General features: G+C 42.5%; 4 protein-coding genes and 2 pseudogenes across 13 annotated transcripts; 3 read left to right on the top strand and 3 right to left on the bottom strand.

Moving 5' to 3' along the window:
• Positions 1-32,894: 32,894 nt before the first annotated feature.
• VSIG1 (V-set and immunoglobulin domain containing 1) lies at positions 32,895-63,667 on the top strand. 2 transcript variants are annotated; one of them, XM_040999709.1, is made up of 8 exons: positions 32,895-32,943; positions 42,839-43,002; positions 46,237-46,344; positions 51,976-52,174; positions 56,922-57,077; positions 57,476-57,595; positions 61,363-61,504; positions 62,311-63,667. In XM_040999709.1, exons 1-8 carry the CDS (start codon positions 32,895-32,897, stop codon positions 62,594-62,596), a joined length of 1,224 nt encoding a protein of 407 aa, XP_040855643.1. In that variant the 3' UTR covers positions 62,597-63,667. The 2 variants fall into 2 exon arrangements, with proteins under 2 accessions (XP_040855643.1, XP_040855645.1); XM_040999711.1 differs by lacking the exon at positions 46,237-46,344.
• Positions 63,668-78,362: 14,695 nt separating this feature from the next.
• On the bottom strand, positions 78,363-86,021 carry PSMD10 (proteasome 26S subunit, non-ATPase 10). Of its 3 annotated transcripts, none has more exons than XM_041000100.1 (5): positions 85,817-86,021; positions 83,494-83,592; positions 81,136-81,282; positions 80,872-81,038; positions 78,363-78,763 (listed from the first exon to the last, which is right to left on the bottom strand). In XM_041000100.1, the coding sequence occupies exons 1-5, from the start codon at positions 85,928-85,930 to the stop codon at positions 78,610-78,612; spliced, it is 681 nt and encodes a 226-aa protein (XP_040856034.1). In that variant the 5' UTR covers positions 85,931-86,021; the 3' UTR covers positions 78,363-78,609. The 3 variants fall into 3 exon arrangements, with proteins under 3 accessions (XP_040856034.1, XP_040856036.1, XP_040856035.1); XM_041000102.1 differs by having other exon boundaries at positions 80,951-81,038; positions 85,817-85,998; XM_041000101.1 differs by having other exon boundaries at positions 78,606-78,763; positions 80,885-81,038; positions 85,817-85,997.
• Positions 83,588-150,639, top strand: ATG4A (autophagy related 4A cysteine peptidase). Of its 7 annotated transcripts, XM_041000099.1 has the most exons (14): positions 109,637-109,710; positions 112,406-112,494; positions 128,622-128,732; positions 131,539-131,610; positions 133,594-133,692; positions 137,481-137,582; positions 137,755-137,827; positions 140,625-140,704; positions 141,360-141,547; positions 141,669-141,747; positions 145,697-145,842; positions 147,372-147,428; positions 148,822-148,930; positions 150,284-150,639. In XM_041000099.1, the coding sequence occupies exons 5-14, from the start codon at positions 133,632-133,634 to the stop codon at positions 150,379-150,381; spliced, it is 993 nt and encodes a 330-aa protein (XP_040856033.1). In that variant the 5' UTR covers positions 109,637-109,710; positions 112,406-112,494; positions 128,622-128,732; positions 131,539-131,610; positions 133,594-133,631; the 3' UTR covers positions 150,382-150,639. The 7 variants fall into 7 exon arrangements, with proteins under 7 accessions (XP_040856030.1, XP_040856031.1, XP_040856032.1 ...); XM_041000096.1 differs by lacking the exons at positions 109,637-109,710; positions 112,406-112,494 and adding an exon at positions 83,588-83,710; XM_041000097.1 differs by lacking the exons at positions 109,637-109,710; positions 112,406-112,494 and adding an exon at positions 86,141-86,241.
• Positions 150,640-153,327: 2,688 nt separating this feature from the next.
• COL4A6 (collagen type IV alpha 6 chain) lies at positions 153,328-249,646 on the bottom strand. Its single transcript, XM_041000082.1, has 43 exons — positions 249,563-249,646; positions 226,009-226,143; positions 223,284-223,328; positions 218,950-219,066; positions 216,426-216,494; positions 214,810-214,845; positions 212,044-212,106; positions 210,801-210,836; positions 210,566-210,607; positions 209,548-209,640; positions 207,629-207,682; positions 201,684-201,743; positions 200,638-200,682; positions 200,086-200,139; positions 199,150-199,219; positions 198,917-199,024; positions 197,248-197,388; positions 196,449-196,553; positions 194,352-194,512; positions 193,728-193,907; positions 192,984-193,167; positions 183,431-183,502; positions 183,068-183,175; positions 181,824-182,045; positions 181,285-181,446; positions 174,973-175,143; positions 174,189-174,332; positions 172,428-172,553; positions 171,849-172,030; positions 169,317-169,380; positions 168,391-168,465; positions 167,845-167,952; positions 167,645-167,752; positions 166,933-167,004; positions 166,482-166,607; positions 161,884-162,000; positions 161,612-161,773; positions 161,339-161,437; positions 159,926-160,072; positions 158,867-158,983; positions 157,285-157,476; positions 156,257-156,543; positions 153,328-153,653 (listed from the first exon to the last, which is right to left on the bottom strand). Exons 1-43 carry the CDS (start codon positions 249,644-249,646, stop codon positions 153,393-153,395), a joined length of 5,004 nt encoding a protein of 1,667 aa, XP_040856016.1. The 3' UTR covers positions 153,328-153,392.
• On the top strand, positions 205,479-205,579 carry LOC121169571 (annotated as a pseudogene).
• Positions 249,647-266,437: 16,791 nt separating the features above from the next.
• On the bottom strand, positions 266,438-267,038 carry LOC121169269 (annotated as a pseudogene).
• Between the last annotated feature and the right edge of the window lie 839 nt (positions 267,039-267,877).

The raw sequence follows: 267,877 nt of genomic DNA, 5'->3' as shown, positions 1-267,877 counted from the left end.
AGCCTTTTTAATGGAAAAATGCTTAGAAATATAATTAAAATCTTAACAATAAATCTACTTGGAACACATAAAAGATAACCATGATATAAATAAAAAATGTCAGTGTGAGAAACACAGAAGTTGGAGGAATTCTGTTTTCACTGATGGTGAAGTAATAGTAGCTAGAGTTAGCTTCCCCATGAAACAACCCAAAAAGCAAAAACCCAAAACAGCACTTTCTAGATACTAGATAGGAGGAAGAGTTGGAACAAGTAAGTACAAATATAGTAAATTTCAGCTTAGTCACAGAAGTAATATAGAAGGTTAATAATCTCAGCAATCCAATAAAAAAAAACCTTGAATTACAAAAATGAAAAAACAACAAAAAAAAAGATTTTTAGAGACCAGTGCTGTGACATAGTAGGTCAAGCCACTTTCTGTGATACCTGAATCCCATAGGAGACATGATTTGATTCTAGATGCTCCCCTTTCCATGCAGCTCCCTGCTAATGCATCTGAGAAAGCAGCAGAGGACAGCCCAGTACTTGAGTCTTTGCCATTCACTTGGGAGACCTGGAAGAGGTGCCTGGATTTGGTTTGGTCTACCATAATTATTGCAGCCATTTGGGGAGTGAAACAATGGATTGAAGATTCTCTCTCTCTAATTCTGCCTTTCAAATATTTAAAAATTTGAAGACCAAAAATGCTGCCTATAGAAAATCACTTTAAATGTAAAAACACATAAGAATGTAATGAAAGATACACCATGTTGGCATATATTTTCATGTTTCTAAATTTTGTTTTGAAAGAGTGGTGGTGGGAGATAGGGAAAAAGCGAGACTTTCCATCCATGGATTTATTTCACAAAGTAGCTGCATTGACAGACTCAAGCACATGAGCCACTGTTCCATTGTCCTCCCAGGTGCATTAGCAGGGAGCTGGATTAGAAGCAGAGCAGCCAGGACTCGAACCAGTGCTTTCAGTCTCGGATGCTGCATCCCAGCTAGTAGCTAAAGGTGCTGTGCCACGGTGCTCAACTCAACATTCATTTTTTAAAAGTTTGAATAACTATATGAGCACTGTTACAGAAAGTAGACTGCAAAGAATACTACACATGAGGTAGAAGGCCATTTCATAATGTCAAAGTGGCTCACTTATCATGAGGACATAACAATGCTAAGTGTCTATGTGTCTAATTAGAGGGATTCAAAATGCATGAAGCAAAGACTTAGTGATTTCTTTTTCCACTGCCCTTTTTATTGAAAGCAATGTATACTTCATGAAAGTACTGTCATTGAGTGGTATAATTTAAAATGCTAAATTGTATGTGTGTTTTACCACAGTGAATAAAACACACAGGATGTTAATTTTTATGAAAAGCTTAATACTCTGCATTGTTACAGGAAGTTCTTATCCTATAAAGTTCTACATATGGAGCCTGACGGGATGGCTCAAGTGGTTAATCCTCTCCTTTGTGAGCGCTAGGATCCCATAGGGGAGCCATTTGAGTCCTGGCTTTGCCACTACCAGCCTTGCTCCCTGCTTGTGGGCCTGGGAAAGCAGCAGAGGATGGCTTAAAGCCTTGGGACCCCTGCACCTAAGTGAGAAATACAGAAAAAGCTCCTGGCTCCTGACACCTGGCTTCAGATCAGCTCAGCTCCAGCTGTTACAGACACTTTTTGAGTGAACCATTGGATGGAAAGTCTGTCTCTCCTTCTCTCAGTCTGCCTTTCTGCTAAAAATAAATATATCTTTAATAGAAGAAAAAAGTTCTTGATATGTAATCATGACAGCAGAGCCTTCCTTCCCAGGAAACAAGTAGACCAACTCCACTGCCACCTTGTCAGAACCTTTGAGTGGCCCTGCCCATTGTCCCTTGAGTTCTCATACTAATTTGTGCTCCTTCTCCCCAGCCCTTTTTTCCATAGCTCCTTTTCCCACAAATGTTTCCACTGTGTTCTCCATATCCTTTGCCATGTAATAAACGGGCTCTCCTACAATCCTGTACTGCCTTCCTAAGCACATTAGCAAGAGATTGGATTGGAAGCAGAGCAGCCAGGGCTGTAGCTGGCACTCTGATACAGGACTGCTGGCATTGCAAGCAGTAGCTTACCCCACTGCCACGAAGCACCAGCCCCAAAAGTTTTTAGACTTGACAGCAAAAGAACAATGTATAGGAGGAAAAATTAGGCTCCTTCATTGTTAGACTTTTGCTTTTGAAATGCCCTGTTAAGGGGAGGGAAAGACAAGCTAGAGACTAGGAGACAATGTTTACAAACCCGTAATGAAAGGAAGACTATATGTAAAATATATAAGGAATTTTCAATAGCAAAAAAAAAAAAAAAAGAGCAGGGACTGGCGTTGTGGTACAGTGTGGCCATGGTCTGTGACACTGCCATCCTATATGGGCACCAGTGCAAGTCCTTGCTGTTCCATTTTCAATTGAACTCCTTGCTAATGTGCCAGGGAAAGCAGCAAAAGATGGCCCAAGTGTTTGGGTCTCTACACACATGTGGGAGAACCTGGCAGAAACTCCTGGATCCTGGCTTCAGCCTAGCACAGCCCTGGCTTTTGCAACCATTAAGGTGTGAACTAGTAGGTGGAAGATTTCTGATTATGTCTATCCCTCTCTCTGTAAATGCCTTTTAATATAAAAATAGAGTAATCTTTTTTTTATAAAAATGAGGAAAATATATAAGATATTTTACTAGAGGATATATTGATGCCACATAAACATATTAAAGCATATTGATACTAGATAATACAATTATATAGAATGTTAAAGTTGTAACTGACTAAAGGATTATACTACTATAGTAAGGTGGGAGAAATGGTGGGAAGGGAAATTGGGGGTCAGGAATGAACAGCAGAGGGAGGAATTCCTACAAAACTGTATCATGGAAAATAATTTTTAAAAATGCAAAAAGTATTGAACATCATTAACCATTGGAGAAGTCAACTAAGACCACAATAAGATAGCACTACATACCTATTAGAATGACTAAAATAAGAAAGTGACACCACCAAATTCTGGTGATGGTATAGAAAAACGCTCATATATTGCTTCTGGGAATGAAAGATTTTGATACAACCGCTCTGAGAAATTGTTTAGTGGTCTCAAAACTAAATGCATAACTACTACAAGACCTAGTCATTATAGCTTTGGGCATATGCTCTAGGGAAATGGAAGTTTATATTCACAAACTAAACCTGTACATGCTCGTTTATTGGAGTTTTGTTCCTAGTAACCATAAACTGGAGACAACTCTGCCATTCTTCCAATGGGGAATGCTGAAAAAAACCCTCTGATATGTACATATCCTAAAATACTAACCAGCCATAAAAAATGAAATTTTGATGCATATGTGCAGTGACCTGGATATATCTCCAGAAAAATTATGCTGAGTAAAGAAAGCCAATTTTTAAAGCTGACATGCCTTGGGCCTGGCACGGTGGCCTAGTGGCTAAAGTCCTCAGCTTGCACACACTGGGATCCCATATGGGCATCAGTGCCAATCCCAGTGGCCCCGCTTCCCATCCAGCTCTCTGCTTGTGGCTGGAGAAGGTAGTTGAGGACAGCCCAAGGCTTTGGAACCCTGCACCCGCATGGGGGTCCCAGAGGAGGCTCCTGGCTCCTGGCTTCAGATTGGCATAGCCCCGGATGTTGCGGTCACTCAGGCAGTGAATCATTGAATAGAGGATCTTTGTCTCTCCTCCTCTCTGCATATCTGACTTTGCAACACAAATGAATAAATATTTTAAAAGGTACATGCTTTATGATTCCATTTATATAAGATTCTTTATGAAAGACATGGTTGCCAGAAGCCAAAGGCACAAGTGGGATGTGTGCAGTAAGGGTCTGGGAGGGAGACACATAGCTATAACACATCAGCATGAAAGATCTAATGGTATGGGAACTATTCTATGTCTTGATTGTATCTGACCATACTCAGAGTATGATGTTGGTCCATAGTTTTTGCAGGATGCTGTATTGGGAAAAATTAGATGGTATGTGAGATTTCTCTGTAGCATTTCTTTCTCTCTCTTTTTTTTTTTTTTGCTTGTTTTTAAAGATGTATCTATTTTTACTGGAAAGACAGATTTACAGAGAGAAGGAGAAATAGAGAAGGTCTTTCATCCTCTGGTTCACGCCTCAAATGACCGATATGGTTGCAGCTGAGCAGATCTGAAGCCAGAAGCCTCCGGCCTCCTGCCTCCTGGCAGGCACTTCTTCTGGGTCTCCCACCTGGATTCAAGGTTTCCAGACTTGGACCATCTTCCGCCGCCTTCCCAAGCCACTAGTAGGGGGGCTGATGGGAAGCAGAGCAGCTGGAACATGAACCTGCCCCCGTATGGGATGGGTGCCACTTGTAGGCTGAGAATTAGTCAATTAAACTATCATTCCAGCCCCTCTGTATTATTTCTTATAACTACATGTTACAATTTATCTCAAAATAAATTCAGTTTAAAAAGCCAGGGGAAGTAAACATTTCAAGAAGAAGGAAATGATTAACTGGATAGAATGCTGCCAAGAAGTCAAATAAGATGAAAAATGCCCAATCTATTTGACAATGCCGAGGTTGTTGTGACCTGACAAGAGTTATTTTGCAGCAACAAAGGAGTTGGAAACCAAATAGAGGTGAATTTTGGTGTGAACCATGGGAGAAAGCTCTTTTAAAAAGTTTGGCTGTGAAGGGTAGCTTCAATCAGGTGTGGGGTAATGCAAGATTTTTTTTTTTTGTTGTTTATTTTTGTTTTGCTGTGAGCAGAGGTACTCCAACATGCTGAAATGTTTGGGAAGGAAAAGGTTAAACCCACAGAAAGGTTAAAGAATTATCAGCAGTGTGAGGCTCCTGAAAGATGGGAGACCCAAACTACACACAGAGGAGTTGCCACTGGGGGAGGAGAAGCAGTCACAGTCTTTCTAGTGTAACGGAAGAGAATAGATGACAGAAGCATGAGATTGGCCCTGTGATGCCTGCGAATTAAGGTGGATGGGAAGGGAGGATGCAGAGAATATGTGTTTGAGAAAACGGAAAGCTTGTAGCATCTGTTCTAGAGAATGAGTTACCCAAAGAACAGAGACAGCATGGAGACAAACCCAAAATGTGTAGCCAGCTCTGCGAGAGTATGATACAGAGCGAACTATTCCCAGATAATGTGGCTGCCTTCGCAATCCTTGTTCGTGGCATTCTTGGTGCCTCTAGTTCTGCCTGTCTAACCAAACCTTTCTGTCTCTCTAGCCTTTATTCCATCTCTGACTCCACAAACATTCTTTTTAAACCTGCTGATCCTTTATTCCTCTACTGTTTCCCAAGCAGCCAGTGAGCCCATTCATTCCCAGCAGAGACATCTTAACAGGATTTTTAACCACCCTGCACTTGGCCCAGGCACTGCGCTTGCCTAGCTGTAGACTCAACCTAGATCTGGGTTTTCCACGCTGCGCGTGTCCCTGTGTCCATTGTCATCTTTGTTTCCCACTTTCCTGTTTGCCCAGGAAGCCATTTCTAGTCTTCACCTATTTTCCTTTTCCCTAACTTCTGTTCCTTCTGTCCCTCAGCAGATGGCCAGGACTCTTTATTTGACATGCAAATTCACATAAAAACCAGAAATAACGTCAACTTCTTGTCATCCAATCTGATATGTCCCTCATAACTCTTAGGGATTGAAGGCAAATTATGGCATCTTCTCTGTGTTCTCCTTCCTTCTTAGGGATCTTGAACCCACTGTTGGACAGCTCTCCCTCTCTGCTGTCACTGAGCTGTGTTATCAACCTTACCCTCTCTATAGCAGCTTCTCTGTGTCTTTCTCCCCTCCTCTGTTACACACACACACACACACACACACACACACACACACACACCCCATTATGTGTAAATATGTTCAACTATCATTCAGCTTTAAAAGCCAGAATTTATCTTCAAGCAAGTGTAATATCTTTTTCTTTGTGTTATGAAGTCTATCTTGAATTAATTAATTACACTTACCCTGCAAATGTAGGGGAAGTAAGATGATGAGAGGAAGAAAAGAGGGGATGGATGCTTTCAGTGAAAGCGTCAACATCCTAAGAGTGGATACGGCTGCCACCTGCAATGTCCATATTCCATATAGGCTCAGATTCATGTCCCAGATGATCCAGTTCTCTCTTGATGGCCTGGGAAAAGCAGCAGCAGCTGACCCAAGTGTTAGGGCCATTGCTACTTTCATGGGAGACCCAGCAAGATCACGCAACTGGTTCCAGGCTTGCCCTGGCCATTGCAGCCATTGAGGGGAGTGAACCAGTGGATGAAATCAATATCCCCCCCCTCTCTCTTTTTCTCTCTAACTCATTCAAATAAACAATATACAGATATACAGAGAAGAGGAGAGACAGAGAGGAAGATCTTCTGTCCGATGGTTCACTCCCCCAGTGGCCGCAAGGGCCGGTGCTGCGCTGATCTGAAGCCAGGAGCCAGGAACTTCTTCCAGGTCTCCCACGCATCCATATGGGATCCTGGTGCATGCAACATGAGGACCTCTGCGGCTAGGCTACCACACTGGGTCCATAAATAAATAAATCTTTGAACAAAGAATGATATTTCATATGTGGCCTTTCAAAAATTATGGTTACACAGTGCATTTATTAACATGGCAAACTGTTTACAGTCTCATATATAACACAACAGTTCACAAACAGTATTTGATTAGAAATCATTTTGTAAAAAATATGTGTATTTTGTGTATGGAACAATTTTGGCCTGGAAAGATAAATTCTTTTTGGTATGTGGAGTATCATTTATTCACAAATATGTTATGATCTTCCACATCAAGTGTAACTTTTGTAGTAAGAAAAACAATAACCTCCCTAGATACTAATTATTTGCCTCCTCTAGCTGTTATCTTATCTGGCTCCTTCCCTTTACGTATAAACTTCTGAATAGTCTCCATTCATTGTTTCCACTTGTTTTCTCCCATTTCTCTTCTCAGTTGTTTGTAATCTGTCCGGAGTTCCCACCACCCACTGAGACTGTCTCTACCAAGGTCACCCATGACATCCTTTATCATCTATTATATGTTGTTCTGTACTTATCTGTCCTGACCAAACTTTTGGATTTGATACTCCACTGTGGATCTCTCTGTTCTTCCGTGTACTCCTTCAGTCCCAGGATCACGCGCTTTCCTGGCAGCAAGCACGTGAATCAAAAAGGCAGATGCACCTAAGTTTCAGTCTCGGCTCTGCCACTGAGTAGCAGCATAAACTTTGGTGGGTTATCTTCACGTTTCTGGGCCTCAGTTTCCTTTGCAGGCAAGGGGGAGTGATAATGCGTATTTCACCAAGCTTTTTTTTTTCAATATTAAGTATGATGATTCTTGCAAATATGTAGCATGCTCATGGGCACATGGCAACTGGCAGTAAGTGACAGTAGAAATGTTAGTAGAATTATTATTATATCTACTTTTATGAATCCCCTTCTCAGCTTTGCCTTAAATGCCAGTGCTTACCTGTCCGAGGTCTTCTTTTCTGATGTTATATACTTTTAGTTGTCTAGGTAGGGGCTAGGTGTGTTGATGCACATAGCCTCTCACCTCATGCTGCAGCTTCCACTATAACTTATATGCTGATTGCTTCTAACTCTATATTTCTAGGCCACACCAGGAATGTCCCAGCTATAGACTGATGAAATCAAATAGTCATTTGACATTATTTGTTGAGACTAGCTTGTCAGCATAAGTTCTATTCTCTCATCCAAGCTTGGGTATTTGTTGTTGTTGTCGTTGGTGGTGGTGGTGGTGGTGGAGAAATTCTGTTTATTTTCATTTTATATAAGAGAGATAGAGAAATATTTCCTACCCTCTATTTCCACTGCTCAAATGCCTGCAACAGCTGGGACTGGCCAGTCTGAAACCAGAAGCCCAGAACTCAATCAGGGTCTCCCATGTGGGTAGCATCAGCCCAAGTACTTGAACTATCACCATTGCCTTCCAAAGTCTACATTAGCAAGAAACTGGAATCAGGAGCACATCTGGAATTCAAAGCCATGTAGACTGCTACTGGTGGACATGCCAACTGGCATCCCAGCCGATGTGCCGAATGCCTGCCCTGTGACATTTCCTTCCTAATGCAGATGCGTGTGTCTGTAAGTTTCCCCATCTGTACTGCTTTTGCTGCATCCCACAAGTTTTGGTGTGTGACATTTTTGTTTTCACCATCATATCAGAATATTTTCTAATTTGCCATGTAATTCATTTTTGGCTTAGTGCATATTTAGAAAAGCTTATTTTCCACTTACCTGGAACTTGACCACGTTTGCTAATGTTATTAATTTCTAATTCCATTTTGTTGTGGCCACAGAGCATACTTTCTATGATGTAAAATCTTTTAATGTTTCTTGAAATTTGCTTTGTGGCTTAATATGGTTTTTCATGGAGAACTTGACTCTGCACTTGAGGGGAATATTTATTTTGTTGCTGCTGAGTGGAGGGCTTTCTAGATGTCTGTTAGGAATATTTGTATTATGGTGTTATGTGGATTCTGCCCTTCCTGGATTTTTGTGTTTATTTATACTACTGAAAAAGGGATATTGAAAACTCCTACTGTTACTGTTGAAATATTTATTGCTCACTTCAATCCTGTCAATTTTGGAGGCTTAATGTTTGAGCACTTTATGTCTATAATTGTTTTATAAAAAGTGTTCAGTAAGTTCAGGGAAGCTTACCTTTTGATGGTATGGATGTGATAATGAATTATCTTAGAAGAATTATACTTAGAGTTGTCTAAGGAGCGGAGGTCTCATTTTAAACTGAGTATTAAGAAAATGAAACATCACAGAAGGCTTTGCAAATCTTCCAGCAACTGTATTGAAAGGCTTGGTATTTGGTCATTTATGAAATTTTTATCTTGGGCCTGGCGCGGTAGCCTAGCAGCTAAAGTCCTCACCTTGTATGTGCTTGGATCCCATATGGGCACTGGTTCTCATCCCAGCAGCCCTGCTTCCCATCTAGCTCACTTCTTGTGGCCTGGGAAAGCCCCTGCAACCATGTGGGAGACCCAGAAGAGGTTTTGGGCTCCTGGCTTCAGATCAGCTCAGCTATGGTTGTTGCGGCTGCTTGGGGGAGGAATCAGCAGACAAAAGATCTTGCTCTCTGCATATCTGACTTTCCAATAAAAACAAAAAATAAATATCTGGGGAAAAAAAAGAAATTGTTATATCCAGAAAAGGCAGGATTACATTTCTTTGGTTATCAAAATATTCATGACTTTGGGACACTAAAATTGACAATCATTCATTATATTCTTTGCATTAGCAGAAATTCATACTCTGATTTTTTTTAAGTTTTATTTCTTTTTATTGCAAGTCAGATATATAGAGAGGAGGAGAGACAGAGAGGAAGATCTTCCATCTGATGATTCATTCCCCAAGTGACTGCAATGGCCAGTGCTGCGCCAACCCAAAGCCAGGAGCCAGGAGCTTCCTCTGGGTCTCCCACATGGGTGCAGGGTCCCAAGGCTTTGGGCCGTCCTCTACTGCTTTCCCAGGCCACAGGCAGGGAGCTGGATGGGAAGTGGAACTGCTGGGATTAGAACCGGTGCCCATATGAGATCCCGGTATGTTCAAGGTGAGGATTTTAGCTGCTAGGCCACCACACCAGGCCCCATACTCTGATCTTAACCACAAAAAAATATATGCTTAGTTTTGCTTATGTGTACACAGTGACTTGAGCAGGCCCACATGCATAAAAACAAAACAAAACAAACAAAAAAGCCTTTAAGCTAGTTGTGATTGTGACTAATTTTTGCTTTTTGGGGTTTTTTATTGTTCGGTTACATGCATAATTACCTACAAAAAGTGGAAGAAAATGAATTTAACTTAAAATATCCTTAGCTGTTTTTACTTTTCCTGATTTGCTGCTGTTGGTAAGGACAGTGTAATTCTTGTGTCTCATAAATTTTCTCAAGGATGAGCCTGGTGAAATGAGTACCTCTGTCGCCAGAAAGGCAAAAGCGGGGATTCCTCCAACAGATAAAGTACGCAGTTTAAGAACAATAACAGATTAGGCCCAGCATGATAGCTCAATTGGCTAAGCCTCCCCTTATAAATGCTGAGATCCCGTGTGGGCACTGGTTCATATCCTGGCTGCTGGGAAAGCAGTTGAGGACAGCCCAAAGCCTTGGGATCCTGTACCCGTGTGGGAGACCCAGAAGAGCTCCTGGCTTCGGATCGGCTCAGCTCTTGTCATTGTGGCTATTTGGAGAGAGAAGTAGCAGATGGAAGACCTCCCTGTCTCTTCCTCTCTTTCTGTGATATCTGCCTCTCCAATAAAAATGAATAAATCACTTAAAAAATAATAAGAAATTGCCTTCTGACAAGGGGAAAGTTCTAGATATTCAGGGAAAATGAAGATGACTATAAATACACATTCAAATTGTTGTATTAAAGGAAACTGTACAACATTCATGTGTAAAATATTCAGGAGGTCTCCAGTGCTGTGATTCCTGTCTGGGTCACACTGTAACGGTTTACCAAGGTTATGTTTCTTGCAGATGAAACATGCCATGGAAACTCGAGGTACTGTCTGATGAAAATGTAGCCAACAAAGCTGTCTCAGGATGATTTTCAAGTTGGTTTGCTGTGATGACTCAAAGCCTGACAAGGTTTTGTGAAGCACCATTACAGAAAGGCTGGAGAGGTGAAGCAGCAGTCTTTGGATGTCCACAGCTGCCCATCTGATTGGAAGAAATGCCTGATCTTTCCCAATATATATATTTTTTCAGAGTCTAATGCTTTATCCTCAAGTTTGTCATAGAAGTAATCTAATCATATCATCTCTCATCAGTTGAACTTGGATGAGAGCGGCTTCCTTACCATGATGAGATAGCACAATGTTTCCTTTTGCCTTATGTTTCCATTACATGGGAAATCATAAGGCCTGTCTACTATTTGTGTATATGTTAGCTTGCTTATAATTTGATGGCTGGTAGGCTATAGTTACCCGTGTAAATTCAGTTATTTGTGTTCATTTGACTTCAGGAAGAGGGGGTGTTTTCAATACGTGCTTGAAAATTAGCAATGGCTTGAAAATGTATCTTCAGTTTCAGGATATGACCTGTTTTCAAAGAATTTTTTTTTTTTGGAAAGTCAGATTTACAGAGAGAAGGACAGACAGAGAGGAAGATCTTCTGTGGGAAGATTCACTCCCCATGTGGCCACATTGGCTGGAGGTGTTTCAATTCGAAGCCAGGAACCTGAAACCTCTTCCAGGTCTCCCACATGGGTGCAGGGTCCCAAGCCTTTGGGCCGTCCTTGACTACTTTCCCAGGCCACAAGCAGGGAGCTGGATGGGAAGCAGGGCTGCTGGGATGAGAAGCAGTGCCCATATGGGATCCCAGCATGTAAAATGCGAGGACTTTAGCTGCTAGGCTACCGCGCCAGGCCCTCAAAGAATTTTTAATCTGTTTTTTGTAAAGAAGTTTCAAAGTGATCAGAGAGAGGTAAGTCAAGTTCTTATGTTGAAGTTAAATAACCATGAATTTCTTCCGTTGTCTGGTACAAGAAATAAGTCTGCTGGGTTAAGAAGATAACACTACCAAAGATGACATACAGATGGCCAAAAAATACCTGCAAATATACTCAGCAGTATTAATCATTAAGGATACGCATATCAAAACCACACTGACATACTACCTCGTATCCACTAGGATGGTTATACTTTTTAAAATACAAGTAGTAATGATTGTATAGATGTGCAAGTGGAAACCTTAAACATTCCCGGAGAGGGTGGGTGTAAGATGGCTAGTCAGTATGCAGCAGTCTGGCAGTTCCTCAAAAGAGGAGTGTTAGGAAATGAGAGGATATGCTGGTGGAGATTGTGGCTCCAGTGAGTACTGGAAACAAGGTTGGTAGACCATTTATGACTAAATAGATTTATTTCTCCTTGACAATCTGAAGGGATTTGGGGCTTCTGGGGCCTGCTCTGCAGAAGGAGAATGACTGTGTTTCAGATTGAGCAACCTGTGTAGGATTGGAGAGAAAAACCAGGAAATCCAATTAAAATTGAAAGTCATATAAACAAGGAATCATTTCTTTTTCTGTAGGTGTTTATAGAATATTCCATAGGACATGCTTTAACTAAACTATTGCTCATTCATCTGGAATTCAAATTTTACTTTATTTGTTAAATATAACCACCTTGGTCAAATGTCATATTTGCTTGCCAAAGGAGGACAGTTGCAAGCCCAGTATCTTTGTATTTACAGTATCAGCAAATATCTGTGTCTATCTGTGTTGTATCTTTGGATGGTTTTTGGTTTCCTCCAGGCAGTTTAAATTAGAGTGGCATAAGCTTGTAGCAGTGTGTGGGTTACTAGGCTGCCCTCCAAAATGCCAGGTTAAAAAGTGCTAGACTCACAAGATTGTAGATCTTGAATGGGTGTGGTCTCCCAGCCTGTCTCATTCCGAATAGCATCTGATATTACAGGCTGAAGGCCACTAACAAAGAAGATACAGCTTCGTGGGGCATTAATGCTAATATTGAACTCTCTGTATTCCTTAAAAACGAGTTTTAACCATTTTTTTTAGAATTAGAGACAGATTTGTTATGCACTTGTTGAGGTGTGGATTATTCCTCAATCTGTGGAAGAAGCAAAATCTTTACTGATGGCCCTCGGAAGACTTTGCTGCCATGGCTATGGCTTGTGCATATCCAGGCAAGGTGAAGGTGTGGTCAAAAAGTGAGAGGAAGCTAAAAAAAGTGAAAAGGAGAAGTAAGTTCGGAACAGAGAGCAGGAGAGGAGGGAGGACAGCCAGGAGTGAGATTATAAAGGGACAGAAACATTTACTAATACTGTAGAAAGTGCTCTTTGGGTAGAGAGAAGGCTGAGGTTGTTTTAAGAGAGAAATCAACAAATTGGAATCTTTATGATTTTTTTTTTCAGTTTCTTGGAAACAGTTAAAGAAAGCTGCCCATGTAAATTACCTGTCTTATTTCCTTTGATTCTAAGGCACCGTCCCCAGGCATGAGTTTTGACATGTCACATGAGTTCCAGATGGACCACTGCAATTCCGAATTGTCCTCCTTGAAGTCACATCACTTAACTCAGAACAACAACAAAAAGGCCCAACACAGGGAAAGGGGAAAAACAACAACAACAACGAAACAAAACCCTTGTCTGCCTAATGAGCATCATTTGCTGAAAGACAAAAGGAAAATAGAGACAGCAGCTCCAGCCGGGCAATAGTTTAACTCTCTGCAAGAATCAGAACTGAGAACCTCCTGTGTTAAACTAAAAATCAAAGTACCTGGGTGGGAATGACACAATAACTCAATAGGTGCTGCAAGAGGTAGGTTGAAGGTTCTTGACCTTTCTCTGTACTTAATATGAAATCTTACTAGTCTTGAGGGCCTATCCAGACACAATTTGAGTCATAGTACCCAACATGCCATGTATAAAAGTACTTAAAATGACTCAGCCTGAGGTTCCAGACTTTTTTTAGTTATGTACATTTGCAGGCAAGCGTTTCAACATTAGGCAGCTCCTTGAGCTAAAGGAGAGCTAGGTTTTACGGGAGAAGAGACTGTTTTGGTTTGTTGTAACTTTTTTCTTGGGACACTTGGTCTAATCTCACTATAGTTGTTGTGAAAGCAGTTCTTTTGAAAGAACTTTGTAAGTCTGTAAGGTGACTGGTGGCTGTGCAGTGCCAGGGATGGGAGAGAAAGAGAGAAAGAGAGAGAGAGAGAGAAGAAAGGAAAGGAAAAAAATTAGTAAGAGAATATAAAAGGGAAAAGGAGAAAAACCAAGCAAGAAAAAAAAATGGATCTGTTTCATTCCTTTCCCATTGCTTCTCAGCTCCCATCATTTTTGCACTCCCTCCATAGGTGCCTATGGAATTCATACTTTTGATTCCCCTCCACCTACAGCCCAGCTCTATAGCCTTCCTGCATCCCAGTCCCATTCCCCTCATCACCTCCATTTTAAAGCAACAGTCATGTGTGTTGGGGTGGGGAACAAGAATGCAGAGAAACTTCCTGGAGGAAGTTGGATCTGAGTTGAGCCTTTGACATGGAGGGCAGAATATGGCAGAGCAGAGATGGAGAGAAAGGCCTGCCAGGAGAAGGAGAGGATGGAATGAAGATGTTTGTTTTTAAAGAGAGCATCATGGAGTGTTGTCTCTGTTCCAGACATTAATTGAGTCAAAGTTTACTGGGAAAGGCTTCTATCCCAATCCTTGCCACTCCCTGCCCTAACCAGGGATTGGGGATTGGCCGGAACATAATCAATGAAACAGGCTGGGTGGAGACACTGATAAACTGGAGAGTAATAGCCACGTTTAATGGGGACAACTCTTGCTCAGATCCTGGCAGTTACAGCCATGTGGGCCTGGGAGGTGTGTGAGTAATATTCTGGTATATCAGAAAAAGATACAATTCTGGATTATTAAGTGAAATATCTGACTTTTTAAAAATACTGGCCACTAAACTTGAAAGCACTATTTAAAGATCAAACCATATGTATCTATAGGCCAGATTTTTCCATGTTTGACAGATCACCACTCTGACTTAAAGACCTAACACTACACAGCAGTCTCTATTTGCTTTTTAAGATTTCAGTTGCCTGTGGTCCAAAAATATTAAATGAAAAATTCCAGAAATAAACTATCCCTAAATTTTAGAGTAGATTGTTTTAATTATTCTGTTTCATTGATAATCATCCATGGTGCCTAATTAATAAATTACACTTTACCATGTTTGCGTGGAAAAACTGTGTATATGTGTGTGTGTGTGTGTGTGTGTGTGTGTGTGTGTTTGAATACAGTTCAACACTATCTGTGATTTCAGCTGTTCACTTGAAATGTCTTGGAATGTATCTTTTGTGGGAAAGAGGACTACTTTAGGGCAGCAGGCAAAACTCTCAAGATAGGTCCTCGGGTTCATGTCTGGCCTTACTTTTATCTGTGTATCCCCTAACACTCTGTGGCCCACTGCGGGAAAGTGAGTGCCTACATGAGCCACTGTGTCCTTGCACAACTTGTTTTCTGCTGTAAGACCCTTCACAGCCTACTTCAATTTCTTTTTTCCTTTAAGCCTGGCATGATGACTCAATTGAATAATCATCCCCTTGCAAGTACTAGGATCCCATATGGGTGCCGCTTCATGTCCCGGCAGCTCCACTTCCCATCCAGCTCCCTGGTTGTGCCTGGGAAAGCAGTCGAGGACAGTCCAAAGCCTTGGGACCCTGCACCCGTGTGGGAGACCCGGAAGAGGCTCCTGGCTCCTGGCTTTGGATCAGCACAGCTCCAGGCATTGCAGCCATTTGGGGAGTGAACCAGCAGATGAAAGATGTTTCTATGTCTTCTTCTCTCTATAAAGCTGTTTGTATAGTAAAAATAGATAAATCTTTTAAAAAGTCTTTTCCTGTCTGACATCTGTTCCTCAAGAAGCATCACCTTTATTGTTTATTTGAAAGGCAGAGTGACTGGAGAAAGGAGAGGAAAGAAAAAAAGAAAGGAGAGAAGGAAAGAAGGAGAGAGAGAGAGAGAGAGAGAGAGAGAGAGAATCTTTCATCCACTGGTTTACTTCTCAAAAGGCCACAAAGGCTGGCACTTCATCCAAGTCTCCCCACATGGGTGGCAAGGACCCCAATGTTTGACCTTCTGCTGCTGCTCTTCCAGGTATCTTAGTGGGGAGCTGGATGGGAGTGAAGCAAGCTGGAACTCTGATATGGAATGCTAGGCTCTAATATAATATGTTGCCTTGCAAGTGGCAGCTTAACATGATGTGCTACAATGTAGCCCTCAAGGGGCATCTCTTTTAACAAACCTTAACCGGTTCTGTGTGCTTCCAAAAACCCTTGGTAGGACCTACTGCATGATTTTGTCATTTTCCATCTACTCAATTCTCTTTTCCACTAGGCTGAGTGGAAAGCTTGGGACATAAATGAAACAAATGTGTGTCTACAATGACACTTGTTAATATGTAAACATGAATCAAGCAAAATACAGAAGGTCCTTTCTTTACCTTCCCATTCATTTATTCAAACAATGTCTCTTGCATGGCAGTAATGTTCCAGGGATTGCTTCTATCTAGGTGATGAGGATGCAATAGTGACTAGGTCAAACAAAATCACCGCCCTTACAGAGCTCCTATTTTTTTCTACAGGAAGACACTAAACCCACTCATTTACTGCAATGCAAGATGATGAGGAATGCTTTAAGGAGAAAATCAATCAGGTAAGGAGTTAGAGGGTGACATGCATTGAATGTCCTCTCCAAACCTCCAGTTGAAATGTAATATCCGCTGTGCAGTAGAGCCTTTAAAAGAGGTTTGGATGGATCCATTCATGACTGAATGTGTTAGCAGGAGCAGCTTTGTTGTAAAAGCAAGCTTTCCCTGGATGACTTGCCCTGTCGCAACTTGTGATTCCCTTTACTATGTGGTGACCCACCAGGAAGGCCCTCATCAGCTGCCAGCAGTTGCCAGCATTGTTCTCTAGGGCTTCAAGAACTCTGAGCAAAATATACCTCTTTTCTTTATAAAATACCCAGTCTGTGATCTTCAGTTATAACCCCAGAAAAAGGATTAAAGCAGAGGGTGACAGGGACACTTTCATAAGGAGGAATTGCTGAGAATGTGATGTTGGAACAAAGATGTGAGGGAAAGGGTAGGGGGGTAAACCATACGGAGAGCTAGAGCGGAGGGCACACAAGGCAGGAGGGGCAGCAAGTTGCAAAGGCCCTGAGGTGGAGGCATGTGTAACATGTTTGGTAAGGAGGGCAGAGTAGCTCCAGGGGAGCGAGCAAGGGAGAGAGTGGTGGGAGATAAGGCCAGCAAGGCAACAGAGGGCCACACAATCTTGTCATCAACCTACGCAATCAACACCAAGCGCATTACCTAGCTGAATGATGGGGTAACAAGCTGAAGTCCTGCTGGAGTGAATAGTGGCAGTTCTGAGACAATAATCCATGGCTCTGGTACGATTTTTCCTACAATGCAGTATTTCCCATGGCTACCTCCTTACCCAGGATCCTTCTCACAGGGCTCTGAGCTGCAAGGCCAGCAGGAATCCCAGCACTGTTTGCCTTGGGAGGGTCACAGACTGGTGGAGAAGGGCCCAAGTTGTTTCCTGCTGTTTGGGGTTGGGACCAGACTGCACACCTCCACCCAGTTGGAAAGGGCCCCGGAACTGTTATTCATCAGATACGTTGCTGGTCTCCAGTTTCCCCACCTCTGCACCTCTCCCTCTCCCAGAAAGTTCTACCAAGAGAGGCGGGAGCTCACTGCATCTCTGAGACTTGTGCCCAGATCAACTCTGTGAAATGAGAGATTTGAGGCTGTGGTGGTGGTGGTGGTGGTGGTGGTGGTGGTGGTGGTGGGGGCACATCCTACTATCTTAATTCTGTCTGTATGATAAACTCCCTGATTTTTAATCCAGAAAGTAGCCCTTATAGGACTCTCCTGGACTGCCCTACACAGGCATAGCACAGCGTGTTCAAGAGCAGTGCAGGTGGCGGGCACGACCTAAGTTTCGAGATCTGTTCTTCCAAACAGCTCTTTCCTTGCTGCATGCCCTGACATGGCCATTAGTCATCCCCAACAAATAAAAGTTGGAGGCTGTCTAGGGGATGCCACCTAAGAACCAGCAGGCCTGCACACCTGCCCCACCCAGGCACGGCTCAGTCAGCCTCCTGCAGAGAAGACCCAAAAGGCATCTTCCTGCTGCATCATGAGGGGCCTGAGGGCCCAGAGCCTGCAGACCACTGGGGAGATCACTGCCTAGAAATGGCTTCATACTGTGAAGACAGGCTTAGTCAATCCTGTGATGTGGTTTGGGGCTGTGTGCGTTTTCCTGGAGCTCTGGAGTCTTCTGAGGCAGAGGCCCAGTTTCATCCAGTACATAGATGTGAGTGGGGGGCCACAATTCCCTAAGGCCTGGAAACCCAGAGGAAGGCTGCACATTCCTACTTTCCCCATCTTGGCTCAGCCTGCCTGCAGAGCTGCTGCAGCAATGGATTGCAGGAGGCTTAAGTCTTCCTCAGCGTCAGCAATGTCAAACTGGGCAGGCAGAACTGAGGCAGTGGAGGAGGCTTTGGGGACAGATGGTGCAGCCCAGTGGCTCAGCGTCTGAGATCAAGGAATGGCTCCAGCTGCAGGGTGGGACGCTGCGGGAAGAGAGCAGAAAAATACATTGCCTCGCATCTCCCACTCTAACTGAAAAACATCTTGTAAATCCAGCCAGGCTTGGGATCAGGGCCCAAGTTGCTCTCTCTATGAGCTCTCTTTGTAAATATAAGGCATATTAGGAACCAAGATGCTCCCTTCACTTTATAAATCAAGAACATGAGACAAGATCAAAAGTAGTGGACTGGGGGTAGTGGCAACTGTGTGAGCTGGAGGTTATGTGTCCCTTCTGAAGGTTGCCACCACTACTCAACTCTCCTCAATTGCATCTGTGCTGCAATCTGTTTAGCTGGCCCCACCTACCAGGTGTTGTTTTAAGAGAATAAAATCATAGGGCACACATTCTAGCATAGCAGGTAAAACCACTGCCTGGAATGCCTGCATCACATTTGGGTGCTGATTCCTTTTCAGCCACTCTGCCTCTGATCTAGTTCTCTACTAATATGCCTGAGGAAAGCAGCAGAAGGTTTGAACCTACGTGAGAAATTTGCAAAATCTCCTGACCCCATGGCCCCTGGCCCGTGGCCCCTGGTTTCTGGCTCCTGGCTTCTGGTTTCACTTGGCCCAGCCTCTGCTGTTGTTGCCCTCTCTGTTTCAAATAAATAAATAATTAAGAGGAAAAAAATCATTACATGATTTTAGAAACCTCCCATATTTCTATATTAGACTGAATTACATTTGCATTTCTACAACAAACATGCTGATAACATTTTTTTAAAGATTTATTTATTTATTGGAAAGTCAGATATACAGAGAGGAGGAGAGACAGAGAGGAAGATCTTCCATCCAATGATTCACTCCCCAAGTGAGCACAACGGCCGATGCTATGCCGATCCGAAGCCAGGAGCCAGGAACTTCTTCCGGGTCTCCCTCATGGGTGCAGGGTCCCATGGCTTTGGGCCGTCCTCGACTGCTTTCCCAGGCCACAAGCAGGGAGCTGGATGTGGAGCTGCCGGGATTAGAACCAGCACCCATATGGGATCCCGGGCACATTCAAGGCGAGGACGTAAGCCGCTAGGCCACGCCACCGGGCCCTTAATAACATTTTCTGCAGGCACGATTCAGAGCACTTAGCCAAAAAGTGGCTTGCGTAGCTATTACAACAACCTTAAGAGGTAGGTCTTACCAGGCCTCATGCTGTGGGTGAGGGAAATGTAATCCAGAGAGATGAAGTAACTTGCCCATGGTCCCTCAACAGATCAGTGGCACAGCTCGGAGTGAGACCCAAGCTGCCTGTTTCTGGAAATAGTGACTCTCTTTGTCACTGGGCGATGCTGCCTCTCATCAAAGTAAGTACATGATGATAAAGTAAATTAAAAGTGTGTCATTGCAAATAAGGGACAAATAGGAAAAGGAGGAAGGAGGGTGGAAAGTATTGTTATGTTCTTAACACTGTTTATATGCAATACATGAGATCTGTTTCCTTTATAAATACTTTTTTTTTAAAGAAAAAGTTTAAGGAGTTGGAAAAAAGGCAAAAGCAAGAAAAACCAAACAGTAAAAGAGAAAGCACCTGGAAAAAATCTTGTAGCACCATGCGGAGCTGAGAACTGACACCTGAGACCTTTGCTTTGTGTCTTGTGCCTTTTCATCTGTTGTCAGACCCGGCACAATGGCCTGCCTTTGATGCTTTCTCCCGCTTGCTGTCTACTTTGTGAGCACCATCATGCCTCACTCCTATCTTAGCCATGTTTTTCATAAATGATATTCCCAATCTGGTTTCTTTCTGGTCCTCCCACACAAACAATCTAAGCTCTTGGCCTTTCTGTCATTCTTGCGATCCGAAATGCTGCCTCTCTTTTTTTCATTGTCTATGTGAGATCTTTACCCTCAAAAGTTCTTCTCCCATCTGACTGATTTTCAGTACATGCATAGAGATATACTTGGCTCCATAACTATGTATAGTTATTATGTCAACTTAGACATTTTTATTTTTAAAATATTTATTTCTCTATTTAGTGATTAGGTGGAATGATATGGAGAGAGAGACTGATTCAATCTATTGGTTTGTTCCCAAGTGACTCCAATAGCAGGATGGGGCCAAGCCAAAACCAGAAGGTGAGACTCCATCTGGGTCTTTCAACATGGGGCCCAAGCACTTGAGCCATCATTTACTGCTTTCCCAGACACATTAACGGAGAGTTGGGCCCAGCGCAGTAGCCTAATGGCTAAAGTCCTTGCTTTACTTGTGCTAGGAACCCATATGGGTGCCAATTTGTGTCCTGGCGGTCCCGCTTCTCATCCAGCTCCCTGCTCGGGGCCTGAGAAAGCAGTTGAGGATGGTCCAAAGCCTTGGGACTCTACACCCATGTGGGAGACCCAGAAGAAGCTCCTGGCTCCTGGCTTTCAATCGGCTCAGTTCCAAACATTGCAAGGCACTTGGGGAGTGAATCAGCAGACAGATCTTTCTCTCTCTCTCCTTCTCTCTGTAAATTTGACTTTACAATTAAAATAAATCTTTAAACAAAAGAATTAGGGTAATTAAAACAAAACAAAACACCAGGGAGCTGGATCAGAATTTGATTAGTTGGGATTTGAACAGACTCTGATATGGGATGCCAGCAATGAAAGGATGCCACTACATCTTATGCAGGCATCTTAAAAATGTTTAAATCATGTTCAACACATTCTAGAATTCTTCTTTCCTGCCAGGCAGGCTGCACAGAACTTATTTAACAAAGTGGACTTGGGGACTCACAGATATCCAGCCCACATGCCCTTTTCTATATGTGTATTTATTTGTATTTTTTCTAAAGATTTATTTATGTTTATTACAAAGTCAGATATACAGAGAGGAGGAGAAACAGAGAGGAAGATCTTCTGTCCGATAATTCACTCCCTAAGTGAGTGCAATGGCCGGTACTTTGCCAATCCGAAGCCAGGAACCAGGAACCTCCTCCTGGTATCCCACACAGGTGCAGGGTCCCAAGGCTTTGGGCCGTCCTCCACTGCTTTCCCAAGCCACAAGCAGGGAGCTGGATGGGAGGTGGAGCTGCCGGGATCAGAACTGGCGCCCACATGGGATCCAGGCGCGTTCAAGGCGAGGACCTCAGCTGCTAGGCCACGTCGCTGGGCCCCGTGTATTTATTTGTTATGAATGTGAGCCTGGGGGTGGAGGGCAGACTCTATTGATGATGTATTCTACCATTCCTTGCCAAGCACCAAGCGGTCTTGCAGCATAGTGGACAAGCACATGGACTTTGAAGCAAATCCACTGGGACCCAAGACCCGATTCTGCAATCTACAAAGCTTTGTGATTTCATGGAACTTTGTTTTCCTCCTCTATCAAATTAAAAGCACAATTAATGCCTCCATAGCATTACTGCAAAACATACTACCCATAAAATGCTTATCCCAGGACCTGAGAGTTGTCTAGTAAAGCTTCAGGATCTGGCCTTCCTTGCTACCATTGTTACATAGTGACACCATTAAGCAGTCAGCTGTGACACACTTCTATCTCTGGATTCCAAAAGGATATCTGGATTTGGGATTAATTTCTTCCTTTTAAAAAATATATATTATTTTATATGAAAGGCCACGTGGCAGAAAGAGAGCGTTTGTGCACAAGAGAGACACATAGCGACATCTTCCATCTGCTGGTTCACTCCCCAAATGACCACAGTTGTCGGAACTGGGCTAGGATGAAGCCAGGAGCCTGTAACTCCATCTGAGTCTCCCATTTGTGTGGCAGGGGCCAAAGTTCTTGGACCATCATCTTCTGAAGCCTTCCCAAGCATATCAGCAGGAAGTTGTCTCAGAAGCAGAGCAGCTGAGACTTAAACTGGTATTCTGGTGTGAGATACTAGTGCCACAGGTGGCAACTTCACCCATGATGCCATAATTCTAGCCAGCCCCTTAGGGTAAATTTCACGCATGTATGGCATTTTTACAAAGTGTTGGATAGGACTATTAAAAGAAAAACCGCCAGGCCCTGTAATTGTACACAATAATGCAATTTCTCAAAATTCATGTCAAATTTGACCTCTCATGGAATGGAAGTCATTAGAAGATCTAAGACCTCTTTGGGTTGAACCTGGATGTGTATGCATGTGTGTGTGTGTGTGTGTGTGTGTGTGTGTGTGTGTGAGTGTGCATGTGTGGGGGGCATGTGTGTGACTTTGCATGCGTATGATTTGTTTTCCAAGCAGACTCTATGACATGTGTTTGTACAGTGCGTCAACACAAATTGCCTAGGAGTAGGCTTTCCCAAACACTTAAATGTACATATCAGGTTGAGTCACACTATCGGTTAACACAGAGTTCCTGGTACTAACCCTTTCCAGCCTTCCTACTATCGCTAGGTAAGCAATCCCAGGCTTCTCAACGCAAGCTGACTCATACTTATTGTTAAACACGACCTGCCAAAGGAGAACTTTCGGCATGGCTCTTCCCTCTAGGACAGGAAACAAATGCTTTCCCAAATTCAAGAAGACAGAAACTTCCATGACTCTCCTTAGTTATACCTCAGAGGTGCCACACTGCCTGACTGAGCCCCACTTCTGATATCTTCTGGAGGCCTCTGTAGGGCTCCCTGCAAGGTATCCAGAGGGCACACTTAGTGATCTGGTGGTCACACCAAGTTCACCGTTAGGGAAATTCCAGGTTTTTTTTTTCATGTGGAAATGGCCAGGAGAAGCAGGACTCTTACTGACTAGCAACATCACAGAACTTCTTCAAGAGTTTCTGTTTCTATTTAATTGATGAATTCATCTGAAAGGTAACACACAGAAAGATTCCCGTACCTGCTAGTTCACTTCCCAAATGGCCACAACAGTCAGAAGGAGGGCAGGCTAAAACCAAGAGCCAGGAACTCAATCTGGATCTCCCCTGTGGGTGGCAGAGACCTAGCTACTTGAGTCACCATCGCTGCCTCCCAGGGTGTGAATGAGCAGGAAGTTGGAACTGTAAGTTGACCGGGAATCCAAACCCTGGCACCCTGATATAGGCTGTGGACATCATAGGTGGTGTTTTACCTGTGGGTCAAATGCCCACCCACAGTTTCCCTTTCTAATCTTGGACTCAAAACCTTCTGATTTTTTTCAAAATGTTACAAATGAGTGCTGCCCTTCAAAGTAGTCACTTGCAGATACTATGAACTTGAAAAAAAATAATTTGCCAAACATCTCTTCAGTACATGCTGTGTGCCAATGCCAGGCCAGGGCCCTAAAACCATTGTGCACTAAGCGTCATTTAAAAAACACATACTCTAGAACCAGTCAGCATCTGGTTTTGGATTTAACATCTATATGTTCTTTGGACAATTTCTCCCTAAGCCTCAGTCTTAGCAATTAGAGGATTATCGAAGATTGAAATTTTGAATAGTCACATGTATGAAGGGGGTTACTGGCAGTCATTTCAAAACAGGAAAGTGATAAAGCAAACTTACAGTGAGTTCTGATTATATATAGGCAATGAAGATCCATGAAGAGGACCAAATAGGCAGCAATCCCTGAAGAGAACAGAACAGCCCCCGACTATGCAGATGACACAGGGCACGGCTATATAATGGGAGTTATCTGTAGTGGATTGAGAGAGGTGAGTTCTGTTGCTATCTATGAGATTAATTCAAACTGATGAATTTCCTGATAGTTTGGTTTCCTCATCTACAAAAATGGGGAGTAATAGCTGTCAACCTCATACATCTGTGAAGGAAATTTAAAAGAGATTTAAAAAAAAATTTTTTTTAAGCCACTAAACATAATGACTGCCTCAAGATGAGTGTGTGAATGTGTATGTGCGTAAAATTAACAAGGATGCCCCTGTTCTCTTCAGGAGCTTGAGGTTTTGGAGGCATGATGAGGGTTAGTGCAAGAAAAGCTATGGTGCACTCTAATGTCACACAGAGAGATCACATCACATATGAATATGCAAACAACTCACAGAGGAGCTGGCGTTTGTGACCAGGCTCACAGGATGAGTAGTCATCTTGGCAATTGGATTTGATGGGGTGAGTGATCTAGGCAAAGGTGCAGGGCTGGCAAAAGGAGGCCTGTGCCAAGGTAACAGAGTGCATTCTGTTTTGTCTGGAGATTACTTGTTAGAATTCTGGCAGCTCTGGTACTCTTCATTATACAAACAACAGAAAATAGGCAAGAAAGATGGATTAGATGCCACATGAATGCCAGATGAAAGTGTTATGTCTATAAGCAAAAGGAAAGAAAGAGGGGAAAAAGAAGGAAGGAATGGGGGAAGAGAGAAAGGAAGAAAGGGAGAATGGAGGGAGGAATTGAGGAAAGAAGAAAGATAAAAGGAGAGGGCTGGTGGGAGGGAGGTAGGTGAAAAAGAATGAGACGGAGGTAAGGAATATCATATTATTCTTAAGATTGTATTTATAAACTACATTGAATCAGTTCTCTGTATTAATATTATATTAATGTGAAAAAATGTTACCCCAAAAGTGCTTATGTCTAGGGGAAAAAAGTGATGGGAAGCCATGGAGCATTTTTGAGCACAAGACTTACATGCTTGAGCTTTAGGGAAATTATCTGGTCTTATTATAAGAAGATTTGGGAGAAAGAGGGAAGCCAGGGGATGGGCTAGCAGGCTACCACAACCTTGAGAGGTGGCTAAATGAGAGCTAATAGATGAACCAGAGTGGCTGGCTGATGAAAAGATCAACTAAAGAGAAGTTTCTAAGTTATCCGCAATAGAACTTGAGCCTGTGCAATGGTGGGTCAATCAATGTAGAAGCCGAAGAATACCCTAAAAGAAGAGTTGGAATGTGGGCAGCAGCGAGAGCGATTGGGAAGTGGCAGAGGATGATGTAAATGAGTTGGAATTTGAAGTACCAGAGGAATCTATGACAAGGTTTGCCTGTCAGGCAGTTGGAAAGACAATGATGCTTCAGTGGTGCTCATTACCCAAGGGATTTTTAAAAACCTATTTATTTACTTGAGAGGTAGAAGCAAAGAAACATAGAGAAAGATTGTTCATCTGCTGGTTCATGCCTCAAATATTCACAACAACCAAAGCTGAAACAGGCTGAAGCTAGGAGCTGCAAACTCATTTTGGGTCTCCTACACGGGTGGCAGGGGCCAAAGTACTTGAGTCATCACCTGCTGTTTCCCAGGGTGCCCATGAGCAGGAACCTGGAAGGAACCTGGAATGAAGAGAGGAGTTGGAACTTCAACCCAAACATCTGGATATGAGAGGGGACATCCCAAGCAATGTCTTAGCCACTACACCAAATGCCCACCTAGACCAAGCTATTTGTGAAATACCTTTTAGGAACCATTGTGACAAAAATAAATTTAAATATTTAGACTCTAAGTCCTGACTAAATTTGCCCTTCCATATTTGACCAAAGTTTTTATAAAATCATAATAAACACAAAATATACACAAATCAGATCAATACATTTTGATTTTCTCACTATCCCTCCTTTGACTAACTTTCTAGCATGTGCTCTCTCTCTTGGTTTCTCTCCTCCCTCTTTCATGCTAGTGATAAAACAATGGCATCAGTGTGACTTTTGGAAATCCCAGGCTGCCTTCTGAGCCAGCTCCCAAACTATGCAGACAGCAGCCTCTTTATGATTAAATCTCACTTCTTGCTCACAGCATTAAACTTGATGACTTCTCTTATTCATTAGAATTAACCTCAGATGACCTGATTGTTTCCACAGAGCCAATCTCCCTCAAAGGGTAATAATATGCAGCTATTCAAGACATTAGGGCATTTAGAATACATATCACTCCATCATATAAAACGCAAACACAAAAAAATACATTTCCTGTGGATTAAATCCAGGCTCATAAATTCACCCATTTAACCAATCGTTCTTTAAAAAAAAAAAAAAGAAGGAAAAAAAATGTATTATTTATTTGAAAGAGTTACAGAGAGACAGGGAGAGACAGAGAGAGATCCTGCATCCACTGATTCACTGCCCAGATGCCCTCAATGGTTGGGGGTGTGTCAGGCAAAGCCAGAAGCCAGGAGCTTCCTCCAGGTCTCTCATGCGACTGCGGGGGCCAAACACTTGGGTCCCCTTCCACTGCTTCTCCCTGGCCACTAAGAAGGAGCCGGATTGGAAGTGGAGTAGCTGGGACTCAAACCAGCGTCACAGGCAGCGACTTTATCCTCTATGCCACATGCTGGCCACAGCTAATAGTTAGTTCTTGAGCATCTCTATGTGAGATACTAGGAGAAACTGAAAACAGGTACAAAATTCTGCACTTTAAAATTCAATTCTAGCTAGATGGGTAAGTGACCATAAGTAAACTCTGGGGTAAAACAAGAAAAATATTGGGAGATTAGAAGGGCTAAAATGGAGAAAACTGAATTTTCAAATTGTGTCACCAAGGCATGCCCTGCTGAAAATCGATGATTAAGCAAAGGCTTGAAAAAGATGAGGTCCTGTTGATGCCTGGGGAGAAAGCATCACAGAGTCAACCACAAATGTTGTCAAAAACAGGAGTGTGCCTACCTGGCTGGAAATTAATAATAGTAAACTGAGAGCGGGTGATGAGAGGAGATGAAGGCAAACAGGTTGTGGCATCGCTGAGAGAACTCATTTTAGGGCCTTCTATGCTATTCTATATTTTTATCTTTAAAGTTTTAACAATATACACTTTTAAAGATTTATTTATTTTTATTAGAAAGTTAGATTTACACAGAGAAGGAGAGACAGAGAGAAAGAGCTTCCGTCCATTGGTTCACTCCCTAAGTGACCACAACAGCCAGAGCTGAGCCAGTCTGGAGCCAAGAGATTCTTCTGAATCTCCCCACATGGGTACAGGGTGCCAAGGCTTTGGGCCATCCTCAACTGCTTTCCCAGGCCACAAGCAGGGAACTGCACAAGAAGTAGCGTAGCCAGGACATAAACCAGTGGGATCCTGGCACATGCAAGGTGAGGATTTAGCCACTAGGCTATTGTGCTGGGCCTGAGTTTTAATATACTTTTTAATAATATATTTTATTTAATCCAATATGTCCTCAAAATTACCATTTCAGATTTAAAATGAATGATTCTGTACTTTGCTGCTTTTTTTTTTTTTCAGGCAGAGACTGTTACTGTAGCACAGGTAGCTGCTACCAGTGACATTGAGCTCCCATATTGGAGCACTGATTTGAGTCCCAGCTGCTTCACTTCAGATCCAGCTCCCTGTTAATGAACCTGGGAAATCAGCAGAGAATGGTTCAAGTGTATAAATCCCTGTCACTAACATGGGAGATCTGGATAGCGTACCAGGTTTCAGGATTTGGCCTGAGTCAGCTCTGACCGAGGTGGAGAGAGCCAATTCATGAAAGATTTTCTCTCCCTGTTTCTCTCTCTCAATCTCTCTCTGCCTTTCAAAGAAATAAATCATTTTTAATTGTTTTTTTTATTTCCAATTTTTATGATACAGTTATGTGTAGGGTCTGGGATTCCCCCCCCAAAAAAAAAATTCCCTTCCCCTGACTGACTTTCCCCATATTATTACAATAGTATCGTCCTTCATAACAAGTTATAGTTCCGTCAGTCTGTTAATTAAGTGTGCCCCGACATTGCTGATACAGACAATGTCAGACAGTCCAGCATCCCATTGTCTAGATATGTCCAACAGTTTCATTGGGAATCCATCTTTGATTTGGACATAGGGATGCATATTGTATTGTGTCTTCACATCTGGATATGGTAACTCTATTAACTCCATCACTACACATTCCCTTAAGTGAGAAGCCATAGATAAGGTCGACAACAGATATGTTAAACAATAACCAATACTTGTCTTTGTATTAATGTCAAAGAAATAAATCTTTAATTTTTTTTTCATACTAAGTCTTTGAACCCCGATATATAGGTTACATTTTACCTCATTTCAACAAAAACTAGCTGTGTTTCAAGAGTTCAAATGCCTCAAGTGCCTTATGGTTGCCATATTAGATAATACAGCTCTAAGAGAAATGGACAGAACACTACAATTACAGGAGCTTACAACTGCTGCTCTCCCTGTGAACTACCTAGAATGTGTTTAACCAAGGCATTTAATGGATTTCTCAGCTTTTTAAAGACTGTTTTTTTTTTCTCTCTGAGAGAAATTGGGAACTAGTGGTGGATCTGAGCAAAGGTAAGACATGATGTATATAATCAAGGATCCTTCTGATTGTTGTTTTGAGAAACAGACTGAATGGCTAAGGATCAGGGAGACCAGGTTAGCAGGACATTGCAATGATCCAAGCAATTGGTGCTGCTGGTCTAGACTGAGCATGGGTGTGTGGGGGTAATGGAGGCGGAGAAAGCGATTGGAGTTCAGAAAGTCTCCAAACATGGAGCCAAAAAAAAAAAAAAATGCTGACGACTTGGGTGAGGCACGCTAAAGAAGGAATGAAATTAGGAATGACAACAGTCGCTTTGTCCTGAATAACCAGAAAGACACAGTTGTTATCACTGAGATGGCAAGAGACAAAATTATGGAGGCAATAGAAGAATCTGTAATATGATGCTATCTGATAATACTGTAGCATAGTATATTTACAGTCATGGACTACGGAAGGTTTTCTTAGGGAGCCATGAAACTGAAGGTCATAAAGGAAAAAACAAACAAACAATAGGTTAACCAAAGAATGCAAACTTCTCTATGTTGAAAGATATAAATCTAAAAAGAAAAAAAAATGCTGATGAGGAGAAAATATCTTTAGGGTAGATAGCAAACCCAGGGTAAGATTCACAATATGTAAAGGATAGTTTAAAATATTGAAAGACAGATGACTCCAACTTAAAAATGGGCTAAGCAAGCAATTCACAGAGGAGGTAATGCCAGTTAGGCCATTAAACCTCTGAAAAGAAGCTCAGTCTCATTAGAGAAAAATCAGTCAAAGCAACAAAATTGTATCAGATGTCACTCACAATCCTAGTAAAAAGAAGACTGACTGATCATTGTAGTTCTTGACAAGACTGACCACAATTGCATATACTCTCAATAGAGGAAGATTTACAAAGAATTCTTGATGGACAACTTCTGCAGTCTACTAAAAATATCTGTCCTCATTTTCTTCAGTCCATCAATTCCATTATTTGCATTAACCTACAGAAATACTCACGTAAGTGAACAGATTTCTAAATAAAAGACTGTTTATTGCACCATTGTTTGTAACAATGACAAACTGGAATTGATCTAATAATTTTCCAATAGAGTGGTTGAATAAGCAACAATTCATCCATATTATGAAATAGGTTGCCTTAAAACAGATAAGGAATATCTTTAAACATAGACAGTTACAGTGATAATAAAAATGTGTTTTAAAGAGAGAAACAGCAAACTATAGAATAATAATATTATCATCACCTTTACGTTAAATAAATGTGTGTGTGCCTGTGTGCATGTGTGAATGTATAGAAAAAGGCTACCCTGTTATCCTTTGTGAACCTGGGCGTGGGATTATGTGTGTGAGTGAATGAATAGGGACTGTTTTCAGCCTCTGTATATTTCTTGTTACGTCAAAGCATTTTTAAAGCAAGGTGCATTTCTTTTGTAATTTAAAGTTAACGAAAAATGAGAGCTAAATGAGAGACCGTGTCTTTTTTTTTTTTTTGTAATCCCAAGGAAGAATCTTGGGGACAGTATCTAGCAGCATATTTGTTGCATTATAATCACGCTGTGCCACTGTGGCCTTGTGAAAGATGTGGCATTGTGAAAGACACGGCCTTGTGAAAGACACAGCCTTGGTTTCTTACATAGGGGTTATAGATAATAACTGGCCTGGTTTTTTTTTAATTTATGCAGTTGCAAAAATAAAATGGAAAAGTAATTAAAATGATAAAGCTCCGTAAAACTGCTGAAGATACTTTTATTTCATGTGCTAGTTAATAGTTCACATTTTTGTGGGTAGCAATCAGTAACATCAACATTAGGTTCCAAGAGGATTTAGATTATCTCAGAGTTTGTTTTAGCCTAATGTCTTCCTTTTTCAGTTAGATCTTTCATAGCAGCAGTGTAGGTACTTAAATGCATTAGGGTGTCTTGTATTTGTGCGTTTCTGATTCAGTTGGGTTTTGACATCCCTTTGAATGGTGCACTCTGTCCCACCTGCTTTGGACGTGTTGAATGAATGACTGAGCCCTTCCTGAGTACCCACTTTGTGCTTAGCACTCCCCTGTATTTTAATGGCCAAAAACCCAGATTTATTTATGCTAAATTTCGTTTTAATGATCATTTGTATTATCATTCTTTTTTGTGTTTTGTATTATGTATAATTTTTGTATTATTTTGTCTTATGTATAATTTGTATTATGTTCACCCATGGGACAGGGATGGAAATATAGGAAGCCTCTGGCTTACAAACACCAGATTTACATATTTCTTTCCCCGTGCCACTGCCCCACCACTGGAAATGGTGTTCAAGGGAGCCCTTATGAAAACCATGGGTGAAGAAAGAGAAGACTATAGGTCTCTCTCGGAGGCTTAAACTTAGACATCAAGCAGATTCTAGCTGAGAAGAGCTGGTGTGAACTTCCAGATGGCCATCCTACAAGTCGTCCTCCTCTGCAAAACAATCTCCTCCCTCAAACCAGGTCTCTTTATTTCATTGTTTAGACTTTCTTTGCAGAGATTCATCTGGCTAAAGCAAGCATTCTAGTTTCAATAGTGCAAACAGACTGTGGAACATCAGTGAACACTGACTTCCCCACTCCTCACATGGAGCTGATGTCTGTTTGTGTAGATGAGAGGGGTGGTGTTTCTGGGCATGGGAAATTCTGAGGAGCAGGATTCTCCTTCAAGGCAATCAAGGGACACAAGGAGTTAGTGATCCAGGAGGAACAGAAAAGAAGGTGAATGCAGAGAAGTACAATAGTTACCTGGAGAAAAATGCTTTCTTGGACACAGCCCATGTCTTAGAGAAAGAAAAGGGTATTCTTCCTCTACTTTCTTTCCTTCTCCTTCTCCCTTACCTCATATAATAATGGATGTCTCATTCTCACACTTAGGTAGCTCATAGCCTAGTACTGAGAACTGAAACCAGTGCTAGACTATCAGTACATAAGTAAGAATGACACATTCATTATAATATTGCTCTTTAGGAGTGTGTATTGCAGTCAATGAACTTACCAGTCAGTACACTTTGGGACACCGTCTTTCATAAGTTGGGAACTGCTTGTACGAGACCCAGTATCTTCCCTGAAGGAGTTCACAAGCATTGGATGTAGGAAAGAATCAAGTGCCAATGGTAGGTTATCGGAACCTAGCACAATATGTACTTGTGCCGGAGGAAGCCCAGAGAGGAATGGTCTGTGTATTCTTTGAAATCTTAACATGAGACTTCATGAACGCTCAACATTATGAATATGCCTGGGTAGTAAGGCCAGGAAGGAGAAAATTATAAATGGTGACTAAAGTTGCATGGAGCCAAGGTTTAGCATCACATGAGCATGGGTAATGAAGGCTCTGGGGAAGAATCAGCTGTGATGGGAGCAAGATGACTTTCTGAGAAACAATGCGAAATTGGCTTGGCTAAGGTGAGATTTGATTAAAGATAGGCTGTGAAACAAAGTAACACTTAAAATTTACACACAATCATGAGACTGAACGCTTTAAGGTGATAAAACAGAATTTTTCAGGTAGATGATTTAATGTAACTAATATTCTGATGAGGTGAGAGGCAGATCTTGGAAGCACTGGGAATCCAGACTAAGGACTTTGGATTTGAGCGAAGAACCATTCATGGTGTTACTGAAAATGCTTGATTAGGGCCAGAACACTGGCCTGTGGTTGGTACACAGGGTGAAGGATGAGATTGGAGAGATCATTTAACAAGTTGCTCCAGAAAGTGTGCTTTAAGAAGTGGGACAGGGACAGAGATCTGAGAACTGGGACTGAGACATATTGGAGAAGGAAGAAATCTGAGAGTTATTTTAAGGGTGGAAACCATAGGCCTTAGAAATCACATGGAGGGGTAGAGGTGACCCATGGGTTTCTCATGGCTAACTAAATGCAAGAAGAACTCTAATTACAAATACGTGTTCATGAGAAGGTTCCTTGCTTAAACACCTTCCATGTCCTCCTGGGGAACCGTCCTGTCTAAGGAAATCTTAGACTACGTATTCAGTGACTTAATTCTGCAAAAATGGAGGCTCATCCAATAGCAATCTTAAAACGTTCATTCACTAACTTGATTTTGAAAAAGCAGGTTAGCAAACAAGCACTGTAAGGTTTCTAACTTGGGAAACAGAAGCATTCTACTTCCAGTTTCGGTGGCGAGTAATGACAAATGCCAGTGTTTTAGAGTGATATATCCGGAGTTTGTTCTCATCGAAAGTTTTGGCTTCATAACCCCTAAACTCCGCCTGTGAACCTCATCTTCCCGGGAACCTTATAGCACCAGTTCAGTAACCTGATTTGTAAAAGGAGGCTAGAGAATCAGTGCTATGAGACTTTCATGGAAATATTTGAAATTAATTAGGCTTGTCAGCTTTTATTTGCGTAGGCTGTCTTCCAACTGTATCTTTCCCCTCAAGTACAACTTTTTAATAAGATTAATTTTAAACAATGGGACTTAGAGAATCTGTGTACAAAGAGCTTGAAGAATTTAAATACGTGGGTTGATTATTAACACAGTAGCAAATATATCAAGGAAACACGCCCCATGGAAAGTGTTTCAAAGAAACACAAATCTGCTCTGAGAAAAGTTTGTGCCCAATAAGTAAGCCCGAAAAGGCATGTTTGCTTGGTGATGCCCAACAGATAAGCCTAGCAAACCTTGGTGAGACTGAAGAAGCCAGTTTGAGACTCAGTCTAGTCCAGGCAAGCTACCGGCACCTGTTGCTCTCCACGAACCTGGCCACCATGGTGTTCGCATTTTGGAAGGTCTTTCTAATCTTCAACTGTCTAATAGGTAAGGAAAGGATCTCCAAACTACCCAGAAGAATTAGAGATAGTCTCCTTTTTTTAAACTGAAATTACAAAGTTCTATGTAGAATTTCCTCTTCTGTACTTCAAGGGAATTGTGACTAGCATGTTGTGTAAAATAATCTTTGGAACTGTGTGTAGCCAATATGTGCTGTGTTGCTATTTTGATGAGGGTGGTGGTGGTACCGGGTTGTAATATAATTGCTTTGTGGGGCCTCTGGGTGAAATTTTGTTTTCAAATCATGGTATCTTTATTTGATTTGAAAGGTTGGCAGATAATTTTCTCAGAAGCCGAAGGTTGTATTAAGGCTAGTTTTTTCCCCCTTGGTTTTACTTTAGTGTTTCCTTTAAGCTCCCTGTGTATGGATTGCTTTGTTATAGCAGAGCTTGGGGTGGGGGTAGGGAGCCGGAGGGGGAGCACTCCCGGGGCTTAGGCACGGGAAGAGCAGAGATTTCCAAAGTGCTTTATTAGGTAATATTTCTCTGGGAATTGTGATTTTTCTAATTCTGTTTTGGAAAATATGTGAGTGATTTGTTGTGGACAATATGGGTGATTTTAGGGATTAGAGCCAAAGAAAAGCCGTCTAGAATCAAAAATTCTGTTGGTTTGACCCACAAGAGACTACTAATGCAGAAAACCCCTTGGGTATTTTTTCAAATGCCAGCTATGCTTTGAACGTGTCCTTATGTTACACCGAGTCCATTGTGGATTCAATAATATCGTTTAAGGGAACAACAGTGTTTATGTGAATAAAGGAGGATTTTTTAAGCCATCAGTAATATTGGGCAGTCATTAAAATGAGGGCTGCTAAATATATTTAATGACAAGAGAATACTAAGGATGAACTTTTAAGTGAAAGAACATGATACAGGAGCGTGCTTAGCGTAAATTAACAGAAGGCCATGCCTGAAATGTGCATGTGATTATCTCGGGTAATGGGATTATAGATGCTTTTTAAAATTTTGATTTACTTAAAAGGTAGAGGGTCACAGAGTGACAGAGACAAAACATAGACATCTTCCGTCTGCTAATTTCCTCCCTCAGAGGTCCACCAGCAGCTGCGGCTGGGCCTGGCCAAATCTAGGAGCCAGAAACTCAATCTACTCTCCCACATGGTTGACAGAGGGATTCGGCTCCTTGAAATTATCACCTGCTGTTTCTCGGTGTATACATTTAGCAGGGAGCTGAAATGGAGAGCAGAGCTGGGGCTCGAACCCAGGGCCTCTGAAATAGAATATGGATGTCTCAGCCGGCATCTTAACTCACTGTACCACACGCCCACCCCTGTATGATTTTGATTTTATTATCTAGCCTTTTCATATTTTCTGGGTTTTCTGCAACGAAGATGGTAGCATTTTTATAATTAGAAAAGTATCACTTTTCAAATCTAACTGGTATTTAGTAATTGTTCTTTAAATGTCATGACTAAATGTTTCAATATAAATGTTGTATGGAGTCAAAGGTCACCAGAAGGAAATGCTACCCAATCAGAATATCCAAAAAAAACCTTCAAAGTGGTTTTTTTTTCCCTCCTCAAAATACAATATAGCTGACTTTCTCTGTGTATGCTGTGTGCTGTACAGATACACACATGCATATATGATTGAACTGGACCAAAGCAAAATATTGGTGGCATCAGTCCAGCATATGCAATGGGAACTTGATGGAATACATGTATTGTTATTAGCTATACTTACACAAATGAGAGAAATGAAGATTTCAGTACTCTATACCTGGCATTTACATTGCATGGTTGTAGAACAATGGAGAATATTTCCATCAGTGTGCAGTCTGGTCCTCTCTCTCACCTCGTTGCAAAGAGAAGGCCATTTTTTGGCTTCAAGCACAGTGTCTAGCACATGGTAGGTCACGATAATGTTTGCTGACAGAATCAATTACCTTCTCAAACTCTGAACACCCAGAAATTATTTTTCACTTACATATGTAAAACCAATTTTCTGTATACCTAAGCAGTATAGATTTTATTTTCATCACAGCATTTCTGTTGACTTCTTCAGAAATGCAAGTCTAAATTCCAATTCAGGGAAACTAACTTAAACATTTTCTTCTGATAGATAGATATTCCTGCATATAATTTTAGGTCTTTGTAATATGTGTTACTCACCTGTTGGAAAAATATGTTCAAGTTTGTATTTTCTAAAGGTATTGCTATACATTCTAAAGCTGCAATAGACTAACTAGAATGTTGGTTTTACAGTCAGTTCCAAACGTAAGTGATCATTTGATTGTTTTGTAATTCAAAAATGAAGGCATTATACATGAAGTTGTAGGAAATCATTTCCACTGCATCATGGTTAAATCTGACTGACACACAGTGTTTTGACTGTCGGCATATCATGGGAGAACAATAATTCTCCTATCATTGAAGCTTGCTGGACTGTGGGCATGAAATAAATGCATGAGCAATGATTACCAAAACATGAGACATAAAAAAAATTCCATCTCTCTTTTCTCTCTTCTCTCTCTTTCTTTCTCTCCTTTACAAGCTTAAAAAAAGTATGCTAATTGATACTTCGAATTATTCCCTTTAACAATTATTAACAATCAGCACTGGCTTCTTTTAAGAAACCACAAATATTTCAACAGCAGATGCATATTTTTTTTGCTTTTTAAAAATTCAGCCAGGTCAGTAAGAGAAATAACAATTCTGGGTTCAAGTACTCATCGTTTAGTTTGCTATTTATTAGAGATTTGCTGTTAAAAGATTTTTCTTTGTCAATTTTAAAATAATTTCTCACTTTAGAATGAATGACTCCAGATGAAGATAGCTTATTATCTGGCACAGAATCACTTCCAATTTAAGGTTAAATTTGCATTGCTCACTATCCCTGTATGACTGACGAAATTCAAATTAGCCAAATGAAGAAAAACTACAAAGTCAGTTTTGAGAGTCCACTGGTCACTTTTCAGGTGCTCAGTAGCTACGGGTGGGTAGTGGTTACTGAAGTAGTGCAGGGCTCTAACCTTCTCATCATTGCAGAAAGTTCTGGAATAGAGGATGACCTCAGAGGTGAAAATAATAACAAAAATTGAATGATGTGACATTTTGAAAGGCTCATCTGGAAATAAATATCTCTGGCATTTGAGTATATTGTCACTGTCTTAGGGCTGGGCAATTTCTGAAAACTGTATTTCCTTCAGAATTTAGGAATTGGTTACAATGCTGGATATTGGAACTCGAGGCAAAAAGATCTTGAGGTTTTGCTTTGTCGCGTGTCACCTATTTGCAGGACAATGTGTAGTGTTCTTAATGATGCTGTTGCTGCACTTTCAATTTTGAAACGACCATCCTAGTTCCAAGTGATATTAACGATTTGTGGATCTCAAATTAGCTACATATTTATATGTTTTCTATTTTGTCTAAATGTTTGAAATATTTGAATGAGACTTATCATTCCGAAATGTTTGGTTTTTACTCACCTCCATTCTGGTCTGTACTATGAATGACTCCCTGCTGCATTAACCTGACACACAGAGAATGTATCTGTCTTCATCATTGCGCACTGTTTGTGTCTGTCTTTAAGCACTTTTGCTGTGAGTGGCCAGCAAAGGGCCCTGGTCCTAAGCTCCCTGGTCAAGTTGTAGCATGTAGCTATCCCAATAACAGCTATTAGGACCCAAACTGAAGGGGAAAATGGCCAAGTAATATCTCCAAAATTCATTGTTAGGTAAAAGTTCCTGGAAGCTTTACCAGTCACCAAATCCCAGGTTCCAATATTTTACTTTTGGACATTTTAAAGTCATTTCGAAGTGATCCTTTAAGCACAATCAGAGATGTGGCTAACTTCCTGGAGAGAAGGGATTCATTTATCTCTACAGTAGAGTGGACCAGCTTTCTCCTGGGATGCTTTTGTTGGAAAGAGCAGGTGCTTTCTGAAGGACAGTTTCCTTTTTTAAAATTATTTTCATTTGCAAGGCAGCTTTACAGAGGGAAGAAGAGAGAGAGAATCTCCCCTCCTCTAGTTCACTCCAAAAATGGCTGCAATAGTCAGAGCTGAGCTGATCTGAAGTTAGGAGTGAGGAGTTTCTTGAGGGTCTCTCATGCGGGTTCATGGGCCCAAGGACTTGAGCCATCCTCTGCTGCTTTCCCAAGCCATAAGCAGGGAGCTGGGTCAGAGGTGGAGCAACCGGGATGCACATAGGATGCCAGCATTTCAGGCAGAAGGTTAGCCTACTATGCCACAGTGCCAGCTATGGTCAGTTTCCTTTTGGGGGACAGTATTATGGGGACTAGGAAAGCACAGGGAGGTGAACACTGTGAAAAATACTGCATATAATTCAGAGGTTCTGTGTTCATGTCTGCCTTACTAAAGTATTTTTTTTAAATATTTATTTATTTTTATTACAAAGACAGATATACAGAGAGGAGGAGAGACAGAGAGGAAGATCTTCCGTCCAATGCACTCCCCAAGTGAGCCGCAATGGCCGGTGCTATGACGGTCCGAAGCCGTGTACCAGGAACCTCTTCCAAGTCTCCCACACAGGTTCAGGGTCCCAAAGCCTTGGGCCGTCCTTGACTGCTTTCCCAGGTCACAAGCAGGGAGCTGGATGGGAAGTGGAGCTGCCGGGATTAGAACCGGCGCCCACATGGGATCCCGGGCGTGCAAGGCCAGGACTTTAGCTGCTAGGCCACGCCGCCGAGCCCCTAAAGTATTTTTTGAGTACTAAAAGCATCAAGCCATTGGTTACCATGCAAAGAGCCAGCTTCTGACAAAAGGTGCTGGATCAGATGGCCCCACTGTGACAGAGAACACAAGCTGTTCAAATCCCAAGAAATCAGGATGTCTAATGGTTTGGTTTTTCTTTTACTTTTAAAAAATGTTTGTCGATCTCTTAAGTTCTTTTTTGTCTGACTGCCTTTTGTCTATGCAAAATTGGGAGGAGTACAAGAATCTGCCTGTCTGTATCATTTCCTCTGAGCCACTCATAACCTCTGCCTCCCCAGCGCACTTCTGCACTCCTGTCCCACCCCCTTCCTTTCCCTCACCCCCCCCCACCCGCCCAGTTTGTAACTCTGCAGGCAGGTAAGACTCCGGCTTAACTGTGCTGGCCATGCAGCCTGGCCAGCATCTCTTGAACTTGACCTTTTCTGATACTTCCCCATTAATTTTGTGGCCCATCCTAGGGAATTTTACACTCTGATTTTGCAATGAACAATGAACAGTTAATCAGATGAGCTGGGGTCTCTAAAACGTTACCAAATTGTTGCCATTACCGCAGTCCTTTGGAATGTGCTGGTGTGGTCCTGAGAGCTATTACAGTGGCAGATTGGATTTGAAGGTAGGGAATTCTTTGTTGCTTCTGCAAATCACAGGGGAAGCTCATTGCTTCATTGATTTCCTTAAATCCAACAGTTCCCAAACCATTTGTATTCCCAGGACAATTTGATAATATTAAAATTGAGGACAATTTCTGGTCTGAACAATGTGGCATATAGACCTGTTTCTCCTTGATGCTCCCCTCTAAGCATAAATACAAAGCCTGGAAATAAGGTAAGGGAGACATCCAGAAGAAGGCAAGAAGAAAGCGAACTGAGACAAACAGAAGTAAGGCATCGCAGGTCTCCCACTCAGCAGAAAGGGACCCAGTCCTGACATCCTGCCCAGCAACCGAGCACCGGAGGGCAGCCCAGGTGGCTCGTTCCTACCAACAGAAATGACAAATAAGTGAAATGAGTACTAAGATGGTTAACCTATTACGATCATTCCAAAATTCACATATTTATCAAAGCATCACATAAATATGCACAATTATTATTTATTGATTACAATTTTAAAAACAAACTAAATAGTAAAAATCAAATAAGAGCTAAATGCTATAATTCCTATTTCTTATGAAGACCCTTTTAATCTATAAGTTGCTATTCAACTTACTGTGTCTCTACTTGGAAAGTCTTTTTTGAATAAAATCAAACTACTTGCTTGTACAAATTGAAATCACAGAACTGAGAAATGCAATAACAAAATTAAAAACTTCCTTATGGGTTCAGTAGTAGAGCAGAGATGGCAGAAAATAAAATCTGTGTCTGGTGAAACCGCCCCTCCGGAATGAAGGGGAAATAATAAGATTCTCAGTCAAAGGAAACCAAGCCAACAAACAAAAATTACTGCTAGCAGACATACCCCGAGGAATGTCTAAATAAATATCTTCAAGCGGAAAATAAATGATAAAGAATCTCAGAACATTGAGAAGGATGCAGAAATAACAGTAGCAGAAATGTGAGTACATAAAATAGACTGTCCTTTAACTTGTGAGTTTTAAAGATAATATTTGATAATTGAAACAATTGGAACATTCATTATAACCACATGTTATACTCAAGATAGTGATATTTAAAAATAAAGAAAGTAAATGGACCTGAACAGAAGTGAGCTTTCCAAATTTCATTCAAAGTGCTAAAATATTGATACCAGCAGACTGTTTTGACTCTTTTATGTACCCAGAGCAAATACTATATAAATCAGTGATTATGCTAAGTGTAAATGCATTGGATGGAAATCCAATAATGTGTTGCTTACAGGAAATTTACAATAAATTTAAGCACAATATGGATTGAAAGCAAAAGGACAGGAAAATATATATGTAAGTATTAAGTTTTGACAAATCTGGAGTAGCTATATTAATAGTTGATAAAATAGGCTTCAGAGCAAGTAAAATTACTAGAGAGGCAAAGAGACATTAGCTAATGACAGAAAGATCTATCCAATCAAAGGACAGGATATTTTACTTTATTAAAGATTTATTTATTTTTATTGCAAAGTCAGATATGCAGAGAGTAAGAAAGAGAGGAAGATCTTCCATCTGATGATTCACTCCCCAAGTGACCACAATGGCCATGCTGAACTGATCCAAAGCCAGGAGCCAGGAGCTCCTTCCAGGTCTTCCACATGGGTGCAGGGTCCCAAGGCTTTGGGCCATCCTCGACTGCTTTCCCAGGCCACAAGCAGGGAGCTGGATGAGAAGAGGAGCTGCCAGGATTAGAACTGGCACCCATATGGGATCCTGGCACGTGCGAGGTGAGGACTTAAGTCATTAGCCTTCTCTGCTTGGCATGGGCAAGACAGTTTTAATGTGTTCCCACTAGAGAACAGAGTCTCAAAATATACAGAAACTGAGAGGGCTAAAGGAAGAAGAAACAAATCCACAATTATACTTGGTAATTTCAATTCTCCCTCTCAGAAACTAATTAATCTACTAAACAGAATTCAGCAAGGACATGGAAACTCCGAAAAACACAATCAGCCAATAGGATCTAATTGAACATTGTTATTATTCCATCTTGATTTTTTCATAGTGCTTTCAATTCTTTCATCTTATATAGAATAATCCACCCAACAAAATCAAGTTCATTTTTTTCCAATCAACTAGAGAACATTCACTAAGATAGACCATATGCTTGATCATCAAAGAAACTTAAGTGTATTTAAAATAGTTGAAGTAATAGAGTATATCCCCTGACTTTGCAGAATCAAAGTAGAAATAAGTAACAGAAAAATTCTAAGCAGATGAAAATTAAATAGTATAATCCTAAATAATATACAAATCAAAGAGGAAATGTCAAAAGGAATTTTATTGAAATAGGTAGCATTTAGTTAAAGCAATGTTGAAAAAGAAGTGTATGCCACTAAATGCTTAGGTTAGAAATGAAGAATGTTTCCAATTTAATAATCTGTTTCTGCAGAAAGGAAATGAACTAAAAAGACCAAAATCAACTGAAAACAATCAGCTAGAATCAATGGGATTGAGATAGAAAAGCTGTAAATACAAATGAATGGAGCAAAAATCTGGTTCTTTGAAAGACACCAGGAGAATTGACAGGCCTCTAGCAACACTGATAAACATGAAAAGAGTCAAGACACAAATTGCCAATCTCAGAAATGAAATATAAGGTATCACTACAGGTCTTCATGAACAACTTCATAGTCATGTGTCTGGCAACTTAGAAGATACTGTCCTTCAAAATTAATAAACTACTGAAACTCACTCCATATGAAATAATCCAAATAGCCATACAAACATTGAAGAAATTGAAATCAGGGACCAAGTGTTTTGCTTAGCAGTTAAGACATTTGAATTCCATATTAGCGTACCTGGTTTCAATTTCTTGTTTTGATTTATGACTCCAGTTTCATGCTATTGCGGATCCTGGGAAGATATAGTGATAGCTCAGGTTAATTGGGCTCCTGCTACTCTCCTGGGGGATCTGAATTGCATTACCATATCCTGGCTTCAGCCCTGACCCAGTCCTGGCTAAAGCAGGCATTTGAGAAGTGAATCAGTAGATTGAGACTGCTCCCTCTTTTCCTGCTTCTGTGTTTTTGCATTTCAAATATATGAATAAAAGTTTAGATTCAAGTAACTTGAGTACATACTGTATAATCTCCTGCAGGATAAACATTTGGCCCAGCTAAGTTGGTATACAAGGTTACATCCACAGACAACGGGTTTAGGAGTTGAAATTAGAACAGCTAACAGTTAACCTGTGCTTAATAGTAAAAGACTGAAGTTTTGTCCCTTAAAATTGGGGAAAAGGCAAAAATAACAACCCTCACCTCTCTTAGCACAGTACTGATAGTTATAACCATTCCAATTAGGCAATTAAGCATCTATATTGGAAAGGTGGATACTCCCAGCTACCTATCAGAAAGCTAGCACTTATATTATACAGATAATTTTCAAAACTCAGCAATAAAAACCTAAAGAGTCCGGTTAGAAAATGAGCCAAATATGTATCAACATTTTATTGAAGAAGACACACAAATGGCAAGTAATCACATGAAAAGATGGATAGCATTATTGGCCATTAGAGAAGTGCAAACTGCAACAGCAATGATATATGATTACACAACACACCTATCAGAATGGCTAAAGTAAAAGATAGTGACAACACCAAGTCCTGCTACAGGGGTGGAGAAACTGGATCATGCCTACCTGGTTAATAGAAATATCAAATGGTGCAGCCACTCTGGAATACACTGTGGCTAGCCTTAAATAAAACTAAACAGATAACTACCACTTATACTAGCCATGACACTTTTGGGCATTTGTCCCAGATAAATGGAAATTTATATCCACACAAACATTTGTACATGATGGTGTGGGTGTGTGGTCATAACTAAGCTACCACGTGAGATTTCTGTTATTGGGGTGCCTGGTTTCGAGTCATAGCTCTGCTTCCAATTCAAGTTTTCTGCTAACGCACACCTTGGAAAATATCAGATGATGGCTCAAGTACTTGGGACCCTGCCACTCACAGGGCACACTTGGATTGTGTTCCATTCTCCTGGTTCAGTCCCAGGTTAACCAAAGCTGCTGTGGGTGTTTGGAGAATGAACAAACACATGGGGGCATTCTGGTCTGCCCCTCTGCATTTGAAACAAATAAATAAATAATAAAACTGAAACAAAAGTGAAGCATCTTGTGAACTTCAGAAGTCTGTATATAAATGCTCATTGACGTTTTCTTTATCATCTCTAAAAATTGGAAAAGCCAGATTCCTTAAGTAAGTGGGTGGTGTAACAAACCATTGTAATACATGATGCCTCCATATTCCCTGACCGTGTTGAGTTCTCAGACAACACTTGATGAAGCTCTGTGTAAGGCCATGCTTACGCAGTGGAAAACTCGAGTTCAATGTTATTGCTCCATCAGCATGTAGGATTTCAGTATTTTCACCTTGTAGTTTGCTAGAAACTTCCCTTTCCTTGCCTCAAGTACCTGCTTAGCTTTGTTGGCATAGTTCATTTTATTCTTTCCTCCCTGCCTTGGAATCAAAATACTTGTAAGTATTTTCTAATGGAAAAAGTGCCATCAAAAATGTGAATACATATCATTGTCTTTTCGGTGCTTATTCTTTCAGGTCAAGTTCGAGTGGTACAAGTGACCATCCCAGAAAATTTTGTGAATGTGACCACTGGATCTAATGCCACCCTTCTCTGTCTCTACGCCACCACCGTGCCCTCGCGGGAAAAGCTTACCATCCAGTGGTCTTTCTTCCATAACAAGGAATTGGAGCCAATTTCTGTAAGGACTCTTTTCCTAAACTCTTCCCTTTTAGTAGTTCTGACTGAAAACTGTTGAGGTAAGTGTGCAGAGCAATGTTATGCCAGGGACAATGGTGCCAGAACTGCAGAATTTAAAGATAGCTGTTTTAGGGAATTCCGTCGGCAGTGACTTGGCCTTTGTCTTCTCTTCATATTTGGTTATTGCCTGTTTTCTCGGTTCTCTACATGTCAATGTTAGGTGCATCACATATTGCAGAGTAGATGGCAGTGGCCATTCTCATAGGCAAAAGAAACCGTAGTTCTGAAAGGATGCCCCGCCCCCCCACACAGAACACACATACATATCATTATTTCCAGAAAACTCTAAGTTGAAATGCAAATTCTAATTGATAAGCAGGTGTCTGACAAACTTAATATCTGGCGTCTGCCTATTAACTGGGCTAACTCATCATGCCAAGCTGAGTTTCAACAGAATGAGCCTTTCCAGATGCGTGGGGAAAGGCCATGTCAGTGAAAAACCCTGGATGATGACATGCTACATGAGGTGAGTGGGGAGAGGACAGGATGAGTAGGTGTAGCAGCCTTGGGAAGAGTTTACCAGAGTAGGGTGAGTGAACGCCAAGGAAGGAGAATGATTCTGTCAGCAAGCTGCCTAGTTCCAGGTTTTCCTCCATCTGGCCTTGAAGACAATTCTTTCTTTAACCCAAGGATTAAAATTGTATATTCATATATGTATGTGTGAGTACATAAATATGCAAGCACATAGTCCATGCATGTTTACAGTTTCATCAAATTCCCAAAAGAGTACATGATCCCAAACAGAGTTTAGAGAAAAGACAAATCAGTGTGATTTTGAATAGTTGAATGCACTTAAAGTAGGGCTGTAGCGGAAAAGAAGAGTTTAGGAGAGAATAAAGATAGAAGAACAGGTTGAGTGGGCTGGGAAGGAGATGGAGGGGAAGGTGGTCATCACTTTGCAGTAGCCACACCTTGGCCAGTGTCACTTTCATGTAGCAGCAGTCACCATCCAGGAGGAGTTTCCATCAGCGCCACACTCTGTTCAAAGCTACCAGTTTTGCTTGGAACAATATTTGCTGTTTTTCTTTAAATTGTGGAACAACAGCGTTACTCATGGGGAATCAATTGACAGAAAGCATACAAAACCACAAGGAGACAAATTATAAAGCCCTGTGAGTTTTATCCCATGTAATCATTGTTATGATTAACAGCAGCAGCACCATCACCAAGAGCAACTGTACCAGTTTCCATCACCCAAAATGTCTTGAGCCAACACCTTGCATATTGGAGTCAAGTAAGAAACTATCACTTTGCTTTGTATGTTGCTCTCAGATTATGGAAGGCAGTAATCAAATGCTCTTTCTTCCTTTTCAATTCAACCTCCTCACTATCTTTTTCAATGAATTATTTATCTGTAGACTTACCACTCCTCATTTTGACAATGGGGGCTGAGTTTAGGGAGATATTGCCAAGATATTTTGAGATGCTTTGTGCTTGCTTCTCAAATCAAGATGCCATGGAGGCCAAGCAAATATGGTTTGAACTTTAAAAATCACAAAACTTTCTTTATGCCCCCGAAACGTATCTACAAGGCTACCTCTTGGCTGACTGGGTAGCATGTGAGAATCTGGGAGGGAGCTATGGGACTGGAGCAGCTTGTGAGCAGGGGAAGAATATAAACATGTTTGAATGAAGGTAACTGGAGCTCAGGGCAGCACACAGAATCACTTTAAAAAGAAAACCTATTAACAAATAAAAAATCTATATTGAGTAGCTTATTTTTAAGATATTTATTTATTTGAAAGGCAGAGTTAGAGAATCTTTCATCTGCTGGCACTTTCCTCAAATGGCTGCAATATCCAGAGCTGAGCCAGGAAAAAGTCAGAAACCTGGAACTTCATCTAGGTCTCCCATGTGGATAGCAGGTACTCCAGCACTCAGAATCATCTGCTTCTGTTTTTCCAGCTACATTAACAGGGAGCTGGATCAGAAGCAGAGCAGTTAGTATTTGAACTGCTTCTCATATGGGATGCCAGTGTCACAGGTGTCAGCTTAAGCTGTTGTGTCACAGTGCTGGGCCCCGAGTAGCTTACTTAGTTGCCAATTACTGTGTTCTCCAAAATGTCAAGTAATGTAATTTTGGGGATGTTCAAATAAAAGGATATCCTCCGCACCAAGCTGCCAGATCAAGGAGAGCATGTTTCCTTACCTTAAAACTGTGTGAAACCTGGGTTATGCCTGTATATTAGCCATGTAGAAGTTATGGAAGTCTAGGATCAGCTCTTGGATTGAGGGCATGGAAAAGCATCCCCATTAGGAACACTTTCTCCACCTATCATTTTCCTGTCTTGCTTCAGCTCATCATGCCCAGATTCCCATTACCATCACCCTTAGGTCTCTAAGTCTAGATTACCAGAGTCTCTCCCTGCTCTGCAGGTACCATACTTCTCTCTGCTTTGCCAGGTGGGAGCTTTGGACCCCCAGTGGAAACCTGAACAATGTGAGTTCTACTCTTGCTCTATTACTCACTTCCTCTCTGGATGACCTTAAAGAAGTCACCTGATCATTCAGAGGTTCCATTTGCTCATTCAGAGAGTGGAACTGCTGATCTATCTCACAATTTCCGTGTGAAGATGGAGTGGGATGCTTGTGAAGTGCTAGGCAATAAGCATTCAGTGAAGGAGAGCTGTGAGGCTCAGCATCACCACTCAGATAATTGTGATTTCATAAAAGCCTTTATCTTACACATATTCCTGGTGAGGCAGAAGAACTGGGTCATTGGCACAGCTCAAGAAAATGCATGTGGTAGAGCTGGACAGCAGGGAAAGTGCTCTTGAAGGGACATCAGAGCTAAGATTGGCTTCTAGTTCCACTGCTACTGAGAAGGCCCTATATCCCTTTCGTGCCTGCTCCTCATCCCCGAATAGAGAAGTAGCTCAATTAAGACACTGAAGACATCACATGTTGAGATGATACTTTTCAACTTGAGATTTGAGTACTTCCCACGCATATGAAATTCAGTAGATCCTTTTGGTTGTTTACCTAAGGATTGCTGGTGGGGCTTTGGGGAAATATTCAAGAGACTGCTGTGCTGTTAGATGATTCTGTGCTTTATGGGGGTAAAATATTGCCAGATTGACCCACTGAGTGATTTGGTTCAACTCCTGGGTTGATGTGGCAGTATATACCATGTAGTGTTCGGCTCTCAGATCCACCCATTTCTGCTCAAACACAGCACAACTCGTGCCTCAATACTGAGGGTATGGAGGAAAAGGCAGTCAGTCAGTGTCTAAAAGTGGCGCATGCACGAGACGCTCGGGGAAGATGTAGCTGGACTTCTCAGGTAAGAAAACTTATTGGTGTACTGCTAAACTTTCCCACTGTTTACAGTCTCTAGGCCACTCACCCCAGCTCTGCCGGTGTGATGGGAGGGTCTGAGTGTGGTAACAATCTAGATCAGTACAACCCTTTGATGAAGCTGGGCTGGTTTTGGGCTTACCTATTTGTCCATGTCTGGAATTTGTTTCCACTTCCTCCAAAAGACTCAGAATCCCACAGTTGCCCTGACCAAGGCAGTGGATGGCTCCTGCCATATGCCCAGCCTCCTCTCCTCTATCAAACCATGTTGTAAAGTAGAACTTGATCTAGCAACCTGGAGTTTCTCAATAACCAAGTAGATGTTATCTTGTACTGGCTTTCCCTAGCCCAGGTGTTTCTGTGGTGAGTAATGATTGCAGAAATCAATTGCCTCCAAGACTTCTAGAAAGAGAAGCTAAGGATTGCTCATAGCTTGTTTGTTCTCTTCCAAAGAACTGCATGTATGCAAGAATTGTCCACACATAGCTCAAAGTTAAAATAGTGACTCAAAAGGCAGATACTTCAGGCAAATGGAAAGCTGGCAAGTAAGTGGCTCAAGGGAGAACAGAAGTCTTCCTTTGGTATTCTACTCTTTCCATGTGCAATCCCAGCCCCTCCAGTACAGTCTAGAGAACATTCTGGGCTTGAGACCCTTGTCCCTTCACCTCCACAAAGCTGGAAGGGAGAGCATGTGTGATTTGCTATGGACTTCTATGCCCTCCCCAGAAGGAAACTATAAGAGCTTTTCTGGGAGCTCAAAGCAATTGGGAACAGCAACTTGGACTCAAATAGAAAGCAGACAGAACTCTCCCAACCCTTCTTGTTTAAATGCCAAGCCTCTAGTTAGTTAGAGAGCAATGTCACAAAGCCAAGGAAACAATCTTTTAGGACAAATCTGGCATGCAGCTGCATGGCCGGCCTCCTGTGAATAGGGACTTGGCACAGTAGGGAGGGAAAGGGCTGCTCTGTAAAGAACGCAGAGGTCTGCAAGAGAGGCAGCTGACAAATGTGGACAGCATCATGCGGCAAGCGCCCTCGGCCCAAGAGGCAACCAGACCAAAGAGGAATCTTTGGAATGGCCCCAAAGAGGGTGGGAGTGCATGAGAATCATCCTCCTCACTCCAGACAGGGCTCTGAGTAACTATCTTCATGAATTCCATGTGGATCAAGAGGTCTGGATTCCAGGCCTGGCTGCAAATTATGTGACCTTGGGAAAATCACTTCCTATACTGGGGACTCAGTGTCCTTCCCTCTCATAGAAGGGTTCACGCAAACAGCCCTCTGGGTCAGCTTTGGCCATGGACCATAGGAATACTTCAAAAAGCTTGTGGGAAAAGGTCATTTCGGTGCAAAAGGCTTTAAAGTTTATGTACTTGTGTTTAGCAATCACATTTTCCATGACCTTTTTAAAGACCCCCTATATTTGCATTAGCCAGTCAGGTATTGTGTTTGCACAGTTGGAATTCCTCATTGCACTGGCTCCCTAGCTCATCACAGTCCCCACTATCTCTGATTCTTGCCACTGCCCACCAGCCCTTCCTGGGGTCTTTCCCTTGTTTCCATCATGTAACTGGCTCTTGAAGCTTCTTTAGACTTAGAAACCAGGAACTAAGTGATCTGGAAGATCTGTGAGCGCACATATCGGCCTCCAGCATCACAAAAGGGTTTGGGCAGAGGGTACCTTGCAAGAAGGTAAGGCAGTATGCCATGAACACAGATGTAAATGGCAAGTGGGTCAAAAGTTAACAAGCACCACTTAAAGGAAGGAACACTTAGATGGATTTTCTTAAAGTAGGACTCATTCCTGGTTCCCCTCCTCTGCCTCTTGGGTGTGGTCAGTTAAACACCTGTTGTTTCTCTGGACCTTGATTGCTTTGCTCTCTATATTGGCAATGCTCTTTTAAAGCTGATTTATCTATTTATTTGAAATACAGAGTTACAGAGAGGAGTTGAGTGGGAATCAGAGCAACAAGGACACAACCCAGTGCCTATATGGGATGCCAGTGCTGCAGACAGCAGCTTAACTCACTGCATCACAATGCCAGCCCCTTGGGAATACTTTTTTAAAAGTGGGAAAACTACTAGGATCATGGGCCGAACTCTGGCTATTGAAAATCTTCAGCTTTGATGCTTTTGAAAAAGTTAGCCTTTCGTGGAAAATGGACTCAGGTTGTAGTCCTTCCAGTGTGGTTAGATAAACCATTTCAGGAAATCATGTCTTTCTTATTTGCTTCTAAGGACAGTGTAACAACATGGGTTTTCCCTAACAGAAAGCCCCTCCAGTTCTGTGTCTGGCCACTGTCCAGTCTTGGGTGCTTTCCTTCCCACATAGCACCCTTAAGGCAATGCCTTCCGCTTTTGCATCTCTTTTGTTAGTCCTCCTTACTGCCATTTTTATTTTGGGGGCAGGGACTGAAATTAGCACCCATATGAGACACCTGTGCTGCAGGTGGCAGATTTATCCACAACACCACAGTGCCAGCCCCAAATTTATTAAATCACAGTGTGAAGAGCTAAAGCAGAAAGCATGATACGGGGCCCTATCGTAGATAAGTTACTGGTCCAGTGCCTCCACTGTTTATTTACTCATTTCACCTACATTTCCTGCCCAACCATGAACCTTTCATAGTAGTTTGTTTTTTTCACATCCAAGTCCTGGCCTACAACCTATTTTCAAGGCCCACGATTTCTGCAGGAACAAGGATCCCTCACTTGGATCTTCTGGAGCTAACTGTGGGCCTCAGGCAGAACTGATGTTATACGTCATAGGAAGGTGATTAGGCAAGGCTGATTTGTCCCGGTCTCCTTGGCCAGACGTTCAGGCTGTATGAGACTGTCTTGATGCACAGCAGACAGTATTACAGGTAAGAGACAATAGGACATCCAGTTGTCCATTCGAGTTAAATAAACCATGTGCTGTTTAGTGAAATTAAGCGGGACGGCATGGATGTCAAGCCAAATGAAGGTATCGAACCTGCGGTGAGTTGGATCTCTTCTTGTCCTGCTTAAATACTTTGTTCTCTAGTTTAAAAGTCAAACTAAGACCATTCTGAGATAGAAGCTTGTAGTTTAAATAGATATGAATGGATTATAAAGGATCAGATTTAGAGCAGGAAACAAAACATTGAGTTAGTGTTTTTTAAATTTTGATATAACATGAGTAATTTCCTATTTTCATGATACAAAGATTTATATTTATTTGAAAATCAGAGTTAAAGGGATAGAGGAAGCAATAGAGAGATCTCCCATCCATTGGTTTACTCCCTAAATAGATATAACAACCAAGGCTGGTGCAGGCTGAAGCCAGGGGCTTCTTCTTGGCCTCTCACATGGCTGTAGGACCATCTTCTGCTGCTTTCTCAAGCACATTAGCAGCAAGCAGATTCAGAAGTGGAACAGCTTGAATTTGAACTGGTGTCCATGTGGCATGCCAGCATTATAGGTGGCAACTTTAAACTCTATGCCACAACATCAGCCCCAAGTAAACACTGATGTCAAAAAACAAATAAGAGGGGCCCGGCGCGGTGCAGTGCTTAAGTCCTCACCTTGCACGCCTGGGATCCCATATGGGCGCCGGTTCTAATCCCGGCAGCCCCGCTTCCCTTCCAGCTCCCTGCTTGTGGCCTGGGAAAGCAGTCAAGGACGGCCCAAAGCTTTGGAACCCTGCACCCGCGTGGGAGACCTGGAAGAGGCTCCTGGCTTCGGATCAGCATAGCACCGGCCTTTGCGCTCACTTGGGGAGTGAATCATTGGACGGAAGATCTTCCTCTCTGTCTCTCCTCTCTGTATATCCGCCTTTCCAATAAAAAAATAAAATCTTAAAAAAAAACAAAAACAAATAAGAGATAACAGATTTTATTTCCCTTAAACATTTTTTTCAAACTTTCCCTCGAATTGTACATTAATACCTAAGTTTAAAAATAAATTGAATTTTCTAGCACCAGAGCCATGGAGTGCCAGGCTGTATCTCCACCTGTGCTGCCAGCATCCCATATGCCTGGAGAGATTCCAGTTATGTTTCTTATCACAAAACAGCCTGGCTTGGAGGCATGACTGGAGGCCACCTCCCTTGACTGTCATGCAGCTATCTGACTTGTAGACCACACCGTGCACCACATTATACTGTTGTGATGCTTATCATTGTGACCATGATCCTGAATGGAAATGAAGCTATGATTCAGATCTTTAAATCCAGTGAATTATAATAACAACAACTGAATCTTTGTAGCTGACAAGACTTGGTCTCCTTGAGCCTGAGTTTCCTTCTGAGAACTAAGGAGAACGATGCTAAAACTGGCTAAACAATTGTTCCACCTTGCTCTGATTCAGTTTGTTTCGTCCTTGCAATATCAGTAGGATAGGATGGTACCACATGTTGTGTCAGGCCCTTCGTGTTCTGCAATCACACACTTCTTTTAAAAAATTTTATTTTACTTTTATTGGAAAATCAGATATACAGAGAGGAGGAGAGATACAGAAGAAGCTTTTCTGCCCGATGATTCAGTCCCTAAGCAGCCACAATAGCTGGAGCTGCGTCAGTCTGACATCAAGAGCCTGGAGCCTCTTCCAGGTCTCCCACACAGGTGTAGGGTCCCAAGGCTTTGGGCCCTCCTTGACTGCTTTCCCACTATCACGGAGCTGGATGTAAAGTGGAGTGGCTGGGATTAGAACCGGCGCTCATATGAGATCTCAGCATGTGCAAGGCGAGGGCTTAAGCCACTAGGCTATTGCACCTGCCCCCTGCCCCACCTTTTTTTTTTTAATTTATTTCACTTTTATTTGAAAGGCAGACTTACAGAGACAGTGAGATAGAGAGAAAAATCTTCCGTCCTCTGGTTCACTCCCCAAGTGGCTGCACTGTTTGGAGCTGAGCCAATCCAAAGCCAGGGGCCAGGAGCTTCTTCCTGGTCTCTCATGCAGGTGCAGAGTCCCAAGGCTTTGGGCTGTCCTCGACTGCTTTCCCAGGTCACAAGCAGAGAACTGGGTGGGAAGTAAAGAGGTGGGACACAGACCAGCTGTGTCAGAGATGGGATGCTGGTGTCAGAGGCTGAGGTTTACTGATTGCCCCACTGTGCCAGCCCCTGCAATGTTACACTTCCAAGCAGCAGAGCAAATTCAAGTTTGCTTATTGAAAGTTTTTTTTTTTGTGTGAAAGAATATGAATATTTGGATTTTTAGGGAAACCAGATTAGTCTCATTGGATCAGGTAAATTTACATTTGAAAATTTTGATATTAGATAGCTTGGATCTTAGAAGAAGTTTGTGTGTTACATCAAGTTTCTTCCAGGTAGGCTTACCGAGTAAGTTTCAGGGTCTCCTAGTCTGAGCATAAAGGTTGCATTCTGCAGGCTCCAGCTATCTTTTCCTCCCTGAGCTAGGTTTATCAGTGCCCTGAGGATGTCACCCAGGTGCTCAGGGACTTAACCCAGCTAATGGTGTTAACAGCTGGGAGGAACTTGAGCACCTCACTGAGCTGAGAACCCTTGGCCTCGGGACCTGTTTCCCTGGGGACTGATACTGCTTCTTATGAAGGGCAACTAACAGAAGGAGCTTCCAGACAGTTTCTCCTGGTCTTGGACACCCTCTCATGCTCATTTTGGGTCTTTTTCTGTCCCAGATTTATTATTCTGAAGGTGGACAAGCTGCAGCCATCGGGCAATTTAAAGGTCGAATTATAGCCGCGAGCAATCCAGGCAATGCGTCCATCACGATATCCAACATGCAGCCGGCGGACAGTGGGATTTATATCTGTGATGTAAACAACCCCCCGGACTTCGTCGGTGTAAACCAAGGCACCCTCAATGTCAGCGTGTTAGGTATGAGCACTCTCCCCTGCCTTTTCTCTTCTTGGGCTGGGACACTGAGTTTTGATGTCATTCTGCTTCCTTCCTTCCCACAGCCAGCCGCGAGAAACGTTGCTTACACGCAAATATTCTTGATACAACACTGGAGACATTCTATTTGCCTTTATAATGAATATTTATGTATTTATTTGCATTTATATTACTTGTATTTATTTATTTGTATTTGTGTTATTGATACTCACTTACTTGTTTGGTATTTTTGGGTGGCTTGCTTTGTACCAGAAAGCGATAAAGTTTTAGTGATGGATGCCTATGGTTTCTGCTCCCAGTGTTGGCATTTTCAAAGGTTGGAATTTCTAAGAGGACAGTTGTGCTAATTGCCTTTCTGCAGGCTCAGATGATGGAAAGTGCTGAAAGCGAGGGGTGAAAGGACTCCCTCAGTTACTGCCTCATCAGTGGTGCCAAGGGCTTTTCCACATCTAGGTCAGCCTCCTGGCTGATCTCATCTTTGATCTTGCATGAGCATGATGTGCATGAGCATACTTTCGTAAGCTTGCGTGGAAATGGAATGTAAAGATAAGCTTATTTTGTAAGATAAGTTTATTCTGTACTCAGTGGCCTCGTGCAAGTCACGCCGCTGGGCATTGTGAGTTGGGTTTGTGGCTCCCGCTTCATCTTCGTTATAGGTTTGTTATGGGGATTAGATGGGAAATGAACGTTTAGCTGTCCAACACATTTGAGCACTTAATCATCTAATGATTTTTCTGTTATCTTTTACCTCTGGGTGTTTTGATCAAAGATAACCTAAAGAGGCCAAACCTCTTTATCCCAGGCTGGGAATGACCCTGAGATATAGACAAGAAGGTTCATTTTCAGAAATTGAGAGCTCGGAGAATCCCCAAATCAATTTCCACAAAAAGTTAAGAGTAACTTCCAGTTTGAGTTGTTCCCTGCCTCACCTTGAGTTGTGCACTCAAGTCATTGTGACACTTTTTGGGAAGCCAGAACCTGGGCAAGGCAAGAGACAGAAGAGGCTGTCAGTTTTGTTGTTGGGGAGCGCTCAAAAATCCCTACAGATATAAATGCTTCGGGAATTTTTAAGACTGCTGATTTTCTTTTAAAAAAAAAATCTCAGAGGCTGTTTGCAGTTTTGAAAGCTCACTCCCCATGATCATGCATTCTCTTGGCGCTGGTTGGAGGCAGCCAAGAGAGGCACGAAGGGAATGCATGAGGAAGGGAGACCAGGTGTGGTGGGGAGAGGGCTTGGTGGTTCCTCAAAGATGTCTCCTGCTGACAATGTATCTCTCCACAACATTTCATTGCTTAGTGGTGGATGCCAGTGTCATGCATTCACTTGTTCATTCATGAATTTCTATGACGAACGCTGAACCGAATCGTCAAGCATTGTTTTAAGCCATGGAGATGAAAAGATGTAAAAGGCGGGGGGGGGGGCGGCGGAGGGAGGAGGGGCAGCGCGATGACTCAATAGGCTAATACTCCCCCTCCAAGCACTGACATCCCATATGGGCACCAGTTTGTGTCCCGGTGGCTCCACTTTCCATCCAGCTTCCTGCTTATGGCCTGGGAAAGCAGTAGAGGACAGCCCAAAGCCTTGGGGCCCTGCACCCATATGGGAGACCCAGAAGACCAGGAAGAGGCTCCTGGCTTTGGATTGGCCCAGATCTGGTCACTGTGGCCATTTGAAAAGTGAACCAGTGGATGGAAGATCTTTCTCTCTGTCTCTCTTTCTCTCTACTTTTCCAACAAAAAGAAATGTATCTTCAGAAAAAGGTAGAGGGGGAATCCTGCCGAATTTCAGTCTAGTAAAGGAGACAGATATGCGACAGAAAAGCTTTCAGATGAGATCTGGAGGGGAGAGCTGTGGGGGTGCAGGGAAAGGGCTAAAAGCTGTTTAGGGGACCAGGAGAGGGCTTCTTGGGAGCATGCCCTTGTACTGATATCTGAAGAATATGCCAGAGCGTGTTGGGCAGAATAGAGGCTTAGAGGACAAGGCACAATTTCCACGAAGGAAAGAAGAGTGGGCGAAGGAGCAGCAGTTTGCATGTCCATTCATTTGAGAGATTTCCATTAGGTATGACAACCTTGGGAAATTAATCTCCAAAAAAGACTCAGAGAGAGTTTGAATAATTCTTTTTTGTGAGAATCTGGAATGAACATCATCTACCTCCATCAGCTTGGCACACAATAGAAAAGTGATTCATTGACAGGGTGCTTAGAAACACACTGAAGCGTTTTCATTAATTTTCTGGGGTGAGCCTTTGCCAACCCCCACACATTCCAATTCTGTTGAAAGCAATAAACTAGAAGGGTAGATCAATGGCTTTGCTCTCAGCTCACCCAAATTTGCAGATTTTAACTGGATCAAGCATCAGTTGAATTCTGAGTCAATAATTTTGGAAAGTCTATATGGTTCAAAGTGATTCACTAAGTATTTTGGTAATAAGCAGAACCAAAAAAAGTGTTTTCAGAGAGAGAAAGAGAGATGTCTGCTCAAGTTTTTTTTAATGTTTGTTTTTATTGGAAAGACAGATTTACAGAGAGAAGGAGAAACAAAGATCTTCCGTGTATTTGTTCACTTCTCAAGTGGTCGCCACAGCCGGGACTGCACCAAGTCAAAGCCAGGAGCCAGAAACCTCCTTTAGTTCTCCTCTGCCAGTACAGGGTCCCAAGGCCTTGGACCTTCATCCACTGCTTTGCAGGGAAGTGGATGGGAAGTGGAGCAGCCAGGACTTGAATTGGCATCCATGTGAGGATGCTAGCATTTCAGGTTGTGGCTTTATTAGCTATGCCACAGGATTTTCCTTGGAAGATTAACTCTCCTGGCGGGAATAAGTCCTGCCATAGGCCCATAGTGATTCCTTATTCAAAGTCCTATTTGACTTCTTTTATTTAATCTTTGGATCAGCCAGAGATTGATTTCTTAATCACATTTGAGAGACGAGTCCACTAAGGTCTGGTCCATCGCTTAAACCCAGAAAAGTTAAAATAGCAGGGCTTTGTTCTGAACTATTGCAAGTTAACTAGCCCAGCTATCTTCAGCATCCCAAATGAGTTCACCTGCCTAAGTTAAAACACCTATGCTATTGGGGAGTTTCTTATCCAAATTAAGCTAAGTCAGGTGAGTGTCAAAATCTGGAGGTTTTAGATCATAGTCTGTTGACAACACTAAGGCTCTAATACGCTGTGCAAAGGAAGATGAGGCGGGTCAGCTGCGCCCTCGCTTCCCACAGGGCTTGGGCACGGAGGTGCTTTCCTAAGCACTCAAGACCTCTGGGCATCCAAAGCTGACCTCCTCCTCATCACTCGGCCCCCTCCAGCCTGCCCCTACTCCTACATTGCTTGGCCCAGGGCATGGCACCCTCGGGCTCCTAGTTGTGCAGGTTCGTCAGCACAGACCCCACTGTCCTCTGCACTCTCCCTATCCAGCTGTTACAGAATCTGGCTGATCCTACTTTCTTACTTCCTCTTGCCTCTCTCTCTCTCTGCTCCTTCCTTTTGGTTCAGGCACCCTTGTTTTGGAGTTCATCCTATTAAAATGCTGTAATGCCCATCACCACTTCCCTGCCCTGCTTCCTCCCTGGCTGCTTCTGCTCTCAGTGCTAAAACACAAGCCTTACAAACCCTCCCGGATCTGGCCTCTACTGCTACTCTAACTGCTCTTTCATCATTTCTTGCTCCCCTAACCTCCGTCCCAACTCAAAGCTGTGTTTGCACGCTTACAGGTCTAGTGCAGTGCCCAACACACAGAAAACACATAATTAAATGATGCAGAGGAAAATAGGAATAAAGGTTTCAGCATCACGTAACACACACACACACACACACACACACACACACACACACACCACACTCTGGACACGGGCTTCCACTACTGATGAAGGATACAGGCAAATCCAGAACTTCCAACCATTTTGTGCCACTCCCAGTTGCATAAGAGCAATAATAATAATAATAATTTAATTAATTATTGAAAAAACCATAAAGGAAAAGAATACTACAGCCTCAGTCAATAAAACAGTTCAGCAAAATAACAGGTTATCTCAAAGCATCTTAAGGTTCTATTTTCTATTGAAAATATGCTTTTAAAATATAAACTGTGTTCTTAATCATCTTCAGTGTTTGCTTACATCTTGTTATTTTTAAAAGGTATTTATTTATTTGATGGGTAGAATGAGACAGAAAGATTGAGAGATCTTTCATGCACTGTTTCACTCTCCAGATGGCCACAATAGCCAGGGCTGCACCAATTTGAAGCCAGGAGCCAGGAGCTTCTTCCAGATTTCCCATGTGGTTGACAGGGGCCCAAGCACTTGGGTCATCACTCACTGCCTAACCCAGGTGCATTAGCAGGAATGCTGGACTATAAGCAGAGGAGATGGGATTTAAACCGAGACTCTAATATGGAATGTTGGCATCACAAACAGCAGTTTAACTTGCTGTGCCACAATGCTGGCCCCACATTTTGCTGTTTTAATTAAGATGTATTTTAACATACAAGGCCTCCTGATTAGAAGGGCTTGAATTTAAAGTGCTCTACTGCCACCTTGTGGTTCAATCAGAAAAAGGTTTGATAGGTTTTTACAGATTTTTTTTGTCCACTTTTTTTTTTTTTTTTTGAAAATTGCCTTTTCTAAAACAAGCAACCATAGTACACAAAATTTAAGTGAGGAGGTGTGTGCAATTGTCACAGACTACCATTCATTACACAGGAGTTTTACTGTTTGTCATTACTTTGCAGTCAAACCTTCCAAACCCCTTTGTAGCATCCAAGGACGACCGGAAACCGGACATGCAATTTCTCTTTCTTGCGTCTCTACACTTGGAACGCCTTCCCCTGTGTACTATTGGTATAAAGTTGAGGGAGCAAACGTCGTTCCAGTGAAAGAAAGCTTCAGTAAGTATAGTCTTTTGTGGCTCCTGAAAAAGCTTGGCAATGGGGGTTGCCTCACTGCCTCAATGTGTGGCAGGCTGCTTGTCCACAGACCCCAGTGTGTCCTGTAATTGTGTGGGGTTGGGGTGGGACTGAAGAGGAATGACTTCCAGCATGATGAGTGTGGCATGATTGATTCTACAATTTCTAGAGGCAACTTAGGGATGCTGAGTATGGAGGCTGATAGGCATGGTCTCAGATGGGCTGCCTTGGCACAGTTGATGAGCCTGGCTGGACCCTGGACATCTCAACAGAGAGGAGATATATGTGGAAAAGTGGGTGTGTTCTGCATGATCTGTTTACATTGATGTGATCTATACGTGCCTAAGAGATCTCAAAAGTCTCTATCCTGATTTGCACAGACCCTAGCACTGGCATTTTGGATATCGGAAACCTGACAAACTTTGAACAAGGTTATTACCAGTGCACTGCTATGAACCTTCTTGGCAACAGTTCCTGTGAAATTGATCTAACCTCTTCACGTGAGTAGCTTACACAATTTTAACGGTTTCTCTTTAATTCAAGTAGCTTGGACCTGCCAGCCAAGTGAATTCATTGGGGTTTCTGGCTGATCAGTGCTGCCTCTCTGAGGCTTTGTGTGCATCACTTCTGGGCTGATATGGTGAATGACCACCCTACTGTCTGTTGCTTATACTTGGGTTCCACACACTTCCCTAAATCCTGTAAAACAAGTGCTTGGTTTGAGCTTCACAAAATCTCTAAGAATTAGGTATCGCTATTCATTATGTAAAACAACAGTCTCATCGGTAATATTTGGCTGAATTTCCCTCGGTAAATCCAGGTGGCACTGTAGCTATTTTTGTGAAACATACATGGCTCACAAGCTTTCCAGTCCCTGGATGCCTGGTTTCTTCTAAGAATGGTAATAGTTACGCACACCTGCCACTCTAGTATCTGTGGAGCACAAACCACAGGGCAGACACTCAGGTAGATGCTGAATGAACTTTGTCTTATTTCATTTCCCGACTATGGCGTTTAGGGAACAGAATACGCTGTAGGTCTTATCTTCCCCAAAAGGACACGGAAGCTTAGGGCGTAACAGATTTGCCCACGATCATCCAGTTAGTGATTGGCAGAACTGGGATGTTTGTAAATTCCAACCTTACCATTGAAAAGGGCAAACTTAAAGCCCCCAGAATCATTCAGGTGGGGCCATCCCGAGAGAAGCCTGACAGAGGATGTCTCGGCAAATGTCTTTCGTAATACCTGGATCTGATCTGTTCATTGCCTTTTTTTTTTTTCCCCTCACTGACTTGGGATCTGGGTTTCCATATACACCCCATATAAGCATAGCAAGTTCTACTGGCTCATATCACCTTTCCTACAAAGCTAAGCTTTCTCCCTGTTGTTTGTCCCAAAGCTTGTTTATTCCCATCTGGCTTCCAGTTCTTTTTCTCCGGTCTGTCCTGCTGTCTTTCTGTACATCTGCTCGAATCACCTTTTGCCTTCCTGGATGTATAATTACACCACACCTACTTGAGCGTCACTTCCTTTTCAATTTTTGCTGTGCTGTTTAGCAAGTGCCTACCTCTCTCCCTACCGCTTTCCTTTGCTCCCTTCCTCAAGCATTTAGTGAATATCCACTATGGACCAAGACAGTCCCAGGTGATGCAGATACAGAGATCAACGAAGATGGCTATCTTAACAGTCAAGGGGTCCCCACTTCCTGTAAAGGAACAGATAAGCAACTGCATTGGACTGAAGGCCAAGAACACCAAAGGAAGAAGAATTAACCATAAAGAACTGGTGGTAGCTTCACCACTTCAGTGGCTTGGTTCCTGTAAGGAACTGGAAAGACCTGTTTATCTAGAAAACATTGATACCGCATGACGACAGGAGAGCAGTAGGTATAAGAAGGTAACCACGTCACGCAGGGGAGGAGTGAGGGCTGCAGACAGAATGCCTCTGAGGGCAGAACGTATGGAATGGATCAATGATGTGTATGAGTCTATTTTTCAATAGAGTTGAACTGCTTTGCTGGAAATTAGAGATTAGTGATGATGCAGTTACTTAACAAAACCGCCTCAACAAATCCCCAATGGAGGAAATTATTAACCTTGTTGGAGGGTTTTTTTGACCCCGAATAGGGCAGCAACCTCAATTCTTGTCTCTCAGGAAAGAAGAATTTTCATGTGGACACAGTTTAGTTTTAAAGCAAGATTTATTAGAAAAGTTGAGAAGAGTGGCTCCTGTCCTAGTGACGGGAGGGGGCTCTGAGATAGAAAGGATCCTTACCCCCAGCCATAGTGGCAGGAGGCCAAGTGAAAAAGAATGCCCCCGTATTAATGGTGGGGGAAGCATCCCCCAAAGGTTTCCCTCAAAGAGGTTTCTCCGTAAACAAAGAAAATTCCTGGTTTCCATGGCACCTGGCCCTAGGGCAAAAGGCCAGAAAGGTGTCACTGGCCTTGGGGAAGGGTGTTCCTGACCTGCTAAAATATGCACTTGTCTCGGAAGAGACGAGCTCTGGTGAATCTAAGACATGGTGGGGGATTTTATATTTGAGAAAAAAATGACTTGGGGACCCAGAACACCCTAACTGCCTACTACCCAGTCTAACTCCTCTCACAAACTTAGGGAAGTTTGTTTTTTAAAGTGTTGTACAAGAAAGAATCAGCTGTGACCGAATTTTACCTATTCATAATACAAGAAACTTGAAGTAAAACTTGAGATGTGACTAACTCTATCAGAGGATACGGTAGGGCATGGGGGGAGTGGTGTACAAAGGATTGGATATCTAACTTGTAGAGTAGGAAGTCGGGAGGGGATGGGATGGGAAAAGCGTGCATGAGAAGAAGGGCAACAGAAACATGAGGGCAAGAGGAGTCAAACCAAGGTCAAGAGTAGTCCCTAGGGAGCAGGACTTGGAGATGGGGAAGAATGGGACAGAAGGCTCCTGTTGTTATGTAAGGCCGCACGAAGTGAGGACAGCCTTACCGACTCTCGAGAAAGTGAGTCTCCCCAATGATCAACGAAGATGAGGCTTGATGCAAAAGCAGGAGGATTTATTCAGATGCCAGCGCGCTGGGACGGAGGCCAGTTCCTCACGCAGGAGGGTGGCACATCCGTACCAAGTCGCTACATCACCTGTCTTTTGTAGGCCAAAATTACTTACACAGCATTTTGAAAAATAGCTTACTAATAGGTACAAATAGAATCATAAAACAATAAAGTTAAGGGGCTGTTTTTTCCTGACCATTACATCATAAGACTGCTGTTTCTTTTAGTTTTTTGTCACAATTTTCCTTGAGTTTGCTTCTTTTTCAGACCAAGTTTACTTTTCTCAGACCTTTGGAGCCTCCTCCAAGAAGTCAGGGACTTTTCGGCTCCTCACTATTTTACCTTGATTCCTGCTGAGATACTTATCTCAGGGCCACTGTTGAATTTTGTATCCTGAATCCCAATTGAACCTAATCATTTACCAAAGACATCCTATTCAGCTATTCTCAGCAAGTAAGACAAGTAAAGTACAGAAAGCAAAGAAGCAAGTTAAATTTCTCTATTCTAAATCTTCCTTTTTCAGTTACAAGTTTAATGGTGACTCAACCAAGCCTTTTCTCTCAAAATAGAAGCTGTCTTTCCTGGTAGGAGGAGAGACAGACAGTGGAGGGAGGAGTGCAGGAGGGCAGTTTATAATCCAGACAGTCTCTCCAGGTCAGCACCTCGGGGCTTGCAGGTCTGGCGCTCAGCTGGATTGCCTCACGCTCATTATGGCTTTTTTCCCCCTGGGACTGACGTAATAAACCAGCTGTTTGTTTATTATGAAAACAAGCATTTCCCATCGCAGTGACCAGAAGATGGGATGAGCGTGGCCTTGATTGGGAGAGAAGCAGGTTTTAGGGACCGATTTCATCCTTGCTCTGGGTAAGCCTGGCTAAATGAGCTGCCTAGGTCAGAGGCATAGCGCTAGGGCCTGACAGTAATTCCCTGCTGTCACTCTCCTGTTGAGCCTGCATACACAGAAAACTTCTCCAAACTGTATTTTGGAATCAATCCTGTCTCCTCCAGGTTGGCCTTTTTTCTTTCTGCCCCTTGATGAATATGAATGTTATGTTACATGATCAAGTCAGTTGTGTTTCACTAGCAGCCCAGATGGCAGTTTCTTAGGAGTTTATAATCCCGCAAGGTTGGTTTCCTACCGTGTGAATGTCCTAAATACTCCGCACTAGTCCCAAATGCAAGTGTAGGAGATGGCAGTGTGTTCATTTCACTCTCTGCTTGTGTCTTCCAGATCCTGAAGTCGGGATTATCATTGGTGCCCTAATAGGTACCCTGGTCGGTGCTGCCATCATTGCTTCCGTGGTGTGCTTCGCAAGAAACAAATCAAAGGCAAAGGACAGGAAGAGAAATTCAAAAGCCACCACAGAGCTTGAGTAAGCCTTTATTTTGTTGTCTTCCTATGGATATAAGTATTTCTCAGGTCTATCGCTTTCAATCAGTTCTTGTGGATCACTCCTTTGGGCATGAAATACCTGAAGAATCTTTTTACTCACTCTCATTGCTTATATAAAAAGAATAGTGGTGACCACCATTTCTGAGCCCTGTGTACCAGACTCTGTCCCATGCACATGGTGTATATAAATTCGTTGAACCCTCCTAGGTCCAGAAAACATACTTGTCTTTATACCAACAAAGTCCTAATCATTACAAGAATTTTTTTTTCCTTTTCTTTACTTCTTTATTTTTATTGATTAATTTATTTTTATGAAAGGGCCGTGAAGCCATGTGGCAATCAGAAGGAAACACTTGCACAGGTTGTGCTGCTAGCCACTCTGTCTATTTCATGTCTAGTAGAGGTCAGACTTGTTCATTTGCTCATCCTTCTATCACCTTACTTCCACATGAAGTGATTCAGACATCAGTCAGGTGCCAGCTGTTGTGCTAGATGGAATGGAAGACACAGATGCAGTAGAACTATGCATGTGGTCCTCAAAAACCTCATTAGATTTTTAAACTTTTTCAACCTAATGTCAGTTTCCCCACCTGCTAAACACTAGTGTGTATATTTTGACTTTTGTTTAGAATGTTGAGACCTAAACCTTTTCAACACCCAGATGGAGACATGCAGTCTGACAGTGAGTCAGAAGAGCATAAATAACAGTAGAGTTCAACTACAGGGTATGAAATGTTCAAGTAAGGTTGCTGCTGATGGGACTTTTCTGGGACTTCTTTCTTCTAGACCAATGACCAAAAAATCCCAACGTGCCGAAACTGAAGCCATGCCAACTGAGGATGTGGTTCAGCTAGAATCAACTCTGCCATCTTCCACTCATGCCACTAACCCTGCTTCCATCATGGAGCCAGACAATGTCCCTGCCTCGGGACCAGAATCTGCCCTGGGACAGGGACCGGTTCTGGATCCTGAGCTTGAGATAGAACTGGCACCAGAATCACAACCAGAGTCAGAGCCTGGGATTTTAATTGAATCCCAGCAAGATGATAAAAAGCGAGTGGTTAAGGCATAGATTTGTGCCCAAGGTACGCCATTTGTGATGACAAGGGAACCCATTACTGTTGTTTGCAATTCATTTGACCTAACCCGTCCCCATCCTTTGTCGGTTCTGAACAACCCTCTTCTAACAAGGTGCTCATTTTTACCCTGATTCTAAAGCAAATCGGTCAATATAATAACTAAATAAGTGCAAGGGTTCTGGCATCACTAGTGTAGAATACTGACCATTGTGAACTAACACAGATGCATTACACATGATAAAGCAAGTGATTTCTTACTCGGTTAAAAGAATTTTGCATCAGCATCCAAGTTACATTTCAGAAAACCTTATTTTTCTTTTTTTAAGCTATAATTCATTATGTTCCACAAATGTGCATAGCAAGGTGGTGTTAATGAAATTCAATATTACTAAGATTCTTCTCAGGCTTCCCTACTCATTTATACACTTACCACTGAGAGAACTCAACAGCTTTATCTCATGGATCAGAAAAAGCTTCTCAAAACCAGCAGAGAACAATATGTAAAGGGTACCTGTCAACTGATGCACAGCATTTAAAACAAGGTCTGAGAAATGACATTTCATTTGTCATGCTAGATTTTCCAAGCAGTCCCATTCATATTCAATATTTGAGCATAGCGAGTTCCAAAAGACCAAATTTCAAAGGCTGAATAATGCAGAGGTAACTTATTTTTAATATAATTTTCCTGCAGTGGATGCAAAGTGTTGGTATCACAGGTGATATAGAATTTAGTTTGCAATAAGCTGTTGTTATCCATTTTGTGTCTGATCTTATCAGCTTTGAAGAAGACCAGGAAAGTGTTCTAAATGAACATGTAAGAATTATTTTAGATCATCTCAACTATTTAAATAATCTGTCACTGTTGGTACCCTCCCCATTAATAGAGAGAACATTTTGCTATGAACACTAAATATTAACTGCAATGCATTGATATCACCTCTGCACCTGTTTAAGTCTGTTCATGATTGCATTTCACCCTCACCCCATCTTGAAGACATTTTCAGATAGACTTACTTTTTTCACTTGTGTAATCAATCCTGTTTTAGGGCTTAATAAATAAGGCTCAATAAAATTTCTTGCTCATGACTCGTAAGGTAATTGGGTTTGACATAGATACACACTCAGGAAACCACCACACCACAAGACACAGAAAATTTCCATCAGAGAGAACATTCCTTCATGCAGTTCCACTGTTGCCCTGGACCTAGGCCACCAGTGCTCTGGCTTTCATCAGTGGAGATTAATGTGGCTGAACTGGGATCATACAGTGTGTACTTGATGGTATCTGACTTCTTTCTAAGGTGAATCCTTTTTAAAGGAAGTAATGAATCTCGAAGCTGTCACATCCTGATTTTCATGTAGAGTTTTCTTAAACTGCAAATGCCTTTCTATATATATCATAGACATAGAATGATTGAGGTGCAGTCTCTGTAGGTTTCAAAGTGAGTTGGAATGGAAATTAACATTGCATGTGTTCAAAGCCATGGAGCAAAGAGATGGCAAGTTTTGACTTCAGTATTTTCTTTAAAAAAGAAATCAACTTTGAAAGGGTAGAGTTACAGAGAGAGGCACAGGGAGGGGGAAAGAGAGAAAGAGCTATCTTCCATTTTCTAGTTTACTCCAAAATGGTTGCAATAGCCCTGGACTGGGCCAAGCCAAAGCCAGGAGCCAGAAACTCCATCCGTGTTTCAGTGTCCAAGTACTTGGATCATCTTGCTGCTTTCCCAGGCACATTATCAGGACTTAAATTGGTCCTCATATGGGATACTGGTGTTACAGGCAGCAGCATAACCCATAGCACCACAATGCCGAGCCCTTATAAGATTTTTTTTTTTGATACATTAATATTCATGCAATCACTCAAATTTTTGAAGCACCTGTAATTCCATTCACCGATTAATACCACATTATATTTTTTTTTAATGTGTACATGAAACAAAATGATGAAGGTCTGGAAAAATAATCTTTAGAGAATAAAAGCTATTCACTAACAATATAAAATGTCAATTAGCTGAATGTCCATGCAACTAGAATTCATTTATCCCGTCCATTTTATGTAGAGGGAAAATCACAAGAAAAAAAATGACTGATTTGTAATACTCAGCTATGACCCCCAAATTCTGATGGATTAGCACTGATGAAGAACAAAGGCACTGCTAGGTGCCTTATGGAATTCTGCTCTGATGAGCACTCTGCTATTGGAAATTAATAGCATTCATCTTGTGAACAAGTTGGATTCTGATAATGGTTGGTTTGTCTTTTTATTTCTTTTTTAATTCTTATTATCATTTTATGATACAGTTCCATAGGCCTTGGAATTTCCCTTACCCCCTTCCAAATACCCTCCCCATTCACTGAATTCCCATGTTATTACTGTAATATATTTCCACATAAACAGTCATATGTCCATGATGGTAGGCATGGACATTCGCATAGAGTCCAGCATGCTATTGGAAGTCCATCTTTGATCTGGAAGTAGAGATGCATACTGCACTGTATTCTCACATCTGGATATGATAGTCTCCATTACACAGTTACTATACATCCCCTTAAATGAAAAGCCACAATACAAACTCAACAGGAAGGAAAATAGAAATTTACAACACATGAAGTTAAATAATATGCTGCTGGATATAATAGTCTGCATTACACAACCACTGTAAACCTCTTAAATGAAAAGCCACAAAGCAAAATCAACAACAGGAAGAAAAAAAGAAATTAAAAATGCCATGAAGTTAAATAACATGGTAGTGAATGACTAATGTATTGCTGAAGAAATGAAAAAGAAAATCAACATTCTGGAAGAAAATGATACTACTGTATGACCTATGAGTCAGTGAAGAATTTTATGAGACAAACTGTTTCCTGAGGTATAGTTTCTGCTGATCTTTGTTGGTAAAATATGTCTCCTGTAGGCAACACATAGGTTTTGTTTTATTAATCCAGCCTATTAATCTGATGTTTGATTGAGTTTAAGCCATTTACATTCGGGGTTAATATGAATGGGTGGTAAATTGGTCCTGTCACTTTAGCAATGGGTGGTTAATTGATTTAGTCTTCTGTTGTTATTTTACTGGGATATTCTTCACATTTGTCTTTGGTTTTGGTGGGTTCTATTCCTCTTCTCTGTGTCAAGAGTATATCCTCAGTCTAATACTCTCCCAACTGAGCTATTCTGGCCACACACACAAGAGTATATCTTTAAATATCATTTGTAGTGCAGGTTTGGAAGAGGCATATACTTTTAAATTTTCTTTACTGTGGAAGAATTTTACTTCATTTTCAAAAACAAGGAAAAGCTTTGCTGGGTACGTTATCCTGGGATGACAAATTTTGCTTTTAGAATCTGGAATATGTCGCTCCTTCTTCTTCTTGCCTGTAGAGTTTCCTGTGAGAGGTCTCCTGTGAGTTTAATTAGCATTCCTTTATATGTCAACTGATTTTTTTTCACGTGCACATTTAAGGTCCTTTTCCTTATGTTTTGGTCAACCTTGTTGGGAGTTCTGTGCTCCTCCTGGATTTTGTTTCCCAATCCTTTCTCTAGATAAGGGGAAATTTCCCTTATTATTGCACTGAATACACCTTTAATCCTAGTTTCTCTTTCTGTACCTTCTGAGAGTCCCATAACTCTTACATTTGGCCTTTAATAGTGTCTTTCAGTTCTTTAATACTTTTTTAGCTTGACCCAGCTCTGCTTCCAGCTTTTTGTTTGTTTCCCCCTTGTGACAGGAAATAACTTTTAATTTTGAGATTCTTTCTTCAGCTTCATTCATTCTACTTTGGAGACTCTCCACTGTACTTTTAATTTGTTCCACTGTATTCTTCATTTCTGACAAATCAGCTTTCATTTGATTCACTTCCTGTGTGACATATTCATTAAATTCCTTGAGCTCCTGTGTTATGTGATTCTCATTGCTGATCAGAAGCTTTATAACAAGTGTTTTGAATTCTGTATCCCCAGTTTTCTTGATGTATTCTTCAGTTAACTCTGAGGTTGGCAAAGGCTTTTTGCTCCTTTGCAGAGGACTCTTCAGTAATATTCATTGTGCCTCTGTCTCTTCTTTTGCTCTTGGTCATTGTACTTCTGGTTATCAGATTCTTCTCCTTGGGGCAGGTTTCCTAGCTGTATCACCCACAGGTCTGCAGTTTGATTTTACTTATTGCAGTTGGTACACGGCTCTTTGTTTGCAGCCTTTTGTGCCACTCCCTCCAACGAGTTTCAGGTTTGGTTTCTTATGTTAGATTTCCTCCATGGTCTCCATAGCCTTTGTCCCTGGCTCACCACCCTCCACCTCCTGTGATCCCATGCTGAGGCTGCCCCGTTGTCTGTACAACCTTTCTCCCCCTTCTGGTTGGAGCAGGTCCCAGGATTAGGGAGACACCAGGTGTCCTATATAGCTAGATTGTTCATGGTGGTGATCTTGCCAGAACATGTTGGCTGCCAGATCTGAGGGCCACACAGATGTATTTTGACCCATACGATGCCAAAGTTGGTATTATTTTTCCTGTGGAACCAGTGCAATGTCCAGAGTTCAGTGAGTTTGCTCCCAGCTCAGTGCATGTGCAACTCACTGTTGTCCCTGCAGTCTTTTTTTCCACACTGCACAAAATTGTGCCTGATGTGCCACTACTAAAGTTCTTGATCTGCTGGCCGTCAGATTTGAGGGCTACCTGGACCTGTCTTGGGTAGAACCTGTAGGATGGCACATTGCTTGCAGTTCACTGAGCCAGAAATGAGTTCATTCCCAGCTCAACACATGTGCAGTCCTGCCCCATACCCTTGCCTCCTTAAACAAAATGGCGGCCAATACAACTCTAGGGGGCAGACTGGGCTGTGAAATCCACCCTGTTCCTGCATAAGGTGAGGACCTTAACCACTGCGCCACTGCGCCACTGCGCCGCCCCCCCCCCCACACTTTTTTTTTAAATTGGTATTGGAAAGGGAAATTTACAGAGAGAAGGAAATATAGAAAGATCTTCAATCTGCTGGTTCATTCCCAAAATGGCCACAACAGCTAGAGCTGCACCAATCTGAAACCAAGAGCCAGGAACCTCCTCTAGATCTTCCATGTGGATGCAGGATCCCAAGGCTTTGGGCCATCCTCAACTGCTTTCCCAGACTACAAGTAGGGAGCTGGATGGGAAGTAGAGCTGCGGGGTCATGAACCAGCACCTGTATGGGATCCTGGCATGAGCAAAGTGAGAATCTAGCACTGAGCTATCATGCTGCGCCCAGCTTTGAGCTTCTTAAGCACTCAGTCTCACTCCTCAAAGGGTATTATAGGAACTTCTCTCATCTCTTCACTCTGCATGAAACAACTAGGTAAAGTCAATGGAACAGTTTTATTTTGTTGTTGTTTTGGCTATAGGCACTTATCATTTCCAAATATATTGAGCCACCTACTGCATATTTATTGAATGGCTAATATGAACCAGACACTTTGCTGATGGGACACTGGTTTGCAGAATTAGAGCTAGCCCTTGTCCTCAAGGAGTATACAGTTTTGTAAGTATAACAAGTTCTTGTGTGCATTACCAATGTGTTGACTGCAGAAGATGAAATTTGGAATTTCCACTACATAAGGGAAACCCTCAAAATGATAGTGATCTATGACAAAATGGGATCAAAACATAGCAATTTGTGACCATTAGCTAATAAACCATCCACTGCTACACCATTTAGAAATCCAGGTGACTCCCTCATCCCAATATTGCATGTTTAGAAGTTAGTAATTGCAAATGGGTAGCAGGCTTGTTAAACTTTGAATAAAAATTTGAGTTTCATGAAAGCTTTGAGATCAATAGGACTCAACCTTTCTAACTGCAGTGTATTTGAGGGTCATAATACACACTCAGTGGCACAATCCTGCCAATGATAGGGCTGATGTTTGGGAGGTGATGAAGATTTACATCGTCAGTGGGAGAGGCAAAAAGAAGCAGACACGCTTTTCTAAAGCCAGAGAGGACAATTGCTGAATAAAGAGAAACAAGAAAGTTTGCCTGAAGTCGCACGGGAATTGAGGCAAGATGTAAATTCTTAACACAATGTAATGTTTCTTGAAATGGTACCAAAATGCCAATTTCAATAAAACAAACCTGAGTTTTAGTATAAAAAGTTGTCTTGCAAAGTCTGTGTGCTAGAAAACAGGTTAGGGAGCCCACCCCAGAGAAGTTTCAAATCAATGAATAAAATTCAATAATCTCAGCTGTCTTTGAAGCTTTAGGTCAACACCAAGAATTGAGAGATGATGATAACAGCTGCAGGGACTAGTAAAGGATATACTCATTAAAAAAACTCGATTCCTTGATTTACAAAAGTTTTGACACCAAACTATGAGGTCATCCTACTCAAGAGCTCTCCAGATGTTTGTGGACACCAACTGGATACCATACAATTTCATCCAATTGTGACACTACTGAAAGTTAGCACAGGAGCTATAGGAAAAGTTCCAACAAGACTGGCCCCTTTCTGAAGCCAGTTCCAAAGACCAACTGCCGAAGATGGCCACACTTCTGCCCAATGTGGTCACAGATTGGTGATTCCCATGATCTCCTCCTCAGGTTGAATCATTTGTTTATAATGACTCACAGAACTCAAGAAAATATTTTCTTTTACTGGTTTATTATAAAGGCTGTGTGAAAGCATTCCAATGAATAACCAGCTGAAGAGGTATACAGGGCGGGGTCTAGAAGGGCCAGAGCACAGCAGCGTCTTTCCATGCGAAGTTGGGATGCCTCAGTTTCCGGGCATGCGGATGAGTTCACCCACCTGGAAGCTGACCAAACCCCATTGTTTAAGGATTTTTATGGAAGCTTCATCACGATCACACATGATTATTAACTCAAACTACAGCCCCTTCTTTTCCAGGCAAGGAGGCTGGGGTTGAAAGTTATGAGCTTCTTTTTAAATTTTTAAATTTTCTTTTAAATATTGTTTACATAGTTGAGAGGGATGCACACCCTTGAGGGCCTCTGATTAGGGAGGGGAGGTTCAGGTACCGAAGGTGGGTTGGACAAATGCTTCAGGTTGTTTTCTTTTTCTCCTGTGTCCTCAGGAAGGGATTATTCCTTGCTATCAAGCTATATCAGCACCCAGGGATGGGGGATGGTTATTTGATAACACTCTAGAGACCCTGATGTAGGGAATAATGTTCCGAGGCTGTTACTTGAGTGGTGCTAATAGTTCGGAGAAGTTGTTGGTTTTGTTGCTTCGGGGTTGAAAAAAAAAAAAAAAAAAAAACCTTTCTTAGGTCTATTGGTTGACAAAGTCTAAGTTGGTGCATCCACTTGCTGCCAAAGCATGGCCAGGAGAAATGTCCAGTCTGCCTGTTCTGCTTTCCACACCCAGATGAGACAGCTGCTGTCCTCTGCTGGCCTAGATGAGCTGACCATTGTGTTCTCTGTGTGCCTCTGGGTGAGCTGTCCACTCACAGGCATCAGCAACTGGGGAGGCCCAGTCCCAACACATGCACTCCAAGGTTGTACCACTCATCCTGAGATCTTTGCTGGGTCCAGTGGTCTAGTTGGGGGCTCCCCAAAGAAACCTTACCTGGGCTGATTTCAGACTTGACTCTTGTTTGTGTCAGCCAGTGTAGGGTCAGGTTCAGTCTGCAGCCTGGCATCAGCTAATGCACATACTGGTGGATGCTGTTTGGTCAGTTCCACCCAAACTGATGAGTGCTGCAGCCCTGCTCAGCCAGCCCACCACAGACACAGTCCTCACAAATACTATTGGGTGCTGCAGTGTAGCTGTGGAGACCCCCCGAAGTCCCCACTAGGCCTGCCTCCAGCCCTGACTTTTGTGTATTCTAGCCTCTGCTGTAGCCTAGCTCAGTTCAGCCCGTGGCCATCTGGCTATCATGCACATCCATGGGTGCTACAGCTTAGCTCGGCCTGACCTTCCCCAGCCCAGCAGAAAAGTCCCTAGAGTTCCCTCATGTATGGCAACAGGTACAGCTACCTTGTTCAACCTGGCCCTGCCCCTAACCCTAGTTCTTGTGCTCACCAGTGACAGATACAGCCTAACAGGGGAGTGGCCACAGTTCTGCCAGCAAGGCTTGTTCCCAGCCCCAGATCTTGTGCTTTTCAGGCGCACTATAGTCCAGCCTGGTATGACTTGCACCCAGTCCAGCCACTTGCCAGCTGGTGCTGACCTATACTCATTCTGTCTCTTGTATTCTCCAGCAGGAATGTCAACCTAGCAGAGCCTGGCCCACCACCTAACTAGCCTGCTCCCAGTCCCAGCTCTCATATTCACCAGTAAAAGCAGAAATCCAGCAAGGGAGTTCCTGAAGTTCTACTACCAGAATTGCTCCTATCCTGGGTCTTGCATGTGCAAGCAGGGGCTGTGGCCCAGGATGAGATGGCCCACAGGTAGTGTTGGTATTCACCAGCAGATGTCACAGCCTGGCTCAGCCCAGTTCAGCCCAGCCTGATCCAACAGCCAGCCACAGCAGCCTATCCCAACCTGGCCAATTCTGGCCCTCATGTGAATTCATGGGTGTTGCTGTCCACCTGACCTGGTCTGCGTCCTGTCCTTTACTCATGTCAGTGTGCGCTGTGGACTGACCCTGCCAAGCCCATCTCCAGACCTGACACACATGTATGCCAATGGGTGTTGGAGTCCAGCCAGGTCTAGCCTGCTCCCAGCCCCAGCTCTTGTGCTCACCAAATAGTGCTGCAGCCTAGCAGGAGAAGCCCCCACATTTCTCTACCAGGCCTGCTCCAAGCCCCAGATCCACATGTGCCAGCAGCTGATGCTACCCAGACTGCTGTAGCTGGCCCCAATTCCTGGCATGCACCAATGGCTACTACAGCCTTGCCCCACCTGGTCTGCCCAGAATCTGGCTCTTGCATATACCAGTGGGAGCTGGAGCCCAGTAGGGGAGTCTTCAGAGTTCCCCTACCAGGTGTGTACCTAGCCCAAGTTTTGTGCATACTGGTCATTGCTCCAACCCAGCCTGGCATGGCCCAACCACAGTCTGAGCTCTTACTGGTGGGGATTGTAGCCCAGTCCTTCCAGGTGTGGCCCACATCCTATCCTGGCTCTCTTGCATGTCAGCGGGTGCTAAACCTGGCCCCAAACCTGGCCCACACAAATGCTGGTGAGTGCTGGGCCCCAGCCCCAGCTATTGCATCTCCAACAGGAGCTATGGACTAGTAGGGGAATTCCCCAAGTTCCCTGTGAAGCCTGCTCCTAGTCCCAGTCTCCTGTGTGCCAGCAGGAAAGGTGATCATGCCTGGCACAGTGTGCTCTGTCTTGACCCTAGCATGTTACAGCCTGGCTCTGTCCAGCTTCCTTCCAACCCCAGCTCCCAGGAGTATCAGGTGGGTTCCTGTAAGGTGATTTTCTGTGGTCCAGCCTGGCTTGGCCTGTCACATCTCCCAGCTCACCACACTGCACACCAGCAGGTGCTGCAGTCTCACAGAAGTGAGCCCAAAATTCCCTTAGAGTATATGTCTCCAGGTCTGGTTCTCTTGCATTCTTGTGGGTGCTGAGGCCCAGCCTAATATGCGCCCCCCCAACCCTTATCCTGACCCTCACGAACGGGTAATGTGATCTAAACCAGAGAGGCATGCCCTCCAGCTCCAGTTTTTGTATTTCCCGTTGGGCAGCAGAAGATGCTCTTTAGCCCAGCCTTATCTCCCACGTGGGCGTGTGCTTAGGCTTGACACGGACATGCCTTCCAATTTCCCTCCTCTAAACCACTCCATCTTAGCTCCCTCACTCACCTGTGAGGGCAGTGGTCTGCTGTGTGGAAGACCCCAGAAGGCATTCCACCCCTTCAAACATGCTCTTAACTGCTCCCACTCCAATACATTCCCAGACCCTCTTCCCTGGGCAATCTGTACATTTTTCCCTTTGCCTGGGGGCTGACGTGCCATCTTCTGGCCTGGAGTTCCCTGCCTTCCCCACTTACCCTTTTTCTTTCTTTTTTCTTTTCTCTTTTCTTTCAGAATAAACAACTGTACTGCCACACAGCTGTAGCGAAAGTTATGCACTTCCAGGGCCCGGCATGGTAGCCTAGTGGCTAAAGTCCTCGCCTTACACGCACTGGGACCCCATAGGGAGGCTGGTTCTAATCCCAGCGGCTCCAATTTCCATCCAGCTCCCTGCTTTTGGCCCAGAAAAACAGCTGAGGACAGCCCAAAGCCTTGGGACCCTGCATCTGTGTGGGAGACCTGGAAGAGGTTCCAGGCTCCTGGCTTTGGATTGGCGCAGCTCCAGGCATTGTGGCCACTTGGGGAGTGAATCATTGGACAGAAGATCTTCCTCTCTGTCTCTCCTCCTCTCTGTAAATCTGCCTTTCCAATATAAATAAATAAATAAATCTTAAAAAAAATACATAGAAAGTTATGAGCTTCCATGGTCATTTTGGCGAACATCCCTTTTCCTGAAGCTTTTCAGGAGCCCATCGCCTAGCATGATAGACCAAATGATGCTCTGTGCACCCACACAATTCCAAAGGGTTTAGGAGCTTGGTATTAAGACCCTTCTAACCCCTCCATCACTCAGGAAATTATAAGCACCTTAGGAGTTCTGTCAGGAGCTAGAAGGTATGACTGAGTATGTATTTTGTTTTTAGAATTATGTTTGAAATGCAGACAGAGGGAGGGAGATCTTCCATCTGCAGATTCACTCCCCAAATAGCTGAAACAGGATAGGCTGGGCCCGGCTGAAGCTGTAAGCCTCCAATTTTAGGTCTCCCAGTTGGGTGTTGTGGTCCAGGCACTTGGGTCAACTTCTGCTGCCTTCTGAGGCCATTAGCAGGGAACAGCCAGAGGCATACCAACACTCATGTGAGATGCAGTGACTTAAACCACTGTGCCCCAATGCCAGCCCGGACTATGTATGTATTATGTTACAGTCAGTTTAAAGAAAGGCACCAGGGCAAATGTTTTAACTAATGGACAGTTTTCAGAACACCAGAGTATATCCCATTTAGTCTGCTGCTTTTGAGTAGAGGGAGAAAAGCAAATGGATTAGGATTCAGGAAAGTTAGATTTTGGATTGACTGTTTCTTTAGCTCTGGTGCTTTCTAATCTGTAAAATGGGGATAATTCCTGCCATTTCAAAGGCTATGTTTGGGAATGGACAGAAAAACAGACAGTGAAGTTTCAGAACTTAATTGTAGTAGAACCCATGTCTCCTATAATCAAGTCATTACTTTTTTTTAAAGATTTATTTATTTTATTGGAAAGGCAGATGTACAGAGAGGAGAGACAGAGAGGAAGATGTTCCGTCCCATGATTCACTCCCCAAGTGGCTGCAATGGCCGGTGCTGCACCGATCCGAAGCCAGGAGCCAGGAACTTCTCTCTGGGTCTTCCATGTGGGTGCAGTATCCCAAAGCTTTGTGCTGTCCTCGCCTGCTTTCCCAGGCCACAAGCAGGGAGCTAGATGGGAAGTGGAGCAGCCGGGATTAGAACCAGCACCCATAAGGGATTCCGGTGCGTTCAAGGTGAGGACCTTAAACATTACGCTGTCGCGCTGGGCCCTCAATTCATTATTTTTTCTTCCTCGTCAACTGCTGCTTGCCATTTTGGGGTGATCCCAGATTTTTGAGTATTTAGCAATAGCTATGTATGATATCCCAGAAAAACACACATACAAATGTCTACATTGAATTTTGGACAGACTGGCCTGATGCTATGGCCCAGCAAGCTAAGTCACTGCCTGAAAGTAGGATATTTCATGTGGGCACAGGTTCAAGTCCTGGCTATTCCACTTCCAATCCAGCTTCATGTTAATGTACCTGGGAAATCAGTGGAGGATGAGCCAAGTGCGTGGGCTCCGGCACCCACAAGGCAAGACCAGGCTCCTGACTTTGGGCTGGCCTAGCTTTGGCTGTTGAAGGCATCTGGGAAGTGAGCCAGCAAATAGATCTGTCTCTTTGCCGTCCAGATAAAAATAAAATTTAAGAAAGAACTCTCAAACTGTATCAGACTTGCTGAATGATTTGAGGGCTCAGTAGTGAAACAGAATATGGAAACCAAAAACAGCAGACAGCCATGGAGGCATCTCATGGTAATGGGTGTGCCTGAGAAACTGGGAAATCAAAACTTTGGGGACATACTGACAGGTAAAAGAGGGTGCAATAACATACAATGAATCTAGAATCCATAGAACCTTACTGAAACTGTAGATTCTGCAGACACTAAAAAATGTAATTTCTCCCACTGCTTTCCTAAACCAAATTCTTCCATTTTGTATTTTCAGTTGTGCTTTGTAACTAACTTTTTTTTTTTTGAGTCCTTTTGGAAATAAATGTAAAACCTGCTGACGGGCCCAGCGCGGTGGCGCAAGTGGTTAAAGGTCCTCGCCTTGCACGCCCGGGATCCCATATGGGCGCCGGTTCTAATCCCGGCAGCCCCGCTTCCCTTCCAGCTCCCTGCCTGTGGCCCGGGAAAGCAGTCGAGGACGGCCCAAAGCTTTGGGACCCTGCACCCGTGTGGGAAACCCGGAAGAGGCTCCTGGCTTCGGATCGGCATGGTATCGGCCCGTTGTGCTCACTTGGGGAGTGAATCATCGGACGGAAGATCTTCCTCTCTGTCTCTCCTCTCTCTGTATATCCGCCTTTCCAATAAAAAAATAATAAAAATAAATCTTTTAAAAAAAACAAACAAAAAAAAAAACCTGCTGACCTTAACTCATCTTCATCTCTATCAGGTTTCCTGTCCGAACAGGTAACACTTTGATCAATAGCTAAATCTATTAATATTCTTATTTTACATGAACTAGAACTAGTAATTTAAATATCACATCATTTCACTTGAAATGACAAAAGCCTATAAATTATCTGAGGTTTGGAGCCATTTGTACTGCTTATTGAATAACACTGAAGAACCAGAATGGGTTTTTACCCACCCTGCAAGCCTGTTGCTTCAGATAATACACTCCATACCCTCAGTCCTAACAGACTCTATTAGACAAAAATCCAGGCTGATTTCACTTAACACTGGAAACAATTTCTCCACCATCATTTCTCTTGCTAGAATTGCATTTTATTCCATACGATTTTATGAGCAGTGTTTAAATAAAGATGAACACTCAGTATACTGATGTCGGGGCCAGCACTTGGCTTAGTGTCTCAGATGCTCATTAGGGCAGCCATATCTCACACTGGGTACCTGCTTTCGCTAGCTGACTCTGCTCCCAACTGCAGCTTCCTGCTAGTGTGAGCTCTAGGAGGCAGCTGTGATCACTGAACTAACTTGATTTCTGTCATGCACGTAAGAGACCTGGCTTGATTTTCCCCTTCCTTGCTTCAGCCTACCCGGCTCTCAGGTTTTGCTGCCATTTGGGAAAGCAAGCAGGGGTTGGAAACTTTCTCTCACATAAAGGCAAACTGAAGAAAGACTCTGGGCCCAGTGTAGTGGGTAAAACCGTGGCTTGTCATGCTGCCATGCTCTGTGAGTGACGCCTCCTGTCTAGATCACTTCACTTAGAATCCAGCTCCCTGCTAACATCCTAGGAAAGAGTGGAGCGTGACGTCTCAAGTGTCTGGATTTCTGCATCCATGTGGGAGACCTGGATGAAGTTCCTGGCTCCAGGCTTTGGCCTGGTCTAGCATGGGCCATGTGGCTATCTAGGGAATAAGCCAGTGGATGGATGATTTCGGACTCTCCCTCTCTGTATTATTATTGGAAGAATTATTCCATTACAGAAGAGATTCTTTTTAGAAAAGGATTCAGACATTTAAGTAAAAAGAGTGCATATTGGTAACACAATTCATCCTTACAAATCTGATTTTAGCTACTAGGCGTTAGTCTTTGACCCAAACTTAATACAAATTTGCAGGTTCACCTCGATGCGCTTATTTCAACCAACACTGGCAGTGTAAAATTCAAATGAGAAAATAACTTAAAGACTTAATTGAGATTCATCAACTTTTATGATTGGAAATCACTTAAGATGTTTCCCTAAATTGAGCTCAAATCTACACTTATTAATTTCATTTTACTGTAATTAGCAATTCGGAATACTATTTTTAGATTGTAGTTGCAGTTCAAATTCAACTGATTTGATTGACTTTAGAATAAAAAAACCTAGGGAAGGTAAGGAGTTTGCTTTGCACGTGCTGGGGTCCCATATGGGTGCCGGTTCTAATCCCGGCAGCTCCACTTCCCATCTAGCTCCTTGCCTGTGGTCTGAGAAGGCAGTCGAGGATGGCCCAAAGCCTTGGGACCCTGCACCTGTGTGGGACACCAGGAAGAGGCTCCAGGCTCCAGGCTTTGGACTGGCTCAGCTCCAGCTATTGCACTCACTTGGAGAGTGAATCATTGGATGAAAGACCTTCCTCTCTGTCTCTCCTTCTCTGTATATCTGATTTTCCAATAAAAATAAAATAAACATTCAAAAAAAGAGTAAAAGAACATGAGAAATGTTTTCACTAAGAATTTTAAGGTGTAGGGCCTGGCGGTGTGGCCTAGCAGCTAAAGTCCTCGCCTTGAACGCACCTGGGATCCCATATGGCCACCGGTTCTAATCCCGGCAGCTCCACTTCCCATCCAGCTCTCTGCTTGTGACCTGGGAAAGCAGTCGAGGATGGCCCAAAGGCTTGGGACCCTGCATCTATGTGGGAGACCCGGAAGAAGTTCCTGGCTCCTGGCATAGCATCGGCCGTTGAGCTCACCTGGGGAGTGAATCATTGGATGGAAGATCTTCCTCTCTGTCTCTCCTCCTCTCTGTATGTGACTTTCCAATAAATAAATAAATCTTTTAAAAAAAAATTGTAAGGTGTAAGTGAGTGACTGATTTCAAAGATAATTGGGGACCAACACCATGGCATAGTACTGCCTCTGCCTGAAATGTTGGCATCCAATATTGGTGCTGCTTTGAATCCTGGCTGACGCATTTCTGATCCAGCTCCCTCTACTGTGCCTGGAAATGCAGAGGAAAGTGGCCCAAGTCCTTGTGCCCCTGCACCAATGAGGGAGACGCAGAACAAACTCGAGGCTCCTAGCTTTGAACTACTATAACTTCAGCCACTGGGGTCATTGGGGAGTGAACCAGTGGATGGATGATCTCTGTCTCTCCTTCTCTCTGTAAATCTGCCTTTAAAATAAACAAAAAAACCCCACTTTTTTTGAAAGAAAATTTGGGAGATTCTTTCAATATTTTTTTTTGCTGTCTTTTTTCCCCTGTATTTTTATTTTTAATTTATGATACCATTCCATAGGCTCTGGGATTTCCCTTACCCGCTCCCTAAATTTTCTCCCTCCCCAACTGATTTCTCCGATATTATTACAATAGTAATTTTTAAACCTTCTTTAATAGGAATCAAAATACATTTCTGTTACATATAATTTTAACCAGCATAACATTTTTTTTTCAGTACAGGATGATCTAACATAGATAACTTCAAAGCTTCCTTTTCAAAAACAATGTTTTGTATTAGAGAGACAAGTCATCAGTAAGATACATGGCTCCACAAGCTATTCGTTTTCTTATTTTAGAGTATGTTCTCTCGTTTAAAATTTGATCCATTCATACATAAACTCACTCCTGTCACAAAAGTCAATTAAATGTTACAATTCCAAAAAAGACCCAGCAATCAGAAATATCTGGTGTGGGCCTCTGAGTGAACTTGAGAAACAAGTCAGGACGTTTCAAGTGTGTGTGGAGGAACATACTGAATCCACCCAGAGCCATGCGGTGGGACACGGGGCCTGCTGCTCTGGAGGCTGTCCGCTTCCCAGGGGCATGGCAAGTACACAGGGAGGTGTGAAAAGCTGCAGCAGGCGCAGAACCACTTGGTCCAAATAAATCAAGATTTAATACAGAATAATACACAATAGTCTTGACAGTTATTAAATGCCTGGGAGGCAAGGTGTACATGTAAAACAGGCGCCTCAGCAGGAATATCAGGCAACATGTTCACATGGACTTAAAAGATGAGAAAACGTCACAATTCACAGAGCATACCTGATGCACAAGGGTGTAAGTTTCCAGGACATTGGGGACAACAGAGCCAACATACAGAGGAAGGATAAATGCCAGCTGCTTAATCTTCCACCATTCTCTTGAGGATTAAACCCAGGCCGCCCTTGGCCACTTGCAGGGGTGTCTTCTCTTCTTTATTCTCAATGTAAATGCTCGCTCCTTGGGACACCAACAGTTTTGCCTCTTCCACTCTCTCCTCATCACAGGCTAAGTGTCTGAAATCAGGGATCACAACAAACTGTCAGTCCTACCAGGTCTACATGATGGATGGGTAGGCTCTGCTACCAGGTGCTCTAAACTGCATCTTGTTAGAAAGCGATAATACTGCAAAGTTATTCTATCAGAAAACCAATGCATATGGAAAATACTTAATACCACATCGTAAATCAAAACTTAAGGAATAATGTGGCTTAAGGAATAATGTCCTTATTTTAAGGAGATTATTTTCAAGTCATCCTAAACATTTCCCAGAATGATTCAAGATTAGAATTTAGAAAAGCCTCAATTTATAACTTGGTTATATCAATTCACATAACCTAAATTTGAGAAACATAGTTCATAATTTTTCATCTCAGCTGATTCATACACCCATCTCTCCCATGCTAGCAAGGCTCTGTGTGTTGGGTAAGAGGTTAAAGTCCTTCCTTCTGATGATATGGCTGAGCAGTAAACTGAACAGGGAGGAAAATCAACTTTCTGCCAGGCTCTGCAGAATTTGCCAGGCTGGGTAGTAGGCACTTTACATGTTATTTTACTTGAGGAAGCAGTTATGATCCTTATATTTCATATGAGGAAATGAAGATTCAAGAAGGCCAAGTAAATGCCCTGCACTACTTATATAAATATTTAAGACGGTTGGTAAGTGGCAAAGATTGGATCCGGGCAAGAACAATCAGGTATTCCTAAACCCTCTGCTGGTCCCATGACCTTCTACTGTCTGACTCCAAGACACCCACTAGACCTTCCTACCTTTCTGCAAAAATGTATGGAGCAAAGCTAGAACACGCAGGTGTCTCTGAAAAAAACACGCAGAATGACAGGATAACAAATTGTAAAGCAAGATTAAAAAAAAAAAAAACCCAACACTTAAAAAAAAAGCTGGCTTAAAGTCAAACAGAAAAAAGCTGAACTTTAAGTACTGTGGCAGAAAATATCAAGGGAGACTGGGGCTTCCTGCATGTCATACACATCAAATGTCAGTAGACTTAAACACAGAACAATAACAATCACCCATGAACAAAACTAATGAGACGTTAAGCAAAACTTGCAATAAAATATGAGTGAATTTTAACTAATTTCAGGGTGAAGAAGAGTTTTCCAGATATGAGCAAAGATGAATACTTTTGACAACACAGTAATTCAAACTTTTGTTATTTTTTTTTAAATAAGACAAACTGGGAGAAATATTTTTAACTAATATGGCAGAAAGTTAACATTCTTATTATATAAGATCAAAACCCAGTAAAAACAAATTAATTCTCAAAAAAAAACAGAAACAGTTACAAAAATTGGTTAGAGATGTCATTAGCCATAGGTGTAAAAAAATACTCAACTTTACAGTTGAGAAAAATCTGAATTACGACTGTGAAATATCATTTCTCACATAACAAAAGTGGCATGGGAGGTGCTGGGGAATGACAAAAAGGTACATTTCAATGGCTGTTGGAAGGGGAGGGTACAAAGCTGCAACTCCTCTGGAAGCAATCTGACAATATACAGCAATATTCTTAAAATGTGGTTGTTTTTTTCCCTAAACTTGGCAATTCAACTTCTGAGAGCCTTATAGTAAGGTAATAAGAATCAGCAATACGGACAAAGGATTTTGTACAAAGTTGGACAATGTGGCATTGCTTACGCTGGGAAACTAAAGAAAAAAAAAAGTTTCAAATAAATTTTAGTAGAAAAGACTAAGTTATGGCATTTCCATGAAAGGATAATATAGATTAGCCATTACAAATATTTTCAACATTTAATGGCCTTGGAAAAGGTTCCCAGTGTACTAGGAGGTGCAAAGAACAAGATGTAAAACTAAGTGTGTAATGTGACCTCCATGTTGCTCTGGCCCATTTACATGTGTAAATCCACATCCCTGCATATGGAAGACTGGGAGGAAATACTCACAGATATCATCAGTGGGTATTTTTGAGTGGGAAGGTGATATACAGGTTTTATTTTCCAGCCCTGTTTTTGTGCGCTTTAAAAGTATTTTGCCAGTACCAAGTAGTGCATTTATAAGCAGAGTAAGAAAAGAAAGGATGTGTAAGAATTATTGCAAGAGGGCAAATGACAGAAAGAACACAAATGATTGCTGCTTGTCACTTACAGAGGAGTATTACCCTCAGTGTCTTGGATGTTTGTGGATGCTTGGTAGTACAGAAGGATATGAATCATCCTCAAGTTACCCTTGGCTGCTGCTCGGTGCATTGAAGTCGCTTCATAATGGTCCTTAGCATCGGGATTAGCGCCACCTTCCAGTAACATGACAGCAATCTGCAAAGAGAAAAACAAAACCCGCACAGATCCACTCGTGTCGTGGGTCCACGTTTGGAACTCCACAGAAGCAGCCCAGGGATGGAACCATACGGACCTCATGTCTGTTCTTGGAAGCTGCGTAATGTAGGGGGGTGCAGCCATTCTGATTGACGGCATTCACCTGTGCTCCCTTTGCCAGCAGGGCTCTGACAATCTCATCCCGGCCAGCAGAAGCAGCAATGTGAAGCGGAGACCAACCTGCCTGTAAGAGAGGTGGGAGTGCAAAGAGCAGTGAGATGGCAGTAGGAACAGGAAGGTAGGACTGTGTGCAAATGGTTTTCGAAAGGTAGCTTTTAAAAATGAAATTCCTTTTTTTTCTTCAGTGTGTGAAATAAGATTCATTTCAGAGAGAGAATCTCCTGCCCTAGCAACAGAAGGAGGCTCCAAAGTAGTAAACAGCCCAGAAATTCCTTTTTTCCCTCCTTACTAAGCACTGTGGGAAGTTGGAAAACCACCTGTTAAAAAAAAAAAAAAAGGAAAAAACATTCCGTAACTCTGAACCTAACTGATGCATAAATCTAATTCTGATCTATATGCATTTTATACCATATTAGATCCTTAAGACAAAATTAGGATCAATCACATGGCATCCTGTGAAGATGTACCATCTTTAACTCAGCCACAAATAAAAATTAAGGGGTTAGTATTGTGGTACAGTGGGTTATGTCCCTGCCTGTGACACTGGCAACCCAAAACCAGTGTCAGTTCAAACCCAGCTGCTCCACTTCTGATCCAGCTTCCTGCTTATATACATGGGAAGGCAGTGGAAGGTGGCCTGAGCACCTGGGCCCCTGCCATCCATGTCGGAGATCCAGATGGGGCTCCTGGCTTCAGCCTGGCCTACCCTCAGCCTAGTCATTAGGGGAGTGAACCGCTAGATGGAAGACGTCTTTGTCTTTCTATCTCACCCCTCTGTTACACTGTTTTTCAAAAATATTTTTAAGAATTAATGGGCCTCCTCAGTATCTCAGATGGAGCAGTGGACAGCACATCCAGGTGCATGTGGAGGAGATGGCTGTCCATTGGAGCCTGTGGAGGATATCTGTTACCATAACAGAGGACGGAGGACAGAACAAATCAATCAACTACCCCAATCAAGAGCTGACAGTGAATATCTGTGCAAAGACTCTAAGGTGGACTATGTCAGCCAGTGGATTCTGGAGAGATTTCATCGTGCTTGGAATGGCGAGATAGGCAGCAATTCAGAATTGTTGAACTATCAAAACCACTTGGACAATGGCCTCGGAGCATGCCCCACATGGAGGACCCTGGGATGGGTGGGAAGCTTGGTGGGGTTTCTCCCTTTACCTTCCCCCTTTTTCCAAGAAGAAAAAAAGAGAATGTGGAAACAACGGTCTTACCTACTTTCCTATAGCCCCTGACCCTTTATTTCCTAATCAACTAAGTAAAGATCAGAATAAAATAAGAAAAAAGAATTAAAAAAATAAAAGCAAGTAAGATCAAGACCAGAAGATATAAAATTTTGTGAGCTTCATTTTCTAGAATTTCCGCTTATTGTGCTGTATTTGTACGTGTCATTCTCATGAATTATACCTTTATTGGTTGCCTGTTATTTTAAAGTTTTTATTAGCTTGAAAGGTAGAGAAACAGATAGACATTGAGATTTTTCTCTCTATTGTTTCTCTCAAATGGCCACAGCAGCCAGGGCTGGGTCTGATCGACACCAGGAGGCCAGCATTCAATCTGGGTATCACATGTTTGTAACAGGGACTGTAGTGCTAGAGTCATCACCTCCTGCTTCCCAGGGTATGCATCAGCAAGAAGCTGGAACTGGAATTGGAGCCAAGACACAGACTCTGACACTCTGCTACAGGAAGTGGATGTTCCCAGTGGCCTTTAACTGCTGTGCTAAATGTACATCTTTGGTTGCACATTGCTTTATCATACGGGTCTTCCGTACTACATTCTAGTATTTCCCCAATTTTTATTATTTTGCTATTAGTAATATCAGCATCCTAGAAGAGGAATTTTTGCCTACCAAAAAAGAGTCCCATTCTTATTTTTCACAAGTATAATCCTAAAACCAGCCACAACATTGCCAAAAAAACCTCTCTATAGCAAAAAAAGACATTGAGGTCCTCATTACTCATACAATCTTTACCAAAAAAAAAAAAAAAAAAGCCATATACTAAAAAGGAGCTTGCAGTCTTTGAAGTTAACCACAATAAGCCCTAAGCTGTACACTTACCTTAAATCACAATGTACGAGCGGCAAAATGAGCACTGCAGCATAATGCAATCATTAGCCTCACGCTTCATCACCAGGGCCACAGTGGAATTTCCTAGTCATAAAGGTTACAGCTTTGTTTATGAGCTTAATACTCAGGCTTCTATAAACAGCAGTCTGGAGCCTAGAGATAAGTGGGAATTTATCGACGCTGCGTACTACTCACATCATCTTTATCATTCACCGGCACTCCAAGTTGCAGCAAGAATTCAACAATTTCTGTGTGTCCAGCTGAACATGCCCAGTGCAATGCAGTTCTGCTATCCTATAAGGGAAACCAAGAAGCAATAAAGCAACCTTCTTGAGGAGGAATAGAAGCAGAAAAGCAGAGAAAGATAACACCGGTGTTTGAAAACAAGAAATGGAGACCCCTGGATCCTCAGGTGAGTAATCTTCAGCCATATTGCTTACCAGAATAAGAGAGGTGAAGGCTTTAGTAACACGGGATGAATGACACTGAAGAACCTAACTCGTTTGGGACAGAATATGCTGATGAAAACAGTATAGCAAGAAACTGAATTCAAAGATTTGGGAGAGTTTGGGCTGTTTGCATTATTTCTGCATATTCCTGTCAGGCATCTGTGCCAGGCTTTTGATATACATTATCTCAGCTCATCCTCACCTTGCTTTACAGTGGCTATTAGCTTCATTTTTACAAATAAGGAAACAGACTGCTCAGGGTCAGCAGCACTTTCAGGGTTACATGGACAACCCCTGTCCGAGTCTGATGTCTACAAGGACACTGGCCTCAAGTTAGACACTGTAGAAAGAACGCATGAATCTTGTGGGGGAAGAAATAATCATAAGTCTAATTGCTATTGTAATCTTATATGTATATATAATATATATGATTATATATTATATTACATGCAGAATTCCAGGCAATGACATTCCTTTTTGTGCAAAATGATAAACTAAGAGGTAGGTCCTATTTTCTCAAAGGCAGTGATGGGTCTGTTTTAATGAGCCTCGTGTAACAAAATCATCTTACATTTTATTGTTAAAAATTTTTTTAACACATATAAAAGCAGAAGCAATCTAACTGAAACTTACACACCTAGTACTAGATTTAACAGTAGACAGTAGATTTTCTACAGCATTTGTTTCACCTAATTTTTTTCTCCTTGCTGAGGATTTTTTTTTAATCCTAAATATCATGACTTTTCATCCTCAATTTTTTTCAGTATCTAAAACACAAGGAAACTTTCTTATATGACCATGAGAGTGCTATCACACCTATAAAAATGAACACTCCTTCATAGTATCTAATATTCATTCTGTATTCAGGTTTTCCTAACTTTCCAGTAAATGTCCTTCAGCAATTGGTTTAAATCGGGATCCACACAAACGGCGCCGAGTTCATCTGCTTGGGATCCTTAGCCTCTTGATGCTGAAGAAGTTCCTTACATTATTATTTTTTTTTCTGCCCTTGCCTTCACTGAACCCCGGTTATCTTTTCATGGAGTGTTATTAAATCTTAATATGAATTTTTATATCAACTTTAAATTACTAAATAGTATTAGTCCAGACGAGATCGGGCGCGTTCAGGGTGGTACGGCCGTAGACAATAGACCAGAAGAAAGGAAACTAGAAACTTACAAGGCAATTTTTGGATGGAGTAGTGAAGGAAAGTGCCAGAAAAAAAAAAAAAAAGTTTATAGATTCAAATTCTATTACAAAAAAAGACCCAAAAGGAAGATAGGGAATGACAGGGCAGTATCTTGCTAGTGCTTGCAACAGTGCCTGTCAAACAGAACGCCACGTATAAACACGTGCAGCTTTCCCGACGGCACCGTCAGTCTTTCCAGAGACTCACAGTAGAGGCTTGCGGGTCCTCCCCAAGGGCCATTGAGTGTCCTCCATGTCTGTCCTGCTCCTTTCCCAGGGAGATCCCTGTCATCTGCCAGGGTCTAACTGACCTGCTCTCCTTTGCAAAATATTTTCCAGGGACCCCATCCCTAGTTCTCAAAGTCCCATGTAAACTTCCCTCTTGAATATTTAGTACAATCTTGAATCGGACCTTTGTTTTTGTGATTATTCTATTACTATCTGCTTTATCCACCTGACACTAGCCTCGGCTCCGAGCAAATTGCTCGGCACAAAAGAGGCATTCTGTTACACGTGTTTGGTTGAATGTAATTGCTAGTAAAGGTATTGGTACAAAAAACTTTTCCTTTATGGCTATCTCAAAACCTAGGCATTTCCGGAAAACGCGATAGGCATCTCACAGCCAAAATCCAGCAAGTTAAGCTCCAAGCCAAAATAATAATAATAATAACAACAATAATAAAAATAATAAGGGAGGTCTGAAGGACTCGGCATCTGCAGCCGGATCACGAGTCCTGGGATGCCCCTGGGGTATTTGACAGGGCGCCGGGGGCGGGGATCCGCCGTTTACAGACTCGGCCTCCACGGGGGGCCGCGCCCGGAAAGCCACGTCGGGCTTCACCGGCGCCGCCTCACGCGGACAGGCCCTAGAGCTCCATTACCTGGTCGGTTCTAGTAGCCAAGGATTTATCGGCCAGGATGCTCTCCCTCAGCTCCTCCAGCTTCCCAGTGTAGGCCAGGTTGCAGACCATTAGGTTAGACACACACCCCTCCATTTCGCTTTCTCAGGATCTCCGCGAAGCGCCAGGAACGTCCACCTCACGTCGCTGGCGCCGCTTGCCGGTCAAAGGAACCAGTAGAGTCCCACCAATCACAGACCTTCCTCATCCCCTTGTTTCTTTTCCCATCCCGTGGTGCCTCTGGGAGTTGCAGTTTAAGGGCAGTTCCGGGCAGGGAGGCGCCTTTGCCGCCCTCAGTGACTCTCCTCTTAGCAGAACGGAACTACAAGTCCCAGGGTCCCTTGCGACCGCCGTAGTCAAGTTGCCGGTGGAATTGGCCCAGGATGACAGCTGAAGAATGGAGTCAGGTACGGGGAGCGGCTTCGTGTGGACTCCTTTAGAAGAGTCGGGGTGGGTGGTCGCTGTTGGGCCATTGAGTCGGCTAGGTGAAACGGGTGGGCGGGTGGCGCAGGAGAGTTACGGGAGCCTCAAGGTCCTATCCCTCTCGGGGCCTTGACCTGCTGTAGCAGGCGGAAGGGACAACAGTTGGAGCTGAGTCCTGCCGCCAGAGCTCGAACCGGCGACTGTAGCTACTCTCCCCCTCCCTGCCACCGCCCAGAGAGTAGAAAGAAGTAGGGGTTTGCGACTCTGATATCTCGGGCTGCGTGGCATCAGGGCGCAGTTATGCTACAGCTGTGATAGCATATGACACCATACCGATGTGCCAGGATGATGCCAAAGGCGGGGTGTGATGCCGCGGGAGCTACTTGATAGCTAAGAGGCTTCAGTGAGTCCCCAGCCTGGGCACATCACAAACTTGCTGAGGGTCATTTTAGGGATACCGTGTTGCTTTGGTGTTGGCGGTTTAAGATCACAATAATGACGATGCCATCGAGGCTTTGCTAGGACTCTTAGGTTAATAGTGCTTCTTTTTATGGAAATGGCAAATAGTACTGCAGCAGAAGAGGTGGAGGGCTTAGCCTTTGTGAAACATATTCAGAAGGGCAGTATACCAAGAGCTAGGTCGTGATAAGAACACATTTGAGGAAGAAATGTTTATGTTTATCCCGTTGCAATGTAGAAGAGAACTTGGCATGTTTCCTGTAAAGAGCCAGACAGTGAATGTTTTAAACTTTGCAGGCCAAAAGGCAAAACTGAGGATATTTTTAGGTACTTACAGAAGAAGAGAGGAAAAAAAAATTCAGAAAATGTGCATTGATGAAATTCAAAGTATAATTAATGAGTGCTTTCTTGTAATTATTGAACTACTGAGTTATTAGTATTGCTAGTATAAATAGTTGTAATAATTATTAAAATTATTAGTGTAAGTAGTCGTTTCTTTTTGCTTAATTGGAGCTCAAAGCTACTGCTCTGTTATCCAAATCGATTCAAAATGTTCACCGAGTAATGCTGATGTGTAATGAGATTTTATCCATTTTGTGTTTGAAAATGCATTTTCGTGCAGAGACATACTGCAAAAATACTGATATCTTCTGACTATTTTTAAATTACTTAAATAACTTTTTAAAAATCTGTAATAGTTTTAGCTATAGAAAAGTTATAAAGCACAGAATTCCTGTATATTGTTTGCCCAGTTTCCCCTATTGTTTTTCTCTATGTTAGTAGCTTTATTGAGTTAAATTTCAATAACTGAATGTTTTTTACTAACTTTACAGAGTTACACTGTCAACACCATAAGTCAGTTTTATAACATTTTCATCTTCCCAGCAAGATCTTTTATGACCAACTTCCACTGCTGGTCCTTGTCTGCCATCTACTCTTTTGTCTATAAATTTGCCTATTGTGTTCCTTTCATGTAATTGAAATCTCTGTGATCTCTGGTGTTTGACTTCTTCCATTTCCCTTGATATTGCAGCATGTGAGTATTTCCTTATTTTTATTGTCACAGATTTATTCCACTTTGTGTAAGTAGTGTGGTTTTTGACTGTTCATCTGGCAGCAAACATCGTTTGCAGGTTTTTGGTTGTCATGAGTAATGGTGCCAACAGCATGGGTGTGGAGGTCTGACTGGATATATTTTTCTTTCTCTTTGATAGGTTCCTAAGGATTGTGTTACTAGGTCAAAGGGGAACTTTAAGCTTAAGATTTAATGTATTGCAAAACTGTTTTCCAAAATAGCAACATCATTTTAAAAAAAGATTTATTTTATTTTTATTGCAAAATCAGATATACAGAGAGGAGCAGAGACAAAGAGGAAGATCTTTTGTCTGATGATTTACTTCCCAAGTGACCACAACAGCCGGTGCTGTGCTGGTCCAAAGCCAGGAGCCAAGAGCTCTTCCAGGTCTCCCACACAGGTGCAGGGTCCCAAAGCTTTGGGCCATCCCCGACTGCCTCCCCAGGCCACAAGCAGGGAGCTGGATGGGAAGTGGAGCTGCCGGGATTAGAACCAGCGCCCAAATGGGATCCCAGGTGTTCAAGGTGAGGACTTTAGTGGCTAGGCCACCGCGTAGGGCCCACGATTTTGTTTTTTCACTAGCAATGTATAAGAGTTCCTGTTTCTGCATATCCTTGCCAACACTTTTATAGAGTGTTTTTTCTTGTAGTCAGCCTAAGTAGGTGAGAAATTACATCTCAGTATGTTAGAGAGGGGAAGATAGAGATAGATAAAGAGAGAGAAAAATTTTCTGCCCATTGGTTTTCTCTCTAAATGCCTGTGTCAGTCAGGGATGGGCCAGACTGAAGCTGGGAGGCAGAAACTAAATGTACGAGTGTAAGTGGTGGAAATGCGGCCTTAGCAGCTGCCTGTCGGGGTGTGCATTAGAAGGAAAATGGAACGCACAGTGCAGCTGGGACTCAGTTCCAATCATAGGTTGGAATGTGATGTGGGCATCCTACGTGGAACAGTGACCACTGTGTCAAATGCCTTACCCTCACTGCACTTCCATGTGATGTTTCCTTAGTGACTCATGGTGCTGAGCTTTGTTCATGTGTTCATTAACCATTCAAATTCCTTCCTATGTGAAATGTCTTTACTATCTTTTCCCCATTTTTAAATTGGAAGAGTCCTCTTCTTATTGTTGAAATTATAAGAATTCTTTCTGTAAAAGATATTATTATTTTTTAATTTGAAAGGCAGAATTATTGTAAGAGAGAAACACACAGAGACTTTCCATCTGCTAGTTTACTATGCAAATAGCTACAATGGGCAGAGCTGGGCTGGTCTGAAGCCAGGAGACAGGAGCTTCATCCAGACCTCCCATGTGGATGCGGGGGCTCAAGCACTTGAACCCTCTTCCAGTGCTTTCCCAGGCCATGAGTAGGGAGCTGGGTTAGAAGTGGAGCTGCCAGGGCACAAAACAGACCTCATATGGATGCTGGCATCACAGGCTTAACTTGCTAAACCACAATGCTACTGCCCCCCTAAGAATTTTTGGTATTCTAGGTACAAGTCATTGACAGTTAAATGATATGGAAATATTTTCTCTCAGCTGTATGTTTGTCTTTCTTTTTCTTTTATAAATTGTATTTCAAAGATTATTTGTGTAACAGAGAGAGAGAGATAAGAGGGAGAGCTCTCTTTCAGTGGTTTGCTCTCTGATGGCGATGATGGCTGACACTGGGCCAGGACTGTTACTAGGTCATAGGGCGTCGGTGACTTGACAGTGCAATCCAAACACCTCATATGAGTGGCAGGAACCAAACAATTGAAGCATCACTTTTGCCTCCCATAATCTGTGTTAGCAGAAAGCTGGAGTCAGGAGCTAGAGTGTTGGGTATCAAAGCCAAGCATGTCCAGTATGGGACACAGGCATTTTAACTGTTGCCTTATCTACTATGCTGAGTGACCAGTCCTCTCTTCTTTTATATATTGGTATCTTTATAATAAAAAATGAATTTTGATGAGATTCAATTCATCTTTTGTTTTTTCTTTTATGGACTGTGCTTTTGATGCTGTACCTAATAAGTTTTTGTATAATCTAAGGTCTCAATGATTTCCACCGGTTTCCTTCCAAAAGTTTTTCTGTTTCTTATATTTAACTCCGTGGTCTATTTTGAATGACTTTTGATGTGTAATATGAGCACATAAGGGCAACTTTTTGTATGTGTACCCTCAAATTGTCACCAGTGCTACTTACTGAGTCGCCTAACATTTAGATCTTATATTGATGTGCTATATTTGTCGCAACTGATAAGCCCACATTAGTGTGTAACTGCGAGTTATGCTCCACACTTTATTCCCACTTACTAGTATATCCCTGGGTGGAATCAGATCGAAGGTACCACATACCATTCAGTCACTGTGTCTCCTTGGCTGTTTATTTGCGGCAGTTTCTGGGAATTTACTTGTTTTGAAGTCTTTGGGAATTTTGAGGAGTACTGGTCAGATGTTTTGTGGAAAACTTCTCAGTTTGTGTTCCTCTGGTGTGTTTCTCCTGATTTGACTGGGGTTATGTTTTTGGGAGGAGATCTGCATAGCTTAACATTCTTATAATACATAGAATCTACAAAAAGCCCATAAAAATTATGTGTTATGAAAAACTGTGCATGGATTACAAAATATTTTGTACCAAAATAAACATCTTTCATTCCGTTTTATCTGAACCTTTTTAAGTTGCCTCATGGGCATACGAGTGTATGGTTTTAATGAAGGATGCTCATTGTCTAGGGTGGAATACAATTAGATTCTTCCATTTGTTTGCTTTTTAACATGTCATTGTTTTACAAATGAATAACTTCTAATTGAAGGCTAGGTGAGGGCCCCTCAATCAAACAGTTTCCTTTGCACTTGCTTCAAGGACCAGAAATCACTGCTAAAACTATAGGTTGAACTTGAAAACCAAAAATTTAAATTTATTTTGTGTGGGATGTAGATACTTAATGTTATTTTAACTTTTTAAAGTTGACTATTTTGTAGTGTGATTTGTACATTGTAAATTTCACCCTTTTTCATGTGTAAAGTTCAGTGTACTTGGATAAATATATACTGTTATGCAAATACCAACACAATCAAGATATAGATTATTTCTATTGTGTTCAAAAGTTCTTTTATGTTTCTTTGTGTTCATTTCTTCCCTCTTACTCCAAGCTCTTGACAGCTGCTAAGCTGATTTCTAATATTGTAGCCTTGCTTTCCAGTATATGGTTTAATGATTATATTTACAGAGCTACTATTGCCACAATCTTACATTAAATCATTTCCATCACCCTGGAAGGACATTTTGTGCTTGTTTTCAGTCACTCCTCATTTCTAGCCCAAGGCCCAAGCAAACAATAATATATTTTCTGTCTTTCAAGTTTTATTAAAGTTTATTTGTTTAAGACAGAACAAGTGAAAATAAGAGAGAAAGAGACAGAGTATGTTCCCACCCACTGGTTCACTTACCAAATGCCTGGAGCTGGCCTGAGGTCAAAGCCAGGAACCAGGAATTGAATACAGGGCTTTTGTATGGGTGACGGGACTTCCATCACTTGAGCTGGCATTAGCACTTCCCAAGACCCAGCAGGAAACTAGAATCAGGAGCTGGAGCCAGTTACAGACCTAGCTAGCCTGATAGAGGATGTTGGGTATATTAACTGATGTCTATCGCTAAGGCAAATGCCAACTCCTTTCCATTTAAAGAGAATTCTGGGATTTTTCTTATTTAAGAACATAATCTGTGGTGTTTTAGGACCAGTTTTTCCGTGTAGCACAATGTGTGTGAAATTTAATCAAATTATAGTATGTGTCAATACTTCATTCCTTTTAATGGCAAAGCAATACTCCAATTTTTGGATGTAACATATCCAATCCATTCCTCAGTTTATGGGTAATTGGGTTCTTACAACATTTTGGTTATTATGAATAATGCTACAATAAATACCCTTCTACAAATTTTTGCAGGTGTATGTCTTCATATCTCCTGGGTACATAGCTAGGAGTAGAATTGCCGAGCCATATGATAACTTTATTTTTAACTTTCTGAGGAACTGTCACTCTTTAGCAAAGTGGCTAAAACATTTACCAGCAGCATATGACGATTCACGTTTCTCCATGTCTTTATCAATACTTATTTAGGTTTGTCTTTTTCACTTTAGCCGTTCTTGTGTATGCAGTTTTCTATCTCATGGTAGTCTTGTTTTGAATTGTGACAGTATGGGAAGGATAAAGAAGCATCTTGACATTACCAGTAATTCAAACAATTCCAGTTCTTAAAAAATGATTTCACTACTGTGTAAGTTTCACATATAAACATTGTTTTGCCTTGTAATTTTAGATTGAGTTAAGAAATACTGTCAAATCTACAGCCAAAGCAAATTTCCAGAGTCATTCACTGTTTGGTAATGGCAGCTGAAGGCTCACATCTTTTGTTTTCTATTGCTCTCACAGAATACTTGAGACTGGGTAATGTATGGGAGAGGGATTATTTACTTTGGTTTTTTGGACCTGGAGGCTGGGAAATCTGAGCGTGCTGCCTACACCTGTTCAACTTCTGATGAGGGTCTTGTACTGCTTCAGTTCATAGTGGAAGAGAAATTGGCAAGAGTGCACATACAAAAAGATAGAAAGATAAGAAGTGGACTTGCTTTCCAACAATTCGCTCTGCTAACTAATGTGGTTCCATGAGTGCAGGTACTTGAAGTTGTGGAAAAGGTGCTAATCCACTGTGAAGGCCCTACTGTTTCGCAGTAGTGTTGCATTAGGAATTAAAGTTTAAACACAGGAAGTTTTGGGGGTGCATTCAAACCATAGCATTGTACTTAAAAGTGTAAAATATCATTCTTACCTTTCTTGCCATATAAAACACAAGATGGGCCAAATTCGGCTCACTAGCCATAGTTTGCTGATGGCTGGGGTGGAACAAAAGTGCTCTGGATATGGTAGGTATTTGCTAAATATTCATTCAGTTGATTATCATAGGCGTATTATTTGGTATGTGCAAAGAATTGGATATAGTGACATTTCATTATAATGATACACTAAAAAAATGGATTATTTCCAAAAACAACCAGAAAAGCAGTTCTAAGCTCTCCTCCTACTTGTTTGAATAGTCTTCTTTAATAGGCAGTATGTTGTACTTTTATTTGATGTAACATGATAGTTAATTCAGAGTCCTTTAAGCCCAGGGGTAAGGTACCTTTTAAGTTTTTTTATGACTGCAAGAGAAGCAGCAGTTAGAGGAGAGTATCTCGTTACTGTCTTCAAGTTATGGAGGAAGTATGTGGGTGATTTTTGCATCTGCAAAGACTCAAAGAGGGGTTCCTGTTTGATAGCATCTGAATCACCAGTGGCTCGTAAAGGTCAATGTTCTCTCCTGACTTTAAAAAAAATATTAATTTTAACATTTACTGCCAGACACTTGTGTTTTATGTATGTTATTGTATTTAATTCTAGCAACTGTTAACATCTTTAGGTTTCAGATAAGGAACTGAAACATCAAGTGAGGTGAAATAAATATGAATAAAGTATGATGGAGATAGTGTTGAAACTAAGTTCATAATTTAGAGTTTTATCCATAATATCCTTCTATCTTTATTAGTTTAATTTTTAATTTTTTTATATTTCACCAGAGTTTCATACATTTTTATTCACATGTAATAATTGTACATGTTTAAGGGTAGAGTGTATTGTTTTAACACATTTAACACATTTATACACTGTGAATTGATCAAATCATAAGAACGTTTATTTCTCTCTACTTATCATTTTTATGATTGGAACATTCAAGCTTTCCATCTCTTCACAACTATTCAGTATGTTATTGTGAACTGTGGAACTCTAGAACACATCCTTTCCTCTGTTTCAATACTTGTTTACCTTTACCCTCTCTTCCTCTTGTCCCCATTTCTAGTAATCACTTTTGTGTATTCCAATTGACTTATTTTTTTACTTTACATATATGAGAGAGAACAAGTATTATTTATCTTTCTGTGCTTGGCTCATTTCACTTAACATAGTATTTTCTGGTTCCATTCATTTTTGTCACAAATGACAGGATTTCGTTCTTTTTTATGGTTGAATAGTATCCCATTGTGTATATATACCACTTCCAAAAAATTTGTTTATCCATCAGTGGGAACCTAGGTTGATTCTGTATCGTTGTTATTGTGACTAGCACCACATTAAGCATGGGGATGTAGATATGTCCTTCATATGATTATTTCTTTTGGTTGTACTACCAGAATTTTACCACTAGTCATCCAGATTCTGGATATTAGAGCAAGTCAAGTTTATTTTCTGGACTTAAAAGATAGTGCTCATAGTAAGTAGCATTTATAGATCACATGTGTCAAATATTGGTTTAATCTCATACAATTCCCCGTAGCCCCTGCAATTTTAAACGAAAAATACTGAGACATACAAGTGAAGTAACGTGTAAGATCACACAGTTTAGTGAAAGAGCTAAAATCGAAATCTAGATCTGCTTTATGCGAAACCCTTAGCCCTTAACTACTGCAGTATATTGATAAAGATTGCTAAAGATGGGATATGTGTAAATGCAAAGCTCAGATAATGGAATACTAATTCCCATCAGAGTTATTTGAGAGTGTGACTCTGCCTATGGTTTGCAGAAATTGTTGTCATGCTTTAGATAAAACTTCTTGTGATGATGGTAAAGTTCTGTTTGTGCTGTTGTCACATGGTAGCCACTAGTCAAGTGTGGCCATTGAGCACTTGAAATGTGTTTAGGAAAAGAGCTTTTACAATTTTACTTAATTTTGATTATTTTAAATTTAAGTCGCTTTGCGCGACTAGTGGTTTACCATTTTGAATAGTGAGAAAGAGATAATCTGCCCCCTACATTTGCTCCTTTATCATTAAATATTAACCCAATGCTAATATTCTTTTTATACACAGCTGGAAATGAATATATTGTCTGGTGAAAGCCAACTTGAGGACACTTCACACAGGGTGTATGCTAGTCAGTTAACTACATGATAGTTATAGAAATGAGTTCTGGGATCTGCATGACCTTTTTTTTTTTTATTTATTTATACCATTTATCAGGTAAGGTTTGACCAACCAGCCCCCAAACCCAGTGCAATTGATTTTGCATTGTTTGTGAATGAAATTTATATGATGCATTGCTAGCACTTCACTCACAACTGTCAGATGTTTGGTTTACGATGAGAAATTTAAACTTTGGATCTGATTTTTAAAAAATTGTATGTTTTTTGACCCAGCTGTTTAAATGTCCTTGATATTTTATGTCACTGGCTTATACAAACTTTCCCCATTATATCCCTTCATAAAACTGATGTAGTGTTATGGGCTATTATAATAAAACGTATGTATTCTGAGTTTTTACTTTCACATTCTTGTTTGAGTTGGTTTTGTAATTGGTTTCTCTTTTCTTAACATTTTTGTTAATGATGAAAGACATAGGAAATTTCAAAGATGGTACAGAAAGTATCCATATTGTCTTCATCTGTTTAATGACAAAAATCACATTTTATATAATTGCTCAGCAAAACCAGGGAATTAATACTGAAAAGGTGTATGTGTACAGCTCTGTGATTTTGTGAGTTGTGTAAGTTGGTACAATTTTTGTCACAATCAAGAAACATTTTGTCCCTACAAAAGTCTCTTCTGCGATCCTCCTTTATAATCTTGTCTAGTGCCCACCCTCACCATTTATAACCTATGAAAAATGCTTTGTTCTTCTTCTCTATAATTGTTTTAAATTTTACATAAAAGGAATTTAAAAATATATAACTTTCTCCATTTTTTTTCATTCCCCATATTACCCTCAAGACTTACCCAAGTTGATGCCAATACTTTGTTCCCCTTTATTGCTGAGAAATATTCTACAATATGGATGTACCATACTTTAATTATTTGATATACTGGGGGACTTTTTAATTTCCAAGTTTTGGCTATTACAAATAAAATTGTTACTCAAATTTATATGAAAGTTTCTGTGTGAATACCAGTTTTTATCTTTCTGAGATAAATGCCCAGGAGAGCAATTGCTAGGCCATATGCTTAAGTTGTGTTTAATTTTAAAGGAACTGAAAGGAGCAGGTGTTTGTTGCAGTGGTTAAGGTGCTAATGGGGCCTGTACATCTTGTATTGGAGTATGTGGGTTCCTGTCCCACCTCCACTTCGGATTCCATCTGCCTACTAGTAATGCACCCTGGGAGGCAGCAGGTAATGGCTCAAGTAGTTGGGACTCTGCAATCCATGTGGAACATCTGAACTCAGTTCTGGGCTCCTGGCTTTGTTCTGGCCTGGCCCTGACTGTAGCAGAAAGAAGAGATCTCTGTTTGTCTCATAAAAAGTGAAAATGAGTAAATTTGAAAAAAGTGACAAAACCACTTTCTAAATTGGTTGAATGATTTTGTATTCTCACCAGCATTTTAAGAGTGTTCCGGTTTTCTGCATCTTTGCATATATTTGGTATTGCTAATGTTATTTTTCATGATTATTTATTTGAAAGGTCGAGTGGTATAGAGAGAGGGACACAGAGAGAGAGAGAGAGAGAGAGAGAGAGAGAGAGATACCAACAGACATTTATCTGCTGGTTCACACCCCAAATGCCTAAAACAGCCAGTGCTGAAGCCAGCAGCCTGAAGCTCTATTCAGATCTCCCATTGGGCAGCAGGTTCCCTAGTACTTGCACCATCCTATGGTGCCTTCCCACACACGTTAGCAGGAAGTGCTGAGATATGGGATGCCAACGTCACAAGGAACAGATTAATGCCACAAGGCCAACCTGGCTTTTAAAATTATTATTATTTTATAATTTAGTCATTCTGGTAGTGTGATCATACATTACTGTGATTTTACTTATTCCTCTCTAATGGCTAATGATGTTAAAAATCTCTTCTTGTGTTTGCCATTCCTGTATCTTGTTCAGTTAAATATCTCTTCATATCCCTTGTCCATTTTCCAATTATCTTTTAATGTTGAGTTACAAGAATTCTGTATATATTTTTAGTATTCTCCTTGGTCATATATATGTGAGAGTACACATGGCATATCTTTCCTTTACCTTAATAGGATTTTCTACAGAACGAGAATTTTAATTTTTATGATACCCAACTTAGTTTTTTTTTTTCTTCCTGGAATCCCATAATGTGTATATTTGTTCACTTGATCATGTCACATAAGTCCCCCAAGCTTTCTTCTCTTTTTCATTCTTTTTTTCTCTTGTTCTTTTGATCATATAATTTCAAATGATCTATCTCCAGATTTACCAATTGTTTCTTCTGCTAGATCAACTTGGCTGTTGAACCACAGACAGAGTTACAGAGACAAAGAGACAGTGAGAGACAGAGAGGTCTTCCATCTGCTATTTTATTTCACAAATGGCCACAGCATCTAAGTCTGGGTTAAGCTAGGCTGAAGCCAGGAGCCAGGAACTTCATCCAGGTCTATTACATGGGTGTAGGGGACTAAATAAATTCCTGGCCATCATCTGCTGTTTTCCCAGTCACATTAGCAGGGAGCTGGATCGGAGCAACCAGGGCACAAATCAGTGCTCATGTGGGATGCTGGTACAATAGGCAGAAGATTAGCCTAATGTGCCATAACACCATCATGGGGTCTAACAAGTTCTTAATTGAACTATATATTTCTCGAAAATGGAATTGTGCCTTTTAAATCACCATTTCACTGGTGTTTCTGTGGCTGAATGAATGCTGCAAGTTCCTGTTCTTATATCTTGCTTCTGTGTCACATATTTTAGGCTGTATTTTTTTTTCATTTAGTGCAATGCATCTTTTAAAAAAAATCTCTGTTAGGATTTTTTCTTTGATTAATGGATTACTTAGAAATACGTTGCAAGGCTGGCACTAAGGCACAGCAGGTTAAGCCTCGACTATAATTCTGACATTACATATGGGTGCTGGTTCCTGTCCTGGCCACCCCACTTCTGTCTGATCTAGCTCCCTGCTAGTGCACCTGGGGAGGTAGCAGAAGGTGATGCAAGTGTTGGGTTTCCTGCCATTTGTAGCCATTTAGGCAGTGAACCAGTGGATGGAAATTGTGTGTGTGTGTGTGTGTGTGTGTGTGTGAGTGTGTGGGTGTACGCATGCTCTGTCTCTCTGTGTAACTCTACCTTTCAAATACATGCCTAAATGTGTTTTTCATTAAAAAAAAAGATGTTGCTTACTTTTGATTTGTTTGGAAATTTCCTTATTTGTTATTGGTTTCTAATATGATTCCATACTAATCAGAAAAATTTGCATAATTCCAAATAGTCCCATCTATTTTATTGCATAGAGCATGGTCTGTCATGGTGAATATTTCATTGGGGTTTTTAAAAATGTGCATTCTGCTGTTCTTGGACAGAGTGTTCCATAGATGTCATTGACATTCTTTTGTCATATTGTGTTCTTGACATCATCCATGTTCATGTTTATTTTATGTCTAGTAGATTTTTCACTGATGATGTTCCCTATAATTCATTTATTCTTTATTCTTTACATCTTAGCCAGTGTTTGCTATGTATTTTCAGGCTGCTTTTTTTTTTGTGCAGATGTAGGATTGCTGTATGTTCTTGAAAGATCCTTCTTTAATCATTATATAATTTCTTCTGTTCCTCGCATGTGTTTTGCTCTAAAGGCTTATTTATTCCATATAATATGGCTCTTGTTGCCTTTTTAAAAATTTATATGTATATATATATATATATATTTTATTGGAAAGGCGAATATACAGAGAGGAGAGACAGAGAGGAAGATCTTCCATCCGATGATTCACTCCCCAAGTGAGCGCAACGGCCGATACTATGCCAATCTGAAGCCAGGAGCCTCTTCCGGGTCTCCCACACAGGTGCAGGGTCCCAAAGCTTTGGGCCGTCCTCAACTGCCTTCCCGGGCCACAGGCAGGGAGCTGGAAGGGAAGCGGGGCTGCCGGGGATAGAACCGGCGCCCATATGGGATCCCGGGTGTGCAAGGCAAGGACCTTAACCACTGCGCCACCATGCCGGGCCCAAAAATTTATATTTGTGTGATATATTTCTTTCCAATGTTATATTTTCAGTTTGCCTGTATTTTATATTTGATGTTTCTTTAAGTGAGCATATAGTTTGGGCATGTTTTTATCTACTTTGCCAATATCAGTCTTCTATTTGATTCTATTTACATTTAATGTAATAATCCATAAGTTAAGGTTTAAATCTGCCATTTTATTTTGTTATTTTTAAAATATTTTTAAAGGATTTTTCATTATTAAAGTTATTTTTTAAAGATGTATTTATTTTTATTGGAAAGGTAGATTTACAGAGAAAACGAAAGACAGAAAGATCATCCATCTGCCAGTTCACTCCCCAAATGCCTGCAACAGCTGGAGCAGAGCTAATCTGAAGGCAAGAGCAGGAGGTTCTTCTGAGTCTCCTGTGGGGTTGCAGGATCCCAAGGTCTTGGGCCATCTTGTACTGCTTTCCCAGGCCACAAGCAGAGAAGTGATGGGAAGTGGAGCAGGCGGGACACAAACTGGTGCCAGTATGAATCCTTGTGCTTGGAAGTGGAAGATTAGCCAATTGAGCCATCAAGCCAAGCGCTGTTTTATTATTTTTTTAAATGTTTTGATTCTTCCCTGTGTTCTTTAGTTATTAGTTTTATTTTACCTGGATTCTTGTATGTTGCTTGTGCCTTTTCTAGTTTTATTTTGATTTATCAGTAGTGTCTTTGAACACATCTCTTTTTCTGCTTGTATCTCAGTGCTCTAGGCATATATTATATATGGGTAACATACTAGAGTTTCCTGGGTTCACATTTTACCAGTTTGAGGAAAGAATAGAAACATTACCTTCCTTTAAGTGTCTGTACTCTTCTCCAATTATAATGTGTTTTTCTCCCTAACATTTTTAGAATCACATGATACAGTGTTATGATATATGCTTTACCAAGCAAACACAATTTAGAATGTGTGGAGGGTAAACCTATTGTATTTACCAGTTTTTATGCTTTTTGCTGTCCTTCTTCCTTCCTGTTGTTCAAGGATTCCTTCTTTTGTTTTGCTTGTATGTTTCAAAGACTTCCTCTAGCTGTCCTTTTCTTAAGGTATGCACACTGGCAACAAATTCTTAGTTTTTTTTTTTTTTAAATCTGAAGTGTCCCTAATGGATATTTTAGTTAGCTATAGAATTCTGGCTTGCCAGTTATTTATTTATTTTTAAAGATTTATTTATTTTAATTGGAAAGGCATATTTACATAAAGAAGGAGAGATAGAAAGACATCCACTAGTTCACTCCCCAAATGGCCACATAGACTGGAGCTGAGGCAGACTGAAGCCAGGAGCCTCTCCTTGCAGGTGCAGGGTCCCAAGGCTTTGGGCTGTCCTCTACAGCTTTCGCAGACCACATGCAGGGAGCTGGATGAGAAGTGGAGCAGCCAGGACACAAAGTGACACCTATATGGGAATCCCAGCATGTGCAAGGCGAGAATTTACCTGCTGAGCCATGACACTGGGCTCTCCAGTTAGTTTCTCCTGGAATCTGAAACATGTACACTTACTTCCCTTTGGCCTCCAGTAATTGCTGTTAATAATTTATTTTCATGCAAATGCTTTTTGCTCTAAAAGTAGGATGTCACTTTTCTCATTGCTTGCATTGTTTCCCTTCTCTTTAGTTTTGGGGAATTTGATAATAATGTATCTTAATGTTTAATTCTATGAATTTATTCTGTTAGGGTATGCTAAGCCATTTGTATTTAAATATTTATACCTCCTGACAAATTTTGCAGTTTATTTTAATTAGCTTGTTTTAGTTACACAGTATATATTATATGAAAATATCAGGTTGTATAGCATACATTGTGCTATTTTTATCTTCTAATTAAGGGTTTTTTTAATTTTGGAGAATTTTCAGCCATTTCGAAATATTTCCCTAGTCCCTTACTGTTTCTCCTGTACCTCTGGATATCTGAACACATGAATGTTTAATACAGTATTAAGGTCCACATGTCCACAAAGCTCTTTTAGTTGCCAGGCCCAAGGCAGGATTATCCTGATCTGCCATAAAGGTGGCACAGGTCCAAGTACTTGAGCCATCTTTTTCTGTCTTCCAAGGCATATTAGCAAGAAGCTGTATTGGTAGTGGAGTAGCCAAAACTTAAGCCTATATTCTGATAAGATTGGCAACATTGACTTAACTTGCTGTGCCACAACGCTGGCCTGAGGCTTTCATTCTTGCTGGTTTCTGGCATGTTATAATTGCTTGCTGAGACAATATTAAACTGGATGATTTAAAATCCCTGCTGAATGTTTCCAATATCTCCATAATTTCATTGTTGGTGTCTGTTGAATGTCTTTTCTCAAATTGAGATTTTCCTGATTGTTAGTATTAAGGGTGATTTTGCATTGCATCTGGGACGTTTTCTTTATCTTTTTTGGTTTATATTTCAAAAGTATTTGAACAGAGACAGAGGAAATTTTTTAAGTATTTTTATTTTGAATTTTGAATTATGTGGTACAATTTCATATAGGCTGGGATTCTCCCCCAAACTCCTACCCCCCCGACAGATTTTCCCCATTTTACTACAATGGTGTAGTCCTTTATAAGGAATTATGATTCTATCAGTCTCTTATCTAAGTGTACCCTGACATTGTTGGTACAGAAAATATCAGACAGTCCAGCATGCCATTATCTACACAAGTCCAACAGTTTCATTGGGAATCCATCTTTCGTAGACAGAGGAAGTTTTTTTTTTTACATTCCCTGGTTTACTCCTTAAATGACTGTAACAACTGGGGCAAGGCCAGTGAGAAGCCATGTGCCAGGCTGTCAAATTGGAATCTCCCATGAGGATGGCAGACACCCAAGTATTTGAGCTCTCATCTGGTGTCCCCCACCAAGTGAACTGTAGTAGGAAGTTAGAATCAGAAGTGCAGCCAGGAGCCCAACTCAGCTACCCTGAGATGAGACTCAGACATTCCCAGGGAATCTTACCCATGGTGCCAACTGTCCATCCCATCACTGTTTCTTGGACATTTTGTCTTATGAAACTTTGGGTATTATTTTAATCTTTATTTTCAGCAAACCTACTCTGATAGTGTACTGGTTGGGCTAGTGAGGGCATGGTGAGTATAGGAGTCAAGGTTCCCCACTCATATCCATTTATACTTCAGATAGGGATAACATTATTACTGGGTTAGCATTGAATTTCAGAATCTTCACTAGGCTTCCACTGATACCGTTTTGACTTGTAGAGACTATTCCACTATTATCACTTGTGGGTAGAAATGCTAGATTCCTATCTAGAATGTTCTGAAACCACTTCAAGAACAATGGAGGAAGAGATATATGGATTTTTAAAGCCAGATGAAGATGGAAATTTAGGCTTTGCATTTCGTTTTTGCTGATGGTGGTGGGACTGGGACTGTGGGTTTTTTTTCTGTTTAACTGGAGTTTTAGAGTTAGTATATGAGTGTTTTCTGTCTTTATAGGCTGTGCCTTTCTATTTCTTTTGGACAGAGATGACTTTTTGAGGGACTTCTGTATTGGTGGTGGTTCAGACTCATTGGTATTGTTGAGTTGCTGGCTTCTCCATCTCAAAGTTCAGTCTAGGTTACTCAAAAGCAAAAACCCAGGAAGTTAGGAAGAAAAAAAGGGAAGGAGGGTAGGAGGGAGGGAGAGAGGGAGGGAGAAGACAGAGGAAGGAAGGAACGAGGGAGGGAGAGAAAGAGAGAGAGAGAAAGAGAGAAAGAAAATATCTTCTGTCTATTGGCTCACTCTCCAAATGGCTGCAGTGGTTGGATTCAGGCAGGTCTGAAACCAGTAGTCAAAAGCTTTTTCTGAGTCTCCCACATGGAGTACAAGCCCATCCTCCAGTGATTTTCCAAGTGCATTAGCAGGGAGCTGTAGTGGAAGTGGAGCATTGGGGACTTAAATTGCCATCCAAATCAGATGCCAGTCTTGCCAGTGGCGGGTTTACCAGATATGCCAATACCCTGGCCCCAGCAGTAGTGTCCTTTAGTGGTCTTGAACCTGAGGCCCTGGCAGGGCTATTATTAATTTGAAAATTAGAATTAGTGATAGAGGCACAAACAGACATAGTAGAAACAAAGAAACCTCTCATCAATTCGTTTGCTCCCTACATGCCTACATCAACTGAGGTCTGTGCAAAAGACAACCAGGAGTTAGGGCTTGCATCCAGGTTTCCCACATGAGTGGCAGGCATCCAAGTACTCAAGTCTTCAACTGCTGCCTCCCAAGATGTGTGCTACCAGGAAGTGAGAATTTGAAGCAGGACCAGGACTAGAAGTTAGGCACTCTGATGTGTGATGTGGGTATCTCAAATGATGTCTTAACTCATAATCCAAATGGCCTTTCCTATACCAACTTTTTAAACAGAGCGTGTGAGATCATTCAGTATTATAAGTTGTCATGTTATCATGTAGTATAGTGATATTAAAAGACCCATTGAAATGTTTTATAATGTTAACCCTTGTATTAAATGATCAGAACATTTAGTCTATATGTGGATGTAGGTTGGTGACTGTGTTGGGGTAAATTTTATTTTATGATTCTTGTCAATTTCCTTGTCATTTGGCCCTTCTTTATTTTTAAGATTTATTAATTTTTTAAATTGGAAAGTCAGATACACAGAGAGGAGAGACAGAGAGGAAGATCTTCTGATTCACCCCCTAAATGGCTGCAACGGCTGCAGCTGGACTGATCTGAAGCCAGGAACTAGGAGCCTCCTCTGGGTATCCCATGCGGGTGCAGGGTCCATAGGCCTTGAACCATCCTCTACTGCTTTCCCAGGCCACAAGCAAGCAGCTGGATGGGAAGCAGGGTGGCCGGGATTAAAACTGGTGCCCATATGGGATCCAGGTGCAAGCAAAATGAGGACTTCCGCTGCTGGGCTACTGTGCTTGGCCCCATTTGGCCCTTCTTGATGCTTCACATCCTTCTTTTAGTAAAACTGGGTCCAATTCCTCAGCTCATTAGATCCAAAGAAATCTTGGTTGGACTTGCTGCCTGAGTTAGTACTTCTGAAAGATGTGGAAAGGGTTAGGACTGGGCTTCTCTAGCCTGCTTTGTTATTTGTGGGCTCCTTCTAGTGTGAAGAGCTTCATTGGAAGGCTAAAAAACATCTCCAGGAATAGGAACCACTTTGGTGCTTGAAACTAGATCACAGAGGTTTTCCTTCTTTCAAGCGCCTTTCAAACCAGTGCTCCCCAATTGGAGGCTTTCTGCTGGATCTCTGGAAAGAATAGATGGTAACAGGAATTATTTTGATGTAACTCTAGCCTTGACTACTTTCTCTCAAAAGAAATAAACTTCAAAAGATGGCTCAAAAAAGGCACCTTCCATTTGGGACTCTGGGAAGGAGCATTGGGGGATGTTTCCAGGAAATTGCAAATGAGGAATGTTTGGGAAATTTGCTATAGTGGTCATGATGGGTGAGAGCAGCTAGAAATGGGAACAGCCTTCGGAGTCTCAGTGATTGTGACATTTGGAGTCTGGGGGACAACAATGGCATGTGTGCTGTAAAGATGTTTCAGAAGTGCTTCAACGTTCCAGATGTATTTGAACAGAATGTAATGGATATTGCATGGCTATAGGTGCATCTAAAAGTTGTAATTGGAGAAAAGCAAGGAAACATATTCAGTACTTGTGAAAGTGGACTTGTTTCAGCCTCTCACAGATGTTAGAATTGAAATGTTCTTGCTGATTCCAACTCAGGTGAAATGAAAGATGTGTGAAATTGGAGCATAAGCTTAGCGCCATAAGAACATTTTCTACTAGCCACATCTAGGTGTAAGCTCATAGGAAAAGCTGAATTTGGGGGAATATTGACATTTCTTTTTTTTTTTTTAAGATTTGTTTATTTCTATTGGAAAGTCAGATTTTCAGGGAGAAGGAGACAGAGAGAGCTCTTCCGTCTGTTGGTTCATGCCCCAAATGGTCACAGTGGCCAGAACTGAGCCAATCAGAAGCCAGGAGCCAGGAGATTCTTCCAGGTCTCCCACATAGGTACAGGGTTGCAAGGCTTTGGGCCATCCTAGACTGCTTTTCCAGGCCACAAGTAACGAGCTAGAAAGGAAGTGGAGAGACCAGGATATGAAACAGTGCCCATATGGGATCCCAGCACATGCAAGGCAAGGACTTCAGCCACTAGGTTACTGTGCTGGGCCCATATTGACATTTTTAAAAAGTTTACAAGATAATTTAACACCATTTTCTCATTTGCTTCTAACTACACCTTTATGAGGAAAGTATTATCTCTATTTTGTGGATGAGGAAGGATAATTTTAGAGTGCTTTAAAGAACCACTTGGGGCCAGTATTGTGGCATAATGGGTTGAACTGTTGCCCACAATGCTGGCATAACATATGTGTGCTAGTTTGAGTCCTAACTGCTCCACTTCAGATCCAACTCCCTGCTAATGCACCTGGGAAAGCAGTGGAAGATGGCCCAAGTAGTTGGGCCATTGCCCACTCCCATGGAAGACCAGGATGAAGTACTTGGCTCCTAGAAGCCATTAGGGAAGTGAACCAGAGGGTGCACTATCTCTTTCAGTCTCTTAATCTCTCTGTGTGTCTCTGCCTCTCAAATAAGTAAATGCATCTAAAAAATAATCACTCAAACTCACTTGGTAATAAAATAGCAAAGCAGAAATAGAATCCAGCTCTCCTACTCTCCTAATTGGTAGACCATCATTCTCTTCAGTTTACTTTGGTTTTTTTTCTTTAAGGCTTAGAAGGTAAATTCAAATTAAAATGCTAAGGAATTTGAGCACTGATTCATGAATGGGGCAGCAATCAGAATACAAGTTTTTTGCCTTCACAGCCTGAACTTTTAGCTGAAGTAAGACACAATATTTGATTGATTAAGGTGCGAAGTCCCTAGTTAGAGGTTAGTTGGTGGTTTCTGATTGATTGAAGTTAAATTTCATTGTACTGTTTATACTGGGTTGGATATTAAATGTGTGGTGAATATGAACAAAGGACCCTGGGGCTGTATCAGCCTAATGGCCTCTTAATTATTTACTGTGGGTTTTTTTTTTTTTTGAACAGTTAATTTGAAAGGCAGAGTGATAGAGAGGAAGGAGGACACACACACTCATACACAGGGAGGGAGAGAGAGAGAGGTCTTTCATCTACTGGTTTACTTTCCAAGTGGCCACAATAGCCAGGGGTGCACCAGGCTGAAACGGGGAGTTTGGAACTCCTTTTGGGTTTTCCATGTGTATGACAGGGATTCAAGTACTCAACCATCGTCTGCTACCTTTGTGTGTACATCAGCAGGCAGCTGAATCGAAAGTAAGCAACCAGGATCCTAGTTGGCCTTCTAATATAGGGTATCAGTGTCATGAGCAGGTGATGGCTTAACTTACTGAGCCACAATGCCACACACTAAATTAATTTATTTTAACAAATGCAATTTGTTTCTCTGATGAAGATTAGCTGATGCTTTAGTAGAAAATTAAAAAAAAAAAAACTATAAATGGCCTGGCGCAGTAGCCTAGTGGCTAAAGTCCTTGCCTTGTTTGCCAGGATTCTATATGGGCGCTTGTTTGTGTCCCAGTGGCCCTGCTTCCCATCCAGCTCCCTGCTTGTGGCCTGGGAAAGCAGTCGAAGACAATCCAAAGCCTTGGGACCCTGCTCTCACGTGGGAGACCCAGAAGAGGCTCTGGGCTCCTGGCTTCAGATCAGCTCAACTCTGGCTGTTGCGGCCACTTGTGCAGTGAATCATCAGATAGAAGGTCTTCTCTGTCTGTTCTCCTCTCTGTATATCTGACTTTGCAATAAAAATGTTTTATAAAGTTGTAAAACATTATATATTAACTCAAAACTCTTAAGTTAATTTTTGAAGATTCAGTTATTTGAAAGACAATGTTATAGAGAGGAGGAGAAATAGGAAGGAAGGAAAGAAAGAAGAAAGGAAAGTAAGAAGGATGGATTTGTTCTTCTGTCTGTTGGTTCGTTCAAGTTGCTGCAATGACCATGGCTTGACCAGGCAGGCTAAAGCCAGGAGCCATCATCTTCATCTGGTTCTCCAACATTAGTAGCAGAAACCCAAGTACTTGGGTCATCTTCTGCTGGTTTTTCAGGAATATTATCAGGGAGCAGGATTGGAAGCGGAGCACCAGGCACTGGAATTGGTGCCCACTTGGTATACCAGTGCTGCGGATGATGGTTTTACAGGCTGTTCTATAACATAAGCCTCTTAATCAGAGTTTTAAAAGATTTATTTATTTGAAAGGCATAATTACACACACACACACACACACAAACACACACAGAGAGAGCAGGGTGAAAAGTGGGAGGGAAAGATAATCTGGTTTTTTTTGGTACACTCACTCATCAGATGGCAGCAGTGGTGGAGATTGGACCAGATTGAAGCCAGGAGGTGGAAGTTCCATGTAGGTGGCAGGATCCCAATCACGTGGACCATCTTCTGCTGCTTTCCTAAGCATATTAGCATTAGCTGTATCAGAAGTGGAGTAATTGGATTCAAACCAGTGCTCACATGAGGTGTTGGAATCATACATGGCACCTTCACCTGCTGTGTCCCAATGCTGAGCCCCAACTGAATATTTTTAAAAAGGACAATTAATGAATTCATGAATCTCTAGTCAAAGTGGTGCCGGTTCTAATACCAGCAGCCCTGCTTCCCATCCAGCTTCCTGTTTGTGGCCTGGGAAAGCAGTCGAGGATGGTGCAAATCCCTGGGACCTTGCATCTGTGTGGGAGACCTGGAAGAGCTCCTGTCTCCTGTCTTCTGATCAGTGTAGCTCCAGCCATTGTGGTCACTTGGGGAGTGAATCATCAGATGGAAGATCTTCCTCTCTGTCTGTTCTCCTCTCTGTATATCTGTCTTTGCAATAAAAAGAAATAAATCTTTAATATATATAAATGGAAAAATCTGGTAAATTAACCTTATATCTAAAGCATGTAATTTCTTTCACTTAAACTTGATGTGTCTGTCTGTACCGGGAGTGGAACACATTTCGAATTATGTATATCTTGCTAATAACAAAACAGAATTTTGTTGTTCCGTTCCAGAAATAGACCTAATATGGAAACATACCTTTTTCTTCTTTCTTTAATTAAATTGCACTTAAAGTAGATAATGAAGCATGTAAAGCTTGAGTATATGTATGCGTGTGTATATGTGTATATGTATATATACATATATATGTATGTATATATATGTGTGTGTATATATATATATAGTTCAGTGAAATTGAATGAATTTTTATGTAGGTGTGACTGCCACTGAGACTGATATAGACAGTTCTAGCTCCTTAGCATGTTTCTGCTTGCATCTTCCCAGCCAGCATTCTGTCCCAAAGAGCAACAGCTATTCTGATCACAGATTCCCCGACTGCCCATGAAGGAACACATCAGCTGAGTATCGAAAAGTATATAGTTGGCCTTTATTCAAGGAAACTGTTCTTGAGCCTTTCTTCTCTGTGTAGCAGAAAGACAGATGTGGAGAAAGGAGCTACAAAGGAACAGAAAAGCGAAGAAAGAAATGTGCAGGGGTTTTTAAACCCCCCTTGACACAGAAGCTGAAGCAGGTGTCACTTTGGTCCTTATTAGGTGAGGAATGCTGGCTTGTGTCCATTAATTGGTCCAGCAGTGGCTCTGCTGCCTCAGGGTCTGGCCGTATTTCTGCTATCGCTTCCAGGTTCCATTCTGAGGTCAGAGTGACATACTGGGTTTGAAGCAAGTTCCACCCTCTTCCCATAACCACGGCAACCATCATTCTGGCCTCTTGGTAATAGGAAAGAGGGGGGACAAAGTCGATCTAGCCACTTTCTGCTGAAGAGGGACATTGTCCCTAGGTGAGGTCCGGAAGAGATTCCATGGGCACCAGAGTGTAGGGGTGAAACAGCATTTGAGGTAAGGTGATCCGTGAGGCTTTATGGATTTCTTCCTGAATGAACTTTAGGAAACAAGGGGCAATAGTTAATAAGAGACTATAAGTACTAATGGAGTGAGCACTGGAATAAGTCATGACGTGAGTAGGGATCCCCAGATATTGAGACCAGAGTTGCTGCCTGAATGAGTGTATAAAGCTCAGCCCTCTGGGAAGTAGTTTCTCAGGGGAAGCACTGTGCCTCAAGGATGGAGTCTGACATGACTATCGCCGAGGATGCACAGTGATACCCATTAGACCCCTGCACTGAACTGCTGTCCACGAAGAGTGTGAGATCAAGTGATGGAAGAGGTTGATCTTGTAAGCTATCCCTGGGTGATAGATAAAAATCAAAAACTTGAGGACAGAAGTGTGCCTGTCTTGTGAGGTTCCTTTGGAGTTGGGAGAAGGGAGGTTGGATTTAATGGTGGAGATAGGGTGAGAGTGATGTCCAGGTTTTCGATGAAAAGCAGGTGTATTTCCTGGATTCGAGAGAGGCTAAGTAGCAGAAGAGTCTTTGCCCCCAAGAGATCCTTTAGGTGGTGAGCTGACAACACAGTGATGGGTCTCTGAAGGACCATCATAGATTAGTTTTGCCTGATTTTGAACTTTATCTTGATATGTTTCTGTTGTACCTGTTATTTTGTGTTTGCCTTTTTTGGTTTCATACAGTATCTATGAAATTTAGGGGTTTTTTTAGGGGTATGCTACATTTTTAATTCATTCTCCTGTTTATAGACAACTGGGTTTTTGTAGGTTTTGAGTATTGTAAGTAAAGCTGCTGTGGACACTTTTGATCATATCTTTTGGTGGATATAAGCACTCATTTTTCTTGGATGTAACCAAGGCATGGACTCACTGCAGTAGAAAAATTAATTTTTTTAAACTTAGAATTATCTCAATTAAGGAACGATGGCTGAGCATCTTATAGGAAAACCCATTTTATGAAGAGTTGTTAGAGATGAAAACAGGTCTGATTTTTGTTTAGCAGGTGGAGATTCATTGCCTGTTTGACATTAGAGAGTATTTTGACTTTGGTCAGTGGACTGAACCCTTCATGCTTTTTTTGGGTAGGTATTTATTTTCCTACTGTCTGCAAAATAGGGTGCACATCAGGAATGAGGAGCCATTTAATTGCGATTTTTTATCTTTTTTGGATGGAAACAGACTCTTTTTCTGGGACACTGTGTCTCAAAAGATCATAAAATAACATTGGCAAGTCAAGTTAACTTTGCAGAAATTTTACCCAGGATTAACTTGGAATACATCTTTTGTTTTGCAAGTAAAAGCACACATATAATTTTAGGTAATTTAAATGCTTTGCTCTGGCAATATAATTTTACATTACTTCGAAGGTAATGGATTTTTAAACATCCCATGTCTGCTGGAAACATTTACTAATGAAGTGTGAAGTTGAAAGGGTATGGGGAAAATTCTTGTGGTGTGGGAAGAGGGTGAGGTGGATGTAAACCAAGGAGAAAACTGGGCAAGTACTCCCAATGAAGAGCATGGCGTCTGCAAGGGATTCTTGACCTTTCACGTGGTGCTGTAGTATTTAGCATGCTGCAAGATAGGGATCAACCTTAACCCATTCCTCAACAAAGACAGTCACTTCCAGCCTTCTTTCTTTAAAATAGAATCATTAATGTTAGGAAAACTAAAATTTACTTTACAGAAAATTACTTGGAATACCACTTTTTGTTCTGCAATTTGCAGAACACCTACACTTAGCTTGGGTATACTGGAAAACCTTCACGGATTCCATGAAACCTGGATTAAGTTCAAAATCTTGGCCAGGGCTGCCAAGGCTACTGAGACTGGCATCCCTTGGCCCCACCTACCTACCTGTCATCAATCCATGCCAGTTCCCACTGGGCATCATTGTGGTTGAGTCCCCCAGCCCTCTGTGTTTTGGTATAAGCTTCTTCTAACTTGACTGTCATTGTTGCTTAACTCTCACCCATCCTTGAAGACTGAGTCTGTCGCCCTTCCATTCCCCCCCTGCCCCCCCGCAAAACCTCCTTTGTGCCCCCAGTTGGTTTAATGACTTTTCTTCTGTGCTCTCTCAGGCCTCCTGTCTTATGTAGACACTAACCATAATGTATTAAAATGAGCTCACTTCTCACTTTTTCCATGAGACTTGGAACTGCTAAATTATGCTGCTATCCCCAGGGCCTAGTACAGTGTCATCATGTGGTAGGCCCTTAGTGAAAGACTATTAAGTTGGTATTTGGGTGTACATCTCAGCCAGCCTTTAGACAGTTTTAATGTCTAAAGTTAATTGAATAACTTTATATAATAATAAATTTAGTGTGCCTGTTAATTCAATAAACATTTGCTTGACCTTAGGGGATAACTTATTGCATGGCACTATGACCAGAGCTAGTACAAGATACAGACATGGGCCCAGCATGGTGCCCTAGTGGTTAAAGTCCTCAGCTTGAAAGCGCCAGGATCCCATATGGGTGCCGGTTCTAATCCCAGTGGCCCTGCTTCCCGTCCAGCTCCCTGCTTGTGGCCTGGGAAAACAGTCAAGGATGGCCCAAAGCCTTGGCACCCTGCACCTGCATGGGAGACCCAGAAGAGATCCTGGCTCCTGGCTTCGGATAGGCTCAGCTTTGGCCATTGTGGCCACTTGGAGAGTGAATCAGTGGATGGAAGATCTTCCTTCCTGTCTCTCCTCCTCTCTGTGTATCTAACTTTGCAATAAGCATAAATAAATCTTTTTTAAAAAGATACAGAGATGAACACCACATAGACTGAGAGTCCAAGGAATTCATTTCAATAGCAGAGAGATGACATTCCCCAAAATACTAATCTATAGTATAAAGTTCTTAGTGTCGTAAAGAGGATGTGGGGGCTTAAACGAATGAACATGGAGCAAGGATTCAAGAATTTGAGGTAGGATTTAAGGGCAAAGAAGACATAAATGCCCGCAGGTCAGACTAATGTGTCATATTATTTGTTTTGCTGAGGACAGTAGATACTAAGAAGGAAAAATGACCATAAATATAGGAAGTACTCTATTGCAAAGGGCCTTAAATGTCAACTTGATGAGTCTGTAATTGATTCCTATTAGGTGGAAAAATCTTGGAAGTGAATGGAAGATTTTTAGCAGTTTAGTGACATGAGCAGAGAGATCTGTTCAAAGTAGTCTGGCTGTGGCATATCCTAGTAAATCATTATTAAGTAATTAATCTCTAAGCTGGCAGTTTTACTAAATGGTATGGAAAACCTCCAGGGCCATTAACCCCTGGATCTTTCTTGCACCACTCTTTTCTCCTGAAAATTGGGATGAGGTAAGAGATCGTATGACCGGTTAGTTCTGAGAAATAGAAATTGAAACAGACAAGTAAAATAAGTACTATGAAAGCAGAAATATTTCATTAAAAACACATAGGCATATAAAGCGTTGTTTGCTTAGGAACTGTGTCCAAAACATTGCCTGGTGCTGTCTGGAAAAACCCGAACACAGTATGTGAATTATATTGTTAATATTTATTCCTTTAGAGATAGTTCAGATCATTCCAGTTAAATATAACGATAATGTTCTGACCTCAGACTGTTAACTCTGACTGTCCCCTGTAAACAGTGGATGCTACATTGTCAGTTTGTTTTATAGCATGTTATATAACCAGAGCATCTGGTTTCTTGCCACCTCCGGCCTTGCCTTCAATACTTCATGCCTGCACTATAGCAGGAATTTTCTCATTGACCTTGCCTTCAGTGCCTTTAATACACTTTTTTGTTTGTTTCTCATAACAGCTACATATATTGGGAAGAATGCTAGATGAAGAATAAACTTAGCTCAAGCTAAATCCTGGTTACACTGCTCACCAGCTGTCTAATCTTGGGTAAATCATTTCACTTCTATGAAACTTGGTTTACTTTGTTCTGAATAGAGGTAATTATGCCCGTTGAGCCTCTCTCATGGGACTGCCTTCAAGGGCAACTTGAAAAATACCTTAAAACTGTTAATGGCCTTACCGAGAGTTAAACCCTAGTGTCTGGTTTTACACACTCCATGGCACTTTTGTGATTTCCTTTCTCAGTATTCCGTAGAACTTACCCCTTTGTGTGATGCTTGCCTACCCATGGTGTTTCCCTCATCTGGCATATTCTCCTCTCTTATCTCTGCTCATCCAAAGCCATACAATAATTTAAGAATCAGTTCAAATCTTACTTCCTCCTTGAAGTCTTTCCTACTGACTGCAGTGTTCCTTACTTCTCATATTTATTTATTGTCAACACTTGCCTGAATGCTACCTTTTATTATTAGCTCTTTCTCCCCAGAGGCTCGTATCTTCAATTAGATTATGCTTTTATGATACCTTATCTGGTTCTCTTTTCCTTTAGTGAATGTTTGTGAGGGTGTTTCTTCTACATCTTCACAGACAGGCATAATTGATTCATTTATTTAGAAATTCATATGCACGCTGTTTTAAGACAAGAGAGAAGTGAACTCATTGTCTCTTGCTAGAGATTGGAATATTCCTGACAACTCCTCATTACCTCCATCTCCTACAAAACCAAAAGAAAAGCTCTTAGAATATAACCATCTAGTAAGACTCCCAGTGTTTCATGATTTTTAAATTTTTATTGGAAAGGCAGAGTTACAGAAAGAAGTAAGAGGGAGAGAGGGAGGGAGGGAGGAAGGGATGAGAGAGAGAGAAACCAGAGAGAGAAATCTTCCATTAGCTGGTTCACTTCCCAAAACAGCAGCAGTAACCAGAGTTGGGATGGTCTGAAGCCAGGTAGCCAGGTACCAGAAGCTTCTTGTGGGTATCCCACATGGGTGGCAAGGGCCCAAGAATTTGGGCCATCCTCCGCTGCCTTCCCCGGCAAGTCAGCAGGGAGTTGGATGGGAAGTGGAACAACTGGGATTGAAACTGATGCCCATATAGAATACTAGCACCACAGGTGTCAGCTTTACCTCTTTTGCTGCAGTGTCACCCCCTGAGAACTTGCAGATGATAAAATATCCTGTAGTTGTGCTGTTCAATATGATATCGACTAACTGTATGTAGCTAGTGAGTTTTTGAAATGGTAGTAGTATAGCTAAGGAACTAAATTATTTTGTTTTTATTCATTTAGACAGCTACATGTGACAAATGTCTGTAAAACTTTTGTTTATCACAGAAACGGTGAAAAACACATTTTGTGATGGAATTTGTGTTAAGTAAAAGGAACCAGACACAGCAAGACAAATACTACATGTTCTACGATGTGTGGAAGCCTTAAAAAGATTATCTGAATATAGGATAGTGACAGTGAGAGGCCAGAAGAGGAGGGAGAAAAGAGGGTTGTAGCGAGGTCAGATAACAGGTTCTAAATCAGTTACTAACCTAGTATGATACTTTCACATTGAATATGAGGCGAATTATCACTTTGTACTCTGTATTAATGTACAATTAAATAATAAGAATGAAAAAAATACTTAAAAGAGAAAGAAGAGTACATTGCCTGGTATACATATACACATTTCATGAAATACTGTAATACATATCATTATTATGTGTGGCATACTCCAATATTTTCCTTTTTACTCAGTGTCATTAAAATGTATATATACATATATATTTAATATATATATATATATATAAATATATATTTATTTATTTGAAAGGCAGTATTGATGAGAGGGTAAGAGAAAGAGATCTTCCATTCACTAATTCACTCTCCAGATGGCCTCAATGGCAGAGGCGGGGCCAGGCTAAAACCAGGAGCCTCTAACTTCATCCCGGTTTCCCACCTGGGTGGCAGGGGCCCAAGTAGTTGGACCATCTTCTACTGTTTTCCCAGGTGCGTGGATTTCCCAGGGAGATGGATTGAAAGTGAAGCAACTAGAACTTGAACTGGTACCTATGTAGGATGCCCACATTAGAGGCAGCAGCTTTACCTGCTGGGCCACAATACTTGTCCCTGTTCTATTTCATTTTTAAAAAATAGTGATTGCAACCCACTATACATTTGTCATATTTCACAAACTGCTGATAAATCATAATTTGCTGTTTTGAAAATACTTGGTTCTGTTTCCAGGTAGAGAATGTGAGGCCCAGAGAAGTACAGTTGGTTCTCCAAGTTAACATACCAGTGCAAGTGGTAGAGTAGGACTAGAAACTAAATCTTAGAGTTTCTTAGCCTAGATCATTTTTCAACAGGGATGGGAGGTATTTCTTCCTTTTTTTCCCTCACCTTGCTGAATGTTAGATAAAACCAGTTAATACAGTAATCACTTTAATTGATTATTATTCCAGCATCTTTATTTCTGCATGTCCCACAAGATCAGTATTTGAACATTATAGCCTTTTAGTTTGATTTTAGTGTCCAAAATTAAAGGTGAAATAGGAGGTTCTCTTCAGACCCACTCTATTGGCAATCTATTCAGAGATAACTGACCAGCAGGCAGATGAGAGAGAACATGTGCTCTCTGGACATGGAAAAATGAAGTGAGATGCAGGAGCAAGTTGTCTGGATTGGTTGGTCAGCTTATGTTGTCTGCTTGTGTTAAGTGTACTGTAGAAAAAAAATACAAATGTTGTTTGTTATTTTTTAAAAAAAGTTTAGAAAAACCCTTTGGATGCAGAATCAATGTGAGTCCCATCTTAGTTTGTAAAAGAAATGCCCCAAGTCTTGAATTTTATAGCCAGCCAAAGAGTTTTCTCCATCCATGCTGGGCTACCCTTTCTGAGTGCCTTATCAACAAAGATAATAGCCTTTTCAATTGTGACAACTTCTGAGTACTGATTTTTTTTTTTTTAATCACAGAGGCATTTAGACTGTCTTCTTAAATCTAGTCTCTTTTTCTGTTTTTCTGAAAAGATGTTTGGGTGTTTTTCCAGTTCTCCAAAAGGATCAGAGTTATCCAAAGCAAAAAGAGGCAGCATTTTGGAGGTGAAATGGTCTGTGTTAAGTGTGTTTCTGGTCAGTTTGTACATGAAACCCAGTTTCTCCATGGAAGATTTCAAATGTATTTCAATCAACAGACAGCAGGCAGCAATTTGTACCCAAGTGAAAACCACCACTACAATAAAAATGTACTTAAAAGGCAAGAAATTTTCAAAAGCATCCCTTTAAAGGAAACTCAGAAATAACCCAATATTGTATTACATTTGTCACTGGAACTAGTATTATGTCAGTTAGATGAATTGACTGAAATCTCTAAGAAATGTTGTATTCTTGGTAGCCAAATAGTTACCTACAGCCTAGTTGATTTTTCTAGCTGAAAACCCAAGGGTCTTACCACTTAAATGTGATCCCTTGCCAGCTGAGCTGGTTAATTCCTTTGCTGACTTACCCTGAAATTTGTCAGGTACAGCCTCTTGTGTTGCATCACTGCCTACACAAGGCAGTTAAGCAGACCTTTATGATGTCCATTCTGGCTGGATGATAACCCTTTGGTTAAGATTCTCCAATATATGTCTCAAAATGACACTCTTCTTTTAGGGAATCAGAGTTCATACTGGTATATAGATTGAGGTATTTTGCGCTATTTGACAACCTAGCATTGCTAGGATATAACTTTTTGAGTAAATTCATGAAAACTAGCAATTTGCAGTGTGAAAATTGAAATGTTAAGAATTATTGTCCAATCTTCTATTTTTCCTCTTAAAATTTATTTATTTGCTTATATACAGTTAACATTTCATTTCATTTAACAGTTTTAAGATCATTTCCCTCCCTCCTGTTTGTTTATTCAATTTTCAAATTCCTTTTCTTCAATTTCAATTCCCAGTCTCCTTCCTCCTTTTCCTATTTCTAATTTTTGTGATGATATACTTTCAATTTATAATCACAAGCTAAATCCTCCACTAAATAAAGATTTCAATGAGTAGTAAATAGAAAGCTACTATTTCTCAAATATAGATAAGAGTTGTAAACAATAATTAAATCTCAAGATGTCAATTTAGCTCACATATAGTGAAAAAAAATTTTTGGAAAGATTTATTTGAAAAACGGAAGAGGAGAAACAAAGATCTTCCTTCAGCTGGCTCATTTCCCCCAGCTAGTTCACTCTACATAGCTGGTTCATTTCCCCCAGAAGGTTGCAAGGCCCAGAGTTGGGGCATTTGGTAGCCCTGAGTCAGGAACTTCATCTGGGTCTCCCGTGAGATTAACAGGTGCCCAAGCCCTTGGGCCATCTTTCACTGCTTTTCCAGGCAGATTAGCAGGTTGCTGCATTGGAAGTGGAATAGCTAGGACCCAAACAGTACCTACATGGGCTGCTGGTATTGCCTGCTAATCCACAACATTGGTTCCACATTAAAATTTTTAATGTCCTATATATTAGTTACTACAAACAATGGTAAAAATATGATATTTGATCTTTGGGGACTGACTTCTTTCACTAGACATAATCATCTCCAGTTGCATCCATTTTGTTGCAAAAGACAGGTCCATTTTTTTTCTTTTTGTTATGACCTGAGTAGTGCTCCATCATGTTTATATATCTCATTTTCTTTATTCAGTGATCCACTGTTGTTGGACTTTTGGGTTGATCCCATATTTTAGCTATTGAGTTGAGCTGCCATAAACATGTGGGTACAGATACTTCTTTCATATGCTGATTTCATTTCTTTTGGGTAAATTCCCAGGAGTGGGATGGCTGGGTCATATGGGAGGTCTACTTTCAGATTTCTGAGGAATTTCCATACTACCTAGTTTTCTGAGTTCTTGATTGTCAGAAAAGCAAGCATGGCAAAGGGAAGAAGAGATATGAAGATGGGAAAGGGTAAATGTATAGATGGGTAGAGGTAGAGATCAGGGAAAAACAGGGCAGTATGAACCCAGGAGGAAGCAGATGAGAGCATGTTTTAGGCTGTTTCAGAGCCTTTGATCTTCAGCATTTGCCCTGCCTTCTTAGGCTCTGCTCACCAATCTGCTTTCTACCATGCCTCTTCAAATTCTCTGTGTGGGCCAACTTCCCTTTCAGTTTTTATTTAAAAATTCATCCTCCCTTTATCATGTAAATCTGTTACGTGTGCTGGGCCAGACCAGGCTCCTATCTCCCTGCCCACTCCCATATTTTCTTTTTTCTTTTCTTTTCTTTTCTTTTCTTTTCTTTTCTTTTCTTTTCTTTTCTTTTCTTTTCTTTTCTTTTCTTTTCTTTTCTTTTCTTTTTTACATTTTATTATTATTATTATCATTTTATGCTACGGTTCCATAGGATCCTGGTGTTTCCCTTATCCTGCCCTAATTACCCCCCCTCCCCAACTAGTTCCTCTATATCATTGCTAAAGAATAGTTTTTCCTACACAGTCATATGTTCATCATTGTGGGCATGGACTATGGCAGAGAGTCCAGCATCCTATTGTCAAGATACAGTAACCAGTTTCATTGTAAGTCCATCTTTGTCTGGAAGTACAGATACATACTACGTTGTATCATCACATCTGGATATGTTAGTCTCCATTTCACAGCCACCACACATCCCTATTAAATGAAAAGTCACAATATAAAATCAACAATAGGAAGAAAAAGGAAGTTTATAGTGCCATGAAGTTGAATAACACGTTACTAGATATGACAGTCTCCATTACACAACTACTATACATCCCCTTAAATGAAAAGCCACAAAACAAAATCAACAACTAGAAGAAAAAAGAAATTAACAACACCATGAAGTTAAATAACATGCTACTGAATGACTAATGTGTCATTGAAGAAATGGAAAAGAAAATCAAGAACCTTCTTGAAGAAAATGATGCTACTGTATGAGCTATGAGCCATTGAATAATTTAATCAGAAGAAACTGTTTTGAAGAGATACAACTAACAAAGACAAAAACATGAAAATCCATGAGATATAGCTTCTGCTGATTTTTTTTGGTGAAATATGTCTCTTCTAGACAACAAATAGATGGGTTTTGTTTTTTTAATCCAGTCTGTTAATCTATGATGTTTGATTGAGCTTAAGCCATTTATATTCAGGTTAATATGTATGGGTGGTACTTTGCTCCTGTCCTTTTAGGAATGGGTTGTTCATTGGTTTAGTCTTCTGTTGTCATTTTACTGGGATCTTCTTCACATTCGTCTTTGGTTTTGTTTGGTGATATTCCTCTTCTCTGTGTCAAGAGAACATCTTTCTGTATCATTTGTAGGGCAGGTTCGAAAGAGGAAAATTCTTTTAACTTTTCTTTACTGTGGAAGAATTTTATTTCATTTTCAGAGAAAAAAGAAAGCTTTGCTGGATATGTTATCCTGGGATGACAATTTTTTGCTTTTAGGATCTGGAATATGTCACTCCATTCTCTTCTGGCCTGTGAGAGATCTCCTGTGAGTTTAATTGGCATTCCTTTGTATGTCAATTGATTTTTTTCACGTGCACATTTAAGAATCTTTTCCTTATGTTCGACTGAAGAGAGCTTGATGATCATGTGTCTTGGTGAAGATCGCTTTTGATCAAGCCTGTTGGGAGTTCTGTGCCCCTCCTGGATCTTGTTTCCCAATTCTTTCTCTAGATAAGGGAACATTTCCTTTATTATTTCATTAAATATATTTGTAAAACCAGTTTCTCTACTTTTTTATTGTTATATTTTTGACAATCTTTACATAGTTAATTAGGGTAAAAAGGTTAAAGGGCTATAGGAAAGCGGGTAAGACTATTATTTCCAGATTGTTTCCTTCATGTTTAAAGGGGGGTATTAAGCGAGAAGGCCCACACAATTTCCTGCCCTCCCCAGGTCCCGGGTGTAGGATATGCTCTGAGGTTCTTCCTCAAGTGGTTTTGATAGTTCACCAGTTATGAATTGCTGCCAATCTTGCCACTCCAAGCACTATGAGGTCTTTGAAGAATCCACTGATTGACATAGTCCATCATAGAGTCTCTGTTTGCCCTGTATTTCACTGCCAACACATAGCTGAGATGGTTGATCGACCTGTTCTGTCTTCTCTCTGTTCTTGGTTAGGGTTCTGAGTCCAGCATTTCGATTGGAAGGATCTCCAAAGAAACTTTGTCTGAGGTGTTCTCAGACCAGATTTTTGTATGTACTAGCAAGTACAGGGCCCGGCATAGTCCATCGCCTCGATCAGCTGGTGGTAGTGATCACTGGGTTGATTCTGTTTTCAGCCCCAACTTCCACTGGAACCAAAGGGTGTTGCAGTCCAGCCTGGTTCTGCCCAGCACATACTCGGCCATCACATAAACAAGTGGGAGCTGCAGCCTAGTTGGAGCGACCCACAATAACCCCCACCAGGCCCACCCCCTACCCTGGTTTACCAGTATGTGTAGCAGTAGTCCAGTCTGTCCCACACCCCATTCCACCCCAGCCCCTGTCCTGGTTTTCATGCCCTCCCATGGAAGTGGTAACCCAAGAGGGATGAGCCCACTATTTCCCTCCAAGGCCTCTCCCACTCCCGGATTATGCACTCTCCAGGTGGTTCTGTGGTTTGACTTGACAGAACTAGCCCCCAGTGCCAGCTTCTGCCAGCTGATGCTGTGGCTAAGCCCAAACAACCCTCGCCCACTCTAATTTTGTTTGCACCAGTAGGAATAATCAGCCCAGCCTGGCTTTTCCCTGATCTAGTCCACCTGAGGCGTACAGGTGTTGTAGCCCTGCTTAGTCTGGTCTGCCCCCATCCCAGTTCATGCTCTCCAGTGGGAGTAGCTGTCCAGCAAAAGAACCACCCCTTATTCCCCTGCCAGCTCTGCTCCCTCCCTTCATGGTTCTCACGGGAGCTGGTTGGGTGCTGTTGTCACATCTGGTACAGGCAACCTCACCTTGGCATTCCATATTGTGCACTAGTTTTTGTTGCGACCGAAACTGGCTCGACCTACACTGTTCTGGTGCTTGGATTTGCCAGTGGAACAGATTCAGCCTCATCTTCCCCCGACCCATGCCAAATGTATGCCAGTGGGTAACTTTCCATGGCCTGTTCTGGGCTGTTTCCTATCATGTTTCTTGCGCTTACTGCTGGGTCTTTGTTCTGCCAGAGTAGTTGCCCAGGCTCCTCCATCAGGACCTCTCCCAATGCCAGATTTTGCACAGACCAGTGGGTCCATGAGCCAGCCCTACTTAGTCCACCTCTTGTCAAAGCAGGAACAGTGGCTTTTCCTGACTGGCCTTCGACCCAAACTGGCCCTTGCTTTTGGATGTTTCAGCCCAGCCATGGCTCGTCCATACCCACCTATGGCTCACACATGGCTCAGTAGGGGGTTGAGACCTTGCCTAGTCCATCCCACATCTACACTAGTCCTCCAGGACACGAGGGTGTTGGAGTCTGGCTAGGCTCGGTACATCCAATCCCAGCCCACACTTGTGCCAAGGGAGACTACAACCATTTCCCGAGCAGAACGCAGCCCCCATTCCAGGTCACACACCCCTTGGTGGGAACCTCAATCCAGCTAGGGTTGTCCCCTTAGCTCCCCAACTGGGCCTGTTCCCAGTCCTAGATCACGCGCATGCCAGTGGTTGGCTCAGCCCCTCACCTGTCCCGACCTCTGCCTTAGACACTGTGGCTTAGCGTTCCTGGCTCATGCAGACCAGTAGGTGCAAGAGCCTAGCTTGGTGTGACCTGTGCTCCCTCCTGGTCTCCAGTTTCGCTTGTGGGCTAAGGTATAAAACCAGTTTCTCTTTCTGCACCTTCTGGGACTCCCATAACTCTTATATTTGGCCTCTTAATAGTGTCTTTCAATTCTTGAATACTTTTTTTGGCTTGATCCAGCCTTTGGTTTGTTTCCCCCTGGTGACAGGAAATATCTTCAAACTCAGATTCTTTCTTCTGCCTGCTTCATTCTATTTTGGAGACTCTCCACTGTACTTTTAATTTGCTCTACTGTGTTCTTAATATGTGATATATCAGCCTTGATTTGCTTTATTGCTGCCATTGCTTATGTAAAATATTCCTTAAATTCTTTGAACTCTTGTATGTGCTTCTCATTTTTGATCAGAAGCTTTAAAATTAGTTTTCTGAATTCTGTGTCCCCCATATTCTCAATGTCTTCCTCAGTCAACGGATGGTATAGGTTTTTGCTCCTTTGCAGGGGAGTTTTCAGTAATAGTCTCCTCTTTTGCTCTTGGTCATTGTACTTCTGGATAGCAGAGTCTTCTCCTTGAGGCAGGTTTCTAAGCTATGTCACCCACAGGTCTGCAGTTTGGTTTTACTTATTGCGGTTGGTACACGGCTCTTTGTTTGCAGACAGTTGTGCCACTCCCTCCAGCAAGTTCCAGGTCTGTGTTCTTATGTTAGATTTCCTCCATGGTCTCTATAGCCCCAACTCCTGGCTCACCACTCTCCACCTCCTGTGATCCCATGCTGAGGCTGCCCCGTTGTCTGTACAACCTTTCTCCCCCTTCTGGTTGGAGCAGGTCCCAGGATTAGGGAGACACCAGGTGTCCTATATAGCTAGATTGTTCGTGGTGCTGATCTTGCTGGAACCTGTTGACTGTTAGGTCTGGATGCCACACGGAACTATTTTTGACCCATACAATGCCACAGTTGGTATTATTTTCCTGTGGGACCAGTGCAATCAACGGAACACAGTAAATTCTTGCGAGCTCAGCACATGCACAGTTTACTGTTGTCCCCTGCAGTCCTAAAGCTTTTGCAACAGTGTGCAAAATGGCGCATGACCTACCACTACTGGAGTTCTTGATCTGCTGGCCATCAGGTCCAAGGGCTACCTGGACCTGTCTTGGGTGGAACCTATAGAATGTCATGTTGGTGCAGTTCACTGAGCCAGAAATGAGTTCACTCCCAGCTCAGCGTATGCTCAGTCCTTTCCCTTGCTTATGTCTCTTTAAGCAAAATGGCGCCCAATTCGGCTTTAGGGGGCTGAATGGGCTGTGAAATCCACCCTGTTCTCGCACTGCCCGTCTGGGAGCTGCTGCTCTGTCTCTGCTCCTGGTCAAATCAAACGGACCAGCAAGACGGACAGTTCTTTGTCTGGGCTCACCTCCCAAGCTCCCAGTCAGTTCCTTCCCACCTGGTTGCTGATGGAGTTCTGGCTGTTGGTGGAGTTCAGATCGCCATTAGCTGAATGCCGCTGGAGTATCAGTTACTGCAACACCACACCGTTGTGTCTGCTGCTTTCCTGTGTCTGTCAGTCTCCAGGTACCCCTCTGGTGTTGTTCTGTCCTCTACTATTTCCTGAAATATGTCCTCTCTGCTTCATCCTGATTAAATGTTTTTCTGTCTGTTTAAACGTGTCCTTACCCTATTCTGCCATCTTGATTCTTTCCGGGTTTGTTTTCTCCCCATTTTTTTTTATACCATCTCTACCATCTCATCAACCCTCTTGGAAACCCTTAAGTTATTTTTGACTATGTTTAACTCTCTGTCCTCTACCCCACCCACATTCAGCTGCTTGCCAGGGCCTTTTGGTATTCCCTCCTGCAGGAATTTGCTCCCTTCCCCCTTACCACTTATATCTGATTTCCCTTAAGTCTCAGCTCTGATGTCACCCTTTCCAGATTATGAAAGACCCACTCATCCCCAGTAAGAATTCACTGTTTCTATTCTTCTGTCTGCCTTTCACACCACTTGCCTTTCAGCTTATTGCGCTTCCTGTTATTAGTTGTTTCCAAACCTACCCCTTCTACTATGTTGAAAGCTATGGGGGCTGTATCACATTGAGTTTTCATTCTCTGTACTTAGCATATAGTGGGTACCTTCCAAAGTTAATGAAACAAAATATCAAGGATTAGTCTCCCATTACCATGCCTGTCCACCTCTGGGCCTTTTCTTCTGTTTGAGAAGACGGGACCTGTTGGCACAGTGAATACATATGAGGTTCCTTTAAAAAGTTCATCTAAAGTTGAATTAAAACATAAAAATTTATTTTGGTGTACAGCAACTCTGAAATCCACAGACTACAGCAAATTCATAGAGTAAGTAAATTGTGAAAAGAATCACATGTATTTCAAAATTGTTTATCACCAAAAATGAACAGATTTCAAATGCATGTTCGTGAACTTTTTCAGGAGCCCTGTATGGATCGCTGAGAAGGTTGTTTTGGGACCAGTAGTGCCTTGACATGTTAGCCTCTGATTCCCTCAAGGCAGTGTATCCCCAGCCCCTGCTGACCCTGACATTCTGTGCTATTTTGACTTCACCTTAAAGAGTTTGTGATTTTTTTTTTTAGCATAGGCTCCACAGAACTTGGGAGCCTTCATATACCAGTGTCTTTGTTTTAGCCCTATGAGAAAATTTGTTTTTGCAAAGCTGTTTTCTCATTTAATTACAAGTTTCCAGAATAACCTTTAGAAGTGTAGTTAATCACTGAAAAGCATGCTCTTAAAATAAAACATCAGCAAAAAACAAAAAAACAAACAAACAAAAGAGGCTGGCTGAGCTAAGCCCTGGACAGAGTCTTTCTGTAATAACAATAAAAACCTTGGCAGAATCAACTTCTTCAGAACTCTGGAAGTGAAATAAAAGCTTGTGGTAATCCAGGGAACATTTATTCAAGAAAAGCAGCTGCATGATGGTAAGAGCAATGTGCTTTGTGGTGTTTTCACTTGCTCTGTTCCCATCCTTGCTCCCCAGCTCTGCTGTAGCCTTAAAAACCTACAGTTTGCAATCACAGGGAAATCCTACAGCCTGGCGGCCATCGGAACAGACAGAATGGGGTTGGAGCTCATTTTTGCATTTTCGCTATTTTATTCATCTGACAGACCTCATCTACAAGACTATTTATTTCACCTAAGCTGGAGGTGCAGAAAAAAAATCTTTTTTTCTTCCCCCAGGGCTTTTTTTTAAAAAATAGCATTAATCACCATTGATTAGCTTCTCACATGCTTGAGACCGTGGATAACATTTTCAGCTAACCAGAAAGTTTTAGGAAAGGGTGGGGGAACAAAAGTGATTTTGTAATAGGTTACAGCATCTTCTAGAAGATCATGCACACGCACAGGCCTTGTACATTTCCACAGCTGAGCCCGGGCTCAGGAAAGACCTGAGCAGATCCTAGGCACTAGCACACTGGTTCATCTTGAGGTCCGTACCAGCAGGAAGTGAAGAGTAACGCAGAGTCAGCAACTTGAGTGTTGAAAACATGCCTCAACATGTTCACAGAACCCGGCACTAGTTCCAGGAGTTGCAGGAAATCCTTGTCCAATGATTAGCTGGCCACTAAGATAACTCAGCAGAGACTAAAGTAAAATAGAACAGAGCGAAGCCTGTTTGTGCCTCAGCCCCTGTGAAAGCTAATTCTTGTCCCACCAGGCTACCTATCTGCAGCTCTACCTGTGTGGCCTCTATCTCCAGGCTGACTGGAGGAACAGGAACTCAGGGTAATAGTTGATTACTTAGGTTTTCTTTTTTTATATATATAAAGATTTATTTGTGTTTATTGTAAAGTCAGATATATAGAGAGGAGAGACAGGAACATCTTCCTTCTGTTGATTTACTCCCCAAGTGGCCACAATGAGCAAAAATGTGCCAATCTGAAGCCAGGAGACAAGAGCCTTTTCTAGGTCTCCTGTGTGGCTGCAGGGTCCCAAGGCCCCAGGACATCCTCCAGTGCTTTCCCAGGCCACAAGCAGGGAGCTGGATGGGAAGCGGGGCTGCCGGGATTAGAACCGATATCCATATGGCATCCTGGTGCATATGAGGTGAGGACTTAAGTTATTTGTCATTTTTTTTTTTTAAGAAAAAGGGTTGTTCTTATAACTTTATTGTGTTGAAAATAACAGTTCATTTCTATACTTCAGCCACTTCCCAGATTGCTTTTTAGTCTGTCTGAATTCTCTTTATGTAGGGCCTGTTGATTTCCTTGTGTATAATCTCCCCTAGAATTCCTCTTCACGTGTGTTAATCTCATGTTCTGGTCTAGCTTTGATTTATTCTGTACATATACATTCGACTCGGGACTGACTTTGGAAGTCTGTCTTCTAAGAGGAGAATCCAAAAGAATTGACATGATAATGTCCTTGCTGACCTAGCTAGACTTGAAATGGGGTGAAGAGCAGGAGTTAAATTCTTTGGCTACCATTTTGATCAGAGCCATCCTAAATGAAGCAGGGCAGCTGTCACAGGCTGTAAAGGGCTGTACTGATTTGACCAGATAGCTGAGTAGTGACTCACCAACACAAGGTTGGCGATAGAGAAGTATTTTTTTTTTCTACCAGTACTAAAAAAAGACTCAAAGGCTTATATGCATACATAGCTGTACATTCATCCAGTGCTATCCTTCTATCCCCCTACCAGGACAATGCCAGAGGGGCTGTCCTTTGCCCATACTCTTCTCAAAGCTACTATTATCTGATTTTCTTTCTTCTTTTATGCTACACTGGCTGTTCATTTGAATCTGTTTTCTGTTGGCAGTGAGGGGCAGACAGTAGGGTGGGGAGGTGCATGGTGTGATTTACCCAGCCTTCGTCCACCACCTTGTGGGGATGGCCTGCCCGGGGTGATCATTTTTAGCCTGGAATTTCCTGGGCATGGGCCAAGTGCTGAGGCCACCCGTGGAGAAGCTAAGAAGGTACAGGCTCCCTGGCAGATTAGGTTGTGATGAGTTTATGCTGGGGAATGAAATGGTTGTTTCATTTCTAGCTTCTTTAGATTTGGAACATTACAGTGACTATTATCATGATAAATAAAATCTCAAGAAAGACTATGTAAATACCTTCCAGGATTGAAATTCTGTAATATGTTTCAACAGAGGCACTGTACCTGGTTAGCTATGTTTCTGAAAGTTCCTGTGCAAATTATAACTTTAGTTACAATAAACTATTTTCGCAGATGAACCTGTTTTCATAATCGGAAAAGACTCATTTATAGAAACCTTTATTTCTGTAGAAACAGCATATAGCTGGTATAGGAAACAAAAGCAAAATAATTTATCCTTTCAAGTAAGGTAAACATACCCATCATGTTGTTTGCACAGCCAACTACATGACTTTTCGGGACTACCTTGGGAGGGTGCTTTCAGCCATTTGTACCTACAGAGAACAATTCCATCTGTCTCTGAGCCCTTCTCCCTGTAGATACTGTCTGAATTTGATTAAATTAGATGATACACTTATTGGTGCCTGCTGTGAAAAACCTCCACATGAAAACAATATCAAAAGTGTTGAATAGGGGCCAGTGTTGTGATGCAATGGGTTAAGCCAGCACTTGTATGGCTGGTATCTCATATCTGAGTGCTGGTTTGAAACCAGGCAATTCTACTTTTGATCTAACTTTCTGCCAATGCGCCCAGGAAGGTAGCAGAAGATGGCTATATACTCTATATACTGTGGAGCCTGCTCCAGTCTGATCCAGTCAGGGCTGTTCAGGCTATTTGGGGACTGAATCAGTAGATGGAAGATCTCTCTCTCTCTCTCTCTCTCTCTCTCTCTCTCTCTGTCTGTCTCTCTCTAAGTTAATCCAATCCAGACAGTATCTACAGGGGTTAGATTCAGATTCCACAAATTCAAGATTCAGTCCCATAAAACAGTTCCACTTCCGATATGATTTGCAAGTCCCAGGTTGCGAACTCTGCTCTGACTGCCTGGCTATAAATTGGGATTTCTGTGACCCTTTCCTTACATTCCATAATTGGCTAGGCTGGCCCACAGAACTAAAGGAAACACTTGTGTGTACCCATTTATTATAAAGGATATTGTGAAAGAGAGAGATGAACATCCAAGTAGAAAAGGAATACAGGACAAGATACATGGGAAGGGACAAGGAGCTTCCTGTGCCACCGCCCTCCAGGCACCTCCACATGTTCAGCAACTCAGAAGCTCTGCATGCCATAGCTATGGGATTTTTCTGGCATTTTGTCGTGTCTGTGTGATCTATTTTTGACTCCATCAGCTAAAAGTTCTACCCTTCTATTCATGGATTGGCTTTTCTGGTGAGTAGCCCCCATTCCAGAAGCATACCAAGAGTTGCCGTATTAGATCAAAAGATGCCCTTTTCTACCCAGGAAATTCCAAAGGGTTAGGTGCCCTTTTTGGGGATTAGAGTCAAGGACCAAATGTATGAATGAAAGATTCACCTAGGATCCATACCTCTCAGGAAATTACAACAACTTTTGGAGTTCTATGCCAGAAAATGGGAAGGGAGACAAAACATATTATTTTGTATTGTGTCTCAATATCATAGCAGTCACTTGTGAATCTCAAAACCAAATTATATTTATCTTCAGCCTCAGTAGGATTTGAAAGCTATATGTGAATAAGATGGCAAAAAAAAAAAACGAGAAAATATCTGATGTTCCAGCTAAAATGTTACCATTTCCACTCTTGAACCATCTTCCAGATTTGTCACAGTCTCTACTAAGCCCCCTGGCCACTAGAAACCTCATGATATAAACCTCATGCTAGTCCCTGTTATGTGGACGGGAATGAGATATGCAGGTATTAGTCACCGAGAAGCACCCCCATTCAGAGAAGCTACAAAAGTTTAAGTGGCTATTTGCAATGAAGATCCAATGGGAACAATAAAATTTTTTTCTTTTTAAAGATTTATTTATAGGAGCTGGCATTTTGATGCATCATGTTATGCCACCTCCTATGTCCCATATGAGTGTCTGCCCTGCTTCCAAGACCTGGATGGAATCTCAGTCTCCTGGCTTTGGCCTGTCCCAGCTGTGGACGCTGTGGCTGTTGGGTGGCAGGGTCCTAAGCACTTGGGCAATCAGCCAGTAGCTTTTAAGCATATCAGAAGAGAGCTGACTCAGAAGTAGGGGAACCAGGAGTCAAAGCGGTGCTCTGATGCTGGATGCTAGCATCTCAAGCACCTAACCTGCTGCTCCACAGGCCAACAACAAGGGTTGGTTGTAACTGTGGCCTAATGCTTTTATTTTATTTTATTTTATCTTTTTCAGAGATGGTGTTAAATGAGACTGTGAGAAAGGAAGGTCAGAAGGGCTAGTTATGAGGGAGTCTATTAAAGGATACTGATTGTGTCTTTGTTCCCGAAGGAAAGCTATTTATTTTCTATTAGACTCAAGCTAATGAACTTTTACCATTAGGGCGAAGGTAAAGATCAGCACACCACAGACTAAGCCCCCAGTGTAAACTTTTACTGATGCTTCTTCCCTTTTGTTGCAGTTTTGTCCAAGTATGAAAACCAGATTACAATTTTCACTGACTATCTAGAAGAATTTCCCGATACAGATGAGCTGGTATGGATCTTGGGCAAGCAGCATCTCCTTAAAACGGGTAAGATTTGTTAGCATGGGTCTGTGCGAGTACCAGGGAGGTAGACACGTGACATTCCGGGTCTGTGCTTACTATCCTAGAGCTGACAATCAGTGTGAATGTTACTGCCCGATGAATGTGCCTTGTAGCCAGTGGTGCTGAAGCCTTTGGCCCCTTAACTTGTCCAAACCTCTCCAAGGCTTGGAGAGGCTCCAGCACTGGTGTTCACAGGTTTACACAATTTTGTACAATTTGCAAAATTAATATATTTTTGTTATTTTCCTTGAGGGAGACCCTCCAGATTCAAGATGCCTTGGATTTACAAAAATCACAGATGCACCTCTGGCATCCCAAAGGAATATCTGGTTTTTAGGAACTAGGCTAAATTTTCCTCATTCCTCTCACATCCTCAGCTGTCTAGATTTAAGAAAAAAAGATTTATTTATTTATAAGTCTGCTGGAAAGGCAGACTTACAGAGAGGAGGAGAGGTGGAGAAGAAGATCGTCCATCTGTTCCCCAAGTGGCCACAGTGGCCAGAGCTGTGCCCATCCAAAGCCAGGATGCTGGAGCATCTTCTGGGTCTCTCACGCAGGTGTAGGGTCTCAAGGCTTTGGGCCATCTTTGGCTACTTTCCCAGGCCACAAGCAGGGAGTTGGATGGAAAATGGGGCGGCCAGGATTAGAACTGGCACCCACATGGGATCCTGGTGCGTGCAAGGTGAGAACTTTAGCTGTTAGGCTACCGCGCCAGGCCCCTGGGGTGTCTAGATTTAAAAAACAAACACACAAAAAAACCGAAACAAAACAAAACAAAAAAACCCAAAAGAACCACCCAAGGACTTCTAAACAGTCCATTGTTGTTAGTAACAGAACGGTGTGGAAAGTCTTATATTTTTCGATCTTTGGCTGGCTCTCTCACTGTGTTCATTGATTCTAATTTTCTATTAAAATTTTAGCCACTGCAGCTAGATGGAAAGAAAACTTGATGTGCACACCCCCCTCCCCGCCATTACATTCATATAGATTGAGAGAGACCTTTAATGTGAAACTGCTGATGACTCAGCAGCTACTTTAAAGGCCAAGCTTGGAACGAGGCAGCTCTGAAATTTGTCTCTTTCTGAGCGAAGATTCTCTTGAGAGACCCTTAGTATGGAGGGAGAAACAGGAAGAAACTGGCAAAAAGGCAGGAGAGGAAATTAGAAGAGACCAGCTCCTTGGGAGTCTGGCTGCCTGATTTTGATTGGAGAATGGTGAACAGTGGCAAGAGCTTGGTGCCGGTTAGGAGAGCTTTTGTACCCAGACTCTTCTGCTGACTCAGGTAAGTCACATCTTCTGGATCTTCATTCCTAATTGCTTAACACGGGTACTGAAGAGGCTGTCTTCTAGTACTGCTATCCCTGACAACAGGAATTCCCCGATTGCCCAGTAAACTCATATTCAAATAGTAAGTTGGGAAATGCCCTTCAATATGAAATTAGTGCTAAGATTCTACACAGCTTCCTCTGCAGAAAGCCAGGCTGGAAGACATAGAGACTGTGAGAAGCAAGAGTGAGTGGTGTGGACATTTGAGAAGATAGGGCATAAGTGGGTACTGTGAAAAGCTTGTGGGAAATAGAATTTTCTCTAAAAGAGAAGTTTATTTGGGTACAAAAAGGTTTTGAAATCCAGGCATAGTTTTTTTTTTCATAATATATATTTTCTTTGAAAGTTTGATACCCCTCATATAATAGCAGCTAGCATTGTCACAGGTGTATTGCATGCAAACATCACCTAAGCACTTTTGTGTGGATTATTCTCTACCTACGAAGCAGGTACTGTTATACTCTTCATTTTATGAATGAGGGGACTGAAGGCCATTGAGTTGAGCAGCAAGGTTAAACAGCTGGTAAGCCAGCAGAGTGAGGGCTCATCCCCAGGCACAGTATGTCTTCAGAAGTCTTAACAGTTAAACATCTGCTTCTTGAAGTGTGCCAGACATCAAAGCCATGAAGGGAAAGCAAAATCAATACAGATCAAGTTCTTGATTTGTCTGAAGTAAAGGGGAGAGCAAAAAATAGGAAACTATTGGATAAAATGGAATTTCCCTTCCTTCCTTTAGAGTGCAATGACTATAAATTCTTATGCAACACAAATATGGATGTGTTGTCAAGAAGGGACAAGAGATGACTGCACAGCACAGAAATGTGTCTAAGAACAGATGGAAATGTAGAAGCCATATTCCTGGTCATTGAAATAAATTTGTCATAAAACACAGGAAAACCGTGCTTTGAAGAAATATGCCTAATGTGCATCTACTTATATTACAAATACTAGTTGTACTGGGTACTATGGATATATTTCTCATACATAGTAATTTTGCTTATCAGAGACATTCCTCTTTAGTTAAATTCAGGTGCATCTGCATATGTGTGCACACAAACACAAGCCCTAGTTTCAAATAATAGACAGAGGGTACTGATGAGGGGCTCAGCCAACCATTACCATTCCAGCCAGGACTGGTTTTGCTATTATTGGGTTCTCTAAGATCCCTGATTTTCCTGTTCCTTCTCTTTTGCTCATGACCTCAGTAACTGCCAGAGCCAGGGGGCTCAGTCAAGAAACATGGACCACCCACCATCACTGGGTCAGAGTAGCTCTGGTCAAAACATAGGTAGGAGGAAATCATCTGGAGAACACGACACTGGGTTTCCTATGAATTTCACTTGCTCCATTACATTGGCCTTGATATTGCTTATTTGGAAATGAATTTATGCTAGCTCAAAGTCAAAGGCAGCCATTTTTTATATGGGATATAGTGATTTAATTTTAATTTCACATTTAATTACAGAAAAATCTAAGCTGTTGTCTGATATAAGTGCACGTCTATGGTTTACATACAGAAGGAAATTTTCACCAATTGGTAGGTATATCACTTGTTGTGTTGTCCTTTCTTCCTGTGGATAGCTTGACTCATGTTATCAATGACTTTCCAGAATCTTCAGAATTAACAGCTTACCCTGGAAAATAATTTGATTTAGGGCAATATGTAAGTCTAAGATTCGTATTGTTGAAGTATCATGTCAAGTATGGTTCCATGGTATTAATGTGTCATGCTAATTTTTTTTGACAACTACCTCCAAGGATTCAGGTACCAAATGGTATTATTTGTGTTTTCAAGAATAAAGAAAACAAGCTCTAAGATTTTAATTTGGATAATAACTGTTAACTTGCAACGAACTGCTTTGTGAAATTACTTAATTTCCATCATGCCTTGAAGGAAACAAAGTAATTCCTTAGATTTCTTTTTCCTTATGAAATCAAAGTACCTTTCCAATGGGAGATTATAATGGGCTTCCTTGGAATTAATTCTAAGGTGTTACTAGCTGCAGTTTAGGACAAAATGTTAGTTCAGAAAGCTAAGTGAACTCTCTGAAGATGATTTATAAAGTGTTTGCAAGTATGGTAGCCACTTTCTAGTATCATGGCCTTGAAGGAAGAGGACAAACAGTGGTAGAAACTACTCTTCTAAGAGGCGACCTGACTGACCAATTTTGATGCAGCACTATGTCTAGTAACTAGAGTGAAGTCAGCCTTTCTAAGTGTCCCAAGATGCACATAGATTTAAAAAAAAATTTGTTTGCTCTCCACAGAATGTATTCCAAACAGTAACAAAAGAATGACCTATAGTATATAGTCGTTCTAAAATGTTAACTTTCTATAGGGGAAGGTTTTTTGCCCCCCAAAAGCTGAAAAACATTTTCAATTCAACTCTGACAATGCTTTGGCAACAGTTGATCTCTTCTTTATGGAGGCCTCCTTGTACCTTCTCCACACTCATCTGGCCCATACTCCCAGCATTAGTGAGAGCCCAAGGGCTGCCATTAGAGCTGGCAAATGGTCTCACTTCTCCCCCTCTTGCTGTTGCAACTCTCCTTCAATCCCCACAACAAAGGGAAAAAATGGCTGCCTTAGTGCACGTGTTGATGACTCCCCTTAAATGTAGATCATTCTTATATAAAGCATAGTTTTCCACTTTCATCTTGGGAAGGAAAACAATGAAAGGAAAATATTTCCTCTATCAGCCAAGTTACCTGATTTCATTGGTCTCTTGAAAAAGGATATTGTGCTCACTTTGACCAGATATGTGAGATCTTTATATCAAATATTCTTAAGATAAACCCCGTTGTCGTTTAACTGGGTTTGTAGTTTTCAAAGATGTGGTGTATTTATCATTTATTAATATTATTTTAAATTATGACCGTAACAACAAATTTTGCATCGTTCTGTATGGGTTCTAAACACTTTTACAAATATTCCATTTGATTCTCAGAATGCCCACCAATAGTAGGCCACATTTGTACTAGTATCTCTGGTCTGTAAGTGAGACTTGGATTAGATAGTCTGTGCCTCATCTAGGTCTCTTGCCTCTAGTTTACACTGTCCTTCTTGCTATTCAGAACTTTATAATATCTCTGTAGAATAGTTAAGAGCCTTCCAAGTCTCCTGATCATTTTGATGTCAATCTTTGGTGATATCTGTTCTTTAATTAAGATAAGACTGGCTTCCCTGAGAACTTAGGGCAGTACAAGTAAGCTATGCAAGGCAGGTCTGGCAGATGATGACATGGAACAAATTAAGTGTTGGTAGCTGTACATGGCAGTCACCTATAAAAATTGCACATATACTTAGATGTCTCCAAGCAGAAAACCCAAGGGCCAAGTTTAATTCATTTGTTTGTTTTGTCTTTGGCCGTGGAACTCAGCATTATCTCTGTAAGCTCTAACCTTAGATCCAAATCTTGCTTCCCTTTTGAGTGAATACCATGTGCGTCCAAAAAATTCTGGTTTTTTGGGAAACGGTGATTTAAGGAACCCACATTTATTTGCATTTATTTTACCAACAGGGGGAACTGGCCCTTCATCAGATGCTGGCTGGGGTTGTATGCTACGTTGTGGACAAATGATGCTGGCTCAAGCCCTTATCTGTAGACACTTGGGAAGGGGTGAGTTCAGTTTGTTCTGTAAACTACTTCAGAGACCTCTGTCATATCACTGGCCGGGGTTGGGTTAATATTGCTGCTGAGATCATGGAACACTCAATAACAAAGCTACAGGTCCTAAGATGCTCTCTGGAGCTTACATGGTCACCAGAGTCCCTGACAAGAAGAAAGGAGCTGGCATTTGCTTGTGACTCACCAAGCCAGAGAAGATACTTTGCTGGTGCATGATTGAACATTGTGGCAGGTGTGTCATTTGGAGTTTCCATCTTTGCTGTTATTTGAGTGAGTCCTTAAAAAGACCAGATAACAAAGAGAACAGGAAGAAGGGTGTGGTATTTAAGTCTGCTTGTTGACCTCATATAAAAGATCTTCCCATTGAAGGATGGAAGTGACCTAAAGGAAGTGCCTAATGAAGCACCTAGTGCTATTTTGGCTTTGATTCATTGAATATGTACATTTGATGAAGAAGAAATCTTTAAATTACCTTCTTTGGGAAGCTGCTTCCCTAATTAAAACCTTCCTGGTATCATTATTGTAACTCTCAGGTCTTGCTTTCTTAAGACATATGTGGACCCTTTCCAGTGGGCATCAAAGAATGACCTCATTTGGATGCCAGTCCAACTTTCACTTGCGTGAAAGTCTAGATAGACTTGAAAGGATGAAAGGACACTTTGGATAAGATTGGGCTTCTGAACTCATTGGCTGTTGCTGACTGATGTTCAATGTCGCTCCCCTTTCCCCACGGTGCAAACTCTCAGGATTTGCTGCCGTTTCCAGAGAGAACTGGGCTTTAGAAGTGCGTGCTTTCACAGGGCAGTGTCACAATTTCTGTTTTACACATGAGGAAATTGAAGCTCCAGGAAGGAAGGTGATATGCCCAGGGTCAAACAACAAGAAAGCATAGATTTGGAAATCAAATGTAGATCTTCTAATTCCTTGTCCAGTGATTTCTATGGATTATTCTTGAAGTAGATTCATTCTTATTATTTAACCTTTTTCTCATTTATAAAACCCTTCAAGATGATTAATCCAGAAGTTGACTGTGATCGTAACAGCAAATTAGAGAGAAAAAAAGATATGATCGACAGTCTCTGTCATTGTAGTGGAAATGCAAGTAGCAGGGAGAAATTGCACATTGGTCCTGTAGTTACGACAAGTTGGAAGATGTTATTTTATAAAGAAGTCTTTTGGGTTGCTTCCTATTCAGTTTTATTTTTTATTGAGATGGGGTGTTTGCTTAATTGCTTATTTGTCTTTGGTAAATATTTCATGGTATTAAGCAGCCATTTAATCAGGATTTCTATAAATTGGAGCAGTTCAGTTGCTACTGAAAAAAAAAAAAAGCTGATTGTGGTTTGCCCTCTGAAGTCTGTTTGGATTTGAAATTTAAAACTTTGGTTTCAGAAGTATTCGAAGCAACAGAGAACTGAAGAATCTAGAGATAACAGCCCTTGGCTTCAAGTGCTTTCCATCTGTTCAAATTCTCTCTAAAACCTCAGGAAATAAATTTATGTCTTGGAAGCAAGCTAAGCCTCAGCGATTGGGCCCATTAGAGTTACTGGGGCTGAGAGGATGGAAGTAATGCCTTTTGTCCACAGCAGTGACTCTGTAAGATTTTACAGTTGTCCTCTCCAAGTTGAAAGTAGCCTGTGGGGAATATTGGGGGGGGGGGCGGGTATTGGGGAGGGTGAAGACTGTGTCTAAGGCACAGCGTTTAAGAAACCTTAAACAGCTGATGAAAGAGATCATTTGTTTTTACAAAGCTCAGTGTGGACTTTAAAATATTTATGGGCCTGTCACAATGGCTCAGTATCTAAATCCTTGCCTTGCATGTCATGGGACCCCATATGGGCACTGGTTCGTGTCCTGGATGTTCCACTTCCCATCCAGCTCCCTGCATGTGGTCTGTTAAAGCAATAGAGTTCTGTCCAAAGCCTTGGAATCTTGCACCCTAGTGGGAGACCCAGGAAAAGCTCCTGGCTCCTGGCTTCAGATTGGCTCAGCTCTGGCTGTTGCAGCTATTTGGGGAGTGAACCAGCAAATGGAAAATCTTTCTCTCTGTGTCTTTCCTTTTTTCTGTAAATCTTTCTAGTAACAATAAAATAAATTTCAAAAAATTTATTTATTTGAGGGTGAAGGAAGAGGGCGAGAGAGACATATCACATACTTTGGTTCAGTCCTCAAATGCCCAGAATACATCTAAGAACTCAAATGTGATCCCTCCCTTGGGTAGCAGGAAGCCAGTTACTTGGGCCATCACCACTGCCTCTTGGGGTCTGCATTTATTTGGATGCTGGAGTCAAGAATTGGAGCTGGGAATCTAACCCAAGCACTACAATGTAGGACTCAGGCATCCTAACTTCTACATTAAATGCCAGGTCCTTGGGGCGGACTTTTTAAAAGCTGGTATAATTTGGCTGTTGTTTATAGTGCTTGCTTATATTTCAACCAAACTGAGATCTTTAATTTTTTTTTAACCTGCTGAACCCTTTATTTGGTGGCAAATAAAGTCCCTAACTATAATGTAAATTATAAATGTGTTATGGCAAAGACTGAAAAGAAAAGAAAAAAGGAAGGGAGGGAAAAGAGAAGAAAGAAAAATCATTATATTCTTTGAATTATGTCTATGAATATTACGCATCTGTTAACTTAAAACTAAATTAATGAAAAATATTTTAAACAAAGCAAAAACTTAAACTGTAGTATAAAATGACAGTATGCAATGTTTTGAATGTCTTCCTAATTGTGAATTGTGTATATTGCCCTATGAACTGTTGATTGTCAAAATAGAACATTTTATCAGGGCCAGTGTTGTGGCAGAGCATGTTAAGTCACTACTTGTCACACTATCATGTCCAAGCACTGGTTTGAGTGCTAACTGCTCCACTTGTGACCCAGCTCCCTGCTATTATACCTGGAAAAGCAGCAGAAGATGACTCAAGTCCTTGAGATCCTGCACTCTAGTGGAAAACCCAGATGGAATTTCAGTTTCCTGAGTTAAGACTGGCCGACCCTAGCCATTGCAACCATTTGGGGAGGAACTCTGCAAATGGGATATCTCTCTGCCCTCTCCTCTTTCTGCTATTCTTTCAAATAAAAAAGGTGAATCTTTAAAGCAGTAAAGCAGAAGAGTCACATATCCTCCTTTTGAGACTCTTTTGGCAAGGCTTCCACAGTGTAAGGGCAAAAGTCTTTGCTCTTGGAGGGTGGGATGGGGGGGACTGGTGCTATGGCACAGCAAGTTAATCAGAGGCCTGCAGTGCCAGCATCCCATAAGGGCACCAGTTTGAGTCTTGCTCCTGGCTCTAGCCTGGCCCAGCTGCAGTTGTCACAGCTATTTGGGGTGTCTATCCTTCTCTGCCTTTCAAAGAAATAAATTTTCAGAAAAAAACAAACAAACTCCACATTGCTCTGTGTGTGGTGATGAGACACTAGGGCATCTGAGTTATGTGTCACTCACTGTCAGGTTCTGTAGCTGACCGGAAGACCTCTATGACTGTGTTGTTTTATAATATTTATCTGTCTTTAGCCCTTGAGCCAAGCCAGTTCTTTAATCTACTTCTTATTTGGCTTGCCCAGTATCCACATGAAATCTTTTATAGTCATTAGTTTCTAGTTGTTCTTGGCCTCAACAAGAAAGGTGTTTTGGAATGTTCTAACTCGATTTATCCCTGACTTGTGAAGATGCAGTTCTAGTGTCTTCTTCCTAGTTAGTAGTTAAAATAAGAGTGTGGACAGATAACAAATAGTTATAAAAAATGATTTTAACCCCTTTTTTCCTCTCTCAAAAGACTGGAACTGGGAGAAACAAAAAGAACAACCCGAGGAGTATCAAAGAATCCTACAGTGCTTTTTAGACAGAAAAGACTGTTGCTACTCTATTCATCAAATGGGTAAGGTCATCAGCGAATGGCAGTGCTCCATCTGCTCTTTCTCTTCCCCTGCCTTATGTGTGGCTTCCTAAGTTGTCCATCTGCTTAATTACTTGTGTTCAAAAATTATTAGGAGTTTGTGACTTGTTGGAAGATCTTTGGCTAACGTGTTCATTTTTTCCACATAAAACAGCGCAAATGGGTGTAGGAGAAGGGAAATCAATTGGCGAATGGTTTGGACCAAATACAGTTGCACAAGTGTTAAAGTAAGTAAGAATCTGGTGTCTGCCTTAATCTTATGTCTCCTTTGTCCTCTCTTCTCCACCCCACCCAACTAAAGTTCCCATCAACTTAAGTGTTCTTGACAACCTGCTAAGCCAATGTGCCATCAAACATCCAGATGGGTCTCTGAATGTGTAAGTGTAGTTGCCTGCTTCGGTACACCAGTTTTGCATCCATTAGTATCCATATATATATCCGGACACATTCAGTGTCTCATCACTCTTCAGTTCGATGCTTAGCTTGAATGTCCTTTGAAGCTGAAGTATGTGGTGAAGGCTGGACTGGCTGAAGCAAATAGAGGACTCTTACCCTGCATAATATTTTACAAACCTGTTCATTCATTTCATGTTGACTACATAGCTTTACTATACTATGTGCTGGGTAGACAGAAACGAGACACCTTGCTTACCTCAAGGAACCCACCAGCTATCGGAGAAGACCCACCCTGAAGGGAGTTTTGGAGTCAGTTTGTCATCTCTCAAAGACTACTCAGGATACCCCAGCATGGTGCTTTTGCAGCAGGCCTGTGGGATTCCAGAGTTTAGCTCCCCCATGAGAGGTACCAGGGGACGCCAGGACTCCTGGGGAGTTCAGGTGTTGAGTGGCCACAGCACTTGCTCCTGCAAGCTCACGTGCCCTGTGTTCATACTTTCTTGACAACCTACCAAGCAAGCAACAACTCCACCAGGGCAGAGACTGTATTTGTCTTGTTCATAGCTTCCTGCTACACCAAAGTGCTCAGTAAATACTCAGAAAGGCATTAAAATTGCAGCCAGAATCTGAAGCCAGGATGTAGTGATCAGAAGATTGAAAGTACTTGGCCTCCTTTGGTGTTTCATACTTCAGTTCCTTAGCATTATGGCAAGACCCACACTGTGCAGAGTACACATGGGGCCCTTCAACAGTAATTAGCCAATCTTCAGTGACTTAGAATGCTTTGAAAATATGCATGCCAGGGGAGTAGTGTGCATTTGCTGGAGATCTGAAACAAAAACCTGAATCTTGTTTTTACTGCTTGGGCACAGTGCAGCCTCTCCCAAGACTACTTTCTTGTCTTAGAGTGGCCTCTTTTGGCATCATTGTCTCTGCCGAGTGAGGGTTGGGCCACATTTTGGGAACCACTGCAGGAAGCCAAGGTAGAAAAGTGTAAGAGAAACACAACGCCAGCCCCAAACAGAAGCTTGCAGTGGTTAGTTGCTAAATGCCATCCCTCAGAATTTGCTTCTTATAAATTTAGAGGCTTGTAATAGCAAGCAAATGACATTTTTTTCAAGAATTTAAATGGATTCTGATTCATCATGATTGTTGTCATTAACAATAGTGGAGGTGATCCTGGATGTACAAACAGGCCCATTGTAAAATGAAAATATTGTGAAATAGAGAATACATATAATACACCTAGGCGACTTTACACCATAGCTCAAAAGGAGTCATTTCCCTCATGACTGTGCCCCTGTCTGGGAGCTGTGGTGCCCTGCTACTGCCCAACATCCCAAGAGAGTGTTGTGCCCTATATCGCTAGCCTGGGGAAAGATCTGAATTAAAAATCAAAAGTATAGGTGCCACTGAATGTGTAGCCATTTTATACTATCATAAATTAAAAAAAATCCTAAATTGAATTATCTAGGTTGGGGACCATTAGCATATTACTATTTGTTGTGTTTAAGGATATTATTCTGAAAAAGTTTAAAAGATGAACATAGCTGAAATACAAGTGGAATGGTATTTAACCTCTCCCCGGGAGCTACTTGGACAGACTGTTGATGAGTTCATTTGTTTGCTTTTGAGACCAGGCCTTTGCTAGGAATTCAAGAAATAATTAGGTTAAATATGTCTTTTCTTTCAAAGTGACAAGAGAGGAAGAAGGGAAGGGAAAAATAGGCAGGTTACTTTTTTTGTGTTGACCTCGGATCATCTCTCTTTCTGAGGGTTTTTCTTTCTGACACCCCCTGAAGTCATGCAGGTTGGCATGCAGTCCCTTCAGCTGCTGACTGGGAAGGCCTCGCCCTGATTCAGTCTGTGACAGAAGTCTCCTTGAAGGCTGTTCATGGTGGTGGGGGTGGGGTAGGAGAGATCATCTCTCTCTTTTTCTCTCCTCCTCCCTGCACCCAGTGTACTTCCAAAAGGTCAAGAAAGATAGAAGTAAAAAGATAAGTTTCTTTTGGGGCAAAACTATTTTTGCAATCCATACGTAATTGTTGCACAATTTGCCCTTTTATGAACTTGCTGACGAACTCTCCCAAATGCATGGATTTCTTGTTTTTTGTTTTTGTTCCCAAATTATCTTGTAACTATTTTTGCCTGAAGGTTTTGAAGTCTCCTCTCTCTCTGGGTTTCCCTGGGGCTCATTCTCTGTATTATCTATGCTCACCAACAGATGTGTATTTCAATGACTATTTTCTTGTTCCAAAAACATAGTAAGAATGTCATGTAGTTCAGAAAGCAAACAAACACACACACAAACCAAGTCCCCCGTGACTCTGAGAGCAGCTGCATGGCTAACTTTGCTTCTTTTGCCTACCAGGAGTCCTTCGTTTTGTGAGGTAGCCTTCTTTTTTTTGCAGTTCAGGTACAGTGACTAGCATTCTCACTGTCCCTGGATGTGCCCTGTCCCCAGAGGTCTGTTGCAGAGGTCTGTTCCAGGAGCCAGTGCTGACCTGAATGCCAGCTTCTCTGTGGCTTGGCGTTCAGTGACTTTGGGCAGAACTTGTGCCTGACAACTACCTCCTGCCCACTTCCCCATCTTCCCCGGTTGTAACTTCATCATATATTGCTTTGCAGAAAACTCGCTTTATTTGATGAATGGAATTCCTTGGCTGTTTATGTTTCAATGGATAATACAGTGGTCATTGAAGATATCAGTGAGTGCCCAACCTACTTATCTTCCCTGTTGGGGAGGTTGGGGTAGGGGTTTTGGTGGTGGGTTCCTCCCTTACCATTCAAAATTTTGAGGTTTCATCGTCTCCCTGGCACCCCCTCCAAGGTACAGGAGCTTAGGAAAGCACAGGGCTCTGCTGCTTTTCTGTGGGCTTTCTGTGAAGTGGAGAAGGCCCATTAGTGCGTAGTTGCTGCCCCTCAGTGAAGTACTGGACCCCTTGCTTGCAGGAAATTCAAAGTGCTTATCATTCATTAAACCACCAGTAGGTCTTCTGTGTGAAGATCCACCTTTGTCCAGGTTTGTGCTGCCTTCCATGGGGGATAGGGAGACCTAGAGACCTAGCCCCTGTCTCAAAGGCCCTTGTAGACTAGCTGAGAAGTGAGATGTTCTTCAACAAGCCAGAACACCTGTTGAGAGCTAAGCAAGTGTGCAGTGCTCATGGTGCTGAGCCTGAGACGGGAGGTGTGGCCTGTGGGAGGTTGCAGCCAGCAGGGCACTGGGGAGGGCCTTGCAGGCAAGGAGTGCTATCTGAGTTTACCCCCCTCCACCTCACACCCACCTTCATTGTACTTTTGTGCAGCAGTTCTCAAGGCAGGTTACCTTTATTCACCCAACTCTATTTTATCTCTTCTTTCTAGAAAAAATGTGCTGTGTCCTTCCCTTGAGCGCTGGCACCCCTGGTGAAAGGTCCCCTGAGTCTCTGGCTGCTTCGGACCAGAGTAAGGGCACATCTGCCTGCTGCCCAGCCTGGAAACCCCTGCTACTCATTGTGCCCCTCCGGCTGGGCATAAACCAAATCAATCCTGTCTATGTTGACGCATTCAAAGTAAGTTGCCCCTTCCCCCGAGCCCACTGCCGCCCGCCCATCATCCCGCCATGCCTGCACAGAGATCCGTGAGCAGCAGTCCACAAGTGAGTTGAGAATCTTGCATTCTCTTTCCCTCCAGGAGTGTTTTAAGATGCCACAGTCTTTAGGGGCATTAGGAGGAAAACCAAATAACGCCTATTATTTCATAGGATTCTTAGGTAAGAAAGGAGGACTCACACAAGTAAGTCACCATGGGCCAGGGGAGGGTGCGGGGACAAAGTTGGCCTGGGAGACCAGGTGACTTCAATGAGTGGGCTGCTGTCTGGCCCAGGACTGCCACGGTGGCATCCGGTCTGCTGCTCCTGTCGCTGGCCTGATCTGTGAGGAGTAACGTGCCTGACAGGCTGCAGCCCCCCTTTGAGAGCCTCTGGTTCCTTGCCTCTCCAGCAGATAGTTGCCCCTGCTTTCTGCCTGGGTGGTCCCAAGGTCACAGCTTCATCTAGCGCATCCCTTTCCTGCCTGGGAGGCCCAGGGCAGTGACGTTTCAATGCCTTGTCTTTGCTGACCTTGCTGTTATCAGGGTTCAGACAGCCAGGCCAGGAACTGCCCTCTGACTTGCCTGGCCCGCAGAGTTGGGCATGTAGGCTCATTGTTTGCAGCCATGACAGGGTGATCGTAGAGGAGGCAAAGGTAGAATTACCCCTTTCTCCATATCAGGAGCCATGCTGTAAAACCACTCATTTTCTACTGTGATGCCTAACAGCCTGATGCTATCATGCAGGTCAGGGCCTCTGGAAAGCCAGCATTCAAGGCCCTTGACATACATTGAAATAGCCCAATGCTTCCCAAACTCCACTGTACACACAGCACCTTGAAGGCCTACCAAGATACAGATTCAGTTGGTCTGACTTAAGGTCTGGGAGTCTACATTACAAACTGGGTGGTGTCCACAGACCACAGAATCCCTGCTTTGAGGACCAAGGGCCCAGATAGCTGGTTAGTACTGAAGAGTGTGGGTTAGAGGAGTGGTGCAGTCAGGACACCTGGGACAGGGGCAGGCTGCACTGAGACAGGGCCTCCAGGAAGTTACAAGCTTAGGTGTGTCCACAGGCAAAGGAGAGCTGGAGTGGTTAGGAGAGTCTGGTTGGAGGGGATGTGTGGAGCACTGTGTAGATGGCCTTAGTCAGCCTCTCCAACCCATCTCCTGGAGATTCCTGGAGGTGAGAGGGGTTGGAAACAGACATCTCTGGACTAGTATGCTAGCCTCCTTCTTGCCAGCTGTGTGAAGTGCAAGAAAAGGCCGTGAAGTCCGTTCAGTCTCGGGTCCCTGCTCTGTAAAATATGGCTTACACCCACCAACTCGCTGTCAAGTCATCTCACAGTAAAGCATTCAGCAAAGAGCCAGGCACCAAATCTGAATAAAGGAGAAGGTAGTTCCACCCTGCCTCACCCCCACATCTCTTTGGCTGCTTCTTCCTGAAAAACAGAATTTTTGTATAACTGCCTGTGCTTGCTAATGCTGCCATCTATTGGTCAACCATGAGAACCGCAGCTGAATTGAACAAGGAGCCTATGGTGGCTTTTGTTTTTACTAAGTACAAAATACAGTGTTTGCAGTTACATAAGTTTAGATGTCCTCACTCCCTAAGATTCTAGGTTCTTGTCAAAGAAAATATTGCACACATACAGTTCCTGTTGTTTGTGCTTGCCCAAGTCTGTTCAGGCTGCTTTAGCAGAGTGCCATGGATTGAATGGTGTGGAAACAACAGAAATGGATTCTCCCAGATCTGGAGACTGGGAATTCCAAGTTCAAGGCACTGGCAGATTCCATTCTGGTAAGGACCTACTTGCTAGCTCGTAGATGGTACCGTCTCACCATACCCCCATTTGGTAGAAAAGGAGAGGTGGCTCCCTGTGGCTTCTAAGGACACTAATCCCACTTAAGAGAGATCTATCTCAAAGGCATGGCACTGGAAAATATTTCTGGAGGTTTCTCGGTGAATGGTGTGTGTGGGTCCTGAGCACACTGGCTTCCCTTTCCTGAGATGCCAGGTGAGAATTACCAAGCTTGAATAGCCCCATTTTCTGGGCCAGGGAGACTTTCGTGGTATGTGATTCCTCATTAAAGAGGTATAGGGCAACCCTTCATTCTTTAATAGCCCAAGGCAGAAGTTCACGTAGTGCCCATCTTCTCATTCAAGCTTATAAACCCTTTGTGCAAATGTGTAGCTCCCAAGGCCTTCCCGCTGCCATGTTGTGACCCATCCCTTTACTGTATGAACGGGTTGGGTGGCCCCGTTTGCAGACTGTCCGAAGGACGGGAAGGGCTGAGAGTTGCCATCTTCCAAGCACCTGCCTTGTGCCTGGAGCTCTGCATAGTTAGTTCTATCCCTCTCCTCCTCTCCCAGGTGAGGTGCAGATCATTGTTTTCATTTGACACATAGCAAAACTCAGATTAAGAGAGCTGATTTCCTCCAGGTCACTCAGCTAGAAAGAAGTAAAGCCGGGATTTACTTCCAACTTGGTTTTCTGTACTTGCTACATTCCATGGCTTCCCTGGGAACCTCCTGCCTGGCGGAAAGGCAGGGGAGGCTCTAGATGTGGCAGACAGTGGTCGCGGGGAGACTTAGGCCATCACATTCTGCCTGCTGCAACTGGGGATAGATTGCTACCTCAAGATCCATCTTGTTAACCCTGTCCCTGCAGGTGGTTGGGTAGCCTGCGCCTTCTCCCTGGGTCTCATCTGACACGTTGGCCTAGTCCCCACAGTCCCTCTTGCCTTCTTCTATTTTTTTTTCTTCTTCTTGTAAGCACTCCAGCAATAAGGCTGCTAAACACACACACACACAGTCCCTACACCTATTTCACCAACACACCCATGTAGGTTCACCTTGCTTTCCATATACTGTTCAGCATTTGTTTACAGGGAAATACTCTTGATCTAAAGGAGCAGCTCCCACTAGCCACCTTGTATGTGTATTGGTTATAAGCATTTGACAGAGTTAGAATCTTCCAGGTTTTATGATACTCTGGGTGGTAACTAAAATGGGCTCATTCACCCCAGCTTATAAGTAAGAAAATCGCAAGAGTGAATGAAGTGTTTTGTTCTTGGTTTATGATAAATTTAAAAACGTTCCATCAGCTAGAAGAAGCACATTCTTTGCAAACAGAAGTACATAAATGCAGCCAACACAATCCTCAGTACCATTCTAAGGAGAGTTTGGGGGACATCCCCCCATGCCATTCTCCTGATGCCAGTAGATCTCACTTTGGTCACCTGACCACAGTTGAGGACACAAAAGGCCCAGATGCTTTTCAAGCCAGGACAATGAGATCAGCATTCCCAGTTAGATACTTTGGCTTCCTCAGCATGTGGCTGCTAGGTACTGCATGGACTCTCATCCCTTACACTATCAGGTCAATATAGAAATGCTGGCTACAACAACTCCTCCAGGCACATTTTGGGGCCAGGAGATGTAATTCAGTAAAGCATTGCTTTTCTCTCCTGTACAAAATCAACTCTCTCAGAGTGAGTTTTCCTGCTGAGTCCTATGGTGTTAACGAGGCAAAGGCAGTGCTTTCTGACAGGCATTTACTAACGTGCTAGCAGCTGTGAATGTGTTAGCTATTGAAGACCAGAGGTCAGCTCATGGGTATCTCAGCCATGGCAGAATTAGCATCCTCAGCTGATCTGGAGAGCATTTCTTTTAGAAACCAAGGCTTCTTCCCTGACCAGAGGCACCCTGTGAGTGTAAGTCTGGGAACTGCTGATTCTAGATCAAGATGCTTTCCAGTGTCACATGGGACAGAATAGCACCTGGGCTCACGGCCCAGTGACTCTACCTCCCACCTGCTCTTGGCTACTGCTGCTCACAGAGCCTGCCATGTCATCTGTGGTCTCTCATGCTCAAACCTGTCACTTTTCCGTTTTTGGACTTGGACATTGAAGCAATGTAAATGCTGGCACAAGTGTTCTCACTGAGTGATTAGACTTGAGTGCAAGTGTCTTCTTTCAAGCATGCTCACTTTGGCCCCAGGCTTTCTGTCATCCCATTCACATTGTCACCAAGGGAGGGTTGGGAAGGACCAGAGGGCCTGCTTGCAAGGACAGCAGTGGAGCAAGGGCCAGTGGTTCTTCAAAGGTTAAGCCTCTCTCTTTCCAATCAGGCAATGAGCTCATCTTCTTGGACCCTCACACAACCCAGACGTTTGTTGATACTGAGGAGAATGGAACAGTTGATGACCAGACTTTCCATTGCCTGCAGTCCCCCCAGCGAATGAATATTTTGAACCTGGATCCTTCTGTGGCATTGGTGGGTATTTGAATGTTGGGTGGGTCAGGGATATGGCACAATTCCATTGCAGATTGACTCCCTGGGAGTTAGCTCAATTGCTAAGGAGTATGGCAAGAATCTGTGAGCATCAGGCCTGTAAGAGGTGGTATAGTATGTGGTGGCATGGCAGGGAGAAAGGACTAGGCCCTGGAGCCAATCTACTCAAGTGGGAATCTAGACTCTGCCACTTCTGAGCTGTAGCTATGGAGTCACTTGACCCTTGTGAGGCTTAGTTTCTGCATTTACCACATGAGGAAACCAATGGTGCCTCTATCACAATTACATGGAGCACATTATGTTTAAAGTACTTAGCACAGGACTAGTACACTATAAGTATTCTATAATTATTCTTAGCATTTCATCTTTTCTATGTAAAAAAAAACTTGCTTTTATTTACGTGGAAAGTATCAACATACACATATATACATACACATGCACACAAAGAAAGAGTGAGTGAGTGAGTGAGTCAGTGTGTGTGTGTGTGTGTGTGTAGAGAGAGAGAGAGAGATTTTCCATCCACTACTTTACTCCCCAAATGCCTGCAATAGCTGGGACTGGGCCAGGCCAAAGCCAGGAACCAGGAACTCTATCCAGGTCTCCCACGTGGGTGTCAGGAACATGAAGCACCTGAGCCATCCTTTGCTGCCACCCACGTTGTACATGAGCAGGAAGGTGGACCAGAAATGGAGGTATGACTCAATCCCAGGCACTGCAACATGGTATCCTCGTGCCCCAATGCCTGCCCAAAGTGTTAACTTTTTCTCGTTTCCCTCTTCAAATTGTTCCCTACTAAGGTGGGTTATAGCTAGAGAGGTACAGGACAGGGGGTAAGAAGCCCTGGGGGGACTGTGTCCATTCCTCAGTAGACATAGCCCAGGAAGTTGCAGGTTTCCTGCAAGATGACTAACTGATGCCTATATGCAGTGACAGGGACCCTCTGCCTGTGAAGTTCGGGGGAAGCTGAGGTCTGTCTGCATCCTCTCTTCCCATTGACTCCAGCTCTCAGAACACTGGGACTGACAGCTGGTGTTGCTGTCTATGCTGATAGCCCACTCTAATAACCTGAAAGGTCAAGGCCACATTTCCAGTACAGTTCCATCTGCAAATGCTATCTGACTTGTGTTTGTTAGTTGAATTGACTATTCTTTACAGGTGTGTGTTGGCATACACTGAATTTATTGGGATTAGCCTCATGCTTTGGAGACTGGTCTACAAATTCGAAGACCTCACAGCTTGAGTGGGAAGGTCCACATAAAGAGGGGGACAGATAGCAAACATGTGTGACTGAGTAAGAGAGTGAGAACAACAGTAAGAGTGTGAGTGCGCAGATGCGTGTGTCCGGCTGAGGCAATGGTCTAGGTGAGAGGAGCCTGGCCAATCTTCTTCCCAGATTGCTGGGAAGACAAATGGGAAGAAAGTGGCCCAAATGGTGATTCTGAGCCTACAGCTCCATATTGCAAAGGGCAATTCTAAGTTGTGTTCTTTTACTTCTCTCCCCCACCCTCAAGGGATTTTTCTGCAAAGAAGAAAAAGACTTTGATAACTGGTGTAGCCTTGTTCAGAAGGTAAAGATGTATGGTTTTCTTAGTCCTGAACAATTTAAAGTGACTCAGGATGCTTCCTTTTCAAGGCTATTTTTCACAGTAACATAAACTTAGTCTGATATGTTTGTACTGCAAAAGAAAGAAAATAAGGCAACAAAGAAATTGTCAGATGTGGGAAATGGTGTGTAACCTTGGGAAAACAAGAAAAACACACTTTGTGTTGGGATACACTTAGTATGCTAGATGTGATGTTAGCAATGAAACTTCATTTCAGTAAGCCCAGGAATCATGAAATATTCAGGCAATGTTCTGCCATTTTGACCTTAAAAACACCAATTTTATATTGCTTACTCTAAGCTCTCTGGACTACACCACTCCCATGGTTAAAGAAACTGAAGTCTTTTTCTATTTGTCTAGTGTGTCCAGTAACCATTTAACATATTCCACCATGGTTTAGAGGGCTTGCCTGTCTCACTGATTAAAAATCCAGGGATGTTATCTGTCACTCAAAGGAAACACATTTTGCAAAAGTCCATGTAAAGTGATTCCTGCTTTTTTGGGGCCTTGTGTAAAAGGGAGTTATTCCTCTGGCTCAGCAGACTTTGTATTTGCCTCCATCATGTGCAACCTCTGATACATCCCCAATGGATACAAGACATGGCAAAATACTTACTTATGAAAAGAACAAGGGGCGGTGATAGGGGATGGATTAGAGTCTACTGAAGGGGTGGCAGGAGATGCCAAGCTCTCCTGTGTGCGTAACAAAAGGATTGGAGAGATGGGGACCCAGAGCCTCTGTTAAGTGTAAGGAAGTTTTTGAGTTTTTTTCCCCCCCTTCAGAAGTGAACACATAATTAATACTAATGTCCCTAATCTAACCTGAAACCCCATGTAACAATTCCCATAAGGCGAATTATTTTCTAAAGACAATACTGAACATGCCAGAGTGTAGCAACACTGTATTAATATCACACTTCTGATCAGACTATGCCATTTAAATGGTCACATGTGCTGTATGTTGTGAATTATAATCAATCCCATGCCAACAGGTACCAGTACTTGCTGGGGGCAGATTTAATTTAATTAGCTGACTTTTTTTGGAGTGAATACTTCAGGAAATCTCACCCCGAAATTGAGCTGGACTAGTATAACTGGCATAGGACCTGAGCCTCATGGCTAATGATGGGCAATGAGTACTGGCCTCAATCAGGTACTCCCTCCAATGTCTTTCTTCCCTGGGCAACAGTAACTAGAAGTGAAAATGGATGGGTCAATCAGAGGCTGGGTGTATTTGCTAGACTTGTGTTCTGTCGATCAGTGTACCACTGTCTTAGGGGTGGGGGTCATAGATTGTGAACTGGATGGAAATGAAGTGGCTTTGTGGTATGCCCAGCTGTTTCTGTGTCTCCCCCAGGAAATCCTAAAGGAGAATTTAAGGATGTTTGAATTGGTTCAGAAACATCCATCACACTGGCCTCCCTTTGTGCCTCCAGCCAAACCAGAAGTGACAACAACTGGGGCAGGTAAGCTGTTCCTGTGTGGAACAACTGTTATCTGAGGTGGGAGAAATTGTAGCTGATACTTTTCTATGCTCGATCTTAAGCAAAAGGCTGAGAGGCAATGTAGCTCATATTTTCTGTGGAATGTTGAGTTTCTGCTGAGCTGAATTGATCAAGGAATGGTGGTTTTGATTATTTTGATCTTCTAATGAGCTGATAATCACCAATTTGAAAGAACAATAACAGAACAAAAATCAATATGACCAAAATTGTTTTCTCAAGGCCTTGGGCCGGCTCATAATTCGGAAACCATGAATGATTCAAAAGGCATCTCCAAAGGTTTATAGAGTCTTGGCCCCATCATTGTGATTAGGCCATGTAATGAGTCTGATTACTTTGAGTCTTTATAAAGAATTTCTATACTTGGCAATGGTCCTAATTACATTTCCTCCTGACAAGCTTTTCTTCAGCAGAGTGATTTAAAAATGTGTAGTCTTTAGCCACGAGGCCATGCCACGCTGAAATGGTTCTAGCATCTCAACCGTTGACAAATGCCTTGTTAGATTTATAAGCCAGTTTAGACTATCCTAAAACCTGCCAAGTTCAGCAAAATTATGCATCAACACAATAAACTGCTAAATACTAAAATGAAAACAGACGCGAGCCAGCTGAATAGTACCCTATAGCCACTTTAACATATATAGCAGCTGGTTCTGTGTACAAACAAAAATTGAAGTGTCAATGAAGTAGTCACAGGATGTGGTTAAGAACTTGCATTGTTTTACCATATTGATTACTCAATACCATGTCAATTAATTCCATAATGCTAGAAATTGTTGCTGATGTTGTGCTGGGGCTTCTAATTGATCGGGATGATATTCTGCCAGCTCTACCTTCAGACTAGAGATGTTCTCCCCCAGAAACTGTTGAATTTATCTGGACAATAAGATGCTGGACTCTATGCTTGGCGTATGTTTACAAAGAAAGAATCTTGGCTTAATTTGAACTGTAATACTACAAAAAGGTGGAGGAATCCACCATGGGGGGAGAGCACGGGGAGGGGTTAGGGGAATACCAGAGCCTATGAAATGTGTCACATAATGCAACATAATAATAATAAGATTGTATATAAAGAAAGTGTGTTGTCTTAACTGCAGAGTAATGTATTGATTCACCACTTTAACCCCAAGAGTCAAGCTTTCTTTCTCATTCTTGTATTCCAATAGAATTCATTGACTCTACTGAACAACTGGAGGAGTTTGACCTGGAGGAAGATTTTGAGATTCTGAGTGTATAGAGTAGTGGGAACTCAACTTGGAGGTCTGTCTTCCATCTGGCACCATAGTAACATGAACTTATTACATAAAACTTTTCTAGTCAGCAAGTGCCTGATATGCCAACAGCATACAAACTCCGCAGCAATCATGACTGAGCCAACTGCCAAGTCTCAGACAAAAGGCAAAACAAACAAATGAAAGAGCAGTCATGGCGCCCAGAAACAGGGAAGATGAGGAGTCCGTTGCTTCCCAGCTGGTGTTCCATGGCTAGAGTGAGTGTGCAGCGGCAGCAATGAGGAGATGGACATCTGGGAGGTGGACAGCAGCTCTCAGCTTCCTTCCAGATGTCAGCTGGTTACTCTGTGCTTCTTCACCCTTTCAGGTGTAACCTCTTTGGAGCTAAATACTAAGAAGCAATCTGTTCTTCTGGTCAAATAATAAAGCAAGTAAATCAGGGATTGAAAAGTTCTCATTAAGTTATTTGACTCTGTAGTTTAATTATAATTTACATCAAAACAATTATCAAGGACACTACATCATAACATGCCTTTCCTGATGTCTTTCCTATATAGGGGAGCCTTACTATTTGATGGGTCACTCTCCCCATCTTTACTGATAATTGTGTCAGCCATCACCATGTCCTTAAATGGATCCAGGTCACTTAAATCAGGGGTCAGCACAATCTTTCTGTTAAAAGGACAAAGAGTAAATGTTTGGGGCTTTACATGCCACATGGCCTCTGTCACAACTGTTCGGGTATGCATTAGAAGTGCAAAAGCAGCTACGGATGTATGCATGCAAACGAGCATGGCTGGAATCCAGAAAGAGTTTGTTTACAAAAACAGGTGGAGAGCTAGATTTGCCCAGCAGGATATAGTCTGCCAATCATGGACTTAAAACGTTGATTTTTATTTTTCAAGACATTGAAAGTAAGTTGTATTTTAATTATTCTCTGTTTTGGTTGGCAGCAGTGTTTAGAAAAAAAAAAATCATTCATGTGGTGACATTTAATTGGTGCCTGAAACACCATTCCAAATCATTTGGGGATTAACAGCATGTTAAGTTTTAAAGCAGGTATCCATCAAATATGCCTTGCTCACCACTCTCCTGGGAGAATTCAGCTCAAATCCCAGTGAGATCTTCCCAGTTTTCTGTTCCTTCCCCTCTTGTCTGCATTTTACCCTCATCCTTATCAAAGTCCTGTGAAAAGCCGCCAGCTGAGGTTTGGAAGGTGGCAGTAAACTCAGTCACTTGTTGCCTCAGAGCCTGTGTTTTTCTTTGTGTCCAGTAAGTAATACCTTCTGGTGGTTCAGAATTCAAAAGATCAAAAATATTATTCAGTAAAAGGTCTTTCCCTCCAGTTCCTTTCCCTGAGCACTCCCAAGGTTATTCATTTCGTCTTTATTCTTCCAGAGGATCTATTTTATACATCTCTAAAACATTCATACACACACAAACACATGTGCGTGTGCATGCACAGATGAGATATAACAGCTGTACCATTTCTCTACTTTTATCTGTAAATGATCCTGATACTACAGAATGATCGAAACACCTAAACTCTTATCATTTGGGGCTGGGATGAACACAGCTGTGGGCTTATCTTGAATCAAGGCTTTTTTTTCGCCAATTTAAAACTCTTTCCAGCCACATTAGCCACCTTTGGATCATCTTCTGAGGTTTTTTTTTTTTTTTTTTTTTTTTTTTCCCTGCCTCAATATTTTGTTGTAGAGTTTCAGTAATGTGGACTCATTTAAGGCTGGGGGAAGGGTATGAATTGTGGTGCATTGAATGGTAGAAAAGTTGTCATTGAAAAATCTCAAGAGTGCATGTTCAGATTTCATTCATTCATTTTATTTGCTATACAAAGCTGACACCATGCTTATTACTCCAGAGGTGAAAGTAACAGTAATTCAGATTACACTGATTATGCTTCATCTGTATTGGCACAGTTTACATAATACTTAAGGAAACACAATCACCTGGAAGGAATTGCCTCATGTCAACATACCTAAGAGGATTCTGGGAAACTGACAATGAAAGAAAAATGGCTAAAACAAATTCCCCCAAACAGAATACAAAACACTTTATAGTTAACTCGGCCTCATGTTAGGTGTGCTAACTGCTAAGGAGAGGGATGTGTTAGATTTTTTTACAAGCTTTTTAAAAACACATTAAAATCATTTCATAGGCTACCTGGGAAAGAACGGTTGGATGACCATTTTTCTGGAACGTCTCTAACAGCCTCAGAATGCAAAGGCACCAACACACTGCGCTTTCAGTTTGTCACACTGCACACATCTGGATGACATTTGGAGTAAACAATGACTTCTAAAAAACTGAGAGTTACTTTTTTTGTTTGTTTTTGGTTCCTGGAGTCAAAAGCAAAATCGACACCTCCTTACCCGCACTCCCTTCTACCCTCAGCTCAGGAGAAAGGGCTGTGGTTCTCATTTCATTTTATTGGCTTGGCCACATTTGCTGCATCCTTTATTCTACTTTCAACCAGGCCGAGTTCTCTGTCTCTGACTGAGCAGGGAACCAGGCAGGAGGAAGTCTAGGACCATATGACATTAGTGAGCCCCTTTCTACTGCTAGCCTTCAGGGCTGCCCAAGCAATAGGATGCCAAACCTTCCTCACTCTGAAGGAGGCAAAGCTGCTTTTCAGGCCTCGAACCAGCATCTTGTTCCGCTCTTGGATTTCTGAATAATGAGGGCTTGTCCTATGCAGACTCGAGCCATCTAAAAATGTTCAGCCAGAGAATATATGTATATTTTTTTTTACTCTGGGAACACTGGATTCTGGTTGAAGGCAAATTATGTGAGGTGACCTCTCTCCGGAAAGGAATGAGTCAGTCATGATGGTGAAGAGCTTTCTGATCAAGATAGTGAGGAAAGCCAGCTGTCTAAGAAAGGGGTGGCCCAGCAAATCTTTCTGAGGTAGCCATGGAAAGTCACACAAACATCCAAATTCAGTGGTAGCACCAGGGTGACTGAAATAGGACAAGAGAGCCACATAACAGACTTATCTATTGGACATGAGGGTTGAGCTAATGTGTGTCCAGTAGTCCAACCCAAATGAGACTCCTATGGACAACTGGTCAGATTGGCAAAAGGACCTGGGCAGCCCTTCTTCAGGCTGGCCAGGTGTGTGAGGTGACTGTTGTGAGGGGAAGGGGAGCACACAGGGTGGAGTGGCAGGTGATTCCCTATAGACTTTTCATACACACCTGGCAGCGGCTGACTCGGGTATGTAGTTGCCCTGCCTTCAGTGTCTCAGACACAGGCTCCTCTCTGAACTGCTGCCTCTCCTCCACTGTGCTCAGCCAAAAACTGTACTTGTTGGCAAAGTAGTGGCAAGTGCCTCGAGCTCCACTGCATTCGATGAAGGGAGTGGCCCGAAAGTCCTCAAGGCAGGATCCAGGCGAGACCAGGGACTGTCCTCCACCCTCGGCACCTGCGGCAGTGTGCTGAAACAGACAAGGTGGTTGCATGAGATGCTGTGTGGGAGGGTCAGGATGCCTGCTCCTAAGCATTGGTCCTGTGTTGGGGATCCCCAGCTTCCAGCCAGCAGGACAAAAGCTCTGTGGAGCAGGTAGGGCTTGCCCATCCTCTTTTCAGGGAATGCCCTCCACCCCCTCAAGCTCCCTGTTGCCCCTTGAATGCATGACATGTAGCTAAGGATTACATCTCAACCAGTGTTTTCCCAGATTACTGCTGACTCCTTGAGTTACAAATATCTTAGCTTGCTCCACCTACAAGTGCATCTGAAAAGGGTTGAATTAAGGACAATGCAATAGGCTTTTGGAACATTCTCCAAGCCCTTCTTCTACTGTACTCTAAGGTGGCTAAGTGCACAGTATTTCACAAACTGGTTGAGCCAAGCCCTTTGGAGTTGGCATTGTGGCTTGGAGATTGGGCATCACCAGCATCCCAGATGGGCATTGGTTCAAGTCCTGGCTTTTCCACTTCCTATCCAGCTCCTTGCTAATGTGCCATGGGAAGCAACACAAGATGGCCCAGGTGTCTGAGATGCTGTCTCTACGCAGGAGACCCTAATGAAACTTATGGCTTTGAGCTGGCCCAGTGCTGGCTGTTGCAGCCATCTGAGGAGTGAACAGTGGACAAAAGGTCTAACTCTGAATAAATAAATATTTTTAAAAATAATAAAATAAACCATTCCTCTTATCCAGCATAGCCAGCCACAGCCCTTACTCTGAAGTTACCCTTATGAAAATGACTTAAACTTTTTGTGTCACATCCTTTAGAAAGACATACAAGAGTACATAAAAAATGCTCATGGGCGGGGTGGGGGAGGAATTATTAAAAGATAAGTTTATTTTCGTGCAAATTTGGAAATCCATACAGCTTTTCCTCAATATGCATTTTCCACCAACTCTGAAGATACCTTGAATGCATATGCATTTCAAACGCTTTTGCACCTGAACAAATTCATCTATTTCTTTCCTTTTCCCACTGTCCTTTCGAAGTCCCCTGGTACAGTGTGTGTTACTGTAAAAATGGGTCTGGTTGTATTTGGCCCTGAGGTCATGTGGAGACTGCTCCCTTAGCACTCACTCTGCCCCTCATGAGGAGTCACTGTCTAGAGTCACTATATGCCAGACAGTGGTCCTGTCTCCTCATTCCCCACTCCTCTCCTGTTTGCTTAGCTGGGGTATCTTGTTGACCATAGGAGTTGGGGACGAAGCCCAATATGCACCTGGATTAGCAAACAGACTGGGGTCAGATGCTCAACTTGGGCCCTGAGGGATCCCCTACTGTGTGGAAATTTGGGAGAAGAAGAGTAGGCAAGTGAATTCTCACATGACCTTTCCCAGTTTTTGTCATTGGGGTCCTCATGCAGAAAGCTCTATATCAGCACACTGCCTTTCCGTGCTTCACTAAAGCAGCAGCAGCCACTGTGTATTTTGACTCCAACTTGCCTTGGCATTTTCCTTAAGAGTGATGATGTGGAAGGCCCATGCCCCGGCATGCAGCGTGTGTGTGATTCCTGGGCCTCCTGTGAATTGTTTTCTCTCCTTGGATCTTGTTTTTTAGGTGTGCCTTGCTATTTCAAGAGGCTTCTCTAGGGAGTCCAAATGCTTGCCCTTATACATTTGCCGGCAAAGATAGTCTCATGTGTTTGAAGTCTCCATGTAAAGTGAGAGTAAAGAGATTCTGAATAAGGGTGAAGAGCTCACCAATGAGCAAGCACCTGAGATACAGTACTGGCCCGGTGGTTGCACTCATGGATTTCTCCTTTCTGATCTGGCTAGTGGACACAACAGTATAACAAGGGAGGTGAACCTTATACTTTGGGACAAACTGTCCAGCGTGCCAAGACAGTAGAACAAGGCAGCACCTTACCCCAGGTAGGTCCGCCTGTGATCTGTGGGAGGCTGTGCCTACATTGATTCTTGCCAGACTCGCTCTCACCAGCTTGCCCCTGGCAAATCAGTGAAGGTGATCTGGTTTTCCCTGGGAGGGGGTCTGGGCCCTCCACCCGATCTATGGTTGGCTGAAGCATCCCCAGGTGAACACAGAGTGTCATAGGGTAGACTTCAGTGCTTCCTTGGCCTTACAGGATTCACGGAATGGATGGCCACTGCCTTGCCACCAAAACAGAGAGGTAGTGACCTTAGTGACCCATAAATCTGGCGTGCCTTTATCTGTGCCTTGCAGAGGAAGATGGAAGTGGCCACAAGGAATGAGGAGCAGGGATAGAAGACAAGAGAGAAAGGCCATGCCTTGCCTTAGCAGCAAGAGTGGTTCTGGTCCTGCACATGCATGCATGGGAATAGCTTTCTCTCCACCATGCCACCAGAGTTTCCTCCTTCCTTTGAGTGTACTACAGGTACAGTAGGCACAGAGGGAGGAGAACCACCGCCTGGGGTTCACTGAGTACAAACTGCTGCCCAACTCTCACCCTCCTGACTACCTGTCATGTTAGCTGGCTGGCCTCCCTGAGCTTCAGCTATGTCAGACCAAGTGATGGTTGTGAATCAGAGGCAAGGGCCAGCCCAGAACTTCCTGCCATCTGGTGGTCCCTGTGGGAGTCACTGCAGGGTCTTACCATGAGAAAGGAATAGCCAATCCAGAGGCTGCGCCAGCCCAGGGGGCACTGCGGGATGGTGGTATCCTGGCTGTGCACTGCGATGGCTTGTGAAGGTGCCTCACACACCGAGCAGCGGCTGATGTACTGTGGGATCTGGGACTGGCCAACTGGCATCATGGGGATGGGAGCGGTGGTGGAGAGCCAGTAGGATTTATCGTTGCGCCTGGCATAGTGGCATACTTCATTGATGTTGCAGTAAATAAAGGGCATGGTGCTGAAGCGGGGCAGGCAGGAGCCAGCAAAGCCTGGAAGAAAGGTAGTGGGCAGGGCCTGGTGAGGTCTGGGTGAAAGGCAGGGCCACGGGGATTGGCCTAGCCTCTGGAACACACACTGCCCTCCCTGGCTCTTCTGTGGTGTGGAACACACAGTGAAGTCTGCTCAGCACATCTCATGAAGAAACTTTCACAAAGTCCATGGAAAATGTGTCTTGGGGGGTGGGAATGAGTGGATTAAAAATGGTGCCAACAGAAACCTTGAATGCCATTTTCCATGAACATTGTGAAGGCCTCCTGTATGACATATGAACTACATACTTCTGAAAACCGAATCAGCACTCCCTGTGAATCTGCACTGGAAAAGCAGCAGTTCCAAGGCTGAGGGGGTGTTGAGGAGCTTAGTGCACCTGCAGAGAGGGAATGTCCTGCCCACTGCTGATTGTTGACATTTACTGGAGGCTTCGAGGCCAGATGTTACTCTCGAAGCATTTTTCCATCTTGTGGCTCATGTAACTCCTTACACCACCCTGTGTCACTGTCACCAGTTTGCCTTTTTCCATGGAGGAGGAAGTGGAAGCTTGGAGAGGTTGGATAACTTGCCCAAGGGGCACCACTAGCAAGGGGCAGAGTCAGGATTTGAAGGCAGACCTGCTTAACTCCATAACAGCCCCCCCCCCCCCAAGAGCTTGGGCAAGACAGTGCAGGTTGCTGTGGATCCTTGATGGAGATGGGAGGCGGGGGAGAAGAGGCTGGCTGCCAGTGGATACCTACCCAGATCCTGGTTGTGGGCTTTCTCCTGCCCCTCCACGAACAGCAAGCTGTAACCCACCCACAGCTGGCTCATCCCGACAGGGCATGGGGGCACTTGCTCTGACTGGCTGTGTTTCACCAACGTGTAGCCCACTCTCACACTCTGGCCTGGCACTCCAGGTCTCCCGAGGGGGCCTTGCTTCCCTGGAGCTCCTGAGGGTGAGAGAAGGTAAGAGGTGAGCTCAGTGCTGCCCTCAGCTGCTTGCACTGGGCCATGCAGCATGCAAGGCCTGGTCTATACATGCCCTACGTCCCTGGATCCTACCCCGACACACCGCAGTTGTCATCCAGTCTATAGGGAAACACACCGAGGCACAAAGCTTCCACTGGCAGAGCTGCTGGTGGAGCCAGAATTCCAACTCCAGTGTTTCTGTTCACAGAGTCTCCATCTATCCAAATCTGCTGTCCCATTGCCCCATTGCCCCACTGCCCTCCCCCAGCCACCTGGCTGGCCTTGTGTTTTGAGTAGGACAGAGGGCTCCAGAGTGATGCTTCTCTGAGCCAGTCCTGTGGGCCCTCACGGGAATATATAAGCAGCTGCGCAAAGGCCTAAAGTCCATTGCATGTTAAGTTCCTATTTGTGTGTTTTGTACTCCAGCTGTGTAACACCATCCCTGTTTTTTTTGAAGAGTTCATTGACTAAAGCGCTTGTGGAAGATGAGTGCTGCTAAATAGTTCTCAGATGACTGCCTCTGCCAGTATGTAGATCATTTAAAATATTTATAACATGGAAGGTTGAGTGAATAAAACTTTTAATTCAGAAGAACAAAACAAACTAAAAGTAAAATTAGAGGATGGACATTCGACATAGTGCTTAAGGTTCTGTTTGTGACGATTGTGTCCCCGTATTGGAGTGTGTGGGTTTGAGTCCCGGTTCCTCTCCTGATTTCAGCTTCCTGCTCACATACACCCCAGGAGGCAATAAGCAGTGGGTCCCTGCCTGGGTTTCTGGCTGGTGGCTTAGGTGTCACCCCAACACCTGGTTGCATGGGCATCTGCAAGTTGCCAACTAGTGGGATGGTAGATCTGTCTCTCAATGGCTCTGTGCTATTCAAAATACAATTCTAAACAGGTTTTTTTTTTTTTTTCAAAAGCAGAATTAGCATTATCAGGGCGTTCTGTTCTTGCTTGCATGGGGCACACATGGCTAACTGCATGATTTCCCCACCCTCAGCACAAGTGATTCACCTTCTCTCGCATATGCTGCAGTAGAGTGGCAGCGATAGGGGACCCTTGTGCCTTATCTTAACTATTATTATCCCTCAAACTCCACATCCATCCATGTCAGCATCACCTGGTGGAAGGAGGAGGTGCCGGGCGGGAACAGACAAGGGCTCTTCTCTGTCCTCAGAGGAGGGCCTTCTGGAACATGGCAGGGCGGTCCTTTCTGAGGCTCAGCATGCAGTGAGGGAGGGAGTGAACAAGAGTCCAGCTCGTGGGCCTCACAGTGCTTTGCCAAGTCTCAGATTTGAGTTTCTACCATATTCCTGAGCCTCAAACCCTCACTGAAGCCCACTGCCTCCGAGGTGTTTCTTCACCAGACCTTCAAATCCTGCGGGGCCTTGCAGTCCAGGGAGGCCAGGATCGCCGAGAGCCCCAGGTGGGCCGGGGATCCCACTGGAGCCGTCCTTGCCAGGGATGCCGGGCAAACCTTTAGAGCCTGCAGAAGACAAAGCCCATGGTAATGGTAGTATGAGGTACTGAGTCTCCCCTCCCTCCCCCATTCCCCTCCCCGGCCCCCAGTAGGGGAGGAGTGGGGAAGAAGTGCATTGTTATGTCCAAACTTCGCCACGAGAGGGTGCCCTGGCTATGGGCTTGCAGCAGGGTCCAAGGTAGCCTGGGCTAGTTCATAAATCACAGTTGCTTCTCTACCCCGTGCCAGCACTCTCCACTGAGCGCTTCTGAGTTCCTGCATGCCTACTGCCACCTCCCTTCCTCTAGTCCTCCCAGCCATGCCAGGGGTTGTGCAGGGCAAGGACTAGTGTCCCATATCAAACATGAAGATGGGGGCTGGCCTTGAGCTACAGCAGGTTAAGTCTTCCCCTGTGACAACACAGATTCAAGTCCCAGCTGCTCCACTTCCCATCCAGGCTCCCTGCTCATGTGCCTGGGAAAATGTCAAAGCATGTCCCAAGTGCTTGGGCCCTGAAGTTTTGAGTTCCTGATTTTGGCCTGGCCTAGCCTTAGCCATTACAGCCATTTGAGGAGTGAACCAGCAGCTAGAAAGCTCATTTTCTCTCTCTCTCAAATACATAAAGCCTTAAAAAAAAAAAAAGTCAAGATTACTGTCCCCCAGCCCTGAGCTTGCTTCATGGCCTTGTTGTTCGCAGTATCCACCCCCACACCTCCTCGGTCTCAGTGACACTTCACAGAACTGGACAAGCTGTCTGCAGCTGGGGCCATGCTGTGCTCACACAGGCAGCTGCGGCCCTGTGCTCTGAGCCCTTCCCCTCCCCGGCAAGAAACTTGGGAACTTCCTGAAGGAGCAGAGGAAATGCTAGAGCACACCACTCCCCCTGCCTCCCTGCACTTTCGAGCCAGGGCTCCAAGCTACGCGTAGCCAAGGCCTTTTCAAACCCCCTCTCCCTGAGCACCTGCTCACCTTGCAGGCCCACAGGGCCTTGGGTTCCAGGGTCACCGCTGAGGCCGGGGATGCCATCAATGCCTGGGAGCCCTAAGGGTCCCGGAGGAGCCTGGATGGCTTCTGCAATGGGCGTCTGTCCAGGAGCACCTTGCGCGCCAGGGAAGCCTGCACGCGGATGGGAGAAGTGGCCATGTTGAGTGGACACAGAGGAGAAGGCAGCACATGGGGAAGCTGAAAGTGTTCTTTTTGGACTGGCTGCCACCAGCTTTCTCATCTCTCTGTTTCCCCCACAGGCCTCACTGGATACTTGATCATGCTGACACCTCTTCCTACCCTTGACATTTTGCCCATCCAGTACCCCTCCTCCCTTCACTGCAGTGGCTTGTGAACTCCTTGAGGGTAGGGACTGCATCATTTCTCTGGTGTCCTTGGTGCCCAGCATAGATGATGGGCAAGTAGATAATTCTGTCAGTAGGGTAACTGGCTGTGCAAGATGTAAGAAGTGCTGTGAGGAAATAAATTAGTGTAGTGTGTTTGGTAGGGAGGAGGTGATGGGTGCAGGAATCTGCTTTAATGAAAGAACTGTGGCCCTTCATATACCAGTGACATTTAAGCTGAGACCATTAAAACTTTAGAAGGAGCTAGCTATTTCGAGAATAGAGGATAAGAGCATACCAGGAATTAGCATGTGCAAAGGTACTGTGGCAGGGTGAAATATGTTTTGGGTAACTGAAAGAAACTAGTATGGCAGTCAGGGGAGAAAGGTTGCCAGTAAAGATGAAGAGAGAATTGTCTCTCAGGGGTTTGTGGCCAGTTATTCCTATGACTCTGAGAAGCGACTGTATGATTTGTTTTTGCAGATAATATCTCTGGCTAATGGGTGGAACAATGATGGTGGGCGTGAGGAGAAGGAGAAATGGTGGTGGTTTGGTACAGGAGGTAGCCATGAGGCAGGGTAGAGGGTGAACAGATGCAAGGCACATTTTGGAGGCTATGTAAGGGCTTGTTACAGGGCTTGTTACAGGGCTTGGAGCAGTAAAGGATAGAGAAGGGTCTTCATTTCTGGCTTGAGCATAGCACTTTGGCTGGGAGGCGTGGCACTCTGGGGGCAAACTCAGTGTTCAGGCAAGCAGAAATAATGCGGAGCATGGAGGGCAGTGGCAGGATCCATGATGTTATAGCAGCTTCGGCCTTTGCTCGTGGGAACTGAGGGAGACACCGTGTCCTCCCAGTGGAGGCATGATGACTTTGGCAGTGGACTTGAGCCAGCTGCTACCAGTGGGCTGCCTGGTGGGCTTTCCTGGCATCCTGAGCAGTGAGCTTGTAGTCACTTGCCACCTGCTTTCCCCGCCCCCCCACCTCTACACACACATACAGTGAGGTCTTACCTGCTGCAGCTCAGGAGAAGCCCAGCAGATGCTGTCGACTTACCTCTTGGCCCTGCCTTCCCCTTCATGCCAGGAAATCCTGGATCTCCAGGTGGCCCAACCTTGCCTGGAATTCCCATGAAGCCAGGCTCACCTCTCATGCCTGGCAAGGTCCAAAGGAGAAACGGTCAGGGCCTTTGGTGTGGTGGTGGTGGCCAAGATGAAAAGCAGTTGGGTGTAATGCACAAAGGAGGAACGCTATAGGCCAACCTCTCTTTACAGGGTTGGCTTGGAGCAGGAAGTGCAAAAGGCCTTGCAGCCAGCCCAGCAGCCATACCTTTCAGTCCTAGCTCTCCAGGGAGGCCAGAGAACCCTGGAATGCCTTGATCTCCCTTGGGCCCTTGAGGCCCAGGGATTCCAGGGAAACCAGGATTTCCAGAGTCACCTTGGTCCGACGATGGCCCAGGAGGTCCAGGAGGTCCCTGGGGGCCTGGGCGGCCTAGGGATAAAGATAAGAACAGGGAAGGCAGAGGTGCAGGTGAGTAGCAAGTGGTTGCTGTTGAAGGCCTAGGGACTGCTGGGAAACCAAAGCCCATTGCTCTGCTTTACCTCGTTCTCCATCTAGACCTGGTCGCCCGGGGTCACCAGGCAGTCCCACTATGAGTGAGGGTAAGGAGATGCCTGGGGCACCTGGAGCACCAGCAGGGCCTTGGATACCCGGAAAACCTGCAAAGAATACATAAAAGGGGGCTGGGTGGTCTCTGGGTGCTGAGGAAGTGGGCCAGGCAGTCTCGGAGAAGATGGAAGAGCCCAAGCCAAAAATGGAAGCAGTTAGGTGAGGAAGTAGACCCAGGAGTGCCAACAGAGTGCACCTCTCCCCCATTATTCTATGATCCCAGCAAGCAGGCAAACATGGCTGACCAGGATTTCCAGCTGCCCCCTTTCCAGCTGCACCTGCATCCATAGATAGAGTTGTGGACTATCCTGGCTACCCTGTCTCACTGGTAATGGAGACACTTCATGTTGCTCACGCCCCTGCCCCTCCCTTCTGCCCCCTGCCCCTGCAACACACATCAGAAAGTAAAGAAGGTGTGCCTGAGACCTGGGAGCTACGCCTCCCCAGTGCCTTTGAACCCAGGCACTTTGTCAAGCAGCAGTTCACAGGTTAGCCAGTCAGGGCTGAGGCTACACAGAGCTTAGAATCAGAGGCAGGCCACGGGCCCCGGTGAGCTCAAATGGCCACCAGCTTGACACAAAAGGAGGCAGCAAAACTGCTGTGCCTGCTGCTCTTCAGCCTTCTGCACTGTCACCTGCGGAATTTAGGTGGACTGGGGAACAACCTGCAAGGGGAATTTCATGACCTTGACTCCATGATTGCTTAATTGCCTATAGAATACACATCTCTGTGTGAACTCCCCTCCTCCCCTTTTGGCGAAGCTGAATAGTCATTTATTAGATAATATACAGAACCCTTGTTGACTCCATTTTTTATTGTTTGTTTTTTAAAAAATCATATTTACTTGAGTTACAGAGACAGAGAGGGAGAAACAAAGAGAGAGAGAGAGAGAGAGAGAGAAATCTTCCATTCACTGATTCACTCCCCAGATGGCAGAGCATGGCTGGAGCTGGCCCAGTCCGAAGCCAAGAGCCAAGAGCTTCTTCCCCAAGCACTTGGACCATCCTCTGCTGATTCCCTCAGCTTAAATCAGTGAGCTGGATTGGAAACGGAGCAGCTGGGACATGAACCAGCACCTGTATGAAATGTTGGTCATCACAGGCAGTGGCTTAACCATTGTGCCACAGCATGAGTCCCTGTTGGCATAAGATATTAGTACTCAACAGGTTTTCTGTTTGTAGGACAATTTCTATTATATTATGTTCAAAACCAAAATGTACATTGGATGACATAAGATTTATTTAGTGCCCATTTATCAAATACATAGATGATAATCTTAAATATATCAAAAGGTGGCTTCTGCAGATGTTCAAGTTCATATTAAACATGTAACATGGAATGAATGTATTTATTTCTTTAGCATCTTGAAAATACTGAAGTGAGATGAAATCAAATCCAGCAGGTTGATAAGCTCTTCTGGTGGTTGAGAGTGTAATGTGTAATAAGAAAATCCAAATATATTAATGGCATGTTTCCCCTCCTACATTCATCTAAAAAGATAGTAAATCCATGAAAATGTGTAAAGGAGTGGGAAGCTTGGCTACTGCAGGTGTTTCCAATAGTTTGTTAATGCATGGATTCCTGAGAAAATGTAAGGCAGGAAAAAACAGATGTTGAGAAAAATTCTCACACTTCTTTTAGTTCTGCTGAAGAGAAAATAAAGCAAATATGACCCAAAGCTCTCACTGCATCGGAGCTGTGTGGTCTACCCTAGGCACAGTAGGTCAGTTGTGTCTTGATGGACCTTGGGAGAATTTTTCTTGTTCATAAGGACAAATATCTGAAAAGAAAGACAATTTGGACTATTTTTCCCTGAAAATACAGTTTGTTTTTTTTTTTTTTTTGCAAATATATATATATATATGTAGAGAGAGAGAGAGAGAGACATATCTACATATCTATAAATATAACCTGAAATTATGGAAAAATAATAAAGAAGGCACAACAAAGCCACATTTATAGAGTTAGTGTGGAAAGCACATGGATGCTCAATGTTTCCAAGGCCCTTTTATGAGTTGTCTTCTTCTTTTGCCTTTCTGGATTTTATATCCCCCTAATGTATTATCAAATTGGAAGTAAAGGTCCTACCGACTTCAGGTAGACCTGAACGCTCATGGACTTCTTTGATTAAGAATAAAACACCCTGGGCAGGTGTTTGGAGGCAGGTTCTGGATGCCTGCCTCACACACCGGAGCACCTGGGTTTGAGTACTGGCTCCACTACTGAGTCTCCTAATATACACCTTGCAAGGCAGCAGATGATGTCCCAAGTGGTTAGGTCCCTGCCACTCATATGAGAGACCCAACGTGAATGCCTGGATCCTGGTTTCAGCTGGGCATAGCCTTGGCTGTTGTTGGTATTTGGGGGAGTAAAGCAGTTTATGGAAAATCTCTCTTTTGTTGTATGTCAGCCTCTTAAAGAAATACATTTTTAAAATCTGTAAAAGAATCAAAAGTTTCAAAAGAGAAGGTGAAAATGCAAAATGGCCTATATTTTTAACTCAGTCCAGTGTGAAAACCTTAAAAAAAAGCAACTAAATACATATGGGGGCAGCATTTTGTACAGTCGTTAAGATGCCACTTGGGATGTCTACATCTTGTATCAGGGTGCCTTGTTCAGGTCCCAGTCCTGCTTCTGACCCAGCTTCCTAGTACTGTGCTTCCTGGGAGGTGGCAAGTGATGCCTCAAGTCCTTGGGTCCCTGCTATCCATGTGGGAGACCTGGACTGAGTTTCCAGCTCCTGGATTTGGCCTGTGTCAGCTTTGATGGAGGCACTGGGGACTCAAATAGTGTATGGAAGGGTTCTCTCTTTCTCCCCGTGTGAGTGTGTATGTATATGTGTGGGTTTCTATCAGCCTTTGAAATAAATGCAATAATTATGAATTTAAAAACTTTACATATACAAAGACAGCCCCTAAATATTTAGTGCACATATATAATTGAAAATCATTTTGGTAAGGATATTGTAAGGGCAAGGCTTCAACTGTGGAGTTTTCTTAAGGGTAAATGCTCAATTTACACTGACTTCCATTATGAAATCAAATATAGATTATTATGGGGCAGGTATGGTATTTTCTGTATTGCTTTAAAACAATTTTCAAACAAATATTAAGAGGATATGGCAGAATTTTTATAAATAATTTGTAAAGATAATTCAGGAAAAAAGGAAGATGGGCTTCCCTCTGGATTGCCTTATATACCCCTACATTCTATTGCTTTCCTTCCCTCTCATATGCAACTATTCCTGAATTTTGTATTCACAATAGCCCAGAAGATGTTATATGAACAAATTGAAGAAAGAGGCTCCAGGCCTCCAGTCACAAAGTCGTGTCAGAGAAGGGGAAATGCTGATCATGCACTGGCCATCGGTACATATCATATATGTGTATTGGAATGTCACAATGTAGCACAAATGTACAATTAGTGTTCCTACAAATTTCTAAAAGCGAGTAAAAGGCAAAACCCTCAAGCCCTGCATTTTTGTGTTGAGCATTTATCAATGCAATCAAACCAAATGTATTCCTCTGTGATTTTTTTTTGGGTGGGGGGAGGTAGGGCGGGGGTGGGTTCAACATTATGTTCTTGAAATGTATCCATCTTGGCATGTGCTGTTTACTACATTTGTACTTGTGATGTTATTTTCTGAGACAGCCGATGGAAATGAATAATGTAAATAAGCAGGCATTCAGAATCCACATCTGAAAACGGAAGAGCAAATGTTCCTGTTCTCTGTGGTTTCCTGCTTCCCTGTACCCGCTTCGACCCTGCTTGGAGCCCTTCTTCTGGTTTTCAGGAAAAGGCACGTTGGTGCTGGCCAAGGGAAAGAGTAATCCCAGAAAGAGTAGGTACATCTATTTACAACATTGCAGGACCTGAATGAATGAATGAGTGAGTGAATGAAGGTCCTGGGAAACACATGTACATTGGGCAAATATGTATACAAGGTACTATGAGGCCTTGGATCCTGGAGCCATGAGGTCTCAATCATTTTGCCAACACGTTCACCCCAGGGAACACATGATAATGTAATCTCTGGCATTTCTTGGGCACCTAGGTTTGTACCAGGCCCTCAGCTAAGTGCCTTTCTGCACATGATTTCATTCCTCGTTGATTTCTCAGCAAAACCCAGGAGGTGTGTTCTGTTATTCGGTGCATTTTACAGAACAGGAAAACTAAGGGTTCATTTGGAATTGAAGGGCACGCAGCTAGTGAGAGGTTGAGCTGAAGCCTGAAGGATCTGTCCCTTTCCCCTCCTGACCTGGACTGTGGCCAAGAATGAGAGAGGTCCAGAAGGTTAATATGGAAGAGGAGGAGAAGATGTGTGAGTTAGAGGGGATTTGGTGATTTGATCTGTGACTCCCCATCACTGCAAAGCTCTATATGGCCTAGCCCCTATTTTTCAGCAGTAAGTTTCACAAAATGCAGAGATTCCCAACCATGTCAAGAAAGACAGGGCGCTAATGTGCTCCGAGCCTGGTTCACCCAGCGAGACCTCCTTCAGCTTCCACAGGCCTCACATGGCATAACTTACCTTGGCCACCCTTTTGCCCTCTTGTTCCTGGCTTTCCTGGGGCTCCAATGTCAATCCCTGGGGTGCCCTTTTCCCCTTTGGCACCGGGTAAGCCAGCAGGTCCAGGTACTCCAGTGATGCTGGGTCCTAGGAAGATATGCAGAAGGAGGGAAAGAACTCAGTGGCAGTGAGGCCCTTGTGACTGGCTCACTTGTACAGGGTACTGAAAGGCCTGGTCAACAAGCTCCAGGGACAGAATACTATAGTAACAGGAAGGAATGCCCACTAAGGCAGAAAAGCAAACCCAATTCTCCTTTCTTGTCATGTCAAGCAATCTTAAATTGAAGGCTGATAAGGCGCCCTATGAGTTCAAGGATGTGGGATACACCACAATTGAGAACTCATAGCCAATCTCTGCTAGGATTCTGGAAGGGCTGGTCCCCTTCTCTTGGTCTTTGAGAGTCTTCCTCACCTGGAGTTCCATGGGTACCCTTGGTGCCTGGAAGTCCATTCAGTCCATGTAAACCAGGAAGTCCAGGAGAACCTGGGGAGGGTGCGGAAAGAACATCAGAAAAGGCAATTCTGAATGGTGAAGGCTTGTGCAACTAGTGGCTGCTGCCCCAAAAAGCATTCCTATGTTCTCATTTCAAACTCCTGGTCTTTCTGGACACATTACTTAATGTACTACAAGAGATTAGATCACCCGTGATCCACACCATGCATCTTAAGTTTTCATGACTCTCATCAGACAAATATAGCTTTAAAAGTGGGATGATAGCCAATTAGGTATATTCAATAAGAACTCAGAGTAGCTATATTGAGAACTTGAGCTGCCAACTCCCAGAGACTCAATCCAGAAACGTGTCACCCAGTCTCTAAGTGAGGGAAAGGCAACATATGCCATAGCGACAACCTTCCCTGGTGACACATTTTTCCATAGATCCTATATTCTTTTTTCATTCATATTTTCTGGAGTTTCTTTCTCTTTCTCTGCATCATTTTTTGTGGTTTTTGTTTTGTTTTGTTTTGTTTTTGTAATTCCTCATGTGGCTCAGTTAATGACTCACCATGGAGATGGTTTAACCCAGTTAGTGTTTTCTAAGATGGAAGATGGATTAGTCACTGTCTTTTCCTGATGGAAGGAGACGTCCCCCTCATTACCACCTGCTACTAAACACACATACCTTTAGGTCCTATGATGCCGGAGGATCCCAGGGGCCCAGCTACCCCTGGGAGACCTGAGAAACCTCGAAGTCCTGGATCTCCTCTCAGACCTGTTATTCCTGGAAGCCCTAAATGTGAAATCAAGGCACAATTTCAGATTGGAGCATGGCTTCAAGCTAACATTCATTCTTTGGGGATGAGATGTCTGGTGGCATGATACCTGGGGGACCAGGAAGGCCAATGTCTCCTACAACACCAGTTTCTCCATTTTCACCTTGGTTTCCTGTCAAACCCATGTCACCAGCTGGTCCATTTTCTCCTTTTTGTCCTACAAGAAGAACGGGTCAGTGATCAGACCTCATTTCTGACAGTAGTGAAACCCTTAGCTTCTGAGGGAGCTACATCTAGTGAGGGAACTTTGTGGAAGGACGGTAGCAGCTGGCTTCATGTTTGAAGGGGCTGCTCAATGGAGAAGATAGTAAACTTGTTCTTAATGTCTTTCAGAAGTAGGAGTAATGAATCAAAGTGTTCCAGAAGCACAGTTTAGATCAGCTAAAAAGTAAGGATGCCATTATTTCAAAAAGTTTTGCCAGTCTGAGTTTTGAAGAATAGGCTAGTTGATTGGGGAAAACTGTGGATAGGCATGATTCTGCACTGGATAAAAGCTGCATAATTGATGGGTAGACCCCCCCGCCCCCACACACATCAATATTCCTTCCAATCCTCATTGTGCAAGGCATATGAGACAGGAATAGAGCAACCTTACCTTTAACACCAGACTCTCCAGCTTTCCCCTTGGGTCCTGGATTACCAGAAACTTTAAAAGTCTGGCCTTGATCACCTGTGGATATCAAGATATTGTTCAGATGGTCAGAAAAAGGCAGAGGTCATTCTGTACTAAATAATATTTGAACACAGAATCTTTGCAGAGTCTGTATAGCCAGAGGAGCTCCTTGGCAATAAGAAGGAAAGGTGCCCAGTCACAATCCACAAACTAGGATTCTACAAGGCTTTTGGCATGAGATGCTGCTGCATATGGCCGACTTCCGTAGGCAAACATAGCACCAGGTTTGGTATGGGCGGAGAAGATGGTAGATGGAGCCAGAAACCTTTAGCAGAATGGAACAGTAATTTTGGTAAGGTCAGGAAATTTTTCTGTCTAGTGGGCTGGGTTCACCAGAGAAGAGTCTGTCTGGAGTCAAGATCCTCCTTTGCCACTGGGTCTGGAAGGCAGATAGGTTAAACCATAAAGCTGAAGGGACAGCCTTGTCCTTGGCTCCATGAAAGCCCCAGAGTGGGATCTTGGTAGACACCCCTGTGTGTTGCATTGCCTTTGAGGAATAAACACTATAAATGGGATTTGGCCAAAGAGGGAATGTAAATCCATTTATTTTCCTCTCTATACAGGCTGTCCCCCAGGAGAGTACTTGCTTCGGAGAGAGAGAGAGAGAGAGAGAGGAGAGGAGGAGAGTGAGAGAGAAGAGTGGAGAGAGAGGAAAGAAGAGAGAGGGAGAGAGAAACAGAGAGGGAGAGAAGAGAGGGGAGAGAGAGAGGAAAGAAGAGAGGGGAGAGAAAGAGGAAAGAAGAGAGAGGGGGGAGAGAGAGGAGAGATGAGAGAGGGGAGAAAGAGGAGAGGAGAGGAGAGGAGAGGAGAGGAGAGGAGAGGAGAGGAGAGGAGAGGAGATTCCTCACCTTTTGATCCTAGGGGGCCAGGTGCTCCTGTGAGGCCAGGGATCCCATTAAGACCCTGCGGACCCTTCAAAGCAATATGTGGATTATCATTTCTGCTCAGGACTCAGGGCCACCCACCTTGTTGTTCCTTCCTCCCCCACCAGCTGCTACCCAAGAGCTGTCTACCAGGCCTGCTGTGGCAGGCATGCAGTATGAGGCAAAGCATGCAAATGGGAAGGTGACAAGCAAAGGAGTGGAACCCGACTTAGGAATCACGGGGGAGAATTTGACCTGCATGCTAATTCTCATCTCATCATTCATATTCCTCACTGCCTGTCAAAGTTGGAATCCTGGCAGGGTGGCTGTTCGGTGCAGCAGTTAAGATGCTGCTTGAGATGCTCACATCCCATATTGTATTGCCTGGTTCAAGTCCCAGCTCCTCTGGTTCCAGTCCAGGATCCTGGGAACACAATCCCTGGGAGGGAGAAGGTGATGACTGGAGGTTTTGGTTCCCTGCCACCCACATTGGAGACCTACATGGAGTTTCAGGCTCCTGGTATCATTCTGATTCAGCTCTGATTGTTACAGACATCTAAAGAGCAAATCAGCAGGTAAAAGATCTCTCTCATTTCTCTTTGCTTTTTAAGTAAAATGAAAATAAATAAGGTCTACAAAAATGAAGTCTTGAGAAATCAAGGTGTAGTGTTCTGAGTGTCTTAGAAAATAGAAAACAGCACAGTTAGTCTGAAACTTGATGTGTTCCGCAGACAGTCAGCTCCCCCCACCATCACCAAAACTCTCAGGGACACAGCTGAGAAATGTCACTTCACCAGGAAGTACCAGCAAGGAACATGAGGTGGTTTCACTACTAGGTAGCAAGCTGTATATGTACACATACTAGATTTTGAATTCTTATGAAGGTCATCGGGTTACAGGAAAAGCTGCCTTCCCTGGCTAATGTCCAACATACTATATGGATCTGGGAATCAGGCATGTTAACCGCCCTCATGTAGTTCTTTCCCTGATTCTGGTATGGTTTTGGCTCATTCTGGGACGTACCCGGTGTCCAGTAACGATCTATACTATTTTGTGTTTTGTGCTGGTCTGGGTCACTGTATACACAGGACTGCTGCCCCAACACAGTCCCTACATTCTGCTTGTTTGATTACCTGGCTTCTTCTATCTGGCATATGGCCACATCCACAACTAATGCTGGGTCTCTCTCTGCTCTTTCCAAGAACACTTTCCTTCTTGTTTCCACGTATGCTGGTGTAGGAGTAGTTAGTACCCCTCCGTGCTGTGTGGAATGACATATCTTGCAATCTTTTCAAAGGGGTGTGTGTGTGTGTGTGTGTGTGTCTGTCTGTCTGTCTGTCTTCTCCAGAATGGCTGCTGCTTTTGAAGGACAGGGAATTTGCCTGAAGGGATCAACTGTACTACCAATTACTTATGTAACTGCACCTGCCATGTGCCAGGTAAGACACAATGTGCTCTACATGATATTTCAGTTTGTCCTCACTACTGCCAAAAGGAGGTTTGAATACAATTATTCCTTAAAAAAAAAACAAAGATTTTATTTTTATTGGAAAGGCGAAATTACACAGAGAAGGAGAGACAGAAAGATCTTCTATCGGCTGGTTCACTGAAAGCTGAGTCAATCCGAAGTCAGGAGTCAGGAATTTCTTCTGGGTCTCCCACGTGGGTGCAGGGTTCCAAGGCTTTGGGCCGCCTCCCCTGTTTTCCCAGGCCACAGGCAGGGAGCTGGATGGGAAATGGAGCAGCTGGGACATGAACCAGTGCCCGTATGGGATCCTGGCGCTTGGAGGTGGAGGATTAGGCATCATTACAGCTACTGTGCTGCCCTCCTCTCGTTTTTTCCCCAATTCTCTCTTACAGATGGAAAATTTGAGGCTCAGGGAAGTTAAGTAATGTGCACAGGATCACAGAGCTAATATGCAGTGGGGCTGAGATTCAAACCGAAGTCCGTCTGCCTTGTTGTTATGTTTGCCCTACTCTGCTTTTTAAGAGCTCAGAGAAGCTAGGCTTGATTCTTTGCTAGTTGTTGCCCCTTACAGACCTTTTCATCAAAACATCAGCAGATGCTCTAGTGGAGTGCAGACAGCAAAGCATGTGAAGTACTTCTGGGTCTGAAGCCTTAGCATTCCCACTGAGGAAGTTCAACCCTCCCCTTCCCCCCCAACAGAACATTCGAGGACCAGACAAGTGAGCAGTGAGTTGTTTATGGAGTGCCAGTGTGGCAGGAGCTCAGGGACTCCTGGGGGAGATGCTGTCTGGGCTTGGATCTGAGGGACAAGCTGATGTTGGGATTGCAGAGTTTGGAGGAGGCTCTGCCATGTATAGTAGGAAATCTGGAGAGCATGGGGAGGGGCATGGTGCTGGAGGGCTGGAAAGATCTGGCAGATCTAAGGTGAGGACTTTATCTAATGATGTCCTTGGGATGGGGGCTGGGCCCAGAAAATGGTCAATAATGGCATGTCCTTCTGTTGTAGAGGCTCTCCCCTGGTGGTGAAGGTAAGAGCTGGTCACACTTACACCTTCTCCTGGCATTCCTGGGAAACCCATAATTCCCCGGGAACCTTTGAGACCAGGTAAACCTGGTAGTCCTGTGGGACCAGAAGGACCCGGGTTCCCGGTAAGCCCTTTGATGGTGCTGGGCAGACCACGAGTTCCAGGAAGGCCTGGCAGTCCAGGCAGTCCAATTTCTCCTTTGTCTCCTAGGAAAGAAACAGAAGGGTTTGGAAAAGGAAATTTGGGCAAGTCAACACCTGCTCACCAAGGTGCAGCTTCCTTGGATCCATAGGCCAAGTATAGTTTGGTGGGGCAGTTTGTGTAGGGGTGGTGGTAGGGTACAGGAGGTGTACCTTATGCAGCTGAAGAAAGGTTGAGCAACACTGAGAAAGATGCTCATTGTACATATCTCCCTGTCTGCCAGGCTCCTCCAAAGCCAGAAGTGTCACATGCTAGAGTACAAATCCTCAGGCCCCACTCAAGTCCTGGGAGGGACATGCCTTATGGCCACTCACACTACTTTACTTATTTTTGGGAAGGAAGCCAAATTTTCTTATAAAACCCTTGTTAGTCATTGTTTCCACCCTCGTCCAGCCCACGTACCTCTGAGACCAGGAAATCCATTTGATCCAGATGAGCCCTGAGTGCCTTTGTCACCTTTAAACAAAATGTTGAGTGTTGGAAATCTTGAACTTGATGTTCCGGCTGGCCCTGGATCACCTCTATGACCTGCAGATACAGAGAGGAGCATGAGAAACTACATAGATTCAGCTTGATATACCAGCCACTCGGATGTAAAGACCGGCTTGTCCATTAGGTAATCCTAATGATCACCCCAAACCTTATCAAATAGATGAAGTCGTTAGGATAACCCACCAGGTTTGTCTCGCCAGGCTGGACACTGGAATGTCTTTTATGTAGTGCCTGCAATAAGGCAGTCTTAAGCAAATATGAAAAATAAGCTGCTATCTGTATATTTGAGTGCTTAGGCCCTCTAAGGGGTGCAAAGGATAGCTCCTGTACCCTGAAATGCTTGGTATACACATAAGTCCAGCATGGAGAATACACCTGTCTGGACTGCTACCATCGTACAACCCACCCCTGATGCTATCTCATCCGAGGCATGAGTAGATCCAATCAGCCCAGGGACAAAGCAGTGGGTGGCCCAGACCGTAGTAATGCATGAGCCTTGGCCACTGGTTGCTTGTACTGAACATCAGGCGTTGTACTAAGGTTTCATAGAGCAGATGGCTCAGTGCCAACTTAACTCCTTACAAGGCATTTATGCTTTTCTCCAGGATGGTGGCCTAATGCTGTTTTTGCTGCTCTTTCTTCTAGGGTCTGCTTTTACAGCTACTACATTGCTATGGATGTTTGCATAATCACTTGTCTCTTCTCATGCATGTGCCTCTACTGCTGATGTTGATTTTGCATAGATATAGCCAAAATAAATAGCCTTAAAACACACCACCACGTCCATATTAAAAATATCAAACCAAAACAAAACCTTGCAGGTATGGGGCACATCACAGAAGGGAGGAGCTTGTGAGACTTTAAGACTAGTTATAAGGAATGGAATTTAAGTATCAACTTGACATGACCACAGCCATCTTCAATGTAACGGCCATCTTGCTCTTTAGGTGACCCTCACAGTCTTCCCAAATATTATGGGACAAATGCAATTATTAAGATAAACTGCCAGACTTGTCTTGCCAGGTTGGACACTGGAATGTGTCTTATATAGTGTCAGGAATGTTAATATTTTGGGGGGAAGTGCATGTGTAAGTTAGATGCAGAACACCTCTGCCTCTAAAACTTTACTTCTGACCTATAGGTCTCACGGCGGCCCAAGACTGTGCTTCTATCACTAATGTCTCTCCAGTAAATTACACTCTAACTTGGGATCTCTCCTCTTTGGTCTCTTAATCCTTTCTCTGTTGACAGCTGGTTTTTACATGCCATATTTTTCCAAAATAGGGAGCTTAAACCTTGGATCAGGCAAGAATTGACCTGAATCACTCCTTCCCACATCACCTCCTGCCTTGATTCTTGGATGCTTCCATCTTCTTCCCTATCCTTATTTAGACCCTCCCCCCCCACCATTTTGTAATTCTTTGTATATGTTTCTCTCCTTCTATACATTCAAAGTCCACAGCCACTTTGGATACCATTCAAAATCACCTGCAGCAAGCTTCTGGAAAAGTGTAGATAAGGTGTCTAATATTCTGAAGTGATTAGGCCTTTTGGTTTTGAAGGACTTAAATTCGCAAGACCCCTGTCTTATCTGACATAGAGTTGCTACAAAGTACAGAAATGACAAAGTCAACAAATGAAGCATGCAATGGATTCACATCTTCAGCTTACCTTTTTCCCCGGGAATACCAGGCTGCCCAAATGGTCCCAACTTGCCGGGGGATCCAGAAGTTCCCTTTAGTCCGCTTGCCCCAGGAATCCCAGGGAGACCTGGAATCCCCGGAAAACCGACTGGTCCAATGGACCCTGTCTCTCCTGGAGAGAAAGAAGAATTTTGATTACTTCCATCTTACATAAAAGGAAACAGAGGCTCGGAAAGGTTGGCTAAATTGCCCAAATTCACACAGCTAGGAAGTTGCAGTGAAGTAAGGTCTCCCGGACTTTGGACTTTGAGAGTCTTAGAACATGGACCTGGCACTAAAGCCACACAAAAGAGGAATTGAACCCCTCTCCTGTGAGTCATCAAGTTAGAGGTCATGTGTCATGTAAAAAAATAATAAAGCTTATGGCCAGGAGGCAGGATATAAGCTCTTGAGCCGGCTCTGTTACTAACCAGTTTTGTGACCCTGGATCAGTTCTTCTACCCTGCCATCCCCTGCCCAACCAGTGGTAATGACTGTCAGGCCCATCAGAGTTTATGCCGATGAATAAACCCCAGCATGGTTGTTACCACTGTGGACTTTGCTCACCCTGCTATTCAGTTCAGTGTTCCACCCAGCAGGCGGTGAAAGTGACTCCTTCGGATGGTGGTCCTCACACCTAAACTTAATTTGTCCAACTATCTTGCCACAAGGAGTTTTCCCTACCTCTTTCCAGGGCAGAAAGGATAGAGAGACCTAAGAAGCTGGGATGCTCCTTGTCAGCATTCTACCTGTCCTTCCTCAATTTCACTTACCCTTTGGACCCACAAGGCCTGGCATCCCAGTACTCCCGGGTAATCCTGGGCTTCCCTGGCGGCCTGTTAGCCCAGGAGTTCCAGAATAGCCTTTCAGGCCGGGTAGGCCTTTCTTCCTAGTTGATCCAGGGTGCCCTATCTCGCCTTTTGGGCCTCTTTTGCCAGGAGATCCTGAATGAACACAGGAGAGAACAGAAGACAACTGTCAAGCAAGGCTCTTACCAGACTTGGCTCCTACTGAATGTCCCTATGGCTGCTGGCTGGTTGGCTCGCTGGGTTTTATGAATGGTCCTTTCATAATGACCTGTATGACACATGCAAGCTGCTAGCAGGTTGCAGTGTTGTGGCTGTTACTCACAGCATGGTGGAGAGAGCACCATCCCCTCTTACTATAACATCACCTTTTTGTGAATGTGTTTCTTGCTTTCACCTCTGAATGGAATTATCTGAAGCCAGGGTGGCCAGTGAGCTCCAGTTGTGAGGACTTGCAGTCTGAATCCCACCATAATGGCTGTTTTCTGAGCCAATCAGTGAAGCAGAGGTTAAAGTGGAGCTGTTGTTTCAGCATCCCAGGGAGCCTTGGATCCAGGGCTGCCCTTTTAATCCCTGAAGCCAGCAGTGAAGTCAGCCAGTTCCTTGGCATTAAAGTTGAAAGACCCCCTAGCGCCAAGCACTGTAGTAGCCCACCAGGCCCATTTGGTCTCCTAGGTACTCTGAAGAGTTTGCACCATGTTTTAAGTTGGTCAATGGGATTAACCTTCTGAGCTGCCTGCCAAAGAGGAATGTTCAGGTACAAAGCCAGGAAATTAAAACAAAACAAAACAAAACAAAAAAACCCAAAGGATTCAATCAAGGACGAAGACAGAGAGGTATTTGGGCCCCCAAGGACCTAAATGAATAGCCTACTTGGTTTTCTCTATAATGAAAAGCGTCAAGTAACTTCAGACCCCAGGATTAACAAGGGAAGGAAATTCAATGGGAGCCAACTCCAGGGCATGAGTTCAGAGGCTCCCCTGCCTTGTAATCCAGGACACGGTATAGTGTAGAATCAACTAATTCCCTGGTGGGAGTCTGAATCTGTGAGCTTGTGCGCTATGTTTTCTCACCTAGGCAGTCTATGTGAAGATCCCAGAAACACAGAAAGACAAAAGGAGATCAAAAGGCTATTAATGGCCCTGCCAATATCTCAACTTCGGTCACTTGGTCTGGAATAAAGGGAGGGGATCTGATGCTGTCACTGAGTTGGAATGAGGGGGGTGGTGTAGGCTGCACACATGCAGCTAGAAACTTCAGAGTGAAGGGCAGCCGGGCAGGGGCACCTTAGAGGAGGGCTTACCTGAGAGGCGGGCGGCCGGAGTTTCTCCTGAAGCCAAGGCTGTGGTCTCTATAGCCTCAGTGAGGACAATGGACAGGGGACAATGGACAGGGGACAATGGACAGGACCTATCTGAACAACATCAATGACTCCTAACCAACTGTGGATCTAGAGAGGCCCTGAACATGCACCTCTTTACCCCCAAGCTCAAGTGCTTGCTGCCTGGCTCCTTGCTCCGCCCTTTGCTGAAAACATCTGGTTTTTTTTTCCACCTCTGTGATGTCAGTGACTGCCTTTCAGTGTGTCAACTGGGTGGGCCCAGTTTTGGGGGGAGGGGGAGTGGGGAAGGGTCCATAGCAACTCTCACAACCAATTTTGAGGATATTCTGTAACAAAACAGCAACTAGAGAGGGACTGCCATCCCCAGTGGGTGTCTTGCCTGTGGCACAGTGGTTCATGGCCCACAGTCACCCCTTCAGGGCTACTGTTTGTCTCAAGGGCAGCCTTGAGAAGCTGAGTGTTGAGCAGGTGTCACTGGCCTATGGTGCTTTGGGGGTGGAAGAAACTCAGTTTAACTAGAGCCTGACACTTAGGGAGATGTATTTCATGGGTAACCACCTTGTGCCTGAAGAAAGCCGGGTAATAGCTCTTGTGCTGATTTGGTTGACATGTGACTTGACTATTGGATTTAAAGGGATATTTCTCTCTTTGGAACTAGAGAGAACACTGCTTTGAGAAACTATTTTGTAACTTTCCAAGTTTATTTTGTAACTTGGTTCTTTCATTGGTCCAGCTGTAAATAGCAATGAATGAGATCAGATGTCTATTCTTAGAGCCACTTACAGTGAATTTGGCAAAATTCAGACATTTTACTTGTAAGCCCATTTTAAAATGATGATGTTTTACTGTAATACTTCTTGCTACAGTGCTCTCTAAGACTGAATGGGAAGTGGCCAAAATAATAGCTCTCTGAGTCATGTCACTGTTTTCAAGTTAGTTACTTCATCAAAAGAAAAGAAAATGGGACTAAGTTCCATATATGTAAGCCTTTATGCTTTTATATCAAAGTGAGCCAGTACAGAGAAAAAGGGATACATCTATGATTATGGCTCAAAAAAAGCACATTAACCCAAATGCCTGTTGCTTCACATAACTTTAGCAAATCTTTGAGAAGTAAGCTGCTTTAAGGTTGTTTAAAAAGGGGTTAAGATATTCTCAGTATCGTTCAAATATATTCATACCTGGATTGGCTGGCCAGAAAATGTGATACTCATCTTTGTTACATATTTGAAATCATGAAAGTATAATTTTGGCTCAGATACAGAAAATACAGATGAAGGTCCTATACAGTATTTATTTATTGTTTCCTGTGTATTAAGTACAATAAACTGGCCTTTATAGTTTTCTGAGAAGAGTGATTTAAAATGACAGTTATAACATCTAATATATTAGTTTCTAAAGCAACATAAGTACTGTTGTAAAATATGAGTTAGGTATGTATGTAAATAAGATAAATGTTTCTAAATATAAACTCAACTACTCTTAGTATCTAACATTCTATAAAACAGACCATTCGGGTCTGTTAAATATGCTTTCATAAATTTTGCATAAATGGTAAAAATTCAAGACTGCTTGGAAATAATTAGGGTTGAAATTCCTTATGTCTTCTCATTTAGACTATTTTCCCGAATTTAGTTACTTTTAAAGGATTATTTCAAACTTTAAGGTAAGGAAGATATTGTGTGATTTCTGATTTGTGGTAACTAATATATTGAGTCTAAAATATGTAATGTATAGGAGTGAAATTCACATTTTGAGATTTGATTATTGTTTGCAGCTCTTGACTATGCTTCTAAATAGTGGGTTTTTTTTACTTATAAATTGTTAAATTATTTATTTACTGGAGAATGAAGCTCATGAATATAAAGTAAATTAAAACTATATCATTGCAAAACTGAGGAGAAAAATAAGAAAGGAAGAAGGTTGAAGGTGGGAAGTGTCATGTTCTTAAAACTATTTATGAATTGCATGAAATCTGGTCCTTTTTATAAATCTAAAACAAAACATACAGACTACCTAAACATACAACTTTATAAAATGCTATATGCAAACAATCAACTGGCTCCTTTTGTCAGTTTCTATAATTTTAACCATAGCTATTTCAAGTCTTTTGTCAACAAAATTCTAATTTTTTAAACAACAAAGTTCTAATTCTTAAAAACATTTGCAGTCAGATTTCTGCACAAGACTAAAAAATACTCATGAATACAGGATTCTAAGAGTTCCAATATCCGTGGAATAAATAAATATTTCCACAACACTGGTAAAATACTAAATGAATGTATAAATCTACTGATGAGGATCAAACAAGACAAGAATTAGTCACAAGAGACTAAATGAATTAATGGAATGTATGGATTTATTTTTTTAATTAAAATAATCTTAATCCAGCACTTAAATACTCCATCTTTTAGGTTCAGGAAAACATCTTTGTTGTTCTTTCTATGGTTTAGAGCAGATTTTTGCAAACAAAGATGGACATGATTACTCTCTGTCCCAACCCCAAATTAATTCCTCCAAAGTTTTGGTGAGTAGTTTTACTTCATGTGGCAATGTGAATGTTTGTATATGTTCAATAAGAATTCATCCTCTTCAGAACATTATATGTTTGCACATATTTGTATGCCTAAAAATTATGCAAAGAGTGCCTGTCTTCCTTCAAGAGGTCCAAGCAAAGCAGTGAGTAAATGTAGTCGTCACTTCCTATTAGACCCTAAAAGTTTAAGACATAACATAATTTTAAAAAGTTTGTCCTCAACTGTTTTTTTTTAAACTCTGAGCATTTTCTAAATGTGAGATTGCTATGTCATAATATTCTTATTGCATTTAATGCAAATAGCCTATCCTACAACTACAATATATCTCCTTTTATATTGCCACTCTGGTCATTGTTTAAGACACAAACTCATTTTTTTTATGTTCCTGTTGGGTTTTCTGTATATTTTCCTTTTAGGCTTTGTGTCTGTTGAAAATAATGCTAACCTGGCACTTTGAGATGTTAACTCATGCCTACAGAACACATAAAATGTTTACTAATGAGCTCCTAGTGAATTTAACCTAAGAACCACTCCACTAAAGCCTCTTTGTTGGTTAAACGTGGCTGAAAGTTTTTTGTTTGTTTGTTTGTTTTTACACTGACTGCTAGTTGTCAATCACATTTTTTTGATGTGGGATCAGATCAGATCAACAAACAGGACAAATCCAACACAACAATGAGGAACAAACAGAACTTAGCTGCAGGATGATTTATCAGTGGTGTTTTCAGAAAAAGATCTTGTTCACAATGAGGGAATAAAAATCATGATGGAGTCACTGGTGTCAACCTTAAACCAAATTAGCAAAGCTGTCACAAAAGACTCTGCCAGACATTCAACTTCTAGTGGAAGGGGACCCACTTCCATAAGTGAGATGCTAATTAGGTTTGGTGCTTAGTATTATCACATATAATGCTAGAATCTATATACACTGCCTGCTACGAGGTGGTAAATAAGCACCTGGTCCTCTTTGTACTTGAGAGACAAGGATTAGGACTGGGAGAATTGAATCAAAATAAGTGAAAAGTAAATAACCCATGGCACATTTGACAAAAATATGAATATTTTCACCCAAGGCAGGCTGATCTGAGAATAACAGATACCTGTGATATATATCAGAAGACAAAGTAGTTCACTCTTGGGCAGCCTGTTCCAGTTTATAGAGCTTACCATGTGCTGCCTCTTCTGGAACAGAAGATAACTTACTGGCTTACTTCTGACAATATGGAGAAATATCAGCCAGCAGTCCTCGACTGCTTTCCCAGGCCATAAGAAGGGAGCTAGATGGGAAGTGGGGTTGCCAGGATTAGAACCGGCACCTACATGGGATCCCGGCATGTGCAAGGTGAGGACTTTAGTCACTAGGCTACTGTGCTGGGTTCAACTAGGGCCTAGTGGCTAAAGGAAAGCAGTTAAGGACAACCCAAGGCCTTAGGGCCCTGTGCCCACATCGGTGGGGTGTGGACCTGGAGGAGGCTCCTGGCTTCTGGCTTCTGATTGGCGCAGCTCCAGCCATTGTGGTCGCTTTGGGAGTGAATTATTGGATGGAAGATTTTCCTCTCTGTCTCTCCTCCTCTCTGTATATCTGACTTTCCAATACAAATAAAATAAATCTTTATAAAAAAAGAAAAGAAAGCGGTCCCTAATCACCAGCCATATGAGGTTCTAATCACTTGGACACATGAGGTCATTTGTTTCTACACTGCATAATATCTTCATGTTTAGTCTTGCCTTACAGGGTTTCTTTTTCATGAGATCTAGGCTTGGAGCAGAAAGCAACTATCACTTGCATGGGAACTCTCAGAGTGATTGACACCCAAGTTGCCATCATAGGATCACCAACCAAAGGAAGGTCATGAGCTTTGCTAACTATCTAGGGACCTGGACAAGAACTGACCATGCATCCCTGAATCTCTACTTCAGTTCATAATAACCTTCACCCCTAAGCCTGGGGGTGAAGCAATAGCTGCCTGACTCTTTGCACTGTTTTGCAATAAACATTTCCTTTCTTCCACACCCATGAAATCAGTGGTTGGATTTTTGCACATTAGATGAGCAGACCCAAATTGTGAGAGTTTTGTACCGATTCTCCCAACCAGTTTTGGGGCTGTTCTATATCATCACCCCTGTTATGGAAGAGAGCAGGGAGGTTGATGCATGAAAAGTGGGGTGTGGATCAGGTGGTAGGGGACAGAGAATGATATGTGATGATATTTTGGAAGTTGAATGCAGTGGTCTGTTCTGCTGGCACTGCTAGGCTGACGTGAAATTTGAAATGTGAAACAGTAGGCCAAGTCACATTCTAAATTCTGATCATTCAAACTATTCTTGACCTGTACTGTGCCTGGACTCCTGCCCTGGCTGAAGTCTGTTGATCCAGGATTCCCCCTGTGAAGGACGTACCTGAAATGCCTGGAAATCCTGGTGCTCCTGGGAGTCCAGATTTGCCTTTGATGCCATACAGGTCATTAGGACCTGAGGGGCCTGGCTGGCCCGTGTATCCTGGTGAACCGGGGCTGCCCCGTTCACCCTTGGGACCTGGCATGCCAGATCTCCCATGCAAACCTGATAGAAGGAAGAGGAAGATGATCACAGATCATAGAAGGGACAGTCTTCCCAATTTCCAGCAGAAGAGCTTGACCCAGGGCTCATCTCTGGTGCCACTGTGTTCTCAGCTCCAACCTTCTTGCTATTCCAGGCAGTAAACCAGAGACTTTGCAAGATATGTGACTATTGGTGTGGTCACTTCTGCAAGTACTAAGCCTGGAAAATGGATTCTGACAATTTAAGGCCAATTTTCCTGGAAGGAGGGCCACAATCAAATAATATTCCTTTTAAACTCGCTCACCCCAGATTCATGCAAGGTTTCATGCAGGTAATAGCAGTTACTTGTAAAGATTTCTATAGGCTGTTAAATAAGGGACAAAAAAAAAAAAAGTCACCCTTGGGTCCCGGAAGGCCAGAGTCTCCAGGAAGTCCTTTGTCCCCAGGCAATCCCTGTAGGCCCTGCTTGCCCGGAGCACCATTTTCAGCATCAAAGATGTCACCAGGGGCGCCCTTGGAACCTGGTAAACCTGGACTGCCAGCCTTTCCAGGCAAGCCATCTTTTCCAGGGAGTCCAGGAAACCCAGGCAAGCCCTTTTCCCCACGAGGTCCAGGAAATCCTGAATGTAAAGAAGCAGAAATAAAAGACCATGGGTTTAGAGGTGATTTGCTTTGGGAGAGACCTTGGATAGGTTTTCCTAACATGAATATGAGCATGTTAATACTGTATGTTGTTTCTCTTGAATACCATTTGGTTCTGATTCAACTTGTGCAGAAGCAGGTACTACCCATGCATGACCCGGTGAAGGTTCTAGGTCCACAAGGCCTGCCTTTAGGCAGGGGTAAACAACTGTTTCTGGTCTCTTGCACTGGCTGAGAGCACGGGCCTTTGGAATCCATCCTTTTTGGAGTCATCCACCTCCTGCTGTCATGCTTTCTTCTTCTTGGTTGGATGCAGAGGGTGGTGGAGGGGGCTGAGGCATCAATAAACCCAGGACTCATGGCCCCAGTGAACCCAGAAACTAAGCCCAGGGGTGGTTTTCAAAGCTGCCCAGGAATCAGAATGGCCTGATGAACAGACACACACTGCCAGGCCTGTCTCCCAAGATTGGGACCAGGTGATTATCAGCTGGCTGCATGTGGCTGAGAATGTACATTTCTAGCAAGCACTCAGGTGATATTGATGGTGACTTAGCACAATTTGGGAACCACAGATACCGGGTAGAACCATGACATTCAGTTCGCAGGAACAAGATATAAGAAAAGGGATACAAATGGACAACTCCCCTTTATCTGAATCTATCACAAGTTGATCCAGGAAACTGCTACAGAACTGGCAGGCAAGCAACCTAGCAGAATCTTGGTTCTGTTTCTAGGAAGCTTTATGACTTGGGCAAGTTAATTTACATCTGGACCAAGTTTTCTCACCTGAATGTCAAGTGGGTGTCCCAGCTAATTTCCAATAGCACTGAGCACTCTGATACATAGCCATTCGAAGCTCTACACTCTGCCTTGCCTGGGTATAAAATCAAATTGCCCTAACCAGACCACAAAGCAAACCTCAAATTCTATAACTGGCAGACAGCCACCACAAACACACTGCCATGAAAGCACTCTCTGAAGGAGGAACTCCTTTCCTTACCTGGCATTTCAGGGAGGTGAACCAAGCCAGGGTTTCCTGGTGTTCCTTTACTTCCATGTAATCCAGGCTGACCAGGAGTTCCAGGGAGGCCTCGGGCTCCTTTAGGCCCTGAAAACATGAATGTAAGTATTGAGAGGAAGGAAAAGCAGCATGACTGGCTATGATTTGTGATGCTCTGTCAAAACCCCTAAGCTCCTGGAGAACCTTTCCTATTCTCAGTTTTCCATGCTGCCCCTTCCAACAGCCACTCTATTGCCTCAGTTCCTAAGGTGTCCCCAGGAGGACTGGGGATCCCTGATGAGCTATGCTCAGCTTTCTTTGGCTCATGGCCCTAAAGAGTGTGCCCAGCTTCTCTTTCCATACCTGGGAAACCAGGAGTTCCGGGAGATCCTGATGGGCCATACAATCCAGATGTAATACAAGGCAAGGTGATACCTACAGATAGAAATATGGATGTATCTCATCAATTCTCCGAATCAGGAGCTATTTTTTCCCAGCTTTCTCCTTTAAGTGGGATGCCCAGTTTTCCCTACATGGTAGCTGAGAGCTCATGCAGAAAAATCATAGCATCAGAAGCTCTTGAGAATTTCTATCAGTGTGATTGTCTATATATTAGAATGTCTCTAATGTTCAAGGGCTGGGATGTTACTTACCAAGTTAGTGAGCAAGTAATAACCTATGCAGTAGATGTTACCTACCAAGGTTTCCTAGACGGGCTGTGCAGGAACAGCAAAAAACAATAGTCTATTCACTCTGATTTCAGATACAATACCTTGCTAGGATGGTGCTTGGAGTTAGTTCCTAGGGTCCCAGGGATTTTTTGATATACCTCATTTTATATATATATATATACACTGAAATCTAGTGATCGACCTTGGCCATAAACCTGTGTGTCTGTACCAGGAAAACACATAAGACTGTTCTCTTGGCCGTGACAGACAAATTCTGACCCTTTCCCTTAGCTCCTCAGTTCAACTTGTCTTCTCAAGGAGATGGGGTAGTAAATTTCAACTTTCAAGATGTCAATATTGGCATGCATAGTCCTTACCTTAGCAAATTATTCCTTGCTCATTCATGAAGCAAATAAAAAGATTCTATAAGATCAGAGGGGAGGTTTAATAAAATACTGGCAAATAAATTGTTTGTAGACTCCCTCAAGTGCCATTTACCAACAATTGCTATGCTAATTAAAATGAGTTTTGCCTATTCATTAAAGCAATCCCCCAAGGTCTGTTATAAACTACAGAGCCAACAGTGCTAATAAAGTGCTATGGCATTTGCCTGTACTTAAAATACATCACAAATTACATTTCTGAAAGAGGTACATAACCCAGGATTCAGACTGCTTACCCCACTGGGGGCATTCCTCTCCCAAGCCCACCTCTATTTTCTGGTATTTTTAGCCCACTGATTCTATTACTACATCAAGATTGGGAATTGAATAGTATAATGTATTGGATCAGAAGATGGACTCTGAAGGCAGACAAACCTGAGGACATTTCCCTGTTCTGCAACTAACTAGGATGCAAGATATTTCAAACTCTCTGAGCCTCATAAGCAGAATGGGAATGACCCATTTCATAGGGTGTTTGTAAGGATCTCATGGAACAGTGTTGAGGGCACTTAGCACAGTCTATGGCCCTCTGGTGCATGCTCAGTAAATAACAGTTCTTATTTTCCCATCAAAGAGAAGTATTCAAAAACAGCTCTTGTAAGGCCATGTCTTATGAGTTTACCACAGATTATTACCACTGTTTACCACAGATTAGTAATTCCAATGCATTGCCTAAGCAGCAGTTTTCTGCCTTCTAGATCTTATGTTTCTCAGTAATATTTCCACAGGTTGAGATAGGGCCATCATCTGGGATCTTCATTCCACAAGTGGTTACACCCACTTCCATTCTTCCAGACATTGAGATGGCAGAACTATTTCTGAGAATTATTTCCCTACTATGGAAATACACCCTATAGGTAAGCACTTCATGATGAGAGGTTTCACTGGGGTAGGTTGGGAGTGGGGAGGGCTTTCGATGCTATACCTAACAGTCTAACAAGAAAGGTCCTGCTGAAGACTCTCTTGCCTCTAACTCCCTCAATATGTTATTGCTTCCAATGTGTGAAGCTCGACCACTGCAGTTTTCTTGCTTTATGTTTTAAGAAACAAGCTTCAGGGGCTGGCATTGTTGGGTATGAAGTACAACCATTGCCTGTAATGCTGGCATCCTATATGAGTGCTGGTTTGATTCCTGGATGTTCCAGTTTCAATCCAGCTCCCTATTTAATGCACCTGAGAAAACAGTGGAAGCTGGGCCAGTACATGAACTCCTGCACCCACATGGGAGACTATAAGAAGCTCCTGGATCTTTGTTTCAATCTGGCTATTGAGGAGTGATCCAGTGGATGGTAGACGGAAGATTCTCTCCTCTTTCTCTTTTTCCTCTTCTCTCCCCCCTCCCATGTGTGTGTAATTCTTTCAAATAGATTAAATATTTTTTTAAAAAAGAAACGAGCTTAATAAAATAAAAATATTCCCAAACTGGGTCTGAATATGAAGCTACCCATCCTCAATTTATAAAATCAGTTTTAGATTCTTTTCACTAATGACAGGCAAATTAAACATAAAGCCTTTAGATGATGGAGCTAAGGACATGTATCTGGAAAGGTTTCAAGGACAGAAAAAGCAGTGATGAGAGGGATGATGGGTAGAAATCAGAGGGAGTAGGATATATTTCCTTAATAATTTTGCCTCAGATGCTCTGTATACTATACAACACTTGGGCATTGCAAGCAGAGATTCAAAATGTGAAGTAAGGAATCCATCTGCTGGTTCACTCCCCAAATAACTGCAACAGCCAGAGCTGAGCTGATCCAAAGCCAGGAGCCAGGAGTTTCTTCTTGGTCTCCCATTCAAGTGCAGAATCCCAAGGCTTTGGGTCACTCTTGTGCTTTTTCAGGATGCAAGCAGGGAGCTGGATCAAAAGTGGAGCAACTGAGACATGAACTGATGCCCATATGGGATGTCAGTGTTTGGAGGCAAAGGATTAGCCAGTTGAGCCAATAAGCTGGTCCCTGAATCTTTTATTTTAGAGCCATGACGTTTATTTTACATTCCTGAATTCAGAACCTTCTCCACAAAGCAGAAGTCAGCTCTATCCATGTTTTGCTTTGTAAGAGTAACAACTGATTTTATTATTCCTAATTTTCCCCATGAATGCCAAAATTTGGTTTCAGAATGAAAAGATCTTTAATGTCTCAATTTATTCTGGGTCCAATGGCTAAAAAAAACAGACATGTGTGGATCCTTCCAGATGCATCTTATGGCAAGTTATGGCTCATATTAATTTCAGAGAATTAAGTTGTTTCAGGTAGACATCAGCCAAGCCATTAATATTCATGGTGAAGGAAATCAAAGACTGCATACCCACTTATCCATGCACTCCCACTCAGGGCTTATATGATAAATTGCTTTTGAAGCAATGGGACTTACAGGGGCAATGTCTATGTCAGCTTTTGCATCCAGCCTTAAAAATCATTTATCCCCAGATAGGGGTTTCATAATGGGCCTCAGGCTATCATCCATATCAAAGACAAAGGTGAACAAAAAGGGAGGAATCTTTCACCTACACTGATGTCTGAAACTTGTAGACCTAGCTAGTGCTCATTTCCCTCTGTGTCTAAATTTCCTTTACCAGTCTTTTCCATTGCAGCAGCAATAATGTAGGTCAATCAAGTAAAGAAGAAAAACTAGCATAGAAGATTTTAGAGCACAGAGGAAGTCTTGTCTGCAGCCTAGATACACCCACCAATCAAATGACCCATCTGGATTGAGTGGAAAGAGCTGGCACCCACATGGCATGAAGTACACAGTAGCTGTTTCGGTAATAACTAAGGAGATTGATTATCATAAGCATCTGCAGTGGGGCCTCTTTGGAAGCAACCAGTTGTCTGCTTGCCCAAGGTTTATAATAATTCATGTTATTTTTAAAAAATTTTTATTTTGAATTTTTGAATTCACGCTATTAAGCTCAAAGGCTTTTGATGACTGTATTCAATTTCCTGGCAATGCTGCCATCTTAATCTGTGCTACCAGTGGTTTGAGTGGCTACATATAGGAATGGCATCTTAATCTTTGGTGGCGACAAAAAAATGGCTGAACTGTAAATTTCTGGGGACTTCATGTTATTTCTTTTCAAAATTGTGTATGAAGAAAGCATTGTTTGCTGTATTATATTTGGTTTCAGTAGAAGGGGAAAATGCATGTTCTTTAAGTACTTTTGAATGTGTTAGTACTACAACAAGAATACTTTATGTGCAAAGCATTCGCTCCTAAGACATGCCCTGGGCTATACCTTACTGCAGCACTACAATCCTAAAGTTTCTTTGTTCAAGGACTAGTACAATTTGGTACAGAAATGGCCCTGTGAACTTTCTTTTGTTGACTCAGTTTGTTCTCAAAATAGATGAAATGTTGACAATCACCAGAAGATTTGGGAATAAATTTATAAATGCCATGTTATTGTAACTCAGCTTGCAACCTAGCTGCTTCCAAAATAAGTTGATCTGAACTGAAGACTCACTAATTGAAAGAGGATCAGTTGAATGATCATAAGTAATATCTCTGAGAACAGTGCTGGAAACAAAGTTCTCTAAAGCTGACAACAATCAGGACTTCCAAAAGACAAGACAATTTTGCTATATAAAAATTCTCACCTTTCATAGAAATTTGTGAAATGGAATACCAACTCGCTGTCATGAAAATGGAATGATCAAATTTTAACCTGTACCATCATTCCTATTGCACAAATTCAACAAAACACAGGATTTAAACAAAAAAATGTTACAAGATATAAGAATTTTTTCATAATTCTTCAAGTTGACAAGGTAAAAAGAGAAATAGTCCTTTGATTATTGAGAAGGCCACTTCTCTTGAAAATGAATATTAGTTTCCTATGGAGCACTGCACTTGGCTAGGTAGATTGAGAAATGCTAGGAGATATCCTCACCATCCCTGCTATCCAGTTCACATGTGGCTGGGGAAAAAAAAGCATTAACGGAAGGAGATATATAATTTAAGTACCAAAGCACATTGGGAAAGTCTAGTAAACATCTTAACAGTGAAACTGGGTTTATGTTAATCCCTCAAAGAGGTGTATGATGTCAATAGAGAAAGGAGGAAGAACGCTCCCAAAAAGTGTATTGGCAAGAATTTGGTGTTGCAAAAGAAAATATTATGTTTGAATACAATCAAGAAAACTGGTGTTTTAGATGTTTTAAATTAGAGACTGTGAGATAAGATGGAAAAGGTTGGCTGTGTCTGTGTTTGGAGACTTTGGAATTCCATGCTGTGGAGCTTAGACATTACAAGCAATGGGGACCATTTGTGGTTCTGGAGTGGGGAGTAACATGATGATACTGGTCTTTTTATGGGTATTAAATTGGCAGCAGTGTGCAGAATCGAAATGAATGGTAAAAGTCTGTTGGTAGGAGATGAGGAACTGAATTAAAAGTTAGCATTCATTTACCCACACATCTATCAATACTTTCAGCCATTTATCTATCCTTCCATCTATCAGTCCACTCAATCAACTGCCCATTTGTTCCAAATTATATATAGGTATTTGGAAACTAGTCATAAAATAAGGATAATTGAATAGCAAGAGGAGGAGGGAAAGAATATAAAGGAATTGCACCAATGCAGGTGCGTGCTGCCTTTACACTGGTGTGGGCAGCTGGCTCGTAGGGGCCCGGGGGGTGCAGGGTTACAGGGGACCTGGCAGATGGTGTCTGAGGAATCATATGGGGACCTGGGGCTCACGCCCAGGCAGGCACAGTGATCCTGAGGATTTCCCCATGTGCTTAGTCCTAGGTGGGGTGGAGGGAGGAGAGGGGAGAGCCCTAGGCTAGCATGCTGACAAGATGTGCTGGTGGATCGCGCCTAGGGAACTTTGCATGGTCTTGGATCTTGGGTGTGCAGAGGGGTAGGGTTCCAGGCCAGCATACATGTCAGGAGCTTGGGACCCTAGCTGGCAGATAGACTCCAGGCAAGCATACAACCCCACTGGGAAGACTGGGCTTTGGGGGACTGGGCTGGGGATCCCATGCACCACCCTCCTCGGGCACTAGGACTGTGGATTACTCAGGAAAGGGAGTAAGGGGATGTGTGGGAGGGAGGACTTCTGAGGGAGCATCTTGCAAGTGAAGAATGGCTTTTGAGGAACTTTCATCAACAAGGTCACTGTACTTGCAGGTAAAGCAGGAGGCTGAGACCAAGCGGGGAAACTGGAGGACCTTTCTGGGTCAGACCAATGCACTTGCCCATGTAGGAAACCTGAACTGGGCTAGTTAGCATGAACCACCACCAACAACCACCACTGGCGCTCACTAAAGCTAGGGTTGGGAACCTGCCTGTTAGGGTTAGATCACAGAACCCACCAATGAGTGTCACAACAGGGGATGAGTAATGTTAGGCTTGCCATGACACTAACCAGCACATGAGAGAATCAGGTCTTGGAGCAGTTTCTATGGGGATATGTGGACTCACCCCTGTGGAACTACAATTTCCACTTGTTTGCTCAAGAGCTAGAGTACTGAAGGGCTGAGCTAGGGATAGAACCCTCTGAACCTCATGGATACTGCAATTGGGAATAGGCTGGGTCGGTCCAGGCTATAGCACCTGAAGGCACACCCAATAATAGGGTATGGGACGGGCCAGGCTGCGACATCCACCAGCTCATATGAAGGCTGAGATGGAAGATGAGGGGAGGAGGCAGACTATACTGGCACATGTGAGATATGGGTTTGTGAGTGGGTCTGATGGAAGAACTTGAGGATTTCCCCTGGTAGGTCATAGTTCCTGCTGATGAGCATGTGATTTGGGCCTGGGTATTCGTCATATTGGGCAAGGCACCTCCACCCATCCACAAGGGTGTGGGTTGGTTTTGGGGGATAGAGGGCTGACTGGGCAAAGTGGGGTTAAACCTTAGCACACTGGCATGTGCAGGAGCCAGGTTGAAATGTGGATCATGTTGGGTTTGGTTGTGATACCCACCGGTTTGTATGAGCCAGGGATTGGGGTATGAGCCTACCAAATTGGGTAGGGCTAGGCTGTAGCATCCACCAGCAACAGTTGCAACTGGGGGCAGCCTTGGCCAAGCCAGGCTGCAGCATCCAATGGCAAACGCCAAGACAGAGGATGTGCTATGCCCGGCTGGGTCAGAGCAACCATTGGCAGGAACAAGATCTGTGGCTGGGAACAGGCCTGATGTGGGAGATAAGGGGACACCTTCGCTGGGTTGTGGTTCCCTTTCGTGAGCACAAAAACCAGAATGGGGGTGGAGGACTGGGCTGGATATGAAACATGACTGCAGTGTCCATCAGCATGGGTGTAGACTGTGTCTGGGCTGTGCCACACTGTGCTAGACTCAAGTACCCACTGGTGCTAGTGAGAGGCAGAGTGAGTATAGGATGGGCTGGGCTACGTCTTGGCACCTGCTGAATCACGTGAGAGCTGTGTCTGGTTGTGGACCAGGTGTGGCTGGAGTGTAGCATCTAATAGTAAGAATCAGAATGGATTTGGGCTGGTAGAAAAGGCTACTTTTCCTGCCAGGGCAGGGGGTGGGCCAAGTCAGGCTAGACCAAAGACCCACTGGTGTGTGTGTATGAGATCTGCTACAGAAAGGAGACCTGACAGAGGAGCTTGGGGAACTTCTTTTCAGGATACAGTCCCTGAAGGTGAGGGCAAGAACTAGGGCTGGAAGCAGCCCAGACCAGGCCAGGTTACAGTGCCTGCTGGCATACGTGTGAATCAGGTCTGGGGGCGGGCCAGGCTGGGTCAGTTCATAACACCTACTGACAATTCTGAGAACCAGGAAGGAGTACAGGAGAGGCAGGGTTGGGATGCAACACCAGCCAGTCCACGTTAGTGCCTGGGGGCTGGCTTGGCTGAGTTGGGCTAGGCTGCAGCACCCACCAGCATGAGCTAGTACTGGGGGAAGACTGGGCTGGGCCATGCTACAGTACCCACCAGCGAATGCCGAGGTGAGACAGACTATGCCAGACTGGGCCACATCACCCACCAGCACACATGAGACCTGCAGGGTGGGGGTGTGAACCTGGTAGGAGGCAGTGTGGACTCCCCTGCTGGGCCATTGCTCCCACTAATGAGTGTGAAGACTGAGACTGTGGGTAGACCAGGCCAGGCAGAGCTATAGTGCCTGTTGGCCTACATGTGAACTGGGATTGGGAGAGCCAGACTGATTTGACTGACTATATCCACTAGTGCATGCATGAGCCAGAGTAAGTGCAGGCTGGTTGGGCTTTAATCACAGCATTAGCAGGCAACTGCTGGGATTGGGGCAAGCCCTGTCAAGCTAAACTGTAGAAACATCTTGACAGTAAAAGATCCAGGACTGGGAATGGGCCCAGTAGGGAAACTGACCACCAGTGGGACTGCAACTCCCACTGGTGATCATGAGAACCAGGGCTGGGGGTGTGTCTGGGTAGTGGGGTCAGTTGGGTAGAGCTGAGCTCCAGCACCCAAGAGCTGAATGGGATGTGGGAGAGACTGGACCAGTCTGCTCCACATGCTGGCATGAAAGGAACCAGGACTGGGATGGGCCTAGTTGGGGGGTCACTGGAGGTTGCTCTAACTAGGCTGCAGTTCCTGCTGGTGTACATAAGCGCTAAGTGTGTGGTGGGCAGGGTTGGGCTGGTCTGCAGCATCTATTTGTTTGTGTAAGAGATGGGGCTGGAGACAGAACTGACCCAGCAACTGCAACCACAAGTATATGTGTAGGCTGATGTAGATAACCAACCGAGCCAGACCTAGTACTGGCAAGTACACACAAGAATCAGGTCTGGGATCACCTCAGATGAGGTTTCTTTGGGGATTCCCCCCCCCCCCCCCCGCCAACTGAACCACTGGATTCAGAGCTCCAACCATGATCTGTGGTCTGACACGGAGTGCCTGTGTCAGAACTAGGCTCCTGAGTGGCTAAGACAGAGCAGTGGAGAGCATGCCCAGATGCACATGAAGGATATGGCAGTCCATTAGAGCCTACAGAGGACATCTGGTACCATAACAGAGGAAAGAGAACAGAACAAATTGCACAACCCCAGTCAAGTGTTAACAGCAAGCATCTGGACTAGTGGAGACTCTAAAGTGGACTACTTCAGCCCATGGACCTTGGGAGGATTTCCTCATCCTTGTTGCAATGAAATAAACAGCATTTCAGAACTGTTGAAACCACTTGAGCAGAACCCTGGGAGCATGCTCCTCATTGGGGGCCCTGGGATGACACAGGTGACTGTTCCCATCCCCGGGTATTGATGCATTTGGGATGCTGGGCGTGGCTTCTTCCCTTCTCTGCTCCTTCCCCCAGACATAGGAAGAAGAAAAAGAAAATTGGAAATAATGATCTCATTCGCTTTTCCCTAATTCTTGACTCTTCCCACCCTAATCAAGTGGTGCACATGGGCATGCATCCTTCTCAATTATGTAAACATCATCAAAAATAAAATCTAAAAAAATTCCTGTAAAAAATGTTTGGAGTGTTCTGTAAGTATGGGCTTGTGCATTTTCATTGCTTGTTTTGATCTTTCCAACATTGACTCAACTTTTTACTTCACAAAGAAATGTCCTGTATTAGAACAAAAGAATACAAAGGAATTACAAAGGAAGAATGTGAGGAATATGAGATAATTTTAACTTTTCACACTTCAGATGACCATAATTTCCCTGATAGCATAGCATAGCACAATTGTGAAGTCTTTTTACCATGAAAATCTTTAAGCGGAGTGAGGGTAGGGATTAGAGTCAGTCAAGTCTCTTTTGAGGACCCACTTCATGAACCTGGGTCTTAGCTATTCAGTCATAGGTACTTTCCTGAAGCCAAAGCTATCTGATTGCACGACTCACCTGGAGACCCAGGGGGACCTTGCTTTCCGGGTAATCCATCTCTTCCTTGTTCTCCAGGAACTCCACGAGGTCCAGGAGGTCCTGGGAGTCCAATCCCTGGGAGACCAATTGGACCACGATGACCTTTTTCACCCGGCTGTCCTGGGAATCCTTTTTCACCCAGAAAGCCTTGTCCACCATCACCCTAGACAACATGTAGAAAATAATGAAAGTCCAATCCAGAAATTCATCTGCGGAGTCCTCTGACATAGAAAAGTGGTAACTGTTAATGACCAATACTTTACAGCTTGTTAAAATTTTCTATCACTCTAGCGTATCAATTGGCTTCAATAAGCTTAGTGAATATGAATTTCATCAACTTTGGGTGATCTGATTGATGCAAAAAGTTCTAGATGAAGGTCAGAGGAGAGCACAGGAAAGGAGCATAGTAGCAACAGTGCTGGAATATAGAAAGCAACTGAGTTACTTGTAACAGAAGTCATTGAAAACAGAGGCATTTTTAAGTGAGAAGTTCAATTGTCACTGTTATTTATCGGATAAGACAATGGCCCACTCTGAGAAATGAAGTTCTCATCTTACAGAAAGAAAAGCATGAAGCTAAAGTGCCAGTGGCAGAGGAAAGGTGAGATGTGCCAGATTGTCCCTTTTATGTTGCATGTAATTATTCAGTGGGAATCAGATACCTAATCCAGAAGTCAGATATGAGGATGTATAGCAATAACCACCCAGGAATGACCAACTTACCGGAAGACCTGGTACACCTGGCAAGCCTGTTGTTCCATCTTTGCCTTGGGCTCCCGCCACACCAGGGAATCCTTGGGGACCAGGATCACCCTTCTCCCCTGGCATTCCTGAGTGTGTATGGAGAGTTGCCTCCCCTTTCTCTCCTTTTGAGCCTGGAGGACCTGCAGGCCCAAGTAAACCCTGACAAAGAGACAAAAGAGAACACGCAGGATTGTTCTACTTCAGAGTTCTGGAATATGGAACAGGAATGGCATCAGATCCTGGTACACTCGATTCTATTGCCATACTGGAGAATACCTTTCCATTTATTTTATGTTCCATTCAAAAATTGCACAGCATTGAAAGTTCATCTTAATTTGCATATTACCTCCAGGGTCCAACATAGTGCTGGGTAAGTGTAAACAATTTTGTGAAATGAAGTGAGAGAGGAAGGACAAGAACATGGGTAGGTTAACGTGAAATGGAAGTCTAGAGACACTCAGTCAGACTTCATTAAAGACTCAAAGTGTTGTTTTATCCGCATATTGCTTTCATATGTTTAAGGGAAATGATTCAGGTGCACTAAAGGACACTTGAAAGTTCCTTCCCATTGCTCAGTCAGGGTCAAAGTTTGGCAAGACTTACTGGTGTCCCTCCTGGGCCCTGTGTGCCTCCAGCTCCAGGATCTCCTCTGATTCCTTTTATTCCTGGCGGGCCCATAAGACCCTGTGGCCCACGTTGGCCTGGCTCCCCAGGTGGTCCAGTGTTGGAGATACCACCATCACAAACACAAAAGCCAGCATCCCCTAAAGTAAAGAGGACAACACAAAATCAAATGGACCATCATTCCAAGAAGAAGAAACACCACACAATGATTATTTGTGACTCAACAATTCCATGGAGGCAATCGAAAGGTTGATAAATAGTAAACAGACTCAAATGAATGAGGTTCATTCTCCATCTGCATAGATGTGTGTTAATGGTTTGCATTTCATTGGTTGAAGACAAGGTTCAGCTAGTGGGTCTTCTATAAAGCCAGAGTTGAGAACCACTGACATCCGTTTACCCATTCATGAGAGACTGGTTTCAAAGTCATTCAACATTTACTTTATCGAAATGTTTTCCCCCTACATTTTGTACATACAACACAAATGCCAAACAAAATTATTATAGGGATCTGAAACAAAGCACCATTGAAGAGGAATCAAGAAATCCTTGACACTGTAGCTAAATCACCTATACCTTCATGTTTATGGTCATAAAAATGAGAACTGGTGCCAACAGAGGTAATTTTGTGTTCCCCTTCAACTCCTGGTGGCCTTTTCCTATTTTTAGAAAATTGATAATACTTGAAACACCAAAAGAATAATCTGTTCTTCAGATTAGTATTTCTGAAGTATACTATGGATTTCCAGCATAAGTCATCTGATACCGGTTGATGAGGTACCTTGGTGACTCCTTCTCATTCCTAATCAATTAGGCTCTTAATAATAAACCTCCTAAAATTATGTATTTATTTGTTTGAAAGACATAATGCCACACACACACACACACACACACAGAGATAGAGAGAGAGAGAGAAAGATAATCTACCATTCACTGGTTTACTCCCCAAATGTCTGCAACTGCCAGGAGTCAAGGCTGTGACAGGCAGAAGTCAGGTACTCAGGGGCCCAAATACTTGTTATCTTCTGCCTTGCAAGGTGCATAGCTGTGAGCTTAGGGGAAGCTGGGCTTGAACTGGCAGTGTGACATGGGATGTTGACATTGCAAGCACTGCCTTGACTTGCTGCCCTACAGTACCAACTCCAAGAATATGATCTTCGAGAACTTCTCCTAGGTGATTTCCATGTACATTTGTGCCTGCTAATAATGATCACTATTCTATATTTAGAGAAGACTTTGATCTGGAGTAACAATGCAAGGTATAGCCTTAGAGCAGTCCCTATTTTAGGAATTAGAATGGTATTAAACAAATATATCAGCTCAGCAACATGGTGAAGGTCTAAAACGATCATCCTAAATTTGGACTTGCAATTTAAAGTCCTTTCTTCTCAGTCTCCTTTGCACCTGAACAGTAGAGACAAAGCTTTCAGAAATTTGGAAGCTAGCTCCTGTTCTTAGCAGTGATCTTTTATGACAAGGCAGATAAAAGAGTGAGTTATATCTTCTGTATTTATGGCTGAGGAGACAAATTTGTAGGAAGAAGAGGAAATCCTAGTTACCTGAATGGCTATGACACTCTTAAATCTCTCTCCAGCTAGTATTTTAACCTCTTAGTCTACATTGACTTGGGCCACAACTCTATGGAATGGACTATGTGAGCATCCTCCTCTCAAAATATGGAATGAGGAAAGACCCAAAGGCAGTGAAAAGATAGAGACAAGTGATGCAGTTGATGGCTAGAATCATCAATCACTTCTGCAGTGTTACAGGAGTTATTTTCCCAAAGGCAGTTGATCATTTTGAGCCCCAAGTCCTGAGCTATTGAGAGAACTTTCTTTCAGGCTAGAGGTTATGTGAATTGGCTTCCAAGTCTTGCACTCGCCATGTGTGAGGCATTGTAGTATATGGTGGTTAATACCCTGGGATACCAGCAGAAGTTTCTGCTATAATCAAAGTGCCAACCAAGAGCCAAGATTGCTTCTGTTCAGGTTCATAAGACTACTGATTTGCTCATTCCTTATAAAACCTTCCATAAGGAGCCTGAGGAATAAAGAAAACCAAAGGGACAAAAATCACCTTTTACTCCCTTGAGTCCTGAGTTTCCTTTTGGACCTTGTACTCCTCGGAGACCAGGGAATCCTGGTTCTCTTCCGTGTAGGGTTCCAGTCCCAAGCAATGGACCTATGGAAGAGAAGGAACATAAAGCACTGGCAGTTCATGCGAAAGATGACTAATTTCACTCAGCACATCATTCAAGCCTAGGTCCTTGAGGTTCAAACAGCAGAGTAGAAACAAATCAACAACCATCAAGACAGGCACCTCAAGCCTGCAGCAAATATTCAACAGGCATTTCTGTTCAATTCACTCAACTAATACTTCCAGAATGTTCCAGGCACTGCACTAACTCCTGCGGGTACAGAAATGAATAAAGCGGTTTCAGAAACTCAGCTTCAGTATCTACCCTAGCCATGCTTGGTTTCTTCTTGGACTCGCAGCTAAGCCCATTGGAGCCTTGAGGGCCAAGAACAGCTCTACAGAGACAACGCTGTTCCTTTAAGAGCTGAAAAGCAAGAAGCCTATGGGTTGAGAACAGTGAAGGCTGGGAGGGAATGGGTATAGAGGCTGGAAGGAATGTGGTAGTGCCTGCTTGTTAAGATGACCCTCGCTTGCTTGTCCCTGATTAAGAACCCTTCTGTAGTTGATGTAAGTAGAGGCAAGGCTCTAACTTAAAGAAGCTGAGGCTTTCATCATTGCCCCTCTGCAGTTTTGTGTCCTGGTGTAACTGTTTTATTTTGAAAATGTTTCCTCAAAATCCCGACTGTACTTTATTCTGAATCACACCTGAGTCTCAAGCGAAAACAGATGTGTAACTTACCGGGTGGGCCTCTTGGGCCTGGTAGCCCTGGCAAACCATCTTTGCCTGGGAGGCCAGCTGGCCCAGTAGTGGTATGGCCTGGGTTTCCTTGGTCCCCCTTCAAACCTGAAAATCCTTGAGGGCCAAGGGTGCCTTGAATACCTGGAAGGATAATCCAACAGGGAAAACATATTCATTATATCACTTCAGGAATATTCCAATCAGTGGTATACATTGGAAAAATCCCCAAGAGAAGAATTTGAGATCAAAGGTAGAAGGCTCCTTGGAAAACAGGGAAACATGAATAGGGGCACAGAGCTTATTGGTGGCCTGAATGAAAAACCTGGCTGTCTAATATTTCCATTTTTCTACTTTGGTTTTGTGGCTAGCTCTATCTCTTTCTTTTTTTTTTTTTAAAGATTTATTTTTATTATTTTTTCACTGGAAAGGCGGATATACAGAGAGAGGAGAGACAGAGAGGAAGATCTTCCATCCGATGATTCACTCCCCAAGTGAGCGCAACGGGCCGATACTATGCCGATCCGAAACCAGGAGCCTCTTCCGGGTCTCCCACGCGGGTGCAGGTTCCCAAAGCTTTGGGCCGTCCTCGACTGCTTTCCCAGGCCACAGGCAGGGAGCTGGAAGGGAAGCGGGGCTGCCGAGATTAGAACCGGCGCCCATATGGGATCCTGGGCGTGCAAGGCGAGGACCTTTAACCACTTGCGCCACCGCGCCGGGCCCATAGCTCTATCTCTTTCAAGTGATAGCATTAAAAACAGATTTTTGGAGGTTGGGATTGTGGTGTAGCGGGTAAAACTACTGCCTGTGATAATGGCATCTCAGACTGGCATTGGTTTGAATCCGTGCTGTTCCACTTCCTACCCAACTCCCTGCTAATGTGCCTGGGAAAGCAGCGGATGACGGCCTTGGAACTCTACACTCATGTGGGAGACCTGGATGAAGCTTTTGGATTCTGGCTTCAGTCTGGTCCAGTCCTGGACATTCCAGCCATTTGGGGAATGAACCAGAAGATGGGAGATCTCCCTCTATCTGTGTTTCTGTCTCTGACCTCTGTGCTTGTAATTCTGCCACACACACACACACACACACACACACAGGATTTTGACAGTCATCTCTAAGGAATTTAGAAACTGATAACTTAAAAATTAATATTGGAGCTTTATATCTGAGATATTCCTACCATTCAGACTGTGGTATAGCCTTTCTCTACATGTCACTATCTAGTGACATATGGGTATGCCCCTCTGGTGAATTGTTTCAAGGGTGTCACCCATAGGAACTAATGACCATGTGGTGTCCAAGTTAAGCCTATAGTTAAGTTCTGGGTACCAATTTTCCTCTGGAATTTTGTTATCCCCTCTTTGCTAAGCCTCAGCTCTGATGAAAACTCCAGAGCTGTGACAGGGCTTTAGTAGCATGATTGAGACCTCCCCAGTTCACTACAAACCTCAATAACAGCCTGAAATATCCTGTCCAGATCTGATACATTATTTATTTCAACAGAAATCTTCTCACGATGACCCTAACCCTACATTCATTGCCCTTAGTGTGGAACCTACTGACTATAATCTACTTTTGCTTGCATGTTGGCAAAGGAATAGAAAGGGATGCTGGGAACAAGAGCAGATAGAAGGTTGATCTACGCAGGACATGGAATAGATTGTCTCACCCGGTAAGCTTGGGAGGCCTGGGGCACCAGGAGGTCCACGTGGTCCCTGAACGCCTTCATCCCCTTTAAGGCCTGGCTGGCCTGGCATACCAGGGTCTCCAGGATAGCCTGAAATTACAATGAAAAAAAAAACACACACACACAAATGAGGTTTACAAATGCCACCAAATGCTCAAGTATGTGGAATCTAACTATATCTTTTCTTTTCCAGTCAAGTCAATGAAAAGTTGTACCTGCTATTACAGCACCATTGACATCGATGAAAATGTCCGGGCCTGGCAGGCCAATGCCACCTTTTTCACCCTGGAAAAATTAAACACAATAGCCTAAAATATTTTTGTGACCTCATTCCCCAAAATCTATGTGTTCTCAAACTAATCCCTAGCTTCTATGACCTCTGATTTTCAAGATCTTCTAGTCCATAAGTCAATATCAAAGGTCAACACATTTAAGATGAATATGACTCAAGGCAAGCCATCAATCTGGCAGTGACAAACCCATCAAGGACAAGGAATCCCAGTTTTGTTTTGCAGCCCTACTACAGGACAATCTGCTTCTGGGCCTGGGAAGTGTATCATAGGCACAAGACAACATGATTAATCCAAGAGGTATCATGGGTGGAGCAATGTTTCAACTTTTTTCTGCTCTCATCAGGTCTGAGAATGTGCTACTCAGTACTTGCTAGTAGATGATATCAGTTGATGTAAGGAAAACAATTCCTAATTATCTTCCAAAAGGGATTCAGATATTCAGAAACAGATAAAATGGTATATTCAAGTTATTATGATGGTGGAGCTCTTTGTACCAAGTACAGACAAAAAGGGAATGGGATAGATTGTATACAGAGAATTTCAAGACAATAATAAAATCTAAAAGTTGGCAATTCTTGAAAAAATGTCAGTAACAAAATATTCCTTCTCTTAGGAATGGAGTTGCTTCCATCAGCATCTTTCCCTTAGCTGATCACTTGATCGAGTATTTAAGAAATGCTTTATCAGTGCTACTGGTTCAAATTAAGTCTCATGTATTTCTTGAGAAAAGAGTGACACCTAGTTCCTCAAAAATGTTTAAAATACTTCACCTCATATTTAGATATTTATGATAAACTTCCACTCTTCTGTTTTCTCATTCTATTTTCTCACTCTGTCTATTTACTTTAGAGACATTACCTTAATTCCAGGGAGTCCATTTAGCCCAGGGAAACCTGGTGACCCCTCCTTGCCCTGCAACAGAACACAGTTATCACCAAGTTGGAAGTAATAGAGCATGGGGGGAGCTGGTCTTTGCTTTAGGTCAGAACAAATGGTATAGCGATTGTGGCTGTCATTCCAAACTAACTCTGACTTCTTCCTGACTCTGGAAGCCATAAAATTTTGCAGACTACAAAACACAGTACTAGAAAGTCAACTTACACTTCAAAGTAGTACAAAAGTCACAAGACTAGGTAGGGATAGATACAAGATACAAATAGGCTGGCCTTGCTTGGCCATGATAACAGATGACCATGTCGTGGCATAGTAACACTGAACCTGTCACTGGATACCCACATTCTTAGGTGAAAACAAAAGAGAGTGGCTAATATTATACTAGTAAAAAGGAAGTGGACAATTTGCATTATAAGCAATTGCATCTTTGCCATATTAAATAAGGCAAGGGCACTTTTTTTTTTTTTTAAATTAGGATTGTGTACACCAAGACTTAAACAATATTAGCCAAAATACCTGTTCTCCTGCAGGACCTTGGAATCCTTCTGAACCAATAGGACCCTATAAAGAGAACAGTTCACCTTAGACTGGTTAATTGCCAACTAGAAAAAGCTGCTAGTCTTATGTAACAAAGCTATCCAACTTACTTCAGGATTCAGTGACTCCTAAAAGCGGGTAAGAGAATATTCCTTGTCTGACCTTAGTGACTGCTTAGTACTGATTCATCAGGCTAGATGGCCACATGGAGCAATTTTTTTAAAGGGCTAAATACATGGAAACGTTTTAAGGAGTGAGTGGAATTTAATGGAAAGAGTAGATGGTATTATACCTAGTCTGCATCATGTCCAAGTCAGAAGATTTTAAAATAGATTATGGAATGGCTTTCTTTGTCTTTCACCCCAAACACATTCTTTGTTGGTTGATGATGTATTTTTGAGACAGGAGAGAGGGAAATATAAAGAAACAAATGCCAGGGCAAATGAATTAATGTTCATAAATACTCAAAGGATTCTTAACTCCACAACCAAGGCAAAGCTACAATTCTATTAACTGTCACTTCTTTGAGACTAAGCTGGGCCAACTGCATATAGCTCAAGATCTAAGAGCCTAAAACTGGCAATCAGAAAGTCTGACACTTATTTCTCCATTTGAAGTGAGATTATTATTGGAAATTGTTGACACCAAACATCACTCATCATATTCTAGAAATTCTAAGGATTGTGTCTTTCCTCTAACGATCACACTTAATCCTCTTTCATGCAGCCTTGTGCCATTCCCCTTGCTAATATTCCCTCAGAATCAAATGCAATAAAAGCAAGACAGCATTCCCATCGTTTTATACCAGAAGGTAATTATACGTAAGGGTGAGGGGTGTAAGGCTGAGGAGCCACCTAGAGCAGTAAGGCATAACATTCTTCAAGGGAGCCACTCAGTCAAGGAAATGGAGCTAACTAAGTGGAGGGGAGGAAGTCTTAAAGCTTCCCGAGTTAAGGAAGAAAAAAGAAGTATAGGTAATCATCAAGGTATTTAACCAAAAGGCAAGCAACATTCTGGGCTCATACCCTGGGTCCTGGCAAACCAGGAATTCCCTTTTCTCCCTTTTCTCCAGTAGTTCCGAATCCCTGAAGGGAAAGAATGAAATCAGAAGTTAGAACACTCATTTTTCACATGATTTCCACTGTTCCATGTAGAAGCCTCATCGTGCTTTGTCATCATCCATGAAGGAATACTGAAACTGAACACAGTTCGAACCAAACATTCAAGGTTCCACTTGGATTCCAGGAGCAGCATTATTTCTCTAAAACACTATGACAGGTATTTACAGCATTAAGAGCTAAGAGCACAAGAATCGTTAAATAACCAACTTTATTAATTTTACAGATAGAAAACACAACATCCCAGAAAGTTGAAGAATAGATGAGAAAGCCAGGCCTTCTGACTTCCATTTATGGGCCATTTCTATGAGAGGCACTTTCTTTCTATCATCTAGGAACTTGAGTCTTTGATCTAGAATAGAGCCGTGTACAAATCCTGGTGGGTCGCTATTAGAGGGAAGAATATTTCCCCTTTGGAGACATGATGATTGCAGAACTCTTTCTGCATTTCTGCAGGGGCAAGGCTTTGAATCCTTTGGCTCCTGTGTGGGGATTGTAGGGCTCTTGCCCAGCCCCATAAGCCCTGCAAAGGGGAGTGTGAGATGATATCCAATCCCTTTGTCCTGCTCACAGGAGGTGAGGGAGGTTTGCCGTAGGGGTGGGTGACTTTGGATTTTGTAGGTAGAAGCAGGGAATCCAAGAAGCTTGTGAGAGCTTTCCGAACAGGAAAGTTCATGACCAAAATGCATGGAAAGATTACCTGAAGACATTTTTGTTGCTGTTTAATAGTATATGTTTTGGAAATGAGATGTTGGCAAACAACATTTAGGCCTATTGTGAGAATAAAGGAATGAGTGAAGTTTTCACAAACTTCAGTTTGCAAAAAGACACTAAATGTAATGGCACGTCTCCGCTTTTCCCTGGATGTGACCTGGCTCAGCTGATGTGAGGGCACTGCTCCACACCCGTTTGTATTTTTCTCTTCCTTTTATATACTCAGTGTGTTTTCATGGGTTCTAAAAGCTGGCTGAGTACCCTTGGGCTTTCTTGGCCCCAGGATTTTGGTTTTGTTTAATGTGGTTTATTATTATTGTCTTTTCATTGAGGCAGTGTATGTCTGAGAAGGGTCCAATAGAAAAAAGCCCTCGGTTCCTCCTTGCCTTTTCTCTTTTTGGTATCCATGGTTATGTGTCAAATAACTCAGCCCTTATGCTGAACAGAATTTCTTACTTGAAAGGCTTGGTGGGTCATACTGAATGCAAACGTATCTGCAACTTCTGTCTGCATCTCCATATTGGAAACTCAGGCATACTGCTACCCAGTGGAATGTCTGTTGCCCTCTGAAGTCAAACACTTCAAAAGCATCCAGGCCTGATCTTACCATGACTGTAGTCTCGGCCTCTTAAGCCCTATGACTGGATGTGTTTGAAGGCTCTCGATGCAGCAGGTGTCTGTCACAGTTTCTTCCTTTTCCCTCCAAGGCACGTTGCTGCAGTCTAACCACTTATAAGGTGGTTTGATAATAAATTGCCAACTTGAATAATCACTCAGAGATTATTCATCAGAGTACTCAAGTGCAGGCAGGAGAGAACATCCAGCAACCATCTCATGCCCTGCCCACCCCCACCTTACCCACTCCTAAAAACAAGGGAGCCCTGTGCTCCTTTGGGAAAACAGGGAGGGCCTTTGGATTCTTGCTGCCTCAGCTTGTATTGCATTGTGAATGAAAATAAGTACTTGAAAAGTGTTTAAAGGAAAAAATTGAAAAGAAATGTATTGTGTGTGGGGTGGGGTTAGAGCCAATAAAAGATGAATTACTTGGCAAGGTGCTGTGCTCCGGGCTCTTGTGTTGCGGCATCAAGGACCCTGCAGAACACTCTATTCTAGCAAAATGTCTTGGGACCTGGCCCCATCAGGCTTAGCCATGTCTTGAGAATTTCTGCAACTGCTGTGCTTACCTCTCCCTCACCCCCACCCCACTCTACTCCCATGGCCCAGGCAGCCTCATCAGAGCACCAGCTTAGCTCTTTGCACACCTGTGCCTGCACCATTGACTCCTGCATTAACAGTTCTGGGATGGCTTTATTGCAGGCAAACCCCATCTACCCAGCTGTAGTTACCTTGGATACACTAATAGTTCTCAACATTGGCCAGCTTGTTCTTTCCCTCTCCGCATCTTTTCCATTTTGCCTCCCTCCTGTTTGCTAGTCCCTTGGACAGAGGATACGTGGGTAGAGAGGGAGCTGTGACAACCTGTAATGGGAGGCCCTGGAGAAGTGTGCTGCCAGGGACAACAACAGTCAGCATGTGATGCTAAATAGGAGCCAGAAAAATCAGGGATGCTTGCACATGACAGAGGAAAGGGGCAAGAGAAAGAAGGTCAGGCATAAATCTGGCATGTTGATCACTTTGTGCTCTGCAAAGATTTGAGCTCAGAGGGAAAGACAGCAAATGGTTAAAACGAACATTTGGATTCCTAGAGATTTCTGTCCTCAGCACCGACTTCCTTGTTTCTCAGGGAGCATGGATAATTGAAAGCCGATGTGTGTGGGCTTAGAAGCTGAGAAATGTGTTTCCTTTGAAAAGCCCAGAGTACTTTAAATACATCATCGCCTTCTACTCACAACTTTCCTGCCAGAAGGCAGGTAGGGTATGTGTAAGTGTTCCCATTAAACAGACAGAGCTGTTAGGATGAAGGAATTACACAGTTTAGCAAGGATCACACATAGAATCTGTGCCAAAGTGGGCTGGGAACTCAGGCTGTTGCATTCCCAGCCCAGGAAAACAAGCTGCCCTGTGTATAGGGAGGGATTGTCACTGCTTTCATGCCTTTACCATTGGGGTTTCTGCTTTTCAGCCCACACAGTGAAACACTAGCCTGGTATCGGCATTGCAATAATTTATCACTGTGCATTGTCGGCAGTCGGTCTCTCTTCTAACAGGACAAAAGGGAACGCAGTGAAACCAAGCAGGGCAAATCCTCTGTGGGTGAACGGAAGGAAAGGGGAGGGAGACAGCATGAACCAGAGAGCCCCTTGTAACAACAGAGAAAACATCAACTCCTTTCTTCGAGATTGATGGAGAAAAACACCACCGCTGTCCTGGCTAGGCCGTCCTGAACTGTAGAGGGCAGTGTGGGATGGGGGAAAAGCACTGAATTGGCTGGAATTCAGGAAAGCTGAAGTCTGATCTCAGCCTTGCTAATAAACAGCTATGTGACTCGGAACAAGCCTCTTCAACTGTGCAAACCAGTTTTCTTGTCAGTACAAGAGGGATAAGCCCAGCTCAACTTGCTGACTTCACAGGTGTAATGCAAGGGGAGAAGAATCTCTGTGAAACCCTATATAAACAAAAAGGCTCATCTTATTCCCAAATCATTTGTATATGTGTGCTGTCCAGTAAAAATATATGAGGTGAGCTACAATGCTGCTTTACTAGACCATCTGCCATTGTTTGTACCTACAAAGCCATGACACACTCAACAGCAGAATGCTGACTGTTGCTGAAGGGCTATGCTGTTGTGACAAGATGGGGGAAAACAGTGGGGGATTGAGTGAGGGGTGAGGCAGGGAATCCCTGTGCCTCTGAAACCACATCATGAAAAATAGTAATAATGGAAAAAAGAAAAGATAAACAATTAATATAGGAGCTTAATTTATAATTATTTTCACATTGAAATAAAAATTGTTATTTGGGTATGTTAGACCTTTTCATATGAAATTTTGGAGATCTGGTGTGTATTTTACACTTACAGTATGTCTTGTGCTCACTTTGGCAGCATGCATACTAAAATTGGAATGATACAGAGAAGATTAGCCTGGCCCCTGTACAAGGATGACACAGCATGTCTTAACCATATCTCTAGGGTGTGGTACTCACATGTGGTTCTCTTACTGGATAGCACAACTTCGTATTTAGTAGAGAAACTTCATATGAATTGTTAGTTGGGCCTCAGAAGAGTGTATATGATCACTGCTATATTATAGATGCAGAGACAGGTTCACTGGCTTGTTAAAGTCCAGAGCTAGTGTAGGGATAAAGTTAAGCTGTTCTGTCTCCAACACTAGGATTCTTTTCCTCGCCAACTCATTAGCTACAGAGTTGACTAAAATGCAGCTCACTAAATCAGAGGATATTGAACTGATGATTCTCTATGCCCCTTTGTTTCTCAGGTGTAGCGGGAGCCCTAATGGAAGTAACCTATGCAACTGGCTCCACTGGCTCTGCATTCCAGCTGCCCAGAAAGCCCAACAGTGTTCCAAAGACTGGAGTATACTGGAGACCGGAGTCATCTGTTTCCATTGTGCCAGCAAGCAGGGACAAGCCTTGGCATCAATGACTCCTCTATTTCTCTCTTGATTCCTACCCCTGGCCCAGGAAAATCTTGTTAGCTCCTTCTGCAAAACTACTTGTGATTTAAGACACATCAGCCAAATGTAATGTATTGGTCTTGCTCGGTTTCTCATCCGGACAAGGTAACTGTGAAAATATGTAGATGTTTAACCCAATATGTGTTTATTTATGGGACAATCATAAATTTGAACTCTGCTTACTTACTGGTATTTAGTAACTACATACAATTAATTACCGATGATGGTACTGCCAGTGTATTTTGAAAAGTCCTTATCTTTTAGAAATATTGAATTATTTATTATCAAGTGATATGCAAATTTTTGCTTCAGATTGGCAGTGAGTTCCTAATGAATGAAAAGTGTGTGATGGGTACACAGGGCACACATTATGTCATTCTCTCTGCTTTTGCAAATGCTTGAAATGTTCCCTAATAAAAAGTTTAACATTTTGTTTATGTTTAAATTTGGAAGGCATCTGCTTTTCTCCATTTCCTTTGCTATCAGCATACTCCAAGCCACCCTCACTGTGCCACAACAGCCCCTGTGATGCCAAACCACCCTCTTTAATCCCCCAAACCCTCATCCCCTGCAGTCTCAGAGATGTTAAAACTCAAAGCAGAGACTCCATTTGAATGGTTTTCTATTGCACTTAAATTAAAAGAAACGGATGTCTGAACTCCAAAAGTGGCTGAGATCTGGCTCCAGTTGCTCCGTCCATTTCTCGGCCTCGCTTACTCTGCTCTTTCTGCTAACCTTCGTTTCTGTGCTTCAAAGGTGCTGGGCTTTTGCCAGCTTCACGCTCCTGGCTCTTATGGTTCCCTCAGTCCGAAACCGTATCAGATCTTCTAGCTGTTTCTTCACAATGTACAAACCTCAGCCCATGCATCACTTCCTCTGAGTCTACCCACTGGGCAGCCCCTCTTCTGCCACTGTTGGTGGTTTTGTTCTTCAAGCGTACCACTATGCAGGCTTGTTATTGATTCATCTGTTTCCTTGCTTATCATATGTATTCCCCCTCCCCATTTCCTCATTAAAATGTTATCTCAGGGACAGGAAGTTGTATTTAGTTACTGCTGTAGTTCCCAAACCCAGCAAAATGTCTGGTACAAGGGAGTCTTCTAAATCTTTTTGTCGGGTGAAAGAATATAATCTAGGAAGGCAGATATGAAAATGAAAACAGGGAAACTATGATGAGCTGCTATAGACTGAACAATTGATACACTCAGCCCATGTATGAAAAGATTCAGAAACAGGCTCAACAAAGCTAAGAAACTTGCATAAAGCCACACGGCTGAAACAGATGGAACTACAAGGTGATTCTACATCTATTTTAACTCTAGAGCCTCAGCTAATAATGTTAAAGACATCCAGCTTCATGGAGAATGATGCTAACATCCCCACAGGTTTAAAAGATAAGAATATTTTTTAAAGACTTTCTAATAATGAAGATGCAGCCTTCTCTACAACTATGTGAAGAGGTCTTCCTGTCAGCCACCTGTTGTTACAGCTTTTGGCCCTATCAGACCCTGGAAAATATGTTGATCAAACAGGGAGACTTACTGGAAATCCTGGGGGTCCAATTGTGCCTGGTATACCTTGAGGCCCTGTTTCACCCTGGAAAACCAATCAAAAAAGAGTAGTTAGTGGTGGCAGGAAGCAATGAACACAAAGGAGACTGATTTCCTCAGAGTACTTGGACTGGAAGTAGTGAACCAATGAGGTGTCTGCAGTGGGCACCACAGGATGGTTCAGGTTCTCAAGGCTTCTGACTGGTAGCAATGTAGTTCTGGAAGTCTTTATTTGTATGGGAAGGAACAAGGCCCGAGGCTGCCCAAAACAGAATCTGAAATGCTCAAGTTAATTGGGAGACACGATGGATGATTATCGGTTTTCTTTCTCAGGGAAGAAGCTGCATAGTATGATTTCTTGTAGCAAATTACAGGCTGCAAAGAAATCAACAGTTTGGAGAAATCAGTGACAATTACAATTTAGATACAGATTCATGATGTTCCAATCTGCCTTTCCCTGATATACCTACTTATCTTATGTATCCTGGAAGGACTCCATCAGGTTTGGGAATTATCAGGGAGACAGGCAATCTTTCATATGCACTCAAACTGTTTCTATTGATTATTTTTTGGTAACACAAGGAAGACCTGGAGCTGTTGCTTCCATAAAGATAAAACTAAACAAATGGGACTAAATGTGTCTTATTATCTAAGCTCCCCTTAGCCAAGGGAATGGAATCATGCAACATGAAAGAACCTCAGGAAGGAAGAGATGTAGGCAACTCAAAGATAATTGCACACCTTAACAGCATACATCCATTCAAATGCAAGTATGTATATAATATGTAACACAAAAAGATATATATCATGAAATATCTCAGTTACATAGGTTTGGGTAGTTTAGGCCACGTGAATTAGGACATCTATTGTCACTTTGTGATGGCACCTCAGATTCAAAGGGTCAGGTTTGGAGGGCAAATAATTCCTTCTAGAAGGGTAAATCAAAGGCTGATTGTGACTCTATAGGTTAAGCCACCACATGCAGAGCCACCATCCCATATTGGAGCACTGATTCCAGCCTTGGCTGTTTCATGTCTGATTTGTCTTCCTGCTCATATATCTAGGACAGCAGTGGAAGATAGCTCAAGTGCTTGGACCCCTGCCACCCACATAGGAGGCCAGGATAGAGTTCCTGATTCCTGGCTTTCGCCTGGCTCAGACCTGGCTGTTGACATCTGGTGAATAAATCAGAGGATGGAAGATTTCAATCTCTCTCTTTCTCCCTCCCTCTCTCTTATTTTCTTTCAGTCTGCATTGCAAATAATTAAGAAAATAAATATTTTAAAAAGATTAATAAAAGGCTATCATTTATACCCTAAAGTGTTCCATAATAGTGCTGTTGTGGCAGCATAAATATTAATGGGTGTTGAAGTTAGAAGAGAAAACTCAACTATTTAAGTTATCGTGAATACCAAAAACAGAATCTGTAAAAGTGAAAAAAGAGAAAATAGCATCTAACTGAACATTCAGAAACCCTGGCACACCTTTATTCATATACATAGGAACAGACTTTTAAAAACTTTTCATAAGGGACCAAACAAAGAAACCTTTTGGTCTCAGTTGCAGACAAAGATCCACTTCCACTGAAGTCTGGTTATTAAAGTTGAGGTATGATAAGGGGGGTGGCATGATGGCTTGGTTAGCTAATCCTCCACCTGCAAGTATTGGCATCCCATATGGGTGCCAGTTTGTTTATCAGATGCTCCACTTTCACCCAGCTCCCTGGCTGTGGCCTGGGAAAGTAGCAGAGGATGGCCCAAGCCCTTGGGACCCTGCACTTGTGTTGAAGAATATGGAGGAGGATCCTGGCTCCTGGCTTCAGATTTATAAATCTGCCTTTCCAGTAAAAATAAAAAGTTGAATTATGGTGCTAATAAGAAAAGGGTCTTCCACTTCTTAAATGGTTACTACCTTTGATCCTTTTTTCCCCTTAGGAAGGCCCATGAACTCCAGTTCTCCAGTAGATGGTGGTGGTCCTGCAGGTCCTGGGGGGCCAACATCCCCCTGCAAAATAAAAGGAGACATTAAGCAATGCGTAAATCACATAGATTACTTTCCCAAGGGTGAGCTTGTTTTTTGGATGCAGCTTATAAGTAAACTGCCTTTTCATCTTTGTATTAATGAGGGAACAAAACTTTCATTGTCAGGGGCTGAGAAGAATTATAAGCCTGACTAAATGCATTTTGTACCAGCACTACAGAAAGAAAAAGCAAAATGGATGAAAGGAAACCACAAGTTGATGGTTTCCATGGTCATGCACAAAAGGGTTTTTAGAAGAGGGCTGTAGAGGATTTTGGGCAAGGTGAATGGCAATAACTTGACAACAACTCTGATGGTCTAATCATCATTAAGAGCACAAGCAGAGTCAATAAATTGCGTGTTGGACTATTGGAAGCTGGAGTTCTTTCTACAGAAAGTAATGCAACCCATGAGACAGCCAGGAAATGTGGGGAGGGCAAATCCCAAACCTCTAGAAAATTTGTATAGAAGAAAAGGATTAAGAAACAAACAAACAAACAAACAAAAAGATACAGAGGCAATAGATAAAGAATGACAGAGAGAAAGGAGGAAGAGGATGAAAAGAAAGCAGAAAGCAGAGGAAAGGTGACAAAACGCACAAAATACCAATATTCCCAGTTAGAAAGAAGAGAAGGACTATATTTAAAGAGAATATCTTTGCTAAGACATACACATTTCACAGGCAGGCGGCCAGGAGATGCCTATCTTCAGAAGGAAAGAGAATTGCAAAAGCCAATGTACAGCAAGCTGGTGCACATGCAACTCTCAAGGGATCCACCAGTGGATCTATGTCACTGGGGAATACTCATTTCTCAAAGGGAAGAAAGAAATCCTTCCTCAAGCAGGCACATGGGAACCACAAGAGATGGTTACTGGAGCAAGTTGATAATAGTTTCCAAAATCTGTTTACCTTGGCTCCTTTCTCTCCTTGGAAACCTAACCCCATATTCCCCTGGGGCACAGGAGCACAGGGAAGAAAAAACAAAATCAATTACTAAACATACTTTAGGAAAATAAATTGGAATGCAGGATTTTTTTTTTAATGCAGAAACTGATTTTAACCAAACCAGTACATAGTATATCTCTATGAAATCAGAATATGTAGTGGTAGGAGGTCAAATGCCTCCAAGACAAAGTATACTTACTTCAGGGCCTGGGAGACCAGGGGGTCCTGGGGGACCCTAGATGCAAAGAAAAGGAAAAAAAAAAACAGAAAAAATGTCAACAACTGTTAGTTTTAGTCAAAAAAGATTGTAACCTTGGGACAGGTATTAGCACCCTCTCTCAAGATTTCCTTTTATATCCCTTTGGAAATCTCATCAATTGAGGGGTAAACCCATTCATGCTAAGGTAGTGAAGACTTCACATGTTGTTTCTACCAATAAGAGACCGATTTTTTTTATTTCATTTTGTGTCAGTTTCATAGGCTCTGGGATTCCCCCAATCCCTCCCCATGCCCTTCCCCCATGTTGGATTCCTCCACATTGTTGCAGTAGTACAGTTCAGACAGAGACCAATAAGGAAAGCTTAGAACAGACAGGAAAAAGTCAGCTTGGACTCACATATACCTTACTAGGTAGGACACAAAGATTAGTTACTCCTCACTAAGATATTGAAGATTTCTCTGCACACCCCTCCTAGAATTGTTCTGCCCCTTAATTGTTAACATATGTCATGTTAGAGTTATAAGCCTGTTTGGACTATCCTAAATTCACCACGTTCAGTAAAAATCATGCATCAATATTATAAACTGCTAAATACTAGAATGAAAATAGACACGAGACAGCTGACTAGTACCCTATAGCCATTTTAAGGTGTAGAGAGACCAATTTTTAAATGATGATCTTTGGTGAAGTTAAACTTAAGTAATAAATGATGGGAATTCAATTACTAAACGAGCAGGCTATGGAAGGCACTTTTCCAGAACCACCCAGACACCAGGCTATACATTTCCTGTGTCATTGATGGTAAGTAAGTTTGGTAAGAAAGGTGGGTAAATAGGTAGAGCAGCTAAAACTGCAGTCTTAGAAGGATTCTAAGGTTAAACTCAGTCTTCAGGGTAGCTGATGGGTGTGATGGCATAATTACTTGGCTATCACTGTCATGGAGAGGAAGAAGGTGATGGCAATAGACGTGTTGCAGGTATCTCCAGTCTATTCTTCAGGTTAAGCTAGACTAGAGGCGTTCGAGGCATCAGAAAGACTCTGTCAAATGAAGACAATTAATAGTTCCTAGTAAGAATGTGATTCATTTTAATCCTCAAGAATGGAGGTTGCCGTCCTTCACTTGGGGTACCTATACTATATAGGCTTACATTACATCCACGGAAAGGTGGAAAGATAGCTATGCGAACACTGTGGTCCTACACTGGATTTCAGTTGGTCTTACTTGCAATCCTGGTGGTCCCATGGGTCCTGCAGGTCCAGGTGATCCAGATGCTCCTTGTGGGCCCTGGAGACACAAGTTTGTATTGAAGTTCAAAGAGCAAGACAGTTACATAGGGAAAAGGAAAAATATGTATGTGCAGAAGAGCTGTTCAAGAATGTTTTCACAATTTTTTTTTTTTCCTATCAGTTACGACCTGGAAACATTCCAGGTGTCCCTTGCTGCAAGGATTGAGACATAAACCATGATACATTCAGTTGGTGCAATAAATACCTAAAAGCAGCAAGTTACAGACAACGGAAACGATGTGGCTGAATGTCAAAAGCATTGTGTTTAAAAAGCCAAAAAGAAAAAAAAAACAACAACAAGCCAATAGATCACATATTATATTGTTCCCTTGATAGGACATCCTAGAACAGGCAAAACCTTATCTGTGATGGCAAAAGTCAGAATGGTTGTGGCCTTTAAGGCAGGATTTGACTGGGAGGGAACTATCTGCAAAGTGAAGTAGCTTATATATCACACTTCTCTATGTAGGGAAATATTGCCCCTTTGTGAGAGGAGAATGGGTCCCTGACAGAAGCTGTGCAGCAAATATAGTGGGTATTATTCTACAAATTTAATAAGCACACCATCTAATCCAATTTCACTGAGCTCTAGGGCCCGAGTGTGGTCTTGCTCCCTACTCATCTTTGCTTTCCTGAATGCTTCAACACATCCTGTTTCCTGTCCGCTTTTTCTCACACTACTCTCTCTATTTAGAAAGCCTCCTCCCACTACCAGCTGGTCCAAAACACTACCCGCTTTTCTCAGAAGGTGCATGCTTAGACATAAAGTCTTTGCAGATACATGCTTAGGTGAGCACCATTTTTTTTTTAATTCTAGGTGGTTGTGGGATTCTTAAGCCATATTCCTGCTATTTTTTTTTTCTTTTTCACATCCATGGGGGACAGAGTTGGTGTCTACATTGCCTCAGTCATCATTCATGGCACTTAGTTGGTAGTACATGCTCAATATCTGTTAGAGACTGAACAATGAAAGGAAAAAGAAGAGGGGAGAGGATTATAAACAGGAAAGAAATCAAGGAATTTTCTTAAGCTACATTAAAGGAAAGTGATCACATAAAAATATTTTTTTAGTCTTATTTGAGAGGGAAACATACAGAGAGAAGGAGACAGAAGGAGAAAGATCTCCCAACCACAACAGCTGGAACTGAGCCAATCTGAACCCAGGAGCCAGGTGCCAGGAGCAACTTCTGAGTCTCCTACATGAGTGCAGGGGCCCAAGCACTTGAGCCATCCTCTGCTGCTTTCCCAGGCCATAAGCATGGAGTTGTATGAGAAGTGTAATAGCTGGGACTTGAAACAGAACCCATGGGATGCTGGCACTGTAGGAACAGGCTTAGTCTAGTATGCCATTGTGCCAGACCTCGAAAGTTCTTATTAACACAGCTCCTGACTTTTCCATATTATTAGAGTCTCCAACAGGAATTTTTGTATGGACTATATCAAAGTGGACTCAATTTCTTCTTTGTTTTTAATTTTTTTCATTGTATGAGGAAGGGAGGGAAGGAAAGGTGGGGGAGAAAGCCGTGAGAGTAAGCAAGAGAGAAAACTTCCATCCACCAGCTCACTTCTCAAATGCCCATAAAAGCCAGGGCTGGGCTGTGAAAAAGTCAGGAGCACAAAACTCTATCCTGGTCTGTCTCATAGGCGACAAGCACCCAAGTACTTGAGCAGTGTGTGCATTAGCAGAAAGGTGGATTGGAAGTGGAGTAGCTGGGACTTGAATCATGCACCTGCATATGGGATGTGAGCATCCCAAGCTATGGCTTAATTGCTGAGCCAAACTCCAGTCCCTACTTTTTTCATTTTACTTACACTACTGAGCACAAAAGGCAAAACACTTAACACATCCAAGGGAATATGGAATATAGCAGTCCTCCCTAATCCAGTTTTTCTTTTCAGAGATTCAGTCACTTGTGGTCAACCAAGATTCAGAATCTTCAATGGAAAATTTCAAAAACAACTTACAATTTTACATTGTATAGCATTCTCAGTGGTGTGATGAGATTTACACCATTCCTACCCGGGATGTAAATCATCCCTTTGTACAGAGTATCTATCCTGTATGTGCTATCCTTCCATTACTCACTTAGTCATCATCATGGTTAGCTGACTAGCCATCATTGTAATGGCAAATGCTTGTGTGCAAATAACCCTTGCATATTAGCCACATGCTTTGTCATACTGCATGTATTAGTTTTTCATCCCATCAAATAGTCTTATATCATCTCAAGAATGGTGAGTACAACATACAAAGAAATTTTTAGAAAGATCATAATTACATGATTTTTATTATTGTATAGTACAATAAGTGTATTTGATTATAAATTATTATTAATTTTCCACTTGCATAATTTATAAATTAGATTTTATCATAAGCATGGATATAAAATGTTATGTCTGTATATGTTACTCTGTAGTTTTGGACATTTATTGAAAGTCTTGGAATGTATTCCTCAGAAATAAGGGGAGAAACTGCTGTATGTAAGTCCCTGGCTGAAAGGACAACTTAAGGCAGATGGTTCAATCTCTCAGTACCTTCTCATTTGGAATAAAAGCAATAGTGCAATCTGTTTTACCTCAGCTCTAGGCTTCCCTTGAAAACATATGCAAGGTCCTCAGAACACCACAGAGAAAAATGGAAAAGCACCATCAGTGACTGTTGACTAAACATTGAGTGCTCAACAAATAAATACCAACTTACGGTGATTCCATCCAGTCCAGGTAATCCAGGATTTCCCTGAGAAATAGACAAAGGCAAGACACTAAAAAGATGAATAAATTAAGCACACAGTATTTCAGACAACTAATTTAAGATTCAGGGGGATAAAAATGCATGAATTGGACAAATCCAGTAATTTATTTATTTATTTATTTATTGCTAGGAAAAGTCTGGCTTCTAGAAGACAGGTATTATAGCCTTGGCTGAACAGGATTTCATACTTGGATTAATTAATTTCACCTTTGCTGGGAACTTATCAATTAGAAGCTCCTTCTGCAAGCTGGCATTTTTCTTGCTCTTTTAGAGGAAAGCCCAGCTACCTTCCTGTATGCCTTCATCCCCAGAGAATTTGTGCCCATATGTATACAATGCAAATCCGACATTTCAAGGAAAAACCAACAGAGCATACAATCTCTGATTATGTTTTAATTACATTGCGGCATCTCAAGTCACTGTGTGAATCTGGAATATAACCGACTTGTGGGAATTGTCATGTTCCACTGGATTCAGTGTCTCCTTCATTTTTTTTGGCAAAACCATTTAATCAGTGTTTGCTAAGGCAATGCCTATGCTTTGACATCTGCTAGTCTTACCGTACATGGCTTAGCAGTGAATAATCAGTGAATCTCTGTAGCACAGAAGGAGCACTGGCTAGGATTTAACTCTTCGGTAAACTGGTTGTGTGACACTGAGCAAGTCACATTGCCTCAATATATCTCAGATTTTCTATTTGCAACGTGAGCAATAGCAATCCAGCAGTCACGAGGACCTTTCCAACTCTTGCAATTTGCTGCTGTAACACCTACAGTCAAAATCCTAAGTCTTGGAGCTTCTCCAGTCTTCCAGTCCCCCACCCTCATTACTGCCTTTCACAGTGATTTTCAGTGTCTCTTGACTCTGTGCACTAAATGGAAGACAGGAAAACGGTATCAATTAACTGAGTGAGTTTGGTGCATCTTCCCTTCAGATGTTGAGCATGTAGACTCCCATTTGTTATGGGGACAGTGATGGTCTTGCTCTCCACTCTTCAAGGGAATAGAGTCAGCTGCTTGGAACCAGAGTTTACTGAGGCCCCACAGAATATCAGGCAGCATCCATCAAGAATGCAGTCACAAGAAAACAGAAGGTTCTTGTCAAGAGACAAAAATTTCCAACCAGCTGTAGAGCTGATGGGCATGTTTTGCAGACATCCAGTGGCTCAGGGAGAGAGAAAAGATCCTGGGCTGATGGCCATGCTGAGATGGGAAGAGATGTATATGGCTTCAAATCAAAGTATATAGAAAGCAAGGAATCTAGAGTAGACAAACTACCAGGAAATGTCATGACTTGTCAAAGAAAATGATAGTCTGCAAACTGTTTGCTGATCTGTCTCTTATTTTTGGTCTAGATCCTACAAAGAATATCTTTTTGACAATATGGTTGCAAACATTTCTGTTAATGTTTCTATCATGGAAAGCTCCAGAGCTTTCTAAATTCAGCATGATCTGCACCTTAGAGACACAGATGCTAGCTCTGGAAAACTTTTCATTGGAGGTGAGGTTCTATCTATGGGATCCCAGCTTATAGCCTTCTCAGTTCTCTACCTTAGAGTTTCTTACCTTCATTCCTTTGAAACTACCTGGATCAACAGCAGATTCACCCTTGGATCCTTTCTGACCAGGGAGTCCCTATGTAAAAATAAGAGACACTTGTTAAGAAATGTGTGTGCACGTGCAGACATACACACACAGGTATGTCAACAGTGTGATCCAATATGATGCAATCAGAAAGAGGATGGACTAGTAACAGCTCAAAATTAAGTCAACATTCTAGGACAGGCCAGGTTGCACTAATGGACAATCATATCAACTGAACAGGTGCTGGATCTCAAAGTTGTGCATCCATTCCCTTACCCCTAAGTCAGAGGTCTACACAAGGGTGGTGGTTACAAAGTAGAAAACTGCACAACTATTCACGGCACTGATCTGAACAATCATATAGCATTCATAAGCTCCACTCCTCATAGGTGGAAGTCACTGACAAGTCCTTTGTCTAGGCGAAGCTGAACAAATTGTTCTATGGAGGGCCAGGTATTTAGTAATGTAGGCTTTGGGGTAACAGTTGGGCTTTGCTTTCTTCCCTTCTCTCCCCACTCTTCCTTTCCTTCCTCTCCTTCCCCTTCCCTTCTCTCTGCCTATTCCCTCCCCTCCCTTACCTTCTCTTCTTTCCTTTCCTTTTTTAAAATACTTACAAAAATGTTAAAGTAGACTACAGGCTAAGGACCATGGAGGCTAGTCTGCAGACCTTACTCCAAGATACATCTACAAAATTACTTTGATTTTGTACTTCTACTACACAACTTTCAGCTTCAACACTTGTCTAAGGGGATTGTGTGTCTCTTTGTTAACAGGGAAAACAATTAGAAGTACCCAAGACTAGTTTTGGAAACAGATATTTTGCTGTCACAATGGAAATGTTGCCTAATAGTTAAGTGCTTGTCCTTCTGAGGAAAATCTGTGTCTTCACACCTTTGGAGAAGTCAATGTTAGTATTGGAGTGGGCTACACTTCATGGACTGAAACATTGAGCAAATGATGGAGAACAACTTGGTTCCAGAAACACAACCCACTTTCTTTCTCATACTGCCCATTTGTCTTTATTTTCATAGCCACTATTCCTTTCAAAGAAAGCTTTGAATAAATTAAAATACTGCACTGTGACCCATTAAAGTGTATGTGTATTATATATGAATTATTTCTTAAAAAGTAAAACTATATTAATAATCAAATTATATACAAAGGAAGCCTACAGAATGGAGATCTATTAGGTGTTTTTAGGGGCTATGATTCTATTTAGTGTAATATACATTCAAGTTACTATCTAGGTCGTGGGTCAGGTTTAGTGGCAGCATTAATTTTCCACCCTTAATGTTTGTCAAATAATGTAATTACCTTAAGAGGGTAGTGATCTCTTCCTTCCATGGCTTCCCATCTTAACACTGTGTTCTCTTGTATACTCCTGTTACCATGGCAGTAGTAGGAAGCCTTAGCCACTCTTGTGCATTCTGTTTCAGGAACACATATTTCTTTACCCCTCCCCCTCACACACACACTCCTGCTACATATTGATACAGTCATTTAATATCAAGGTCCTTCATGACAACCCTAAGTGTGTCTGTTACACTTTCTTCACATCCACCTATATCCATAACTTCATCATTGATGACAATGTGCCATTCTTTCAGGGAAGTGCTGATCAATTCATGTAACTATGAAATGTATGTGAGGTTTAGAATGGGCTTGAAATATGTTATACCTCTGTAGTCACTTGTAAAATCCAGTGCCTAAAAACTGTGTCACATAATGCAATGTAATTTAAAAAATCAGCCTTGTGTGGATATATTATCTACCAGAGGTCCTGTAGATTCAAATATCTGAGTCTTATGTTGATGAATGGAATTGAATAATAGTGATGACTTTGGATCTACTAAATAAATATCCTATGAGTCACATAACCATGAGTCGTGGATGTAAGATATCAGTGCAGAGTAGGGTCTTCAATCTCAGCACTACTGACATTGTAAGTCAAACGATTTTTTTGGATTTTTTTTAAGAGGAGGGCATTGTCCTGTGCCAGTAGCATACTATCAGTTGCAGCTCTCAAAATTATCAATAACAATTGCCACAATGTCCCCTGAGGGACAAGATCACCTTTGGTTTAAAACTGCAGTTATAGGTCAATTTTGCCAAACACTTTGATGACTTATTAGTGCTCCCATGATCCCATGTAAGCTTTCTAAGAATTTCCTGATATTGTCTGATGTAAGAAGATGTCCAATAGCCCAAGTATACATTTTGCTTTGCAATTTACTACATCCTTTTTAATGATCATGCCAACACCAAGAGCAGCATTAGAAATAATGATGACAAGAAACCTAGGTAATGTAGCGTGTGTACCCACCCCTCTGCAACTGGTATTCTTTAGATGTTATTGTTGTGGTATTGCCAGCATGGACTCATGCATTGCAAATGGAGCTGCAGGGGCTGCCCCACTGAAGCTTAATGAGGTTTCCAGAAGCAACAGTAAAGAGGCACAACTGGAGGAAAGATATTTAAAATAAAGAGCAAAGAGCCGACAGCATACAGGTTGTCCGTGAAGCCCAGGAAAGCCATCAGGGCCTGGAATTCCGACAGCTCCTTGAGTTCCATTACAGCCATCCAGGCCAGGAGGACCTCTGGGGCCTGGTTGTCCAGGGTGGCCCTGTTAAAAAAGAAAAGGAGAGATCAAGTCATCCACCGGACTTAGAGCCACTCTGAAAGCTCCACAATGAGAAAGGCCAAATATGCTGTTAATCTTTGACTCCTTGCCCACTAGCTTAACCCTATCATGTACATTTTCATATATTTCCTTTTACTCAGGTGTATATGTCCAACTACAGCTCTCCTAAAAAGACTGATGCTTTAATAAGATACTGGATGAAACAAAAGGGCTCAAATGTGAAATGATGGGACACAGGGATACACAGGGGCATGCAGCGTCACCTGAATAAAAACAAAAAACAGACAAACAAAACAAGACAGAACAACAAAAAACAAAACTGGGGTTTAGCTGTCTGGTGGCTGACCTGCTAACAACAGGGAACCACGCCAGCCCTTGGGATTTCTCAGGCCAAAAGAACTGGGGCAGCCTGGTAGGTCATGCTTTATTGGAAACTCTAGCTAGGCAGTGATGTTGGATTTTGCTCAACGAAGCAGAGGCAGTTGTTATTGCACCTTGTCTCATTAAAGCTGCTTGCTCTGGAATAAGTCCTGCAAGAAGCACACTTTCAATCTGTTTTAATCCTGGTCACAAGACAGGCTGCTGCTTAGGTAAGAGAACTGTATCTTCTTTTTTCCATGTTTTTGGTATGGCAAATTAGTCATCATTCTTAGTATGTCTCAGTTTAATCATGTTCTCAAGTTGGGCTTTCTCACTACATGGAATTATTTAAGGTTTTTTAAAATTTATTTAAGGTAAGTAAGTAAGGTTAAAATTAAGTGATATTAAACTTATGAAGTAGATGCTTAATGAACAGTGAGTCTATTCTCAGAGAAGTCAAAGAGTATAAGTCACTGGACTGATTTTAACTCCTCTCATTCTCAGTATTTTCCCCTTCTGGGTACAGGTGGTTATTATATAAATGTTGGGTATAAGAGATCCTATAGATATAAGGAGCCACAAAGGACTGAATGTACAGACTAGGATGATCTGTTATATTCCAGAAAAGCAGTATTCGTCAGAACCCAGTGTGGAAAGAGGAAATTTCCATGTGGTGAGGGCATAAGCTCACTTTGACAATATAAATCCAGTATACTCATTTGTAAGTCTCTAGCCATGGAAATGTTTTGAGATTGACTCCTTAGGAAAAACTAAACACAGATGGCAAAGGGCAACTTGAAAATATCTACTTGCAACTATTGGAGCTGAAAACATTTGATAAACACATATTCCTTGTGAAAATATTTGATAAACATACGTTCCTTGTGAAAACATTTGATAAACATACCGATTCTTGTGGATGCCAACAGCTTCAATTCATGGCTGGAAAAATCGTTTATAAAGGCATAGTACTCCATACCTAGTCTGTCTGGTTATAATGCTAACTATATTGATGAATGCACATTGTTCACTCTCTCAACTGGTTGTTATGTCCTTCAGTGCAAAGACTTGAATTGTTATGAAACAACTACTTAGCCACTCACATTGAAATTATCTACATGGAAACAAAAAAAGAACCCTGGGACCTAAATCCATGACACATATGTTAATGATTAGCCAATATTGAGAGGGGAACTAAAAGTTGTAGTGTAGTGTTACAGTTTCATTAACTGGGTTGGACAGGCTGTTTGTTTTAGCCAAATTTCCCAATAGAAGGTGTTTGAAGTTGAGCAAAATAATTGGTCTAACTGGATTTATGGTGTCTGAGTTTTCCTGTCAGAGGGATTCCTGCCAGTCTGAGACTTGCATTTATAGGCACTAGAAGTCAGAGTCAACCCTAAACATTTTTAGAGTTCCTATTAGAAATTAAACTCAGTTCTGCACCTCTTGGTCCTCTGGGATGAACAACAGACATAATCTGTGCTTTCAAGGAGCTAAATGAGCCTATCATGTCTGATAACCAACCAACACCATGGGCTGGATGCAGCAAAGAGCCAGAGTATGTGGGGCAGACATCAGACACTCCTGAAATATTTAAGATGGAAAGAAGGGGTAAATATTGAACAGGAGATATTCATACTCATTAAATAGTTGGAAGAGAGGCCTAGCACAAAACAGAAGCATCTTATGGAATGATGAAGATTGGATCTTCAAGCCACAGCAGTAAAAAAAGATGTTACATTTGGTCAAAGTTAAGAACCAAAAGAATGAGGACAGCTTCTGGGAGCAGCAATCCTGGAGTCTGCACAATTGTAAGACAATCTTCCAAGTAATGAAGCCTTACACAAAAGTGACTAAGTCCTGCGACTTCTTGGGCTTTCTTAGCTACAAGCCAGAGGCAGAAATTTCCAGATGAGTTTGGAGGTAACTTCCAGATCTGAATTGGAAGTGGCCTTAGCCTCATAGCATTCACTTTCTCCAAGTTCCCATTGGAAAGATAGTAGGAAGAAGGGCATGCTAACAATACAAAATTTAAGTGCCCCACTCATCTTTGCAAAAGCCAAGTCATTGGGTGATTGGGAGAATCTGTCTTTAGTTTGTTAACTTCCTTCATCCTCTAGCTTCCATAATTCACATACTGTGAGTAGAAACTCTGGCTAGTGGCTGTAGTGAGACACAGCCACTTGAAGGCATCAAAAGACATCATAAAAGGAAGGCCAACTCCATCTATTTCTTTCCTCACTGACTTATGGCTGGGCATTTTGCAGTAACCTGCTAGCTGACTCCATACATATAACAAATACAAGGTGAATGAATCTTCTGTTCTCAAAATACTCAAATGCTGACCTAAAATGGGAAGAAAATGGATCAGATGATAACATGGTTGAGGGTAGAGCCATTTGCTTCCTGTATATACCAATAATAGAGCACTAGAACACAGCAGGTGCTCAAAAAATGACAATAGATGATCACAACATAGCCCAGCACTGGGGCATAGCAGGTAAAACCTGCCTTGCCAATATTCTATACGGGCACCAGTTCATGTCCTGGGTGTGCCACTTCTGGTTCAGCTCCCTACCATTGACCTGGAAAAAGTATTGGAAAATGACTCCTGTCATTTGAATGAGAGATTTGGATGAAGCTCTCATCTCCTGGCTTTAGTGTGGCCCAGCTCTGGCGATTATGGCCATCTGAGGAATAAATTCATAGATAGAAGATTTTTCTCTCTCCCTCTATAACTTGTTCAGACAAATTAAAAATCTTTTTTAAAAAAGGATAACATACAAAAATTTCAATCTCATTCCTTGACATGAGATGATTACCTATCATAACACAAGAAATTGTCAAGTCAGGCTCCCCATATCGTAGCTCCTCTCTCAGAGGAGCTACACTTCTTTTTTGTCTCATGTGCTGAGCTTCTACACAAGCTTCTGTTCTTGACAATGAATGCTCTAGAGGCAAATATCGCTCAAGTTAAGGATTAAATACATAGAGACATGGCAAAGATCGCAATCCAAAGTGATCACCTGTGAGTTCCAATTTCAGTATTTTGAAGGCTGGTTTGATTTTTAGTCTAGAATCTCCATTGGTAGGCTTAGTGGAGATACAGGCACAAATGGGGAGTTAAGTAGTTTGGAAATATGCAACAGAAGAAAGGAGATGAGCAGAGGTATGCGGGATGAATGGACGAGGTTGCCTCCAAGTGATTTTTGAAGTAGCTGCTTTGTAAAAATTAAGGAGAAATTCAGTCTGAATTTCTGAAGGCGGAAGAGAACAATTGTTGCAATGAAATATGTTAAGGTATCACAATTTTTCTATCTAATTTCATGCACTTTCTTGATCTTTCCATAATTAGCAAAGATGTGTGCTCTAACGCAGCTGTGTCTCTTTTCCAAAGAACCAGGCCTTCATTTCCAACCCAGGTTTCCTTAAGCCCACAAAACCTCAATCATGTAGGCTATTATATATAATATAATATATAGTACATATATATAATATAGTTACATATTATTTAATTATAAAATATTAATATATTATACAATATATCACATATTAATTGGTATTAATACATAATATTAATACATTGATATATATTAAGTAGTATTAATCTATAATACTAATATATGATATTAATATATATGAATGGCTGCACCTATTCCTTCACTACCCAACCATTTCATTTAGGACTGCCCACGTGTGAACCCTGCCCTTCAAACCTCTCACCCACTCGATCCCAAGCATGCTAACAAGAGAGTAGATGGGTCTAAGGCCAACATGTGTGAGTCAATGACGCAAAACGTAGTCTGTGATATTACAAAAGCTCCTGTGGACACACTCACCGGAATCCCATTGATGCCAAGGAAACCAGGAACTCCCATGGGACCCTAGAGAATGGAGTAGGGAGAAGAAAGTGAGAGGCAATCGAACTGATGCCTGTCCACTGGACAGGCTTGTTGATGTGATTCAGGTGCTTTTTTTTAACCTCCTTTTTCACACTGAATGATGCCACTTTAAAAAGCTTATAGAAAGTGGAAGTGTACAGCCTCTATGGAAATCAGTATGGAAAACAAACAACTGAAAATGTTCATATCATATGATCCAGCAATAGCACTCCTAGGAATATATCCAAAACACCTGTTACATGAGACACTAACATGCACCCCTATGTTCATAGCAGCACAATCAATAATTGCAAAGACATGGAAGCAACCGAAATGCCCATCAACAGAAGCCTGGATAAGAAAACTATGGTTCATCTACTCCATGGAATACTACTCAGCTAGTTAAACAAAAAACAAAAAACAAAAACCAAAATGCATTTCTTTGTGGCCAAATAGACCCAATTGGAAACCATTGTGTCAATGGAAATGAGCCAATCCCAAAAGGCTAGATACCACGTGTTTGCCTTAATTTAAGACGAAATGATGTCAATCCGAAAAGTAATACCTGTAAATTGTAATATTTTTTACACCCTCAAACATTCTGTATCATTGCATGTGAAATACTGTGAAGTAGTCAATGAACCAATAATCAATGAGAGACAGACTGCTTATGATCTACATCAAGGAACTGGAAACACTGATATGTTTTAAATACCCTATGTTATTCTGCTATGGGTCAGGAGAGCAGAGAAATCTTCCACCTTCTTAGAGTGTGTGAGGAAGATGTTAAGTATAAACTATCAAGATTGTAATAGGTAGCTTACAGACAGCAGACTCGAATCTGCATTAGACATTAGCAAAAACTATAAAGACATACAGTGGGATCCAAGAACGATCCTGACAGCCTCTTAACAGGAGGTCATATGCACAGAGCAGGAGGGGACCCCAGAGTGGAACAGGAGGACAGAGGAGGCTTGTATCCTAAACCCCAGAGATTCTCGGTACCTCACCAAAGACTATATCCCAACTGCCAAGGAGATCACAAGGAATTGGAGTGCCCTCATAGGCAGAGAACTCTGAGGTCATCCAATCCCTATTGGATCTCCCACATGGGATGGAAGAAGCCCAGATCCTTCCTCACAGGATCTAATGTCATTTGAACAACAGCAAGGAGCCCTGAGCAGTTCTCAGAAACAGAAGAACAGTAAACTTCCTTTGGGACTCAAGAGAGGAGTTTTCTCTGGTCCTTACTTAGTTCCAACTTTGGCTCCCCACCCTCTCTTGCAATGACTATCATGGTTGCTCCTGTTCCCCCAAATTAGATCAGCTAGAGACCAATAAGGAAAGCTTAGAACAGACAGGAAAAAGTCAGCTTGGACTCACATATACCTTACTAAGTAGGACGCAAAGATCAGTTACTCCTCATTAAGGTATTGAAGATTTCTCTGCACACCCCTCCTAGAATTGTTCTGCCCCTTAATTGTTAACATATGTCATGTTAGAGTTATAAGCCTGTTTGGGCTATCCTAAAATTCGCGAAGCTCATTAAAAATCACGCTTAAAAAAATGGTTTGAAATCCATGCATGGTTTCTTCATAATATATACACTTTTCATAAATAGTTTGAAAAGTCCACATATTTCCTTGGATATATCTGTGTTCTGGGACCAACTGCTGTGTTAGGTAGTATACACCAAAGCATAGCAAACATCAAGGGTCACTGATGCACACTGCCTTGGAAAAGCTGCGAGGGCCTTGAATAAACTAAACAACAAATTCACCTTCCTATTGTGCTCCTGGACAAGCTCTTCCCCCACCCCCAACACCCTGCCAGCCAAACAACCCTCCCTTATCAAGCACAGTTTGTATGGTTCATGCTTATGCCCAAGTGGTGGCTTCAGTTCCTTGTCACCTGCTGAGTTATTCCAACAAGCAAATCACAGCCTCTGACAGGAATTACAGCACCCATCCTCTTGATCCTGCAAAATTCTGCCTCCCATAGTCACTTCCAGTTCACTCTCTGAGTGTAATCCCTGTGTGGTCCTATGTGGTATGCAATGTTCCCCAGCTGTGCATACGCTAGTGTATGTGTCTGATAAGTGCTGTGGAGCACATCTGCCCAGGGTGCCACGTTTTTGGCCGTTCACATAATCCTAATGTGGAAATCCCTTCATTGCCAACAGGGTGAATAGCAGGTGATTAAAGAAAGCAGAGAACATAAAGCAATCTGGCTAAATTCAGCCAGCCACCTCGATAGATTCTCTCTCTCTCTCTCTCTCTCTCTCTTTCTCTCTTTCTCACTCTCTCTTTTGGCTAATACACTATATTTGTGGCCCGAGTTGCTTGCAAGCTTTCTGACCCCTTGTTTTCCAGTCTCTGCTTGGATTCCCAGTCTTCCATGTTCAGCTAATTGGAACTTTTAACTTTTGCCCAGTTTAAACACATATGATTTCCCCTCACAGCTAACACTTTACTTTGTGACCTGCTTGTTATGGGAAACCTTTCCAGAAATGGTCTGGTCTCCATCAGCAGCACATCACCCATTCTGTTCTTATTCAAGCATGTAGCCTGGCACCAAAGTTATCCTGGAATAGCACTGTTTCCATAAATGAGCAGAAATGAGGCAGAAAACTTCTGACCTTCAGACTTGTGACTCAGGCTTCCAAGTGGTTTCATGCTCTTACCTTATCTCCTGCAGGTCCGTGTGGTCCCAGAGTGCCTGGCGAGCCTCTTTCTCCTTTCAGCCCTGATAAACCAGAAGGGCCAGGGAATCCTTGAGGACCTGTTGGACCTTGACTTCCAATTGGTCCAGGTCGCCCCTAAGATGGACAGAGGGAGGCAATTAGTCAATAAAAGTCTCAAAATGACCGCTTCCCATTTTATCATGCACAAAGAACACTGTCACCACTTCACTAAATAATCTTGGCATGGAGATCTGTGAGGCATGCCAAAGTTCCAGACGTGTATCAGAAAGGGCTATTTTTGAGGCTGCTAAGCTTATTTGGACAGAACACATTTTATAAGCACATTTAATAAGATTCATGTGCACCAACTTTGTACTTCTTAGGAGATTAGTTATTCAGGCTGGACAACACTGTCCTCTTCCGAGTTAATGCCAGGCCATCCATCAGATTGTCAAAATAGTATAAGAACAGAACACTGGAGAGCATCGTGGCATTTTATAACTCACATCCAAATGGCCAACCACACGCTGGCAGTGAAGACGAGGAATGGCTGTGCCTAAAGAGCACCGCCACAGGGGGCCGGGGAAAAGAGCATCCAAGCCGTGAACTGGTCCATCTCTCTGAGCTCAGCTTCGCCACTGCACTTGGAAACGATCACGCACAGGACACACGCACAGACGCGCGCGCGCACACACACACACACACACACACACACACACACACTGTGTCCTGCCAACCTCCAGTGTTGAACTTGCAAAATACAGGGAGCCTGAGAATATCTATTACGAATCAATTAGGATAGCAAGAGGGAACAGCCTGAGGATTTTGAATGCCTTGATTATAAAATGTCTTTAACAATTAAGTTGGAGAGTTCAGGCTGACATTTGAAAAGCTGACTGTGCCTGAGAATTAACCCCAGTTGGTGCGACAGAGGCAGGCTGGACTATCATTTAGAACAAATCTCAGTAGGGACTGAATTTTCCTGGCAGAAAAGTGAAAACCATTAGCGATGTGCATTGCTCTCGGAGAACACACGCCCATAGCACCTATTTTCATAAATGCTTGCCATCTTTGCCTCTCAGCCTCTTGTACTAACTGTACACAATTTCCCACAAATCTACAAAAAAAAAAAAACCACCTTTGAGAACAGCCCATTAAAGATGCCCTTTACTGCTCACCTGTGAGGTTTACTTTCTTTAAAGATTGAAAACAGGACAGATGATTTCTGGGGTGCCTAGAATCACATCCTGGAGATGAAAGTGGCCACCAGCTGTGGGTAATTTCTGGTGTCAGTCAGGCCCAGGGAGACCAAGGACCCTCAGGGGCTGCACTTCTCAGGGCTACCGACCATCATTCAACCTTTCTCGGTACCTATCCTGCAGCCTGCAAGGGTGCTACTCTATAAGCTGCCTAGTCAGCTGCCCTCCCAGAGTGATGTGGGGAGGGCTGAGCCATGGCCCACCTCACACTAAGAGACCTACTTCACCTTGGGGGCATTTTTGCAGGCAAAGAATCTATTCTTGATTTTTCTTGTAATTCTCACAAGGTCAATAAAAGCGTGTGTGTGTGTGTGTACACATATGAGGGTAATTCTAAAGGTCATGGAAGTTTTAATTAAAAGATGTTTATATTGCTGCAAACTAAAATCCATGTATAATTTACTCCCATATTGTGCATTTCCATAAACTTTTTGAATATCTTTCATGTATAATACACAAGGAGTCTTCAACAGGTTCATGTAAAAATTCCCATTTTATCCTTTTTCAAAAGATTTACTTATTTAAAAATCAGAGCCACAGGGTGTGGGGGTGGGACGGGGTGAGGCAAAGAGACAGAGAGACAGAGAGATCTCTTGCATCTACCGATTCACTTCCCAGATGACTGCAATGGTCAGGGCTGAGCACGTCCAAAGCTCAGAGTCAGGAGCCTCTTCTGGGTCTCCAACTTGCATGCAGAGCACAGGCCTTGGATGCAAAGCCATCCTCTACTGCTTTCCCAGGCTAGGAGCAGGGAGCTCGGCCAGAAACGGAGCAGCTGGAACTGAAGTGGATATCCACATGGAATAACGGTGCCAGCAGTGAAGGCAGCGGCTCTGCCACAATGCCAGCGCCTCAGACTACCTTTTAATTCTATTCCCCGCTATAAGCTTCTTGAAGTGTCACCTCCTGTGTGTGTGTGTGTGTGTGTGTGTGTGAGAGAGAGAGAGAGAGAGAGAGAGAGAGAACAAAAGGGAAGCATTTTAAAAAGTAATTCGGTGTTCTACTGAGGATGTGTGAGGAAGTAAAGACTGGGCCTACCTTTTGAAACTAATGTCTACAAACTTAGCCTCAGTCCTCATGTGGAAGGCAGAGCGAGTCCCCGGGGGGCCTGTGAAATGCTTATGCTTTGCCTACACCCAGGGATGGAGGTGGCGGGGGTGAGTCCACGGACCGTACTGGAAGGGTCAGAGCCCAAAGAAACCTTGAAAGTGAAGCAAGCAAGCTGGAGATTTGATGCAGAGGACTACAGGGAACCCTTCAAAGCTTGGGAACAGGATTGAGCTCCAGGGAAAAACCAAGGCCTCTGGGTTCCAAGCTGTCACGGACATTCCAGCCAACATGTGTGTGTCAGCATGAGGCCAGGGCAGCCTGCCTCAGGCGGGAACACAGAGGGCAGATGAGAAGCAGCTGTTGGGGAGGAGAGGCCTGTGTGCTGGGAGGATAGGGGCAGATGGGTTGGCCGGGGCCATGTTATTACTAGCAGAGAAGATCCAGTCAGGGCACTGGAGGTTTGACCCAAATCCTAGCTCTGCCAAAACACTTCTGCAATAAGAGAAAGGAAGGAGACGGAGCACGGTGAACCATGGATCAGGGCCCGAGAGAAAGAGGATTACGATGTGGCCTGGTTCCCATCCTGCTCAAACTACTACAGGAACACAACCAGAGCCTTGTGTGTGTGTGTTGGGCTGGGGGATGCCCATGGGCTTGGCACATTCCGACTCTGGTCCTTGGCCTTGTGAGCACCAGGTTGTCGGCAAGGGATGTGCGAAGGCCCAGCAGGGTGATGATGCAAGGGCTGCACTTTTTAAGAACGTGCTGCCCCTGGCCAGCAAGCCTGGTGATGCATGGCCAGCTTACTGCCTCGTGGCTGAGTGGGCTTGCTGGAGTTGCCCCCAGCTCTCTTCCAGCCAGAGAACAGACTGTGAGTTTCTTATAAAACTTAGGGTACTTCAAAAGCAAAAATAATCCCAACTACTTCCCAAGGAGACCTGTGAAAATGTAGCTCTTGGAGCAACATGGGTCCTGATGTGGGGATTTTTCAGAGATTTATTTTAATTTTATCTTTATTTGAAAAACAGAGAGAGAGAGAGAGAGAGTGCTTCCATTTGCTGGTGCACTCCCTAAATTCCTGCAATGATTAAAGCTGGTCTGATCTGAACTCAGGAGCCAAGCACCTCCTCTGGGTCTCTGCCATGGGTGCAGGGTCCCAAGGACCTGAGCCATCCTTTGCTGTTTTACCAAGTGCATTAGCAGGAAGTATGTCACCAGCTGGCTTGAAATCTCTCAGATTGACTTCAGGGCTAAAAGTAGGACCATTGAGATATCCCTAAGCTTCTGAGGTGCTGCTGGCCCTGAACTACCTCCTTTGTATGTTGCCATGCCACACTGGAGCCTGAAGTCACAGGGTGCAAGATAAAGATCTTGGGGCCGTTAGTGTGGCACTGTGGGTTAAGTTGCTACCTGCAGTATCAGCATCCGATACGTACATCAGTTGGAGTTCCAGCTGCTTTGCTACCAATCTACCTCATTTAATGGCCTGGGAAAGCAATGGGAGATGATCCAAGTGTTTGCGACCCTGTGCTTATGTGGCAAACCCGGATGGTGTTCCAGGACCTTGACTTCAGCCTGGCTAAGCCCTAGCCATTTTGGTGAACTGAACAGTAAATGGAAGCGCTCTCTCTCGCTCTCTCTCTCTCTCTCCCCCATTCAGAGTGTGTGTGTGTGTGTGTGTGTGTTTCTCTGTCTAACCCTGAGGTCCAAAATAAGTAAATAAACAAACAAACAAATAAATCTTTGGCAAAACAGAGTGATCTTGTCTTTCAAAGAGTGGCAAAGAGTACAATACATGTGAATTTGGCAAGGGGAAAAAATGTGACTTTTGTTGCCACCCGTTTTATATATGGTTATTCTATGCTTATAGCTGTATGATCTTTTTCCTAACTCTCCTCTCCAATGCACTAGAGTTCTGCCTCCCTACCCAGTGTATTGATGAAAGTTTAATAATCAGTAACAAGCAACTTTCTATTTCCCCGACACTGCAGGCAACGCTTTTCAAAATGGCCAGTAGAGGGCAGTGTAAGAACATAGAGACTACAGATAAGCAGGTGGGTGGGTGGGTGAGTGGGTCTCTCCCACAAGGGAGGAAAAAAGAGGAAGAAATCCAATCAGTGCCATAGAAGTTACAGAATGTTCCAGCAGGGAGGCCTTCAGAGACTATTTAACCTGGGTTATGTTTTATATGCGGGTGGAGGGGCAGGAACACCAAGAGAAGAGGAAGGACTTGTTTAAGTCACATCGTTAACAGAATGACCCTGGACTCAAACCAGTGCATGAGTTTACCTTGTTTGCCAGTGGCAGATGTCCTAGGGGGTCCTTTCTTTGCTGTCCCGCAACCTGAGCCCACCCCTGGGACTGTTCCCATCAGTAGACTGCAGCAACCAGATGCTCACACATCATTCCTCTCTTCTTAGCCCTGATCATTTCACAGAACCAATCTGAAACACCATCACTGTTTGGACTGCTAACAGAATTTCAATGGATTTGGACCAATGCCCTGCTCTGATGCATGCCATTTATTTTGGCAAATAGACCCAGACAGGGCAGAAGGGACTCCTCCAAGTCTTTACAACAAGCTCTCCTGCCTCCATCTGCTCTACTCAATATTTTAAATATGCAGATCAGAGTTTAATTCTCCAAGGAAGGAGTTGAGACTTGTACCTTAGTAAGTCCAGGAACTACACGTCCAGAACCGCAGGCCGACAAGCTTGGCTTAGGCTGTCTAACTCCTGGTGAGCATAGTAGGTTGGGATCAGGGCACAGTTTAAAGTTAGCTTCGATTTGAGCCAGATGATTGGGTAACACGGCTGGAATGGAGAGTCTCCACAAAACAGTAGACAAGTGCAAAAGTTGCATCTAATAATCATAAAAGCGCGTGCTCGGAAGAGGTAGGTGTGTGGAATTGATGGAGGCAGTGGACATCTCTTATTTGCTACCTTTCGAAAACTCCTCTTTTAAGGTTCCACCCTTTTTCTTTCAGAAAATTAAAATTTATTCCTGAGGATAGATCTGCAATTCATTTGCACTAAGGTAGAAATGACTGACAACTTGCCTTTTCCAAAGGGGTTTCTAGTTTAGCAGAGGGCCAAGGGTCAAGCCAGGGGATACCGGCGACATCTGGGAAGCAGGGCAGGGAGAAGGGTGTGCACCAGCCCTCCTTCCCAGGAGCCCCACGGCTGCAGCTGCATTCCAGGAAGTCACGGTGTAGTGCTTTCAGGCTGGTGGCCTGCAGACACATCTCCTTGTTGTCATTTAATAGCTGAGTAATCTTGGGCGAGTAGCTTAACCATCCTGACCCTCATGAGTTCAAGTTCAATATTAGCTTGTGTATAGAATTCTTGCAAACATGGAAAGCAGATAATGAATTTCAAACATGCAGAAAGTGTCCCTTATGCTCAAGTAGAAAAGCTACGATAAGGTACTGGTACTGGATGGTCCTTAAGGTTTTTTTTTTTTTTTAGATTTATTTATTTTTATTAGAAAGTTAGATATACAGAGAGGAGGAGAGACAGAGAGAAAGATCTTCCATCTGCTGATTCATTCCCCACCTGGCCACAATGGCTGGATCTGTGCCAATTTGAAGCCAGGAACCTGGAATTTCTGCCAGGTCTCCCACGTGGGTGCAGGGTCCCAAGGCTTTGGGCCGTCCTCGACTGCTTTCCCAGGCCACAAGCAGGGAGCTGGATGGGAAGCAGCGCTGCTGGGATTAGAACCGGTGGCCTTGTGGGATCCCAGGGCATTTAAGGCTAGGAGTTTACCTGCTAGGCTACTGCTCCAGGCCCCTTTGCCTTAAGTTTAAATGGGAGATGAGCAGGCATTATTGAGAAACTTTGGGGGTCACAGAAGTGTGCATTGGGGTGAACAATCATGTATACTGGCACCCACATTGGATGTCAACATGATCATGTGCACCCTAGTTGTCCTGGGCATTCGACTCGTCAGTGTCTGCTTAACCCCTGAAGGAACTTCAATGTACATGCTAACGTCTTCCAACCCTGAATCTCCAGCCAGGTTTCTCTTTGGAGTGTGCCATTCCTTAGAGCAAATGGCTATCAGACCTCTGTACTTGAGTATTCCAGATCCAACTCAACGTGTCCCAAGCTGAACTCTGTCTTCTCTTCGATCTCACTCAGCAGCTCCGCCTTCTTGTCTTCATAGAATTAATGTAGCTTCTGGCATCATCCTCAAATTTGATCTAGCTGCAAACCCTGGGCAGGGGGTGATGTGGAGGGGCTTTCCCATGACTTCTCCCTTTTTCCCCATGTCCCACATCTGATACGTTAGAAAATCTGTCAATTCTACCTTAAACTTGTGCATGAGTCTCTTTGTTAAGATCTTTCTTATAACTTTCGTTGGAGTGTTGGCACAAACTCCCAAGTGGTCTATCATCCTCCAAGCTTGTTTTGCTCTCCCATAATATCTTGTCCCATAGTCTTATTAGTATATACCCCTGCTCTCCTGGCCAGCTCCTACGATCTTTCAGCTTCCAACAATGATGTCAGTTCCTCTGGGGGAACCTTCTGTGTTGAATTTATTTCATCTGCCGCACACACACACTGAGGGTCACGTTTCCTGTTTATGCCCAAACATATTGAACTCCTTGAAGACAAAGCTCACGTCTTACCCCACACCGCACCAGCTGTGCTAAGCAGTAGTGCCTGGGATACAGTGGACACTCCATAAATGTTTGCTGAATAGAGAAACGAATGAATGAATACACAGACTGAGAAATTGACAAGCCAGAGGCCCAGGCATGGCAATATGTTCTGTGGAAGCATCTAGTCACAAACTATTGGAAAAGAGAATTGTGTAAGACTTAGAAAATCATCTCGTTTAGGATGAAGAGAAAGCCCAGGAGACAGGAACTTATTTTAATTTATATGGTGTCACTTGTAGACTTTGAAATACACAAAACCATGCTGTTTTTAGAGGCTTTTCAGAAACAGAACTCCATATCTGATGTGGTGTTTGGGCAAGCTCCTTTCTCTGAGATGCCTGAGTGAAACAATTTTAGTTTCCATCCCAATTGTATCCATCCATTAAGCAGTTATTTATTCAGCAACTACCTTGGGCCAGGCGCTGGGGCTAAGATTTTCACAGAGCCTTAAAAAGAAAGAGATGATGTATGGCCCATCAACATCCTAAGCTAACACTTTTCATCTTTGGCTGCATTCTATTGGACAAGTATATACGTGCCTGTGTGATGGATGCAAAGATAATAGGGCAAAGGAAACAAACTGCACAGCCCATGCCCTCAAGGAACATATAAGTTTCTTGGAGGAGATAAAGTTGCCTCTGAAGAAGTGATGAGATAAAGTCATAATGCAACGAATTTTAAGAATTATGTTGCAGGCACTGGCATTGTGATACAGTGGGTTGAACTTCTGCCTATAATGCCGGCATTTCATATGGATGCCAGTTTGAGTTCTGGCTGCTCCACCTTTTGATATAGCTGCCTGCTAATGTGCCCGGGAATGAAGTGAGGCACGGCCCATGGGGCTCTTTCTCTCATGTGAGAAACCTGGAAGACGTTCTGGGCTCTTGGATTCAGCCAGGCACAGTGTTGGTGGTTGTGGACGTGTGGGTACTGAAACAGCGGATGGAGGCTCTCTCTCTCTCTCTCTCTCTCTCTCTCTGTTGCTCTGGCTTCTACATCAATTTTCAAACAGTATTGGTCAAAGTTTAGTTTAGTTACTAGTAAATGAAGTACATGACTTAGGTATAAATGTTATGTTGTTTTATGCCAGGAACTTGCATCCCCCCAGATTTTCACATCCTTGAGAATCGTGAATTCAGTTCCTCACAGATGACTCTGCTGATGATGCCTCTAAGACCAAAAACACTTTCAACCATTCACAACTGTTTTTCCTATTTACTGCTTTAAATAGGAAACATTAAGTGGTTTTTTTTTTTTTTTTTACTGTTCCTTTGGCTCATTACAATTCACCTGCCAGGCAAGCTGAGGGCAGCAGGCTGTCAGACATTTGGCCAACGTGACTGGCTAATGTCACACAGCTGCTCAGGGGCAGAATGGGTAGCAGGGCCTCTTCATTGGCTCCAGTGCTCTTTCTCTTGGAACAAATAGAGACAGGCATCCAATGGAACCCTATATGCCTCTCTCCCAGTAACATACCGAGGAATGCTATTGTCTGTAGAAGGAAATAAGGGGATGAATCAGTCACGGAACAGAAGCAGCTGCGGAGTATGTGGCAGGTACAGGAGATCAGGCAGATATAAAAACTCAATGTGTGGCCCTGTGGCCACCATGGTTCAGCTTGATTAGGTTGTTAGCAGTCTGCAACTTGCCAGCAAGAACAAAGACCTTTCACATCTACATAAGTAAATAATAAACAACAGATAGATTGACTGATAGTGACCAGTGTCTAGCAACGAGTGAGCCTTCTAAATCCTCCCAAGTTCCGCCTCAACATGCAAATGAAAACACATTTCTCTGCTGGGGCTCCAGCTGCAATCAGTGTTCCATGCAGCCAGCCCAGGCAAGAGGACATGCAGCCACATGTTTTACTTGCAAACACACGTGTGGGGGCGCGCGCGCGCGCACACACACACACACACACACACACACACACACACACACATTCCACGGGCTGTTGTCAGCCTGTTGAAATTTTTGAAATGATACCTCCCACAGCGATGAAGTTAAACCCTAGCTAGGAAACATTTTATATGCCCCCCCCTTTTCTTGGTCGCTCTTCTTTCTCTTCTAAAGGTAATGCTAACTGGCTTTTCCCAAGGGCTTACTAAGTGCCAGTACCTTTCATCTGTCTCCTTGCACCCCTCTAGAGAAATGCATGTTACAGATGAGGAAGCTGAGCTATGTAGACAGGTTAAGGAACTTGGCACATTTGACACGGCAAGCAACTGGTGAAAATAATGTGTTTTTTTTCTAAGATTTATTCATTTTTATTGGAAAGTCAGATACACAGAGAGGAGGAGAGACAGAGAGGAAGATCTTCCGTCCGATGATTCACTCCCCAAGTGGCTGTAACAGCTGGTGCTATGCTGATCTGAAGCCAGGACCCAGGAACTTCTTCTGGGTCTCCCACTCGGGTGCAGGTTCCCAAAGCATTGGACCGTCCTTGACTGCTTTCCCGGGCCACAAGCAGGGAGCTGGATGGGAAGTAGAGCTGCCAGGGTTAGAACTGGCGCCCATATGGGATCCCGGGGCGTTCAAGGTGAGGACTTCAGCCGCTAGGCCATGCTGCCGGGCCTGAAAATGGTGTTGGTGATAAGCCAAACCCTTTCCTACTTTTAGCACGTGCAGCGCCTGTTTACATTGTCTGGGGCTCTGAGAGCAAGAGCACAGATCCTAGGCTAAGTAAAAAGTATTTTCATGGACAACACAGACATTTACCTCAATATTTGCAAACTTCCCACTCCAACTGGTAGAATTGGAAAGAAATTCTCCAATTAAAAAAATCACAGAATAAGTCACAAAATGAGCTTCAAGTAATAACACTTCCTTTAACTTAACAAGGTGGGGGATTTATGCTTGTTGACAATTTAAGTGAGCTCCTCAGTTCCTCTGTGTTTGGTAGGTTCTAGTGGACAAATTCAGCTCTGCTATGACTCTCCAACACTAGCAATGTTAACTTGGCAGCGGAAGAGACACTGCAGGCATGCACTACTAATTTGATGATCACTGTGTTGAGCAGAAATCAGAAACCTTAGTCTCTGGTAATTATATTTATCTGAAACACAGAGATAGGGATAACAGAGAGTGAGATTTTCTATGAACTAGTTCAGTCCCAGTTGCTGGCAAGAGCTGGACTGGGATAGGCCAGAGCCAGGACTGGGAACTCAATCTGAGCCTCTCATGTGAGTGATAAGGACGCACGTACTTGAGCCATTAGCAGCTGCCCTAGAGCTGGAATCAGGACCAGAACTGACAGTGGCAGTTACAGGAAGCAGGCATCCTAGCTGGTCTTGTCAAATGCACCAAGAACTCAGCTTTTGAACAAGCCACAGTTTCCTTTGCCCCTGGTATAGTAATTACTATTGAAATAGAATGAAGAATGGTTATCAGGATAGAGGCAAATAGAATTGATAAAGAATTTTTAGACTCCACCCCTCCTCCCCCATTTTGAAAACAGGGTACCAGACGCCAGAAAAGTACCTTGGCATTACTATTAGTTGGAATGACAAAGCTGGAAATGGTAAACATGATCAATAGTTGGCCAGCAAAAGGAAACCTGAATAAACAACTTAGTAACGACTAGAGGAGTTTCAAGAGCCCCCACATGGGATGAGCACACAGGCTGCTCAGGGAGCTGCACTTTGTAACTGAGCTTCCAGAGCATCTTAGAAAAAAATACAGGTCTACTTGGGATGAATTTAACCTAAAACTAATACACCTGTTAGAAATTTTAATTTTCTATAATTTTGTTTTTCTTCTTAAAAATCAGAAGGACAACTCAAGGCACAGGCATTTTTAAAAAGCTTTCTGGCAGCCTAGTGCGGTGGCCTAGCGGTTAAAGTCCTTGCCTTGAACGCGCCAGGATCCCATATGGGTGCAGGTTCTAACCCTGGCAGCCCCATTTCCCATCCAGCTCCCTCCTTGTGGCCTAGGAAAGCAGTCAAGGACGGCCCAAAGCTTTGGGACCCTGCACCCACGTGGGAGACTTGGAGGAAGTTCCAGGCTCCTGGCTTGGGATCAGCGCAGCACTTGGGGAGTGAATCATCTGACGGAAGATCTTTCTGTCTCTCCTCCTCTCTGTATATCTAACTTCGCAGTAAAAATGAATAAATCTTCAAAAAAAAATATAAAGCTTTCTGGTAGGGCCAGACATGAGGGCCTAGTGGGTAAAGTCCTTGCCTTGCATGCACCAGGAACCCATATGGGTGCCAGTTTGTATTCCAGCTGCTTCACTTCCCTTCCAGCTCCCTGCTTGTGGCCCGGGAAAGCAACTGAGGATGGCCCAAAGAATTGGGACCCTGCATCCACATGGGAGACCCAGAGGAAGCTCCTGGCTCCTGGCTTCAGATTGGCTCAGCTCTGGTCATTGTGGCCACTTGGGGAGTGAACTAGCAGGTAGAAGATCTTTCTCTCTTTTTCTCCTTCCCCCTGTAATCTGAATTCCAATACAAATAAAATAAATCTTGAAAAAAAGAGAACCTTTCCAGCAAAATATTGCTTTTACCTTTCAGGAAACTCCAGTTAGAAGCAGAATCATTAAGATTCACGATATGTAGGTTCAACTTCCTCTTCCCTTTTTCTGGCTGGATTATCTTCAGAAATTCAATTAATTTCGAGGCCTTCATTTTCTCATCAAAAAATGAGGATGGTGCTTATCTAATCTGTTTCTTGGGCTGCTTTGAGTATTAGTTGAGGCAATGCACTTGGCAATTTGCTGCATGTTGTTTCTATTGACAAAGCATTGTGTATAGGAGGAAAACTGGAATGATCAGTACCAATTTTTTGAAAATTCTCATTCATTGGGCTCATAAGGCAATATATCTTTAAAAAAAGATTTATTTATTTTTATTGCAAAATCAGATATACAGAGAGGAGAGACAGAGAGGAAGATCTTTTGTCCAGTGATTCACTCCCTAAGTGGTTGCAATGGCTGGAGCTGTGTCATTCCGAAGCCAGGAGCCAGGAACCTCCTCCAGGTCTCCCATGCAGGTGCAGGATCCTAAGGCTTTAGGCCATCCTTGACTGCTTTCCCAGGCCCCAAGCAGGGAGCTGGATGGGAAGTGAGGCCACCAGGATTAGAACCGGCTCCTGTAAGGGATCCTTGTGCGTTCAAGGTGGGGACTTTAGCTGATAGGCCACCACTCTGGACTCAGGCATTGTATTGTTAAATGAATGAATGCTCCCCAGGAAAATGTTTCAGTAGGAAAAAGAAAAAGATTGAATGAGACAAGGAGTCGGATTTAAAGCTGGGAAAAGTGAGGGGCAAATTGATTACCTGGCACAGGCTTCTCACTATAGTTTTTAAATGAGTAGACATACAATATTAAAACTGTGGTTTATTTTTAAATAGATGGGTTAATTATACCTGGGAGCCAATCTTTTTGAGTTTTTCGAGTAAAACATAGCCATGGTGTTGTAATGAAAATTTCAGTGAAATAGGACTTGCCAGAAATTCACTCTACAGTAATTTTTTTTTTTTTTTTTGCTATAGTGAAGCTATTCCATAGGCCAGAGACACTTTCAGCATTTTTCTCTGACATAAAAATTACCAATCACTGACACACACTATACTGTCTTAGGTCCAATGCTGAGCTGGTGTGAGTTGACTGCTTCTGGATCATTATTGGCCTCCCTGATTCACTAGTAAGAGGCCATCCAATTTTGGGAATGAGCTGTAACGGGGATCAACCAACTACTGCTGCTTAAACAGAAGTAGAAAAAGAAGGGTGTACTCAAAGCAAATTCCCCTATCAGACATCCTTGCCAGAGAACTCAGCATGCTGTATTAGACACTAGCAGGACTAATGTAGCAAATGTCTCAATGTTGTTTCCATTTAAGTTTGTTTTCCAGAATATTCAGAACCAGAGGAACATTCATATCTGCATTCATGCAGATAAAGGGATACACATTTCAACCCAAATACACCAGCCCTTAGAGCCAAGAAAGACTGCTAAAACAGCAGGGACCAATGGTACTATGGTGGAGACAACCTGCCAGATGCCTCCAAGCTGGCCATGGATTTGAATTCAAGAAAATGGAATGATTTCCAGTTCACCTTATGCTTCACCCAACTACACTGCAGTCTTTGTGAACAGGTAAGGCCATCTATATCGACATACACAGGCCAAAGAGCTTATGCAAAAGTGATCTGGGGTTTGCAAGAGCTGCATGGCTCTGATGGCATCTTTGCCTTGGAAGCTGAGTTGTGGCGAAATCCAAGCAATTTCCCATGTATAACTCCATCTAATGCTGATAATAACCCTGTCCGTAACATACTAAAGAAAGTAATTGATGTCCGTTCCTGTACGAATTAACTTGTCTGTGGCAACACAGCTTCTGAGCGACAAGAGCCAGGTTTCCCAGTGTTCTTTCTGTTCCTTGTTTTATAAAGCAATGGATCTATTCTAGGTCAAAGCCTTTCATTAAATTTCACAGAACTTCACCACCCCCCAATACCCTGGGGTCTGGAACGTACTGAATCCTCTTGATTATTTCTTTGGTCATTCTCGCTGCTCAGTGTCACCTGTGTTAACCAACTAAGCAGATACACCAAGAACCAAAGAGCCAAATCAATCCCCTTGCCCTGCCTCAGAAGACATCAAATCAGTAAACATTCGCTGAGAGTCTGCTATGCATAAGGCATAGTGCTACATGTTGTGGTCCTAGAGATGAATCTAACACAGATCTGACCTTGAAAGGTTCTCAGTGCAAGTCAGAAAAATAAGGTACGCATGCATATGGGTGTATTATTAGGCAGCGAAAGCAGGGCATATATGCTTTTGGACTGAAGAATTGTTGATGGGCTCTTTCCTGGAGCTACAACGTTTTATTCCAGCAAACTAGACAGAGTGCGTATAAGGAAAAAACAATACCTGGAACAAGTTTGGAGAGCGGGAAAAGCCCATTTTAAATTAATGTCAGTTTTCTTTATCCAGGTAGGAGGTGAGGTTATCCGCAAGAGAGGGAGGCAGCAAAGGCTAAGCATGAAAGCAGAGGGTCAAGAGGAAATGCTATGGAGGAGACAGCAGGAAACCAGTTGCTAGAAAAGTGTGAAGGCCTGCCAAGGGAGCGCTGAGAGCTCCATTGACACCAGAGAACATGTTTTTCTGGCAGGGGGAGGAGGGAAATCTTTGTCAAACAACACCTGGCGACCTAGAAACCCGAGCAGGCCAAACAGGTGATGGGGTTTTCCAGGGTTGGGCAATGGCAGGTGCCCCAGAAGTAGTGGGGAAGGAGTGAAGGAGTACAGGCCCAATAAGGAAGATGGTTAGGACTTTGTAGAAATAGCTAATCTTGGGTCTGGGATGAAGAGAGAGAGAGAGAGAGAGAGAGAGAGAGAGAGAGAGAGAGAGAGAGAGAGAGAAAGAGATGCTGGTGATTCCTGGTAAGCAACGATTTGCCAGAAATTTATGAGAAAGTTTGGCATGGCACAAAGTGAAAAGCCTGAACCTCCCTAGTGACATAAATTATGCACAGCATCTGTGCAGACAAATCTGAAGCCAGAGAGAACAGAGGTGGAGGAAATCCACCAGACTGTTAGCGATGTCATGTCGTCTCTGCCCCAGACTGGAGGCCTTGTTTTGTGGTTTAGCACCCAACTCAAAGCGAGGTGCTTTTGCTGTTGGAGAGATAATAGTGATAACTCCCAGGTCAGATTCAGTGGCCTCTGTAGGTATCAAGGAAGCAGGCAGCTTGCTTACTTTATGAGGTCTTCGTCCTGTGTGCCTTCACCACATCCTTAGTGTCTTAGTTTTGGTTACATCTCAGTCTGCCTAACGGCTCCCTTAGCAATGCAAACACTTGCAAATAACTGAAATGTCAATCACCTGGTTTCCAGAGAAAGCAGATCAAGGGATAAACCAAGGGAACTGTCCAAAAAGGGAACAAGGCGAGGTGATTGGCAAGGGTGAACATGGCAGCTGGAACAGGGTGCAAAACAAGTCAAGGCCTGAAACCTGGGGCAGAAAAAGAGGTAAAACGGGAACAGGCTGGTCTAGGCACTGCACCTGTGACGGTTCATTGGGCGGGAGGCCCCCTGTCCCTTCTTGTCCTCCCCGGCCACTGCTTTTTGCTTTTACGAGGATTATAAAAGCCTCTAGATCTGGTATTGGCAATCTTTCAGAAAAAGTTAACATAGCAGAGTTCTGCCTAGATAAAGCCCCCAGTAAAGTGTGCCACAGCCAAGAGTAGCAGCGGTTGTCCCCCATAGCTGAGGGAAAAACAAACCTTCAAGTACTTTCCGCTTCTAGGCTTTGAAGTGCTTCGTGTCTTTTGGCCTGAGAACCAAGAAGCTAATCGTTGCTCTTGACTTGCTGACTGACAAAGACATTTCTTTGTTAATCCAGTTTCGACCAGTCTCCGGAACTCCGGAGGAAGAAAAGCACAATTGAGGGAAAAGATGTAAATAAAGGTACACCAAGTTTAGCTTTTAAGAAACCTTGCCAGGTAGGCTGCTCTAGGGTTGCTGTCCGCTGAGATCCTACACAAGCAACCATTCTCATTCTCCCTTATATTTATCTTCTGGGTCACTTGCTTTTTCAAAACGTGCTCTGCCTTGCCTGATACTGAAAAGTAAAACCACCCAAAAAACCCTTCCTTGACTTCCTTTCCCAAGTTATCACGCCATCCCTTCAACATTCTTCCAAAACAAAGATATTCACAGATAAGGTGGAACTCACTGCAACCATTCTCTCCCACACCTGGCTGCCTGGGTCTGCCGATTGCTCTCTTTTGAGAGTGCTGTCTGGAAAAGAACAGGTGATTTGGGCTAAATTCTCATTCATAGGCCTTCTTCGCCACATTCATCATTTAAACCCTTTCCCTGGTCTGCAGCGCACTGTGCCATGGGCTCTCGGTTTTGCCTCATCTAGCTCTCTTCATTGGCTCCTTGGTTCTGCCCAAAGACTTCCTGTGCCTCCTTCTTGGTGTTTGTAATCACCTTCTACAGCTTCCACTGCCTTCACAACAAAAAGACACACTGCTACTTATTTCTGAGGTCCAGTCAATTTCTTGAGACATATCCATATCATTGTTATTGATTTCCCCTAGGGATCAGTGAAATGAATTTAGGGTGCCACAAAACACTTCAGAAATTATCACATACAAAATTTTCTGACAAAAATGCCATATGATTCTTATTTAAAAATAAATTAGCCAAGAGCTGGCACTATGATGTGAAGTCACTGCCTATGGCCCTGGTATCCCATCTGGGTGTTGGTTGGAATTCCAGCTGTTCTGCTTCTGATCCAGCTCTCTGCTAATGTTTCCTGCAAAGCAGTGGAAAAATGGCTCAAGCCCTTGGGGCCCTGCACCTCGTGGCAGACCCGGAATGCTCCTCACTTCCGATCAGGCTGGCTTTAATCATTGTGGTCATTTGGGGGTGGAGATGAACTAACAGATGAAAAATCTCTGTCTCCATTATTTCCATAATTCTGCCTTAAATAAATACACCTTTAAATAGTAAATTAACCATTTATTTCAAATTAAATAATGGTATAAGGAGACAGAAAACAGACTAATAATTATTGTTTACTTTTAAGTATGGACCCATATTAATGGCTTCCATGTCCCTCAAATTAAATCAAATTATAAATAGTGGATGGGGAAGTGTCTCCAAAATTGAATAGAAACATCAAATGGAGTAAGCTGTGGTAAGAACTGGAAGGGTTATATAGAAGACTTTTGGGGGTGGTGACAATTTTATATATTTGAGATACAGTTATGATTACATGAATGTGTTAACTTTGTAAAAATTCTTTGTGGAGATGACTTGGACATGTTGCCTATATAATATCATGTAATTTAGAAGCTGTAAAAAGTTTAAAAATGGGACTTATAGGAGGTTGACAAGTACCATAAATGTATACAAAATACTGATACATATGGCCTGGTGTGATAGCCTAGCAGCTAAAACCCTTGCCTTGCATATGCCAGGATCCTATATAGGAGCCGGTTCTAATCCCATGGCCCTTCTTCCACCCAGCTCCCTGGTTGTGGCCTGGGAAAGCAGTCGAGGACAACTCAGAGCCTTGGGACCCTGCACTTGCATGAGAGACCTGGAAGAAGTTCCTGGTTCAGCATGACAACTATGTAAATATTTGCATTGTAGGGCCTGGCGCAGTGGCCTACCGGCTAAAGTCCTCGCCTTGAACACACCAGGATCCCATATGGGCACCGGTTCTAATCCTGGTAGCTCTATTTCCATCCAGCTCCCTGCTTGTGGTCTCAGAAAGCAGTCGAAGACAGCACAAAGTCTTGGGACCCTGCACCTGTGTGGGAGACCTGGACGAAGCTCCTGGCTCCTGGCTTCAAATTGGCACAGCACCGGCCATTGCATTCACTTGGGGAATGAATCATTGGATGGAAGATCTTCCTCTTTGTTTTTCCTCCTTTCTGTGTATCTGATTTTGTAATATAAATAAATAAATATTTTAAAGAAATATTTACATTGTATACAATTTTACAAGTAATCAAGAAACGTAATCTAGAAATGGGTAATTGTCCCTCAATATCCTATGATGCATTGGTTCCAAAACCTTGGTGACCACCAAAATCCACAAATGTTCAAGTACCATCTGCAAAATGACGTAGTATTTGTGTATACTCTACAGCACCCTCTCCTATGTTATATCTCTAGAAAATTTATAATACTTAACAGAATGTAAATGCTATATAAGCAGCTATTATAGTGCATTTGGAAATAATGACAAGAAAAAATCTGAATATGTTCAGTACCAACACGTTTTTCTCACTGAATATTTTCAGTCCATGGTTGGTTGAAACCCATGGATGTGGAAGATCTCCGCCTCCACATGGAGGGCTGACTGAACATATATAAAATTCGGAAGCCTGGAAGACAAGTTTCCCTCAGCAGAGCATGTTCAGAGTGCTATCATCATTTCTATGAGTCTCAAACTGGAAGCTCTCAGGAACAGCATTCTAGCTCGAGTCTTTACAAGATTGTTCTAATGCTTCTTCCTGTTTCCTTTCCATAATGGTGGGTCAGAAGAGAATAATTTTCTTTTTCTTATTTGATAAACTATTCCTTTTGAAATAACCTTAGATTTATAGAAAAGTGCCAAGATAGCAGAGACTGGTATACTCCCTTATCTCCAGCCTCTGGTTTTTCTAATGTTAATGTTTTAGACAACTGTTGCACTTTTATCGAAACTGAGAAATTAGCATTCATATAATACTATTAACAAACCCCATACTTTATATTCAAATTTCACCAGTTTGTGTACTGATGCCCATTTTCTGTTCTGGGATTCAAGCCAGGATACGTCATCACATTTAATCAAATAGATTAAAATTTGTTTTTAAATCAAGGTAAAAATCCTGAACGGAACAATTACCCTTGTAACCATTTTAAATGTGTAGCTCTGTGGCATTAAGTAAATTTACATTGTTGGGCAACCATCACCAACATCCACCTTCAGTTCTTTTTCATTCTGCCCCTTCTGAAACCAGTAAAATGCATTTTTATGACAACGAAAACCTGAAGTCAGTGTAGCTGGAGCCCTCCACCCCCCAAAAAAAGAAAAAAATATATCAAAACAGCACCATGGAATTAAAAATGAGAGTTATGACAAGATCAGACAGAAAGACTGATTTATATGGAAACCATGGAAACAGCCAAGAGTGACTCATACATTCAAGACATGTAGATTGGGTTAATGGCAAATCCTCTTAATCAACAAATCTGTGGGGATAAATAAGTGAGAGAACAAACTTGAGTGAAATCTGTAACCTCAACAAGAGCTGCAAATGGTTTTGAGAAGACACAATTCTGTAAAAACAACCCAAAAATAAACAAATCACCAGGAAGAGCTAGGGAACTACACCTCTGTTTCAGAAAAGGACCTAAGACTGGTTGTGTGGAGCACTGTCGGGTGGTTATCCAGCAATATGCATGGTGCTTGAGTGACTGATCACTCAGTCTACATGTCTCTGGTGACCCTTTCAATCTCACTAGCACACCACTTCATCTGTCTGTCAAGCAACTGTTGGAAGACTGAACAGCCAAGCACCTGGTACTAGGAATAATCCTATAATAGGCAAAGAGCTCACATATTGTGAGATGTGACTACACAAAGGAGGAGTTCTAGAGTAGACAACCTGTTACATGGGGTCCATCAGTGTTTCTCCAACTGTGTTGTGCATGCAAATCACCTAGGGAAACTATTAAAATACAAATTCTGTTTCAACAGGTAAGGGGTGAGACCCCACTGTTGAGACCCAAGGTTCTGGAGTTCTAGCAGTCTCTTAGGTGTTATTGATACCGCTAATTGCACCTGGAATAGTGAGGGTACAAGCTAGTAGCTCTCAACTTAGTTTCACATTGGAATCTTACAGAGGATTAAAAATGCTGACCCTGGCTGGCATTGTGGTATACTGGTAAAGCCATTGTCTGTGATTCTAGCATCCCATGTGAGCATTGGTTCATACACCAGCTGCTATGCTTCTGATTCAGCTCCCTGCTAATGGTCTGCAAAAAGTTGTGGAAGATGAGCTAAACACTTGGGGTCCCGGGCCACCCATAAGGGAGATCCAGATGAAGCTATGCTGGCCGTTGTGGCCATCATGGCCATTTTGAGAGTGAGCCACAGGATGGAAGATCTCTCTGTCTCTCCTTCTGACTTTTTCTCTCTAACTCTGTAACAAATAATCTTTAAAATAAATTAATCCTGGGTGCCACTCCCAGGTGATCTGATTTAGTTAATTGGTTAAGGGTATTTTATAGACTGATTCCCACTACCCCCCCCCATCCCCTTCATGCTGAATTCGCAATTAAAGCTTTAACTCTCTGTGTGGCTCTTTGAAGTTACGACCATTAATAGTGTGACTGAAGTTCTGCGAGTTCCTAAGAATGGAGCCCTGATCCATGCCTCTGGAGGGAGCAGAAGAGACCCCAGAACCCTCTGTTGCCATGAGATAACACAGCAAGAAGAGAGATGTTGAATAAAGCTAATAAGCAAGAGACGCTTCATTGGAACCCAATTATGCTGACACCTTGATCTCAAACTGCCGGCTTCCAATATGGTGGGAAAATACATTTCTATTGCTTAATTAACCAAATTTATGGTATTTTTCCATGGTAGTCCATGCTAAGAATACAGAGTGTGGTCCAGGCACCGGAGTTTGCAAAATCTCTCAGGGTGGTTACAGTGTGCAGGCGAGGTTTGTAAACTTCTGTTCTAAAGCAGTAGCTGGATTTAGGTGACAGAAAAGTTGCATCCCTTATGGGCCTATGCGAACCCAAAATCTACCAAATATGCCTGGAGGAGCATCAGCCTACATGAGAAATTAATTATAAGCCCTTCTTCTGCTCAAGTTAGAGGTATCCATCAAGGATATGAGTGCCTTACCCAAAAGCTGGGATAATTTCAGACAGTTATGAAATGACGGCTCTCACATTTTTTCCTTCTAGTTCTATTCAAGAGAAAGGGCTGCCAATAATGTTATGGTTTATATTTTATGTTTGTAGACTTAAACAAGGCATATGATCCCCTTATTTGGGTGATCATTTGGGAAATTCTGTACCAGATGAACTCAGTTCATATATCTAATAACATATGTTTTGCTTTCTACACAGGAGAATGATGGGAGAAGTATCAAACCAGATTACAACCAGCAAGTCATTTTTCTGTAATTATGTTATTTAGGGTTTATTTCCAGGCAAAATTTTCAGGTTTCGGGTGTTCAGAATCAGCAATGAATTTGATCAGAAAAGAACAGATTTAATCTGAACGACTTTTGCAGCAAAAATCAAAGGATTAGGGGAGATAAATTAAGGTCCTTAGTTAGTCATCCACTGTGTACTGCTGGCCACTGGTCACAAAAACATGCCACTCTGAACTCAGTTTGCATTGTCTCTGTTTTTCCTTGGGCTAAACAATAATGCCACATCTCCCCGTAATCCAGATCCAGGGCACCTGGAAATACACATCAAAGCACTTGTCTGGCTTAAATGTACAGTTGCAAACCAAATGCTTCTGCATATCACAACCTAATCATGAAACTTTCACTGGGATTGCTGTGAAGGCTGAGTGAAAATCTTTGATAATAATGTACTTGGAAAAGGATTCACCACTAATTTGAACGTGATCAAAGTATGGTGATTAGGTAGTGAGAATGTGATTGCTCAGGTAGTTTAGGTGAGCAAGCTTTAGACCAGTTCAACTGTCATAACCACAACCGCTTCACCACATGCAGATAATCAAGAAATAAAAATGTAAATTTCTAATAGCTTCCTCGGCTTCACATTTTTATTAGTCAGCTCCAGGCACTCACCCCAAAAAGAACCAGTTCCACAAAAGAATAAAAAGAGCCCTAAGAGAGCACTCACCCTAAAAGAGCCAGTAGCCACAGAGCAAAGTTTCTATCTTCAGACATTATTCAAATGTTCCCTGTCTGCATTACTAGAGAATAAAAAGAAAATCTTCCTGGACAAAACCAGTCATGTGCTACAAAATACAGGGCCCTCATCAATTCCCTCCCAACCAACAACTTGGCAGAAGTATTTTATTTTTTAACTGGTAGAGCAAGAAGCTTGCTAGGCATAAAATCACAGAGGAAAACACTTCATCTGTATATTTGACAACACAGAAACACCTCTTTCACAAACATTCCCAGTTAGCTTAAAAGAAGTCAATTCTTTTAACAAAATGACACACACATACATGCATGCACACACATGAACAGATCAGCCCAATAACATTCCAAATGCGTTTCTCTGAGAAGCTTCCCTTATCAGTCTGCATTTGGATCCTCCCTCCCTTTAAAGCTTACAACAGAAGGCGCGCGGCTGTTGAGTTGCTTTTTGTCATTAATTAGCTCAATTAAATGGTGCACTGAACAGAGGGAACACCATGTTATTGTTAGCATTTACAGGAATCACACAAAAAGGAATTCCAGGTTCAGTGGGTAATGTTATAAGCTGCCTATGCCTGAGCCTCCTCTCAACTACAACTCCCTTTTTCCCCACCAAAGATGCAGTTTATTGGCCAGTGTCACTGTATTTGGCCAAGTGAAAGGTCCAGACTGCTGCTTGGCCACAGGGGAAGGTGATCATATGATCTAGCCACATCAAGACATAAGTTGCTAGTGACAGAAGCTCTTGTAATCATGTGCACATGAACCCCCTAGAGTCAGATTCAATATTGCAATATGTAGGTGGGATTAGTGAGCAAGTCTTACACGCTGTCCCCAAAGGTGCACATGCTAGCAGAGGAAATAATGTGGTACTTTAGCTACTGCTATTTGGGTCCAGAACAGGTCCCAGTGACCCAACAGAAGGACTTCGAGCTCCACAGTGTTGTGTAGTTCTGGGCGGCATCTCAAATGCATTCTAATTTCTCAGCAGGCAAATGGCTGGTAACAGGATCCAAGAATTGAGAGGTCAGAGTAACCCTTTGACAGAGGCACAAACCAACATTTTAATGGATGGCTTAGACGCAGCCAAGAGGGAGATAAACAAGTCAAATCCAAGCTGCTGCTCTCTCTGTTCTTTTCCTCTCTGTTTCCATGGCATTGATCACTTGGGTGCCTCTGAACAACTGGAGCAAATGATTGTCTTTCCTCTGGTATCTCAAAGGAGGCCTGGAACTGCCAACTGCTCCATTTTCTTTCCATTTCCATTTTCTACATTTCTTTAATGTATGGTAGAGTTAGATCCACTTGAGTCAGAATTTCAAGGGTATCAATTATTAGCATATACTACCAATGTGTTCTGGGTAGACAACCAATGTGTGTGCCAGTACCTACATCATCTGAGGTTTGTTGCAAGGGTTGGATAAGATAACCTATTGGTTAAAACTGCTGAATGCAAGCAACAAAAATCAGCTGTGCATATATTAAGCAAAAAACAGGGTTGCTGGAATGATGTAGAATGGACATGGGCACACCTTGTCTACTCAAGATGAGATGGCAAATATTTTAAACCTTGTGACCCACACCCTTTCTGTTAAAGTTACTCAACTCTGCCTTTGCAACACTAAATGAATCACAGACAATATATGAGCAAAGAAGTACAGCTGTGTTCCAATGCAACTTTACACAGAAAATAGGTAGTGATTTAGATTTATAGTTCCCCAATATTGATTCAACATCCTATCTGATTGATTCAACATCCTGTCTGATTGATTGCTGTGTCCAAAATTTACCTTCACATTCCTCATTGCCTTCAGAGACCATTTCTGTTGGGATACCAGACTATCAGCTGACCCAGGCCACAATTCCAAATAATCATTGCTCTTCCTCCAATGCCTCACACTTGGAAGTTTGAGTCGCCATTGATTTCCTTCCCTCACTTTACCTGTTATTGCTCAATGTGTTATGCTTTGCTTCCAATGAAATGCCATCTACATTTGCCTTTTGTTTTCCGTTGTCATTAAATTTACATTTTAGGCATATTGTTTTGAAATGGCTTGCTAATGTGTCTCCCTACTTTGATTTTTAGCTTCCTCTCTGTCCCTCACTGTTGTCAATTCATTTTGTACACAATGACCAGATTTGACTTCCTAAAAGGTTAAAGTCTACAAGTCAACCTACTCAAAAGCCTCTCTGTCTCATGCAACTTACCTGACATTCTGAGAATGGATTCAGAGGGTCCATGAACCATTCCATGTTCATGAAATTAAATTTATGGAAAAGTTGAGCATCCATGTGCCAAAACTACTCTTTTAATTCCATTCCTATGAACTTCCTGAAGTGCCCTTATATTGTAGGCTCACTCCCACATGTAGATATTGTTTCACATTTACACACACTGTCCACTTTCTTCTGCTCTGTAAGTTGGGGAAAATCCCACCTCCATCAAAGTCTTATGCTGACTGTTCTATCACTGTCCCACTACAGAAATTCTCTATATGGGGTACTTAAGGTGGAACCTAAGCAGACAACTCTTAAAACATGTGAATTACATACTTCATTGACTTTATCTTCTGCAACTACAAAAGCAAATTCTTTAAGGGAAGACTATAGAACTATTTTCTGTGCCCTGTATAGGACGTGAGTTGGAATTCACACTGAATAGTGATTTGCTGAATGCAGGCAAAGCAACAATCTTCTTGGAATGCAATGGGATATAGTTTTTTGATGTTTCTACCAATTATAAGGCAATTGTGGGAACATGAATGAACTCACACGAAATACGGAGTCTTTAGTATTTGCTGATGATCTCAAAATGAGGAGTCAAAAGGGTAAAAAGCTTGAGCAAGTAAAATCTTGTCCAGTCATCACATAAAGCTTTGTATCCTCAGTACATTTCCTCAGGGGTCCCAATTTTCTGTTAAGGCTAATTTGATAAATGCACTTGTGGGATAGAGTATTAATGACTAATAATGTATTTAATGCATGATCCTGTTTCAGATAATGGTTGCACGAAAAGACCTTTATCGTACTGAGCGATGCTTGTCAGTGTAGGCACTAACCTGACTGACTGCGGAGATCTGGGCCTGAGGTTTCCTCATGTCCTTGACATTACACTCAAAAATAAATAGGTGGAAGAGGGAAAAAATGGGCCCTCAGGATATATATTTTGTAACCACACACCAAGGCAAGGTGTCTGTTGGAAGCCACAGTAGGCACTGCAATCCTTTCCATTCTTCTCCAGGGTTATCTGCCTTCCACCTCTTTCCTTCCAAGAGCCAGAAGCTGTGTAAACTACAATTTATGACTAAAGTGTTTCCCACTACGAAGTCCAATATACATTACAGCAACATGAAAGATGTGGAGGTTGAAATACCTCAAAACCGAAATAACTCTAATTTTGAAGCTAGACTTATTGCAATGGTTCTATAGTCCTCGGGTGCAAATTAAACTCCAAGAGCACAAAATGGCATCCTATTCCCATCTCTGTACAGCAGCAAGTCTAAAGGATCAGGGGAAAAGCCAACTGGTCAATCCAGGCGATGGTACATTTTTAATTTCTAATTAGCTTTAAAGTGTTTGCTCTCTACAGAGCACTGCCTTTGACTTCAAGACTTTTGGGTGTTAGCTGAGGGGAGGCTGGGAGGCAAGATTAACATCCCCCCCAACAACTTTCTGAGAAGAAAAGTTAAAAAAAAAATGGCTTGTGACATTGAAAACTTCCCTTCACTGCAAAGTGGCAGATGTGCATCAGGCAAACATCCTGAGATGAACTCTTTACCTATTTCAATTCTTCTTAGTTAAAGTCTATGACATAATCCCAGCCCCCTTGTCATCACTTACACGATCTAGAGTAGTTCACGGGCATTTATGACAATGCTGCCGATCTCTCCCTAAAGCACCATTCTTTTGTGTGCATAGGCTCCCCTTCCAATCTGCTCAATCTCTGGAGGACAGGGGTCTTTGTCTCAAATATCCCTCTGTCCACAGTACAATCAGGGCTTCAGTGACTCCCTGGGCCTGTGGAACCACTCACAATGACCCATGCTTCCTGCCCTGAGAGCCCAGAATTCATGACCATGCAGATAAACGAATTATACACTTGGCCAGAGATTCATCCAGGTCCTTTGTACAGCAACCTCTGAGGTCTGGGGAAAGATTTGACCTGTCAGGATCTGTGTTCATTCTACCTTGATGAGAGGCAGAGCAGAGTGGTCCTGGCTGTACAATCCCACACCCCGGGGTGTGATAATCAGCAAATTGCAGACAAGGAATTGGCTATTGCCCGACTCTCATTGTCCAGGACCTAGGTTGAGCTGCTCAGTGGCTGGCAAGCTTTTTTTCTGACTCCAGATGGCAAACCCTTCTCGTGCCAGGCAAGCCAAGAATGAAGAGCCTCCTGAGCTGAGGGCCCAACCATCACAGAGGGAGTTTTTGGAGGGCCCAAAGCACAAAACTCCATTTACTCAGAATCCCACACATGGGCTGAATCAGGAGGGAAACTTGGGTGTGAACTTGGCTTCTGTGGCTATAAGCCCAAAGGTTTAGGTCTAGCTGGAAGACTGAGAACATCTTTTAAACAAGGAAGACATACAAAGTACTGTTTCCAAAGGACTCCCTCGCATGCCATAACTGAGTGTGTGAATCACTTAAAAACCAGATAACGTCAGAATCCTGAAGGCTTCTGCACACCAACTCTGAGCTATGTTTTGTCTGAAAGGTAACACTCTTGTCTTGGCTAACTGCTCATATCTCCCTTGTACCTCTGTTCCAACATCTTTTCTTCAAACAGATATATCCTATTTCCTCAGTTAACATAAGGTAATTTTCTTGCACAGGGCTTATCACAATTTTTAATTATCTGAATTTACTTTTCTCATCAGTTCAAAAATATTTGTTACACACTTGCTGGCTCTGCCATTCTGGACTCTGCTGACAGCAATGAATGAAGCGGGCAACATTTTTTGCCCTCAAGTAGCTTGCATTATAGTTGGGGAGCTAAGTGGACAAAAATATTTTATATAAGTTAAAGGCAAACATAATTTTCAAACCTATTTTTTCTTTTGCAACAAGTTTTACATGAGTTAATGTATATCCTATAATATGTAGTTACAGTTCTTTCTTTTTCTCTAGTTTAGATAAATCTGATCGTAACCCACAATAACAAAGTAACCATCAGCAAAAGCAAATAATCATCCCCACAGCTATTTCCACAGTGTCAAAATATCAGAACGTGTTCAGATTGCACTATGTTTCTGCCTTCTTAATAACATGTACCTTTCTGGATTGCAATTATTGACCTCCCGATCTCCTTCTATCGTTGGCTAGTGAACAGTTTAAATGCATGCACTGAGCCTTATTCATCTTTGTGTCCCTAGAACTCAGATATGTGTTCAAGAACTCTCTGTTGAACTGAGAGTTCTAGAGCTCTGTATTGGAGGAAGTGGGACCACTCGTGAGATCTGCATGGAAAAGCTCGGTAACAAAATGAGAGGATGGATCCAGCTTCAGTGGAGTCCAGGACAGGCTGCGATAGATCCAGAACTCCCAGTTCCTGTCCACCTTGGAGGAGGCATTGTGGGATTCATGAGCCCTTCCTCAGCCCTTGGGATTTTTATTCCAAGATTTGCAGGTTTTTGGGAGCCTCATTATCTAGAGTGTCCATTATCTTATTAAGGAATTTTATAGAAATCACAGCAAGCTTTTATGTAGTGAGGGCTGTTCAATTTTCTAGAGTTTTTGGTTTCATTAAGGTCTTAAGGACAAGCCTTTTAGAGTTAGCAGTAATAGACTTCCTGGTTCATGAAGTGCAGTCAAGTAAGGATGGTGGAAAATGTTTCCTGTTTGAGGATTGGCTGGGCCTCTGAGTTATTTTCCAATTGTCCTTTTTTTTTTTATTGTCTGAAACTTTAGGTTCAAGAGGTATAAGACACACACACACACACACACACACACACACACACACACACACACACAATTGCCCAGGGATCCCAGAACCACCTGGAGGCTGCTTGCTTCTCCATTCATTTTCTTATCATTTATGAATCCCTCCTAAAAGAGAAATGCCACTAACCTCCCAAATTGCAAAGGTTTTCCTGAGCAAGATTTTACTGAGCATTTCAGTGAGCCACCTGGGAATCTATGGATATACTTAATTTAAGGGAAATCACTCTTATTCCACAACCTTTTCCCCTAAAATGGCTGAAACAGGATTTTAGTAGAAGCCATTGGCAGTTGACAGCAGGAGGCTCCTGTAGTTAGGTTTGAATTAGCACACTCTTAATTCCAAAGAATTTGTAACCTTGCACCATAGCCCATAAAAGTGTGCAGATATTATTGTTAATAAACATCAAAAAACCCAAGAAAAATACAATGATAATTTAAAGCTAGCTTGACACGTTGACTTGATAAAAGGCAAGAACAATAATGAGTTCTAGTCTAGAGAATGAGAAAAAGTAAAATCCATCCATGTACTCGTTAAGTGCACCATAGGGCCTAGCACAGTGGCTCATTTGGCTAATCCTCCCACTTTGAACACCAGAATCCCAGGTTGGTGCTGGTTTGTATGCCAGCTGCTCCACTTCCCACACAGCTCCTTATTTGTGGCCTGAGAAAGCAGCAGAGCATGATCCAAAGTCTTTTAGACCACTTTTTGGGATTCTGTACCCATATGGGAGATCTGGAAAGAAGCTCCTGACTCCATCGCTTCACATCGGTTCAGCTCTGGCCATTGTGGTCAGTTGGAGAGTGAACCAGCAGATGGAAGAGATTTCTCTGACTCTCCTCTATAAATCTGCCATTCCAATAAAAAGGAATACATTTTAAATAACCATTAATGTTGGAATATCCATTTTATGCAGCTCATACACTTCCCCAAAACTTGCATCAACAGACCTGGGCACTCAATATCCGTATTTCTATTAGCTTTGCTTATCTCTAGGAACTGTGCAGAACGAAAAAAATATCAGAACAAAAAAGATAAGGGTATGCCTACATCCTGGGGGGCTGAGGTGGAGTGAGTAGGGAAAAGGGAAATTAAGGCTGAAGAAACCACTAGCTGGATGAGGCATTTTGTTTACATTACCTTATCTGGGCAAATCCCGAGTTCTCAACTCTGAGCTATTTTTTTCTTTCTTTTAAAAGAAAAGGAAAAAAAAAAAGCAACAATGAGAAATGGTGCCTCAGGGTAAAAGCAAATTTTGACCAAGTTTTGTATAAATTCTTCTCTAGATTTGCCAGGGAAGTTTTCCAACAGTTTGAAGCCTTAAGAAGGCTCTAGGCCTCTTGAGAGCACACTTACAAAGAACCCCCAGTGTTGATTTTGTGGATTGCTCAAGCCCCTCAGAGTCCCCCAGAGAAAAAGCAAAAGGAAGGACGTCCCTGGCTCAAGGGGACTGCTTCCGGAAAAGAGCTGTCTGTAAAGTTCTGCTCCGAGGGCTTGCTGTTGGAATTGGATCAAGGAGAGGCTCTGTATTATCTGCAAGAGTCAGCCCTAGTGCTCCTCCACACTTTGGTAATTCTGAAAAGTACAGCAGCTTTTTTCAAAGGGAGGGTCAGAATGCCCCAGAGCTGAAGGAACAGAAGAGAGAGAGAAAGAGAAGAGTCAATAGCAAAATAATTTTTTTTCCCTCGCCTGCCCAGGGCCCAGCACAAACAATACAGCATTCAGAGGCTCTTTTGTCCTCCTTGTCCTTCTCTTTCCCCTAACTGTTCCCGTCCAAGTTCTGCATGTACCCTGAATCTGTTTTTCAGCTCTCTCCTGTCACTGCCTCTGCCAACCTCACCCTGTTAACAAACACTGATACTTGCCCACGTTGGTTTTTCACACTTCTACCTAATTATTTGGCAGCCAGCACATTTGGCTTCTTTTCCAACTCTTAAACCCTTACAACAATAATCAACTAGGGCCCAAATGCTACGATAAAGCAGCAGATACCTTCACAAAACTTACAAAATTAGGTTAAGAAACAAAGCTTTAATAGAAAATTAAATTATCTTGAGTATTTTCAGCTAGTGTTCTTCTGCAGTTGGTAAAAGGAGGGAGTATTAGAACATTTCTTCAAAAAGTGGTCTAAAAGCACATCAGCCAGGGAGTTAGGAGACAAGGTCTCAGCTCTGCCATTAACATCTGTGATTACAAGTGATTACCTATTTTCTCTGGTTCTGTTATGTGTGAAATCAGCACTTAAAAAATAAAGAAATTTGGAGAGAGAGAGAGAGAGAGAGCAGAGAGAGAGAGAGAGAGAGAGAGAGAGAGATCTTCCACTTACTGATTCACTCCCCAGATGACTCCAGTGGATGGGGCTGGACATTCTGAAGGCAAAAGCCATACCTGGCTTGTCTACATGGGTGGCAAGAGCCCAAAGACTCGAGCTAGTTTCTGTTGCTTTGTCCAGGCCGTTAGTAAGGAAGTGGCGTAGCAAGGGCGTGAATCAGTAATACCAATATGGGATTTTGGTGTTGCAGGTTTAGATTTACCTACTATGCTGAGACTCCAGCCAGAAATCAATGTGTTTTTTTTTTAAGAGGGATATCCAAAGTAGTCAGTGGTAGACATGATACAGATACATCTTTATTTTTGCAATGCTAAATGCTCTGTATTCATTCAAGTTTACCTTAGCAAACCACTGGTTTTTCCATTACCAGTTTAATTTTAAAATAAATTTATTTAGATAAAACTCAGAGCCAGCTTGAGAAAATTATTAAGCAAGATAATAAGTACTCTGTAGTGAGAATAAAAGTACCATGCAAATTTTTGACTTGGATTTACTGACCAATAGACTGAATGATTTCTATGGGCTTTCGTGTTCTGGGTAATGATAATAATTAACACTCCAGAACATTTACTATGTCACGGTGTTCTGAGTACTTTGTATTTATTCAATCAGGTAATTTTTACAATTTTATAAAGTAGACGCAATTGCTAGCTCTATATTTTAGAATAGGTCAATGAAACGTAGAGAAGTTGGAAACTTGCCTAAGGCTATACACCTGAAGAGGTAAAATCAGGTTTGAACTGAGGGCATATTGCTTCTAGAAGCCATAATCCTTAACCACTATGCTAGTATTTCTTCATGTATGATTCCTGGAACAGAAGCCCTCAGCATCACTGGGGTGCTTGTGCGATAGAAACATCAGTTCTCAGAATCTCACTGCAAACTGATGGAGCCAGAAACTCCTGAAGCAGAATTCAATAATCTGTGTCTGAACAAATCCAGCAGGTGATTCTGATTCAAGTTTGCATGTGTATACTATACTGGCCTGCACTACACTATACTGAATCAACAACAGCAGGCATGGAGTGAGAGAAAAGTGATTTGAATGGCAAACTGCATCAAGTGAAGATTTGTACAATATTGGAGAAATATGGACCTGTCTGATAGCAGAGGGAAAGGAGCCAGTTTAAAATGATGGAAAGAGAGAGAAGGAAGAAAGCAGAGTAGCTTTGAGGTCACAAAGGTCACGGAGGCTGGATATGTTTCATAGGTCTGGACACACAAATATGGACCCAGGGAAGAAGGTGATGGTCAGGGTTTGTCAGGCACGTGAGAAAAAAAGATTAATAGCTTTTAGTAGCGGTGGGAGGGAAACCTATAAAGTTTTGAGGAATAGGTGATTAATTCAAACTAACTGCTTTGAGCCATGACACTAGTTCTTAGGTCAGAGTAGTAGCTGAGATGAAGATTTTCCAGTGAACCAAGCTTATTAGGATTTTGCAATAGCTATGCAGATATGCCACTCTGATCTCCTGCTTTGGGGAACATAATAGATAGCTCTAGTTGTGGGTCTTCTAAATCTATCACCACATTTGAGCAGTGGCCATGTTTCCAACAAGCAGTTTCTAGGCAATGCTTGAATGTGCCAAGAATACTAACATAGACTCATTTCTGTGAGACAATCAACTCCTCTGATGGGTGACTCTGGCTTAATTCCCTATGGGTCTGGCTGAAACTTTCTTAGAATTGTGCTATAATCTGAGACTCCTTTGTCACATCCTATTTCCTCCCCATTGTCCTCCACAGGGGCTGGACCTGTTCTGTGATCTGATAAGCCCTATCTCCCCAGACCTTCCCCTTTTCTCTCTTACAGGCACCTCCACCAATTCATCTGTGACATATCTAGTGTCACATGGGAGTCTACTTCCTAGTGATCTCAAACTAATACAGGGTTATTTTCAACCATGACTTGATGTATGTATGAGGGTATGGACATCCAATGTATCTCAGGTTGAGTGATTTGAAGCTGAGAGTAACATTAATACAAGTAGGTAAAGGGGAATAGAAATGGAGATTCAGGCAGCTTCAATTTTGGACATTTACAGTAGGGAATTGCTTTACTCCACATCTTCCTGCAATTTAAAGAGCAGAAGAAGGTCAGGCATAGATGAAACTGGCATTTGTAAAGCTTACCTTTACACTGGTTTTGTTCTCCACATGCATTCCATAACCAAAGTCCTAATTCAAGGCCTAGAACTGGTAGTGTGTAGGGAGTCAATGATCTGAATTAAATTGGTGTTATCTAGTATGGAATGAGATGCAGTTCTGGTGGGGATCTGAGCTCTGAAAACCACCCTGTTCCTTCACAACCTGTTTAGGATCTGCTGCTCTCTCTCTTCTCCCCGTCAAATCAAATAAATCAGCAGGATGGGCAGTTCTTTGCTTGGGTTCACCTGACGAGCTCCTAGTGAACTCTCCTTCCCACCTGATTGTTAGTGGAGTTCCCACCACTGATGAAGTTCAGATCATGGCTTGCTGACTTCCACTGGATTATCTGGTCACTGCAACAACACACTGTTGTCTCCAGTCTCCAAGTGCCCTTCTGCCTTGGCCTATCCTCTCCTATTTCCCGGAATGTGCCCTCTCTGCTTTACTCTGGCTGTTTCTCTGTCTGTTTAAATGTGTCCATACAGTATTCTGCCATCTAGATTCTCCCTAAATTTTACAAATCTAAGTCACTAGCAGAAGAATGAGCCTTCCTGCGGAAACTAAGGTATCAGGCCTCTCTTACTTAGGCCATCCATTGTACCAAGCTGCTTCAAATACAGTGAAATTCAGTGTACTTAAATGATTACAAGGGTAAGAACAAAAATGGAATCTTTCAGATGCAACAAAGAGTTAAAATGAAAAAAAAAAATAGGAAGGTGAAAATGCCCTAATACAACCTGCTGCTTAATGGGAATGCTCAACAGCAGGGAAAACTTCAGGATATAAACACATTTTCTAAACAGTCACAGCATGTTTGTTCAGAAACAGATGCATCTGGAAGTGAAATAATAATGCCATTAGCCACAATTATACCCTTCTGTTGATTGTTCTTTTGTAATACTTTTACCACTTAGCACATAATAAGAGTATGTTCCACTTTACAAATCATTTCCTGTTGCACACTCAAAGAATTATTGAGGTCCCAAAGATAATCTAAAGAACTGGTTACCAAGACTCCTAGGCTCCTGCTGATGCCTCTGATTAGAAATAGTAGACTTCTCTTTCTATTGAAGTTGTGAGGGCTAAACTCTTAGGTACTGCTTAAAATGATATCAAAATAATCACACTGAATTGAGAGGACTTTGGTATAGGAACAATTTCTATGGAGAGCACAGGTCATAAGTAAGGCTGGCAAATTATTTAGATGGAGGTCAACAGATTGACCAAGGCAAATCCCCAGAAATTTGCTATGATAGCAATAAACATTGCATTTTGTAATCAGAACCACACACTCCAGAAAATTCTGTTATTGTCAATTTTAATTAATGTGCCACAAATTCTTCCTTCCAATCAGTTAGTAGTGGACACGGATGTCTAGAAATCATGAAAGTCCAACTCATGGGAAAATAACATCAAATGGGACAGTTCTACAAACTGATAGTTTGACTCAGTTTGATACCTAGGCCTTTCCAGCCTGAGCCATCCAGGCAAATAGAGATCATTTCCAATGAACTGAAGAATGATGCTAATCCTGCATTAAGCTTCCAACTTACATTTACCACCTGGTGGATTAGAGGCAGAGTTTTATTGAATTCTGAGTCAGAAGAGCAGGATCTAGTCCTGTTCTTGTCCCGAATAGTTCCCCCATTGCCCTTCCTGAAGACTCAAGGATTATTAGGGACGAGATAAAAAAATTAGGTTGAGTGCTGTCTACAGTTTCAGCTTTAGAGCTGTTCATATTGTATTGTGGCTTTCTTACAACTTGATCATGTCCAAATGTCAGGAATTAAACAGAGATATTAATTTTCATCTTACTTTCTGTCATTTAAATGCCTGACTTACTTGATGTTGGCTACTTAGAACACTGTGTTGAGAATGTTGAGAAAAATCCTGCAGTTAGGTCCAAGCTAAGCATGAAACAATGGTGAAGGAATGGGTGGAAAATAATAGTTTCCATACAATGGATCTATCATCCCAGATACAGGTATTAAAACTTGGGTAACTGGGTTGTTAGTGAGAAGTCTTCATTATAATTCATTTACAGAATTAGGTTTCACATTTTGGTCAAGACTGACTGCTATATAAAAAACTGACAGAAGAGTCTTTGCAAAACAGCAAATTTTACATTCATTTATTTATACTGCTATTAATAGTAATAATGAATAGCTATTATTGTTTTATTATATATATAAAGCCAGAAAGGCAAGACTGGGTCCTGCAGGTCCATAGCTGATTTTCAACTCAATGAATTGTGTAATGAAGACATGTCACTACTTTTAATTCAGATTAATAGCTCTTCAGTCAATGCTATGGGATATAGATCAATAAACTACTAAATGGAAAGGAAACATATTGCAAATTAAGTAGGTGAACTTTTTTGTGTGTTTGTGAAAAATGTTTAATTAATGTGAGTTGATGGAAGTTGATTCTGCACAATCTGCTGGGTATGTCTACGAATGCCCTGCAGTGATAGCATTTTTTGAAGCTTAACACAATGTGGCTAAAGGGATATTAATATTTCAGAAAGGACAAAAATAAAATTAGTTCAATAGCTTGATATCCCCATCCACATTTTAGTGGAATTAATAAGAACTCGAGCCTTGCACATTCAGAAAATCTCCATGCATTTAGAATACATCATTGTATCCTACATTCCACAATGGAGAGATCATTGCTGCAGTCTTATTGAGTAGTATGTATTAACCACCTCTGTAATCTTCCCCAATTTAGAAACTATAATTAGCATTCTTCTGCAAAGAGCTGGCCAACATCAGTGCTAATCATTTACCATTGTTCTGCTGTATATGGTAGCCACTAGCTGCCTGCAGCTATTAAATGTATATCAGCAAATTGAAATAAAAAATGCAGTTTCCATACCACATTAGTCACATTTCACGTGTTCAATAAGTTACATGTGGCTAGGGGTTATCACATTTGACAACACAGATGTAGGACATCTTGTACTGTTTAAAGTTTTCTTGGATATTGCTGTTCTAGAAGGTGTAAGCATTGTATCTGGCGTAGTCCAGGAGTTCATGATAGCTTAACATAATCTATTATGGAGAGTCATAGTAGGATAAGTCTTAAACTTTTGAATTTACCTCTCTCATTTTGTAGATGAGAACTGAGGTTCAGAGAAGATTAATTTGTAGCAGAAGTTAGACTATAATAATTTCTTGATCCTGTTAATATTCCTAGGACATTTTTTCCTGGTTGCGCTACTAGCCCAGGATCACCTCATACCTGTATTGGTTGCCCTAGACAAGTATCCATATGTTCTCATCATTTCTTATATTTTAGCGAGAAAACATTAGAGCACCACGTGGAGAGGAGAGGGCAGGGGGAGCACAGTATGCAATTATGCAAGTAAATACCTGGCTCCAGAATAAGAGTAAACATTCCAACTGATATATAAATATTTAACCAAAGTCATACATCTGAGTTCCAAAGAAACAGGTTTATTCTTGGCATTTACAATTAAAATGGATTAATCCCCTGATGCAATGTTAATACTAACCTTTCTTAACTGTAAACATGTCACATGGTACTCTGAAGCAAGTGTAAATGTATAGGAACACATTATTCCCTGGATAGTCAACTCTTGGCACAAACACAATGATCTATTCTTGAAGCACATGGATGGGGACATTGCATCAGCAAGTTTATTGGGCTTCATTCTTCCTGGGAAGGAAAGGAAATGGTCTTGTTTACAAGGCTGGTTAGACTGTCCTTCAGTTTTTCTGTTGGGTCTCATTTGAGTAAGTCTAAGACTGGATCCAAGATTTTTCATTGTAGTTTTAGAATAGAATACTTTCATTATTGACTTCCATTCCTGCCACTGCCCCAAACCAAGAGCTAATGCAAGGCATTGAGCTACAAAGAAGTGTTGGCCCTTAATTCACTACACTCATGCTATTTCTCTGGATTGATCCTTGAACCACACAAATTCTGAACACATCACTTCTGTAAAGTAGACCTGAAGTGGGTCCAAGGCTTTGGGTCACTCTCTACTGCTTTCCCAGGCCACAAACAGGGACCTGGATGAGCAGCTGGGATACAAACTGATGCTCATATGGGATGCTAGTGCTTGCGGGCAGAGGGTTAGCTAATTGAGTCATCATCCAAGGTCCCCAAACCCTTTATACAGGTAAGAAATAACTGAATCCATATCTCATAAATACTGTGCTATATCCAATAACATTGTTTCCAAAAGGAATGTGACTACAATTAATGTTTACTAAGTTCAAAAAAATGCACAAGAACCCCAGCAACAATCACAAATGACAGATTGGGGTGGTAAACAAAGCTCAGGAAGGTGAAGCAGTTCCACCCCTGAGCATTAAGTCAGAGGGGGGAAAAAACCACTAAGCCAAAGAAATATGGGCTACCTCCACAACGAGTGTATGGGAGAGGCCAAATCTGAATCCAATTTTTATTCTAAATCCTTGCTGGGATCTTATTTATAGACCCTGATCTTTTCCCCTAAAATTTCTACCAATTGAAGGTGTCCTTGTTAAAGGACTTACATGCAGCATACTGAATCTTTGCCCTAGGCCAGAATATATAGAAGAACACTTGAGTTTTTTACTTATTAAAGCATTTGTTTATGATAGTTTTATTTGAAAGGTAGAGAGAGAGAGGACAATATGAACCTGGAAGAATAAGGATAGAGAGAGAAAGATCAATCTTCCAGGCACTGGTTCATTCCCCAAATATCTGCAATGGCCAGAGCTAGGCCAGGGTCAAGCCAGGGGCCCAGAACTATATCCATATGTACCATGCAGATTTTAGGAACCCAGGTAATTTGGTTATCATCTTCGCTTGCTGGAATCTGGAAACAGATGCACAACAGAAACTTAAAGCTTGGCACTCCAATATGGGGTGCAGGCAATTTAATCACAATACTAAACACCTGCCCCTAAACTCATCTCTTGCTGTGCTGCTTCCTGCTTTGGAGAAGAAGAAGAAGGGTCAAAATAAAGCAGAAGCCTCAGCAGTTTCTTCTGTAGCTGGTAATTATTGTGGTATGTGAAGAAAGCAGAAACAACATACTATTTTCCTCTGAAGCAGGGCCTCTTTCCCTGGGGGCTGCTGTTTCAACAAGTGCAGAAGAATGAAATGCAGGAATACAAAACTTTTCCCCCTGGTAACCTGCAATAAGGCCCTTTTAAAGGCAACAGATCATAATTCTGATTAGGGCTGGAAAGGTAAGTGCATATTAAGCGTCATGCCAAGGATCCAGAAATGTACAAATGAGGAAAGCTCTGTGGGAGGGAGGCTGCTGGAATTAGGGGAAAAATGTAGTCTTTGGAAGACAGAATATGTCAAGTAGCTCCACTACCAATTAGTTATGTAACGCTTGGCAAATTGTAAGCCTCTTAGAACAGATAAGTATGTGGCAAGCAATGACACTGCTTTAATATACCATTCAAAGTCTGCATTGGCCCTTCTCAAATGGTGATTCTGGGACAATCAGTGTCTGTTAAAATTCAAAATTTAGGCATTCTACATCTAAAGAAATGTAACAGGGAGTGGAGGGAGTGTCATGTGGAGCAGTAGTATAAGCCACTGCTTAGAATACCCCTTCCATGTCAGAGGGCTGATTTGGATCCTGGCTTTTCCATTTTCAATCCAGCTTCCTGCAAATGTGTCTGGTAGGCAGCAGAAGATGGCCCGAGTATTTGAGTCCCTGCCACTCAGATGGGAGAACTGGATTGGCTGAATTCCAAGCTCTTTTGGCCTGACCAACCCCAATTTCTTTGGCCATCTGAGGAGTGAATCAATGGATAGAGGATTTGTTCCTCTGATTTTCACTTCCATTCTTCCATTTGCTACTTGAAGTAAATACATCTTTTTATTTAAATAAAATCATGGCTGTGGTTTGGGAATCAGCCATGTCTGTAGGCATTCTGGGTTATAGGCTTTATATTTAACTTTTTAAAAAATATTTATTTGAAAGGGAGATTTTACAGAGAAAGAATGAGAGACAGAAAGGGAGATCTTTCACCTGCTGGTTCATTCCTTAAATGGCTGCGATGGTTGGAGCTGAACCAATCTGAAGTCAGGAGCCCCTGTCAGGTCTCCCATGTAGGTGCAGGGGTTCAAAGACCTGAGCCATCCACCACTGCTTCCCTAAACCATAAACAGGGAACTGGATTGGGAATGGAGCAGCTGGGACATGAATTGGTATCCATATGTGATGCTGGTGCCACAGGTGGAGACTTAGCCTGCTATGGCACCATGCTAGCTCCTACATTTAGGTTTAAGAATCGCTGATCTATGTAACAGGGACAATTACATGTGATCTGTCATACAAGAACTAAGATTAATTAATTCAATGGGGGAAATTGTGTTTAGACACCCGAGGCAAATGACATTGCATGTTTTGACTGCTGTTAACTCACTTTCTTTAGACTACAGGAAAGGGAATTTACATGAAAGGAAAAGGGCACTCACATTAAATGCTTAGGTGGCATTCCAAAACAACAGAATCTCCCTTGGCCTCTGTTGCTTCCCTCCTTATTTATAAATGGCTTAAGAATTAATTCCCTGGATTTTCCAAAGATATAAACATTGTTGTCAATTAATATTTTTTGGAATGTAGTATGAGCCAGGCACTGGTAATATTACAGCTATGATTAAGACAATGTTTCTACCTTCAGTAAGTTTACATTCCAGTGGAGGGGACAGTCAGTAAGTAACTTAAAAAAAATGAGATTGAAAATTTATTCATTTATTCATTGATACATGGACTCAAATACTGTTTTAAACAAATATCGAATTATATTCCGATGAATATAAAAATTCACATAATTATAAGTCAATAAATGCATGGCAGTACCAAGAAATGCATAGTGCTAAGGGATCATGTGTCTGATATAGGATATTATCACAGGAGAACTAATACAGGAATGAATTTCGTGGAAAGTAATATTTGACTTGTGAATTGGAAAGTTAGCAAGCCAGTTAAGAGGCTAGAGGTGAAAGTAGGAAAAGAAACAGTTGTTGAAGAGCACTTTGGGAAGGCAAAATCACACATTGAATGTGCATGGGTGTATGTAAAGATGTCACAATGGTTGCTGCTGATACACAGGAAGAAAATGGCACAGGATGAGGATGGAGAGAAAGAGGATCTGAAGATAATACAGTCCCAGAAGAATAAGATAAAGAGTTTGGACTTCATTCTGAGAGCAATGGAGAAACCACTGAAGTGGTTTCTATTCAGGGAAGTGTCAGAACGCAGATTCCACATATAATACCTAGGGGAAAAAAACTGATACAGCAAATGATAAGGGGCAATGAGACACGATGCAGAGCTATCTGTGCTGTAGAGCCAAATGTGAGTTGCTAGGAGTTTCGATGATACCAGGGAAGATAGACAAAATCTGGACCTGATAACTGAGACAGTAGTATTTGAATAGGTATTTCATTCAGAGTGGAGGAAAACCTGAGTCTGAGTGGACTGGAAAGTTTAGAATGAACATGGTCAGTTGGCAAAATAGAGCATTATGGAACTATTTTTTCCTGTCATAGAAATGTCTATATTTGTTCCTGATATTTTAATGTTGGAACAATCTAATGAAAAGAAGAATTTGGAAATTCATTTTGTGGGATGGAAGAATAAGTCAGAGAGAAAATACCAGGATCACAATCAAAGGAGTCAACAGCGAATAGAGTTAGTAATGGCTTAAATATTATGTTTTACAAATGACCAAAATTATAGGTGTCACTCAATCCAGAAGTTAGAAGATTCTGAGACCTTCCCATACCACACAAGTATAGGTCTTGAAATGAAAATCACTTGAGAGTCATGAGACATATCCTCTATTTAAAGTGTTCACCATTGTGGCTTTCACAATCAGCATAGAGCATGGAAAATAGTAGAGTCTTATGAAATATGGTACTATTAAGTCCAGCCCCAGATATTATATTAAATCCCATGTGTAAGATACCTGAAAGTATAAAGGGCTTAGATTTCCTGAGAACACAATTAGTGGATCAGGGATAGTATTTATCACTTGTTATCATTTTGGCTCAAAATTTCTGTCAATCTTTTTTCAAAACATGCGAATTTTATTTTATTTCATTTTTGCAATTTAAGACTTGACTTTATAAAACATTAAAAAAATTTTTAAGAGTTTTGCATCACAGGAAATGAAACAGCAATGATACTCATTGCTTCATGGGTTCAACTTACATAAATTAAAATAATTAGAAATCTTTTTCGATACAGAACTATACGATGACATAAATGATAAGAGGATCCAATAAAGCAACATTTTCATTGCTTTGGAATTATTTGTTACTTTCAGGATCTAAACAAGGAATCTGAACATTCAGACTTCTTTTTCTGTATTTTATATTAATGTATATTTTCCTATCTAGATTCTGAGTTAAGCTACTTGACCCAAATGTCTGATTTATGTAGGTATTTCGTTTCGTAACAGATTTTTCTATCTGCAATTACTACTTTGAAAAGAATAGACATTACAATGCTGATGAAATCTGCTGTTTCCTTTTTCATGATGTGCAATTAATGTTAACCCTATGGTAAGACAAACACCCCCAAGCGGGACAGTTATACACAGCTCAGTAAAGTATAAAGTTGCTTTTGTTAATCTAAAACTTAACCAATAAAATCAAACTTATCAACTACAGTTCATCAGTCATTGACAGGAATTTTGTAGGCCACCATGCTATTTACTTTGTGGATAGTTGTAGTAAATGAAGAGAGACGGACTTCTTCAGAATTGGTAAGAGCCTGTGGTCCAGACTCTTCCCATTTTTCAGGAACAAACAAATCTTTGTATAAATCAGTATATCAAACTTCCAGTAGTGGCAGCAATGTCACCGTAGCTGTAATCTGTCTGATCACTGACCGAATTTCGTCCTGGATAACTTTCTGAGACTTTTCTCTGGGAGCACTATCTTCTTTTGCAGTCTTGTTGCATTCGATATCAAATTGCCATCTTTCCAGGACCTCAGCACTTTCAGTATTTGAGATGACTACCACCAGTTTCTGAACTGAGCATCTGTACAACCATTCTTTCAGTTATTCCATCACATTATTCAGGTATTTTATGAGCTCGAGATCAGTAGTTGCAAGCCAGGTGAGTCCATATTTCTGCACCCGAGTGAAGGTTTCAGATGGATAAATGCCATGCTGATAAAATGCTGTTGATGCCAAATGAGAAGAACTTAGCCAGGATCTCTGCACTCCCGCACAGGGTGATGCCCTGCTCCCTGGCTGTCTGTCATGCCATGGCCCACAGGTGCAGGCACACGCTTGGGCTCCACCGACCGAGTCGCCAGTGACCTCCTTGGCACTTCCTGCCACCCGTTTCAAATGTCAGAATTTCTGTCAATTTTTTTTATTGCTAATATAATAAACTTCTAAACCCTTGCAGGTTTAAGCTGTATTACTGTCCTCCAGGTCATGAGTCTGAAATGCATTAGACTAGACTGAAATTTTGTTGGCAAGGTGGTTTTCCTCTCTTGCTTTTAAACGAAGATTTATTTTCTGTTTATTAGAAAGTCAGATTTACAGAGAGAAGGAGAAACAGAGAAAATCTTCAGTTTGCTGGGTTACTCCCCAAGTGACTGAAATGGCTGGAGATGAGCCAATCCGAAACCAGGGACCCAGAGTTTCTTCTGGCTTTCCCACCTGGGTCCCAAGGCTTTGGGCCATCCTCTACTGCTTTCCCAGGGCACAATCAGGGAGCTGGATGGGTAATAGAGTAACTAGGATACAAACCTTTGCCCATATGGGATCCCAGAGCGTGCAAGGCAAGGATTTGCCATTGATCCATCATGCTGGACCCCATTCTCTTGCTTTTTTCTAGCTTCTAGAAACTACCCACATTTCTTGTCTTGCACCTCCATCTGCAAAGCCAGTACCATCAGAGTAAATCTTTCTCATCCTACTTTGTTCTGACAGATTTTTCAGCATCTACTAATAAGCGCCTTTGTGATTACATTGTACCTATCTGATTAGTTCAATATAATTGTCCCATCTCAAAGTGAGATGATAGGCTACCTTTTTTTTTCCTATCTTAATCATCTGTTGAAACATAGCATATCCAGAGGTGTTTGAAATTAAGAA

This window comes from Ochotona curzoniae, unplaced genomic scaffold (genome assembly GCF_017591425.1).
Source record: "Ochotona curzoniae isolate NIBS_2020 unplaced genomic scaffold, NIBS_Ocur_1.0 scaffold_1852, whole genome shotgun sequence".
Lineage (NCBI taxonomy): Eukaryota > Metazoa > Chordata > Mammalia > Lagomorpha > Ochotonidae > Ochotona > Ochotona curzoniae.
This window is presented reverse-complemented; position numbering and strand designations above follow the sequence as displayed.

Coding starts and splice junctions, on each gene's coding strand:
- VSIG1 (XM_040999709.1), top strand. CDS start 32,895: ATGGTGTTCGCATTTTGGAAGGTCTTTCTAATCTTCAACTGTCTAATA. Junction 52,175..56,921: donor CCTCAATGTCAGCGTGTTAG/GTATGAGCACTC, acceptor ATTACTTTGCAG/TCAAACCTTCCAAACCCCTT. Junction 57,596..61,362: donor AATTGATCTAACCTCTTCAC/GTGAGTAGCTTA, acceptor TGTGTCTTCCAG/ATCCTGAAGTCGGGATTATC.
- ATG4A (XM_041000096.1), top strand. CDS start 83,689: ATGGAGACCCCTGGATCCTCAG. Junction 131,611..133,593: donor AAGGAAATTTTCACCAATTG/GTAGGTATATCA, acceptor TTTTACCAACAG/GGGGAACTGGCCCTTCATCA. Junction 137,583..137,754: donor CTACTCTATTCATCAAATGG/GTAAGGTCATCA, acceptor CACATAAAACAG/CGCAAATGGGTGTAGGAGAA.
- PSMD10 (XM_041000100.1), bottom strand. CDS start 85,930: ATGGAGGGGTGTGTGTCTAACCTAATGGTCTGCAACCTGGCCTACACT. Junction 81,283..83,493: donor CGGTGAATGATAAAGATGAT/GTGAGTAGTACG, acceptor CCTCTCTTACAG/GCAGGTTGGTCTCCGCTTCA. Junction 78,764..80,871: donor ACTGAGGGTAATACTCCTCT/GTAAGTGACAAG, acceptor CCCTGATTTCAG/ACACTTAGCCTGTGATGAGG.
- COL4A6 (XM_041000082.1), bottom strand. CDS start 249,646: ATGGATGCTCAACTTTTCCATAAATTTAATTTCATGAACATGGAATGG. Junction 214,846..216,425: donor GTAGTTTCAAAGGAATGAAG/GTAAGAAACTCT, acceptor TCTATTTCTCAG/GGAAATCCTGGATTACCTGG. Junction 157,477..158,866: donor AGGCCCCGCAGGATTTGAAG/GTCTGGTGAAGA, acceptor TCTCACCCTCAG/GAGCTCCAGGGAAGCAAGGC.